The 288,358-nt window shown below is 40.7% G+C and overlaps 2 protein-coding genes across 2 annotated transcripts; both read right to left on the bottom strand.

The window, feature by feature from the left end:
- Window positions 1-212: 212 nt before the first annotated feature.
- Window positions 213-1,804, bottom strand: LOC129734838 (uncharacterized). The gene is given in 2 exon segments (XM_055700137.1): window positions 213-883; window positions 886-1,804. Coding segments are annotated over 2 exon segments (1,590 nt in total).
- Window positions 1,805-3,689: 1,885 nt separating this feature from the next.
- LOC129734846 (uncharacterized) lies at window positions 3,690-109,625 on the bottom strand. The gene is made up of 2 exons (XM_055700177.1): window positions 109,417-109,625; window positions 3,690-5,287 (listed from the first exon to the last, which is right to left on the bottom strand). Exon 2 carries the CDS (start codon window positions 4,835-4,837, stop codon window positions 3,758-3,760), a length of 1,080 nt encoding a protein of 359 aa, XP_055556152.1. The 5' UTR covers window positions 4,838-5,287; window positions 109,417-109,625; the 3' UTR covers window positions 3,690-3,757.
- Between the last annotated feature and the right edge of the window lie 178,733 nt (window positions 109,626-288,358).

The following is a 288,358-nucleotide window of genomic DNA, read 5'->3' on the forward strand; positions in this document are numbered from 1 at the left end:
TAAAAACGGTGCTTCAAGGGAAAAACCCCACATCTTTCAGCATCTTCCTCTGTCAGAGCAGAGACCTGTGCACTGGTATCGATGAGAAAGGTCACTGGTGCACGCTTAGGGCCAGCTATAGCTGTGATTAATGTCTCCTCCTTTAGTTTTTATGAGCTGACGGATATAAATCCATCCTCCATTCCCCCGCCCGCTACCAGGGAATGGAGGTTCTAGCTTCCCTGCTCATGGGAAACAGCTTTCTCAGCGGGGGCAGTTGAGGGTGTATCGGGTGATATTTTTTTCCTGCCCTGTGTATGAGAGGGTTGTTTTGGATTATGCCACTTCAAAACTACCTTGCTCAATTTATCAAAGGGTAAGCCATCCATTATATCCCTGGGGACTCCCATTTTAATTCCCAAAAGCCACCACTGTTGTCGAGTCATGGACTGTCCTCCCTTTCCTGTTTTATGGTGCGGATGCTCCTTTCTCAGGACATCAGCGGCAGCTACAGTTTTACTGGTGGGGAGGGGCAAATCCTCAACTTCTATTTGGCAGATTCCCCTCGACTTTTCCTCTGGGATTTTTACAGGACCATATTTCCTACTATAATCTATCAATTCTTGTGCTACTTGCCCCCAGGTCCATATCCTTTTATTACTTGATGCTGAGGTCGTATGGTGGGAAGAAACTGAATCCGGTGTTTCATTTCTCTGGCTTCTAATAAAACCTTCCAGCCTTTCTACAGGGCCCATCGACACGATGGTCCTTTGAAGGCTAACCCCCGTAGGTTTGAGTGACTCTGGAAGTCCCCTTATCAAGGGGGTCATGATTTTGGGATTCACCGGCAGCATCATTAGGGATTCACATCCGGGAATTAATTGTCTTTCATGTATCATTTGTAGCAGGCTGCTTTGTGTACACTTTCTAAAAATTGATCAGCTGTGCCAGTGATTGCCAGGGGATCCTCTCTGTCCAAAGGGTTCAATCCTCCAGCCCAATAAGCAGCTCGCTGGGTTAGGGACCATGGGGCACGTTTATCTCCTGTTGTCAAGAAAACTCTGTGACCCCAATAGCCACCAGCTTCCTTTTCACTTAATTGAATTTGGTCCCCCCCAGTTAGGGATACGCGCCACACGTACTCCGTTTCGGATTCTTTAGGAAGGCGCCCATACTCTCTTTTCAGTTTGGTTAGCTCAGTGGCAGTATATGGTATCTCTTTGGTTGTAATGTGAGGATCATCATCGTCCTCCTTCAGATAAGTATATTCTGTTTTAATTAAGGGTCTCACTTGAGGGTTTTCCACAAAACATTTTCTCGCCTCTTCCAACTCCTTCTGAGGGTATATTGGGTTTATTTGTCAAATACCCTTTTCCTCTACTTCCAGCTCTATTACACTCAGGACTTCAGTGTCTTTAGAGCATTTTGCCTTCAGAGTGGTTTTTAACAAGCGGTTTTCTTCCCTTTCTTTCTCTAATTGTTGTTCTAAGTCATAATTCACTTTTTGCAGAACTTTCACCAAATTTTCAAGGGATTCTATAATTTTGTTTTCATTGCTATGTTTTCTAAGGCGATCTTCGATTGCTGCGACCAGGCTGGCTCCTAAAATGGCACAGACTATAGTTTTGCCCTTACCTGATCTAACTTTAACTTCAGTCTGTAAAGAGGTCACTTGGTCCACTACATTCTGCAAGTTTGCCCAATTATCTTGAGCCCAATCTTCTCTGGGTACAGAGGGTCGAGCCCCATACTTTGCCAGAAATGTGTAAAACATGTCCCGATCTTTCATTAACAAAGGATCTTGTTTATCAGCCTTTTCGGCCATTCTCACTATGAAGGGACCAAACCCACTTTGGGGAGGCTAGACTTAGTTACAAACACACAGCCACTGATGTGTCGCCCTTCTGTTCCCCGAATGATTGAAGAGAACAAAAATCCGCTTTGGGAAGGCAGCTTATAGTTACTACAAGGTTTTCCCTTCACTTTCCCGAGCAGAGCAGACAAATTCTCATTAACACGAGGGCAGCTCCCCCTTTTGGCATTTTCCCCCTTTTGCACTTCTTCTTTTAGTTGGATCCCAACAGACAGAGCCCTCAATTGGAGTTTAGAGTGCTAAGTCCTAGGCCCGTGTGGTATGTGGGAAATTTGAGTCGCCCCCCTTGCTTTCTGGACACCTCTCACCCTGCTGGGTGTAGGGCCAGGTGCGGCTAGAATGAAACGTCTTTCCCCTGTTACAAACCACACACAACCTGCACCCCTCTGTCTCTCAGGATCCTGTCCGTGATGCCAATTTAATGTCATGGTCCACTCAGTGGACTCGTGATGGTTCGTTTACTATGATCTTGAAGTGCAAAAATCAAGACGACCACGCCAAGGGGTTATGCTTCAATCAAACAGCACAATTTTATTGTTTGCCCGTAAAGCGGTGTGCGATAGGTAGAAAGACAGAAAGTGAAGAAAAGACAAAGTAAAAGAAAAGGAAAGAGGATTATAGCTACCACCACGGGTCCAAGGCATCCCTATGGTCCCAGGTCCAAGCAGCGTCCCGCCGGTCCTTCCGATCGTGGTGATCCTTGATGGGGAAGATCTCCTAAAATTCGGTTGCTAAGGAGTCCTCTTTTATGCCGAGCAATACACGTTGCTCCTCCTCTGGCCCATGGAATGTTGCCAGTTTCTGCCTTCTCGAGCAAGGTTATCACGCATGTTCTGGTTTGTTGTTACGACAACAGTTATGACTCATCTTCCAGACAGTTGTTATGCGGCCTTATTGTAGTTGTTCCTTCCAGCGCCGAGTATCAGGGAGCGGCATAGTACTCCTTGTACCATGCAGTTCTCCTTCAGGGTCACTGGGCCTCACTTCCATCTCCAGGTCTCTGTTAGCAATGCTGAGACAATATCAGTCTCTTTAGTCCGACTTTTACAGGAAGGACTTATGGAAATGGCTTATTGGAACTAATTTTAATATGAAGCAGGGGTGGGGTGGATATGTCATGAATATGTATAGGAGTATTTGGAAACCTTATGTATATGCAACATTTGATTGTGTTACCGAAATCTCGGAATGAAGAACTTATCGACACCAATGTGATGTAGATAAGCAGACACTTCTTTATTGACGGCCGGGTGCGTGAGCGAGTCCTCTCACAATCAACGCACACCAGGTCCCAAAATCAGATTCCATATATAGAACTTATTCATACATATTCATTAATTATTCATACATAATCATAACATTTCCCGTAAATCATTTACATACTCTCCTCCTATATCCGATTATGCGCAGTAAAGCTTAGAAAGGTCTAGAAATGGGTCTAGGGTACGATTTGGGTAGGTGGTATATGAGTCGGTGGTCGCGATCTCCCCCTGCCGGAATTACCTTTTGCTAAAGTTCACAGTTTCTTGGCAGGCACCTACAAGCTGTTCCAGTCGACTCTCCCCAGTTCCCATTAATCTCATATTCTGACATTTCAATACACCTCTGCATACAGAAGACTGGTCAAATACAATGGAACCTTTCAACCCTAGAGTTATTACAATAGTTCCAGGCCCTTCTTCTAGCCTTGGTACAAGACGTACAAAAGATTCCATAACGTCTCTTATTGCGTAGATGCAAGTTTCCTATAAATTTTTTTTTCCTTAGCCTTCTATATTTTAATTCTATTAAATGATTTTATAAAATCAATTAATTAATCAAATAAAATCAATCAATTTTAACTTATTAACTAATCGGTAACATTTCCCCCCTTTGAAAGTGTTGAAAATCATTATTTCAATACTTTCACATTATTCGTATATCTTTTGTTTCAACATATTTGGGTAATGGATCATGTCTTGGTGAAATAGTTGGTACTTCTCTCATAATCATACGACTCACTGCAATTCTATTGGTAAACTGTTTCTTCAGACATGCATATACTAGCATGCTCATCAAAAAGACAACTAGTAACAGAAACAAAGTCTTAATTATAGATTGTATCCAAGAGCTCAAATTCCATCCCAGTTTGTTAAAAAATTTCCCAAGCCAATCTTCTGACATATCCTTTTGAATTGTTTCAGTTTCTTTTTCAATTTTTCCCAATAGGTCTAGATCATGTTCCACATCCTGAGTGACATTTGGAATGTGGATGCAACAGTGGTCCAGTTTATCCTTAAGATATCCACACACTCCATGTTCTTTAAGTAGGAGCATATCTAGTGCCATTCTATTTTTTAAAGTCATTCTGGAAGTTGCCTGTAGTTGTATATTCAATTCCTTAAACCCCTTCTTGGTAACGTTTGCCAATTTTTCCACTTGACCAGTTAAATGATAGAGCCATGCTCTGTTTCTATATGAAGCTATAGGATTTAAAAGTGATTCCAGTGCCCAGCCAATTTTCACTCCTGTAGATGGTTCATTCCAAATATCATCATTTATCCCTGATCTCTTTATTCGTTTTAATTCTAGATTCTCTAGAGATCCTTTAAATGGTGATTTCTTCCAAATCGGACACAATGTTGGCATGCCTAATGTGATTTGTTTCACCTTACCATCTAATGGTAGGTGTGTTGTCCAGGTTCCATCACTTAATGCCCAAACTAAATGTCCTGGACTTCGAATAGAAGATTTTCTACAACTAAACAAAGTTCCTCTTCTGACTGTAAAGGCGCTGGTTAAATTGAGAGTATTCTTAAGACCTCGACAAAAACAACCATATTTCAAAGCAGCAGCCAACGGAGGAATTCTTTGAAATACTAAGTCTGCATTACTGCAATCATACACTTTTTCACATTTCCACCATGGCACTATTTTATTTTCCTTCTCTCCCGATGTAGTTGACCTATCATCTACCCAGGGTAATACTGAAAAAAACCTTTCCATCCCAGGTAAAACACCAAGAAGTTCTTGCTATATACTGAAAATGGGAAAATATGGACATAGACCATATAGAGTCCCACCGGTCTACTAACTGGGTGCTCTGGCCAGTTTCGTTACACTTCCATTCCATAACACTTTTGCTCACGTTGATTTTAAATTGTTCATCATAAGAACACCATCCCACAGTCTTAAATCTTCCTATTTCGGTAAAAACATAATTTAACAATTTTTCACAATCCGCCAGACTACCTGGAGTTTTCCACTGTTTTGTAGTGACTTTCACTTGCTCATACCATTGAGTCACTGGCCTCTGTTCACAATAATTGGTTTCATATTTATGTTCCAGGTTAGTCAAATTCATAGTTAAAATTCCCCATGGAATAGATTCACCTACTGCCTTCGGTATTGGCAAACAAGCAGTGATCTGCGTGATGTTTTGTAAATTGGCAAATTCTTTAATCAATCCTACCATCAAATTTTCCTCAGCCATTTGTAATCACAGCCAAAGTTTTCCTTAGGAAAAAAAGCAAATAGTTATACACATCTTGTTTTCCTTTTACATGTATGTTTAGATTTGGTTCTAGAGACTCGTATGGTTTTCCATATAATAATTCATAGGGACTGACTGAGGTTCCACTCTTTGGCTGTACCCTGATTCATAGTAAAGGCCAATAAAAAGTGCCTGAGGCCACTTTAGACTGGTTTCTTGACAAATTTTACTTATTTGTCGTTTCAAAGTTTGATTCATCCTCTCCACTTTTCCACTAAATTGTGGTCTCCAAGATGAATGTAAATCCCAATTAACACCCAATACTTTGCTAACACTTTGGACTACTTCAGCAACAAAGTGTGGACCTCTGTCAGAGGATTTCCAATAGGAACTCCAAATCTCGGAATTATTTCTTGTAATAACCACTTCACAACCTCTTTTTGCTTGTGTGGTGCGACAGGGAAGGGCTTCAGGCCATCCTATAAAAGTATCAACCCTTACCAGGATGTACCGGTACCCATTTTGTCTAGGTAACTCTGAAAAATCTACTTGCCAATAATCTCCAGGTTCTGTACCAGACTTCAGTCTACCCATTTGAACCTTTTTCTTAATCACTGGATTATTTTTCAAACATACTTCACACTTTGCAGTTAACATTTTAGCTATTCCTAACATCTTAACTGATATTACTTGTTTTCGTAAAGATGTTACTAAGGCTTCTGCTCCCCAGTGACATTCTTGATGTCTCATTTGAATTATCTTTCTCATCAAAAGAGGTGGAATTACTACTTGCCCGTTAGGAGTTACCCACCATCCCACTAAGCTTTTCTTAGCATTTAATAACTGACCCAATTTGTCATCTTCCTCTGAATATCCCTGTTTTTCCCTAGGAAGGGTTACTGTTTTAGAAGGAATGATTGCCATTTGCAATGCTTGTTTCTTTGCTACCTTTTTTGCTGTTCTATCAGCTAAATTATTCCCAGCTATTATTTTTGTATTCCCAATCTGGTGTGCCTTACAGTGCATGATTGCTACTTGATCTGGCTTTTGAACTGCTTGCAATAATTGTAAAATTTCTGTTTGATGCTTAATGTTTAATCCTTGAGAGGACAATAACCCCCTCTCTTTCCACAAAGCTCCATGGACATGCACTACCCCAAAGGCATATTTCGAATCAGTCCAGATATTTACTCTCTTGTCTTTGCTTATCTCTAAGGCTCGAATTAAAGCGATGAGTTCCGCCTTTTGGGCTGATGTGGTACTCGCCAATGCTCCTGCTTCTATAACTGTAGTCTCTGTTGTTACCGCATATCCGGCGTATCGGACTCCTTGTTCCGTAAAGCTGCTTCCATCAGTATACAGTTCCCAGTCTGGTCGCTCCAATGGCACATCCTTCAGATCTTCACGACTGGAATAAACATACTCGATGGTAGCCAAGCAGTCATGTTCCAGTCGTCCTTCTTCCTGTATGGAACTTAAAAACACTGCAGGATTTACCAGGTCAGTTGTCTTTAGAATCACATCATCTTGTTCAGTCAATACCACCTGGTATTTCATCATTCGGCTGGGGGACAGCCAGTGTCCCCCCTTCTGTTCTAGGACAGTTATCAGCATGTGTGGAACATAGACTGTTATTGTTCTTCCCAAAGTCAATTTCCGAGCTTCTTGTATGAGCATCACTATTGCGGTCGCTGCTCAAAGGCAGTTTGGCCACCCTTTACTCACTGTGTCCAGTTGTTTAGAGAAATATCCGACTGGTTGTTTCCAGCTTCCTATCCTCTGGGTTAACACGCCCAGTGCAAGGTGCTGTCTTTCATGCACAAACAGCTGGAAATCTTTGGTTAGATCCGGCAGTCCCAAGGCAGGTGCAGACATTAAGGCACGTTTCAACTCTATAAAAGCCTTTTGTTGTTGTGGGCCCTATACAAAGGGAGAGTTCCTTTGGGCCTCATACAGCAGTTTAGCTATTAGCCCATAGTTCATGATCCAAAGGCGACACCACCCAGTCATTCCCAAAAATGCTCTGAGTTCATGAATATTTCTCGGCTCAGGTATACTACAAATAGCTTCTTTGCGATTTTTTCCTAACTGCCGTTGTCCTTTTAAATCTCAAAGCCGAGATATATCACAGTCTGGCAGGCTATTTGGGCTTTCTTCCTGGATACCTTATACCCATTTAGTCCCAGGAAATTCAAAAGGTCAATAGTCACCTGTATACAAATAAATCTTTCTTCTATAGCAATCAATATATCATCCACATATTGTAAAAATAAATGCCCAGATCTTGGTTTGTCCTGTTTCCAGATTTCAAATTCCTTTGCTAAATGATTTCCAAAAATAGTTGGACTGTTTTTAAATCCTTGGGGTAATCTAGTCCATGTCAGCTGCATCTTTTGCCTGGTTTGAGGATTTTCCCATTCAAAAGCAAACAGTTTTCTGCTTCCCTTTTCCAAAGGTATACAAAAGAAAGCATCTTTTAAATCGAGCACTGTAAACCACTGATAATTCTCCCTCAATGCTGTTAACAGTGTATAAGGGTTTGCTACCACAGGATAAATATCCTTAACTATTTGATTTACTGCTCTCAAGTTTTGTACCAGTCTATATTCACCCGAAGGTTTTCTGACTGGTAAAATAGGAGTATTATACTCAGATTCACATTCTTCCAAAATTTTATACTCCCAAAATTTATCAATCAATTTCTTCAATTCCTGTCTCACTTCTGGTTTGATTGAATATTGTTTAATTCTCACTGTTCCTGTGCCTTCCTTCAAATCTATTTTAACAGGTTCTGCTAGTTTCAATTTACCAGGAATATTTGTTTCCCATACAGTAGGGATCACTGCCAAATCCACCTCCGGTGGAATTTCTTGTTCCTTTACCTTTTCTTGTATCATCAGGATTTCTCCCGTTTTTGACGCAGGTATTTTCAAGAAAAGTTCTCCTTCGTCAAAAACAATCTGTGCATTTAATTTAGATAACAAATCTCTTCCTAGGAAGGGTACCGGACATACTGGTACATACAAAAATTCATGTGTAATTATTTTATTTCCAAATTTCAAATCCAGGGGTTGCAGGAATGGCCTGTTTTTGTTCCAGTTTTTCCTTTACAGGTTTTTAATAAAAAAATGTTGCTCCTGTATCCACTCCCAACCTCACAATTTAAACAACATTTTTTTTTTCCACTTTCTTATTATCAGAAGTTATAGCTATTACCAAATTATCTCTAATAGTTAGCTTACATTCATCCTGCCAATCCTTTCTTTGTCTTAAATAAAAAAACCAAATCCACATTTGGCATTTTATTCCATTTCCCTTCTCTTTTACAATACAGCATTAACTGCAAAATAGTGTTATAATTCAGTGTCCCATTCGTGGGCCACTTTTCCTGATCTTCTAATATATATATAGTGGCCACCAATTAGTACAATATTCAATCATCTGGCTCTTTGGCAAATCCTCATATAAATCCCCCCAATGCGCCAGTAAACATCCCAATGGAGAATTTTTCGGGATTTTATCATTTAACACAAGATTACCCAAGCTTTTACTTTTAAACAACCGAGTTAACTTAGTTGCCATGGTGTAATTACCCACAGTACAATACACAATTATTCAACTCTATCACTCCGATCCGCGGATCCACACTCCACAGTCTCACTCTTACAGCCACGCTCACACTTTCCCACAGTTACTTTAAACAAACATATAACACAATATTATACCTCTTAATTTTCTTCTCAATACACAAACTCACAAAACAACACAGAACACCAAAAACTTCTTCTAACTTCTTGTTAGAGGCACTACCTTAGAGAACACTATAGCATATAGTTTCTCTTGTCTGCACTTTTGTCCAACCCTGCAATAGCTTTCGCTTATGTCTTACGGGCAGACGCCTAGGCTTCCACTTCCACAAGGATCCTTTTAGTCCAACCCTGCAATAGCTTTCGCTTATGTCTTACGGGCAGACTCCTAGTCCTACCCTGCGCAGCTCTTTCACCGCGTCTGACAGGTAGACTTACTCAGTGGGACTCCAACCCACTGGTGGGACTCCCTCCCACTCTTTCCCATACAATTATTATAGTGGGACTCCCCCCCACTTTCTCCAGTGCACTTACTTACTTACTTACTTACTTTAGTGGGACTCCCACCCACTTACTACAATTAAAAAAAAAAGAAGTGTCTTACCAAATATCCAGGGAACGTCGCGAAGAGCCTTACGGATCGGGGATCTATGGGTGTCCCCAAGAAATCCTCGGTGCCGGCCGGAACCGATCAGGTCCCCGACTCCTCCGGTCTCCTTCAGCGAGGTCCCATCTGGGTTGCCAAAACTGTTACCGAAATCTCGGAATGAAGAACTTATCGACACCAATGTGATGTAGATAAGCAGACACTTCTTTATTGACGGCCGGGTGCGTGAGCGAGTCCTCTCACGATCAACGCACACCAGGTCCCAAAATCAGATTCCATATATAGAACTTATTCATACATATTCATTAATTATTCATACATAATCATAACATTTCCCTTAAATCATTTACATACTCTCCTCCTATATCCGATTATGCGCAGTAAAGCTTAGAAAGGTCTAGAAATGGGTCTAGGGTACGATTTGGGTAGGTGGTATATGAGTCGGTGGTCGCGATCTCCCCCTGCCGGAATTACCTTTTACTAAAGTTCACAGTTTCTTGGCAGGCACCTACAAGCTGTTCCAGTCGACTCTCCCCAGTTCCCATTAATCTCATATTCTGACATTTCAATACACCTCTGCATACAGAAGACTGGTTAAATACAATGGAACCTTTCAACCCTAGAGTTATTACAATAGTTCCAGGCCCTTCTTCTAGCCTTGGTACAAGACGTACAAAAGATTCCATAACGTCTCTTATTGCGTAGACGCAAGTTTCCTATAAATTTTTTTTTCCTTAGCCTTCTATATTTTAATTCTATTATATGATTTTATAAAATCAATTAATTAATCAAATAAAATCAATCAATTTTAACTTATTAACTAATCGGTAACAATTGTATAAATTGAGACAAGTTGTTGCTCCAGGTGCGCACGGCTTTTTTGGGACTACCCCTCCCTTCCCCCCCCCCCCCCCATGTGCTGCCCAGCACTGAATAAACATACCTACTTTACAGTCTGATAGATTGTGGAGTCTGATTCCGCATGTCAGTCAGTTTTGGTGAGCCATATAGGAGGATCTCTGCTCAGGCCGCAAGATCAACTTTGGAGCGGACACCCCTGGGCATGCCCCGAGTACTTTCCTCCAAGGAGCCTCTCCTACCAGCTGCTCACCGCGGGAGTAGACAACAATCTCCTGAAGCCGCAGAAGCGAAATGGTATATTTTAGTAGAGGGGGCCTGTAAGTCGTGCCCGTGGCTGGGACAGCTGGTAAATCATGCAGAGACGTCTGGTGTGCAGCATAGTCCCAGTACAGGAAGAGGGTACCCTGCATGGTAACAGGGATTTGCTGACAGGCTAAGCAAATCCGAGGTCACCTCTGCATCCCAGTGTCGGGTGCCAGGACGAACCTGCTAATGACTGGTATATAAGAAACAGAAGAAGGGTAAGCGGACCTCTCAAAATTGTGATAAAATCACTTTACATGTTATATTTGCAGCTGCTAGATGGATGCTAACTGTATGGTTTGAATACCTGGGAATTTTGTTCATAGTCTTTTTTTTGTATGAGTGTACCATGTCTTTAATAGTGTATGAATGAATGAATGAATGTCTCTTTATGTTGATAACAGGACAGGACAAAGGGAATCACTCCTCCAGTGGTATAGGTTGGAACCCTGGGAATATTTGAATGAGGGAGGACATTGGATAAATAGGGGAAACAAACAATATTATTTAAAAGGGGCTTACATAACCCCCACAGGGAGAACAGAATCATGATATAATTGGGGTGACTCCTTGTCTGGTTTGTGGTAATATAAGAAGCTATGATAATAGGTACACTGGTTGGCACCCAGCCTGGGTCTTATTGAAGTGCTATTTTTGTGAAAGGCGCTGGTGTTGTAGCTCTAAAAGGCAGAAAGCAGAGTGACTGAAGTGCTTTGGGTATTGTCACCCCACCCTATCACCAGTCCTACAAAACCCCAAAATAATTAATTTAGTGTGTGGAAGAGAAAATTTGATTCCAGAAATTTGGGACGTTTGGGAAAAGGATTGGGAGAAAACTATAAAGAAGTGCAAGAAGCAGTTTGTGTGGAAACTTATTAGAAGAGTAGCTGGAATCCGAGTAAAAAAAATTAATAAAAGGTTAGAATATGGGTAACACTCAAGGCGGAATTTTGAAAAAAAGAGTCCCTTGGGCTGTGTGCTTGCTCATTGGAAAGACATTGTCAGGACTGGAGGTACAGAGAGTAAAAAGACCCTTATTAAATACTGCAATCAGTGGTGGCCCTTATATAAATTGGAAAATGAAGCAAAGTGTCCACTTAATGGGTCAATGGGTTATAATACCCTTTTACAACTCTGAATAAGGGGAAATTACTCTGGAAGTAAAAGATCAACAATACATTCAGATATTGAGTTTATCTTTATCCAGCCTCTCTGCAGGAGGAAAAATTAGCCAAGAAATTTTAAACCAGGTATACCCTGGGGTATGGGCCACCAGTGTACCTGGAAGGGCGAAGAATGCTCTACCTGTTGAAGTTAGGCTCAAAGAAGGCTGACACCTGGTAAGAGTTAAGCAGTAACCCCTAAAAAAAGAAGATAGAGAAGGAATCCAGCCAGTGATTGAAAATTTCCTACAATTGGTATTGCTAAAAGAATGTGAATCAGATTTTAACACTCCCATATTACCTGTTCGCAAACCTGACGGGTCATACCGAGTGGTTCAGGATTTGCGGGCTGTAAACAAAATAACTTAAGATCTCTATTCAGAGGTAGCAAATCCATATACCTTGTTGACTGTATTGACTCCTGAATTAACATGGTTTACTGTTTTAGACCTGAAGGATGCCTTCTTTTGCCTCCCTCTCCATGAAGCCAGCCAGAAGTTACTTACATTTGAATGGGAAAATCCCAAAAGTGGTCGTAAACCCCAGCTCACTTGGACAGTGTTGCCACAAGGATTTAAAAACAGCCCCACCATCTTTGGCAATCAGCTTGCAAAGGACTTGGAATCCTGGGAACTCCCGTCCAAAGACAGGAAATTGCTACAATATGTGGATGATATACTGATCGCCACCAAGACAGAAGATAGTTGTATGATCTGGACGGTGAGTCTACTGAATTTCCTGGGGCTCTAAGGGTACCAAACGTCTAAAAAGAAGGCCCGATAATGCAGCGTAAAATTGATTTATTTGGGCTATGAAATTAGTGCTGGGCAAAGGACTTTGGGACAGGCCTGCAAAGAGGCAATATACCAAAATCAGAGACCTCAGACAGTGAAAGAGTTACAAAAATTTTTGGGAATGACTGGGTGGTGCCGACTATGGATCTATAACTATGGACTGCTTGTTAAATCACTATATGCACTAATAACCACTGAGCAGAAACACCTTGAATAGAATAAGGAAGCCACGCAGGCCTTTGAACAGCTGAAAAAGGCTCTGATGTCAGCCCCAGCTTTAGGGCTACCAGATGTGAGTAAGCCATTTTTCCTCTTCTCCCATGAAGAACAGGGAATTGCCTTGGGAATATTAGCACAAGATCTGTGTCCATATCGACGAGCGGTTGCCTACTTCTCCAAGCCGCTGGATGCAACTGCTAAGGGTTGGCCTGGATGCCTGCGAGTGGTTGCAGCTGTAATACTAAACATCTAAGAAGCTCAAAAATTTACCCTGGGCCAGAAAATGACTGTTTTGATGTCCCATACAGTATCTGCGGTGCTGGAAGCAAAGGGTGGGCACTGGCTTTCTCCACAGAGATTCCTGAGATACCAGGCCATACTGGTAGAACAGGACAATGTGGAAATTATAGTTACTAACATTGTCAACCCAGCTTCTTTCCTCAGTGGGAACACAGGAAAACCAGTACATCATGACTGCCTGGAAACCATTGAAGCAACGTATGTGAGTCGCCCAGACTTGAAAGACAGCCCTATGGAAAACAGAGAAAACTGGTTCACTGATGGAAGCAGCTATGTCCTGGGTGGTAAGAGACATGCAGGATATGCCATTACCACCAGTCAAGAAATAATAGAGTCACTTTGCCCACGAACAGCTCTGCACAGAAGTCAGAAATAATTGCTCTAACACACGCCTTGGAATTAGTCCAAGGCAAAGTTGTGAAAGTTTACACAGACTCAAGATATGCTTTCGGGGTTGTACACGCACACAGAGCAATTTGGAAAGAAAGAGGATTCTTGAACTCTCAAGGGAAAAACATCAAACATGCAAAAGAAATCTTGAAACTGCTCGAAGCTGTCCAGCTTCCCGAGAGAGTGGTGATCATGCACATTAAGGCACACCAGAAAGTGAGCTCAGAATTGGAAAAAGGAAATGAGCTGGCAGACATAGAGGCAAAACAAATAGCTAAAACAGAAGTACAAACAGAAGGGGCTTTGATCCCTGACGGGCGAATCTCTCTAGAAGGTAAGCCAGAGTATAACAAGGAAGATCAAAAGCTTATTACAGACTTAGAATGATCATATAATAAAGAAGGGTGGGCTTACACCCAACAGGGAAAATTAATTATTCTCTCTTGCCTAATTGACATTTAGTAAGGGAGGAATATCGAAAAAGACATTGGGGGGCAAAGGCTTTGTATAAACAGTTAATCAGAGAAATTGTGGCCAGAAACTTATACACCACAGTGAGACTTGTGACTCAACAGTGTGATCTTTGCCTCCAGACTAATTCCAAGAATAATCCCAGGCCAGAGATGGGCCAAACTGGAAAAGGCAATGGACCTGGACAACAATGGCAGATTGATTTTACAGAACCCCCAAGAAAAAGGGGTTTTTGATATTTATTAGTATTAACCGATACCTTTTCAGGTTGGCCAGAAGCATTCCTGACCAGAACAGCCAGGGCTCAGGAGGTAACCAAAATATTGGTACAAGAGATAATACTATGATTTGGGGTTCCTGCAACCATATCCTCTGACAGAGGACCACACTTTATCTCAAAGGTGGTACAGCAAATTAGCCAACATTTGGGTATAGATTGGTAACTTCACACCCCATATCGCTCTCAGTCGAGTAGCCAAGTAGAAAAAATGAACCATTTGATCAAGCAACAAATTGTGAAATTGGGACAAGAAACAAACTTGGCCTGGCCTCAGTCTCTTCCTTTAGTCCTTCTGCGCATACGAACTAGACCAAGGGAAGGACTGAGGACTGAGCCCCTTTGAAATTTTATATGGACAACCTTATTTCCTATAGTGAATGGAAGGAGAATCAATTACGACGGAAACTAGACTCCAACAAATATTTTGAAAAAATGTTAGACAAAGAAACAATATACTAGATTAGGTATAGTAAAGGAATGTACTAATTTTCTAGAAAAGGGGGAACTGAGGGAAGGGGTTAAAGAAATTTTAGTAGATCTAATTGCTTAACGATTACCTAGATTGTTGTTGATAAATAATGCTTTGTTTTACTAACCATTGTGTAAAATAACTGAAGCAAGGAGTCTGCAGTTCCTCATGAAGGACAGTTCCTGATAAGAACTAGCTAAACCCAACTCTATAGTTTGGATAAAGACAAAGGAACAACCGAGTCTGTGCGAAGAGAGAAGGTAAAAAGTTCAGAGCAAGGGAGACTACCAAGCCTTCATCCCCACGACCCCTACAACCCCCACCAAGAGGCACCATGCAAGCACAGTTGGGAGGGACTTATGGAAATGACTTATTGGAACTAATTTTAATATGAAGTGGGGGTGGGGTGGGGTGGGGGTGGATATGTCATGAATATGTATAGGAGTATTTTAAAACCTTATGTATATGCAACATTTGATTGTATAAATTGAGGCAAGTTGTTGCCCCAGGTGCACACAGATTTGTATCAGTTGCATAGATAATTAAGTTACAATCATAAATAAAAAAGCCAAATTTATACCTAGAAATTACAGATTGTGTGAAATAGGACAACATATACAGGCAATAGTGTAGGCAACCTAATAAGCTGTTCTCTGTAAACTGTCTCTTTAACAGCACATTCTCTTTATTGATTCATATATTAGTATTTATAAAGTTGCAAGAGTTCCTCTTTTTCTTTTATCCTCCCATATTGCAGAGAGCGGCCGGGCCACCCCTCCACCGTGCGTGGGCACCTGAAGCACAAGCCACCAGCGACACGCAGGTGCCATGTGACTAGCATCCCCCGCTATCCCCTTCCAGAGTGGGAAGAGGGATGCCACATGACCCACCCGCTTCAACCTTCATGTTCCCCTCACTTTATGGGTTGGCAGCGGGACTGCCTCGCCACAAGGTCGGTTGGTCACCTGTGTGTTGTTTTGTGGTGTGGTGGGTTGTGGTGGTGAGTGGGGGTACCTTTGCTTTCTCCTGGTGCTGGGCGGGAGGTGTCCATTGCTGAGGGGAAGGCTGTGGTGTACCGCTTTCGCAGTGCCCAGGAAGTGGTGGGAACGAAGAGCAGGTGGAGGTGTGGAGGAGACAAGGAACAAGGGGTTCCCAGGTGGGGGGAGCAGAGAGGTGGCGGCTCCGGGTTTCCCCTGGGTGGCCGCTGGCCATTGTGGCTGTGGGGAGCGGCGGAGGGCGAGCTGCCTGCCCAAGATCAGTTAGTGGCTGCGGGCTATAAATAGCGGCGGTAGTGAAATGGGGCCGCTGCCTTGGGGGCTGGGAGCGATGGGCTGCCGCCGCCGTCGTCGTGAGCCATGGGGAGGGACGGGACAGTGCGTTAGTGCTTCCATAAACGCGGCGGGATTCTAAGTGAGGAGTCCTTCCCTCCGCCGACAGCCTGCTAGCAAGGGCAGCTAGGTAGCCGGTGGGGAGCGTGCACTGGCTCCCCCTGCCCGCTCCCCGCGGCTCCACTTTCCCCGGTGATGACTTTCCCGCACCAAGTGCCTGCTTTGGTATGTCTCCTGACGCTTGTAAGCTGTTGTCCCGATCAGGGTAACTCCTTTGGGAGCTCTGGTGGGGGTTTGATTTGTTTGTCTGGTTCCTTGGGGTACAGGAGATTTCACTTGTCAGAGTTGCTTGTTTAGAGCAATGGTGTAAAGAGAATACAGTCTTGTCACAGAAATATAAATCTGTAGGTCAACTTGTAATGTCTATTCTCTCATGGGCTTATTGTTTCACTTTGATATTTGCCTTACTTTGGAAAAACAGTGGATTTTCTTTTCTAGCTAAAAAGAAAAGGTGGGGAAAAATTATTATCCTGTGGCTAGTGCCAGTTGACTGGACTTAAGCTGCTGAGTTTACATACCTTCTGTCGAGTATCGTTAATAAATCTTGCTTTGGTTTTACATGTGCAGCAGGGATTCCATACATGGCAAGGAGTTTGTTGTGAGGTCTGGGTGAAATGGCGAGCCTTCTGCGTATTGCTGTTAGTGGGTGCTCAACTCCTGGTTTTGGCAGTATTTTACCACCTAAGGTGCATTCTGCAAAGATGCTGTGTTTGCGAATGTTTAGAACCCACCAGATGCTCAGATCTCAGGTAGTTTCAAAGCCAGGTAAATTGATTAAACCATTGTAAGACATCTTTTATTATTTTTAATTTTGAAGATAGCCTGAAATTTTTTTCCAGATATATGTTAGTACAGAAAAGACTTAAAAAATAAAAAGAACTCTTACATTATGTCAGCAGCTTACTTGAGTCAGTCAGTTGCAGTACAATTTTACACTGGTTTTCAAGGGCTTATGCAGAAGGTGTTTGTGTTTATTTGGATTCAAAGTATTCATAATAGCCTTTAAGGATAGGTGGTCAGAGCTCCTGCTGACACCTTGCTTGAGGGAAGTATTTAAACAAATGTTTTCCTTAGTTAAAAGCCTGAGTTCCCCACAAGTTTGGGTAGTGCAACTTTGTGCATGCAGGGGAAAATACAGTCCTCACAAAGAAAGCATCTGCAAGCATGACTATATGTAGTTGTAATTATCCCATGTAAAAAAAATTCTCTTAACTTTGTTTGATACTATGTTGAAGAACTTTTGATCTGCATATTTACATGTAGGGTTTGTTGGTATATTTGTACTGATTACATTTTAGTGCAGATAATGGACAGGTTCAGGTACTTTCAGGAAAAAAAAAGAGGGGAATGGGGGCATCCTTGGTTCCAGCTTATGATGTGAGCCAGGTGTATGAAAATCAAACCGATGTTTTTTGCTCTATCTTACACTGTGCATAGCCTGAGAGCTAGAAGACTGGAGTGTAGGGGTCTGCAGCGGGTCTGCAGATGAGTTAGCTGACCTTGAAGACTTAGTCATGTACCCTTAAGACAGCCACAAAAATGTCAAGCATGTAAACAGGATGTGAAAACCTGGAACTTAAAACCGCAGCATATGGATGTAATGGCAAGAGCAAATAGCAAGCAAGAAGAAGAAGACAGAAAGCCTATCAGTGTCTGACACCTGTACTATCTAAGTTATATAAGCAGTATGACAAAACAATAAAGGCCATTTTGTCTGAACCCAGCCACACTGATATAGTGTTTTTCAGTCCGTCTCGACTTGCATCACTACGATTGGTGATCCCGACGTGACCCCGAATAAGTGGTGTCAGAAGGAGATCTTGAGACTGTGACCAATGGGTTGCTGGGGAGATGTCGTGACGAAGGGAAGACACAGTCACTCAATATGAGTGATCAGCAGACTTCGTTTATTGTGCCTTACAGTCATCTTTTATGCCTTGTTATAATTAGCTCATACATATTACAAAAGTTAAGCTCATTATTGGTTAGTTGCCTAAATATCAAGCCCGCCCCTAGTTTCTCTTCTGTAGTTATCTGTTCCCTCCTGCAACATTGTTTACCGACCGCAATCTTCTTGTTATTGTGTAACAAGAACAGCCAAGGACAGTGTATTTTTGCTTTACTTCAGATAAGCTGAGTGCGATGTGCATTTTTGTCCAGCCAGCTGGACTATGTCTATGTGACCTTTTTCAGCTAGCCAGTTATCCACAATTCCCCCGTTTTTATTTTGGGTGACATAGGCTTGGTTGACCATTTTCAATAACAGCGTTTTAACACAGGAAAATACACAGCTAAGCACTACTAAAACTATTACAATAATGATCAAAAATAATAATCCCATTTGCTATGAGATTGTATCTTTGCTGTCAAAAGTTTGAGTTTTTCATGCGTGGTCCCCTGTATGTGGGATCGGAACAGATGTCGAATAGGTTCCAGAACAGGGCCTTTCGCAAGGTGCAGGCGAAGCAGCGTTCTCGCGTCGAGCTCCTCCAGCGTGCTCTACAGCAGGTTTTACCCAATGGCTGGGAACCCAAATAGTGCCTGAATCGGTAGAAATGCAGACATAACCACGCCCCACATAAATCACCTCCACAGGACCTACCCATTGTCCTGTTTTTGCATCCTTATACAGTACTTTCATGTGTGGTGGCCTGGGGGGTTCTGAGCCAGCGTGGTGCCTTATTATAGGTGGCTCATTACTGTCCCCAAATACACACAAATGATTAAGCACAAAAAGAGCCTTCTCTACCCTTTCTTTTACATCCTGAATCTCTTTGAACTTTTCTATATAACGTTTTAGCGTCCCGTTAGCCCGCTCTACGATTGCTTGTCCAGTTGGAGAATGAGGGATTGCAGTAACATGTTTAATATTCCACATTTGCATAAAGCGTTTAAGTAATCCGCTACCATATGCAGCACCGTTATCAGTTTGAATAGTAATAGGCACCCTTAAAACAGCAAAGCAACTAGTTAAATGCCGGCGCATGTCCCGGACCTTTTCCCCGGGCTGTGGTGTGGCCCATAACATATGGCTATAGGTGTCTATAGTAACATGCACATATTTCAATCGACCGAATGCAGGAACATGAGTAACATCCATCTGCCAAACATCATTAGACTTTAGTCCTCGTGGGTTGACCCCGCAACCGAGCCCTAAGCCTGAGTTATGGTGACTACATATAGGGCAAGCCTTCACAATGGCCCGAGCCTCCTCCATAGAGAGTTTGTAGGCTCGTGCCAGCCCCTTCGCATTTTGATGGAAGATCGAATGGGCTTCTCGGGCTCGACAATGTGGTGCTAATGGGGGTTCAGTAGCAATTGTGACGAGATGATCAGCTCGAGCATTGCCCTCTCTGAGGCCGCCTTCCCACTGATGGCTTCGGATATGGATCACCGCATACGATTCCGATCTCTGTGCGATTGCAAGCTGCAAGCTCACAAGCAGTTCTGTCAAGCATTGATTCTTTAAATCACGCACGCTTGCATCTTCAATCCGGCTGACTATGCCGGCAACATAGAGAGAATCTGTGACTACGTTCAGTGGGACATCTCTCCATCTAATAAATGTCCAGAGCACTGCAAAGAGTTCTAGCGTCTGTAGGGAATCCTTTGGCTGCGCTTGTAGAATTTGGCATTGCCACCCTTGCTCATCTTTCCACGTTATGGCAGCGGTCCTAGAGCGTCGACCCGTATCAGTAAAGGCTGTAAGAGCATGCGGGATAGGCTGGCTGGATCGCTTCGGCTTAACAATCCAGCCCATGTTCTCCATCCACGACAGGATGGGCGATGGGAGTGGTTTCACTATTATCGCTGCTCCATCGTGGAGTAATGCAGCCTGCAGTTCCTCAGAGTTCTGCAAGTACCACTCCAAGTCGACGTGTCTCATCGGCACCCATATCGTGCCAGGAGGAGTGCCATCCACCTGTAAGATACGACAGCGACCTTTCTTGATCAGCTCCGACAGCGTAGAAATTTTGTCTTGTATTGTGCATCGTGGTTGCAGCGGGGGAGCTATCCATTCCAATACGATGGTGGTGTACTCCCCTTTCTCCTCCGTTTTTATTTTTTGCTGTGTTAGAGCACCCATGAGGTACTGAGTGCCACATAAGATAGTCAAATCGATGGGTAACCCTACAACACGCCGATGCGTGGAGCGCGTAGTCACCATTGATGCTATTTGTTGTAATGTTTGTTCTTGCTGTTCAGTAAGCTGTACTGGGGTTGAGGGATCTGTCCCTCTCAACAGGGGGCGTAGTTGATTTAATAGTTCATTGGGGATGCCCACTACAGGTCGGAGCCATTGCAGATCACCAAGCAGTCGTTGGGCATCGTGAAGGGTTCGGATATCCAGAAGGAGTGACAACTTTTGAGGCTGAATTGTTGTATCAGTAATGTGCCACCCCAGATACTTCCAGGGGCTTGATTCTTGCACCTTTTCGGGTGCTACTACCAAGCCTCTATGCTTGAGTTGTTCTGTTAAAACCTGTTTTTGTTGTAAAGAGAAGGGTGTCGGCTGTGCTAACAAGATGTCATCCATATAATGGTAGATTAAAGTCTTAGCCCAGCATTGTCGCAAAGGTTGTAGTGTGGCAGCAACATAGAGTTGACACAAGGTGGGCGAATTTCTCATTCCTTGAGGGAGGACCGTCCATTCAAAGCGCTGATCCGGTCCCTCCCGGTTGATCGCAGGTAAGGTAAAGGCAAATCTGCGCTTATCATCTTCATGTAAAGCAATTGTGAAAAAGCAGTCTTTCAAATCTACAATGAGTAAATGCCACCCTTTCGGTATCATAGCTGGGTTGGGTAAACCGGGTTGTAAGGCCCCCATATCATACATCTGTTTGTTTACCGCTCGCAGAAGCAATCGATATTTTCCAGACTTTTTCTTGATAACAAAGATGGGGGTATTCCAGGGGCTCGTTGACAGACGCAAATGATCTTGTTGATACTGCTCTTTAACCAGTTCATGCGCCTGTTCTAGACTTTCCCTTTTTAACGGCCACTGCTCTATCCACACTGGTTCCTCTGTCTTCCATCGGAGTGGGATCGGGAAAGTCCAAGCAATGGCCGCTCCTAGAAAGGGAGGTCTGAAGTGAGGACCATCCCCATTTGGGCCAAGATATCACGGCCTATCAAAGCATGCACCCCCTCAGGCAGTGGAATAATCAAGACACAACAATTTATAACTTTGTCAGCTATAGTTCATCGTAGAAGGGGGGATTTGTGAGCGAGGGTCAATCCTCCTACTCCTGCAACTGTGGCACTGGTCGTACAGGTTGGCCAATGCGCCGGCCATTTGTGTGCACTGATTATAGAGACATCAGCGCCAGTATCCAACAGCACAGTAATCGAGAGTGTCTGGTCTCCATACTGCACCGTGACCGATCGCCGTGGTCGTTGACGCAAGCCAATAGTCAGTAAAGCCATTTGTCCCGTAGACCCAAAGTTACCTTGTCCTCGAGGTTGTTCTTGCAATGGTTGGAGGGTGCCCGCAAGATGCAGTAGTGGAATCAACTGGGCTATCTTGGTCCCTTTAGGTATAAAGAGTGGGGGAAACAGCGTCTGAGCCATAATATGAATTTCTCCGTGAAAGTCCTTATCAATCAGTCCCACCAAAACATTGAGTCCCAACATGGTGGCTGATGAACGCCCTATGAGTAATGCTCCAACAGCTTGTCCGCTTATACAAATTGGTCCTTGTATGCCAGTAGCAAGTTTTGTAGGCTTTGAGTCCAATAGGGTACAATCTACTGTTGTTGCCAGGTCCAAGCCGAGGCTTCCGCTGGTTGCGGGTCGGAGAGGAAAGGATTTTGTGCTGCTGGGCAAGCAGCCGCTTTTTGTGTCGGCGCGGGGTGGCTCTTCCTGCTGGGTCGCCCGTTTCCTGATCGACGACAAGCAGCTTCGTTTGACATTGCAGTCCCATCTCATGTGTCCGGTGACACCGCAACGGAAGCACCGTAGACGAGATGGGCCGCGGGCATTTGATCGCCCAGCAAAGGCTTGCAAAGGAGCAAGGGCTGCCAAGACCTGACTTTGGGTAGCCTGCGCCTGCTCTTTTAAAGCACTCCCTAGTTTTTTTATTGCCTCGACTAACATAGCCTGGGGCCCGACTGGCACTTGTGCCATTCTTTCCAAAGCTTCTTCTATGGTCCATGTCCCTGGTAGCGTAGCTAGGATGTTACGTGTGGCTGGGTTACAATTCTGTATGGCACACTGCTTTAAAATGGAGCCTTTGAGATAGTCTTGCACCCCAGCCGCCTGTATGGCGTTTGCTACCCGATCGATAAATAACCCAAATGGCTCCTCTCTTCCCTGCTTGATTCCCATATATGAAGGGATTCCCCCAGGTTCCTTTATACGGTCAAGCGCTAGTCTAGCTAGCCTCATCGCTTCCTTTGCCTTATCCGGTCCCATCAGTGCCTGAGCTTCGGTTCGAAAATAGGGTCCTAAACCCATCAGCTCCTGTAGAGTAACCCCATGCAGTGGGTCCCCTGGCTGTCTAACCACTGCTATCGATTCCTGACAAGCAGCCTGCCAATGAGCGTTAAACAGAAGCTGCTGATGTTGGCTCAAGATTAACTTCATTATACTGCGTATGTCACTCGGGAGTAAGATATTAGTTCCCCAAATATAATCTAACATTTGCCTGGTGGGTTCCCCTTTCAAACCTGACTCACTCACCATAGCCCGTAGCTGAGTTAATAATTTCCAATCTAAGTTAGTGATAGAAACCGTGATATTCCCCTGCGCATCTGGCTGTGAATACGTGACTGGGAAAGCCTCATGCACAATTCCCGCGGCAAAATCGCGTTCACCCTCAAGCATAGCGCTTTCTGCTATCTGCTTCCAGACCTTTTGCCTATTTTGGGCAACCTGAAGACAGTCCGCAAAAGGATTTGTACATTCCCTACTCTCTACCGGGTTTTTACGGTCTATTTCCTCGCTTATGTCATCATTCCCCGACGGAGGGGCTGAGGGATTCGAAGAGGGCAGCGACGGGAAGGGCGACTGGTCCCACCTTCCCGCAGTCCCCTGTTGAACCGTCAGCGTACGCACCGAGGGAGGCAGCGGGCAATCGGGGGGGGGAAGCCGATTCCCCCTGCTGTGTGGCTATTGCAGTCCCGCTTGCAACTCCCAGCCGCCCAGAGGCAGCAGCAGCCGCTCTCTGTTAGGCTCGATGTTGCAAAAGGGCATTAGCGACAGCTTGCCACGGTTTCATCAGTTTTTTAGCTGTTTTATTGTCGGCTATTACTTTGGCAAACAGTGTGTCCCCATAATTACGCCACTCTGGATGCTCAAAAAACGTATCCGGATTCCCAAAATGACCCCTCGCTACCCCATACGCTAATAACCCTGGTAATTCCTTTTTACAATCTATGCCCCGAATGCTCCATTTTTCTAAAAAGCATTTGAGCAAATCATACGTCGCTTGTCTCTCCATATCGTTGACGTGCGGAATTAGACTCTATAACTTGAAAGTTATAAAGTAGGTATGTTTATTGCGCGCAGATGCACGGGGGATCGCTCCTCCACAAGCGTGCATGCCCGAAGTGACGAACCATCTCACATTTTTACAATAAAACAAATGAATATTCAATTAACGCCTATACATATTCCTTACCTAAACCCGCTTACTCTCGCTTCGTATGTTAATTAGCTTATCAGTCCTTTGCCTGGAATGTGGTGGTCTTGCAGGTTTGTAGGTGATTCATGTTCTTGTGACTATCCCATCTTCTCCAGCAAGGAGACTTAGCACTCCCTCCCTCTAGATAGCATTGGAATATCTCTCATCCTTTTCTCATTCTTTTTTAAATAGCCCCTTTGTTAAAGGAAGAAGGGCAGGCGTCTCCCCTTTGTTAGAGGAAGAAGGGCAGGCGTCTCCTCAAGGCTGTGTGCCTATGTGACCAGACACCGCACCCATGACTAGTCACCATACCCACATTCCTCGAGCAGACCTATACAATCACATTCGATGTCCATTGTCCCCATTTCACACTATTTCTCCATATCACCGTCGTCAGCGCTGTTGCAGCCTTTGCGAGACTTCGGCGACGCGTGGCTGGCGGGACCCTCTGTAGGTGCTCCCGGGTGTGGGGACTGTGCCCTTCCGCCTCCTGCGCTGCTTTCAGGACCGGTACCCGATCTCCGTCGACTCGTGGCTCGCAGGTTCAGCCCTCTCTAGGGTCCCTGTTCGGGTGCCATTTGTCGCAATGGAGGGAAGACACAGTCACTCAATATGGGTGATCAGCAGACTTCATTTATTGTGCCTTACAGTCATCTTTTATGCCTTGTTATAATTAGCTCATACATATTACAAAAGTTAAGCTCATTATTGGTTAGTTGCCTAAATACCAAGCCCGCCCCTGCGACGAGCGAGGGAAAGCAAGCAGCCGACTCAATATGAGTGATAAAGCAAACTTCGATTTATTACGGCGCGATTATGTCTTATATACAGTTCCAGTTAATTATGCCTACAAGTCATCTGCTGATTGGCTAAGCTCTAAAGGGTTACATTTTCATACGTCCTCCTACTTGCAGTTTCTGCGGATAGCTAGCTACATATTTTTTTTTTCCTCTCTTGTCTACGCGAATTCCTCAAAGTTATTTACAACATTAGGCACAAGGTCAGTGTTTTTCTCAGCTTCCTTATCAGCGTGCCTCAGCATAGCTGCAAGGCCTGCTTCAGCTAACTTACGCTAACTTTGTTTCACAAAGATCTTTAAGGGAGTCATGGCCATGATCACACAGCCATTCTGCAACATTTCCCCCTTTTTCTCTTTGCGCAAGCAAAACTTGTCCAGTTACACGCTCGATTAATTTTTGAATACAAGAGAGAGCACAGCTTAAACATATAAATCCAATGATAACAATTATTACTATAAGCAACACACTTTGCAACAGTCTTTTTAACCTACCAGAAGACCGCCCTAATAATAGAGCATCATAACTTTGTCCATTAATTATCAGAGGTCCTCGGACACAAGTTGCGATTTTTTGTGGTCGGTTGTCAATTAATGTTGTATCTACTGCTGTTGCCAGGTCCAGGCCGAGGCTCCTTCGGGTGGCGGGTTGTAACACGGTGTCTGCCGATAAGAGTTGGTCATGTCTCCTGGAGGGGGTGTCGTGAAGGTGACAAGAGTCGCAATTGGGGTCGACGCGCTGCGGCTCCTCGCGCTCGGTTTCTCGTTTCCTGTCTGCCGACAGACGTTGGTGCTGTGGGTCCCTCGCTGACAATTTTGGCACCACACTTGACGTTGTCGACATCGGTCACGGGTATGTCCTGGCTTCCCGCATCGATAGCAGGGGAAGTCTCGGCACATGGTGGTTGCTGGCTTTGGGGGCGCGGTAGCCCCAGGGGGGCACAGAGGCGCAAGCGCTGCAAAAGCCTGACTTTGGGCTTGCACTAAATCTCTCCCTACTGCTTGGATTGCTTCCACTAGCAAGGCTTGCTGACCTACTGGCACCCAACTCATTCGCTCTAGCATTGTTTCTACAGAAGAATCTAAGGGCAGGGTTACTAAAATGACTTTGGTGTAACTTACTATTCTCCAGAATACACTGGCACAATAACGGCCCTTTCATAAAGTTAGGTATATCTGGTGGGCTCACTGTGGAGGCCTGACTCATTCACTGTACTACGTAACTGACTTAATATTTTCCAATCAAAGCCTCCCAGGTTCCCTGTCTTTGGTTAGCGGCATTCATCTGATACGTTACAGGGAAAGCTTGTGGGGGGTTGACTTGCTCAGCAATATCAAATATTCCCTGAGCAGCTGCTTCTTGTGCTATTTTTTGCCAATTAATGCGTGTAGAACGCACCAGTTTGTTTACTGTATTTTTTTGTTCCTTTTTTTTTTAATTATTTTTTTATTTTTTTTTTTTAGAATTTTGTATTGACTGCCCACTGTTATTTTCTTCCTCAGCAGCACTTTTGTCAGATGTGTCCCCGCCCTCTGGCCCCCCCGAGGCTACTGCGCCGGAGGGGGGGGGCGGAGGACACGAAGGGTCTGGAGGTGGTGCAGTGGGCTCTATAGGTGGTACAGAGGGCACTGTTTGTGATAAAGGGGGTATTGGAATGTAATTTTCACATGGCATAATTTTTCCTGCATTAGGATCTGAGCTTGCAAGTCGGCTTGTTACTGCTGCAGCAAGGCGCTTTTCTGCTTGATATCTTTTTATACAATTAGTTACTTCATGCCATGATTTCATCAATTTTTTTGCTGCCTTATCATCATCTATTACTAAATCCCATAAACAATCCCCATAATTACGCCATTCTTCTACTTCAAACATATGCTCAGGATCTGCAAAATATCCTTTTGCTTTACCTAATGCAATTAACCCGGCCAGATCTTTTAAAGGGCCTACTCCCCGCTTTTCTAAAAAGCATTGTAAAAGTGCTAGCGCTACCTCTTTTTCCATTGTGCACTCGTTAAAGTCCTCTTTGTTGCAGCCTTTTCCCTTGGGTAGCAGCTCACGGATGGCAAACCCCTTCTTGAATTATCCTGGGCTCAAGCATGGATTGGGTACGATGCCAGCATCAGCCGATCTTCTGCTCTCTGGTCGCTGCTACCAGTGCTTCTCCGTCCTCGCTGTCCGGTGAAGAACAAGGTTAGGTGTCCCTGTTCAGGCGCCACTTGCGACGAGCGAGGGAAAGCAAGCAGCCGACTCAATATGAGTGATAAAGCAAGCTTCGATTTATTACGGCGCGATTATGTCTTATATACAGTTCCAGTTAATTATGCCTACAAGTCATCTGCTGATTGGCTAAGCTCTAAAGGGTTACATTTTCATACGTCCTCCTACTTGCGGTTTCTGCGGATAGCTAGCTACGTATTTTTTTTTTCCTCTCTTGTCTACGCGAATTCCTCAAAGTTATTTACAACATTAGGCACAAGGTCAGTGTTTTTCTCAGCTTCCTTATCAGCGTGCCTCAGCATAGCTGCAAGGCCTGCTTCAGCTAACTTACGCTAACTTTGTTTCACAAAGATCTTTAAGGGAGTCATGGCCATGATCACACAGCCATTCTGCAACACGCCCCTAGTTTCTCTTCTGTAGTTATCTGTTCCCTCCTGCAACATTGTTTACCGACCACAATCTTCTTGTTATTGTGTAACAAAAACAGCCAAGGACAGTGTATTTTTGCTTTACTTCAGATAAGCTGAGTGCGATGTGCATTTTTGTCCAGCCAGCTGGACTATGTCTATGTGACCTTTTTCAGCTAGCCAGTTATCCACAGGGAGACAGAGCCTGGTGAAGTGGAATAGCGCAGCGAGCGGCTGCAAGATCCCAGGAGAATGTGACACCGGAAAGGTGAGCCACCAGGGACAACATGGGGACTAATTTATCTAAAGAAGATACCATTGTGCTGTCAATCTGGAAGTTAGTGTTACAGAAGCGTGGAACTACTTTAGACGAGCTGCGGTTAAGACGTATGTTATTGTGGGCCAAGAGACAAGGAATAGAAGTGTCCGCTGTGACTGCTTTTAGTGTGTCGACCTGGGAGGATTTAGGATCGAAACTGTTAGAAGCTGCGGCGAAAGAGGACAAAGAGGAGTCGGGGCTTTTGATTACATGGGGACTGCTTAGAGATACTGTGAAACGTTTGAAAAGTCAGCAAGACGTGAGTGGGGGTGTACCGTGTACCACCCAAACCTCCCCCGGATCCCCCTCCAGACAGCAGACAAGAGGGTGAGGTAGCAGGGGAGGGGGAGAGTTTGTGCCCCTTGCCAGGCGCCACTCCTCAGTGTCCCGAAGCCCCCAAATCTGCCCAACGGCGTCGACCTATGTTCGGTAGCGATTCCGAGGACGACAGGCAGAAACCTCGGCAGACCGGTCCCTGCCTCCCTGATTCCCATCGACATTTGTGCCGGCCCACGTTTCCTCCATTTCTCAGTTGGCGCAGATCATTTTCCAACCTGTGCAAGTAGCGGTCTTGCACACCACCTGGCGTGCAGCCGCGGAACAGCAAGGGCTGCAGAATTTGAACTTTCCACAAGATGATCCCCGATTTGGTAATGGGCCTGATGTGTTGATGAGTACTGGACAGTTTGCCAGCTCTCAGCATCAGGCTCAGTGGTCCACCCTAATGTTAGATCACGTAAAAAATATAGGCATGATTGTTCTGAAGAGAACTGTGTCTCCACAACCTATCAATTTGAAACTGGATGTAAAGACCTTGAATGATGTCCAAAAACTTGCAGGAATGCTGAATTGGCTATGACCTTATTTAGGCCTTACTAATGAACAGATGCAACCTCTTTTGCAACTTTTAAAAGGAGATGCAGATCTTTTAGCCCCAAGGTGTTTAACACCTGCAGCCTTGGCACTTGTGAAAGAAGTCGAACAGTTGATCTCTGTGCAACGTGTCGCGTGTAGATATCATGCTTCCTTTAAGTGGTTTTATTTTAATGGGCCAATCTTCTCCTTATGCTGTTGGCCCAATGGAACCAGGCTTGGGAAGATCCACTGCATGTACTCAAATGGTTGTTTTTGCCTTTGCAGTCTAAGAAAACTGCTGTTGGATGGTACAAATTTGTTGCCGTTTTGATCATAAAAATCTGAAAAAGATGTTTAGATTTGACTGGAGTTGATCCGTCAGCTGTGATTATCCTTGTACAACAATTCTATTTTGAATGTGCACTGTCAAACTCTACTGCCCTTCAAGTGGTTCTTGCCAATTTTCAAGGGCAAGTTCAGTACCATCATCCACCTCATCCACTTTTGAAAATGACTGTAGATCTAACTAAGTCAGAGGTGAGCAGTCAAAGTCGACACAGTATTTACAGATGGGTCTGGAGAAATGGGAAAAGCTGCAGTTGCTTGGAGCAGGATGGGCAGTGGCATTCCCAAATTGTGTATCAGGAAGGATCCCCGCAAGTCATAGAGTTGCGGGCTGCGGCCTTGGCATTTCAATACTTCCCAGGCCCTCTTAATCTTGTTACTGATTCGGCATATGTGGCAGCCCTCCTTCCCAGGTTAGATATGGATGTCCTTGGCCATGTCAACAATCCCAAGCTTTTTGCAGTTTTGACTTTAGTTTGGGAAGAAATTTGGAAACACCATTCTTCATTTTATGTTATGCATGTTAACAGCCATACTTCCCTACCTGGTTTTGTAATTGAAGGCAATGCTAGAGTTGATGCTCTAGTTTCTGTGGTTCTGTCGGTGCCTGTTCCTGATGTTCACCAGCAGGCCATGTTAGCCCACCAATTTTATCATCAGAATTGGTGATCTTTGTATCATCAATTTGGTCAAAAGGGTCTCTCTCAGTCTGATGCACGCAGCATTGTTGCAGCCTGTCCAGACTGTCAAAATGTTACCTCCGTGCCAAATTATGGAGTTAATCCTAGAGGCCTTCAAGCTTTACAACTTTGGAAAACAGATGTAACTCATTACAGCGAGTTTGGCAGACAAAAATATGTCCATGTTACAATAGATACATATTCTGCTGCAATGATTGCTACTGCCCACACAGGTGAGACCAGTCGTGACGTCATTTGGCTCTGGCAATGTGCTTTTTCTGTGCTCGTTGTCCCCCTTGAAATCAAAATGGACCATGGACCTGCCTATAACTTTTAAGTCCGTCAGTCCTTTCACTGTGGGGGATCTCCCACAAATTTGGTATTCCCCATTCCCCCATGGGCCAAGCCATTGTTGAATGCATGAACGGTACACTTAAACGCCTGCTTGAAAAACAAAAAGGGGGAATGAAGGGAATGACCCCAGAGGCATGATTAGAGAAAGCATGCTATGTTTTGAACTTTTTGAAAATCTCTGTTGACCATACGGTGCTTCCCATTGTGCGGCACTTTGTGTCAGTTGGTGATAAGCAACAAAAGCACAAAGGTGTCTTAGTACGCATGAAAGACCCTTATACTGGGCATTGGTCAGGGCCGCATGAATTGTTAACTTGGGGAAGAGGTTATGCTTGTGTCTCTACAGATGAAGGTCTGTGATGAATACCTGCTTGCTGTGTGTGGCCTGAGCTTAGCGTGCCAGACCGTGGGAGCACTGCTGCCACCGATCAACCCAACAACTAATGTGTGGGTCTCCTTAGCACGGCAACTGAACCATTCCTGGTTTGGTGTGTCTCTGGTGCAAGGCAGTCAACCTTTCCACACATGTCTAGTTGGTGTGCCCTTCCACGAAACTGATTTGCAACGTGTGTTAACAGACATTATTGTGCAAAAGCTGAACATGCGATTTCGGCAAAGACTTTGGGGAATGAAGAATCTTACTGAAAACCTTGATATTTGGGATGATTGGTTACCTCTGTATAATAGTAACCCACAAGAAATTGATATTGTTGGCACTTTGAATGCTGATAATTGTTTTTATATAAATGCTAATGTAACAGGAGGCCATGAACCCTATCAAAATGGTGTCCCTTTATATAAACCCACAAATATTTCTGGAACGCCAATTGAACCAATTAATAGGTATTGGAAAAACAGTACTAATTGGTGTAGACATTTGGGTCACTAGCTCTGATCTGGTCCCTACAGGTATTGATTGGCCTTGAAAACTTCCACATGGTGTCTTTTTATTTGTGGTGATCGTGCATGGGACGGCATTCCTGCCAAACCAGTAGGAGGGCCATGTACATTTGGACAACTATCTTTTATGGGACCATGGCACCCGCATAAGTTAACACGTGAACATGTTGATAAGCATAACACACTTAAATGCAATATAGCTTTAGATGAAGCATGTAATGATGTAGTTGACTTATGGGACCGATGGGAACGTATTGCAGCAGCTCTTCTCTTACCCGAAGCAGCAGCAAGGAAAGCATTAAAAGAGTTAAATCACCTTGCTTGTTAGGTAGTTAAGAATGCTAATCAAACCTCTAGTGTTTTGGGATTGTTAGCTGATGATTTGTCACCAGTACAACATGCGGTTTTACAAAACAGAGCAGCTATTGACTTTTTATTGTTGACTCAGGGACATGGCTGTGAGGATTTTGATGGCATGTGCTGCATGGATTTAGGCGCCCCATTGCAGCAACATGTTACCAAAATCCAAGAAAATCTTGGGTTTTTTGGCATTGATTCACTAAATTGGAACCAGTTACTTGTATTGTTTGTTGGCTATTGCCTTGTTTGCTGTCGTGTTTGCAAAGGGCCCTGCAACGCACAGGAAACCTGGTACTAGCTGTTCAAAAACAAAAAGGAGGAATTGTAGGGGTCTGCAGTGGGTCTGCAGATGAGTTAGTTGACCTTGAAAACTTAGTCGTGTACCCTTAAGACAGCCACAAAAATGTCAAGCATGTAAACAGGATGTGAAGAACCGGAACTTAAAACCGCAGCATATGGATGTAATGGCAAGAGCAAATAACAAGCAAGAAGACAGAAAGCCTATCAGTGTCTGACACCTGTACTAAGTTATATAAGCAGTATGACAAAACAATAAAGGCCATTTTGTCTGAACCCAGCCACACTGATATAGTGTTTTTCAGTCCGTCTCGACTTGCGTTACCACACTGGAGAATATGTAAAACTGGTTTAATGATGTTTTTGCCCATTATCCTGTATGGGTCATGTCTCCCTGAAGGAATTAAGAGACTATGATTCAGTGCTGATCTAGGGATCTTCTCAGTCTGGAACAGATTAATGTGGAGAGTTACACTGATTGTACATGTGACATTCATTTCTTCTACACATGCGCAGTAGATACTGCATTAGATATTTTGGAGGCTTAGAAAAACAGCACTGTTTGTGAACAGAAGTGTCTGGTTGTAGAAACACAGGATGTAAAATTAGACTATGTAACTTGGAGAAGCCTTTGTTGCATGGAATTTCTAGCAATACTATCAATGGCTGGTACATTTTGGGGTCCTTTCAAATCAATGACCCAATGTTTGGGGCTTCTGAAGAAAAGTGATGAGAAGAATAGATTCTTTACTCTGAGGGCTCCTGATAATCTGTATCATATGGCTTTTTACCACAGTTGTATGTTGAAACTTGAATTTCTTTGCTCTGACTGACAGCCCAGGGATCTGGGGGATCAGGTAAATTAATGGGATGTTCACAAGGATGGAGAATTCCGATTAGCATCATGTGTTTAAGCATTCAGTGCTGTCCCTTCAGATCTCTCATGTGGAAGTCCTTATTTAAAGGAGATTAGTATTCATGCAATGCAGCTATTTAATGCTGAAAATTATAAGTTTGATAAGCCTTTTGGTTGACAGTTAAACTGTCCTTAGTTCATTTTGGTAATGTGAGATTTGTCATTCAGTAGAGGACAAATCAAGGATAAAACAGCAATTGAATGACAAATTAGTAGCAGTACTGTTGCCTATGTATACTTTTTAAGTGCTCTTGAATAAAAATTTAACAGCATATAAAATAACTATGTTTTATTCTTACTTTTAGAAATTATTTCTTATTATAGTGACACTTGATAAAATCACTGTAATACTAAAAAGAGTGTTTTCTGAACAGACTAGTGTCACAGTATTTCTTCTTAAGATTGTAGTTATTGCTTTCATTCTCTCAGATTAGCTTTCATTTAGTCCAGGATATGTTCTATACAGAATTAAGAGTTGCCTGGGGAGTGAAGAGATTTGGAGTTGGCTGAAAAGTAAACTTGGAGGATGCATACTTTTCTTATTGCTATTTATTTTGCTGCTATTTTCTTTATTATTTTTTTAGTAACAGGAATTTTCATACAGGAATAAACAAGCATTTCAGTAACCTATCTCAAATAGTTGCTAGCACCAGATGCTTCAGAAACAGATGCAAAACTTTCCCAAGCTCTGGGAAAGGTGCTTACAGAGTGACCAATTCTGAGGTTTCCAATATGCTTCCAGATCGGTTTGTCCTACAGCTGTGTGACTTTTGCGCCTTTCTATCTTAGGATTTTTATGTCCTCTTATTGTTATGCCTTTTCCTTAAAATTTCTTGGGTTTTTTTTCCAAATCTTGCAGAACTTTTAAACTTATAACAGTTTATTGTCAATTAATTCTCTAGATAAGCTGTACATTATATATAAACCATAGACATTCTCCTTTAATTTCTTTGGATCTTTTGTATCTCCTTCCTTGTGTAAGAGGTGTTTGTTTAATCTTCTGTACCATCCATCTCCACCCCCACCCCACCCCCAGCCATCATATTGTTGTTGTTCAGAATATGTCCTCATCTACAGAACAGGTGAGGGGGTTTGTTTAAAGCTGATGTTAGAGTAACTTAGAAGTTAGGCAGGTTTTGTATCCTGTTTTCCATCCATATGCATATATGTGGCATATAATTAAAACTACTCCTTTCTCTTTTTCCCCTAAATCAATCTCTAATATTTGTTGATAATATTTTGATACAGGCTACTTCCTGAAATCAGGTTAAGGAGATAAAAAAGAACGTGTATTTTCTCAATTTCACTACATACAGTGTTCTGAGTTTTCTTGATAGTTTTAATTTAGGATCTTCTCTAATCACTCAGCTTATAGATTGAAGTTAAATGGAGAAGATTGCTTTTATAGTTATTTTTGTTTGATTTCTGAAACTTGGAGATGTAGATTACCTACTTGTTTTGTTTACTTGAAGTTTGAGACTGTGCTTTGCACATGTCCTCGTTACACAGTGGAGATCAAGGGGGTGAGAAAGCATATTAATAAGAGTGGCTTTAAAAATACAGTATTTTATTAGTTTTTCTAAATTCAAATTTATGTATATTGCATACTAAGATTCTAAGGCCTGTGAAATTTAATGATTCTACTTTTGATAATGGCAAAATCCTTTTGGTGTTATTTCTTTGTATCTCCTACTCGATGAACAATACATTCAAAATCACGTGACTCAAAAAGGTGCTCAGGGTATTGTAACTTGGTTTGTTTTTGGAAAATGTTCTTGATGTCATAAAACATTGTTACTAAAACATACCCAAGGCAGTTCTTAAAGAGATTATTGAACATGCAGGCTTAGAAAGGCAACTTGGAAGCTTTGCTCCTTCATGCAGTTTTAAACCCATGGCAAGGATAGCAGATATTTCAAAATAAAGCCTAAATCAAGATCCTAAGATTCTAGATTTCAGTCTTTCAAAACTAATGACTGAAATTTCTGAGTTCAACAAACCAAATCTGTGTTCTGTGTTAATGGCATAGCTTCCTTCAAACATTATCATATCCTAGGCCTTTGCTTTGCAGTTGTTGACATCTGCTCCTTTTTGGTGTTGAATGATGTGATAGCTCAGGGTAGTCTGCTTGAAAAATGTCCTATACTTGTTCTAGTTAAAGGCTGGCAAACTGACATCTGTTTTCTTCTGTATTCACTGGTTTCTAGACATTTGGTAGTGGGACAGAGGAGAAAAGAAGGTGAGAGACAAATGAGACTTGCTGAATGTTTAGCTTGGATTTGATCTCCCAAAGCATTGGAGGAGGGCATAGTCCTCAGTATTGGTCTCTGATCATTCTGCTTACTAAAGAAGATGTAAATACTTTCTATCTGAAAAAGTTTTACTTATTTTACCTATTTTTATTGCATACAAAATGTAATAATGTAAAAGAAATGAGGAAACACATTTGGCATATAGTGAGTGCATGTTCCTGTCCCATCCATCTTAGCCATTTACTCTTCCAGTCTGGTACCTCACGCAAAAGCAAGTGAACAAAAAAGAAATCAGAAGCATCAGTTGTTATTTGAATTTGGGCCTTAGGAGCTAAAAATAAAAATCAATCTAGATTTTTTTTTTTTTTTTTTGCTTGAGAAGCATGTAAGCTTTATTCAGGTGTCTGTGTGCCTTCAAATTTGCAGTCATATAATCATAGAAAAGTTTGGCTTGGAAGTGACCTTTAAAGGTCTCTGAGCTATGTATGTTCTGCTTCCAGGAACCTGCATGTGGAGCTCGATCAGGGAGCACAAGTGTATTTATCACCCTCTTGTTTGCACTGGTATAGGCTGCAAATATAACTTTATGGGACTTCAGGTACTCTCTCTGGCATAGAAACTAAGAGCGATCACGTCTCCACTGGGTTTACAAAGTTGGGTGTCTGTCCAAATCTGTTGCTTTCTGCCTCAATCTCCCACTGATTAAAAATGACACATTCTTGTCTCAGAGAAACTTTGATAACACTTGTATGAGTGAGTGTGATATTCTAGGGTGCCATTATGATAGAGGTCAATGTATTTTCTTTTATTATGTGACAAGTGTAAGATTTCAGATGTCCTTTATTAATTTCATGGCTTTTAAGTATTTCACTTTCTAAATGATAAGCACACTGTAATTTAGCAATATTCACTGTTTTTACATAAAAATCACTTTCCCTGTTACTAGGTCCAAACTGATGTTTTCATTAAGATATTATGGAAGATCTAGATCTTCTTAGTGTTGTATATTACCCAACAAATGATAGAATCATAGAATGGTTTGGATTGGAAGGGACCTTTAAAGGTAATCTAGTCCAACCTCCTGCAATGAGCAGAGACATCTTCAACTAGATCAGGTTGCTCAGAGCCACATCCAACTTGATTGTCATGGTTTAATCCCAGTTGGAAGCTAAGAACCATGCAGCCCCTTTCTCACTCCCCCCCCCCGTGGTGGGATGGGGAGAAGAACTGGGAAAAAATAAAATTCATGGGTTGAAATAAGAACAATTTAATAATTGAAATAAAATGAAATATAATAACTGTAATGAAAAGGAAAGAGGGAGAGAGGAATAAAATCCAAAAGGAAAAAAACCCACAAAACAAGTGATGCACAATACAACTGCTCACCACCCACTGATCAATGTCCAGCCAGTCCCTGAGCAGTGACTGGCAGGCCCTGGCCAACTCCCCCCAGTTTATATACTCAGTGTGACATCATATGGTATGGAATACCTCTGACTAGTTTGGGCCACCTGTCCTGGCTGTATCCCCTCCCAGTTTCTTGTGCCCCTCCAGCCTTTTTGCTAGCAAGGCCTGAGAAACTGAAAAGTCCTTGACTTAGTATAACATTACTTAGCAACAACTAAGAACATCAGTGTGTTATCAACATTATTCTCATAATAAATCCAAAACACAGCATTATACCAGTCACTGAAAAGAAAAATAACTCTATCCCAGCTGAAACCAGGACAATGAATGTTTCCGGGGATGGGGCATCTACAACCTCTCTGGGCAACTTGTTCCAGTGTTTCACCACCCTCATCATAAAAAAACCCCAACAAACCAACCAACCTTCTTCCTATATCTAGTCTGAATCTCCCCTCTTTTAGTTTAAAACCATTACCCCTTGCCCCATCTCTACAGGCCCTACTAAAACGTCTGTCCCTATCTTTCTTATAAGCCCCCTTTAACTACTGAAAGGCTCCAATAAGGTCTCCCGGGAGTCTTCTCTTCTCCAGGCTGAACAACCCCAACTCTCTCAGCCTTTCCTCATAGGAGAGGTGTTCCATCCCTCTGATCATTTTTGTGGCCCTCCTCTGGACCTGCTCCGACAGGTCCATGTCTTTCCTGTACTGAGGGCTCCAGAGCTGGATGCAGTACTCCAGGTGGGGTCTCACCAGAGCAGAGGGGCAGAATCACCTCCCTCAACCTGCTGGCCATGCTTCTTTTTATGCAGCCCAGGCTATGGTTGGCTTTCTGGGCTGCGAGTGCACATTGCTGGCTCATGTCCAGCTTTTCATCCACCAGTACCCCCATGTCCTCCTCTGCAGGGCTGCTCTCAATCCCTTTATCCCCCAGCCCATACTGATAACCGGGGGTTGCCCTGACCCAGGTGCAGCACCTTGCACTTGGCCTCGTTGAACCTCATGAGGTTCACACAGGCCCACTTCTCCAGCTTGTCCAGGTCCCTCTGAATGGCATCCCGTTCCTCGGGCATATCGACCACACCACTCAGCTTGGTGTCATCTGCAAACTTGCTGAGGGTATGTTTGATCCCACTGTCCATGTCCCTGACAAAGACGTTAAACAGTACTGGTCCCACTCCAGACCCCTGAAGGACACGAATTGTCACCGAACTCCATCTGGATGTTGAGCTGTTGACCACTACTCTCTGCATGCAACCATCCAGCCAATTCCTCATCCACCGAACAGTCCACTCATCTAATCCATCTCTCTCCAATTTGGAGAGAAGGATGTTGTGGGGGATTGTGTCAAAGGCCTTACAGAAGTCCAGATAGATGATATCCATAGCTCTTCTCTTGTCTACTGATATAGTCACTCCATCGTAGAAGGCCACTAGGTTGGTCAGGCAGGACTTGCCCTTGGTGAAGCCATGCTGGCTGTCTTGAATCACGTCCCTGTCTTCCATGTGCCTTAGCATAGTTTCCTGGAGGATCTGTTACATGATCTTCCCAGGCACAGATGTGAAGCTGGCAGGTTGGTAGTTCCCAGGGTCCTCCTTTCTACCCTTTTTAAAAATGGATGCAATGTTTCCCTTTTTCCAGTCACTGGGGACTTCACCTGACTGCCGTGACTTTTCAAACATTATGGAGAGTGGCTTGGCAACTACATCAGCCAATTCCCTCAGGACTCTGGGATGCTTCTTGTCAGGTCCCATAGACTTATGTATGTTCAGATTCCTCAGGTGGTCTTGAACCTGTTCTTCTATTAAAGAGGGGGGGACTTTGCTCCCCCAGTCCCTGCCTTGAGGTCCATCTACTCAAGAGGCGTGGGAAGACAGGTTGCCAGTGAAGACAGGCAAAAAAGTTGTTGAGTACCTCGGCCTTCTCCTTGTCTGTTGTTACCAGTTTGCCAGTCATGTTCATCAGTGGAGGTAGACTTTCTTTGACCTTCCTTTTCTGGATGATATACCTATAGAAGCCCTTCTTATTATTCTTTGCATCCCTTGGCAAGTTCATTCCCAGCTGTGCCTTGGCCTTCCTGACCCCATTCCTACACAACCGGACAGTGCCCCTATATTCTTCCCAGAATACCTGTTCCTGCTTTCTCTGCCTGTGCATTTCCTTCTTGCCCTTTAGTTTGATAAACTGGTCTCTTGCTGTCCTTTCCTGAATACTTACTCCTGGGGACTGAGAGCTCTCACACTCTATGGGACAACATCCTTAAAGATGTGCCAGCTCTGTTCTGCTCCCTTGTCCCTGAGGACAGTTTCCCAGGGGGTCCTATTGACTAACTCCTTAAACCAGCTGGAAATTTGCTTTCCAAAAATTCAGGGTCCTGACTTTACTCTTTGCCTGTCATATATCCATCAGGACTGCGGACTCCACCAGTGCATGATAACTGCAGCCCAGGTTGCCTCCAATCTTGATATCACTGATTAGCTCACTTGTGTTGGTGACCATCAGGTCCACTGTCGCACCCCCTCTGGTAGGGCTATTACCTGGTTTAAGAAGTTATCCTCAATGCATTCCAGGAGTCTCCAGGATTGACTACAGCTCACCGTGCTGCTTATCCAGCAGATGTCAGGGTGGATGAAGCCCTCCAGCTGGATGAGAGCCTGTGAGTGCAATGCCTCCTGCAGCTGGAGTAAGAAGGCTTTGGCAACAGGCTCCCCTCGATCGGGTGGCCTGTAGTAAATACCAACCACAAGGTTCCCTTTGTTGCCTCAGTCTCTTAATTCATACCCATAAGCTTTCAACCTGCTCATGGCTATTCTTCAGAGACAGCTCTTCACAATCTATCCCATTTCTTGACATAGAGGGAAACCTGTCCAGCCCTCCTTCCTTTCATGCCCCTTCTGAACAGCCTGTAGCCATCAATAGCTGAACTCCAGTCACAGGATTTGTCCCACCAAGTTTCAGTAATGGCAACTAGGTTGTAGCTTTTGAGCAGCACGGTGGCTTCCAGCTGCTGCTGTTTGTTGCCCATGCTGTGTGTGTTGGTATAGAGGCACTTCAGCTGGGCTGTTGGCAGTGTCACCTTTTTAAATTCCCTTTAATCCCTTAATTCCTTTGAGGTATTTCACTGCTGTTCCCCTCTTGGCACCCATTACTTCAGGAACCTCTGGCTCATCTCTCTAAGACTTCAAGTGTGCTCCAGTGTACCCAGCAAGTCTCAGAGCAACAAGTTGAGGACCCTCACTAGAACCCTGTCCCTCTAACCTTGGCATGTTGTCCCTTGACTTGCCACAGGCCCCTCCCCCTTCAAGTCTAGTTCAAAGCTCTGTCAATCAGCCTCACTAGCTCATAAGCAAAGACCCTCTTCCACCTTTGATAAAGGTGAATCCCATCTGATGCCAGCGGGCCTGGTGACATGTAGACCATCCTGTTATCAAAAACTTCAAAATTCTGGCAGTGACACCAGCCATGGAGCCATGTATTAACAGACTGGGTCCATCTGTTTCTTCCAATGTCACTGCCTGCAACTGGAAGGATAGAGGAAAAAAACTACCTGTGCTCCAGATTCCCTTACCAACCATCCCAAGGCCCTGAAGTCTCTTTTGATTGCCCTTGGACTATATGTTGTGACTTCATTGCCACCCACGTGGAAGAACAATAATGGGTAATAGTCTGAGGGCTGTACCAGGCTAGGAAGTTTCCTAGTGATGTCCGTAACCCAGGCCCCAGGGAGGCAGCAGACTTCCCCAAGAGGAGGGTCTGTCTGGCATATTGGACCCTCTGTTCCCCTCAGAAGGGAGTCACCTACCACTATAATTCATCTTTTCTTCCTCATTGAGGTGGTTGTGAAATGGAGGGTAGGCCTTTCTGATCTTGGCAACACCTCTGGTGTAGATGGACTATCATCCACTGACTGGCTTTCCACATCCAGAGCCTCATACCGGTTGTACAGAGGCACCTGGGAAGGCGAGGTAAACAGGGAGGAGGTTGACACACCAGAAAGCTGTGCTGCCATTCAGCAAGACCTGGACAGGCTAGAGTGTTGGGCGGAGAGGAACATAATGAAGGTCAACAAAGGCAAGCGTAGGGTCCTGCACCTAGGGAGGAATAACCCCATGCACCAGTACAGGCTGGGGGTTGACCTGCTGGAAGGCAGCTCTGTGGAGAATGACCTGGGAGTCCTGGTGGACAGCAAGTTGACCATGAGCCAGCATTGTGCCCTCGTGGCCAAGAAGGCCAATGGGATTCTGGGGGGCATTAGGACAAGTGTGACCAGCAGGTCGAGGGAGATTATCCTTTCCCTCCACTCTGCCCTGGTGAAGTTGCATCTGGTGTACTGTGTCCAGTTCTGGGGTCCCCATTTCAATAGAGGCAGGGAACTCCTGGAGAGGATCCAGCGGAGAGGGTTTGAAGTTGATGAGGGGACTGGAGCATCTCCCTTATGAGAGAGCTGGGCCTGTTTAGCCTGGAGAAGAGAAGACTGAGAGGGGATCTTATCAATGCCTACAAATATCTTAAGGGTGAGTGTCAAGAAGATGGGGCCAGACTTGGCTCTTTTCAGTGGTGTCCAGCAACAGGATAAAGGGCAACAGGCACAAACTGCAACACAGGAAGTTCCACCTGAATATGAGGAAGAATTTTTTTATTTTGAGGGTGACAGAGCAGTGGAACAGGCTGCCGAGAGAGGTTGTGGAGTCTCCTTCTCTGGAGATATTCAAAGCCTGCCTGGATGTGATCCTGTGCAACCTGCTCTAGGTGATGAACCTGCTTTAGTAGGGGGTTGGACTATATGATCTCCAGAGGTCCCTTCCAACCCCGACCATTCTGTGATTCTGTGTTGGCCTGCCACCCTGCATGTGGGCTCTCCTCCATTCACTCCTTTCCTTTAAGCTACTGCCTTCTGCCTGGTGGGGAGAGCATACAGGATCCCCTTGATCTCGTGTGGTTTTTGGTGGCTGTTGCTGTTTCTGTCTCAGGGAGGGTGAAGCATATTTCCACCAGTGTATCTCTTTCTCAGACTCCCTGATGTTCCTTAACCTTTCTGCTTCCTCTTTTAGCTCCGTAGCCAGGTTGAGCAGACCATCTATTTGGTCACACCTCACACAGCTGTTCTCACTACTGCAGTCTGTTACTAGTGAAAGGCTCTGGCATGCCCTGCAGCCTGAGACCTGGATGGCTGCATGTTTTTGTGGGAGCTCTGTCTGGGTAGCCACATCCATTCTGGCGAGTGCAAAGGATGTAGCTTTCTGCCAGGTGGATACCATAGCTAAGCTCCTTTTGGGAGGGTGATGACCACCAATTGAACTGACCTTTTGAGCTGGTAGGGTGACAACACCCTTCCATGCAAACTGCCTTGTCACACTGTTTGCTAGTGCTCTTGGTTGCTAGCGCTCCCTAGGCTGCTTTTTATAGGTGTGGGGGTGGCTGTGGTTGCTCTGGCAACACCCAGGCCTTGTCAGTATCTTTTGGGAGAGCTGCCAGCTCCTGGTGGGCGTCTCTGCTGCCCTGGCATTTCCCTGCCCCAGAGAACCCCCCTGTGTGCTAAAATGATGGCTGTATATAAAAAAAATTAGATAAAAATTAAGTATATTTCCAAGTAATTTCCCAGTTTTTGAAATTATTCCCCCCCCCCCCAATATGGCCTATATTTTATTAAATAAAAGGTTTGACTTTGTGTTTCTATTTTCTCAGGCTTTTTTAATGCTTGAGGGTATTATTTATAGGGCTGTAATTTTGTGGGGTTTTCTGTGTTATGACCACTTAAAAATGCATCCTTAGCGCACTAAAAGGGCCAAGAAAATGTAAACACAAGAACAAGACAGAAACAAATACTTGCAACATGAAGAAAATTACAAGGAGAGAGACCATGTGGCCTATAATAATTCAACTCCATTTAATGGTTCCATTCATCTCCTATTGAAGTAAGGGCATGTTTTACTACTGAGTGTACTGAAAGAAAAATTGAATGTTAAAACCTCTCCTGTAACATGATAGTCACATAACTCTGTTTAATAATATCCATACTAATTTATTTTATTTTTTTATATATTGGGCTGCATTTCTTTACTACCAAATACAGCTTCTATTCCCCCTTTGCTCCAAATTTAATAATGAATATTTTGGAACACTCCTGTAGCTTTAGGCTTGGCCTATTAATAAGTTCTTTATGACATTTTATGTTACAGTAGTTAAAGGGAACTGTTGGCTGGGACACCTCATGGGAGCCAGGCACTGTGGGTCCTGGTCAATTTTTATTGGAGACGGATACGTGCTCCCACAGGGAGGAATCATCGGAGCTTTTCTGGGCTGAGCTGCCTGTTGAAGCGCAGACCTTATTGGCAAGAGCATCTTAGCATCTGTCATGGGCAAAGGTTCTCAAGGAATCTTTCCTTATTTTATGTCCATTTAACATCAACTACTGATCATTGCTTTGGATACGGAAAAAAAAAGAATATCAACAATCAGAAAAGCACTTGAGCCAAACACTTTTCCTTCCTTCTTTCCCAGACTTGACTTCCCCTGTGTTTCCTGTGAGTTAAATTCTGTCCCAGTTATTCCAGTCAAGCAATGGGTAACACAGGAGGTTTGGAGTTGTGTGCATAAATATTTTTTCTGCTGCTCTCTTTGCTTATTTATTTTGTTCTGCTGTACTTTGCTTCTTACTGCTTTTCCTCTGCTGCTATTTGCTTCTCATTAATTTTCTCTGCTGTTCTTTGCTTCTTCAGGGTTTCTTGTTACTCTGTTTCTTAGTGCCTTTCCTCCAATGTAGGTTGCTCATGGGCCACAGTCACTCAGGGGTGTCCCTGTCCTGGTGTGGGTCACCCAGGGGCAGCAATCCCCTGGGGGTGTCCCTGCTTGCAGCATGGGTGCCCTGTGGGCTGCAGTCCCTCAGGGGACTGTAGGATATTTATGATAACTACATGAGCCTCTTGCTCTTCATCACTCCCCATGAAGCTTATTTCTCTCCACTGTGAAGTAAAAATTTCTGATGTGCTTCTAAATCCTCTGGAATTAGGTTCCTGAATATACCTGAAAAGGTATTCCTTTGTTTTTCAGTTTTCCACTGTTAAAAATGAGTACACCATGTACACATGCAGTGTACATACATATTATACAGAATGAGCTACTCAGAGCATGGCCATATGGACAAACGTCTTATTATTAAGAGAAGGTGTCTTTTCCTTTATTCTGTGATAGATTTTGTGAATAACAACCTGCAAAGGCATTATGGACCAAATCATGGGCAGTAATCTTGCACAGGACTATCTTACTGACTTCATAGAGAAAATGTTGCACAAGCTAAGCTCTGTGATTTAAAGATTTAGGATAGTGTTTTTCTATGAGGAGTCTGTGAAAGACAGCCAATGAAATCAAGGCTTTGCTCAGTTAATGTTTGCTATACACACCTCCCACCTTCCCTGTAGAAATGCTGAAGATCTAGAAATAGAAAAAGCCAAAAATCACTATTGTGGTCCATTCTTGGTCACATTAAATCTATTATAAGTTTTGCCAGTAAATCTATTTGAATTGGGACAGGAGAGTGTATGAGAATATTTAATGCAGCCGAGACAAACAATCCTACCTTTTTCCCACCAGACAAAACTTTTACTAAATGGTAAGAAAATTAAAAGAAGTGATGTAATCAGGAAACTTTTTAGCCACACTGATGGTTTGCAGAAGGGTAGGTGCCATACGAACATTGCTGCATGAGCCTTGAAACCTCCTGGCAGGGAAGTCAGTTCTGAATGAAAAATCCTTGCCAAATGCAGCCTGTCATGTTTTCCATCACAGTAGAGCTGGATATTTGTGTATAATTCCCGTGGGATTGGAGGATGGTAATGTATACACACAGAAAAAGTTCAATTTCAAATAGCTGCTAACATCCAGTAAACAATATGTTCCAAAATCCTTTCAAGGCTCCTAACACACTGAATTTTTTTCTAAACTCTGCTGTTCTCTGTGATGTTCAAGACTATTGTTGAGATGCCTTCATAACTATAAAAAGAATAGGACACAATATTTTGTATCGAAGCTGCAACAGATAGTGTGCCTTCCTCCTAGCCACAGTCCTCTATTTTCACTGTGGCCATCACCATAGCATTTCAGCAAAAAAGGATTCCAGGCTACTTCAAAGCTGTGTGCCTCCATGCAGTTTCCCTGTTTGATAATATCAGATGGTCTTGCTACAGTTCATTTTGTCTCATCATAAAATGGGGAGATTCTAGACCCTTATACTATGGGACTTTATGACCAAGGTAGGCAGAACACACAAAGCTGTTGTTGGTACTGAAAAGGCACTGAGAACTCAAGAGTTTGAGATGTACCTCTGGGTTCACTGACTTTTTAAAAAGGAAATAAAATCCCTGGTCAGGGTTTTTTTCAAAGCATCACATGCATGTATTTGTGTTTATGCACACTCACAGTGAGCAGAACCTTTGCTTAGCCACATGGCAACATTGCAATCCCTATCTTCAACAGTTAGGTTACAAAAGAAAATTTCTGTGTTTAACCCGCAGTTTGTTTCTTCACACAGAACAGGCCATAAATATCAGCCACAGCGCATAGATGCATGCATAATTCATGCATACAGTCCTCGCTATTCTCAAAGGCCTCTCAGACAGCTTCTTGCAATGCTTGCCATTAATGCTGTCAAGAGAATGAAGCTGCTTGGGCTTCATTTAAAAAGGAAGAGACACAATGGGCCATACTTGAGAGCCAGAATATTTATCCAAGAGTTTATGCAGTGCTTCCGGATATTTAATAAACAGACTTTCAAAAAACATGAGGATAACTTCAAAATCATGACTTGGCACATCATAAAATGTACCATGCTTTGCCTTTTGACTTGGAACTTCTTTCTAGTCATGAGGGATGTGCATCTTTAAACCCCTCAGCATGAGAAACTTCATTTGGTATCCAGGCCACCTAACCTGTAGAGGGAGATCCTGTCTGCTTAAGTTTTGCAGGAAGGATAGATTCATTGGGTGCTTTAGGTTTTGCATACAAGGTGAGTGTTTAAAGTAAGCACTGAATGCTTCTCCTTAGAAACAAAAAACTGGGGTTCTTAATAAACTGAGATTTTAAGGAAAACATAATATACCAGAATATTCTTGATAAAATCCTTTGAGATGACAACACTTTGAGTGAGCAGATAACAATAATACAGTTTTGTTTGTTTTGTTTGGATTACTTAGGGCCATTAAATGCCTACAACTTCGGATCTTGGCATTTCTTTACCTTCTTACCTTCTTCCTTAATCACAAACAACGATTAAAAGAATTGTTATGTTATGATGAAATTCTGCTAATTGTCAAGCCACAAAATGTACTCCAGAAGTAGTTGAATACATGGCTATCCTGTGTTTATAAGCTGATTTTCCAATAAATTCTCAAAGTGAAAATGATGAACTGATTTGGACTGCATGTATCAGAGTGGATGGACACACTGGATTGTGCCTGTTCATGTGTGTCTGGATAATCTTACTATTCTGAGTCTTATGGAGAGCTTGCTAAGAAATTGCAATGCAGTTGTTTCCAATCCTCACAAGCTTATCACACCCTTACACAAATAAAACAGGAACTCAGAATCTTCTGACTTCTACTGGCTAACATAACTGGGTACTTCTACCCCCTGCCTGGAGGCTAAAATGATATTTTTAATCATCATTTGTGATTATGAGGTCAATGTGTGTGACATGTTGAGTTTAGTTAACAACAGATAGTAAAGGTAAGAAAGGAAATTTTCCCATCAGTTCTAACAGAAATGGATCAACCTTGAGGGTCTGTTGAGTGTAGATCAATACTTATTTATTTTTTGCTTCTTTTCAAGGATTATTCATAGGTTGAATATTAATTATTGGTATTGCATTACTGCTTTCAGTCACTGACTATGTAGGCAATGCTGAAGTCAAGGGCCTTCAGTTAGTCTATCTTTCAAATAGAAAATAATTTTACTGGAGAGGATGTAATTTACCTTGTAAAAGCTGTCATAACGTCAGATACTGTATCACTGCTAACATCATATACTGTCCCATGAACAGCTAAAGCCCATAACATTTTTCCTATGTCACACCTCCAATGACTTCATCCTTTGACTTTGTGCAGAACTTCAAACACAGAAGTAAAAAGCAGGATCCAAACAGGGTGACATTCCACTAATCTGGAGAAGAACATATTTGGAACTTTACTAGTAAAAACTGAATTTCTGTTCTAATTGGTGAAAGGCATTGCCATGTCCTAAATAAGCTGTGAACTGAGAGAAAGAAAAATTTCCACATTTTTAAATATGGGATTGTTATGACCTGTGAGCAGGAAGGGTCATCACACTGGTAGTTTTATTTGTTTTGGAAGCAGTCTAGCTTCTATTGACAAGATAACAAAAGTGCCGGTTGTGGTTTAACCTCAGCTGGTAATTAAGTATCATGCAGCCACTCGCTCACTCCCCCCTCACCCGGAGGGATGGGGAGGAGAGTTGGAAAGGAATGCAAAACTTAAGGGTTGAGATAAGAACAGTTTAATAATTAAAATAGAAGAAAAATGAAAGAACAATAACAGTGATGACAATAACAGTTATAATGAAAAGAGGAAGGGAAAGAATAAAATCCAGAGGAAAAGGAAGAAAAACACATGGTACATAATGCATCTGCTCACAACCCGTCTACTGATGCCCAACCAGTCCCTGAGCAATGATCTGCCCGCCCTGTCCAACCCTCCAGGTATATATACCAAGCATGACGTCCCATGGTATGGAATACTTCTTTGGCCAGTTTGGGTCAGCTGTCCTGGCTGTGTACCCTCCCAATTCCTTGTGCCCCCGCCCAATTCCTTGTGCCCCTCCAGCCTTTTTGCTATCAAGGCCTGAGGAACTGCAAAGTCTCACATCAAATCCAAAACACAGCACCACACTAGCTCCTAAGAAGATAATTAACTCCATCTCAGCTGAAACCAGGACAGGGCCTAAAAATGTTTCCAGCACTACTGGTTAGATATAGCCATAAATGGCAATTTATGAAGCAGCTTTATTAGGTGTGAAAATACTTTGCATTTTGGACTGAGCCTGTTATCCAAACTAGAAGACTTACAAATATTAATTGAGCTTCAGAAAATTCTTGTGAGCTAAACATAGTAAATATAGTGATATTAAGTTTAGAAGAAAGATGATTTGAAATGTTAATCAACTTGCCCAAAGTTTTCTAGTAACCCAGCACCTGACCTGGGAATACAGCTCTCTAGTTAATGCTCTAAACTCTTATGCAGCACTAGATTACAGGTCACCGGAACTGTAAATGAACTTAGAGCAGTCCTAACGCGTACAGAAATGATGCCTTAATGTCTTTCGTCAACAAATTAGAAGGCAGCGAGTCAGCCACACTGGAACTTACCAGAGAATTTGATGCTGGAGCATTTGGATTCAATAATGCATCTAATTATATTTGATGTGGCATTGTATGAGAGGGTTCTCCAGTACAGACAGAAATGATATGTTTGTTTTGAGAGTAGGAAAAACCCATCTTGGGAAAGTCAGTTGAGTATTCAGGCTTGACTTTGAAGCCTTTGATGAGAGAAGCATGTCTGGTCTAATCTCCAAGTGACAGGTTCATAAATGTGCACAGTACAGTTGATACGCTAATGGCCATATTATACTCTGCTGATTTTCTTTGCCTTGCTCATTCAATTTCTTTAGAGACATCCAGAGATAAAAGAGAAAAATGCACAGATGTTGTAAAAAACAAAAAGAGTTTTTATTTGTGAACTCTCTTGTTATCAAACAAAGCATTAGAAATGTACAGCAGCTCATGTAACTTAAAGAGGCCATGTAGTATGAAAGAATACCACCCTTTTAGATGAAAACCTGTCAGTGTCCATGGAAGGTAAATGTAGATTAGTGAAGATACAATGTCACCGAGAACTGCAGGCTTCTGTCTTTGCTCACATTGCTGGTCACATCTATGGAAATAATTTGCTATCGCTTATGACTCCCTCTCCTGATTTATGTGATGATGTGACTTATAAGAAGAAAACCAATTGGCTTCACTTCTTACTAGGGAATTCTTCCAGAGTAGGATGAAGCAAGTCTTCAGCAAGTGTGAACTGATGGTGAAAACAAGGGTTGCTATGATGCTGTATCTCTTATTGGTAGCTGCCACAGCTGCACTGAAGCTCTAGGCAGCTGGGACAAAAATCAGAGTGTAGTCTATGAGCTATATGAATGTAAAGCAATTGAGTGAAGGCCATTGATTTTCTGTGCATCAAGCAGGGTAGAAAACTGTCTCTGTAGCCCTTAGCAACAGGTGGTACAGAACATTGCCAAGTCCATCATACAAAAGTCTTTGGAATCTTTGTTTATTCTGCTTCAAAATCAAGTCATTTCATAAAGATAGTTTCATTTGATGCCCCACTGGAAAATAATCTCTCTAAGGTCTCTGAGTCTAATTCTTGATATAAGTTTTTCTCTTGCAAAAGATAAAGTGAAAATGCTAATCTTACATTCATAGGCAAGATGTTCTTGCCGTTTTTATAGACATAAAACCATTAATCTTACCATTAACTGTTTAAAAGAAAGTCCATTAGAGCCTGGGTTGCAAGAAAATTATATAGCTCTTGTAGTTATATTTTCTCATTTTCGAATGTCCTCTCTTCTGTCAAAAGCTTAACTACGTTAGTTCAGGGATATGTCATGGTGTGGAAAAGGGCACTGAGCTGGGATGCTGGGGTTTATCCCTAACAGTGCCACTTTCCTGTTTGGTGGCCTATGGTGAGTGACCTTTCAGTGTATCATATCTAAATACTCCCTGCCCTTTGCCTACTCAGAGCCTATGCACTGTCTCCCCCACTCTAGAAAAAATGGGATTTGATCTTGATTAGGCATTAAGAGGCATTCAAATTATGATTAATAGTTTATTTGTACATGTTGATGGTGAAAAGTAAGACAATGGGTAGGAAACCACTTAATATTCTGATTCCCTTTCTCCCTCTGTGCTCCTCTTTGTGTGTAAAAGGGACCAAAAAGGCTATGAACACGCAGCTCTGCTCTACCCTATGACCTTGGTGGAAACTGAAAATCTGAAAATACAGTTCACAGCTGATAATGGATCTGGAAGCTGACTCGTTATTGAAAACACAGTGCTCCTTCTCAGCCTTTTCCTCAGTTTGGACATATCTGTTAACTGCTCAAGGGAGCTGCATTCTTCTTTGATTCGAATGTCTGGAAAACCTTCATCTTACTGTAATACCATATGACTCTGAGATTTGCAGCCTGTTCTTTTTTACATCCCATTGTGCCCATAAATGCTCATCAAATATTTACTCTTTTCTTTCTATTGTAACTGTCCCCAAAAGCACTGTCTGGCAAATATATTAATTTATAAATCTAAAGGATTATTATGGTACTATAAAATTGCTCTCAGCCTACTGGGTCAGAGCAGTAGATAACTCATAACAATTTTTACATCTAGTTTCTGTTGGACAACTGTATTCTTTGGATTCTTGTTGCATGCAAAGGGTCCAGACACAGCCAGAAAAAAATACATATGGATTGGTTAATATTTGTGTGATCCCTTTGTGCTGTTTCATCTACCTATTTAGGTGATTACATGCATGGTGTAGTCCTAATGATGTGTAAGGTACTCCATTCTTCAATGCAGACTGTCCTTGTATGCACTCTATATGTCTTGATGATCTGCCTTTGGATCTATATTGCTATCAAAACATTTGGTCCATTTCTTCATGCTCTTAGGAAGTCAGCTGGATAACAAACAGCTTGTGTTGCTTTTGATGGTCCTGTCCCCTCAGTGAACTTGACACCTCAGCCAAGTGACATTTCATTTCCAGTCAGTGTGGAATGACAAGAGCTGGACACAGGACACTGAGCAGTTTTGTTCTCTTCTTTAGCCTTTCTCTGGTCCCTAGGTCAATAGATACTGGGATTGCAGTGAGACTGGTGTACATCATGTGCAGGGCCTCAGAGACCTTCCTGACAACCTAAGGAATAGATCATCCTAATGGACTTTGAAGATCCTGTTGGTCATTGGTAGGTAGTGTGTGATGACTGTTAAAATCTGTTTTGTGGATGGGATACAAGAAAACAGAACAGCTTTCTCAGAGCTCTGATTACCCCAAGCAATTGACCTTTGAGCTGTTATAACAGAATGTTTAGTAATTTGGCCTAATTTGCATAATACTCGTAAATTAACATAGTAAGTTATAAAAAAGAGTAAGAGAATGTTTCTGCCCCAAACTACTTTTTCCAGACAGATATGTTATTAGTGCAACTCAGTTCATAAACTAAAATAATGCAATGCCTTCCTCCCATGTTGTATTTTACAAAAATGGCATCAATAGCAAAGAACAAAAAAAGAGCATTCAGGCACAGACAGATGAGCAGCTTTACAGATGAAAAGTAAAGAGATGGATGGAACCCTAAAAGAAAAAGAGCAAGAAATAGTATTCAAAAGGAAAATATCTTTTAGTAGTATATACTTGCTTTATAGGAGACTGGGCTAGAAAACAAAGATAGAAATCCTAAATCCTGCAGTGTAGCTATCTCTAAGTTTGCACACTTCAAAGCCCTAATTTACAAGACCTACGGTGGTCTTAATATATTATGTTATCAGAGAATGTGTACTAAAACCTTAGAAAATAAGGAAATTGAGAGATTTCAGAGGGGTATTTATTTCATACAAGGCAAGGTAATGGGTTTGCTTACAAAACAGGTGATGTACAATTTGATTCAATTGATCATTGTCTCACTTTTGTGATTTGGTTTTCTAACTGGTGAGAAGCATGTCTAATACTGTCAAATAGAACTAAGAGATGGTATGAGAGTGCTTTGTTTTTAGAACTTAATTAGACTTGTAATTAAGCCATCAGTGAGACAAAAAATAAGACAAATAAGAGTTTTACATTGTGCCAGAGGAAAGTTTAGTAGCATGAAAGAAAAATTGGAAAGATGGAAAAATGTTTGAAGGGATAAACTGAAGATATAGAATGAAGGAATAATTAGTATCAAGAGGATTTGCATAACCATCAATACATGCTGTCCCTCATACTCTGAACAGAATGCTAGAGCCTGTCATTGATATTAATGGAAACAGAGGCTCAGTCCTTCAAAGGAGCTGACTCTGCAAAAACTAAAAAATGAGAAGGCCCTATGAAACTGAGAACCAGGAAATGTAATGCAGAGCAAGGAGGGGATACAGTTATAGAGTCAAACATTACATGCAGGGGAGGAATGGAATGATTACATAGTGAAGTTGAGAGTATAAAAGATAAGAAAAGCAATACTAGAAAACAAAATGAATACTCTGACATTAAAATAATAGAATTTCCAGGAGACCAGATAGTGCCATGAGAGACAAGCAGTCAGTAAAGGAAGAAGGGCTTCTAAGAGCAGCCTGAATTAATTTACTGCCAGAAGAGTTAGAAATGTATAAAATAACTTTTAAAGCTGTGCCCCTGCAAAAAGGAATTCAGCACAAAGAATCTGGCAAACTATTGATCACTTGAAATACTATGTAAAAATGCTCCTGAATCTTAAATATAGTTACACAAATGTTAGCCTCTAGGTTCAGTGAGAAAGGGAAGTTGATTCCCTTTGAAGACCTAGCTTGGAAGCAGAATGCTATGGAGAAGCCCTTTCCTCCCTGTGAGAATGGACCTTCAATGACCGAATCAGTTTGATTGAACCTCTAGGTCTTGGGTACTGGGCAGTCTAGCCTCATGAATCTGAGGCAATGCTACAACTCTTGGGCAGTCAGCTTCTGCTGTAGGGAGAGGTTGGGCCTTCCAGAGACTTCACTGACAATAGGAGTTCCCAGCACCATGCTGTTTGGATGTATTTCTGGACAGCCTACCTGGTGGTGGAGCTCTCATTTCCAGTCTTTAAAGGATAAAGTAGCAGGCAGGCAAGGAGCTTGGGCTTAGCCAAGCCACAATCAATTTTACTCTGGAAAAGACTAGACAGTTACAAAACAACATCCTGTATGTACCCTCCTCCCTCACTTAGTGTGATCTCATCTCTCCTGGGAGTCCTGGTTTGGACGTCTTATCTGCCTTTTAATCAGGCACGTGGTAGTGGTTTGGCCTTTTTACTCACATGATCAATTTTTATCATGGTCTCTCTCCTTTTGTTCACATACTTCAAATGGGAGCAGTCTAGTTTGCATATTCCCTCCACCCTCCCTTGGCTTCTTTACACAGTCTGTCAAAGCAAAGACCTTACTGGTAGAAACCCCCTTTTTCCAGTAAAGAGAGTTTATCAAACACCAATGGATCTTAACTGCGCTCTCATTGTTAATCCCCTCTGAAGCCTCCATATGCCAGCATGAGTGTTGTCAGTATTAAGAAGATTGAGCTTGAGGCTCTTGGTCAGTGGAGACATTGCAAAGCAAGGTTCTGAGGAAAAGTTAAGTCAAAATGGCATTTCCCAAAGGGGGAGTCATTCCCGGGATAATGTAAACATCCCAGCACAGAAGCCCAGTTCTCATCTTTATAAGTTAAAAGAGGAGGAACTAGGTCATTTTGGTGTCAGTGCAAGTATCACACACTGGTACAGCATAAAACTTTGCTCCCACAACCCACCTGTTTTACCCTTTCTATACCATAAAATTAGTACTCATACATTGGCAACTTCCCAATGTATTTACAAACTGCAAGTCAACTGCTAACCCACTTCAAACCGCTCAGGTGCTTTTCATGTCACTGGAGAGGCTGATGAGTTCTCATGTTCTCTAGAGCCCATGCTTTTGCTTGCAGTTCTTTCCTCTTGACCTTTTTCATCTCAATTTGACTTCTTTTCTTTCAAAATGTTCATTTTGTAGCTGACTGAATATCTCAGATTGTCTTGATCCAGATCATTGTGAAGGGAAAAAGGCACTTAAAATGTTCTTTCAGTTTTTACTTGTAAACACCTCTATGGGAGAAATTTAGTGTGATGATCCAAACATACTATTTTGCAGTAGTGTTTTAGAACTCTACTGCAGAATTGGTAAATAGAGAATTAAACTTTCCTAAGTTGAGATGAATGGACCAAGGCTGGAAATCTAGAATGGGTCAGTGCAGATGAAGGTGATGGGGGGAGGATGACAGGTGAATGTATTTCTCCCATAGTGTGTTTACTTGTTACCTACTGCTGTGTTTTCATAGAGGAATATTTGGTAAAAGTACATGATTCCAGTGGAGGAAAAAAATCCAAATAGTGTTTTACCATCTTTTATTTTTTTGCTTTTTGGGGAGTGCTGTCTCTTAAAAGGAACATAAGGAGATGTTTGAGCACTGTGCTGTCTCAGTACACAGAAAATGCTGCCTTTTTTTCTGCTCAGTTAATGAAAAGGCTCCAGTAATGTTGGTCATGTTTGGTAGAAAAAAAAAAGTACTTATTTCATATTTGGGGAGTTTTGTGGTTTAACCCCGGCCGGCAACCAAGTACCACGCAGCTGCTTGCTCACTCCCCCTCACCCAGAGGGATGGGGAGGAGAATCAGAAAGGAATGTAAAACTCAGTGGTTGAGAGAACAATTTAATAGGTAAAGCAAAAGTCGTGCATGCAAGCAAAGAAAAGCAAGGAATTAATTCACTACTTCCCATCAGCAGGCAAGTGTTCAGCCATCCCCAGGAAAGCAGGGCTCCATCACGCGTAACAGTTACTCAGGAAGACAAACGCCATAATGCCAAATGTCCCCACCTTCCTTCTTCTTCCCCTGGTTTATATACTCAGCATGACGTCATATGGTATGGAATACTTCTTTGGCTAGTTCAGGTCAGCTGACCTGGCTGTGTCCCCTCCCAATTTCCTGTGCCCCTCCAGCCCTCTGGCTGGCAGGGCCCAAGGAACTGAACAGTCCTTGACTTAGTATAAACATTACCCAGCAACAACTAAAAATATCAGTGTCCTATCAACATTGTTCTCACATCATAGCCAAAACACAGCACTGTACTAGCTACTAAGAAGAAAGTTAACTCTATCCCAGCTGAAACCAAGACAGGGAGCTATTCATATTTTTGTATCCTAATACCTGAGAATTTTTTCTCCCTATCTTTCCAAACAAGCTGTGGAGGCTTCTTTTAGCTGCATGCCACATTACGAATACTTGAGATTAAAGTGATTGCAGTGTAAAGAACAGCTGATACTGGGGGAACAGCATTATAAATCATTCCTGTCTCTAAATTAGTTTTGTCTCTATTAAATTGATTCTAGTTTTGTTCATGACTAGCCCTGAATTTTTGAATTTTCCTTGGTGAAAGCTAAGATGATTATCTTTTTAATAGCTGTAAGAAAACAAAAATTATTCCATTGCACACATCTGGATGAACTGAAATCCAGCTTTCCAGGCAATTCATTCTCTCTACTGCTATTTGAGAAATAATTCTGCTGTCTTATTTAGGATTATTTTCAATATTCTGGGCTTATTTGCAAGAAGTATTATTTCCTGATTTATAAATCTTGCAGCACTATTGACTTATATGGAGAGCTAGACAGTGTCAGACTCATTGCCATTCTCAAAGGTATGTAAATAGCAGCTGTCAGTGCAAACAAGACTGCAAAGGACCTTCCTTTGGAGCCCATGCATTGTCCGGCTGTTTACTTAGTGTTGAAAGTGGCTAATGTGTTCTCTGCAGGCACTGATCCAAAGCTGGTCTGTCACAACAAGGCATCTCTTTGTCAGAGCATTTGGGGGGTGGTGGTGTTTGGAGTGCATTTTGCTATTTTTATAAAGTATAAACTCATGCCTGGAGTAACCCTGCTGAAGGCAGTAGAAATATCCTGGGAAGTTGAGTTCTTTTTGCCATATGTACAGTTGGTGTTGTGTGGGGTATGTAGATAGTAGAGAGTTGGAAACTGGATGATTACAGGCTGCTTGTGTAGTAACTATAAAAGATGTAATTCTATGACACACAGTATTGGACCCAATTTCCAACTAGAAAGCACAACTGGTTTACTTCATTAGAAAATATAGCCAGCTGGCTTGGCATTTGGTCTTATAGAATCTCTTGTAAGTTTATTTTTTCAGTCTGAGCCGAATTGTATTCTTCTAATTAACCAGATAGGAGATGAGAGCATTGCATAAGTGATAGTGTCAAACCATGGCAGTGCTGTGTAGGGGAGAGGAGATGATCATGATGTCTTACCCAGGAAGGCATCTGTGAAATGGATCTGGTGGAGTCAGAAAGCATGGAAGATGCTTGAGAAGGCAGTGAAAGCTGGCTTTTATTCACGGCTCCTTCGTCAGGATCAGTGCTCTGAGGGAAACCAAATTAAAGGTTTTCTTTTTCTTATTTTAAAGCAAGCTCACTGACAAAAAAAGTCCAACTCCTGCATAGACAAGAATCACTGTTGAGAGAAGTTGCTCTTGCAAAGTAATCTACAAGCCTGTGTGTGAGACTTCAAAGTTACAGTGCCTTATCTCTTCTTTTGCAAGGATTTGCTTTCCTATTCCAAAGCACTCTGCTTGGCAAGCCTTCTGTTTTGATTTCGGCAGGGCATTTCTTCCTAAGGGCTTTTACCAATGCCAGTGCATACACTGTTTGCTACTATTCCTACTGCTGTCCACAGAAGTTTCAGCTAGATTAAAGGCAAAATATAAAGGAAGAGAAAAACCAGGTGTACAGTTTTTACCTAAAGGGCAGTTGTACCACAAGCTAGGTACAAGCTTGTACTCGGATACAGACAGCTGCGCCAATATGCTTCTGACAGGGCAAAGGTTTGCTAGAATAATCCCTCCTCTACATTTCTTCTATTGCTAGTTCAGAAAATGCTCTCCAATATTACAGAATCAACATGGTGTCAAGTAAAGATGTGAAATAGAAAATGTAGATTTTGCTGAATTCTTCCATTTTGGAACCTCTCAAAAGAAAATGCCTCTGAACCTCATATGTTTATTTTCTGCCATTTGCAAGCCCCCATCATTGTTGTTACCAATTTATCTGTAGATGGAAGGGAGTCAGTGTTTCCCCCCTTCTTTCTAGTTCTAGTTCTAGTTCTAGTTCTAGTTCTAGTTCTAGTTCTAGTTCTAGTTCTAGTTCTAGTTCTAGTTCTAGTTCTAGTTCATTATTTTCTGGGTGCACTATTCTCCAGAATATCTATCAAGGAGTTTTGCAAGCTGTTGTGGAGTTAAATGAGTCCTGAGGCTGCTTTTTCAGTCTTTAATGTAGACTTAGGAACAGGATCACGCTATAGTGGTGGGGTAGGGCTACAGCTCTAATTATCTTTTAGATAATCTTTGCAGTAGCTTTGCTAAGTTTTAGGTTCCTGTTCTTATCCTTTCTGATGTACATTGCTTTTAGGTCAGAATTCTTAGAGCTGCTACTGCTCCTGACTTCTGTAGAAGCAATGGGGTAATGACAATTTTTAATGATTCTTAGCTAAAGGCAGGCTGTTCCTAGACATATGCAGAGCTCCTAGAGGAAGCAGCAAGGGAGGAAGTTGAATAACATTCATAGAGAGGGAGTTGAAGTAAAGGAAAAATAAATGGTACCTGCAATAATTACTAGGTTCTCAGATAAAATTCAGCCTGGGTTGTTGAAATCTAAAACTGTTGCTGTGAATGTGAAAGATAATTTAGTGGGGTCACGTGGGAGTCTCACCTGGCATTCTCCATTTAGAGGTCAAATTAGGGAATAGACCTTGTGTCGATTAATAATGCATTTGTGATGTTGTTGTTCTGTACCTACTCGATGGATAAAGAAGAGATTCTAGCCTTCATGACTGTCAAGCCAGGCCTTTTAATGAATATTAGATATCTACGTTGCAAAGTAGCTTTACATCATGAAGAGTCTTGTCAACTTTACCATTCACTGACTTGTAAGAAGAAAGTGAGATGTGAGCTCTTTATTTTTGTGTGAAATTGTGTCATCACAAATATACACCATATCCACGATGTAAATATTTTTCAATGAGATTTGAAAGTACGGCACAGTTCAATAACCTATTGCAGGGTAACATATAGGAATGAGTTTACCTGATCCAAAATGTAATTAAAAGCAGAGATAACATCAGCAATGGTGACCCTGTCATTATAAAAAATATATATTGATCTAGGGAATGACTTCAGGTTATCTCTGTAGTGATAGTGCCAACAGAGCACAGTGTCACTAAATTAAAACTTGCTCTCAAATTAATAGTCCAGAGCCAAGTACCTTTGGAATTCATCAGTAGTAATGGTGGGGCCAGTTTGGACTTGTCTATCAGGTCTTTATAATGTGTCAAAAAAAGTTCCAAGTTATACTTAATTTTGGGATCAGGTCAGGATATGCACTCAGATTTTTTGCATCGCCAATGTTTAATTAAACTTAGTATAGATTATAAATGAGTGCTCTCATCATGACCTGCCTGCTCTGGTTTACCTTATAAAATCCAAACATATCAAGCACAAGATAGTCAAGACATAAATCTAATCCTTCAATGGTAATCATCTTCCATTTTCCATTCCATTTATTAACAAATTTTTTCTCCTAAAAGAAGCAAGCAACCAAGATGCAATTTAGAATCATTAGGTTAATGCCAATAAAAGTCCTGATGTGCTGCATATGTAAACTGTAAATATTGGTTCTCTAAGTGTTCACCATCTGTTCTGCTACCCTCACAGTAAATCACTGTTTCAGTATTTAAATCAAAAACATGCTGAGGAATTTCTGTGCTCATTATCAGACAGAACAGTTCAGCTGATCACATTATTTCAATATAGGTCTTAATAATTTTCCATCTGGGAATATTACAAGCAAGTAACAAAACAGGTGTATACACACTTGGGACATCTGAGAATATTTCTAAACCTCAACAGTATTTCTGTTATGTTAGTTAGACTTTCCATAGCATTTTATACAACCAGTAATGATGAACTGCTGTTTGGTAATTGTGCCAGCACCAGAAAGAAAAGTAGCAGCCTTTCTGTGGATTGCACGGGGACTTAGTTCAGGCTTAGTCAACTGAGCCTCAGAGCCACTCAGTTTACACTGGGTGCATTTAATGGTTTAGTATAGGTATTAGCTTAGTCACTGCCATCCTAATGTGACTTAATTATCTCATTTGCATAGTCCTGTCAGTAACTGGATATCTAAACTTACACTGAAGAGGACAGAAATTATTTCTTTAAACTCACTTCCATTTTTCCAGTAATTTTGATATCTGGCCAGTTTGAAATGTTAGGAATATGTAACTGGAAATGAATGGTTAAGATTATAAAATGTTTTTGCTTTCAGTGCTGGAGCGTTTTTAATGAATTTACAAGAGATTTGCAAAGTTAAACCTACAAAGCTTTAAAGTGAATTATACCATTTGTATAATTTTCTGAGGAGGAAAATGTTTCTGCAAGGTTCTTGTCATGACTTTCTTTGTAATTGTTAAAGCCTTTTATTTACTCAGCATTGTACATTGTTAAAAGTAAAGCTTCCCCTGTGCTCTAAATTTTGGCCTAGTTAATCTTTCAGGAGTGCTGAAAACAGGGCTTTAATTAGCAACTTTATCAGTTAAGCCAGTCACTTATCGAAGTGCTTATCTGTCCATGAAGGCACTCGGGAACATCAGAAAAAGGCCAACTTCTCAGTGGGACAGTTGAGAGGACCTTGGTGGCAGGGGAAAAAAAACCCACAGAAATGGATGGCATTAAATGGAATTTGATACAAATCCAAAAGGAATTATCTGACCAAAGTAGCCTAGGACAGGAGTGGTTTTCTCTTGTATTTCTCCATGATCTTCTCTGGTATGTCACCCACAAGAAGTGGGTGGACAGTGGAAATCAATAGTTCCTTGCAGTGTGAAAGAAGGGCCTGGTGTGATTGAAGTCCTTCACTGGGGAGGTGCTGACTGAGCTGAGAATAAAACTGCACTGATGCTGTCATTGCAAGAACAGTTGGCTCAAGCCAGCGTGGGGTGCTTAGCCAAAGTGCTCATTAAGCTCTTTTTCTGTCTTCAGCAACAGTGAGCAATCTCCCCCTACTTGCCTCTAATTTTTCTGTTTTCTGTTTAAGGGAAAGAGTGTGTGTGTATATATGAGTGTAGTTGAGGGGCTGACATTGGTTTTAGGAAGAAGAATAGACAGAATATCATACATGCTTGCTTGTAAAGGGAACTGGGAAGAAGAGCGGATGAAGACTTTCTGGTAGATTGCTGGAGCAGAGGAAACCAATGCTGATTTGTCTCAGGGATGAAAAGGGAAGACACCTTGTTACCCTAGGGTGATCCTGTCATCACAGACCTCTTCTAGCAGAAAGTGTCTCAAGCTCCAGTTCATGCAGCACTCAATCATTAGCAGTAATTGTTATGTGAGTACTTCAGTCTGTGCCTGGTGGACCCTGTGACCTGTCAGGCAGAGCTTATCCTGTAGCTTTAGAGGCTCTGGCTGTGGTCCTGAAACAATTAAATAACGATACCCAAGGACTCAGGGGGAAATTAAAAAATAAGCCAAACCAAAAGAACTTAGGTGATCTGCTTCAGGTACTCCTGCTTAGTAATAAACATGGAAAATAAAAAATAAAATCAGAAAACAAACATGGAAATTGCAAAGAATGAAGGCTATTAAAAAAACCCTACAAAAACATTTGGGGGAGAGCTGGACTTTCATTTTATTCTTCACTTCATTTGCATTTGCAAAGTGGTCTGTAACACTTCTTGTGTTCAGTTTAGTCTTTCACATAGCATCTTTTGTCCTTCAGAATTCTTACTCACCTCATTTTTCCCCCTAAACAAAAATGCGCCATTCATGTAGTTCTAAAACTGTCTTGTCAGCAAAAAATCTGTAGCTCTCCCAAATACAAGGAAGTCTGATATTAAAAACATGAATCACTTTGCTATCTTAAGATGAACCCATTAACATGTAGCTGAAGCGTAAGTTCAAGAGAGAAATCGTGTTAAGAGGATGGAGTGATTACCTGGTGCCAAGAAGACATTTTATGCTTGCTCAAGCAGTTCTGATGAGTTGATAGCTGAAATGTTTATGCTTTTATTCACATAGATAGCATACTAAAGACATCTATTTTAAACAACAGATAAACCAAGTGTTGCATTTAGTTTGTGATGTAACTGTGGCTGGTGTACTAAGGCTTGCAGGATTTGCTCCTGCTCTTATTAACTGCTAGCCGGCCACTGCAAAGACTTCTTTCCAACCTGAAAACAAAGGAAAAAAACAAACAAAAAAAGGAAGATGTAATGGCTGTAAATTTTGTGTTCCTGCTGATGCAGAATACAAATGCAAATCACTGTAACGATTTTCACTCCACTACTAAAATGTGTAGTCATGAAGACTTCTGTTTATAAATAGACAATTTGGGTCTCAGGAATGTCTTAGTGTTTAACACTGTGATATACAGGATTTAATGAAGACCAGTTCCAAATGGCTTTTTGATTTGATGCAAGAATTTAAATGTCATCAGCAACTTCACTCTAGGGGATCCATCAGACCTCATTTCTTAATTTTTCTTATGTTCTGTCACCTCCTTCAAACTACCACACTTGCTACCTTTCATTGCTCATTTCCCCCAACAGCTCTTATCTTGTTTTTCTCATTCTTTCTCTGGGAAAAGGAATAGTGTGTTGTCACTACATTATCCTTTTAAAAAGAAAACTACTTTTTTTTTTCCTTCTTGGATCACTTAATATCCCCAGCATCAGGTCTTAGCTGCCTATTGAAACCAGTGGTTTATGTGTCCAGTCTTACATTCTTAATCTTTTTCTCCACTTTACTGTAAACCTAGAATGTGTAAGGGACTTTTAAACATAGAGCCTACATAAAAAGAGCCTAGATACTTGCAGACTCTGGGAATTTTCACCTGTCTGTGGAGGGGTATTTATTTTGATACAGCTTCTCACACATTCAGAAGATGCATTAAAATAGAGTAGTCAAAATAAAACAAGCAGAAAAGGAACAATAAAATATTTATTTGACATCTGTTTATTCTATACTTAACCACATTCATCCTTTCTTACAAATACTCTTTCCCGGTAATCGTAAGTTAGTAGGCCATTATAATAATTTCTAGATGTATGTTACTGTCCAGACTATTCCAAAACCACAAAAGGCTGGTCCAGCTTCTTCTATTTATGGCAGATGAATTTATCCTTAGCTGGGGCAGCCTTTCATTGATGAGCTTCCCGTGCAAACAAATTCCCAGTGTCTTTGCAGAAAAGCTGGTTGAAAAATTAAGCTATGTAAACTTTTCAATCTTTTTCTCCAAAGGAGTGACATTTTACAAGCCACTTGTTAGTTTCTGTGATTGATAGATTATGTAGCTAGTGTTATGACAGCTTCTCAGTTTGTATCACTTATGTCTGTTCATTGCTGTTAGTATTTATCAAGGGCTGCACAACAGTGACTACCATGTGCTGTCTCTGTTTAGGATTGCTCATGACATCCTAGGATTTTGGCTTTTTGGTGTCCTGGGTCTGGATCTTGTTCTAGGTTTTTTCTTGTTTGATCTCTCCTGTGACAAAGCTACAGCCATTTTTTATCCCATCCCATTCAGAGACCTATTGCCAAAATTCTAAGGAAAGGATATGTATTAACAGTGATAGCATACTCGGAGCAGGGAAAGGGAAAGAAGTCATTCAGTCCATTCCCTGTTTATGTCATTCATGAAAGATATGTGTCTAAACTGTTCTTAAATGCTCTCATGATGCTAATACCACAACTTCCCCAGGCAAGTGATTGACAGTGGTTAGTACTAGAAGGGTTATCCTAATGCCTTCTTAAATATCCCTTGAGGCATTCCTTCTACTGACCTTAGCAACAGCCTAGATGCCAGATGATTGTTATTCTGCTTTCAACAAGTTTTCTTTTATTTAAGCAAAACAGTCCTAGGGTCTTTCAATCACTTCCTCAAAGTTTTTTAGATGTCCCTTAACCATTGTAGACCTCCTTTGGATTTTTCCCTCATCTGGTCTATGTCTCTCTGAAAGTGATTGAACCGGTATTCCAGCTGAGGCCTTACCACAATGAAAAGACTACTTTGTGCCTTTTGCAGGCTAAACTGCTGTTTAAATGCCTCAAACTGGAATTGGTTTTTTCTTAGCATGACATTTTTGACTCATGTGTAGCTTGTACCTGTTGCTCACTATCCTGTATTTTTAAAGTGGATAATCCCTAAGAGCACTGTCACTCCATTGTCCATTGTATTGGTTTTTTATATTGTTTCTCCAAGATCATATTAAATTCTATTGCATCCCTCAATCTTGATGTTAACTATGCGGTGAATGAAGAGACGGGACATAGCTTGATGCAAGCAAATGTCAATTTATTGTACAGAAGCACGAGTTTTTATACACACTTTCAGAAGCTGCGCATTTTAAAAAGATTGGTTCTTGAAGCTAAGCCTTGCATACTAGGCAATCCCTGATTGGTGGTTAACTACCATCAATTAACAGCAAGGTGTTACCTTTCCTTGGCGCCATCCTTGGCGCCATCCGTCTCCCACTCCCCTGTGCTCTGTAAACATGTCTCATCATGTTAATTGTTGTCTAGACAAGCTCGAGCACATTCCCCTCAGCTAACTGATTGCCATGCATGGTCCTAGTTTCCAGCCCGCTCCTGCATAACTAGAAATATGAGAACAGTTTCTTTCATCCTCCAGGTCAATAATTATAGTATCAGCCCCAGGATAGACTCCTTCATAAGGCTTGTTAGCTTTTTGGTATCAGCTGCCTGTGCGCATTTTCCTTACTTAGCTATACTCCCACATTTTAGTCACTTTTTTCAGACTAGGCCTGATCAAATGGTGATCTGTGACCAGATCACATCTATTAGGATTTATTTGATCAGGCATAGCATTTTGAAAACCAATCTCTGTTGGTTCCATGGTCTATATGGCTGGAAATTAAGGTGGCAGATGACTTCACACTGTTCCAGAACATCATTGGAAGCTGTGTCAACAGCCTTACTTTACTGAAGTTAAACCAGATAATTCCTCTGCTTTCCCCCCATTTAATCAATCTCTTGTCCATCACAGAAGAAAATTAGATGGGTTCCTGACTGGTGTGTCTTGGCTGTTGCTTATTTGTTTCAAGTAATCTGCTGTGGGATGGTACCTCTGAGAGCAAGGAAAGGTCACTGATCATGATTCAACATCTTTAATTTCTTCTCGGTGAAAATTCTTGAAACCTACTCACTCCTTCTTACTTTTGTCTTGTCACTGTTTTAAATGAGTTCTTCCAGAAAAGACCAGGGAAAACATGACTGTAAAGATGCAGATGTAAAAGTAAAAGATAACATGCCACTATGTTTTTTAACAAATAGGTTATCAGGAGCGACTTGGAAACTGGAGGCTATGTGGAATTCATGTGTGCAAAGAAAATGTTACAGATGCCTCAATGCCATGGCGTGGATATTCGCACATCACTTATTTTGATGCTGGAAACTGCACAGATATAACTGTGATATGGCATGACATCCTCCATAAAGCAAATTTAACTTGAAACTTGAAGATGTCTTGAAAGACTTGGCTCATGGTTAACAGCTCAAAAAAACCAGCTGATCATTAATATGAAGCAAATACTTAAGATGGTTCAGTTAATTCTGTATATATACCTGATCACTAGGCCTCCTTTAAGGCAAGAAGGGAGAGAACACTGTCAGATTGCCATCTGAAAAATACATATATCTTCTCCCTACTGAGACCCCTTGCATTACAGTTATTGTCTTTTCCCACCAAACACTGAATTTGGACTATTTTGAATTTTATTTATGTCTCTTTGAGGAATGATGGTTGTTGGGGTCTGCAGCTGGTCTGCAGACAAGTTAGTTGACTTCAAAGACTTAGTCGTGTACCTTTAAGACAGCCACAAATTGTCAGGTATGTAAGCAGGGTGTGAAGAACCGGAACTTAGAACCACAGCATACAGGCACCTACAGCAACAGCAAATAGCAAGCAAGAAGAAGGACACAAAAACCTATCAGGGTCTGACACATGTACTGTCTAAGATACATAAATAATTTGTATAAACAATAAAGGCCATTTTGTCATTTTGTCCGAACCCAGCCACGCAGACATGGTGTTTTTTCAGTCCGCCTCGACCTGCGTCACCACAGATGGTCATTGCAGAACTCTAGTCTCCTTTTCCAAAATACTTCTGACTTGTGTAAAAACATTTGTCCCATCAAGGATGACAGCATTTTCAGATACTTTCCATGGTTTTCTGTCTTTTCTTACATAGGCAGATATTCACCAAAGTTCATTCGCTGGGTCAAACGTATTACCATAAAACCATTTCTTCAGCACTTACCTGATTGTTGCTTTTATCATCAGCTACATGAGAAAAGGGAAGTGCCCTACACTTTTTCTGTGTCTGGATAATATTATAAATAATTATAAATGTCTACTTAATTTCTTATACAAATCATATCAGATTCTAGGAGTGAAACTCCGGTTTTCTTTCCTTATCTTCTGGATTCAGTGCAAAATAAGGCAAATTAATTACTTTTTCAGAGGTTATTTAGGATATCCAAGAGATGCTGGACTACTGTGCTTTGGCAGCTTCTTTCTGTTTGATAAATATATAAATCCATACTCTGCTGTGTAATTTAGAGTGCCCCCTTCCCATCCTGGCACAAAGTTAGTATTCCTTCTCTTCCTGCACTGAACTGAGACACTTTTATGAATCGTGTATCTTAATATTTAAAACATACTTTATATTGATTGTAATTAAGAACCAGGTAATTATGTACAGATTTTTGTAGGCAGTTTATCTGAATCTGTATGCATTTGAATAATGGGATTTTTCTGGGAAAACCATCTAGAGGTGTATGCAGAAAAATGTGAGGTAGAAATTCTTGAGTTCCTTCCCAAGCAGAGTGAGGAGATTGAGGCACGGACTCCTGAATTTGACCCTTTATTAGTACAAAACCCACTCTTATATAGCCTAATTTTTTGATCACACGCAACATACTAAAATATCATTGGTTAATCAATACTGTTCACACACTTCTTGGCTACATATAATTGGTTAATTACTAAGCTACAAACACACTGAACTTGTTACATTTTTTTTCCCCTCTTCTTTCTTATCTCTGTGAGTTTCATGTTCTCAGCCAGCTGCCAATGTGGCATCGCGCATCCGCTCCAGCCTCACTTCATATCCCTTTTGTCTTCCGGGTGTTCAGCCAACCTTATCTTATTCTCTTTCTTCTTTTAACTTTCAAGGTCCTTCACAGGCATCATGGCCTCCAGCACCTGCTATAAAGCTCTCTACAGCAGAGAATAGATTAGGGAACAAGATGCGTTTTGAGTGGTTATGATCTATGCTTTCAAGCACATCACATTCCTGGTCACTCATCCAACTGATCACAACTCAGTAGCATAGCTCAAATTTCAGATATGCAAAAACACTTGATGAACTAAGCAAGTATCTCAATTCAGTGAGTATCAAGTAAGATCACTGAAAATGATCTATTCACAGATGTGTGATAAGTAGAGAAGAAGCTTAAAAATCATGGAATTACTCACTTGTAGCAAATTAATCACTCAGTTTGAGATGTGGTCCGCTTCCAATCAGAAAGCACTTCGGTAAAGACAAGATACCGAATTACATATACTCCATTGTTACATCTGTCTCCTGTTTTCTAAGATATTTCCTGTAACATGCTGTAAAATTCTATAGCAACCTCTCCTCTCAAATAGGTATTTCTCAAGTTCCTTTTCTACTTTTATTTGTAAATATTTACAGAGAATTTTTAAATAAGTGTAAAGGGTAGAACGGAATTGATTCATTGATCATTCTGTTAGAACAAAATAAAATCCTCTCTGAACATATTAAATCTTAGAAAAAGTCCCATATTTAATTTTTGGTAAACCCAGTGCCAATTTACGGCTTCTTTCAAGGTGCACTGACGTTAAATAGAAAGATAAAGTTTGGACCAGACCCATATTTCTTAAATGGCCCCTCTACCTTTATGGTAATCCTTAAGATTAATCATAACGTCTGTGTTTACACTGATGGGCTGGAGCAGCTCAAAGGTTGAACTGGAGACTAAATTCATTGCCTGTCATAGTATTTGCCAGTAGGAGCAAGTCTAGGAAGTAGGATTTGTCTTTGAATGAATTCAGAAAGTCTATGGAAAAGTCTTATCAGGTGAATGAGAAGGCCAAACCCCATAAAAAAATGAATATTACAGTTAGCACATACACAAAACAATGTGCAGATATTCAGATGATCATTTCAGGTCTGCTTGAGTCTCCATTGAAACAGCTTTTTTCTGATTTTGATATGCTTGGTAAGTCTACTGTTTTATCCAACTAGTATAGTTGCAAATGTGAAGTTGGGTTTCAAAGAAGCTAGCTAGTGTTTTCTAATTATCCAGCTGTGTCTGATGTTGATCATGTTCCCAGTACACAGGAGGACAATTTTCTCTGTAGCAGTGCACCTTTCATGGATCAAAAGGATCCTCTTCAATGTGTACTGGTGAGGCTTTCCAACTGTCTACATTTCCCTCTTGCACAATTTGGTTATTTTGAGTGGTAAATGCTATAAGCATGCAGCATAGATACTTCTTCTGACAGAACTCCCCCTAACCCTCCCCAGGGGTATGGGGGGCCCCCCATATCTTCCAGCTGTAGGCAGTGGGATTGTGCTGGCTCCCTGGTTGCTAAACTGCAGAACAAAAGGTGCTTTACAGCTTCTGTATGCCCACGACTTTGACTTGCACCTGAAAATGCCTCTTGGCTGTGAACATGACAAATCAAATATACTCCTGAATCCTTACTGATGTGAAAAACACTGTACATATGGGTGCCCAGGTCACAAACACAGCTTCTGTGGCTCTGACAGGTTCTGGGGCAACAAGTGGAAGATCAGCATTTGAAAATATATTTCTCAGTGTTCTTACTTTAAATTTTAAACAGATCCTTGATATTATTATAACAGCTTTCCATTATTTTTTATCTTAATATTAAACTGAAGAGTGAAACTGTGGTACTGGAGCTGAGGGACCAGGTTTTGTTAGGAAAAAACATGTGTTATGCTGTACTATTTCATGGGCAGCTAATAGAGACACATGTTGGTTCTTTTACATGTGACAAGCTTCCTACTTGAGTGGCAAGTAGTATATACTTGAGTACATACTTGAGTATGATTTGCAAAGGCAAGCAAGAGATTGCACTTGCACATCTGACCCTCCTTCATTGAAATCAAAGTCCCAGCATAGAGATGTGCCCATACTATAATTGGTTTTCTTGCTCCAAGCCTCCTGTCTTGCCTACTTGGAGCAGAAGGCACACAAACGTGAGGAAAGCCCTGGCTCCCACTTTGGAGCTGTAAAACAGCCTATGTAGCTATTTCATGAGCAAGTCATATGGCACCTAATTCACAAATGTGAAAAAATTGTATAAGCTTAGAGAATGGAGAAAGCTTTTAGGAAGAGAAAGCAGCAAAGACAGATCGCGTAACAGCCTAAATATGTGACGTATCCTTAGATAAAGTTGAAGCTACAGCCAACTGCTGCTGGAGTCTGCCAGGGAGTAGGTGCCGTGACTAGCAAATATGCTTCCTCTGCTTGGTGTCTTGGTAGTGCTGACTGTTGAGACCAGAAGTACTCGAGAGGACCAAGAGAAATGGGTCAGTAAGGCCAAAGAAATCATATTTCATTGTTCAGAAGAGTGCTTATTAGTGCTTATTTTCCTTAAAAAAATGTTTTTAGAATCATGTTTTCAGCTCTGACTGCATCAGACTTCCATGTTAGCAAGAGCACTCAGGCACAGCTTAACTTCAGTTCTTAATGCAGTTGAATTTAATAACACCTAATTAAATTCAGTAAGTACTTTGTTGAAGTGTGTCTTTGTATGATGTACAAAGTACATCCCAAATTATGTTTTTTGTGGACTTTGGAAGTATAAATTTAGATGTGTAGAATTTAGATATTTAGACTTTAGAACATCCACAAAATATCAGTCACTGGTGCTGTTTAAGTATTCAGCTGTTTACAGTGACCTAAATGCTAGTCATTGCTTGCTCTTGCAATTGGTTGTACCTAAGGCTTTGTTACTCTAAAAACTAAAAAAGAAATTGATTTTAAGGTAAGCAAACTCCTGATGCCCTGGTTAGAATATACAGATCCAGGTTTTTATAGGGATTGTTAGTTTTCTTTATATTTTTTGTAAATTAAGATGTGATAAACTAGTAGGAAAATGTCTGGCTATTAAAAAAAAAGTGATCTTGGTATTACATTTTACTGACTATTTCAAAATTATTATCAGTTTGGTTACATATGAAGACTACTTGATCACTTAACGTCCTAAGCTATTGGATAAGTTAAAACAATTACTCATCTATGGTTATAGCTGCTAGCAAATTTTCAATCATTATTCTTTTAGTATAAGCACTATGAAAATATGAAATAATTTTGAAAAAAGCTTGAAACTACACAATTAGTGTTAGTTATACCACTCGTTTTGTTGAACTGTAAATTTTATCCAACAATATATGCCTGTGGAACCTCACTGAAATTTTTTTTGTTATTGATAAGTAGTTGGAGTATAGACCTTGGACATAGTTGAAACCTTTTTCATCGAAGAATCTCCAAGCACTGTTAAATAAAATTATGCTTCTGGATCAAGTTTTTTTGATACAAATGGTAACATTCCTATGCTACAGGTAGATAAGGTGACTTATCTGTAGATATAAGTGGTCTGCTGAAAGTCATAAAGCAAGTGACTGGCAAGTAACCATGAGTAAAGATCTTGGGACTTTGTATATAAAATACGCACCATATATTTCTATGCAAGATCCAGAGTAGAAAACATCAGCCTCTTATTGTTATTAAAACTATTTGAAATACAGTGAGATTTCTTATAGATTTATTACTTACAGTAGTGCTGAGATCCCTAATTCCATTTTGCTGGGCAATGTGTACCTAAAAAAATAATGCAATCCCTGTGCTGAGAGGAGACAAAATAAAGATATGCTGTGTCTTTTGCTGTGCAGTTCAAGGTCATTACTCTGATCTTTTTATTTTTTAAACCTTGAAAGCATACCATGTTGAACTGAATGAATATTATATGGGCAAAGTGTCACAACATGCATATGTTATATTTGCAAGGTGCCTTATCTAGGAATAATCCTCTTACATTTATCTTCCAGTGCCAGAACACCATAACACACAATCAATGTACTATATCTTTTGCTGGGCTCCCTTCATTCTTTTGTTTAACGAAGTGGTTTCCATCATTTGCAAGGTAAACTATAAAAACTCTCTGCTAATGCTATCTGAAAAGCAAGCTGCAATATTTCAGTAGAGGGCTCTTGCTTTGTACATTTGTATCACAGAATCCCAAAGCACTAATGGGATCTTTAGAAGGAAGAAAAAATAGTAGTAGCTGACAACTCAAAGACATACCTTATCTGAATAGTGTTATTGTGAAGAGAATAGACTTGTGAACAAAAGATGGAAACTACAGAAACAGGAATCAGATATCACAGCTCCAGAATTAAGAATGGTAAATATGGGGCAAAAGACTCAAAGCCTGAGCGACAGCTCAAAGACAAGATGGGATTTCCATACATTTTCTAAATATTGCTTCTGTGCTTCCTTCAAAGAAAATTTTAGGAACAGTGAGTGTTCTATAGATAGGAAATGTGTGTGTGTGTGTAAGTAGGAAGGGGATGGATCATATTTATCCTTTTCTCACTATGATCAGTTCTATTTAAAAGTATGTGAATCTTTGGGGATGTAAATGTATATTAGCATGAAACTGAATAGTTTCAAGTTAAGGATAGCAGATTTTTTGAGGGGGACGAAGGAGCAAGAGAAAGGAAAAAAAGCAAATGTGCGTGGAAATAGGTTGAGGTCTTGCAAACTGATGATATGATAACTCTTGTCTGATACTGTAGTTCAATATAGGTGCTTTGAAGCATGTTTCCTTCTGTTGCTTCCTCTCAGGGATTAGTCCCTTGAAATGATGCACTCCTGGAGCAGAGAAACAAATGTTGGGGAGTTTGACATTGAGTTGCTATTCATTTGACAATGCCTTCTAGGACAATCATCTCTGAAAAAGCAATGTTTTGCACAAGATATTTTGTTTTTTAAATCTTTCAGTTGCTCTTAATTATTATTAATTTGGACTATTTATTCAGATTTACACTATATCACAGTCAAGTGATGACTGGCAGATTATGAAAGCTGAAGAAATGGGGAGATGAACAAGAACTATATGAGCAGAATATACAGGACTTGTACCCAATTAACTGGTATGTAATGATAATGGAAAAAAAGTACCAAATAGGGGGAGTGATGAAGGGAAAGAATTGAGGAAGGCTATCTCAATTACATTTTCCCCTCTATTTTCAGAGCTGCTCCGAAAATATTTTCCCTAGTGTTTTGGGTTTTTTTAAAATTTATTTCTATCTCTTAGCTATTTGCAAAATTTGCAGGTGTTTAATTTATTTTGTAATGCATTTTGAATGATATTATATATGGAACATTATGTAAAAAAAAGACATACTGCATATTTATAATTTCTTCTATGACATAGGGCCAAATTCAACCAGTATATAAACAGTTTCAACTCAGTTTGAAGTCTACAATATTCATACTCGTTTATATCAAGACAGAATTTGGTCCAGAACATATCTGTAAAACTCTATGCCTCTTTCTTGTGGACCCAGTCCTGATGCATCACTAACCTAATACATTTCTGTTTTTACAATGATTATACAAATTTCTGCTTCATTTTAGAAGACCTTGAAAGTAGGAAATAAACCATAGAGCCTAATAAAATCCAACTTTCAGGCAAACTCTCTTGTATAGAAAACTGAACAGTACAAAGTGCCAAGGGCTTGTATTAGTACCATCCATTTTGTTAGCATTTTTCCAATTTATTTTGCATTATGAACCCTCAGAGTACTATGTCTATTGCAAATATTTAAGCATTACTGTTGACATAAAGATAATACATATTGAGTTAACATTTCTGTTGAGGATTACTGACCATGTGTAGTGCAGAACAACTTTAACACCCACACCAAGCCCTGTGCTCATGCCAAACTCTGTTTAGTCTACAAAATGGCAGTGTCCCTCAAATGAGTTTTTAGCTTTTACACAAAACATGAATTGAACATTTCTTGATCAGTCAATTGTTTGACATTCCTAATACATTTCCATTTTAACTAGATTGTCTCTATCAAAGGACAAGTAATGGGTGCAAGATGATAGTGCTCTCATGTAGGTGGGTGTCTGTGTGCATATGCGTATGCTGCCATTGCTCTTGCCCCAAGATAGTAACTGTGGTTTGGATATCAGCACACAGTGTAGATGGTTACTCATATCTGCCTGCATTTTCAATATCACCTGGGTGTGCATAGTTAAAAACATGGAGAGGCTTTTTGATGTGATGCTTTGTCTTTCAAGTACAAAGCTTCTGTGGAACCTTCTACCCTTCTGACAAAGTACATACATACAGAACAGAAGTAAAGAATCAAAGCAGAAGTTTGAAATAATTTACTCCAGCAGTGTGGTATTTACATACTGTAGTTTGCAACTTGCTTTTGGCATTTGCAGCCAGAAGTCTCCCAATATTGCAAGAAATTTTTGTTCTTGTCCTTGCATGTTGTATTTGCCCTCACATAATTTGCATCCTGGACATTGTCAACATATAATTCAAGCATTATTTAATACCAAGCCCTGTTTTCTTAATTCTGGACTGCAGAAACACTAAAAGAACTGATGTGGATCAGGATGCCATGTTGCAATTTGATTACACAGAATCATTCTTACTTGCCTCAGTATCAAATTCCCCACATTGCTTCATTACGTTGATGAGAGATTTCCATAATGTGTTTTACTATGAGGCAACTAAAAAAGTCCTTTTCACATGATTTTTCTTCAACTGACAGACAATATTTTCCACACTTAGAATGTCTCCAATTATTATGCCAATAACAGTACTCCTAATAGCTAAAAGATGTTTTACAGAGGGGGGTTAAAATCCTTTTCCTAGCTTTATAGGTGAGGGGACCCAGGCACAACGTAAGGAATTGACCTGTTAGGCTTCCTGCCTATCTGGCTAGTGGCCTAACAAAGACAGAGGTCTTCTCCAGTTCCTAGTCATAATCCTAAATACAGGAGAAACCTGAGCCTGAAACCACTGTGCTTTCTTGAGCAATGGACAGAAAATTGAGTTTCTGAAGAAATGGTATCTGAGAACATGGTATCTGAGATGCTTGTCCTAGGTAAAACAATGCTGCTCTTTTTGTTTAAAACAAAGTTGAAAGAATCAGCCAAACCTCTGCCACATTTGGCTGGATTCATACATGGGACTTTTTTTCATTCAAACTTGGAGGCAGCCTTAGGGCTTGAATCAGAAAGTTGTTGGACACTCATCTAGTGAGATATGAGTGCTTGTGGGCCCATAATACTAGTGCCATAATACTACTATGGCAGTTACAGGTAGCTCATGATTTAAACAAGTGTCTATATATTGTGTTCTCCAGCAACAGAGATTTTACAACTTTTGACTTTAAGTACTTTCTGGAAATAATAGCCCTTGTTTCAAGAAAGGACTGTGATGCTGGAAAGACCTTAGCACAGGTCTATGTGAATGAATGAAATTAGCTTTCAGGCTTGAAGCAAATTGAAACTCTCTGCAGTGTAGAAAGAAGCAGTCCCAATCAGGATAATTTTACTCCAACAATATAAAGACAGTGCTATTAAGATACTAGATGTTTTGTCAGAGCTACAATTATAACTGAGTTGATTTGGAATTCAGTTTACAAGAACAGTGTGTTTACATCATAGCAAAGCAATAGAGCAGGGGTCCTCAGACTTTTTAACCAGGGGGCCAGCACGCGGATGAAGTGGCAGGCAGTCATCTGCGGCTGCTTGGTTTCCCCCCCCAACCCTCGGCGGGGGGGGGGGGGGGGGGGGCAGGGGGTGTCTGTAAATACGGGGGGCTGGATTGAGGACCCTGGGGGTCCTATCCGGCTGCGGGCCGTAGTTTGAGGACCCCTGCAATAGAGGAATATAGCCTAAGAGTGATAGAGCATCCTGCCTGTCAGAAGTAAATATATAGAACTTAGGCTTTTTACATCCTACCTAAATCTCTGCCCAGGGCACTATTATAGCACCTGAGCTCTTTACAGCCTTTGCATGTGTCTGTTCTCAGTACAGTCCTGTAAAGCCGACCAATAAAGAACTAAAAGAAGACACACTAAAAGAAATAATGTCCTTAGTCATACAAAAGATCAATGATATGGTAAGATCTGACAGCTTTTAACAGGAAGTATTAAAAAGTAACCCAAGTCTAAGAGATCAGTTCTATACTTTATTTACTTAACTGTCTTTCGTTTCAGCCAATTGTCTTCTCTGCAATGTTACGTGTTCCTGTCCCTTGTGCTCTTACTTTTCTCCCCTTTGCGATTCCATTGCCTCCCCCCCCTCCTTAAAAACAACAATTTACCCTTCCTTTTTTTCCTTGCCTGGGTGGAATAAGCTTCTAACCATTCACACATGAGTCAGTTTGCAGACAAACCAAGATAAAATGATCAGCAATTGTGTATAAACCTGTCTGTAATTTCTTTATAAGATGCTCTTCTACTCTGTCCTTTGCCCTTGTCATGCTAATGAAGGGCATATATATGAGCACTCAGCAAGTCATCTGACATGATCTAAAATGGCATCAAGCAGAATGTCTCACTGGCTAATTCACCTGCTTAGAGGCAAAACTCAGATCAGGTCATGAAAACCCATGTTCAGACTGCTTTATTATATAAGGACAGGTGTAATACAGACACAGCTGCTTTGGTTTTGTACTGAATTCTTTCTTTGCGTTTAGCTATAGATTAGACTATGAGTGCTTTCTTTTCCTAGTTGAGTCTTTGCATAGCTCTTTCTTTAGAGATCTTCCCTTACAGTAGCCTCCCACTTAGCATGACCTGAGCTCTCAAGATCCATTTCTACTTTCTGAAATCACTGCCTAAAACTGCAGGGATCTTTTTGTAGCTAGGAGTCCTAGGGATTTTTTCATAGCTAGTGAAAGCCTATCAGAGATATTTGCATCATGAAGTCTTAAGATTATCCAAAATTAAACATATTTCAGATATGTCATCCTTTCCCACACACCATGGTTTTTCTATAGGAAAAGGGCTGGCTAGGAAAGCTTGCATCTCTGACAATGTCCTTCCTGTGGAGAGGCAAAAGCAAAGATTATGGCTTCTGGGAAAATATTGTGTTAGTATGAGGTGTCTTTAGTGTTCTTTACTGGGGTCAAGGATTATTGCAGGTCTAAACTGATACTTTAATTGGTGACTGAAAAGAAGAAGTAATGAGCTTGGTATCAATATTTATGCATAATATTTAAGTGCCTGGGAGGAACAGAGTGCATAGTGAGACTACAGAACTACTGCAGCAGAAATTGGAGAGACTGGAAAAAAATCCTTTAGTTAGGAAAAAATGTGAACCACTTAAAGCTGTGTAAAGATAACTTGAAACGGTTATCCAGTCAGAGGAAGGAGGCTAGAGTGGGTGTTGGTCCAGAGATAGGTAGTTGTGTAATGTAATATAGACTTTTCCACTGAAGTTTTGTCATGCCTTTTGCTGCCTAAATGACAAAATGCATATGAAGGAGCTGCTATGCTGAGTCTCAAATAATTGTTTACAGGCATGGAAGAGCCAGTTACCTACTGCTGCTCTATTGAGTCTTACAACAGCATCTAACAAACAAATGTCAGCGAACTTCTTTTCAGCATTCATGGATTGTCTTATTACTCAGTTTGTGGTTATCATACAAAAACCTATGCATCAAAACATGATAGTGAAATAGGGCTGTGTACAGACATGTCAAAAAGGGGAGTGGTAATGGTCCCTCTGCTAGTAAGGTGCTATGGTTGCACCTGAAATATGATCTGGGCAATGCACTGCACCAAATGGTGCTGCCAGCATGGTACTGACAGGAGAGGGAATTCAGCATTAAGGAGGGCTGCTGTGGAAATGGAGTATAGACATTTTTCTTGAAGAATTAAGCATTTTAAGTTTGACTAAATTCTTGAAGGAGGAGATGCTGTGGTGACCTTATGCATGAACATATGTAGAGATGGACACATCAGCAATACAGAGGAATTATTTAAAATGGCTTAGCAATAGGATACTTAGCTAAGAACAGTAGGAGAGAATTTAGAGAAGGAAACTTCCTGGCCATGAGAGCTATTAGCATTGGAATAATCCTCCCAGGGAGGAGCAGAGGCTGCCCCATGGAACATGGAAAGCCAGACCAAATAAAATGCTGGTAGAAATACAAAAGGGGTTATGCTCCTGCACTGAAAGATGGTTAGAACAGAGGAGTTTGTAGATTATTATTTGCAGATCCTATGATAACTGAAAGGATTGATAGCTCTCTTCTGCCCCCACAAAATGGCACCCTGCTGCTCCTTTCAGACAGTGAAATAAAACTGACCCTTTCTGCTCAGGAGAAAGGCTCAGATATGTGTATGCAGTCACTCCACTTGGATTAATGTCTGACCATATTTTAATTGGTGGGTTTTTTGTTGTTGTTATTTTTAAGCCTGAAGGCAGACTTCCCGCTTCCATCTACCCTCACTTAACTAGCTGGGTTGTACATTTCAGAGGTTTACAGCCTGGTTCTGCTATTCAGACTCTTGAAGCTTTTGACTAGATCTGTCATATTTTTCAGAGAAATGCTGGCTTTCACCCAGCTTCCTCAAATAATTCAACAAATTCTGGATCTAACCATACCATTCTGAGAATTGAGTGTTTATAAATCAGGGAAGAACTTGCCAGAATGCTTTGAGACTCAGCAAGGGGGAAAAAAGATATTACAATAAATGGAGTGTCTCATTTGATTTAAAACACTGACAATTAACATTCTCCAATTTTGCAGAACTTGTTAGGAAATATATAGGCAATGCTAAAATTTTCTGACCCAGAGGAGAAATTGTATATGGACTTGTCTTTTCTGCATTTTATAATTCTTGATGCATGGCCATTCAGCATATCCTTTATTCTTTAGAGATGTGTAAGTCTATGAAAATGGAATTGAGGCTTCCTCATACTTGATTGATAAATGTATAAACCACCAGTTGCATGATTTTTTTTTTAATTGACCAAATTTTGGATACTATAAGGGACCAGTGACTATCCCTATATAGAGACTGGGAGTAAAGGAACGCTTGCATCCTGGAAAATTTGCCCTTTCTGGGGCAGAAAGATTCTACCTGGAAGCTTGAAGTGGTACCTCACATGCATTCCGAGCAAGTAATCTACCTGTAGGAAGAGTAAGTTCTCCTCAGAGATTCACTTTTAGTGTGATTCATGGATGAGAGAATTCCTTTAGGCTTTTTTCCACTGAAAATGAGACATTCACGCACACACAATCTTTTCAGAGCATACAAGTATTTAAAATGCACTTGCATGCTGCAACAAATGGGAATCGCCCGGACCTCACCTTAATGTTATATGCATCTTAAAATGAATTAATATGGAGTGGCTCAAATCATTGTTATCATTTCTCCATTGAACACAATGAGAACTTTCCTCTCTCTCCCATTATAAAATTATACTAGTAGGCAGAATATGCTCTTTCCAGATCAGGAATAACTGAAAAAAGAAGCTGTTAGGATGAGGGGAAATACTTTCTCTGTCATTTGGGAGAATAGAAGTCGTTGCCCATTATCTTAAAAATATCAATTAAAAAAAAAAAAAGAAGGAAGATGAAACCATCCTTTCATACTAGTGTAATTGGGATTTCCCTGCTCCTTCTAAGATGAATAGAGTTTTAAGCCAATGCCAGAAACAAAGGTAAAAATGCAAGGGCTAGGTTACAATCTGTGGATGCACAAAAGCCGATTTAACCTACTTTTCATAGCTGATATGAAAGATTCCCATGACTCAAATTTTCTTCCTTCTATTGCCTCATGAAAATAAGCACTGGAGGAAAAAAGTTTTGGAGGCCTAGAGCCAAACATAATCAATGGGATGCCAAGAGAATAAAATTAGCAAGAACATTGCAGACTAAAAGTCCCAGAATCCAAACCCAGAATGTGCTTTCACCATTTTGTTTTCAGGGGTGTGAGAGTCACTAGGGATGGAAGGAAGAACATTTTGGCAAGCAAGGAAATGCCTACAGCAAGAATTAAAAATGAGGAAGATGCTCAGTGTTGCAGGCTGTCAAACAGGTTGTTCCTTTTCCTTTTTGGACTGAATTTGGTGAGATGGTGTTTCCTTGTTCTGGGTGCAGCAGTGCAGTTCCAGGTTGTAGGGCATGGAGGAGTCTCTGTCAGTCCTTTCCCTTCACTGCTTCAGGGCCGGGTACATTATTGCATGTGACATCCCAACAATAAGCAATAGGAAGATATGTGGCTGTATAGGCTACTTCCAGGAATTGCTGAATCCCCCAGTGTTGTGAATTAAAGGCTCGTAAACATTTCAGAACAAAAGAAGCTGCTTTGGCTACTCAGTTGCCTGAGATGTGACCCTTGGGAGTGTAGATGTCCTAGCTGTAATTTATTTGCTGTAGTCTGTGTGATTTGTGAATAAAAACAAATGCATGAGTGGTATAAAAGCACTGTAAGCCCCAACAGTTTCCAAAAAAATCGTCATATGATTAAGCTGCACATAGATGAGGGTCCTAAAGATAGAGAGATACTGGCTCTTCAGGAGATTTATGACCATCAGGAAGTGTTCGAGGAGGAAAGCAGAGAGAGTCACTTGTGGGAAGTCTGAGAACATGTGCCTTGTGCATGTAAGAGCAGCTGAGGGCAGCAGCAGAGGGGGGAGAGGAGTGCATCTCCATACAGCATGAGTGAGCAGGAACCACACTGTGGCAAGGATGAGCCAGTGGGCAGTGTCAGTCCCACTGACCCAGGTCCTGCCTGCTCTGTGTCTGCAGAGCTGGAGAGCCCTACAGGGCGGTGATATGGCCCAGAGATTTTATCAGCTGTGGTTTTCTGAAGCTGGGTGGGTTGGGATGGATATAAAATGGAGGTGAGCTAAATGCTTCAGGGCTTATCAAGTCCAGTGTGAACATCATCTGCCAGCCTGAGACAATTACAGGTCTTATAAAAATATAAAACTAATTAGAAAGAGTCAAAGTGCCACCCAGGAAAAGTGAAGGGAACCTAACACCTGGGAAGTACAGAGAGAGGGAGAAAGTGTGTATTACAAATATTTTTTGTTCTTTATTTCCTGTTCCCATAGCCACCGGAAATGAGGGATTCAGAACCTGCAAATATGCACCAGGAGCTTTGCAGGTCTTCTAAAGCAGAATCTTCTTTTTTTTCCTTAAAAGATCTTGTAGGTTCTGATTCTTTCTGAACAGAGGCTTGCAGATTTTAGGAAGGATCCTAGAAAAATGCCTTTAAGACATGGAAGTAAACCAAAGGCCATGTGAAAAATACTTATAAACCAACAGAGGGTTTTTCAGTGCTGAAATGATTTTGTTTATGAAAAACATTGCAGCAAAGTCCTGTGTCCTTTGCAGAGTGAATTTTCCTTTGTTTCTTCAGTCCTTTGTTCATTTGTTCCTACCTGGACTATAAAATAAAATTGAAATGAAACCACTATAATTTATATTTAAAACAATAACTTCATCCTGGGCTGTAGGGTTGTCTGGGATAGACTAGAATCTTATTTCTGCCTTAGAATAGAGCCACTTATCCCAAAGAATCCCTAAAGCAAATACAGAGGGAAAATGATAGAAAAACTTGGCATTGTGGTTATATGTTCACTAGCAAATGAAACCACCATTTTCTTTAGAAATGGACAGGAGTCAAAATTAAAGATCTTTAAGTCATAGGCTGCAGAACTGAAAAATGTTATCTACTCATACACTTTTGTAAATTAACTCACTTCAGTAGCACTTTGTTAATCACCATGGATTACGCACTCATCTCTGTCCAGTCACAGAGGATGTCAGTAAGTTCTTGGCTCAAACTAGTCAGTTATGTTTTTCAGTGTGGAGGCCACATTTGAGGACCAGATGAAGACTTGTACAAAGGCCAATCTGACCTTCTGCATAACACTACTTCTACATTACATTTGCCCATTTTAGAATTTTTAGAATTGTTGATCCAAATGATAAGAAAATATTGTTGCACTAATCTGTAGTACTCAGCAAAGCAAAATGCAAATCTACAGCTTGACTTAAATTATTTCCCTCTGTTATTTATTTCTGTTAATAGCAAAAAGTTTTCCCCTTGCAAACATAATAGTCCACAAAGATAATACCAGCAGCAGAAGAAAAAAATAGGAGTGAAGTCTGTGCAGATATAGATTTTGAGTCCTTGTGTATGCCCTCCATCTAATAACATTAAATGTAGGTTCTGAATAAAAGCAGAAAAAAAGCATAAATGTAATTTCTGGTTTTAAAGTGTAATAGTCAGCGTTTTCATAAATATTTCCACTTCAAATATTAAATTAATTTATACATCCATACATCCATCATAACCACTCTGAAATGTACATTTCACCTTCCACTCTCCTGTTTCTTCTACCCCCTTGTTGTAATTTCCATTTCTCAATATCTTTGTCTCTTTATTTCTCAATATCTTTGTCTCTTTGGTTCTCTGTTCTCCCCCCTATTTTCCCCCCTATTTTCCCCCCTATTCTCCCCCCCTATTCTCCCCCCCCGGAGATCTAATAGTTTATTTATGAACACATCTGTGTAAGTGTATATTGTCAACTACAGTCAGGGCGTCAGTTAGTCAAACTATTAGAACTGATTGATTAATGAAAGCTGGAATTTTTTTTTAAGAAATAAATTTTTGGATAAAAGGAAATGTAGTGTTATGAGAATATTTCTTGAGGCTCTATCTTATTTATTGCTGATTATTAGCTTGATATATATTATTACTTTAAAAATAGGTATAGGTCTGGCTTCTTTCTAGACTGCTTTCAGATCACATTTGCTCAGAATCAAAAGATATTTTTTTTCTACTGCCAGTCCTTCACATTCAAGCTGGAATCTAAAAGCCAGGCTGCCTTTTATGTCCTTGCCTGTCATAATTGTTCTGTGTGTGCAAATTGGTTGATAGAGCTGTTGCTGATGCACAAGGATGGCCCAAGTCCAGTTCCCTGTTCCATGCTGTAACTGGCTTTGCAGTGCTAACAGAAGTGAAACATTCTTTTTGTCAGAAAAAGCAGGAGCTACTTCTCAAAGACACACAAGGAGCAGACAGATTTTGTAGGAATGTGACATTTCTACAGAATTGTTTTTTTGGAGCATAACTCCCATGTTAAAAGAAACCAAGGGAGAAGTTTGGAACAACTCTACCCTAAAGGACACAGGGATTTAGCCCTTTTACTATTTCTGGTTTGGTTTTGGTTGGGGGTTTTTTTTGTTGTTGTTTTTAAATTAAAAAGCCCACACAAAGAAATTGAATTCTTTCACTTGAGAGAGGTCTGTTGTGGAGCGTATTGCCTCTCCCTGAAGCGTAAGCTGCCTTTTATAGGAAACAGGAAGAATTTACTTCAAAATGGTTTATGGGACTATTTCTTCACATTTATAATTCAGCCTCCCCTCAACCACACCGGGAGGGAGTAGGGACAGTGGCCTTAGCCAGGCTTGCGGTGCCACACCTCTGAGAAACCTCTAGGAGGCACCAGCTGAGAGAGGTGGGGGAAGAACTGAAGTTTTCACCTTCAGAATTGTTACGGTTTATGCCCAGCTGGCAACCAAGCACCACACAGCCACTTGCTCACTCCCCTCTCACCCAGAGCGATGGGGAGGAGAATCGGAAAGGAATGTAAAACTCAAGGGTCGAGATAAGAACAGTTTAATAGGTAAAGCAAAAGCTGAGCATGCAAGCAAAGCAAAGCAAGGAATTCATTCACCACTTCCTGCGGCGAATGAAGAGACGGGACGTAGCTTGATGCAAGCAAGATGTCGATTTATTAGTGATTCTTTTACATTAATATACGTTTCTACCTTCTACATGTTAGACACTGATTGGTTAAATCTTAAGCGTGAACTATACAGATTGGTTATCTTCTAAGACACATCATTTAAACAATAGGTACTGATTAGTCTATCTTATCTTAGCATCAGTCTTTATTCTAAGATTAGGGGGGTTTTTCCTACTTCACTTTCGTGAATAACAAAGTTCCTTATCAGCACTATCTGTTCCCTTATCTTGCTGCCATCGGGTTGGCATCTCAACCGTTATGGCTCAAGAGTCTTCTGTTAACTTGTTCCTTTGTTCCCAGGGCTTATGCCCTACAAGTCCGAACATGTCTCCACTCATCAGGCTAACAGTGCTCAGACTCTTGTCCTTGAGGCCTTGCCCTACAGCTTCCCATGGGCAGGCAGGTGTTCAGCCATCCCCAGGAAAGCAGGGCTCCATCACGTGTAACGGTTACTCGGGAAGACAAACGCCATAATGCCGGTTGTTCCCACCTTCCTTCTTCTTCCTCCAGATTATATATACTCAGCATGACATCATATGGTATGGAATACCCCTTTGGCTAGTTTGGGTCACCTGTCCTGGCTGTGTCCCCTCCCAATTTCCCGTGCCCCTCCAGCCCTCTGGCTGGCAGGGCCCAAGGAACTGAACAGTCCTTGACTTAGTATAAACATTACCCAGCAAAACTAAAAATATCAGTGTCCTAGCAACATTGTTCTCACACCAAATCCAAACCACATCACTGCACCAGCTACTAAGAAGAAAATTAACTCTGTCCCAGCTGAAACCAGGACAGATTACTTAACAAAACGGACAATAGAAGCCTTGGTGGCTCTCTCACCTTGTTCACTGGCAGAGGAGCTTATTCCCTCTGCTAGACGATAGGGACACAGGAATCACAACATCATCTCAGCGTTCAGTATGCTGTTAGGCATTGTAATTTACTCTATTCTTGTGGCCAATAGTTGAAAAGTGACAAACTTGGGATAGATTAGAAAAATATTTTAATGTGAAGAACATTTTCTACTGTTTGTGTTATCCTGAACAAATAGATGTATAGTTGTATAAGTCTGTCTTACATGCCTTGTTACATATGCATAAGTGTGTTCCTTGTTTGGATATATTATTAGTTTATTTTGTGCTTAAGCTTACACTTGTTATAAACGATAACAATTAAAACAAATTTATTTTGGGTTCAATCAATTTAGGTTGAGAAACAATAAGCAAAACCAGCGCTGGGTGCGCGGAGAACTCAATTAGTTCCACCACACGCACACCTGAGTCCTAAAAGCAGCATCTTTTATCCCCGGATCTTGACCAATCTCTTCTCGCCGGATGTTCATCCTGCTCTTTCCCCATTGGGTCGTTAGGGTACACCTTCTCCTCCTATTGGCTCTCCTTTGGCGCGCTTTTTCAAATCTCAAGGTCTTTGTCTCCTTCGCAGGCCTTCTCTGGCATGGTTCGCTTTCCTTATCTCCTTTGGTGGGCTTTTCCAGGCAGCGATTGCCTCAGGGGAAGGGGAAGCCATCACATTGTCTAAAGGAGAACCACACGCGCCCGCTCACCACAACTGCGATACAGGTCCCAGATTTACACAGGGTACAACAATTACACTTATCACAGTACATTCTATTTTTGACATGAATCATGACTGCATTTATCACAATCCCCCCTTTTGTTTTTGTTTACCTTATTGATTCATGTCTTAGTTTCCAATGCTCAAATCAAACAGGGACAAGTAACAACCCCCCAAATGTTCCCAGGAGTATAACACTCACTTCGGTAACTCACATACAACAACTGGTAAGATTAAATAGTTACCCTTTGTTATATTTTTAACTAGTTTTACAAACACATTTTTAGCAACTGTGGGAACTTCATATTTGACTCCCGTTTTCATCTCATGATAAAAACAAGCTAGATAACAAACGATGTTTTTTTATCTTCTCCTTTCTTTATCCATCCCTCTGTTTTCTTAATATAAAGTTGGAAGTATAAAGGGTGTCCACACCTTCCCACAGGGTTCCAATCAGGACCCTTATCAAGAGAGGTCTGGTCAGGATCATAATGCTCAGCGGTCACCGCCCCAGGGGTTGCAGCCCTCGGCAGACCTTGTCAGCTGCAGCACCGATTCCCTCCGGTCTTGCCCTCTCCAGTTTTATCAAGGTGTGTGACTCCCAACATAACAAACACCAACAGAGGTCCTGGAAAATTAGGGAAAAGCAGGTTCAATCACCTACTAAAGATAACATCGGTTCTCTTGTACTTTAAATTTTTGTAAATTCAATTACCCTTTTACAGAAGTCAATATAAATTTCCCCAGCTGTTACATCAAGTTCTTTTAAATTCAATCTTTACATTTTTATTTTCTCCTCTTGGGGACCAATCTTTAAATTTATCAAGGGTTCAGATGTTGTTTTTGTCCCCAGAATGTAGAGCCCTGATACCCCTATTCATCTTCATTAAACATCTGTTTGTCCTTCATTCGTCTCTTCCAGTCCTTTTTGAAATGTCCCCTCTGCTCATAATGGTAACATTTGGGCATTTTCCCCTGGAAATCCTCCATTTCTTGAGTTTCCCGGACTGCCGCTACAAACATTCTTGCTTTCTCTTTTTGTTTTTCCTCATCCCTCCGTACATACACTTTCTGAATTTCCTTCAACAATTCTTGTAATCCCCGTTCTTGCCAACTGTCCAACTTTTCCAGCTTCTTCCTTATATCCCTCCATGATCCAGCCACAAATTGGATTTTTAGAAATGCTTCTCCAACTGGAGAGGCTGGGTCTAGCCCCGAATACATTTGTAAATTTTTCTTCAGTTTCTCTAACCAATCCACAGGAGACTCGTCCTTTTCCTGTTGTTCACTAAAAACCTTATTAATATTCTGCCCCCCTGGGACTGCGTCCTTGATTCCTTGGATAATCAACTCTCTCAAATCTGACACATTTTGTCTATCACGGGCATTTTTGGTTACTCCAGTTTGGGTTCTGGTTAGGCCATTTCTGTTCTCCAGGAGGGCCTTGTTGATACCTTCTTTCCCACATCTGTATCCCTGCCTGTCTAATCATAGACCTTTCTTCAGTTGTAAATAATATTCCTAAGATAGATTGCATTTCTTCCCAGGTATAGGTATTAGGACCTAGGTACTGGTCTAATCGTTCAGAGACTCCCAAAGGATCATCTAATAGACGACCCATTTCTTTTTTAAAAGATCTCACATCTCCTGTATTCAAGGGTAGAGGATACAAATCCAATTTGTCCTATATCTCCTCCCATCGGTACCTCTTGGAGGGGAGCCAGAGCCACTGCTCCTTCTTTTTCATAAATTTCATCTCTCTCTTTTTGTACTGTTTTACTCCTTGTGTGACTAGAAGGAGGAGAGAGCAGGGAAGTCGAAGAAACGGGGTCAGGAGGCAGTGGGGGAGCTGACGGAACAGGGTCAGGAGACAGTGGAGGATGTATCCTCTCCTGACGGCCTTCCGCGTCCTGCCTTAAATAAGGCGGGGGTGAATTGTCTAATGGCTCCCATGATGACGTGGTTGTTTTAGTTTCAATCTCCCGTGCCTCCCTTTCCCTCTTTTCTCTCAAAGGAAATAATGAAACCAATCTTCCCGTCTCCGACCCTCTCCACAGTGCAGCATATTCACTTTCTTCCTGACTAAAGGGCTCTTTGTTATTCACATATAAATTTCATGTCTCACACATCCAATCATCAAAACATCCAAATATTGGCTAATATAGATAATTGGATTGAATTTCCTCTCTTGTCCACACATTCATACAGTAATGGACCATTTTTGTTTTAGTTTTTCCCTCTTGAGATGGCCAGTGGCCCCAATGCCTGAGCATTATTCCTAAAGCACTATTCAGGGGAATAATTTGTGGGTATTCCTTTTCTTCCTTTGTTTCCTCTTCAAATCTTGAGTCCTGTTGGCCCATTGTATTAGGAATTTTGCGGCAATTCCTATGGCCCTTAGCAACCAAAAAGTGTCTTGCAGGGGTTCTGTCTCAAATCTGACGCCCCCCTATGATATCCAGGAATATTACACCCTTGGTTACCGATACCAATGTCTACAGGGGGTTTTGGACCTATCACCCACCCGCGAATCCTAGGACTTTTACAGTGGCTTCCTATCGCACTTAGTTACCGGTAAGAGTGTCCTGCAGGGGGCTGAACCCTTCACTCACCCACATACCCTATAGGAGTCGAGATCCCACCCACGAATCCTATAGGAACCGCTTCGGTCCTTCACCGGCCAAGTCCCTCGTGGGAGTTTGGAACCGCGGTTAGAAGACCTCCACACTCACTTCGGAATTCAAATCCTGGCTCCGAAACTAGAGTCCATTTCTAGAATTAGATTCTGTCTCAATCACACTCTTACACACAAGTAACCGATACCCACCCAACCAAACGGCTTCCCTTATACTCACAACTCCGTCGTCTTCGTTTGGATCTTCGTGCACCAGAATTACGGGTCCTTTATACTGCAGGTTTTCCCTAGGAGCTCCAATCCCTTTTGGTTATTGTTTCTCTTTTGTTTGTTGATCTCCGGAGACTGACCTAGACTGCTACTCCCGAGCAACAATCTGTGGGGCGCCCCTCGAGAAGTCAAAGTCCAGGAAAGCACAGCGAGATCACATCGGGGTCACCAAATTGTTATAAACGATAACAATTAAAACAAATTTATTTTGGGTTCAATCAATTTAGGTTGAGAAACAATAAGCAAAACCAGCGCTGGGTGCGCGGAGAACTCAATTAGTTCCACCACACGCACACCTGAGTCCTAAAAGCAGCATCTTTTATCCCCGGATCTTGACCAATCTCTTCTCGCCGGATGTTCATCCTGCTCTTTCCCCATTGGGTCGTTAGGGTACACCTTCTCCTCCTATTGGCTCTCCTTTGGCGCGCTTTTTCAAATCTCAAGGTCTTTGTCTCCTTCGCAGGCCTTCTCTGGCATGGTTCGCTTTCCTTATCTCCTTTGGTGGGCTTTTCCAGGCAGCGATTGCCTCAGGGGAAGGGGAAGCCATCACATTGTCTAAAGGAGAACCACACGCGCCCGCTCACCACAACTGCGATACAGGTCCCAGATTTACACAGGGTACAACAATTACACTTATCACAGTACATTCTATTTTTGACATGAATCATGACTGCGTTTATCACACACTTTAATAAACGGAGTATATAAAGAGTTATTTGAAGATCAAAAGGATGAGCAGTGACAGCCTGACTGCTCTTGTGCATTTAAATTGGAAATAATTTCACTGAAGTACATACAGCTTTACTAGTCTAAAAATCATGTTTGGGAGGAAAATTAAGCTCTCCAGTTTTTGCATATTACTATTTGCAAAACAAGCACCTCTACTTTTTCTTTATATATGTAATTTCCTCCCACATGGTAGTTTGATTCTTCTTTTGGAGGACTAGAATGGAAAATGCAGGAAATTATCGGATTACAAGATTAATTGGAGTACATGAAGTATAGTGCCATTAGAAAGGTTTGAATATAGAAACGTAAGGACTTGCCACTGCAATGGATGAACATTTAGGAAACATTATTAGTCAGCCCTTGGAAAATCCTGCAGAGACATCATAGACCTCTTAGCAGAGGTAACTCCCATAATGTCTCAATGTGGAACAATCTGGTGTTTTTTCTCACCAACTCTATATTGCTCTATAATTTTTTCTATACTTCCAAGACAACTGTAATTGCAGTTAATCTATTGTACAAAATGTGCTATTTTGGGGATGGGATTGTTTCCATTTTGGGTACTGTGCATTGCTAACTTGGCATTTGTTTTCAGTTAATCCAGAAATCCTCTCACCCCACCCATATTTTTATGAAATATTGGCTGCTCAGATGTCCTTAGTGAGCAAAATAAGTCTGTCATGCATAAATGCAGAACAAAGTTTTTTGTCTCTGTTTATAGAAATATCTTAAAGAACAATGGGAAGAAAGGACTGAAGTGCTACTGTTGAAGTGGAGGGTGTGAGAGGGAGGTAGGTAGGTTATTATCACTTCTGCTGGACTCAAAGATCTGCCCTTCTTTGCGACGAGCGAGGGAAAGCAAGCAGCCGACTCAATATGAGTGATAAAGCAAGCTTTGATTTATTACGGCGCTATTATGTCTTATATACAGTTCCAGTTAATTATGCCTACTAGTCATCTGCTGATTGGCTAAGCTCTAAAGGGTTACATTTTCATACATCCTCCTACTTGCGGTTTCTGCGGATAGCTAGCTACATATATTTTTTTTTCCTCTCTTGTCTACGCGAATTCCTCAAAGTTATTTACAACATTAGGCACAAGGTCAGCATGACCTTATCTCTCTTCCCTTATTAGCAAGCCTGGTAATTTTCCATTTTTAGCAAGCCTGGTAATTTTCCATTTCTAGCAAGTCTGGTAATTTCTCGCTGCGGCCTAGCTTGGTTCACTCCAGACTTATGTCAAAAGCTGTATCACACAGTCCTTCTGTGGAACCGTGGCCGTTCTCTTTCATCCATTCTGCAACACTTCTTTACTATCCTGCTGCTGGGTTGTAGTGCGATTGAGTGGGTCCCTCTTCCTACGAATGGGTAAGACCTCATTCCTTGGCACTCTTGAGTGATGGCTGTCTTGAAGAAATAGGCTCCTTAAGTGCTTCTGTGTATGACATAAGTTTGCATTTGAAAAGTGTTGAACACTGCTTGAGTCTTCAGTGGGTATTTAAAAAAAACAACAGGGGGCTTGTGCCTGGATGAAACAAAGTCTCTATGTAAATTGAGACATATATCTTGCCATTTGAACCTTTCTATGCTTTTTAGTTTACCACAGTATGCTACCAGAAATCTCCTTCGGTGACTAGGAGCATATCCAAGACACAGCCAGGCCTTAGCAGGTGTTTGCCACATGCTGTTGTGATGGCTAGGATTAGTTGGGTAACAGTGAGCTGTATTGTGTCTGGCTGAGCTCCATAGCAGCCCCCCGCAGTTCTGTGCTTTGTATTGGTAGCTAGAAAGGCGGTGATAACACACTGGTGTTTTGACTACTGCTGAGCAGTGCTCCACAGCATCAAGGCTGTCTCTCCAAATTTCCCCCCTGCCTCTCACCAGTAGGCTGGGGGTGGGCAAGATCTTGGGAGGGGACATAGCCAGGACAGCTGACCCAAAGTGACCAAAGGGATATTCCATACCATATGGCATCTGCTCAGATATAAAAGCTAAGAGAAAGGAGGAAGAAGGGGGGGCATTAGTTATTTACTATGTTTGTCTTCCTGGGCAACCGCTACATGTACTGAAGCCCTGCTTCCTGGGAAGTGGTCGCACATTGCCTGCTGATGGCAAGTAGAGAATAACATCTTTTGTTTTCCTTCACTTCCATGTGTGCGACTTTTGCTATTGCTTCATTAAACTGCCTTTATCTTTACCAACAATTTTTTTTCATCTTATTTTCTCACCACCCACCACCCCCCCTTGCTGAGGAGGGGGGTGATAGAGCAGCTTGGTGGGCACCTGGTGTCCAGCCAAGGTCAACCCACCACAATGAGAAAACATTTGTCTTGTATTATTCATACAGACTTTGTTTCAATTCATATCAATGTTCCTATCAGTATGGGATGGTTGATTTGGTCCTCCAAAGTTCAGTACAAGGGCTGGTGGCAAAGTATCCAGTAAATGTGTCTTTCTGTGCAGGGACACAGTTTCTTCCCAATGGTGCTGACAGGACTTCCCAGGTCATCTGAACATGAAGAAAGGGAAACTTTCCCAATTGGCATGTGTGAGGGTAGTTTCCTAACAATTTTTTATTCTAGCTATACAAAGCAAATGAATCTTCAAAACATATCTTACCAAAAAGCAAAGTTTACCATAGTCAAATGCAATGGGAAATTAAAATATCAGAAAACAATGTTTATTTTCTAATGTTTTGCCAGATGCAGAGTCCAATAAGTATAACATACCTGACCTGTTAGGCTGTTTCCTCTCTTGTGGCCACATTTCTCTCGCTAGTCCTTTCTCAGTTCTCTTTTAGGCTATTTATTCTCCCCTACATACTGACTGGCAAACAGATATCCAGGCAAAGAAAATATGTAGGAGACATTTCCTAATGTTTCACTTGCTGTTAGGAAAGTTATTTATGTAGTAAGGAGCAGCGTGATGCAGAAAAGGTAATTAACCCTGAGGAAAAGTTTCCATACAAGAAAAAAATGAGGCCACTGTCAGGCATAAACTCCATTTTCCACCCTTGCTTTGCTAAAGCCCATGCTTGTTAGCTTGCCAGTCATGCTGGGTTTTTGACTCCACTTTGCCATACAGAAGAAGATGAAAGTGATTGGAAACTAAGGAGAGTTCTGATTATGGGCATTCGCTTGGTTTTACTCTGATTTTTTAAAATATCAGATAATGATTTAAATTGTCCATGTGTTTAAACAGATGAGACAACTGAAAATGCAGTCCTAGCTGTTGAGAACCAGGGATTGAGAAAAAGTAACTTCTGTTATTTTGAGTAATTTTGACAGAAATTTTGTGAGGTTTTTAATACTTTGGTATTTAGCAGCTATTACCTTTTCTGAAAATTAATAAAATTAATTCACAACATCACTTTTGTGAATATTCTCAGATAAAACCAGGCTAGGCCCAACAAGATATTTTTAGCATTTTATCCAGAAGCAGTCATGAGCAAGTTGTAAATGTTGTTCATGAAACAAGTAGTTGTGGCAACAGTTTATTTTTGCAGCTATCTGCTTTTCTTCTGTGTCCAGAACTGGGTAAGGAAAATACATAACAAAGGAGTCAAACTTACAGTAGATGACATAGCACTCACTGAAAATGAATGTTTTTGCAATAATCAGTGTGTTTGGAAATGACCTAGCCTTATGAGCTGTTGCAGATGCATCTCATGTGGTTTGAAATCCCCTTCCCCACATCAGCTACTAGGTTATAAGGGATAGATCTTTGATGACAGAATAGGCAACAAGAAACATGCATGTTAGACTTTCGTACTAGACCTGTGTGTCCGTAGTCAGTTAGTTTTCTTGATTTGAAATAATTTTATTTTTTTTGCCTCTAAAGGTTAGTAAGGTTTCAATTACTTATTTGAGGACCTGACAATGACAATAATAAATGATTTGATGAGAATGAGCAGTAGCTTTCATGCATAAATATTTTCAAGGTCTTGTCAAAATTGTAAACTTTCTTCAAGAAAATATTTCACCAAAGAAGTTAGAACATCTGGTTACATAGAGCCTGTAGCACATAGACAATCTGGTGATGGGTATATGTTAATAGGTCAACAAATCAATAATTCTGTATTGCAGTTTTGATTCTGTTCAGTGCTGAACCCTGGTGATTGAAAAATAAGGCATATTATTGCCTGATCAAACTCACTGAAATGAATATTAAAACTTTCCATGCTATCAGCATGAGTCACATCATCTGCATGGAACTCATAGTATTCATAGGAAAGCTAAAATACTTTATAACCTATGCAAATCAAACAAAAATGTTTTAAAATGAACAATTTATTTCTATATATTTTTAATGCCTTACACTTATGAAATTCCTTTTGAAAAATTTGAGACAGTATTATTTCTATTATCTTTTTATTTTCTCACATTAGTCTTATCATTTCAGTTGTATTCTATAAAAACACAGTCTTCTGCTTATTTAAATCTTCATGTGCTAATGACATGGACATTTAGTTTAGTCTTCCTTTGTTCATGATCCTAAATCACTTTGTTCAAACTACATTCCATCATCAACCATATATATTGCTCTCCTGGAAATGGTATTATTTATCATTGGTACTTTTTTGACATGATGTTTTTGAAGTGATACTATACAAATGTGCATAACTCAGTAATGCCAACTGACTATTGCCTTGATTTACATATTTTCTCTGGTTAGATAGTGTATACATCTACCTTAAAATTTTGTTTTGTTATGATACCAAGAAAAGGGAAAGCAGCCAAACAAGAAGTGGAACATAGCCCTTTTGATTGATGGTTGGGCTGCTGATATACTGAGTCTATTGTGCATCTTGCCATCCATATTTCTTTAACTTTCTCCTTTCCTCCTCTTGCCTCACACTGCAGGGACAGGGATTGCTTTCTTGTTAAAGGACCATATAGTTCCCAGCAAAACGGGGCTTTGGTCCATGGCTGGAGCTCCGAAGCATTATAGTAATAGAAATTATAATGTAAATTTTCTTTCATCTCCAGGTTCAGGTTTTGGATACACTTTCTTCTGTATATATTTCAAAGTCAGTAAGCCAAGGGTTTATAGCACTGAAGAGGTTAGTTACAGCTTGGTCCAACTTCTGAGCAATGATTAGGCTTATGATTTCTGAAATGTTTATGTGAGCTGTGTCTTGTATTGTTTATTGTTGTTGTTGACACTAACATGTATGGTCCAGATGACAGAATAAAATCTGCATTTAAAATTATGTTGTGCATTGTAAACTCTGCAGATGTACTTCTAACTAATCAAAGACAGAGGAATTGCTTTGAGTAACATGTTGGAAAGTTAATAAGGATGTTTAATGCAACTCTTCCATTTCCAACTTGGAGAAGCTGACAGAAACATAACTGGAGGCTTAGCGAGACATTTCTGAATCTACAAACAGGCTCCTTTCTTTGGAAAACCTTAAGTACAGCTGAAAGAGAACTCTTCAAATTATTTACAAAATAGAAATTATTTAAAAAATAAAATAATAATTAATACCTGTTGGTGAGAGCAGACTTAATAAATACTGAGTGTTCTGAAAAATGACCTAAAGTAATTTCCTCACAAGAGTCGGATGAAATACAATAAATAAGTGACTACTCCCATGTTGCAGCTGGGGAAAAAGATGCAGACTTTCATATCATGGGGCCATAACTAAGCCTGGGGCCTTATTACCAGAATTTCCCTCTCATTCTGCTGCAATAGATACATAACGCTAGGAAACAAATAATTTTTAGGATGAATGAGATGAGGCAGGGATAATTTTTCTCTGAGAAGTACCAACAAAGAAGTAAGTAGACTGGATTTCTGGAAAAAGTTAGGATCGGAAGTCCGGTGTGGTGGTTGTACCAGATTTGAGAGGTTTCCATTCTTAGTTTCCTGTACAGCTCGTCTTTGTTCTTTGTTGGATGGATGCTAGACGTCCTCTGCACAGGCAGGTGCCTGTCCCCCTTTTTTTGCTATTTCCATGGACAGGGGACCATTTAGACTTCCTGTTACACTAAGCTGGATGTTCTACAAATTACAATTTCATTAGGCTCCTCTGTCCTTTCTTTTGTCCTCTTGAAAATGATATATCTGTGTTAACATCTAATATGATTTAGCAAAAGAAACATTGAATCTTTATTATGTAAAATATTTAATTTCTTTAGCTGCACTAAGTGCTTTGCACAGGGGAAACTCTTCCTGTTTTCTACTTATCTTTCATCTCTCTCTAGAAATTATATACTTTCAGTGTCGATGCTTTTTTAATGAGCAAAATGGTCGGCATGCCTTTGTTCTGGTGTTACAATGGTGGCATACAATGTGAGTAATTTTTGTTTATAAACCACATCGCTTTTCAATAAATGGCAAATGTGGCTTATAAAGAAATAAACCACAGCCTAATTACCTATAAATGTGGTGCAGCCTTGTTTCTTATGCTTTTTGTTATTACTGCAGTATTGATAATCCATTAAGAAACAAAAATGAAGTTTTAATTTTTTAATAGTTAACACAAGTTTTACATGTGTTTATGTGAAAAGAAATAGGTGTTAAGAATGATCAAACAAAATAAATCTCAGTAGCAAAAGTCCCCAAAAGACAAATGTATACTTTTTGTCCGCACTCAAAAGATTTTGATTTATGAAGGTTTTAACATTGTTATTCAGGAATCATTAAATAACTCCAGGTGCTAATATATTTATAGAAATTTAGTTTCACCACAATAAACATAGCAACTAGAACTTAATTTGGACTTATTTTGTATTGTTTGAGATATGATCTTGTAAAATTTGGTCGCATTTCACCATTTATGAATATCTCCCCTCAAATATAAAATTGAATTATACAATCAGGCTACATGAAACACATTGTTTTAGTACCAAAGTATTTCTCTAATCTCTTTTGGTGTTTAGTATTGTTAATTTTGTAAATATTTACAAATTTGTTTCTAAAAGCAAGAATTTTAAATTAGGTAGGAAAGATAAACACAACAAAAGTAACAAATCAGGGAAGTATTCTTTCTTCCTTATAGACGGATTGGCTTCAGAGGCTGATGAATGTTGCAACATAGCAGTTGCACAGAGGTAGGGGTTCCCTTTATCTTTCTCCCACAATAGCTAACAGTGTACATACCAGACTTTTGCATCTTTGTCAGCTCATCTTTACATTTAACCACATTCTACAGCAGCTTTTTGTAGCTGTACTAGAACAGCAGAGCTCAGTTGTCACCCCAAACTTCTTTATTTTAATTCTGATACATTGACCTTTTAAAGGACAGTTTGTCCTCCTGTTTTGAAAGTAGCCTTATGTAATGATTATTGAATGAAGTTTTCTAGAAAAGTTTTATTTATTCATATGCTTATGTTTGATTTCTATCACTTTTCATTAAAGTTGCATTGTGACAGTTTTAACAAGACTGGTTTTCATGCAGAAGTTACTTATTATGTTGGAAATCTAGCCAGAAATGTCTGCAGAGACTCCTCTGAAGGAGAACAGGAGAAACTTCCATCACAATAATATGCAATTCAGGACATAAACAAGCTCTAGGGAGTGGGACTGGCCAAGAGGATAAAATAGAGCAGGCTTTATTTGATCTGAATAAGACAGGAAGTGTTTGTGAAATAGTAGAAGCACTTGGAGAACCACAGAAACGACTTCTTGGCACTGGAAGAGCATGGAAGCCTTTTGCTGAAATGGGGATGTGGCTGGACAGAGCTGGGTGAATGTTGCTTATAAATATTTATTTGACTCAAAGGTGCAAACTTCATGCTGACTCATTCCCTTTTCTCTCTTTTTTGCAAGCATTTTATGAGAAAAACTTTATTTGCAGAAATATCCTTGGAGAAGGAATACATCATTGTGTGGTAGATTTACCCATGCAGACACATAGGAAGTAGATGCAAACCCATTTGGAAAGCTCTTCACTTGTTTGAGGATCGTGCAGTCAAAGGAAGGATGATGGTAAAATTGGATAAATCACAAAACCAAATGCACTGAATTCTTCAGAGTGTAAATTCAAGACACTGAGCATGGCCATTACTTAATAAGCAAAAGGCATGACATCAACAATTTGCATACATTTTAAAATTGAATAATCATCAGTAATTAATAATGGAAAAAGGTCTAAAGTCTTTAAATATTTTTTTTTTTTGTATCCTACATGAGAAAACTCCTGGATTGCACTGCAGCCTTTCCTTCGTTGTGCCTCCCTGTATACTAAACTGTGTCCTTTTAATGGCAGCTTCACAGTGACCATCTCAGCCTTTGTCTACTGTGCTCTTTTCTGCTAGCAGCTCTTGTCTCTTGGGAGGCATATTTGATGCAAAGTCTTTATCTTTTACAAGTGAGTTGAGTTGCTGTAACACTAGTCTTATATTTTAGATAAAACTTACAGTAGCACTTAGTCTATTTTTAGACTCCTGACTAGTCTCTTCAATCTAGTTTTCTGAAGGTCCCTATCTGCTGCTCTGCTCCACCATGAGGGCAGAGCAGGTTTTGTGGAGCTGAACCTTCAAGCCTGGCAGCTCGACTTTCTCAGCCAAATGGCTCTGCTTGTATATGTTTTTCTTCTTGACAGTCTGCTGTCAAGACAGTCTGGGGTGTATTGTTAGGCTGTTTGTTTAGCTTAAGACTGGTTATTTTCTTGTTTTGTTTTACTTAGTCATTTTGTCTGACAAAATGATAAGATGGTAGCAAGTGTTTCTTTAGGCAGCAACAGCTACCTGATGTCACCTTTTAGGTTAGTTAATATTGTAAACAGGATCCCAGCTGCTCTGGTACTGGGTGCTATGAAAATTAAATTTCTTCTAAACTGCTAGATGCACAATCACAAACACAGAGCTATTCAACTTGTCATTAGCTCCCTTGTAGTGCAAAACTAAATCTCCTTCCATCTCTCCCCATCACCAACCTCTTCAGTGTCCTCTTTCACCTCAAAATGAAGAGGAAAACTTAACTATCTTCAGGCTTTTTGTCAGGGAACACCTGGGTGAACTGCTATGTAAACTAACAGATCCACTGTATTCAATCAGCGTTAGACTAAACAAGATGTGTGCTCTCAAAACTGAGATATATATGCTTTGGGTCCATCAGCAGGTGAGCTCTTGGGTGAAAGCCTCAGACAGAAATATATCAGATTTAATGTTTGCCATGAACTTACAGGATCCTCCACATCCTTCTTTGTTTAATTACAGATTAGGTATAGCTGATGCTCCTATAGGAACAGACCAAGAGACCCCTCCTTCAGTCCTGTTATCTAGGATTTCCCTTTGCTGTATAAAGAAATCATCCCAGAAAAACTGGTGGGGAGAGTATTCTTAAAGTGCGCTCTCAGTACCTGCTTTCTCAAGTATCTGATATGTTCTTGAGATGACTCAAAAAACTGTTAAATTCCAGCACTTCAAAGTTACTGACATTGTCTCAGCTCTGTCTGGAATACAGTCATTCTTAGATTTTTCTTCCTTATCCTCTTACATAATCAATCACATTAAAGAATATAAAGATATAAATATGTTGACAGTAGTCTCAAAGCCCAAGACATCTGGGATGTCTTCCTAGTGTTATGGTTCTCAGATAACTGGCATAGAGCCAAATGCAACAATATGGGCAGAAAGAAGTAAACATATATATTCCTTGTACAGAGAAACCCACTAGGGATATACTTGAACATAGTTTTGTATAAACAGAAATAGTTATGAAGATAAAATAAGTGCAAAGAATATCACAAGCTCCCCAAGATATCATATGCTCCTAAGAAGACACTTGAAAGCAGCAGGCAGGCTACATTTAGGGTTGCTTTGAAAGTATGCGTGTGGGAAATCTGGCAAATGGTCTGCAAAGTTGGACCTGCTGTGAGGACAGGAGTGGAGGCACACTAGTAACAGTGGAAGAAGGACAAGCTCCAGCATCCTATGGTGAAACAGACAGAGCCTGTTTAGATACTAAATATGATAATATAGAGATCATAAATAAAAATATAAATCTAGAGCTATATGAGGTCAGAGAGAGGAAACTTAGATTGTGCTTGGATGTGTGGGCAGGTAATACTGCTCAAGTTTGAAGAGATGATCAGGAGTGTTAAAGGAAAAATTCACACAGACGTGGGTACCACTAGGCTTGCTTTAATCACAACTCATAGTCGGGCCACCACCTCAGTGAGTGGCAGAGAACAAAGGGATACAGCACAGCTTATATACACTTATCAAATCATTAGTCAGTGTCTGAAGATTTTAGAAGTTTCCTTTGGTCTTGTCAGTTCTGCAAATCCATCACCTGACCCTGTCCCAGCTGATTCATCTATTCGGTTCCAGTCTCTGCCTCGGTTCCAAGGTCCTCCTCAGATCATGATCTTTCTGCCTGCTTTAACTCACACAATCCTTCAAGCACACTTAGTCTTTGAACTGATTCACAGGTCCAAAACCAGATTTTAGTGACTAAATATTCTTTATTGTCGGCGCCGGGTGTACGGGGGATCCTTCCACCAATCGTACACACCCAGAGGGGCAGATTATCTTATATTTATTTAATGAAACAATGAATATTCAATTAACGTCTATACATATTCATTACCTGAACCCGCCTACCCTCGCTTCGTATGCTAATTAGCTTCACGCTTGCGCAGATTCTTCCAAAAATTGTGGGCCAGGGTCTTTAGAATGTGGGCAGTGGTCTATGGGAGGAAGGCCGTAGGTCTTCCTCATGGTGTACTTTTCACCTTAGGTCTCAAAAGTGATGAGTTGGCAGACTTGTAGAAATCTTTCCCAGGGTTTTTACAATACCCCTCGTAATTTTACTCAAGGCCATCCTGCTGTCCCGTTATCTCCTTGGTAGGGCAGCTTGCTTTGCAGATAAGGAGGACAGCTCCCCTTGCAGAGATTTGCAACTTTCTTGCCAGAACAGTCTATATGATCTTTCAGACATTTTAACCCCTTTGTCGCTATACAATTACAAGCTTATTTATGCATTAAAATGAGTATTGGTTTATGAATACAAACTTGACCATATTATTTACAGCTTATTCACATCAGAACAAGCAATTCCTATTCACATATACTATTTTTTCAAAAAACACCTGAGTTTCTGAGAGCACCTGTGCATACAAATTGTTCATCTATTGTTTCTTTATTTTCCTACTGATTAACTTGTCTAAGTTTTGAACCAGCCTTGGATTAGGGCTATACAAGGGCCGAGGCCTGGTTCTGCCATTTAGCAGCTTCAGGACCTTAAATTTCTTAATTCAAAATACATTTTCTTTAACAAGGAGTTAGTTTCTGGCTATGCTATTTTCATTAAATGCCATCAACTACCTCATAGCTTTAGTTTTCCCTTTCAGTGATGCAAAACTAGATGACGGCTGATGAAGCAAACATCTCAGAAGAACATGGCAGAGGAAACTACCCTCCTCCTGTTCACCTGGAAGGCAGCATGCCTAGAAGTTAGTCTAAGTGTAGCTGGGCGATCCTTCCCAATACCCACACTATGTTCTGCCCACTCTGTAGAGAATATAGAGGCAGAGCCCACGCCCATCAAGTCACTGTTCATACAAGTTATGGTCATTTAGGAACACAGGGAAGGACAGGCTTATTTTTCACATGCTCCGCTGTATACCAACCAAAAAGAAGGAAAGTTGGAACTTGTGGATAACTGGCTAGCTGAAAAGGGTCACATAGACATAGTCCAGCTGGCTGGACAAAAATGCACATCGCTCTCAGCTTATCTGAAGTAAAGCAAAATACACTGTCTTTGGCTGTCCTTGTTACACAATAACAGGAAGATTTTGGTGGGAAAAGAATGTTGCAGGAGGGAACAGATAACTACAGAAGAGAAACTAGGGGTGGGCTTGGTATTTAGGCAACTAACCAATAATGAGCTTAACTTTTGTAATATGTATGAGCTAATTATAAGAAGGCATAAAAGGTGACTGTAAGGTACAATAAACGAAGTCTGCTGATCACTCATATTGAGCGACTGCGTCTTCCCTCGGTCGCAACAAATGGCGCCCGAACAGGGACCCTAGAGAGGGCTGAACCTGCGAGCCACGGTTCGACGGAGATTCGGGTACCGGTCCTGAAAGCAGCGCAGGAGGCGGAAGGGCACAGTCCCCGCGCCTGGGAGCACCTACAGAGGGTCCCGCCGGCCACGCGTCGCCGAAGTCTCGCAAAGGCTGCAACAGCGCTGACGAAGGTATGGAGAGACAAGCGACGTACGATTCGCTCATATGCTTTTTAGAAAAGCGGAGCGTTCGGGACATAGATTGTAAAAAGGAATTACTCGGGTTATTAGCGTATGGGATAGCATCCGGGTCCCCCGCGGCAGCGGCGAGCGGCGGCGCGGCCCGGCAGGCCCCTTCCCGGCCGCGGTTTCTCTCCAAGGCGGCACCATCCCCCCCCCTCCGATCGGCGCCATGGCGATGCAAGCGGCCAAGCGAGCTAACATCTGGCTGCCCCCAGAGGTCAATCGGATCCTTTATATTCGGAACCTGCCGTATAAAATCACAGCGGAGGAAATGTATGATATCTTTGGGAAATACGGACCTATTCGACAAATCAGAGTTGGAAACTCTCCTGAAACAAGAGGAACAGCTTAAGCTTCTCAAGGAAAAATACGGAATTGATTACAAACCCACCAACCCCCCAACCCCCCCCCAAAAAAAAAAAAAAAAAAAGTGCTTCAGATGTCACCTACAAGAAATGGGTTTCTGCTTTGAACTAGCAAACATCTCTGTGTTTAAAAAGAAGCCTTTTTGCCTTGATGGAGATAATTTATTCTGTATTCTGTATTTATGCTGTATTCTGAATGTGGAAATTGGTTGGGACTAGGAGGCTGGCTTAAAGGCATTTTGCAAACGGGATTATTATTTTTGATCGTTATTGTAATAATAGTTTCTTGATCAAAACCAGCCAACACTATTTGTAAGCATTAGGCATAAATGGAAGAGAATGCCTTTATTTGAATCAGCAGTTAAGGTGTAGTTTAGTCTGATGCTGTGGTTTTATCTGCTTCTGGTGAATTTTTGAAGTGATGAAATCAGAGATACAAGGTATACTAAGAGTTATGAGGTAATAAGGTAATAATCTAAGTAAGGGTGCTGTCTTTTATATCTACAAGTGCAACATGCTTTTATGTAGCAGAGAGAAACTTTGACAATAATGTTGCTTGAGCGAGATGTGCATGTGACAACTTGGGAAAAGGGATATCACAACTGGAGTGCAACAGTGTTTTTACGTCTGGCAGAGTGAAATCTTTCAAGACCTGAGTTTAGACAGTCTAAAATAAATAGTTAGTATTCAGAAAACGCATCTTAAGCCTCTTTTGCTTACATAGTGTTATGGAAGTCAACTGCTATTGTAGAGAATTAATGATTTTTTAATACATATTAACAAATACTACTATTTTAACTTGAGGCAGTTGAGTGAGAAATACTCACGTGTAGCATTTGAGGGAATGTCAGCATAAATCGCACTTACAGTAAGACTGCATTTTTAATTACTGTACTCGTTAAGATTTGATGATGCCATAAGGCTAAGGCCTTTTATCACAGATTGGTTCTGAACTAAAAGGTGTGTGCACATGTAGATATGCACATTTGTGTTATTTTCCTTAATTGGCTACAAAATAATATAATTAGGTTGGGGACTAGATCTTGGGAATTTGTCTATTATACTTCTGTTTGTTAAGGAACGTGCATAACATACAGCACCCATGTAGGCTTGGCTTGTGGCATAGTTGTCAAATTTAGCATAGACATTCAGACAGATAAGCAACGTACTCTTCTTGTGTGTATCACCTACAAGCCATTATGGCTTAGTGTGTAAATCTGTATGTAACTATTGAAAAAAACACTTATGAATGTATATAGCTTAGAACTAATTTTTTCCCTTTGTTAATTCTTTGATATCAATGAGGTATTCTTCAGAAATTGTATGGACTGGTTGGTTGCATAAGGGCAGTTGTTATTTGGACAGAAAATTGTTAATGGTCAGGGATTTTCCACTAAAATATTTGCAAATATTCCTAGTCAAACATCAGTTTGGTTTCTTTTTGGGTTTTGAGCTTGCATTAGTCCATGTTCAGAACTTTAAAATTACCTTTGAATTTTTTAAACTTTTTATATCACTGGAACAGAAAGAGCATCTAAATTAAAGCTTCAAGCTAACTTTATTTTTCAAGTATTTCTGGAATTATACTTCTGAACTGAGATTTTATAAGTTGGCTGTGTATTTTCCTGTGTTAAAACGCTGTTATTGAAAATGGTCAACCAGGCCTATGTCGCCCAAAATAAAAACAGGGGAATTGTGGATAACTGGCTAGCTGAAAAGGGTCACATAGACATAGTCCAGCTGGCTGGACAAAAATGCACACTGCTCTCAGCTTATCTGAAGTAAAGCAAAATACACTGTCTTTGGCTGTCCTTGTTACACAATAACAGGAAGATTTTGGTGGGAAAAGAATGTTGCAGGTGGGAACAGAAAACTACAGAAGAGAAACTAGGGGTGGGCTTGGTATTTAGGCAACTAACCAATAATGAGCTTAACTTTTGTAATATGTATGAGCTAATTATAAGAAGGCATAAAAGGTGACTGTAAGGTACAATAAACGAAGTCTGCTGATCACTCATATTGAGCGACTGCGTCTTCCCTCCGTCGCAACAGGAACTGATGATCACAGAAGGACAGGCAACTTCTTGTCTTGCTCACATCTGTTTCATTTTCCTGAGAAGATCTGCTGATCCTATCTCCATTTTGACATTCTGCTTTTTGTGTATACATGGGAACTGTAAATATGAAGGTCATGTACTGAAGAGTAATCTACAAGGCCAGCAAAGAGCAGAATGTTGCAATGGCTCAAGAAGGATTGGTTTGGGTGGTTACTACCAGTATATTTTCATATTTCATAGTCAATATAAAAGTAAAAAAATGTTACAGCTTTGTTTGGGTATAAACAGTTCTTTTGTTGAAATAAATAAAATTATCTCATTTTCTGTAAGCCAGATTAATATTGTTTTCAAGCATTGAGTCTGAATAAAGAGCAGACTGATTTCATTCAGAGGTGAAATCATAAATTGTTTTCCCTCCTTAAATGTCCCCAGACTTTTTGAAATGACATCACCTGCACATTCATCAAACCTCTGTATTTGGAATATTTTTCTCTGGTTTGGCAAAAATTAAGCAACAACTTGAATACTGTCAAATTTGTAGGAAAAAAAATGCTTAAAAAAAGAGTTCAAAATTTGTTTTGGAGGCTTAGTAGCATAGAAGTTTTTATGCCATTGTTTCCATACTTCTTTTCCCTACTCAATTTTTTGGGGAAAATGGATTGTGTAGGATAAGGAATGTTTTCTTATTGAGCAATTAAGAGAATAAACTTCTCAGAAATGTCCATGTTTTCCATTCACCTTGTTTGAGGGAAGGGATGTTTGTTCTGGTGGTTTCTGCCCAGTCGGTGGGTTGGCTGCGCTGGGAGTGTCCCTCTGAAAAGCTCTTGAGCAGATCATGGCTCAGAGGCCTATGCAAATGTCCCTACAGCTGGCGAGAGGTGTTTCCTGGGTGGAGGACTGGTTTTGATTCACAGTGCTCAGCTTTACGCCTGAATTTAAACCCACCTCCCCTTAGCAAAAGGCAATAGCTTTAGTCTGAGGGGCTGATACTGGACTAAGGGGCTTTGTCTAAGTCCTGCTGAGGGTGGGAAGGATATACCATCTCAGCAGGCATTAGATGTACACCTTGGCACAGGTGGAGAGGCCAGCGTGTGTTTTTACATGGCTTGGTGGTTTGGGCACAAGCATGCTGGACATGTCTAGCCATTTGCCTGTTGGGGCAGCTGTCTGCCAGTGCAGAAGAGTGGCCATGTCCCTGCTGACCAAGTCATGCCTGTGCCCTGTTGTCATGCTAGCAGGAGGTTTTCCCTGGAGCAGCAGCAGAAGCATGCTGGGCCTGGAGGAATCTCCTCTAGCTGGCAGGGTCTGCAAGATAGGAGGCACAGTGCCCTCCTGTCCTCTACCTTCTGGCACCAGCAAAGGGAAGTAACAAACAATTCACTAGCCTAAATAAATATCTAGAATGACTTTTGGGTACCAATATAGCTTAACATGGGAAAAGTCCAAACTTCACCTATCAGTTTTTCTTGGAAATTAGATAATAAACATAAGCTTTTATTTTTGCTGATTACTTTTTAGTTTGTGTAACATTACTGCACAATAGGAGACAGACTGGGCAAGTAACATTCTTGTATTAAATTAATAAAGGAGGCTGGGCTGGAATTATGTAATCTTCATTCCTCAAAACTGAGAGCTTGGTAAAATAATTCTTTTCATAGCAGCTTTAGATTGGACCCAGAAGGCCAGCTTATTGCTGGAGTTAATGAAAACAATATCATTGCTCTGTATTCCTGTTTAAAGTCAGAAGGCTAAAAGCTGTGGACTCACTGGACCACATTTTTCCTCTTGCTTACACTTTATAACATTAGAACTGTTGCAGTGGATCAGAGCAAAAATCAAACTAGCTAAGCCTCATCTCTAATAGTGACAAGTACTTCATGTTTAAAAAGGGCATAAGAAACAAAGCATACTAGAGAAAGATCTTTCCTTCTGCATGTTTTTACTGCTCTTAGTTGAAGCTTGGGCCAAAGTTTGGGCTTTGTCAGGGCTACATCAGGCAGTAGAGTTTAATAGCCACCTACAGAACTGCCTTTAACATCTCAGTGATACCATGAACTTGACTGGATTTACTCCTGCTTTGGGAGAGGGATGTCTTGACTGCATGTAACTACAGTTATAGCAGTTTACTGTCAGGATAGCTGAACCAGGTTTTTGCTATCCAGTTCCCTGACTAGAGCTTAGAGTGGCCTTCACTGTTACTTGTGTGCAAGAGCATGTGGGTACAATTCCATTAAGTGATTAAAGAGCCAAAACAGTATTTTTAGAAGAAGAATTTGGCACACATGGCAAACTTCATATTTAGGTATATATACCTACTTGTTCTTTCTTAGACCCTTATATCCTTGGGCACTGAGATCTGCACATGATTTTGTGATAGTCTAGAAAACTCTTGTATCAGAGATGCCCACTGCTTGTGTCCGGCAGTGAGTTAGCATTACTCTACCTTCAGCTGTTTGTACCTGTTTTTCTTATGCTTCTATTCATTTTTCTTTGTATTGGGGAAGAGAAATCAACTTCAGACATTTGATTTATTAGCGATGAAGTTCCATATACAGTTAATGGAAACAGAAAAGATCACAGGAGGATAGGGAAGGGCAGGGAGCAACACAAAACAGCTTAGAGACAACAGTAGCTGGGGAGCACCTTTTGAATTAGACTCTTTCTTTGTGGCCAGTATTCCCAGGGTGTTGCATTTGGGTGGGCAAATATTCAGGATGGATGATAGACCTCTGCTTGAATTATGTCCTTTGACAGGAGAGAGTATGTTAATTCATGGGGAGAGCTAAGGCTCTTTTAAAAAAAATAAACTGGTAGGTTTCATGGCTGAACTGGAGAAGGCAAAATTAAATTTTGCTTTTGAGGATGAAATTCATGTACCTATAACCTGGCTACATCTTCCACTCATTTGCCATTTTGATTAATTTTTATTTGTACATTGTAATCAGATTGACTTCTGCATAGATAGTTTCTTCTAATTGTATTTGCACAAGATAGGTTTCATTCCAGTGGGCTGTTGGACAGTGACATATTGGACCATGTACACTGGCAATCTTTCTGCATATTGAATAGGACAAATCAGGCACTTGCCATTTACCATATAGGTAACCATACAAAAAATAAACTTTGTTCTTCCTCTGTGAGGAGGACTAAGACTGAGTTTATGTAGCAGAGACACTGCCAATAGTGGAGTTTGGGTTGATGGAATGTACAGTCAGAATGTACTGCTTCTTGTCTGTCATTGTTCAAGGAGGGTGAAGAGCTTCATAAGAAGCTTTTATACTAAAATATGCAAATAGTACTTGCTTATTGCAGTAGATGTATTGTCCTGATGTAACAGGAACAATTAGAATATGAATTAGCAGTCCTTTTGTCTTTATTCTTTTTTATGTGTTTTTAAACATAATTTATCCATTTAATAAAACAGTTTTTATTTTTACAATGAAACAGATGCTTTCTAAAGCAAAAATTTAGGAGTAATGTTGGACCATAGTAGTGTTTTGTAGTAGAATTTATACTTCATATGCTCATTTGTCCCTTCTTTGAGATGTTCTTTCTTTGTTAATCTTTCATTTCCATCTCTCACCTTCTGCATTTTCCAGTCCCACTGGGAGAATCTGGAGAAGTTTGGAGAAACACTTTAGATTTTTTCTCTCCCCCCCCCCCTTCAAACTTATAAAAAAGATTGTGTTTCATTAGACTATAAGGTATAAGTTTCTCATGTGAAATCAGAGACTAAATAGGGAAAATATCTAGTAAGTGGGGAAACTACATAATTGTGTGACCATCACTGTCAGAAAGTTCTGCTTTTGAAAAGCATTCTTGTGTGCTTGCCTCTGATCTTGCCATCTTTGTTCTCTTTTCTCTAAGTGCCTACAAAGGAAAAATGGTTTGAGGATAACTTAGTAAGTACTGAATTATGCCCTGTCATAATTTAGGACTGTTGGGGTTTTACCCCGGCCAGCAACTAAGCACCACACAGCAGAAACCAGGACAAGGTCCTAGAGAGGTGGCTTTCTCAAGCCATCCGTCTCTGTTCCTTACTTCACCCTGACGTGGCCATTGACTATTTGGTAGCATTACTTCAGAGCATTTAGAGCATTCATAAAAGAAGAAACAGCTGCTTAAATCTGTGTGAAATATCCAGTCTAGAGATCTAAATATTCAGAAAGTTTTGGATTAAACAGGTTGCAGCAGCAAGCTCTGTTTCTACTGAAAGCAGAAATGGTTATAATAGAACTCCTTTGACTTAAGTGAAGCCACAAGGAATTAGAGTGGTCATTCCCTGAAGAAATTCCAAAAAAAGGGTGTCTAACTGCTGTATGTACCTTTGAAACTCCTAAATACCATCTATCTCTCATAAAACTTATGTATTCCAGTTACATCCATCAACAGTGCATTGATGTCTGGTTGAATCTTGAAACTCCAAATTAAGGAAAACTTTGCAGTACCAAGCATCTGTCCGAGAAGAAATACCAAGATTTGGACCACAGCAGTATCCTGCCACTAGCTCAGCAAAGTGCAGCAGAAGCAGTAACTCTCGTAGTAAATCAAGAAGGCATCAAAGCTGCCTAGTAGATAGGAACCAAGGTAACATCATTAAATGTAACCACAGTAGCCAAAAGCTGAGATTATGCCAATTACATAACCACAGTATCCACAGTAGCTAGTGATCAAGGCAGCACCAGTAATTCAGCCTCTGTTCCAGTTGTGCTGATGACTTTTGATTACCTGTTGACATGAACTACAAGAAAACCTGAGAGATTTGGTATTTTTTAAATAGCCTGTTACCTGTATTGACAGTACAGCTGTGTAAAACCAGGTTCTTCCTCAGCCAATGAGGAATGGTGCCTACAATATATATTTAGCCTCGGGTAAAATACAGGACTGCATGTGTATAGGAATTCAATGTGGGTTTAGTGCTTAAAGTCCAATTTCATGTATTTATGAGAAAATGGTTAGTTAAACTTTTTTCCCCCTCCTATATTTGAATGGCATAATTACTTCCATTACAGATAAACATAATGCATTCAATATATTCCATGACCAATAGCTAAAAAAAATAATTCACTCATTTAGTGACATGTCCTCAGTATGGATACTACAGAAGAAACTGCATCTGGTATGTTTTCAGATAGAATCGTATCAAGATCATATTTTGAGAGATGTAAAATCACACAGAAAGGTCAAAATGTGTCTCATAAATATGTCCTAATTATTATTATTAGATTTTAAGATTCAATATTGAGTAACCTAGTTAACAACTGAAAATAACACTTAAGCACAAACAGAACTAGAAACAAGTTTATCTTCAGCCATCTTGGTGTTCCTTTTTCTTTTTCAGGCTGACATACACACACACTCGCCTTATTAAGGATTTAAAAGCTGCTTATATATGGTATTAAAATATTGCAAGTAATATTTCTTATTTAGTTGAATAAAATCTTGGGTTTTTGCAGGAATAAGTTTGACTTTGGCTTAATAAAGTTATACAAAATTCTAAAATCTAGGGAGAATTAATCTCTATAAGGGGTTGCTGAGATGAGAAGATTCCTTTGCCTAGAATAGACAAAAGGAAAAGAGTAGAAGACTAAAAAAAGGAGCTGGGAAAATTTAGTTTGATGGATATTCATTCACTGAAAAATACAGATACAGTTTCCGTTGGAACTACCTGAGAAATCATGCAACAGTTAGGTAATAATTTTGTTGTTTTTTTCTCCTGGAAAAGCTACATATTTAATTTCAAAAGTTTCTGAATGAAATGTTTTACTGTTTCTCTTTGGAAAGACATTTTATTTTGAAATTTGCTTGTAAAATTTTAAAGCTAAAAACACAATAAAAGTGATTTGATTATTTGGTTTCACTCTCAGAGAGGGAGTTTGCTTAAAGGAAAATATTTTTTTTCTATTTTGGGCTATTTCAGCTTTACTTTGAATTATTTTGCCCAATTTGAGAGGGAAGTGAAAAGTCAGCGTGTCAGAGCTCAGCCTCTGAGAGGTCAGGAGTGGATATTGTATTTGTTATAGAATATCATTAAAAGAGATACAATAAAAATAATAATTAAAAAAAGACTGTAGTAGAAGTACACCAGCTATTTTCATCTCATGGTGTGCGACACTTGATTAATTCCATTTCTTTTACTAATAGTATTTTGCGTCTTGGTTTACGCTGTGATTGAGGGTGCATTTTTCTTACATAAAACTGTTATGTCACATGAAATGTGTGTGCTATAATAAATACCTTATAATGAAATCTGCCAAACTGATTGAAAAAGCAACAGTTCAAAATGAGGTTGAGAAAGTAATTCTGACCAGGGTGTCCTATTTTGCTGGTTTGACTGCTCTGATTAAAACCATCTGTGAAGCAACAGCCTTTGTGTGATAGGCCCAAGCACAAATTAACAAGACAACATTGTGTTGATCTACTAAGCAAAAAGCACAGCAGCCCAATAACTACCAAAAGACAGTTATTTTACTGCTTAGTTAAAAACTCCCCCTCTCCTGACCAATTTGTCGTGCAGTGGCTTCTTTTGGCTGTATGTAAATTTCCCTGTGAAAACTTGCACCTCCTCAGACAATCCCACCTGTGAATGATTGCATCCTTTAATCCAAGGTAACATTTTCTCCTAGTGTTACCAAAATCTCGGAATGAAGAACTTATCGACACCAATGCGATGTAGATAAGCAGACACTTCTTTATTGACGGCCGGGTGCGTGAGCGAGTCCTCTCACGATCAACGCACACCAGGTCCCAAAATCAGATTCCATATATAGAACTTATTCATACATATTCATTAAGTATTCATGCATAACCATGATATTTCCCGTAAATCATTAACATATTCTCCTCCTATATCCGATTCTGCGCAGTAGAGCTTAGAAAGGTCTAGAAATGGGTCTGGGGTACGATTTGGGTAGGTGGTATATGAGTCGGTGGTCGCGATCTCCCCCTGCCGGAATTACCTTTTACTAAAGTTCATGGTTTCTTGGCAGGTACCTACAAGCTGTTCCAGTCGACTCTCCCCAGTTCCCATTAATCTCATATTCTGACATTTCAATACACCTCTGCATACAGAAGACTGGTTAAATACAATGGAACCTTTCAACCCTAGAGTTATTACAGTAGTTCCAGGCCCTTCTTCTAGCCTTGGTACAAGACATACAAAGATTCCATAACAACTCTAACTGCGTAGCTGCAAGTTTCCTATAAATTTTTTTCTCCTTATCCTTCTATATTTTAATTCTATTAAATGATTTTATAAAATCAATTAATTAATCAAATAAAATCAATCAATTTTAACTTATTAACTAATCGGTAACATTTCCCCCCTTTGAAAGTGTTGAAAATCATTATTTCAATACTTTCACATTATTCATATATCTTTTGTTTCAACATATTTGGGTAATGGATCATGTCTTGGTGAAATAGTTGGTACTTCTCTCATGATCATACGACTCACTGCGATTCTATTGGTAAACTGTTTCTTCAGACATGCATATACTAGCATGCTCATCAAAAAGACAACTAGTAACAGAAACAAAGTCTTAATTATAGATTGTATCCAAGAGCTCAAATTCCATCCCAGTTTGTTAAAAATTTTCCCAAGCCATTCTTCTGACATATCCTTTTGAATTGTTTCAGTTTCTTTTTCAATTTTTCCTAATAGGTCTAGATCATGTTCCACATCCTGAGTGACATTTGGAATGTGGATGCAACAGTGGTCCAATTTATCCTTGAGATATCCACATACTCCATGTTCTTTAAGTAGGAGCATATCTAGTGCCATTCTATTTGTAAAGTCATTCTGGAGGTCGCCTGTAATTATATATTCAATTCCTTAAACCCCTTTTTGTTAACGTTTGCTAATTTTTCCACTTGACCAGTTAACTGATAGACCCATGCTCTGTTTCTATATGAAGCTATAGGATTTAAAAAGTGATTCAAGTGCCCAACCAGTTTTCACTCCTGTAAAAAAAACCTTCATTCCAAATATCATCATTTATCTCAGATCTCTTTATTCGTTTCAATTCTAAATTCTCTAAGGATCCTTTAAATGGTGATTTCTTTCAAATTGGACACAATGTTGGCATGCCTAAAGTAATTTGTTTCACCTTACCATCTAATGGTAAATGTGTGTTGTCCAGGTTCCATCACTTAATGCCCAAACTAAATGTCCTGGACTTCAAATAGTAGATTTTCTACAACTAAACAAAATTCCTTTCCTAACTGTAAAAGTGCTGGTTAAATTGAGAGTGTTCTTAAGACCTCGACAAAAATAACCATATTTTAAAACAGCAGCCAACGGAGGAATTCTTTGGATTACTAAGTCTGCATTACTGCAATCATACACTTTTTCACATTTCCACCATGGCACTATTTTATTTTCCTTCTCTCCCGATGTAGTTGACCTATCATCTACCCAGGGTAATACTGAAAAAACCTTTCCATCCCAGGTAAAACACCAAGAAATTCTTGCTATATACTGAAAATGGGAAAATATGGACATAGACCAAATAGAGTCCCATTGTTCTACTAATTGGGTACCTTGGCCAGTTTTATTACACTTCCATTTCATGATACTTCTGCTCACATTGGTTTTAAGTTGTTCATCATAAGAACACCATCCCACAGTCTTAAATCTCCCTATTTTGGTAAAAACATGATTTAACAATTTTTCACAATCCGCCAGACTACCTGGAGTTTTCCACTGTTTTCTAGTGACTTTCACTTGCTCATACCATTGAGTCACTGGCCTCTGTTCACAATAATTGGTTTCATATTTATGTTCCAGGTTAGTCAAATTCATAGTTAAAATTCCCCATGGAATAGATTCACCTACTGCCTTTGGTATTGGCAAACAAGCAGTGATCTGCGTGATGTTTTGTAAACTGGCAAATTCTTTAATCAATCCTACCATCAAATTTTCCTCAGCCATTTGTTTGGGAATGTCTATTACTTGTTCTGTTTCTATTTGTCTTTTGTTCCTGTCCACCAAGTCAGCCCATGATCCCACCAACACTACCAACCAAAAGAAAATCCAAAAACCAATCATAACCTGATATGCAAAATTAAACATGTTTCAAAGTCAATTTTTTAAGTCTCTGGGTCACGATTCACAACCTTCCACGGAGTAGATGCTTTCTTCATGGTGCTTTCTTCACTCGAATATAATATATCCAAGCATCCGATTCTGCAATTTTGATAGCTGTAAAAGTGGTTAGCAGTATCTGGAAAGGTCCTCTCCAGTGCTCCTGCAAAGGTTCGGAGGTCCAAGTCTTCACATAGACATAGTCTCCTGGTTGGAAATCATGCACTGAATTTTCCAGGGGTATAGGTCTATTCCAAATTACTACACTCCAAATCACAGCCAAAGTTTTCCTTAGAAAAAGCAAATAGTTATACACATCTTGTTTTCCTTTTACATGTATGTTTAGATTTGGTTCTAGAGACTCATATGGTTTTCCATATAATGATTCATAGGGACTGACTGAGGTTCCACTCTTTGGCTGTACCCTGATTCATAATAATGCCAATGGAAGTGCCTGAGGCCACTTTAGACTGGTTTCTTGACAAATTTTACTTATTTGTCGTTTCAAAGTTTGATTCATCCTCTCCACTTTTCCACTAAATTGTGGTCTCCAAGACACATGCAAATCCCAATTAATACCCAATACTTTGCTAACACTTTGGACTACTTCAGCAACAAAGTGTAGACCTCTGTCAGAGGATTTCCAATAGGAACTCCAAATCTCGGAATTATTTCTTGTAATAACCACTTCACAACCTCTTTTTGCTTGTGTGGTGCGACAGGGAAGGGCTTCTGGCCATCCTGTAAAAGTATCAACCCCTACCAAGATGTACCGGTACCCATTGTATCTAGGCAACTCTGAAAAATCTACTTGCCAATAATCTCCAGGTTCTGTACCAGACTTCAGTCTACTCATTTGAACCTTTTTCTTAATCACTGGATTATTTTTCAAACATACTTCCACTTTGCAGTTAACATTTTAGCTATTCCTAACATCTTAACTGATATTACTTGCTTTTGTAAAAATGTTACTAAGGCTTCTGCCCCCCAATGACATTCTTGATGTCTCATTTGAATTATCACTCTCATCAAAAGAGGTGGAATTACTACTTGCCCGTTAGGAGTTACCCACCATCCAGCTAAGTTTTTCTCTAGCATTTAATAACTGACCCAATTTGTCATCTTCCTCTGAATATCTCGTTTTTTCCCTAGGAAGGGTTACTGTTTTAGAAAGAATTATTGCCATTTGCAATGCTTGTTTCTTTGCTACTTTTTTTTTTTTTTTTTTTTTTTGATGTTCTATCAGCTAAATTATTCCCAGCTATTATTTTTGTATTCCCAAACTGGTGTGCCTTACAGTGCATGATTGCTACTTGATCTGGCTTTTGAACTGCTTGCAATAACTGTAAAATTTCTGTTTGATGCTTAATGTTTAATCCTTGAGAGGACAATAACCCCCTCTCTTTCCACAAAGCTCCATGGACATGCACTACCCCAAAGGCATATTTCGAATCAGTCCAGATATTTACTCTCTTGTCTGCTTATTTCTAAGGCTCGAATTAAAGCGATGAGTTCTGCCTTTTGTGCTGATGTGGTACTCGCCAATGCTCCTGCTTCTATAACTGTAGTCTCTGTTGTTACCGCATATCCGGCGTATCGAACTCCTTGTTCCATAAAGCTGCTTCCATCAGTATACAATTCCCAATCTGGTCGCTCCAATGGCACATCCTTCAGATCTTCACGACTGGAATAAACATACTCGATGGTAGCCAAGCAATCATGTTCCAGTCGTCCTTCTTCCTGTATGGAACTTAAAAACACTGCAGGATTTACCAGGTTAGTTGTCTTTAGAATCACATCATCTTGTTCAGTCAATACCACCTGGTATTTCATCATTCGGCTGGGGGACAGCCAGTGTCCCCCCTTCTGTTCTAGGACAGTTATCACCATGTGTGGAACATAGACTGTTATTGTTCTTCCCAAAGTCAATTTCCGAGCTTCTTGTATGAGCATCACTGTTGCTGTCACTGCTTGAAGGCAGTTTGGCCACCCTTTACTCACTGTGTCCAGTTGTTTAGAGAAATATCCGACTGGTCGTTTCCAGCTTCCTATCCTCTGGGTTAACACGCCCAGTGCAAGGTGCTGTCTTTCATGTACAAACAGCTGGAAATCTTTGGTTAGATCTGGCAGTCCCAAGGCAGGTGCAGACATTAAGGCACGTTTCAACTCTATAAAAGCCTTTTGTTGTTGTGGGCCCTATACAAAGGGAGAGTTCCTTTGGGCCTCATACAGCGGTTTAGCTATTAGCCCATAGTTCATGATCCAAAGGTGACACCACCCAGTCATTCCCAAAAATGCTCTGAGTTCATGAATATTTCTCGGCTCAGGTATACTACAAATAGCTTCTCTGCGATTTTTTCCTAATTGTCGTTGTCCTTTTGAAATCTCAAAGCCCAGATATATCACAGTCTGGCAGGCTATCTGGGCTTTCTTTCTGGATACCTTATACCCATTTAGTCCCAGGAAATTCAAAAGGTCAATAGTCACCTGTATACAAATAAATCTTTCTTCTATAGCAATCAATATATCATCCACATATTGTAAAAATAAATGTCCAGATCTTGGTTTGTCCTGTTTCCAGATTTCAAATTCCTTTGCTAAATGATTTCCAAAAATAGTTGGACTGTTTTTAAATCCTTGGGGTAATCTAGTCCATGTCAGCTGCATCTTTTGCCTGGTTTGAGGATTTTCCCATTCAAAAGCAAACAGTTTTCTGCTTCCCTTTTCCAAAGGTATACAAAAGAAAGCATCTTTTAAATCAAGCACTGTAAACCACTGATAATTCTCCCTCAATGCTGTTAACAGTGTATAAGGGTTTGCTACTACAGGATAAATATCCTTAACTATTTGATTTACTGCTCTCAAGTCTTGTACCAGCCTATATTCACCCGAGGTTTTTCTGACTGGTAAAATAGGAGTATTATACTCAGATTCACATTCTTCCAAAATTTTATACTCCCAAAATTTATCAATCAATTTCTTCAATTCCTGTCTCACTTCCGGTTTAATTGGATATTGTTTAATTCTCACTGTTCCTGCGCCTTCCTTCAAATCTATTTTAACCGGTTCTGCTAGTTTCGATTTGCCAGGAATATCTGTCTCCCATACAGTAGGGATCACTGCCAAATCCACCTCCGGTGGAATTTCTTGTTCCTTTACCTTTTCTTGTATTATCAAAATTTTTCCCGTTTTTGACTCGGGTATCTTCAAAAAGAATTCTCCTTCATCAAAAACAATTTGTACATTTAATTTAGATAACAAATCTCTTCCTAACAAGGGTACCGGACATACTGGTACATACAAAAATTCATGTGTAATTATCTTATTTCCAAATTTCAAATCCAGTGGTTGCAGGAATGGCCTGTTTTTGTTCCAGTTTTTCCTTTACAGGTATTTAATAAAAAAATGTTGCTCCTGTATCCACTCCCAACCTCACAATTTAAACAACATTTTTTTTTTCCACTTTCTTATTATCAGAAGTTATATCTATTACCAAATTATCTCTAATAGTTAGCTTACATTCATCCTGCCAATCCTTTCTTTGTCTTAAGTAAAAAAACAAATCCACATTTGGCATTTTATTCCATTTCCCTTCTCTTTTACAATACAGCATTAACTGCAAAATAGTGTTATAATTCAGTGTCCCATTCGTGGGCCACTTTTCGTGATCATCCAATACATACAAAGGCCACCAATTATTACAATACTCAAATTATTACAATACTCAATCATCTGGCTCTTTTGCAGATCATCCAGTAAATTTCCCCAATGTGCCAGTAAACATCCCAACAAAGAATTTTTTGGGATTTTGTCATTTACAGCAAGATTACCCATGCTTTTACTTTTAAACAACCGAGTTAACTTAGATGCCATGGTATAATCACTCACAGTACAATACACAATTATTCAACTCTGTCACTCCGATCCACGGATCCACACTCCACACTCGCTTTCGTGCTCAATTGCACGTCTCACCCTTACAGCCACACTCACACTTTTCCACAATTACTTTAAACAAAGACATAAAACACAATATTATACACTTCTTAATTTTCTTCTCAATACACAGAAACAATAAACAATTCCGTATCAAAAGAAAAACCCCTTCTAACTTCTTGTTAGAGGCACTACCTTAGAGAACACTATAGCATATAGTTTCTCTTGTCTACACTTTTGTCCAACCCTGCAATAGCTTTCGCTTATGTCTTACGGGCAGACGCCTAGGCTTCCACTTCCACAAGGATCCTTTTAGTCCAACCCTGCAATAGCTTTCGCTTATGTCTTACGGGCAGACTCCTAGTCCTACCCTGCGCAGCTCTTTCACCGCGTCTGACAGGTAGACTTACTCAGTGGGACTCCAACCCACTGGTGGGACTCTATCCCACTCTTTCCCATACAAATATTATAGTGCACTTACTTACTACAATTAAAAAAAGAAGTGTCTTACCCAAAAATCCAGGGAACGTTGCGAAGAGCCTTATGGATCGGGGATCGATGGGTGTCCCCGAGAAATCCTCGGTGCCGGCCGGAACCGATCAGGTCCCCGACTCCTCCGGTCTCCTTCAGCAAGGTCCCATCTGGGTCACCAAAACTGTTACCAAAATCTCGGAATGAAGAACTTATCGACACCAATGTGATGTAGATAAGCAGACACTTCTTTATTGACGGCCGGGTGCGTGAGCGAGTCCTCTCACGATCAACGCACACCAGGTCCCAAAATCAGATTCCATGTATAGAACTTATTCATACATATTCATTAAGTATTCATGCATAACCATGATATTTCCCGTAAATCATTAACATATTCTCCTCCTATATCCGATTCTGCGCAGTAGAGCTTAGAAAGGTCTAGAAATGGGTCTAGGGTACGATTTGGGTAGGTGGTATATGGGTCGGTGGTCGCGATCTCCCCCTGCCGGAATTACCTTTTACTAAAGTTCACGGTTTCTTGGCAGGTACCTACAAGCTGTTCCAGTCGATTCTCCCCAGTTCCCATTAATCTCATATTCTGACATTTCAATACACCTCTGCGTACAGAAGACTGGTTAAATACAATGGAACCTTTCAACCCTAGAATTATTACAATAGTTCCAGGCCCTTCTTCTAGCCTTGGTACAAGACGTACAAAAGATTCCATAACAACTCTAACTGTGTAGCTGCAAGTTTCCTATAAAATTTTTTTTCCTTATCCTTCTATATTTTAATTCTATTAAATGATTTTATAATATCAATTAATTAATCAAATAAAATCAATCAATTTTAACTTATTAACAAATCGGTAACACTAGTAGTTCATGAAAAGGGGTGTTTCTTTCTGTTTTGTTTTTAAACAGCTCAGTTATTATATAAACCAAACTCGCTGCAAGGGAGCTTGAACCCAAGGGCCAGATCTTTAGAGGGTATACACCAGTTTTCTTCTATTGGAGACCTCTGATTGCTATTATTTTCTGCATCAGAATGATGTCGTGCGATGAGTCAGGGTTAGCATATTGATCCTGTAACTTGAAGAAAATTACCAAAATATTTTAAGGACCCTGTACCCTCAAGAAGTAAGAGAAACATACTTTTTATGTGACTAACACAGAATCTTTTATAGCATCAGAGTAACTGTTAATCTGTTTCTAGGGTGCCTATGACAGAAGAACCTAATACTGCCTTTGTCTCTGCACCAGACAATATAAGCCTGCTGCTGGCGATATGGACACTGGCACTCCGGAGGTCATATATTTGGCAATTTATTCCACTGAACTTGAACAATGTGGTTTTTTTCATTATCCCTGTGTTTTACTAAAGTTTTTTATAACTGCCTAATCTGTCTCCTAATGATATTTACAGCTAACAGGGTGTGTCTCAAATGCCTTTTTCCAAGATAGCTGAACACCTGGATAGTATCAAATTTTTAATAGAAATTCAGTTTTTTAACTCTTTTGTTACTAGCTGTTTTTTGAAAAAACTAATTGTCAATATCAGGAGAATTAGACTAAACACATAAACAGCCATGAGAATAGAATAGAACAGAATAGGATAGGATAGAATAGAATAGTTTAGTCGTAAGGGACCTACAGTGATCATCTAGTCCAACTGCCTGACCAATTCAGGGCTGACCAAAAGTTAGAGCATGTTATTAAGAGCATTGTCCAAATGCCTCTTAAACACTGACAGGCATGGGGCATCAGCCACCTCTCTAGGAAGCCTGTTCCAGTGTTTGACCACCCTCTCAGTAAAGAAATGCTTCCTAATGTCAAGTCTAAATGAGAGCTTCCAAGAACTGTTTTCATAAGTTATATATGCATAGTACAGGGAACCAAATCAAATTGTTTCAGGATTTCAAGTATTGATCTCATTGTCAAATAGTCTATTCAATTTATAACTTTTTTTTTAAAATTTCTAAATTCCAAATTCAATTGAACTAATAGTTTCCATATTGAAGGTAGTTTCACAGTATAAACAAAGTAGGCATTTTCCCATGAAAAGAACACTAAAAAACTGAACAGTATTAATCAAGTGTGATGGAAATGGGAAGATGCAGTTCCTCTGTGAACATGGAGGTTGTGCAACCACATGCCTGTTCCACATGGGATGGGATGTGCCAAACTGGTTGGTGCTCAACAAGTCCCAAGGCACCAGTAAATATCAGTCTAAAACTGTGACGTCCAGTTGTCTGAGTCCTGTGAGTGATACGTGAGTGAATGGAGTGTCTTTTCTATTGCTGAGTTAAAACCTCACCATTTTTAAAATACTAGATCAGGGTATAGTAAAAGGTGATGATTTGAGATATGTGCCTCCTGCAAATACATTTGGAAAGATTGTGCTGGAGACAATAGGCTTTAATATACTCTTAGAGAGTGTGTTCAGGGTTTCAGTCATATTCATTCGTATTATATATATGAAAAATGTAATGATAAATAAAGATTTTAAAAGTGTATTGTATAATTTAATAATTTCATAAGCTTTGATGAGGTCTAGTTGATCAGTTCTAATGTAAAAAACATTACAGGAGAGTAAATAAAACAGGAATCAAAATAATTCCTTTTCAAGAAATTTTTTAAGCTGCTTTTCAGTTTGACAGTTGCTGTAAATCCCAGAAGTGTTTTCAGTTCAGCAAAAAGATTTCTGATAATGAATAGCATGTACTGTATGTTGGAATATATTATTATACAAATTGAAGATACTATTACTGCTGTCACTACAGTGGTTAGCCCATGAGTTACAGCTACACTAACTCATCTATCACACTCATTTATGATATTGCTGATATGTATTCAAATCCTGTCTCTGGCTTGGTTGACAGATTTTGGTCCTGGACCTTCCATATTTGAAGATGTGGTCTGTATCTCTGAATTGACAAACAACATTTAAGCTCTCCTGGTGAAGATGTTTTACTTCTCTGAAGTTACATAAGAATTAGTTGGGCCAGAAGTAGTGTGGTGGTGACTCTGCTTACTGTGGTGATACAGACACCCAGCACTGAAATATCTTCCCAAGCAAAGCAGCAGTAGGATTTGGAGTGGACTCCTGCATCTCAGGTGCCCTTGTATCTAAGTGGGGAACTAGCTCCTTTTTAAAGTAAAGCCTGATCTGATTTAAACTGCATAAAACTGGGAAATAGTTAATTTCTGATAACATGTAGACAGGTTGCAAGGTTAAATGGAAGTTAAACATGTGGCCTCTTGAGGAAGATCAAGCCTAGAAATGCATTTCTTTGCATTTCTTAGCTCTGTGTTCAGTGCAGGAATTTCAGTGTTGTGTTCAACTCTCGCTATTCCTGCTTTAACTGGCTGATGCTATGATGCAATTCCTACAGCCAGCTTGACAACTGAAACTCACTGTCAGCTTTTGAAACGTCTTTCATTTCATAGAAATTAAATTTTTTTACAAACTCCAGTGGTAAGCACAGCAGAGCTTTCAGCAGCATCTGCCCATTCATCCAGCTTTTCCCTTTATGTCACTTGTGACTGTAAACTTTCACAGGCAACAAGTACAGTGAAATGCCTATGGTTTTCATTTGGAACTGACAAACCTTACCTCAAGCTTCAGTGGGATTTTGGCACAGGATCATAGGATCATAGGATAAGTCAAAATGGAAGTCTTGAAGTTAACTACAAGTTTAAATTCTTTGTTGACTGTAAGTCTTCAACATTAACATGTTGGATTCTAGTCTTCTGCGGTACCAAGTCACTCACAAACATATATTAAAAATCTCAGCTTCTCACATGACCACCGCATTACAGACCAGGAAAGAAAGGTCTGGAGAATTTATGAGTGGCTTGGATAACACAGGAAGCCATAACTAGAACATAGTTTCTGACTTTTAATGATATTGACTTTTGACTCTGCTTTTGTCATGGTAATATCCACTACAGTGGGAATGAGAACATGGATTTACTGATCACCAAATACACCAATCATTTTTTGATTATGTAGCACTGTTAGGAATATTTGTTTCTAGTTTGTGTTAAAGAATCACAAATAAAAGAATGTTTTAAGGGTCACTTTATTTTAAATTCTTGTTGGCACATATGCTTTTTAAATTGGTATACACATAATTTTAATCAAGCAAATCCAAATTAAATTCAGAGAAATAAGAAGATTCTAGCCCATGGAAGTGGGGGAGATCTTTTAGCTAGGCAAAATGTGATTATCTCTGCAGAGAGTCTGACCAACACAGCAGGACTAATCTATGTTCTAAGTTATAATGGTGGTGTGACATTTTTCATGACACAAATAAGCATTATGTACACATTATGAAATATGGTGCTTCAAGCAGTCCTGTATTTCTACTTCTGGCAATAGGTTGATATTAGCCAAGAGAGGAAAAATACATCTTCCTGTAACTCCCAGATGCTCTTATCTAAATTTTAATTTGGTCTGACTTAGTTTATAACCTCTGATGAGCTCACACTACAAAGTAGGGAAGACACAAATTTCATACACATATTCTTATCCATTTCGATTCTATTATATTATTTCTAACTGTTTCTGTAACTTTCCCTGCTTGTATTAACATTGCACAATTTATTGGAAATATAGTTTAATTACTTGGTTTTATTAATAATTAATTGATATTGGAAGCCCATGCTCCAGAGACAATTATAAATGGAAATTTTATTTTTATTACCTAGAAAAAAAATAGCAGCGTGTAAGTTGAACTTTTTTTATGTGGCATATTTTGTAGGGGGTTTTCCTTTCACATCTCATCAACTGCTAGTCAAAAGTATTTTATAACGTTAATAAAATGTAAGTGGAGAATATCTGATGACAGGAATATTGTTTTCCTAAGCCATAAGCTAAACTTAGTGTTTTAATAACATCACCTACGGTGGGCACATTAATATACCTTACACCTTTTTCATTTGTATGCCAAACATTATATTTCCTCTTATTATTATTAAAATGAGATTCTGTTTTAATTTTTGAACACTGAGGTGGTGACTTCTTGGGGGAGAATTGAAATTTTGTTGTTGCGACGGAGGGAAGACGCAGTCACTCAATATGAGTGATCAGCAGACTTCATTTATTGTCTCTTACAGTCACCTTTTATGCCTTCTTATAATTAGCTCATACATATTACAAAAGTTAAGCTCATTATTGGTTAGTTGCCTAAATACCAAGCCCGCCCCTAGTTTCTCTTCTGTAGTTATCTGTTCCCACCTGCAACATTCTTTTCCCACCAAAATCTTCCTGTTATTGTGTAACAAGGACAGCCAAAGACAGTGTATTTTGCATTACTTCAGATAAGCTGAGAGCAATGTGCATTTTTGTCCAGCCAGCTGGACTATGTCTATGTGACCCTTTTCAGCTAGCCAGTTATCCACATCTTGTAATAGAGCCTCAAGAAGGACCTAGGAAAATGAAAAAAAAAACACAAACATTTTTCTTTCTTATTAGGTCTTTTTGTTCTGGGAGCTACTAAAGGCTGGACTATTTATTGTATATCCTGTAATAATTTTGGTTTCTGTGTCCTAAGTGCAAGAGAACAGCTAGCTAGCTGCTGTGCTCTTCCTGGGGTGAGTGAACAGCATACTTGCTTGGTTGGCGGAGTTGCTCTTTCAGTTCTCTACTGGGATGGCCATCTCCTGTACACTGCATGGTGGAGGGAGACCTGGAGGTGAGAGCACGACTGCTCAAAGGCCTAGGGATGCGCAGGTGCTTCGGGATTTTGGTAGTATGTTGAAGACATTTGCCCTGTGCTGTGATCAGCCGGACTGGATGTTCACGCAGCTGCTGTGGCACGAGTCTCATTCATCACACTGGAGGTGGGGATCATTTTCATTCTATGTCCTCTCCATCTGCTGGCATAGATAACAACTGTAAAGATGGTTTAGAATATTAACAGACACAACTTCAATACCTTCTCACTTCCTGCCTGTCTCCTCTCTGTCATACAATCTAGCATTTGGTAGGGTCTTTTGTCTGGCTGCTGTGGAAGTGGAAACTTCTTTGAACATGGCCAACCCATACCACTTTCCTATCAATTTACCAATAACTTTAAGATCTGTTTGTATGTAAATTAATGTTATTTTTTCCAATGGTGCTGCTGGGCAAATATCCCTTTGAATTTCATACATAATGTGCTGCAGATATACTGAGCTTTGGTAGGTCCTTCACAGGCTTCTGTAAATAAAGAGCCTGTTTTTTGGTTGAAAACTTGGATGAATTGTAAGAAACTTTTCTGACTCATAAGCACTGCATTATCTCTGATCCATAGATACTGAGTTTGTATCTTTTCTGCAAGCCACTCTGCATATTCTATGTCACTGCCTATGGAACAAACAAAATAAATCTCTGTGTGCATATATTTCCCTGAATACTTGCTTAAATAAATTAGTTTCCTGATTTATGCAGTATGAGGAAGTTTTATAGACCCTTTATCAGTTGATACTACTACCACAAATTTAAAGAGGAGCAGTCTGCCCATAGTAGTGTCCAAGAAATAAATGTATTTTATGCTGAAAATATTTTTTTTTAATTACCTCTGGGTTATTTAATGGGTAAGGCTGCCACCAGGATTCACAGTGGAGGTCAGAGGCTATTTTAGTCTGTGGCCATGCAGTGAAAGTAAAGAGTTCTTGCCCTTGACAGTCCCAAACAAGTGGCAAACAAGGTCAGAAGTACTCTGGTACACTGGTAGTGGCATGCTTAACAATGAAAGGGGAAAAATGTAATCAATGTAATTAAAATAGTTTAAACAAACATGGAATGTATTAGTCATGGAAAAATCACAGCTTCCAGCTCTTGAGGAGACAGTTTCTGGAAGGCTATTTTCGTGATATAGAATCATAGAATCATTTAGGTTGGAAAAAAGCTTTAAGATTATTAAGTCCAACTGTTAACCTAGCACTGCCAAGTTCATCACTAAACCATGTCCCTAAGCACCACTTTAAAATGGAATCCACAATGCTTTGAGAATTATCTGGAGGCAAGACCAGCAAATGCATTCAAACTTAAATCAGTGTTGGGAATACTGACAATTTGTAAATAGCTCTTCCAATGTTTTCTGAAATGCCCTGCTATTTGGGAGTTACTGTGGTTGCCTTCCCTTCTGCAGGCTAAGAAAAAAGGCTATGCCCTGCTTTCTTTTGCACCTGGTGTGGGAGCAGCAGAGACATGGAGAGAGGTTGGGCAAGGTATAGAGGAAGAAAATGGAATAGGCCTGATAAGACTAGAAAAGTAGCAAGAAATATAAAATTGCAAGTACAGCTATCAAAACAAGCACAGATCTACCCTAATACCTACAAGGTGATGTGAGCTTGGTGACCGTGCAGCTTCCTCTCACCCTGCCATACAGAGTTGCATCTGCTCCTACTTGAGCTCATAAATCGGGTTGCTCCCTCTAAGTTGACTCTTCCATCTATCACATCACCTGTTTACTTGAGATTTTGGGGAGCATTGGAAGATTTGATCTTAATGAATTAAGTAGAATTTTTCCACTGGGAAATGGTTTCCTCTCTTATGGCTACAAGTGGATTCAAGTAGTAATAATACTATGTGCATGCTTGATTTTTCTCTGATTAGTGTCTCATGCTCATCAGAACTTTAAGAAATTTTATAACCTGTTTTATGTGTGGTGCTTTATAAACAGTTTATCTTCAATGATTACATGATGCAAGGAAACAGATGTGTTTTATAAAAAGTTTTAACACTTTTGAAGGGAGCAAAATACTTTGAACAACACAATGAAAATATCAGCCATTACAAGTCCAAGCCAATGCACTAAATTAACATCATATTGTTCTCTGTGTGAAAAATAAGATGCCTGATTCTGAAACATCTTATTTAAATATTTCACTAATGTAACTCTCTTAACCTTAAGAGAATTGCATGAGATTCATACCTGAGCAAAATATTATCAGAGTTGAATAATATTTTTACTTGTGTGATGAAAAAGGCTAGGGGAGACAAAATTCTTTATGAAGCTGCTACATTTTTCAGGCATCTTAGGACAAGCAGCAATATTTAAAAGCAGAGCTATTTATTATAATGTTTCCAATCTTAAGTTGCAGGGCCCTACCAAAAGGCTTTGAAACTCAACATGGCCCCTTGTAAGTTTATTACTTGCCTATGAACTGGCATGTGTTTTAGATTTGTTAGAGGAAGTTTTCTAATGTACACTTTCAGTGTTTCTCTACTTAAACAACTCTTAAATACAGAAAGTTGTACTGTGAGCCAAGCTGGACTTTTACTGGTCACCAGGGTCAACTGCAGAGCCAAGTCTGACCTCCAATCTCTGACTCCAATTAGTCACAGAACTATTTTATTTTTCATTTTCCAGGCCATTTGTATTCTTGGAAACTACAGTGACTTATATGATTCCAAGAGCTGCACTTGGAAAAAATTATTGTAGTGTGTTTGCCTGCATTTAGTTTTAACATGTGATTTATACATTACAAAAGGTGCTAGTTTATTTGAATTTGAAGACTTGGTGGCTCTGTTAGTGTTTGTGTCTGGAATATGTTCTTTTCAGGATGAATGTGGTTTGATTTTGATCTTTTTATGGTTTCCTAAGCATAGATACATAGATATACTGGAGCACATGTCAGGTTGTCATGTTTTAGCTATTTGGACAAATTTTCTACTACTCTATATTGTGAACAGCATTACAGGAATTTTTTAAAAATGTAGTTTATATGAATTTGCACTGAAGTTAAATGTGACTGCCCAGTGAAAAAAAGTTTTCTTTGCACCTATTGGAGTTACAATAGCTATATGATTTCCAGAATTTAGCAAATTATGGTCTGTGGTATACCAGCAGTATTTTTTCACCACTGAAGAAGAATTACATTTTCTTTCTGGTACAGTACTATGTACACACAATTACCATGAACAATAACTAGAATTATGCACATTGCTCATCATGAAGTAGGGTAAATAATAATCTCTAAATCTCTTTCTAGAGATTCAGATTTTTTTAGATTTAGATTTTATTTTTTTTCTAGATTCTATAGAATTTAGATAATATATGCATAAACACATGAAAGGCAAAAATCAAAGTTAGCAGTGGAAGTTTAGACAATGATAACTAGAAAGAATAAAATCTTCAGAAAGAGATAGTTGCTAGAGTATGCTCATTAGCACTTCAAATTTCAGGATGTCCCAGGGACTGGCATCTTGCCTCCATACTGTTTCTTCTAGGTAGCTCGCTCTCAGCTGGAAGCCCAAGCAGATGTCACAGGTCAGGGGGACCTACAGCATGTCCCTGTAGTCTAGGCATAGCTTCAGTCTTCTTCAGCTGAAAGAGCTGTGCCACTACAGCCTGGTCTTAGAATAAGCTACTGGCTGTCTTGTAGCAAGAAAGGATTAGGTTGGGAATCATGCCTCTGAAAATACTCTGTCCTTGAATCCTTACAGCTATGGTGTCCTGGACTTTCTGAAGGCTAAATTTGCAAGTGCAGAATTTCTCCCTTCCTGATTACAAATTCATTGCTCTGATAAAAAAAGCACATTCACTAGGCACACTGATTTTCATAAATCTATGAAAAAATATCTTCTTGAATAGTAGCAATTTATATATTAATTCTATTTGTGTCAAACTATTTGGTTTTTGGTTTTTTTTTTTCTAGTGCTAGTCTTGGAACATAATGACCAGGGAGACAGACAATGGAAGAATTTTGAGGTTGATTTCTAAAAGCATCCCAATTTCTCTGTTGGTAACATCTGTGGGACTTTTTGGAAGCCATATGGAATGCACTTTTAACAGTTTTCCAATGAAACATCCAGTATGGACATTCTCAGAACCCTTACATTCTGTCTAGATTAGCAGCTAAACCTTCTCCCACTAGAGCTTCAGCTGGTAGATGACATAAATTGCATCACATCACTTTAAGTGACTTTAGCAATCATTGTATGAAAAACACACAGTACTGCTTATGTTTTCCTGAGAAAAAAGGCAGAAAATAAAAGTTATTTGTACACAGTAGCAAGTCAGTGGGAAGATGAGACCTTGGATTTTTTCAGATGAGCAGTGGAAACAGGCTAAGTATAAGATGACAGTGGAAAAAGAGCTTATATGATTTAATGCTTTAGATAGTCTACAGAAAGCAGAGGCTCAGAATCTCACTGGTGATCTATCTGCTTTAAAGGGGCCATTGAAAGACTTAATTTCCATAGTGCAGGCACTGTGGCAGTCTGCTGTCAAGATATCTTTGGGGATCCTTCTGGAAGTCCTGTTATAAGAGGCAAACTAGAACAAAGCTGTGACCAAGTTGCTTTCTCTGTGGTATGACTGCACTAGGCAGTACTGGAGAGTCTGGGGGGCTCTGAGGATGATGGGGAATTCCTGGTGCCCGATACACCTGTCCTGAGGTATGAGTAAAAGGTAATGTCTGAGAGGTCTTGAGTCATCCAAGTAGGCCTGGAAGAGCTTGCTCATCTCACTTCCTGCCTTGCAAGTTGGGTGCTGTAGTTTAACCCCAGCCAATCAAACCACACAGCCACTTTCTCATTTCACTGCCCCCCAAGGGATGGGGAGGAGAATCAGAAAGGAATGTAAAACTCAGGGGTTGAAATAAGAACTATTTAATAACTAAAATAAAACAGTAGAACCCCCCCCCCCCCAAACAACAACAATAATAAAAACAAGTTATAACAAAAGAGGGAGAAAGGGAAAAGAATAAAATCCAAAGGGAAGGGAGGAAAAAAACAAGCAATGTACAGTACAACTGCTCACCACCCACTGATTGATACCTGGCCAATTCCCAAGCAGCAATCAGCAGGCCCTGGCAAACTCCCCCCAGTTTATATACCAAGCATGCTGTCCCATGGTATGGAATACCTCTTTGGCTAGTTCAGGTCAGCTGACCTGGCTGTGTCCCCTCCCAATTTCTTGTGCCCCTCCAGCCTTCTTGCTGAGAAACTGAAAAGTCCTTGACTTAGTATTCTAGAGGAATTATAGAGGACTGTATAAAAAAATTATTTGTAAAAATGTTGTGATCATTGTTAAAAACATAAGGTATGAAATGTTAAAAAAAAGGGGGGAAGTTGTAGAGGAATGAAGCTGGGTTAATTAACATTGATAACATACAGCTGTGGGCTGGCTTCAGGGGCGGTGGGCTGGCTGATGTAGACAAGGTGCAGGTGTGGCTGGTTCTCTTAAGAGGTTGGGCAGCCAAGGAAGAGAAGAGGAAGAAGCAGAGAAAAGAGAGAATAGAGAATGTGTGCCCTCGATGAGGAAAGACAAGGAGAATACAGCAGAGGGACTAGCATGAAGTGTATGTTGGTATGAGATGGTAAAAGACCTTGTTGCAGCTGGGTAGTTTGGAGAGTGCTGCAACATAGTATAAGCATTACCTAGCAACAACTGAAAACATCAGTGTGTTATCAACGTTGTTTTCATCCTAAATCCAAAACACATCACTGTACCAGCTACTAAGAAAACTAACTCTATCCTAGCTGAAACCAGAACATTGGGCTATAGCCTGCCTGTGCAATGTGTATGCATATGACATGTATCCATCTATATCCGTTGATAATACATCTTATTTTTCTAGACTTAAAAAATAAATTAACAACCTTAAAGCTAATAGGTAAAGTCTATTAGAAGTCTAAATAAGCAGGAAAATGTGTGAGTGGGTGCTATAGAAAAAATATAGAGCATCTTCAGAGATAATGATAAGGAAAAATAATGAGACTTATTGTTAGTCTCACTCCAAGAGACAATTTGGGGGGAAAAAAAAGTTCATGGAGGGCTCAGGATGTTTAAAATTATAAATTTGCTGTAATAGAAAATTGGCACTTTATGCAAAAATCAGTGTAAGAAGTAAAATGTCATATGGGTTTCCTTTTCAAAGTAGACCCATACCTGAATATTGCATGAAGGACTAAAGACTTCAGATGAAAGATTTGGAAAATTCTTTTTTTCTCTAACACAACAGAGAAATTTCTAGAAAAGAACTTATGGATAATAAGATAATTGTCAATGTTTTTTCCTGAGATATACTCCTAAAAGTCTAATGAAAAGGTTTTGCTGTTTCTACCTTCATATGTTCAATTGTGGAAGAGATAATCAAAGCATCACATTCTTTATTTCTAATGCCTTTGACATGTGTCCCTTCACTCCATAAATGCCTGTAAGTTGAGCTTCAATATCCAAGCTGTGAAGTCTGCTTTCTTTCCTTTAAGTTTCACCCAGAATTGTATGTTTGTTTGCTTTTTCCATTCTTGCTGTCATTATTAGCATGCTTTGTGAAGTCAGTGCAAGATACAGAGAGAAGAAATATCTGGCTGATTCCTAAGGATGCTGACCACTTGTTTTGCCACGAATATAAAAGGAACCATAGGTATTTGTCATGTTTCTGATAATAAGGACTCATTTGTTTTATGCCATTTGCTAGACTGTTGAATATTTCCAGTCATTTCCCACAATTATGGTCAATCAATATAAAAGAGGAGGAAAATAGTAAAGAGAAAAAAAGGATTAGCAATAAAGGGACCATAAAGAAAAGTTCAAATCAAAGGAAAAAACCCCAAACAAACAAATGAGAAAAGAAAAAAAATCCGAAGAAGGAAAGAATCAGAGGCTTGATGGGGAGGTTTTCAGAACAAGCAATATGTGCAGGAGAGAGAACCATCATATACAGTGTTTGGAAATGCATACTAGGCAGATGTACAGCATTGGTTTCACAGCAAGAGAGCCTGATTCAGTGTTGGATTCATATACCTCCCATATTGCTCAAAACTCAGAGCCTGAATTTACTAGCTCAATTTGCATTTAATATTTAAGTTATCGAGACTGCGACAATGAATCCTCTTGTTCTCAAACCAGGCGCAGGGCTGTGGCACAGCTCTGTTCCCACTTAGCAAGGTAGTGCAGTCATGGGCCTAGTTTCAGTCCACATTGGGATGAGATCAAGTCACTAAGTTTGGAATGATAATTTAGCTCATCTGTTCCTCAGTTCTGGATCATTTATATCCAGGTTTTTAGTTTGTGTTCTGTCATCTTTTGTCTGTCCATTGCCCCTCTGATTATTAAGTCTGAGGATTGGGCTGGATTGGATTTGGGTTGGGTTGTATCCATACTCACCTACCATTGTTGGAAAATCTTTAATCATTTCTCTCCCAAAACAGATGAAAATATTTGTTTACTACAGTCTTATGACAGGAATCGTACAGAAAATAAATTAATTTTACTTTAGAGTGAAAACATCATAAAAGCCTGTGTCAGTAGGAAGGAGAGTAGACATCAATAAATGAAAAACCTTCATGTTACTTCCAAATAATGGTGTCACATTAAAATTCCACAGGGAGGTGGATTGCTAGCAATAGGGTTTTTTTCCGAGGTGGAACCTATTCCTATAGTTTCCATTCACAACTTCATTTTTTCCCAAAGCATCTTTTATGGTTGATTCTTATTCCTGTGTACCAAAATGAAGATCTCTGATCGAAGGAGGGTTCAAAACTACTTTAAAACCTATTTTGCAATAGCTTCTTGGACTGATCATCAGCCACAGAAAAAGTGCATCAGTATCTAAGCCTTGTTACTTATTCTATGGTGCAGGAAGGGCTGTGATTAAAGCTGTTCTTGTTATAAAATGGTGCACTTAAAATTGAAGGAAACAATTTTGCTTGTATTCAGTAGAGTTGCTAACTTAGTTTTTCTCTGTAATGTACATTTTTTTCCTCAAAGCTGGTGGATCAGTTTTGACTAGCAGAACTAAGGTAGTATCCCTGTAGATAACAACTGGGCTAGAGAGAATTATGTAGTAGAACAATTCCTTGGAGATGCATATGTGTGTTGTTAAACCGGATTTATTACTTAGAGGGTAAGCTACCAGTTATTGTTCTCTGTTAACTCACAGGGCTGTTGTTTTCTTAGCAAAGAAATCTTTATTTGCATTTACCATTAGTCTCTGAAACAAAACAGTTCCAGTTACTTACTACTCTTGTTGCTGCTGGCATGAAAACTACTTTTGCAAGCCATACAAGTAAGTATAATAATAATGTCTTCCTGAGGCTTGCTGTTCAATACACCTTTACCTTATTTAACACTGGGGCAATTCCAATTGGGACCACCCATTCTTGGAAATATAAAGGACCAGCACAAATTGGAAAAATGTTGACTGTTGAGTTATTATATGGAATATTCAGTTCCAGTTCCTCAGGGCGATACTTACAGCAACCCACACAGGATGCTGGGTCACAGAGAGAAGCTCTGAGCCTGTCTGCGGTCCTTATTCAGGAAAACATTTTGATTTAGAAATGGTGCTTAATTGTATTCTAATAGTGTGTGTTTAAAAGCCTTTTGACTTCAGTGACTTTTAGACGCAGTCATAAGGTCTCTTGTGGGCTAAGCCTACTGGCTTAGATACCATTTTTCTCTGAATAATTTTATGAAGCTTATGTGACCCTCTGGAAGCCTTTCCCAGCTGCTTATTTTAAATTACTTTGCTTTACTGACACTTTTACAGTGACATGAAAGTTACTACTGTGCGTTCAATTATGCAGCTATAAAGGTGTTACAATTTATTTACACCCTGTAGGAAGGCAAATAAGCTTACCGAAATAAAGGATCCCTATTAGCTGTATATAAATGCAGCTTTTGATTAAAATCCTTTTTATCTGAAAAGCTATCTCAGGACAGGTGTAGACCCAGCAAGGTCTTTGTTTCAAGCAGAAATTATGAGGTCACTTAACTGGATTCATAGAGTTTTCACTCTTACTGGGAATTTGATAGAAAGCACCCTTCTCTGGTTTAGCTTTCTGGCATTTTTAATAGGTTCCAGCTCTAGAATAATTAGAAACTCTCATATTACTTAGTATGTTATCAGGATGTGAAGCTACTGACAATTCTGATGATCTATATTAGTGAATCTAGCATTCGGGTATTTAACTTTGGTCTGTTAGATGTAATACATGGATAAAATAAAATACTGGGCAGGAATAAATCAGTGGATTAATATGCCAGTGCCACATTTAATAATTAAGGCTATTTGGAAGGAATTTATTGTTAACATAAAATAATCCAAAGAAGGTAAGAGTGATGCTCATTCCTGTGCAGAAAAGAAACCACTGTCTCACAAAGTCGCATAGGATCTCTCTTACTCAGAAAGTTGCACTAACTTTTGGAAGAGGTTTTCATAATATTTCAAGCCCTTTTCATAGCAGTGTTATAAACAGACTTTACTGGGGTTCTGATTTTCCTTGTGGATATAAATTTATTCTATGGGATGACTATGTCTGCAGGAGCGGGCTGGAAACTAGGACCATGCATGGTAATCAGTTAGCTGAGGGGAATGTGCTCGAGCTTGTCTAGACAATTAACATGATGAGGCATGTTTGCAGAGCACAGGGGAGTGGGAGACGATGGCGCCAAGGATGGCGCCAAGGAAAGGTAACACCTTGCTGTTAATTGATGGTAGTTAACCACCAATCGGGGATTGCCTAGTATGCAATGCTTAGCTTCAAGAACCAATCTGTTTAAAACGCGCAGCTTCTGAAAGTGTATAAAAACTCGTGCTTCTGTACAATAAATTGACATTTGCTTGCATCAAGCTGCGTCCTGTCTCTTCATTCGCCGCAAATTGGTGACCCTGACGTGATGCGTTTAAGGATCTAACGTGAAGGGCTCTCGAATCGCCTAACTGAGCGACATGCAGCGAATCCCACAGAACTTTGAGTGATCTGCTGAGAGGAAGCAGGAGCCGGCCTTAAATCCCTCTGGAGTTGAGAGGTGAGCTGTGGGAAATCCGTAATGGGGAATCAGGCTTCGTCCCCAGAAAGAGACGTATATGGACTCATAAAGGGTCTTCTAGTCAGATCCGGGAGTCCGTGCCTCAATCTCCTCAAATGGTGACCCCTATGGTGGTGTTCCGAAGCCTTGGAAGAATAAGGACGAAAAAAAGACAGCTCGTGGAAGAGGGCTGCGTTCCGGAGGAGACGTCTTGGCTGAACGATCGTCTTGCTGTCTGGACCAGGCGGACAACCTAAACCCCGAGGATAACACCTGTATTCATCGAGACAGGTGAGCAGCCAAGAAACTTTAGAGACTTTGAAAGAATGAAAGTGTGTACATACAGCAGCCAATTGTATGATGCTGCCGCGGAGGGGAACTCCGTGTCAGGAATGCATTTAGCATCTTGGTGGCAAATTCTGACTACTCTTTGCCAAGTGTGGACTAATTCTACTAATGGTGCTAAACCAGAGGAAGCTGTAAATTCCACCGACAGCGCGACTCTTCTCAAGACACCGTCAGCGATGGCGATTTCATCCACACCTCCTCTGCCCCCAAAGCTTCTGTCACTGATTGCAGCGACCCTCACAACACAGGACCAAGCATGGGAACAGGACAACTCGGAAACTGATTTTATTGACACTGATAAACCTTTTGATCCAGGTCCTATAGATCTGGAAAAGGAGCTAGACCTTTCCCCCACCCCCTCGTCTCTCCTGATGCATTGATTGTATTTTTGGGGAGGGTGAAAGGGAGTCTGAGGGATTGGTGGCAGGAATGCAAGTGGGAAACACTTAAGTGATGGGTTTTGGGAGTCGCTATGGCATGTTCAGTATTTTGTCAGACAAATCAACCTGCAGAGTGGCAGCCTGTGCAATACGAGGCTGTTAAAGAGTTAAGCAAAGCAGTGCGGGAAGGGAGGATTCATAATACATTTGCTATGTCCCTTCTTGAAGTGATGGCAGAGCCTTATACACTCACACTGCATGATTGGAAGTTATTGCTTTGTATGGTACTAACTGATACAGTATATGATGTGGTTATTTGATTTTTGTGAGCTATGTGTAGTGGCCTTGACTGGAAACCTTAATCAGGGAATTGCTGTTAACTATGAGCAGTTGGCTGGAGAAAATTAACTGTGCCGATTCTGTGACTCAGACAAGGTATCCCAGGGACAACTGTTTGCAAATGAATGAGATGGCTATTAAAGCAGTCAGGGTGCGGGAGTCTTGCCACAGTCTTGCAGGGTCCTAGAGAGTCACTAACTTTAATACTACCTTTATTGATCGGCTTCAGAATATTTTGCAACAACAAGTCGAGCATGAGGAAGCTCAAGGGTTGCTTTTAAAACAACTAGCTGTGATAATGTCAATGAAAATTGTAAACGGGCAACTTTCACAATCGCAACCCCAACATGTGTCAAATGATTGTAATGCAGAACTCACAGCAGACTGTTATTCTCAGGCTGAGTTCTGGAATGCAGCATAACAGATTTTTGCTGCTCTAATCTCTTCTGTAAGAATAGTACACGCTTTTAACTTGCTTAGTAAATTAGGCTGCTAGCTTGCTAAACAAAGTAATACTACAAATACTATTTTTTTTTTCTGGCTTATTAACAGATGTTGATTCTGTCCATCATATGTTGCTACAGAACTGAATTGCTATTGATTTTTATTATTAGCACAGGGACACAAGTGTGAAGACTTTGATAGGATGTGTTACGTGAATCTGAGTGACCACTGTGAATTAATTTACAAAAGTATACAAAACTCAAAAGCCTTAAAACAAAGATCTGCAACAGAGCCAGGGGCGGGATGCCTTTGGTCTCTTCTCACGGCTGGGAAACTTTGGGCCATGACTCAAAAGTATTACAGGATTTATTATAATTATCTTTAACCACCTTATTGATGTTTGCCTTATGTCTCCCATGCTTTTTTTTTCCTGTATTCAGTGTTTAGTTGATTGTAACATAAAGCAGGTCATGGTCACCCAGCTACACACAACCTTTGCCTTGTCGCAATTAACAAGCAAAAAAGAGGAGGATAGAGAATGTCTGAAGAGAGAGATAGGAGAGGAAGCTGGAGAATATTTGACCTAACAAGAGATGAGAGAACAGCTGGGTATTGTGAAGGAGACTAGGAAAGATGAACATGGTTATCTAGTGTTTAATAGGTGTCTGCACGCTTGTAGAGATATATAGCTATGTAACTACATGAATGATTTCTGCCCTGAGCCTGGTGGAGCATACAGCTACGGTTCGTGTCCGGGCTCAGAGATGTAAATAGGGGCTTCTCTGTTATGGTAAAGTGTTTCTCTTTGCATAAAAAAGAGGGAATGAAGGGAATGACCCCAGAGGTATGTTCAGAGAAGGCATGCGATGTTTCGAACTTTTTGACTGAACCAGTTCTTGTTTGGTGTGCCCTTCCACCTATGTATAATGTTAATCCAAAAGAAGCTGATATTGTTTACACTTTGAATGTCGATAATTGTCTTTCTGTAGATGCTAATGTAGTAGGAGGCTATGATGGGAACGTGTCGCAGCGGTTCTTCTCTTATCCAGAGTAACAGCAGGGAAAGCATTAAAGAGTTAAATCACCTTGTTTGGTAGGCAGTTAAGAATGTGAGTCAAAATTGCCACTGCTTTTTGTAGTTGGTTCAAGGACATGGCTGTGAGGATTTGGATGGTATGTGCTGAATGGATTTTAGGCGCCCCATTGCAGCAACATGTTATCAAAATCTGAGAAAATTTCAGCCTTTTTGGCATCCATTCACTCAATTGGCAGTATTGTTTGTTTGCTATTACTTTGGTTGCTGTCATGTTTGCAAGGGCCTTGCAGAACATGGTAAACCTGGTACTAGCTGTTCAAAAACAAAAAGGGGAAATTGTAAAATTGTACGGAACAAAGACAGTGGGTTATTTTGACATTAATAATATGTCTCAGTTGGTTTTTTATTTGTTCTATTACTTATACCTTGGTTTTACTCGTTCGGTTTCAAAGGTTCCTTTTGTGCAACAGGAAGGGGGAGATGCAGGAGCGGGCTGGAAACTAGGACCGTGCATGGCAATCATTTAGCTGAGGGGAATGTGCTCGAGCTTGTCTAGACAACAATTAACATGATGAGGCATGTTTGCAGAGCACAGGGGAGTGGGAGACGATGGCGCCAAGGATGGCGCCAAGGAAAGGTAACACCTTGCTGTTAATTGATGGTAGTTAACCACCAATCGGGGATTGCCTAGTATGCAATGCTTAGCTTCAAGAACCAATCTGTTTAAAACGCGCAGCTTTTGAAAGTGTATATAAACTCGTGCTTCTGTACAATAAATTGACATTTGCTTGCATCAAGCTGCATCCCGTCTCTTCATTTGCCGCATATGTCCATTCCAGCTGTAAGATTTGTGAAATTAAAAATCTGGGATTTCTGTAAATATTTCTTAGTCTAGCTAAATGACGATTATATACAAAACAGCAGCATAGTAATATATTCTTGTAAGCACTCCCAGACCAGAAATAACCAGGAAGTCTACTGAAACACCCATGCAGCTCTTTTCCAAAGTTAATGAGATGAAGCACTCGACAAGGTATGGAAAAGTCCTGGACATTTACATGAGGTTTGAGAGCTTTGGAATTACACCTGCTAAAGCTAACACATTTTGAAAGAACTTTCCCTATTAAATTTAAATGGAAAGTTATTAAAAAAAAATAGCATCATTATTTTCAGACAAGATTCTAGATTGTTTATGTTAATCTTCTCCTGCCCTTTTTACTGTTCCAGGCAATTCTGTGGCAGAATTGAAAGTGGAGGATGCTGACAGACAGCATGAAGCATGACAGCTGCTCAGGGTCTCCTAGCCTGTGTATGGGTTTGTGTGCTTCTAATTATCAGTGTGTGGGAGTTTTGTCAAAAAAGCTGGGCATGTGGTTCTTTTCGTTCTTCTGTGTTTGTTGTGGACAAAGCTAGGAAGTAATGATTTAATTAAAAGCAGGTATTCTGAAGATAGTGCTTTCTAGCAAATGCCTGAACTCTGCAAAGCACAGCCAGTGGGTGGTAGGTTGTTCACAGAGGAATTTTTTCTCTGTTTAATAAAGTCTGATCTTACAGTGGGTTAAAAAAATATTAAGGGTGTTTGTATTCTTACTGGACTACCTGTTTGGAAAGGACAAGACTGGATCTAGGAATAACTCCCAGTCCTGAAACACTACAGCTCTCAGTTGCTAAATCCTTTGCCTCAGAACAAATTGTCTGCAATCTGCATTATATTTGCATACAGGAAAAGGCAGGAGAATAGTTTGGTGGTTAGAAGAGAAAGTGAAAATCTATGTGAGGGAAAGTAGAACTTTTTCAAGGCACTTTGGTGTATGGTTTGTAACCCTAAACAGAGACCTGCTCTTTAGCACCAGAAATATCTACAAAGACCTTCTAGAATTTTGCTCAACTCCTTGTTTCAAGTGTCCCCTACCTCATTCCATAAACACACACATACACAACAAAACGCTGTGCTATGACAAAAAAACTAAAGCGACTTCTGCCTCAGGGTATGAATGCTTTACTGGATTATATTTCTTCATTCCTGACGTTTCATCCACTTAAATCATTCACAAAACATTTGATTTGTGTACATTAATGAAAAACATACTCTACTGGAAGTTTCATGCATTCTTACTCTCCCCATTTCAGGTATTTACTGTTTACAGCTGTGGAAATTCAATTTTTTGGCACCTTTGATTCTGAGGTCTAATGATATTTTAATGAGATTTTAAACTGACTAATTTAAATGAACAGGCCTATTGTACATATGAATTTTTAGGGTAGCTTTGTCTTGAAAATTCAGTCTCCTTTGTTTAAGGTGGCAGCCAATGTACATGGAATGCTGCTATGCTGAAAATTTAAAAACCTATAATCACAGAAGGAATACTGTACTAATTTGCCTTTCCTTTTAGAAATCCACTGACTTTACTAAAACTCTTTAATCTGAATTGAAGGATTAAGATAATCTGTGAAATATGCAATGGCTTGTGCCATCTGTGGCCTTGTCTTGCCCTTTGAAGAATTTAATTGTCAAATCAGCACAGGGATCTGCAGTTATGTATCTAATTCAGAATATTTAAGTATGGTCACATCAGTTATTTTGTGGGATAATAAATTCCCCCAAATCCACAGATGCTCTATTTATTTTTTGAACTTTAAAAGTAGGAATGGAGATAATTTGCCTTTGCAGAAATGCCACAGAATGCAGTAAATTCACCTATAGTTACGCTGAGAGTGAGCTTAGCCCATTTTTTATGCCTTTTCTGAATGACGTAGGTGGAGTATTTAGAGTGAATCTAAGGATAATATTCCCAGCAATCTGGTTTGTTGTAATAGTGGTATTGCCTTGTCACCAGATAATTCCTCCTCTCTCCCCCGCTGAAATCCCAGTCAAGCAGAGCACTGAGGTAGCTCAAGTCACATGTTTTCTCTTCTCAGCTGTGTGCTGGGCTACACACTGCCCACTGAAACCTGACCCTGTCCCCACAGCCTAGCTCCAGAGCTCCTGCATACTGTCCTCCTTCACCTCCATTTCTGACTTGTTCCACCTGCAAGGCAGCACCCTCACCTTGCATTTTGCTGCATTCCTGTGTAAACCATGACTGTCCGGCCTCTCTATCTTTGGCTAAGCCTCTCTCCATCCTTGTAGCATTTGGAGCCACAGACCAAGTGGACATCTCCAGCCTAGGGAGAGCCTCACAGAAATGATGGCCTGGGCTGAGACTTCCTATACAGACAGTGCTGTGTTGTGCTGCACCAAGGATGCTGAATTCAGGTTTGCAGTGGCAGCCTCACAGCTCCCCAGGAAGACTTGTTTCAAGGAACTTTGAGAAAGGGATGTCAATAGGACTTTGGGATCTCCCTTTGCCCTCACTGCTCCCCTGACCTCCCATATGCTCTGACTCCCCTGGGGTCTGTGGCCTGTCCTGGAAGGGAAGCCAACTCCCCGGCACAGCATGGAAGGTAAGCAGGAGTTGTGTCCTGCTGCTGTGAGGAGTACCTGCCCTATTGTAATTTGGTGTAGGACTCCCATTCCCAGAGTGGCTGATGAAGGAAAGTTAGTGCTGCTTGTCCCTGGAGGGAAAAGAGATTTTCTGCCTTTACGGGAGCCTGTGCAGCCTGGAAACTGAGCCTTGCTGCCTCCATTGTTCATGGAGCTGCTCATTTTGACGTTCAAGGTACCTTGCCAACAAAAGAGTAGGAGATCCTTGGAGTCTGCAAAGATAATGAAAGTTTATTTTATCGAGTCATGATGATATAGACATTACATGAAACCTCAATAATTAACTCTGTATTATGGGGCTAAAATATCTTTCTAAAGCAGATGAAACAGCTGATCCAGATGAGGGTCTGCAAGAAAGTGCTTATTAGAGCTGACACTAAGGGGTGGGTTGGGGCTTGCAGGCTCTGGGGTTTCAGGCTGGGAAGGAATGATCTAGCTGCCTGACCTCTTGCACTTCACAAGTCTTTCAAATTCACCTAGTTATGCCTGTATGGTGTCCAACAATTTGTGGCTGAGCTAAAGCATAACTTTAAAGCAGACACAAGAGCTACTGATGGTTTTACTATTTTCCTTTGATGCCAATCTTTTTGTCTTCTTTTTTTTTGGCACATACCAGCAGCATTTGTTTTGTCTTTGGTCAGCCATCTGGTGCCATTCATTATCACCTTTTGGGAAAGTGCCTGATCTCCATGGTACCAGAGTCTGTTTAGTTTGAGCTCTATGTAGGCTGAATTCCTGGAGCTTGAACTAGCTCAGGAGTTTTGATCAAGGGGAACTGAGGAGTTGAGACCAATACTGCAGCATGGAAGGCAATGTAATTATATAGAAATAGGAATGATTGTGCACTTTAATTAATCTTTGAGATATTTAACCTCTGCTGGAGTAAATATAGGGTGTTTTTAAATGAATATATAAAATACAGATGAAAACTAATATTCAAGGGAAAGAAAATCAGCAAGGCAACAAGCTCAGGATGATTGCATAACATATGAAGCTAACATGCCTCTTTTTGGAAAAGCTCATCAGTCTTTGATCCACCATTATGTTTATCTTGAAAACATATTGTTTATGTAGCAGATTATGCTGTTACCTTCTGAGGTCATTGTCATATGGTGAAAAGTCCAGTTTGCTGTGAGTAGAAACATTAGGAAAAAACATGTATGTCAGCCAATATAAAGTGGAGAGTCAAGCTATTACACACTTTCCCTGGAATAAATGACTAGTTACAGGTCAACACATGCTTGAGGATTCCTGGCAGTTAGAGAAGGTCATCATATGTTAAAGGAAAAAAAAATAATCAAAAAATAAATAAAATTAATCATCTTTTCTCAGGAGCCCAGTTTTCCCTCAGAGTATTAGAGATTAGATTTAAGATCACAGAAGACTGCACAGTAGGGCGAATCTTGCACTAGCATGAAGTAAGCAAATAGCATGAAACCCAGGTTTTAAGAGCCCTAGTTTAAATAAGATTAAGCATAAAACATATAAATATCTAAGGCTTTTAAGTATTAGTGGGATTTTGGAAATTGAATGATGGATTAATTTGTCCAATTTGGGTATCTAACAGATAGACATTCCATGGCTTTCTTCAGAGTCAGTGGAGTACCATGGCTTTTTCCAGGGAAAGTGATTTTTAGACATCCATTCTCAGGATGGTATGAATTGCAACACAAGTGAGTGAGTGCAACTCAAGCTCACATCTGTTATACACAGCATCATCGATACTTTATTACTCTTCATTGACTGGAGAAAAAGCCTATATGTTGCCTATCTATGACTTTAGAAGTTTAACAATTAAACATCTACATTTAGGTGAGATGAATCTGACCCTTGGTAAAAGCCTGGAGATATACTTCTCTGTGGAGTGGCTGGAAGAAAATGAGCATATCCAGACTGAGTAATTGTAATAACAGGCCATGGCTGTAACAAGCTGCAGCTGTTGTGAAGGACATATGCAAGGTCAGAGGGATGAAGAAACTGTGTACGTGGCAAGAAGATAAGAGAGTTGGACTGAAAGATGAGGAAAAACAGGATGTCTGCACAAGGGGGGAGCAGTGCATGGACACCACACCAGGACCAATCATAGGGGGGATGGAAGTGTGTGAACAAGTAGTTTTAGCCTATCACCTTTTGCATAACAAAGCCTGAACAGTGTGTGTATCTTTTGCTAGGAGTATAAATTGCTGTAAGTCTATTAATAAAGTGGCACTAACTTGATCACATTGGTCGTATAAGTTGTGTCCGAACCTTCTGCGTCAACAAGTGGTGCCTGAACAGGGACCCTCTCGTCCTTGATTCCAGGAGCGAAGAGGCGGCTCAGAGGGGGCAGAAGAAGCCGGCCGTAGCAGGCACTGCCCCGGTGCCTGGGAAGGCGCGCATGCACAACCATTGGAATCTTGCCCTGATCAGGTGAGCAGCCGGGGAGGAGATGGGGTCCACACTAAGCAAAGAAGAAGCGGCAGTGGTTAAGCTCCTCCAACATATCCTCTCTAAGAGAGGGTTATCTTATGATGAGGGAAGCCTGAAGAGGTTGCTGTCATGGGCTCGGCAGCGAGGACTAATCACCTCAAGTGAGTGCAGCCTTTGAACTAGACACTTGGGAAAAGATTGGTGCAGCACTGTGGGAGGACATTAGTTCAGGCTCTAAAGACAGTGGGAAGCTCTCCACAGTGTGGAGGCTGATCCTAGAGAATCTGAAAGAGATGAAAGCAGAATGACAGACTACCACATCTGCTTTTGCTGCCCTGTCGGCAGAAGCTGAAGGCGCTAGAGCAAAAGACTCTGCTACTGCTATGACATTCTCGGGATCCTTGTTCCCAAAAGCCAAAAGAAGGGACAGGGATAAGTCGCGTGTAACAGTAGTGCGGCTAAAGAGCTGAGAGCCGAAGGAGACTAATCTGCCACCGCTTGAATCTCCCAGTCTGTAGAGGGATTTTTAAAGGACCGAGGACATATGTTACCATTATCCGGGTTGGACAACCCAGACCTGTTAGTTGAAGCTGCAGAGCAACTTTAAATTGTCCTGGGAACAAGCAGTGGGAGAAAGAAAACAAGCTATGCACAAACAAGAAGCCAGGTGCAGAGCAAGTCCTGGGAACCGCGAAATCAACACACTCTCATCGGCACACTCTGATCTGGCACCTGCAGCATGCTCACCAATCAGCGACACGGATGCCCACATGGCCAGAGACTTTTATCCAATCACCTGTGTGTAAAGTTGGGTGAGCAGTTGGTTTAAGTTATAAATATGACCTGTTTGTTTAATAAAGTGAGCACGGTATGTAGCCATATTGGTGTGATTGTCGTGACTTGGCCGACTCTCCACGGAGGACACTCTTCATCTGGCGCCCGAACAGGGACCCATTTATTTGCTTAAATGTGGTTCACTTAAATGCGGTTTAGCTTAAATGCTGTTCGCTTAAATGCGGAAGTCTCCGTGCATCAGACCCAAAGGGAAGTTGTCTGATTAGGGAGCTGGAGGTCGGAGGCGGGCGGAACCTGGAAGGCGAAAAGTGGAGTCCAGAGTTCAGTGTAGAGCTGCAGATCGCACCCCCGCTGGAGGTAAGACCGCATAGAGTAAATCGCGGCAGGGCTCCCTGCTGATTTCCTCCCTGTGAGGGGGGGGGCACTAAAGAAGACCGCGAAGAGTGCAGCAGGGCTCTCCGTTGATATCCTTTCTGTGAGAGGGGAGAGCTCTGAGGAAGACCGCGATGGAATTAGACCCAGCAATTAAACTGTTAACTAGCATTCTCTTTAAGAGAGGGGAGTGCGTTAAAAAAATGGAAGTGGAGACGTTAGTTCACTGGGCACGAAAAAAAGAATAAGATCCCCGAGCCCGCGTTATTGTTTAGTATTACGGAATGGAGAGAAATGGGAAATTGCCTCTGGGATACTATGATTGAGGGAGGTAAAGAAGGAAAAGAAGCTAAAGCGTTAGGAGCTACATGGCGGTCTATAGTTAACACTCTGGAAACTATGAAGGCGGAAAAAAAAGTAGCGGCGGCAGCTATAGAAGCTTTGGTAGGAGATGTGGTAGAAAAGCCGATAGAGCAGAAGGGTGATTCACCTAAGCCTTCTCTCTTGGCTATGTTTTTCGGAGTTGGGCATACTCGTCCTACGAAGGGTATGTCAGCCCCTGCGTGTTCAACAGTGCAGGAGTTTTTAGATAAGACAGCAGACAAACCGGAAGTTACTCCTCAGGGGGTCTGTTGTAACTGAGCCGAACCCGGAAGAGGCTGCTGAGCCTCCCCAGGAAGGCGGAGCAGCGAGTCATGCTGCACCAATTGGAGCTATGGGTGGAGCAAGACCAAAACGAGGGTGGTGACAGCTCGTAGGTCAAGTCAAGGAGGGCAAAAGCGCCTCTTCCTGAAACATCATCTGACAAATTTGAGGAGGAAGGCAGGGAGAAGCCTTGTGATAACAATACAGAGAAATCCTTGCAGGAGGTAATAGATAAATTAAGAAAACTGAAAAAGCGAGTTGAAATGAACCTGCCTACTACTTCAATACCTGTAATTCCTCCAGTTAGCCCAACTACCCCTCCGACGCTGAACTCAGGAAAAGATCCAATTCTACAGCGTTGGTCTGGTGGTGTTTGGGATGCTATTTTGGAAGGTGACTGGCCGGTGACTAGCTCATTAGCTTGTCCAGTAGTGGTTGATGATCTTGATTCACATAACTGGGACATGATTTATGGAAGGTTAATGATCAGATTTTAGCAAAGGGAGTGTTGCAATCTGGTCTTCCAACTCCTACAATGATCCCTCAGAAGTGGCAAATTGTCGTGATAGACTTGAAAGACTGTTTCTTCATGATTCCCTTACATCCTGACGACACGCAAAGATTTGCATTCACTCTGCCATCAATAAATTGTGCCACTCCGGCCAAACGGTATGAATGGGTTGTCTTACCACAAGGAATGAAGAACTCTCCTACGATGTGTCAGACTTTTGTAGATTGGGCACTTGTTCCGGTACGACAGCGTTGGCCTCACGTCCTGATCTATCATTATATGGATGATACATTATTGGCCGCTGAACAAGGGATTTCAGATGATCAAATGAAATGGCTTGTTGACCACCTTCTATCATGTGGTTTGGTTGTGGCGCTTGAGAAGGTTCAGCGTTCGGCCCCATGGAAATATTTGGGCTGGCTCATCTCGGATGCTCAAATCCGTCCTCAGAAGGTAACTCTTACTACACAAATAACTAATCTGCATGATGTTTAAAGGCTTTTAGGAGACCTACAGTGGGTTTGTAATATAGTTGGCCTCACTAATGATGATTTGCAACCGTTCCGATCCTGGTTGCATGGCACCGAAGCCAACAACCCCACCGATGCTGAACTCGAGAAAAGATCCAATTCTACAGCATTGGTCTGGTGTTATTCGTGATGCTATTTTGGAGGGTGATTGGCAGGTGACCAGCTCGTTAGCTTGTCCAGTACTGATTAATAATCTTGATGCACATAACTGGGAGATGATTTATGGAAGGTTAATGATCAGATTTTAGTGATAGGAGTGTTGCAACCTGCTCTTCCACCTTTTAAGATGATCCCTCATAATTGGCAAAATTGTTGTGATAGACTTGAAAGACTGTTTCTTCACGATTCCCTTACACCCTGATGACATGCAAAGAGCCTCACTAATGATGATTTGCAACCGTTCCGATCCTGGTTGCATGGCACCAAAGCCAACATTCCTCGAATTTGTTCACCAGAACAGCGGGCTGCCCTAGAAGTTGTGTCCCACAAGATTCAGACTGGCTGGTGTGGTCGCCGAATGGCAAATCATCCGTTGTCTTTTTTGGTTTGTAATGTTGCCACTTCACCTTTTGCCCTTATTTTACAATGGCAAAAAAAAAAAGGGGGGAAATACGGCGATTGTTTGAGAGTGGTTGTTTTTGCCATTGCAACCCAGACATCATATTTTAAGTCGCCCTGAAGCAGTAGCGACCTTGGTGAGAAAAGGAAGGGACAGGATTGTTGAAAGTGATGGGACTGAACCAGCAGATCTCATTCTTCCAGTCCGTGGTGAGGATTTATGAGTAGCTCCTGAGACATTCAACAGCCATACAGGAAGCCTTGATGGGTTATACAGGTGTCGTACACAACAACCAGCCAAAAGGACCTCTCTGGAAGATATTAGAACATTACCAGTGGACTGCGAGACCATTATGCTCAAAAGACCAGTTGAAGGGCCAACGGTGTTCACAGATGCAGGACGAAAGATGAAGAAGGCTGCGTGTGTTTGGCAATCTGATAATCAGTGGCAGAAACACATGATCACCGGTGAACCACGGGACAACCTTCAAACCTTGGAACTGAAAGCACTGTGTTGGGCATGGGGAAGCTGGAACGACACACCTGTAAACATAGTATCAGACTCATTGTACGTAGTTGGTGTAGTACAGCGCATTGAAGATGCCTTGTTGAGAGAGACAAAGAACCAACATCTTGGTGAAATGTTTATACAACTGCGTAGAACTCTTCGACAGAGAAAACATGAGTTTTGTGTTATGCATATTAGAAGTCATCAGTGGAACATTGGATTGGGCGAAGGTAATGCTAGAACTGATGAAGCAGTCAGCTGTCTGGCAATAACTCCTCCAACAAATAAGTTTGAAGAAGCTCGTAACAGCCATGAGATGTTTCATCAGAATGCAAAGTCTTTACATCGACAGTATCAAATACCCATAGCAGATGCAAAGGGTATTGTCCGCTCCTGTCCTCAATGTAGTCATCATGGACCTGGTTTAGGGGTGGGCACTAACCCAAAAGGTCTGAAGGCACTTCAGGTTTGGCAAATGGATGTAACACATGTACCTGACTTTGGGAAGCTTAAGTATGTGCATGTCACAATTGACACCTATTCTCATTTTATATGGGCCACTGCACAAACCGGTGAACATGTGGAGAGATGCTTAATGTCTTGTTTTGCTGTCATGGGACTACCTGTAGAAATAAAGACAGACAATGGTCCAGCGTATAGTAGTCAACGAGTCGCTAGGTTTATGACAACTTGGGGAATTAAACACCTTAAAGGGATTCCTCACTCCCCAACGGGGCAAGCAGTTGTTGAAAGGGCAAACCGTACCCTGAAGGATTATCTTCAGAGACAGAAAGTATGGCAGGACATAGACGTAAATAAACGGTTGACTAAGGTGTTGTTTACCTTAAACTATCTCTCCCTTATGGAGGATAGAGAGGGACCACCTGTTGTTATATATCACCAAACAGCACGAGGGAACCAAACAACTACAGTTCCTGGTTTGAATGTTTTGTATAAAAATATGGCTTCAGGCGTATGGGAAGGACCTAATCCGGTGTTATTTATCGGTAGAGGTTATTTTTGTATCTCCACAGATAAAGGACCTATATGAGTCCCTAGCAAGTTTGTGCGACCTGTATGTCAAGATTAGAAGACAGAAGAGAAGACTCAGAGCGAGCAGACAGAATAAACTGTCTATGTTGTAAGGGATGTAACCTGCAGGTATTATGCCAATGTATGCTATGTGGAGTAAAACAGTTCTGTAGGCCAAAGCTTAAATGTAAATGGTGTAAAGAGTGTATGTGTTTGATTAGTAACCGGGCATGAAGCAAGAGAAAACATACGACTAGTGTAATACCATGCTAACTGGAGACAGTATACATCATCAGAATCTGTGAAAGAACAGATTTGTGGGGTGGAATGTAAAAAAAAAAAATAAAATAAAAAAAATTGTGGAAATTGTAGGACTAAACATGTTTGAGTTGTGGACTTGGTTTGCAGTCTTGATGAATTTTTTACCTGTTGGCCAAAGTATTTTTGACATCTTGCCTAGGACAAACATATGGGTGACATGGGCAAATATCACAGGAATAACAGACTTTTGTTTGAGTCTGCAACAGGCAGACAACCCCTTTAGAACTTGTTTAATTGGTATTCCCCTGCAAGAGAATGAAACAAATTTTGATGGTTTTTGGAATGTTAAAACAGTGGATCTGACTTCCAATCAGAATGGTACGTGTATGAGTCCAAATGGGCAATATGTTTGGCCTTCTATGCGTAATGCAGCGTGGCAGAAGACAGTTATTGAGAATTTAAATCAGCCACATCATTTACCTTTGCAGGAGTTAGACCTATTGGCTAGCGTTGTACCTGTTGAATATGTTAATGTTACTGCAACTGGTATGGCAGACTGTACCCACTTGTCATCACCACTTCAGCCCGTGAATGACACTGGAGTAATTTGGTTTGGTGACCCGTGGCAGTTATGGCTAACATGTCAAGGTGAACGGGGGTTTTATGCAGGGTTTCAAAATCTAACCGGTTCACCTATTTGGGGTGAATTGAAAACTGGGGGTTTCCATATAGAGGTATCACGGGGTTATCAGTTGCCACCGGGAGTCTTTTTGATATGTGGGGACAGAGCATGGCCAGGGATTCCTTTGTATCCTGTCGGTGGACCATGTTATTTAGGGCGTTCGACTTTGTTTGCTCCACTTATGAAAGACTTATTAAAAATGACTCCACAATTTCATAGATCACGGAGGGACCTGCGCACCTTTGATGAAACATGTAATGACCGAGTCAATCAGCGGTCTGTAACAACAAATGCCTTAGCCTCCATATTTATGCCAGGAACAATGACTGCATTAAATGCTAAGAATATACGGAAGTTAGTGTTCTGGGGAGAGAAACAATTTAATCTTACATCGCAGATTTTAAGTTCGTTATTGCTTGATGTAGATAGTGTTAGGCATGCTACATTACAAAATAGAGCTGCAATAATTCTTTTGTTATTAGCACATGGACACGGTTGTGAGGATTTTGAAGGGATGTGTTGTATGAACCTTTCCGATCATTCCATATCTATCCACAAGAAGTTGTCACAACTGCAGGGAAACATGAAGCATATTCTTGCTGATGATAATCCCTTTGATGAATGGTTGAGAGGATTGGGGATAACAGGTTGGTTAAAGATGTTATTGATGGAAGGAATATGCTTTGTTATAGTCATTGTTGTAATGTTTTTAGCTGTTTATTTTCTTGTTTGAAGAAAGGTTTAACATCTATTGTGAAACAGACATGGGTTGTCCAAAAAGTAAAAGGGGGATATGTAGAGGGATTTTTAAAGGACCGAGGACATATGTTACCATTATCCGGGTTGGACAACCCAGACCTGTTAGTTGAAGCTGCAGAGCAACTTTAAATTGTCCTGGGAACAAGCAGTGAGAGAAAGAAAACAAGCTATGCACAAACAAGAAGCCAGGTGCAGAGCAAGTCCTGGGAACCGCGAAATCAACACACTCTCATCAGCACACTCTGATCAGGCACCTGCAGCATGCTCACCAATCAGCGACACGGATGCCCATGTGGCCAGAGACTTTTATCCAATCACCTGTGTGTAAAGTTGGGTGAGCAGTTGGTTTAAGTTATAAATATGACCTGTTTGTTTAATAAAGTGAGTACGGCATGTAGCCATATTGGTGTGATTGTCGTGACTTGGCCGACTCTTCACGGAGGACCCTCTTTGTCTGGCTGTTGGGATGGTTAAGAAGTTTAGTGAAGACGATTGTTTATGCCTTAGCCGTTTTTGTCTTCTTGTTACTCTTTTTATCCTGTTTGTTGCAGTGTCTACAAAAGTGGATAACACACTCTATGATGAAAGTTCTTTTTGTGCAACAGGTAGGGGGAGATGTGGGACAGGGCCTGAGAGGCAAGCCTCCCAGTACGGTCCAGCTGATAAGCGGGGATGTGCTGGAGCTTGTCGGCCATAAACCTTGGGAGGATGGCTACAAACCTCGGGAGGACAAGGAATGTGAATAGATAACAACCGACAGGATGAGTCAGGCTAAGAAAAGATAAGGGAATGAGGAACAGATGGCCCAAAAGAGAAGTAACAAGTCTGTGCTAATTGATGACTGTAGAAACTTACTTAAAGTGTTCTTTGTTTGTCGTTAACCAATTAGGGATTGCCTGGTATGTAATTTGTAGTTTAAAGAACCAATCTGTTTAAAGCACTCGGCCTCTGATAACATATATAAACTTGTGATTGTATACAATAAATCGACATTTGTTTGCATCAAGCAGCGTCCCGTCTCTCATCGCGGCACCAGAGGATGTGTTAACTAAACCAATAACCAGTTTCCAGTGGATGGAGGTTATGACAATTTTATCTTTCCAATCCCATGCCTGCTGACACAGACACAGGGCAGATTTCTGTTGTTTCTGAAGGCTCTGACACATGGAGCAGCCTTGAAGTTTGCATAGCTCATTTTATCTTTGGATTGTAAGAAGATACAGAATAAGAACAGGGCAGAGGAAGTGATCTATACAAGGGAATAGTAAATAGCTCTAAAACAGTGCTGCTTTTACCTATTTCATTTTGATTTAGAATAGGTTGTACTTTTTAGCACTTGCCTAGCAGGTTAGAAAGACAAGGCATTATTCATACTAAGTCATTAAGTCAAGATATTCTGGAAAATTTCTGCAAAGCAGTAAAAGGAAGTATTATGATCCTTCTGTGACCTTTCCAACAAGACCAGCTCTTTCTTACTGGAGTACTGTAAATGGACCTAATTTGCAGGTTCAGAGAGGATTCTGGCTCTAAGAGACCTGTGTTGTGCTCTGACAAGATACTACTGGTTAGGGATTTATTTTTTTATGGCTGAAGGCACTTTAGACACTCCTATTTCAGTCACTTCTCTCTTGTCTTAGAAGACTAATCAAAAAAAATGGCCTGACATCATGACATGCCAACACAATATTGATACAGCCCCTGGCAAAAAAAAAAGACCTTTGCATCCTTTCATTGTAATTGCAAACAAGGTACATAGCCTTCAGTTTTGTAGTGTCAGAACATTTCTCGTGAATGAATTTTATCCTCAGAAGGCTTCTATGAAATTTGGAGGTATCATCTTGTATTTTTAGTGAAAATTGAGGCAAAGAGTATTGTGAAGAGAATTGCCTTTGGTTATGTAGAGGAAGGAAATTATCCTTCCTATTGTGTTATCTTTAGACAGTTTTGTCATTTACTGAATACATAGATTGTGTGTGATCATGAAAATTAAGGCCAAGTGTTTTTAAATACCTTCTGAAGCAGGTTAATTTCTTTCTGTCTTCAGTCACACAACTTTGAAATCTCATGTTTCACTTTTAAAATTATAAGGAAATTGCCTTCGGCTGGAACATAGATCTCCATTTTCTTGCTTATTCTGGTATTGCTTTTCCTTTGAAAAAGGCATTTGGAATACAGAACAGTTATATGGATGCCTGGAATTCTAGCACATCCCTGACTCTAAAGATGCATTTCAGTATTGCACCTTCAACTTTGCCAGCAAGAGTTTGAGTCACTTCGGAGGGGCAAAAATATAGCTGCTTTATCACTTGGATTTCTGTTTCATTATCCAAAACACAATTAATGCAGCAATCAGATATACAATATTCTTTCAGACACTCAAAACTCTATACTTTTGCCTCATTAAAATATATGACTGTCTAAAAAATCATAATATGTAATAAAATGCCTTCTGGGATTTTATGTCTTCTGCTGCTTGAGTCTTCTGATTTTACATGTCCAAGATTTTTCTGTGAATGCATAAATGTGCTATAATAAACTTGTTTCTTAAAGAAAAAACAAGGTTTTAACCCCTTCCTTTGACTCCCCTAACTGAGTCCATGCCTGAGGAAGTGACAACCAATACTGTAAAACTGACAATAAACTTGTGATTTGGATGTAATATGTTCACTCCATGGTAGAAGCTTAATTTTTATTACAACTTTGAAACTATATTTGCATATGTAAATAATAACTACACGGAACAGGTAGCAGTGATCAAATCCTTATAACTCTGTACTTTGTTCCATAGTTAATAGTATGGATTTAAAAGTGCCAGTGAATTTAATGCCAAGACACTTGTACTTTTAAAAACAAATATCTTAGTGTTTTCCAGCACAAATCATCACAGCAGCATTTGCTGGTCCTGTTATCCATTGATGAAAGTTACAGGCTTTTCTTTTGGCGGGTTTCATGTAAACTTACACATTGCTCATAAACTCTGTGTGTCTCTTACCTAAAAATTGTTTATGTATCAGAGCTGCCAGCGTTTACAAAGATCATTGGTGTTAGTTGATTGGTGAGCTAATGACAGTCCATATTTTTTAAAACTAGAATCTAGACCATGTACACTTAAGTTTAATGCTTTTTAATTTTTTGTCATAGCTTAACCCCAGCTGGTAACCAAGCACCATGCAGCTGCTTGCTCACTACCCCCCCCACCCCCCCCTCCCCCCCCCCCCCACACATGGAGGGGTGGGGAGGAGAATTGGGAAGGAATGTAAAACTCGAGAGGTGAGATAAAAACAATTTAATAATTTAAACAGAATAAAAAAGGCAAGAACAACAAAAACAATAATAATAATAACAACAGTTGTAATGAAAAGGTGGGGAAAAGGATAAAATCCAAAGGGAAAGGGAGAAAGGAAAACAAGTGATGCACAGTACAACTGCTCACCACCCACTGACCGATGCCCAGCCAGTCCCAGAGCAATGATCCCCCCCAGCTAACCCTCCAAGTTTATATACTAAGCATGACATCCCATGGTATGGAATACCTCTTTGGCTGGTTCAGGTCAGCTGACCTGGCTGTGTCCCCTCCCAGTCTCTTGTGCCCCTACATCCCTCTGTCTGGCAGGGCCCAAGGAACTGAAAAGTCCTTGATTTAGTATAAACATTACCCAACAACAACTAAAAACATCAGTGCTGTTAATCAGCATTGTTCTCACATCATAGCCAAAACACAGCACTGTACTAACTACTAAGAAGAAAGTTAACTCCATCCCAGCTGAAACCAGAACATTTTAAAATTTTTTTTTGCAAATTAAATTTATTTTATATAAATTTAAAAAATGTATTTATATAACTATTTTATATAAAAATCTTATATTTATATAAAATAGTTCATATATAAAATATATTTATTTATAAAATTTATATAAATGGATTTATATAAATATAAATTAATTTTTAAAAATTTAATTTTAATTACACCTTTTAAATGCTTTTCCTTTTTAGTGCCATATCTTGCTTCTGAACTAAAGAAGATGGAAAAACCCTGGAAACATGTTCAGACAATTATTTTTTTTGCTACTTCATTGTGTAGTTTAAAATTGTCATGTTTTTAAAGCTTTTACATATAAAGTTGTGTGTGTTTCTGTTAGTTTGCTACGTGCCCAGTGGTGGATACCTAGGCTGAAGTGTTTTTAACCGTCTCATCAACAAGGACCTTTCCTTACAAACTTGAATATAGTATACTTTCCTTAACAAAATGTCAAAATTTGACCAAGTCATATTCCATAATAACTTAATTGATTTTCTGCTATTGGAAGTCCAGTTAATGGATGTACACCTGATCCGTTCTGTGGGAGTCCAAAAGGAATCAGCTTCCTCTTTTGCTGTCTTTATGCACAGCCACAGTTAGAAAAATATAATACTCAGAGGTGACTATTAATTGCCTCACTTCTGAAGGGGGAAAGGACAAAGGCTTGGGCCTGTCCCATAAATTGTCACTGTTACAACTCCGTTCATCTTTTCTTTCTCTTACATTGGCTTTTCTTAAGTGGATTAATACTGTTTCCTACTTGGGCCTCATGGGAAAACTCCCTTTTCAACTTCCAAGCTAAGTAAGAAAACTATCCATCAATGCAGAGAACACAGGAAAGAACTTAAAAGTAGAATCTGACCTCCCACGTAAGTTACATGAGACATGAATCTCTTAGACAATATAAGGAGCGGTTTGCAAATAGAGCAAAGCATTTAACTATAGGACTCTGCTGTGTTTATTAAGAATGCATATCAGTTGTGGTTTTATCAATAAATGACTGTGTGCTTAGGAGTGTAGAAGAAAGGCTGCAGAAGCGTGGCCATAAAATCTCTAAAGATCTGCACAATCCAGGCCTGGTATTAGAATAGGCCTGTAATTAGAATTGTGCTGAAGTTGCTGTGCTGAAGTTAACAAGAAAGGTAGCCTTGAGCTATTCTTGAATCCTGAGATCAAGTAATTATGTTGTGCCAACAGGCCGTGGCTGTAACAAGCTACAGCTGTTGGGAAGGCAGGTGCAAGGCCAAGAAAGATAGGGAGCGGTATGGGAATATAGGGAGTAGCAAACCGCAAGGCTGAAGCATAGCAACGCAAATAGCTACATGGATAGAATGCTTATTTTAGTCATGATAATTAGGGGTGTGAGAACCACGCGCGCTTAGAGGCTAATAACCAATTATATTTTTGCTTTACGAATATACATGTGTATCGAGTCTATATAAGTAGTGTTAGAAACTAATAAAGTTGAGCAAGATGCATAACTCATATTGAGCGATTTCTTGACTCCGCTGAACCCTTCTCCCCAACAATTGGAGCCCAAACCACGGGAAATCTGGAAAAACTCTGCCTTTGCATATTGACGGTGGGCTTTGCGAATTGAGAGTCGCTAGAGAGGAGTTCGAGCAGGAAGACGTCCGTAAGGAGTAAAGGCGTCTGAATCCGGCATTGACGTCCTGCACGGACCTGCACCGGTAAGACCGTTTTTCCCTCGATAATGGAAAGGGAGGCGGCACTCATGCTATTAACTGATATTCTTGCTAAGCGAGAGGCTAGCGTGAGCACAAAGAAGCTCCATGAGCTCTGTAGGTGGGCGAATGAAAAAGGACACTTAAAAGACCCGCAATTGATGTTTAGTGTGACTGAGTGGGGAGAGATCGGGGATTCCCTTTGCGATGCGATCCTTAGCGGCAGCAAGTCGGCCAAGGACTTGGGAACAACCTGGCGGGAGGTTATAAACCATTTACGATCAATGGTTGCGGAGAAAAAAATTACTATGGCTGCCTCAGACCTCCTCGGTCAGGAAACCGAGTCGGAGTCTACCCGATTATTTGGTCAAGGCACTCTGTCTGCGAAAGGCATAGTTGTGCCTATTAAAAAATCTGCGACAGAGCTATTACACCCGACACCGTCTCCGGAGGGTGCCGCCGCAACGGGTGGTCCACAATGCCGACCTGAAAGCTACCAAGAGCCGCCCCCCATGCTAGATGAGGATGAGGGTACTAGAGCGGGTCCGAGCGTGCCTCTGAATGAGAGTGCAGAGTCCGATAAAGAAAATGAACCCATCCCAGCTGCAGCTGCCCTGATCCCCCGTCCCCGAACAAAAACGTCCGACCGGACCCTAAACCGCTTGCAGCAGCAATTGAACGAATGCCATCTGCCTACTGCCGGTCGTGATCTTCAGGTCCTGACCCAGGAAGGCGTTATCCTCCACCCTGCCGCTCCCCAAAGTCATTGGTCTGGGATTATAAGAGACGCTATATTGGAGGGAGAGTGGCAAGCTGCTTCTGCTGTTGCATGTCCGGTGCGGACTACCACTTTACCAGATAGTTCAGCAGCCGCAGCGTGGAAACCTGTTGATTGGAAGTTTATGCAGCAGCTACGACAAGCCGTTACACAATATGGATTACAATCTGAACCAGTCAAACACTTGCTGAATTATTTGTTTGACTCTGAAATTATGATACCTGGTGACTGTACTTCGCTAACCAGATTGCTTCTTACACCGGCACAGTATTTGCTTTTTGAAAAGGAATGGGAACGACAAGTGCATAAGACTTTGATTCTGCCCAGGGCTCAGGGGCATCCCCTGTGTGATGTTAAAGAGGACATGCTGTTAGGTTGTGACATTTATGCTGACCCTAAGGTACAATTAACGTTTTCCATGGAAATGCATAATGCTTGCGCCCTGACTGCAAAACAAGCCCTGATGCTTGTCCCGTCGGAACGTAAGGCCCCTTCTTTTACGACAGTCAAACAGGGAACAACGGAGCCATTTGATAGTTTTGTGAACCGGCTAGTGCAAGCCTTGGACCAAAACCACAGTATGACAGAGGACCTTAAAGTACAAATGCTCCGGATGCTAGCTTTTGAAAATGCTAATCCAAGGGCCAAGACGATTCTGTCCACCCTTCCCCAAACAGCTCCGATAGAGGAAATGCTGGAACGAATGGTAAACAGCGCATCTGCCCAGCAAGCCACCTTTGTCTCTGATGCTGTAAGTTCTGCTGTAAGTTCTGCTGTATCTACAGCCATGCAAAACCATACCCAGGTGCTGGCAGCTGTCCTCAAACCTGCAGCGCGACCGCGAACCAAACAAAAAACTTGTCTCAGTGCTGTAACTGCTCAGTGTCTGTATGGTGTGACAATTGCCAGACTACTTCTCATGCTACTAAAGTCTGTTGGCGTCCAGGAAACTACAAACAGAGCGCGAACGGTGGCCGCTGCAGACAAAAGTGGTCCCGCCAACGCAGGCCCCAGTCTCCCAGCAACCCGGGGAAGCTTGGGAATCGACTTTGCGACAGCAGTAGATGTCACTCTGTTTGACACAACACCGCAAAAGGTTCCATCCATGACCTTTGGCCCGATACACTCCTCGTGTCAGCAATTTGGAGCTCTCCTAATAGGCCGATCTTCAGCTGGACTAAAAGCTGTCTTTGTAATTCCGGGGCTAATTGATGTTAATTATACGGGACAGATTGTTATTGTGGTTTACACATTGTATCCGCCTCTCCACATACCGCGGGGAAGTAAAACTGCTCAATTAGTTCCCGTGAAAAATTTCACAGATGGAGTATGTGCGCCACCTTGTGACTCTTTACCGAATCGTGGGAATAATAACTGGATCTACAGACGAATTTGTATGCTTCACTATGTCAATGAACAACCGCCCAGAAGCTAGAGTCACATTACGGAGAGGAAATGAATCTTGTACCTTTGTTGCACTTTTTGACACAGGAGCTGATGTTACTATCATCACCTGACAGGTGTGGCCTAGACATTGGCCTACTAGACTGGCTACAGGACGAGTCAGCGGCATCGGAGGCGTCTCACTGCCACATACTAGCACAGAGCCAATCATTATTCAAGTGGAAGACAAAATAGCATCAGCACATGTACTGATTTTACCTTTACCAGATGGCATCTCTGCCCTCATCGGCCGCGAAATAATGACTCAGTTGGGAGTAGTGTTAACTACCCCGGTACGGTTTTCTGGCAGCGGCCCCTGCAGGGCAGCCTCCCATCCTAAAACTCACCTGGATTACAGATGAGCCTGTCTGGGTGGAGCAGTGGCCGCTACAAAAAGAGAAGCTGCAGATAGCGCATGAGCTGGTACAAGAACAACTAAATGCTCACAATATTAAGCCATCAACCAGCCCTTGGAACACCCCCATCTTTGTTATACCAAAAAAGTCTGGAAAGTTTCGCTTACTTCATGATTTACGCAAGGTGAATGAACAAATGCAAGCCATGGGAGCGCTCCAGCCCGGATTACCAACTCCTACTATGATACTTAAAGACTGGGCCTTATTAATTGTAGACCTGAAGGACTGTTTCTTTACCATACCATTACATCCATCAGATACAACGTGCTTCGCCTTCACCTTGCCAGCGATTAACAAGGATCGACCAGCTCACCATTATGAATGGGTGGTCCTTCCACAGGGAATGTGCAACAGTCCCACCATGTGTCAACTTTTTGTTGCTGCAGCATTACAACCCTTACGTCGACAGTGGCCGCATGCTCTCATTTACCATTATATGGATGATATTTTAATAGCTCAACCGCAACCCTTTACGGAACAGAACCTACAACAACTTATGCAAACACTTGCGCAGGCAGGATTACAAGTGGCACCAGAAAAGGTTCAAAAGCAATCTCCGTTCAAATACCTGGGATGGAAGATTAATGACAGCATCATAACGCCACAGAAAAGCACCATTACCACTGAGATCAAAACCCTTACTGATGCGCAGACGCTGATGGGGGATTTACAATGGGTATGTCCCCTTCTGGGCATTACTAATGAAGATCTAGCTCCTCTACGGCCTCTTTTACAAGGCACAGATGCAGCTAAATCCATTCACCTTACTAATGAACAACAGAAATGTATACAGCATCTTGGGCACCTAGTATCAGCGCGATGGGTAGCTCGACGAGACGCTACCCCCCCCCTCCAACTACTGGTGGTTTCTCGCCCTGTCTTTGTTTTTGCTGTTATCATGCAGTGGCAAAAGAAAAATGGGGGAGATAACCTCTTCCATGTCTTGGAATGGATATTTTTATCCCTTCAACCTAAGAAAACAGTTCAGACTCGTATGGAAGCAATGGCCGAAGTCATTCGAAAAGGTCATGACAGGATGATAGCTATTTCAGGGGAAGAACCATTAGTATTCACCTGCCAATGAAGGGAGCAGACCTAGAATGGGCTTTGTGAAACTCTGCTGCTTTACAATTGGCACTCTTAGGATATACTGGACAGATATCACGAGAACAACTAAAGGGGAAAGATATCTGTTTTTGAGAATGTATTCATGGATGGAAATACCTAAGCATTCATCTGTTCCACTTCAGGATGGTCTTACAGCATTCACGGATGCAGGCAAGGCTACTCAAAGGGCTGCTGTGGTCTGGAAGGAAAAGGAACTCTGGCAGCAACACATTATTGTTGCCCACCCTAAAGATAATTTACAGACATTGGAGCTGCTTGCAGTTTGTTGGGCTATGGCAAACTGGCGCACGGTGGCGCTGAACATTGTCACCGATTCACTATATGTGGCAGGAGTAGCTCAAAGGATAGAGGATTCACTTTTGAGAGAAGTAGCAAACCCACGACTAAATGAGTTATTCCAGCAACTTCAAAGAGCTACAAAGCAGAGGACTGCGCCATATTGTGTCATCCATATCAGAAGCCACAAATGGTAGGAAGGCTTAGGAGAAGGTAATCACAGAGCAGATCAATTGGTTAGCCTGACACGAACTGCACCCATCAATCAATTTGAAGCCGCACGAATCTCCCACACTCAGTTCCATCAAAATGCTAAGGGATTAAAAAGACAATTTCAGCTAACACATGCTGAGGCACAGGGTATTGTTAGGAGTTGCCCGCAGTGCAGTCACCATGGTCCTGGCCTAGGGATGGGGGTCAATCCCCAAGGTCTGAGGGCATTAGAGATCTGGCAGATGGACGTCACTCATGTTCCTGAGTTTGGCAGGTTGAAATATGTACATGTCACGGTAGACACCTATTCAAAATTTATTTGGGCAACTGTACAATCTGGAGAAAGAGCCTTGCATGTGTGTAAACATCTAACAGCCTGTTTTGCCATCATGGGAGTCCCAGAACAGATTAAGACGGATAATGATCCTGCCTATGCCAGTCAAGTTGTGCGGAAATTTCTTATCACGTGGGGAGTACAGCATAAGACTGGAATATCTCATTCTCCCACGGGACTAGCCATCGTTGAAAGAACAAACAGAACGTTGAAGGATTATCTGCAGAAATTTGCGGACATTACAGACCCAAAGGAGCGCCTACACAGAGCCTTGTTTGTTCTCAATCACTTGTGTTTTTGGAGACGACTCAGAGCCCCCAGCTATTATTCACGCTACCTGTGTAAATACTAGAGCCCCAAGAACTGAATTATCTGTCTATTATTGAAATCCTCGAAGTCCACGGTCAGAGGAATGGGAAGGTCCTGCCCCTATTTTGTTTAATGTTCGAGGTTATATGTGTGTTTCCACCCCTACAGGTCCAGTGTGGGTACCCAGTAAATGGACACGTGCTGATACCAGTAGTCATAAAACTGAAACCAGAAGCTCGCCAGCGGGAGCTACATCGGTGGCAACTGGCCACACAGCCTCTGGTGTTGGAGGCATCGCTGCTGTTACAGAAGAGGACAGTTTGGGCCTCCCCAAGGGATGCATGTGACCAGCTACAGGCGGGACTAGAGAACAAAGTTCTGTACTATTCCCTAAATGCCTGTGATTGTGATCAAAGGGAATGTGGCTGGGTTCTATTACTTTGTGGCTTATGTAAACTTGAATGGTGGGTCTCTGTATATACCTTGCTAACGGGTTTAGGGTGTTTACAATGTAAATGGAAAGTTAGAGAGAGGAATTGCAGGAGCGGGCTGGAAACTAGGACCATGCATGGCAATCAGTTAGCTGAGGGGAATGTGCTCGAGCTTGTCTAGACAACAATTAACATGATGAGGCATGTTTACAGAGCACAGGGGAGTGGGAGACGGATGGCGCCAAGGAAAGATAACACCTTGCTGTTAATTGATGGTAGTTAACCACCAATCAGGGATTGCCTAGTATGTAATTCTTAGCTTAAAGAACCAATCTGTTTAAAGCACGCAGCTTCTGAAAACATATATAAACTCGCGATTGTGTACAATAAATCGACAACTTGCTTGCATCAAGCTGCGTCCCGTCTCTTCATTTGCCGCAAGGAATCCTTTTTGGGAATTGCAAGAATGGATTAGAGGAGACCACCAATTTGCCCAAGATCTGTTTGCCCTGTTTGAAGCTACTGAAAACGCGAATCGAGCACAGTGGCAGTGGCGGGCTTGCAGATATTTGGACTGCCTCAGGCTGCAACGCCAGACTAAAATTATAAGTAGGGAGTGTGGTAAAGGTATTTTTATACCTCGACAATATGCTGTCCCTGCCAAATAGTGGAGGAAGGCCCAGAATGAGTGGGCAAGGAGAGCTCACAGAAGGTAACGTTTCTGTAGGATTAGACATGCTCAAATGGTGGACTCGGTTTATGGTCTTGATGAATATTCTACCTGTTGGCCAAGGTATTTTTAACATCTTGCCTAGGACAAACATATGGGTGACATGGGCGAATATTACAGGGGTAACAGACTTTTGTTTAAGTTTGCAGCAAGCTGACAACCCCTTTAGAACTTGTTTAATTGGTATTCCCTTGCAGGAGAATGAAACAGATTTTGATGGTTTTTGGAATGTTGCGACTGTGAATCTGACTTCCAATGAAAAGGGAATATGCCTGAGTCCGAATGGGCAATTTGTTTGGCCTTCTATGCATAATGCAGTGTGGCAGAAAACGGTTATTGAGAATTTAAATCGACCACATCATTTACCTTTGCAGGGGCTAGACCTATTGGCTAGCATTGTACCTGTTGAATATGTTAATGTTACTGCAACTGGTATGGCAGACTGTACCCACATGTCATCACCACTTCAACCCATGAATGGCACTGGAGTAATTTGGTTTGGTGACCCGTGGCAGTTACGGCTAACATGTCAAGGTGAACGGGGGTTTTATGCAGGGTTTCAAAATCTAACCGGTTCACCTATTTGGGGTGACTTTTGTCACCCCAAAGGAGCAAGACTTTTGTTTTCAGAATAGATATATGCTTAGAAGTGACTTCCGTAGGGGTATCCAAAGTGCAGATGTATCAGAGGTATTTAGTAATCTCTCTTTCTCATTCTCTTTATGCTCATTTAAATAATTGTAAATTTTGTGGAGGTTGTGTATATTGTTTCTGCAAAATTCTTCCCACAGAAACTGTAGAGTGGTGAAATTATGCATCACTTGATTTTAATGATTATTTTTTTTTATATATGGCCACAGAAGAGGCCTGTGTCCAAATAATGTCTGTCAGTATACCTGAAAGTACACATTTCATTTCACATTCTCAGCTAAGGGTGAGATTTTTCTCACCTATTCTCTTAGTGACTCCCTCTGATGGTCAATGGAACGAGGTAGTCACCTCTGGAGAGTGACTCATACCATACTAAAATGAAAATATGTATCTTTGTACACTGACTAAAGAGGGGTCCCAGTTGCCATTTAGATGGCTAAAGATAAATCGGATGAACCTTGGCAAATATCTATAAATGTATTTATATCATCTGAACTAGCAGGTTAAAAAATGTACTTCAAGAAAGAGTTTCCTATCTAGCACACTTTTTGTTTAATTAACATGTAAGTAAAAGAAAGTTATATCATCTCTGAAAAGGAAGTGGAAACTGCAAATATATCTATTTAATGAGATAGAACCATCTTAAAAGATCAAAGTAAAGTATAACTATTTACATCTTTGTGGTTTGACAGACTATCCATTGTAATTAAAGTAAGATAAAACCACAGCATTACAGTATCATTCCTACAAAGGAGGATACCATTCTTCCAGATGTCACAAGCTAATGCCAGACTGATTAATATCAGTTCATATGGTAAGGATCTATATTTGCATCCTGCTTTTCTAGTAGTGTGAAAATACGCTAACTGATTATATGCAATGGTTCTTCTAAATGGCTGAAGAAGAGTATATATGTGTTCTGAAACTGTAATTCACTTTTAGTAGAGTATAAACAAAATGAAGAATAATTTTTAATGGTGTGTCATAATCTACTAATGTCTGGAAAACAAAGATTCATCTTCTGGGCTGCCAGCCTAACTGTTACTGATTAGTTAATAAGTTAAAATTGATTGATTTTATTTGATTAATTAATTGATTTTATAAATTCATTTAATAGAATTAAAATATAGAAGGATAAGGGAAAAAAAAATTTATAGGAAACTTGCATCTACGCAATAAGAGACGTTATGGAATCTTTTGTACCAAGGCTAGAAGAAGGGCCTGGAACTATTGTAATAACTCTAGGGTTGAAAGGTTTCATTGTATTTAACCAGTCTTCTGTACGCAGAGGTGTATTGAAATGTCAGAATATGAGATTAATGGGAACTGGGGAGAGTCGACTGGAACAGCTTGTAGGTGCCTGCCAAGAAACTGTGAACTTTAGTAAAAGGTAATTCCGGCAGGGGGAGATCGCGACCACCGACTCATATACCACCTACCCAAATCGTACCCTAGACCCATTTCTAGACCTTTCTAAGCTTTGCTGCGCATAATCGGATATAGAAGGAGAATATATTAATGATTTATGGGAAATATCATGGTTATGCGTGAATATTTAATGAATATGTATGAATAATTTCTATATATGGTGTCTGATTTTGAGACCTGGTGTGCATTGATCGTGAGAGGACTCGCTCACGCACCCGGCCGTCAATAAAGAAGTGTCTGCTTATCTACATCACATTGGTGTCGATAAGTTCTTCATTCCGAGATTTCAGTAACAGTTTTGTCGACCCAGATGGGACCTCGCTGAAGGAGACCGGAGGAGTCGGAGACCTGATCGGTTCCAGCCGGCACCGAGGATTTCTCGGGGACACCCATCAATTCCCGATCCGTAAGGCTTTTCGCGACGTTCCCTGGATATTTGGTAAGGCACTTCTTTTTCTAATTGTAGTAAGTGGGTTTGACTCCCACTAAAGTAAGTGCACTGGAGGAAGTGGGTTGGAGTTCCACAAGAGTAAGTGGGTTAGAGTCCCACTATAATAAGTGTATGGTAAGGAGTGGGTTAGAGTCCCACCAGTGGGTTTGAGTCCCACTGAGTAAGTTTGCCTGTCAGATGCAGTGAAAGCTGCGCAGGGTAGGACTAAGCGTCTGCCCGTAAGACATAAGCGAAAGCTATTGCAGGGTTGGACAAAAGTGGAAACAAGCGAACCTATATGCTATAGTGTTCTCTAAGGTAGTGCCTCTAACAAGAAGTTAGAAGGGGTTTTTCTTTTGATATGGAATTGTTTATTGTTTCTGTGTATTGAGAAGAAAATTAAGAAGTGTATAATATTGTGTTTTATGTCTTTGTTTAAAGTAATTGTGGAAAAGTGTGAGTGTGGCTGTAAGGGTGAGACGTGCAATTGAGCACGAAAGCGAGTGTGGAGTGTGGATCCGCGGATCGGAGTGACAGAGTTGAATAATTGTGTATTGTACTGTGAGTGATTATACCATGGCATCTAAGTTAACTCGGTTGTTTAAAAGTAAAAGCATGGGTAATCTTGCTGCAAATGACAAAATCATGAAAAAAATTCTCCGTTGGGATGTTTACTGGCACATTGGGGAAATTTACATGATGATCTGCAAAAGAGCCAGATGATTGAGTATTGTAATAATTTGAGTACTGTAATAATTGGTGGCCTTTGTATATATTGGATGATCAGGAAAAGTGGCCCATGAATGGGACACTGAATTATAACACTATTCTGCAGTTAATGCTGTATTGTAAAAGAGAAGGGAAATGGAATAAAATGCCAAATGTGGATTTGTTTTTTTACTTAAGACAAAGAAAGGATTGGCAGGATGAATGTAAGCTAACTATTAGAGATAATTTGGTAATGGCTATAACTTCTGATAATAAGAAAGTGGAAAAAAAAATATGTTGCTCAACCTGTGAGATTGGGAGTGGATACAGGAGTAACATTTTTTTTATTAAATACCTGTAAAGGAAAAACTGGAACAAAAACAGGCCATTCCTGCAACCACTGGATTTGAAATTTGGAAATAAGATAATTACACATGAATTCTTGTATGTACCAGAATGTCCGATACCCTTGTTAGGAAGAGATTTGTTATCCAAATTAAATGCACAAATTGTTTTTGATGAAGGAGAACTTTTCTTGAAAATACCTGAGTCAAAAACAGGAGAAATCCTGATGATACAAGAAAAGGTAAAGGAACAAGAAATTCCACCGGAGGTGGATTTGGCAGTGATCCCTACTGTATGGGAAACAGATATTCCTGGTAAATTGAAACTAGTAGAGCCTGTTAAAGTAGATTTGAAGGAAGGCACAGGAACAGTGAGAATTAAACAATATCCAATCAAATCAGAAGTGAGACAGGAATTGAAGAAATTGATTGATAAATTTTTGGAGTATAAAATTTTGGAAGAATGTGAATCTGAGTATAATACTCCTATTTTACCAGTCAGAAAACCCTCGGGTGAATATAGGCTGGTACAAGACTTGAGAGCAGTAAATCAAATAGTTAAGGATATTTATCCTGTAGTAGCAAACCCTTATACATTGTTAACAGCATTAAAGGAGACTTATCAGTGGTTTACAGTGCTTGATTTGAAAGATGCTTTCTTTTGTATACCTTTGGAAAGGGAAAGCTGAAAACTGTTTGCTTTTGAATGGGAAAATCCTCAAACCGGGCGAAGGATGCAGCTGACATGGACTAGATTACCCCAAGGATTTAAAAACAGTCCAACTATTTTTGGAAATCAATTAGCAAAGGAACTTGAAATCTGGAAACAGGATAAATCAAGGCCTGGACATTTACTTTTACAATATGTGGATGACATACTGATTGCTACAGAAGAAAGATTTACTTGTATACAGGTGACTATTGACCTCTTGAATTTCCTGGGACTAAATGTGTACAAGGTATCCAGGAAGAAAGCCCAGATAGCCTGCCAGACTGTGATATATCTGGGCTTTGAGATTTCAAAAGGACAACGACAATTAGGAAAAAATCGCAAAGAAGCTATTTGTGGTATACCTGAGCCGAGAAATATTCATGAACTCAGAAAGTTTTTGGGAATGAGCGGGTGGTGTCATCTTTGCATTATGAACTATGGGCTAATAGCTAAACCGCTGTATGAGGCCCAAAAGAATTCTCCCTTTGTATGGGGCCCACAACAGCAAAAAACTTTTGTAGAGTTGAAACGTGCCTTAATGTCTGCATCTGCTTTGGGACTTTTGGATTTAACCAAAGATTTTCAGTTGTTTGTTCATGAAAGGCAACACCTTGCACTGGGAGTGTTAACTCAGAAGACAGGAAGCTGGAAATGACCAGTTGGATATTTCTCTAAACAACTGGACACAGTGAGTAAAGGGTGGCCAAACTGCCTTTGAGCAGTGGCAGCAACAGTGATGCTCATACAAGAAGCTCGGAAATTGACTTTGGGAAGAACAACAACAGTCTATGTTCCACACATGCTGATAACTGCTTTAGAACAAAAGGGGGGACATTGGCTGTCTCCCAGCAGAATGATGAAGTACCAGGTGGTACTGACTGAACAGGATGATGTGATTCTAAAGACAACTAACCTGGTAAATCCTGCAGTGTTTTTAAGTTCCATACAGGAAGAAGGACGGCTGGAACATGACTGCTTGGCTACCATCGAGTATGTTTATTCCAGTCGTGAAGATCTGAAGGATGTACCACTGGAGCGTCCAGACTGGGAATTGTATACTAATGGAAGCAGCTTTATGGAACAAGGAGTCCGATATGCTGGATATGCGGTAACAACAGATACTACAGTTATAGAAGCAGGAGCATTGGCGAGTACCACATCAGCCCAGAAAGCGGAACTTATTGCCTTGATTCAAGCCCTAGAATTAAGTAAAGACAAGAAAGTAAATATCTGGACAGATTCAAAATATGCCTTTGGGATAGTGCATGTCCATGGGGCTTTGTGGAAAGAAAGAGGGCTGTTGTCCTCTCAAGGATCAAACATTAAGCATCAAACAGAAATTATACAATTATTGCAAGCAGTTCAAAAGCCAGATCAAGTAGCAATCATGCACTGTAAGGCACATCAAATTGGGAATACAAAAATAATAGCTGGAAAAAATTTGGCTGATAAAATGGCAAGAAAGGTAGCAAAGAAACAAGCATTACAGATGGCAATAATTCTTTCTAAAACAGTAACCCTTCCCAGGGAAAAACCAAATATTCAGAAGAAGATGACAAATTGGGTCAGTTATTAAATGCTAAGAAAACTTAGCTAGGTGGTGGATAACTCCTAATGGACAGGTAGTAATTCCACCTCTTCTGATGAGAGAGATAATTCAAACAAGACATCAGGAATGTCACTGGGGGGCACAAGCCTTTGTAACTTCTTTACGAAAACAAGTAGTATCAGTTAAAATGTTGGGAATAGCTAAAATGGTAACTACAAAATGTGAACTATGTTTGAAAACCAATCCAGTGATTAAGAAAAAGGTTCAAATGGGTAGATTGAAATCTGGTATAGAACCTGGAGATTATTAGCAAGTAGATTTTTTAGAGTTACCTAGACAAAATGGGTACCGGTACATCCTGATAGGGGTTGATACTTTTACAGGATGGCCAGAAGCCCTTCCCTGTCGCACCACACAAGCAAAAGAAGTAGTGAAGTGGTTATTACAAGAAACAATTCCGAGATTTGGAGTTCCTATTGGAATTTCTTCTGACAGAGGTCCACACTTTGTTGCTGAAGTGGTCCAAAGTGTTAGCAGAGCATTGGGTATTAATTGGGATTTACATGCGTCTTGGAGACCACAATCTAGTGGGAAAGTGGAGAGGATGAATCAAACTTTGAAACGACAAATAAGTAAAATTTGTCAAGAAACCAGTCTAAAGTGGCCTCAGGCACTTCCATTGGCATTATTATGAATCAGGGTACAGCCAAAGAGTGGAACCTCAGTCAGTCCTTATGAATTATTATATGGAAAAACATGAGTCTCCAGAACCAAATCTAAACATACATGTAAAAGGAAAACAAGATGTGTATAACTATTTGCTTTCTCTAAGGAAAACTTTGGCTGCAATTCGGAGTGCAGTAATTTGGAATAGACCTTTATCCCAGGAAAATTCAGTGCATGATTTCCAACCGGGAGATTATGCCTATGTGAAAACCTGGACCTCCAAACCTTTACAGGAACGTTGGAAAGGACCTTTTTAAGTACTGTTAACCACTTTTACAGCTATCAAGATAGCAGAATCAGATGCTTGGATACATGTTACTCAAGTGAAGAAAGCACCTACTCCATGGAAGATTGTCAATCGTGACCCCAGAGACTTAAAAATTGACACTGAAACATGTCTAATTTTTATATCTGATTTTATTTTGGTCGGTAGTGTTGGTGGGATCATGGGCTGGCTTGGTGGACAGGAACAAAAGACAAGTAGAAACAGAACAAGTGATTGACATTCCCAAACAAATGGCTGAGGAAAATTTAATGGTAGGATTGATTAAAGGATTTGCCAATTTACAAAATGTCACGCAGATCACTGCTTGTTTGCCAATATCGAGGGCAGTAGGTGAATTTATTCCATGGGGAATTTTAACTATGAATCTGACCAATCTGGAACATAAAAATGAAACCACCCTATTGTGAACAAAGGCCAGTGACTCAATGGTATGAACAAGTAAAGGTTATTAGAAAACAGTGGAAGTCGCCAGGTAAAGAAACAGATTGTAAAAAACTATTGAATTATGATTTTATAACAGGATCCCGACCTAGTGCCATAGCTCGAGTTCTTCTTCCTGGGGGTCCAAATCCCCAGTTAGGATGGTGTTCTTATGATGAACAACTTAAAAACCAATGTAAGCAAAAGTATCATGGAATGGAAGTATAACAAAACTGGCCAAATTATGCAATTAGTAGAACAATGGGGCTCTATATAGTCCATGGTGACATTTTTTTTCAATTTCAGTACATGGACAGAACTCCTTGGTGTTTTACCTGGGATGGAAAAGTTTTTGCAGTGTTACCCTCAGTTAATGATAAAGCAACTTCATTGAGAGAAAAGGAAAATAAAATAGTACCATTGTGGAAATGTGAAAAATTGTATGATTGCAGCAATGCAGACTTAATAATTCAAAGAATTCCTCCTTTGGCTGCTGCTTTGAAATATGGTTGTTTTTGTCGAGGTCTTAAGAACAGTCTCAATTTAACCAGCACTTTTACAGTTAGGAAAGGAACTTTGTTTAGTTGTAGTAAAACTACTATTTGAAGTCCAAGACATTTAGTTTGGGCATTAAGTGATGGAACCTGGGCCACACATTTACCATTAGATGGTAAGGTGAAACAAATTACTTTAGGCATGCCAACATTGTGTCTGATTTGGAAGAAATCACCATTTAGAGGATCCCTAGAGAATTTAAAATTGAAACGAACAAAGAGACCTGAGACAAATGATGATACTTGGAATGAACCCTCAACAGGAATAAAAATTGGCTGGGCACTTGAATCAATTTTGAATTCTACAGCATCATATAGAAATAGAGAATGGCTTTATCAGTTAACAAGTCAAGTAAAAAAAATAACAAATGTCACCAAAAAGAGGTTTAAGGAATTGAACATACAGTTACAGGCGACTTCCAAGATGACTTTACAAAATAGTATGGCATTAGATATGCTCCTACTTAAAGAACATGGGGTATGTGGATATCTCAAGGATAGACTGGACCACAGTTGCATTCACATTCCAAATTTCACTCAATATGTGGAACATGATCTGGACCTATTAGGTAAAATTGAGAAAAGATACAGAATCAATTCAAGAAGATATGTCAGAAGATTGGCTGTGGAAAATTTTTTAACAAACTGGGATGGAATTTGAGCTCTTGGATACAGTCCATAATCAAAACTTTGTTTCTGTTACTAATTGTCTTTCTGATGATCATGCTAGTATATGCATGTTTGAAGAAACAGTTTACCAATATAATTTCAGTCAATCGTATGAGAGAAGTACCAACTACTCCATCAAAACATAGTCCACCACCAAAATATGTTGAAACAAATGATATGTAAATAATGTGAAAGTATTGAAAAATGATTTTCAACACTTTCAAAGGGGGGAAATGTTACAGATTTGCTAATAAGTTAAGATTGATTGACTTTATTGGATTGATTATTTGATTTTATAAAATCATTTTATAAAATAGAAATATAGAAGGATAAGAAATATATTTTAATGAAACTTATATAGTAAAAGCTGCTATGAGATCCTCTGTACATCCCGTACCAAGGCCAGAAGAATGGGCTAGGATCATTGTTAAAACTTAGGTAATAAATTTAGGGTTTGAAGGTTTCTTTGTATTTGACTAGTCTTCTGTATGTAGAAAGTGTATTGAAATGTCAGAATATAAGATTAATGGAAACTGGGGAGAGTCGACTGGAACAGCTTGTGGTTACCTGCCAAGAAACCGTGAACTTTAGTACAGGGTAATTCCGGCAGGGGGAGATCGCGACCACCGACTCATATACCACCTACCCAAATCGTACCCCAGAACCATTTCTAGACTTTTCTAAGCACTACTGCGCAGAATCGGATATAGGAGGAGAATATGTTAATGATTTACGGGAAATATCATGGTTATGCATGAATACTTAATGAATATGTATGAATGAGTTTTATATATGGTGTCTGATTTTGAGACTTGGTGTGCGTTGATCGTGAGAAGACTCACTCACGCACCCAGCCGTTAATAAAGAAGTGTCTGCTTATCTACATCACATTGGTGTCGATAAGTTCTTCATTCTGAGATTTCGGTAACATTATCTTTGTAACAATAACAGCATATTAGACCATTTCAATCGACTCTTATATTTGTGAAATTTTTGAGTGCAGCTGAAAGAGAACAGTGCTTACATAAGAAACTTGCACTCAATTAACCCAGTTTTACTGTTTTTCACTTGAATGATGGAGATACACTTGTCTTCAATACAATACCCAAGTTAAAGCAACAGAAGTATTAATATAATTAATGAAAATATACTAATTTTTTCCTGATAAAGTTTGGTTACAGTCTCTCACTCTATTATATCCCAAATAAGGCAGCAGAAATCAGGTCATGAGGAGAAATGTTAGTATATTTGCATTATATACCACAGTAACTAGCTAGATTATACCTACTTATACTATTTTACTTGAGCCAAACATAGCTGGATTCTTTGGATCATTTTGATCACCAATTATCCTGGATTTATTCTCATTGAGTGTGTTTTGTGTATTTGGAAGTTGAAAAATGTGATATAATTTTTAGTGATAATTTTGCATATTCTAACCTTTGCAGTATTTTGAGGGGAGAAGGGGGGATTTCAATAGCTGTTTTTCTTTCAAATAAATACAATACTCTTGATATATTACCCCTTGGATAACAGGGATCTAATTTGGTACTTATCTCACCTGCTACTATCTGTGCACCCCAGAGACTTCACTGGAGGCACATGCTAGTTACAAGCACAGAACTAGCTTTTGTCTAGATTGCAAATTATTCAGCATTATTTACACTTTTTCTCAGGATGAGATTCTGTCATGAGTGTGATAGGAATCTTTTCATAGGTGTCAGTGATACAGACACAAATTTCAGAGGTCAGCGTGAGAGCACTACCTCATCTGACATGGATCTACAAGCAGAAGTCATAAGGACTTTCCAGAACTTTGAAATAGACTGGATTTAAACCAAATTACTTTGATATAATGGTGAAAATATGTATTTGATTATTCTTGAGACATTATTAAATTCAGCAGGAATGTATAAGAAAAAGAAATTGAGACATACAGCATGAAGCTTAAAACTGTAGCTTTTTCACCATCTAATGAAACTGAATTTTTGAGGGCACACAAAATTTTGTATTTTCCTCAAGGTTTATATAGTAGAGTCATGGGTTGCAATTGGACTTCTATACTACTGCAATAAAAAACATAATTTCCATGGGTTCTCAAGATTAACTCTGTAAAGATTCATATTCTTTAAGTGTTCTTATTTATTTTATCATTTCTCTAATTTGTCAGTGTTGTTTTGAGTTCTTATTCAGTCCTCCAGAATCCTTGCAACTATTCCATGTTTCATATTGCCTTCAACTTTTATAACCATATTTTCAATTCTTTCATTCAAATTTTTAATTTTTTTTATTAGGAGATACCTTGAAGAGACTTGTGGAACTTGATGCTTCTGTTCAGATTGGCAGTGAAAAACTGCTAATTCCTGAGTATGGCTTTCCATACTATAAGACTTTCACTTACATTTTGCTTGTTGATCTTGGTTAAGAGAATATTATTAGAGACATTAGTTTAAAAATTTTTTCCCAAATTTATGGTATCTACTGCTTCTCTCCTATACATGAAGATTTTCATCTCATCACAGATGAAAATTAGGTTGGTTTGGTATTACCTCTTTGATTAATTATTTGATTAATTCTCTTTAGTTAATAATTTCTTAGGTGCTTATAACATTTATTTAAAAATTACTTTTCCCATATTTTTTCTCAGGATATGCTGACGTGTCTCTAGGTTTTTGGTTTTTTTCCCTTTATAAAGAGAGGTATTATATTTACTACTTCCTCAGTCATTGGAGGAGTCATTTTTCTCCTCAAGTTTTCAGAATGAATCTCTAGAGGCTTGGCCAACCTACTTAGTAGAGCAAATAAATTTTATCAAGTAAAAAACAGATAAATCACCCAACTCATTTTAGAATTGTTCTTTTTGTATTCCAAACTATGTTAGCTTCTCTTTGGAGCTCTTGTTTCTTTTCTGTGAAGACTGAAACAAAAAAGGCATTTCAAATACTACTTTATATGTTTCTTGTATCTGAATTTATACCATTGCTTGGGCTCAGGCATTTCTATGGCTTAAATCTTTTCACTCCAAGAAAATGTGTAAAGTAAATAATTTCCATGGTATAATTTGACTTGTAATTAGGCTTGATAATAAGCACTACAAAAACTTAATATTCTTGGGGGGGAAATTCTCATTAGTAGTTAACTGTTTCTGGTTCTATGCTCTTTAAGAACATGGAAAGGAAAGCATAATAATAATAATAATAATAATATTTCTGCAGCCTCCATTATGGCTTTAAAACAGATTGCATACTATTATTTTACGGCCATAACTCTGGAAACTTCAACAATTACAACTAATCCACTTTGACCACATCCACTTTAAAAGCATGGTTTTCAATACCCAAACCATTTCCAACTCATTATAATTAGAAAAATTTTAAATATCAACTTGAGATGTGCCCTGTAGCTATGTATATGCTCTCTTTACAAGTCCCAAAGTTTAGAAACATATTCCCAATAGAAACCAAATATATTTAACTTAAACCTAATTTTTATAGTTTATAAAAGTGATCATTATATAAATGACAAGGCAAGAGAAAGCTAACTGGCTGTCTTGCTCCACACAGAGGGACTGTAAAAAATAAAAGTGAAAAATTGCTCTTACATCATTCTGTACACTAATTCCAAATGTCCTATATTCTTATAAAAATGATGATAACATGAAGCAAAAAAATTACAAAATGTCCTAGAACTTGTGTGAAATTATGTCAAGCAATTTGTTAGGAAACAGACAACTTGACAGAGTATCAAATATATTATCAAGGCAGTACTGCAATGGATCCAAACATACCCTGCAATGAGAACCGCTGGATTCTGGAACCAAATTCAGCTTCTTTGCAGTGTGAGGCAGTGACCATTTTTCTGTAGCTGCATCATTTGTGTAATAAGTTCTTAAAATGCACTTTAAACATTTGCAACCCTAGTTGCAGTCCTCAATGTAGAGAAACAGGACCACCTTGCATCTTCCTACCCCATTCTGAGCCTTCCCCTTTCAGAAATGATCCCATATACGTGACAATCCACAGGAAGTCCCTTCCCTTGCCTTTTCTTCTGTCTGCAGAAATACTGCAGATGAAGAGTGAGTTCAGCTGAATGGAATGTGTTGATGACTGAGAGCTTCTGAAACTGTCCAGTTTCCCAAATCATGACAAGAAGCTGCTGGGCCTGTAACTGGAGAGGGGGGAACTTGGTAGTGTTCCTCTAAACTGAGTTTTCAGAACTTTGGTTTGGTTGCCCTCCAGGGAGATTCTCTGAAGGGGTTCCTTTGACTAGCATTGGCTTGGGTCAAAGTTGGTGATAAGGTATAACATTAAAGATTTGCTAGTTCAAAAAGCTGCTCTTAGTAGGTGGCTTGAAAAAGGGTGATTTGAGGCAGTGAGAAGATTGGTTGCACGAGGTTTTGAAAAAGTGCCCCTGACTATTTCCATTTTGTTTCACCATTTACATATGTACAAAGCAAGTTGAAAACATCCCCAAATCAGAAGTTATACTGTTATTCCTATCTTTTATTTGTTTTGCATAAGAATTGCTGACAACAGGAAGAAGATGGTGGAGTAGAAGATGAAACAAACCTAAGAAACTGAAGATGGTCTAAGCAAGGCTCGCCTTTGGAAGCTTTTTCAATGAAGCAAAGTAGTTCCACTAAAATCCAATCTTATAGACTTTGTGGTTGTCTTTGGAAGGCAGTTTAAGATACAAATCTCACAACTCCTGATGGCACAGTTATGGGCAGAAATCTCAAATAAGAACCAACCTGAACCATAACTCGAGCTTTGACTTAAACCTAAAAATATTATTTGAAGTTTAAATCAATTCAGTGCTTATTATTATTATTTAATATTTGCCGAGACCTCCACCCTTCCTGCTCTAAATCAAAAGTGAAAGTACTGAAAGACCACAAAACAAGCTGCTAATGTGTCATATTTAGATCAACTATAGCCAGAATGTGAATATCCCATGAGCTTTCCAGTCCAATTCCCACATCTAATGTGTTTGGATAAGCCTCAGATGATAAGCATCCAAACTTGTGGAAGGCTGTGGAAACAGGACCTCTGCTCCTTCCTGCATTAGCACAATATCAACATGAAATGTGAAATCTCCATGGTGCATAAAGACCATATAAAAGACTAATTATTAGAGACCTTTCTCAGACCCACAAAGGGATTAAAGAAAAATAAGCTACTTCTCCTTTCCTTATCTACTGATTTTATGACTTTCATTTCAGAGCAGAGCAAGGACCACTCAACCAGCACTCCTCTGTAGACCAAGTAAATGGAAAGGTGGCAGCACTAGGATACATGGGAAGAGAGAACCTCATTAGTGATGCAATAGTGAGAGCAAAGGAGTATAAGTTTAAAGTCCTCCAAAAGGAGTTTAAGTTTAGTTACAAGAATGAGAGGAATCACTTTACACTAGTATACATCTTGACACGTAACAGAAACAATTAATTCAGGAGCACAATTAGTCTGCATTTTTCCCTCTAGTCAGTGAAGAAAGATAAGCAACTCTGCGGCGCTTAATGCAAGCAAGATGTCAATTTATTGTACACAATCACGAGTTTATATGTTTTCAGAAGCTGCGCGCTTTAAACAGATCCTGTTACTTCTCCTTGGCGCCATCTGTTCCTCATTCCCTTATCTTTTCTCAGCATAACTCATCCTGTTGATTGTTATCTATTCACCCTCCTTGTCCTCCCAGGGTTTGTGGCCTACAAGCTTGAGCACATTCCTTTCAGCTAACTGATTGATACTTATGGTCCTGATTTCCAGGCCCCCTCCTGCATCTCCCCCTTCTTGTTTTTGAGCAATCCAAATCCCGTTTGTTTTAAACATGCGTTCTCGTTGTAAGCATTGAAACAAACAAGGAATACATAATACTAAAACCAACAATACTGTCAATACCATCAATGCTCCTTTGATTATATTTTGTAACCAGCCCCCTAACCCAAGGCTTGAAAGCCAGTCCATTAACCCGTTCTCAATCTTTATGGCCTGTACATTTTTTCTTAACTCAGCAAGCTGCTTATGAATAGAGTTCAAGTGATCAGTCAAGTTTATAAAACACTTTCCTTAGTGCTGTTCGCTGTAGGCTATTCTCTACTGTTCATGCTGTTTCCTTATCTTCTAGAGGTGAGATCACATTCCTCTTTTGTTTCTGTCTCATCCTAGTTTTTCTTCTCATACTCCCTCAAAGTTATTTAACTCTTTGCTGCAGGATCTCAGCTGCACATCATCAAAGCAAGGCCAAAAGTGCACATTATCAGTGTCAAAACAACCCACTGTCTCTGTTCTGTATAATTTTACAATTTCCCCTTTTTGTTTTTGAACAGCTAGTACCAGGTTTGCCATGTTCTGCAGGACCCTTGCAAACATGACAGCAACCAAGACAATAGCAAACAAACAATACTGCCAATTGAGTGAATGGATGCCAAAATGGCTGACATTTTCTCAGATTTTGGTAACATGTTGCTGCAATGGGGCACCTAAAATTCATTCAGCACATACCATCCAAATCCTCACAGCCATGTCCTTGAGCCAACAACAAAAAGCAGTGGCAAATTTGACTCCCATTCTTAACTGCCTACCAAACAAGGTGATTTAACTCTTTAATGCCGATAAGAGAAGAACCGCTGCAATAAGTTCCCATCATAGCCTCCTACTACATTAGCATCTACATAAAAACAATTATCGACTTTCAAAGTGTAAACAATATCAACTTCTTTTGGATTAACATTATACAGAGGTAATCAATTATCCCAAATATCAAGGCTTTCTGTAAGATTCTTCATTCCCCACATACATTCACTTTTTTGCAACAATGTCTGCAAGTCAGTTTCAAGGAAGGGCACACCGAACAAGGACTGGTTCAGTCAAAAAGTTCAAAACATAGCATGCTTTCTCTGAACGTGCCTCTGGGGTCATTCCCTTAATTCCCTCTTTTTTTATGCAACCAGAGACACTTTACAGTAACAGAGAAACCCGTATTTATATCTCTGAGCCCAGACACAAACCGCAGCTGCATGCACTACCAGGCCCAGGGCAGAAATCATTCATGCAGTTACATAGCTATATATCACTACAAGCATGCAGACACCTATTTATCACTAGATAACCATGTTCATCTTTCCTAGTCTCCTTCACAATACCCAGCTGTTCTCTCATCTCTTGTTAGGTCAAATATTCTCCAGCTTCCTCTCCTATCTCTCTCTTCAGACATTTTCTATCCTCCTCTTTTTTGCTTGTTAATTGCGACGAGGCAAAGGCTGTGTGTAGCTGGGTGACCATGACCTGATTTATGTTACAATCAACTAAACACTGAATACAGGAAAAAAAAAGCATGGGAGACATAAGGCAAACATCAATAAGGTAATTATAATAAAACCTGTAATACTTTTGATCCACGGCCCAAAGTTTCCCAGCCACGAGAAGAGACCAAAGGCATCCTGCTCCTGGCTCTGCTGCAGATCTTTGTTTTAAGGCTTTTAAGTTTTGTATGCTTTTGTGAATTAATTCAGAGTGGTCACTCAGATTCACGTAACACATCCTACCAAAGTCTTCACACTTGTGTCCCTGTGATAATAATAAAAATTAATAGCAACTCGGTTCTGTAGCAACATATGACGGACAGAATCAACATTGGTTAATAAGCCAGAAAAAAAAAAAGAATAGTATTTGTAGTATTACTTTGTTTAGCAAGCTAGCAGCCTAATTTACTAAGCAAGTTAAAAGCGTGTACTATTCTTACAGAAGAGATTAGAGAAGCAAAAAAAATGTTACGCTGCACTCCAGAACTCAACCTGAGAGTTACAGTCTGCTGTGAGTTCTGCGTTATAATCATTTGACACATGTTGGGGTTGCGATTGTGAAAGTTGCCCGTTTACAATTTTCATTGATATTATCATAGCTAGTTGTTTTAAAAGCAACCCTTGAGCTTCCTCATGCTCGACTTGTTGTTGCAAAATATTCTGAAGCCGATCAATAAAGGTAGTATTAAAGTTAGTGACTCTCTAGGACCCTGCAAGACTGTGGCAAGACTCCTGCATCCTGACTGCCTTAATAGTCATCTCCTTCATTTGCAAATAGTTGTCCCTGGGATGCCTTGCCTGAGTCACAGAATCAGCACAATTATTTTCTCCAGCCAACTGCTCATAGTTAACAGCAATTCCCCAATTAAGGTTTTCAACCAAGGCCACTATACATAGCTCACAAAAATCAGATAACCACATCATATACTGTATCAGAGTTAGTACCATACAAAGCAATGACTTCCAATCATGCAGTGTGAGCGTATAAGGCTCTGCCATCACTTCAAGAAGGGACATAGCGAATGTACTATGAATCCTGCCTTCCTGCACTGCTTTTCTTAACTCTTTAACAGCCTCATATTGCGCAGGCTGCCACTCTGGAGGTTGATTTGTCTGACAAAATACTGAACGTGCCATAGCGACTCCCAAACCCCCTCGCTTAAGTGCTTCCCACTTGTATTCCTGCCACCAATCCCTCAGACCCCCTTTCACCCTCCCCGAAAATACAATCAATGCATCGGGGGGGGAGGGGGGGGAAGGTCTCGCTCCTTTTCCAGATCTATAGGACCTGGATCAAAAGGTTTATCAGTGTCAATGGAATCATTGTCTGAGATGCCCTGTTCCTGAGCTTGGTCCTGTGTTGTGAGGGTTACTGCAACCAGTGACAGAAGCTTTAGGGGCAGAGGAGGTGTGGACAGAATCGCCATCGTTGACAGTGTCTTGAGAAGAGTCGCACTGTCGGTGGAATTTACTGCTTCCTCTGGTTTAGCACCTTTAGTAGAATTAGTCCACACTTGGTGAAGAGTAGTCAGAATTTGCCACCACCAAGGTGCTAAATGCATTCCCAACGCAGAGTTCCCCTCCGCGGCAGCATCATACAATCGTCTGCTGACCGCTTTCATTTCTTTCAAAGTCTTTAAAATCAACCTCCACATTGTGGAGAATTTTACACTTTCTTTAGAGCCTGAACTAATGTCCTCCCACAGTGCTGCACCAATCTTATCCCAAGTCGTTAACTCAAAAGCCGCGCTCACTGAGGGGATCAGTCCTCGCTGCCAAGCCCATGACAGCAACTTTCTCAGGCTTCCCTCATCATAAGATAACCCTCTCTTAGAGAGGATATGTTGGAGGAGCTTAACCACTGCTGCTTCTTCTTTGCTTAGCGTGGACCCCATCTCCTCCCCGACCGCTCACCTGATCAGGGCGAGATTCCAAAGGTTGCGCGCGCGCATCTTCCAGGCACCGGGGCAGTGCCTACTACAGCCGGCTTCTTCCACCCCCTCTGAGCTGCCTCTTCGCTCCTGGAAGCATGGACGAGAGGGTCCCTGTTCGGGCACCACTTGTTGATGCGGAAGGTTCGGACACAACTTATATGACCAATGTGGTCAAGTTACTGCCACTTTATTAATAGACACACACCAATTTATACTCTCAGCTAAAAATACATACGCTACGCACGCTTTGTTATGTAAAAGGTGATAGATTAAAACTACTCATTCACACACTTCCACCTCCCCTGTGATTGGTCCCGGTGTGGTGCCCACACACTGCTCCCCCCTTGTGCAGGCATCCTGTTTTTCCTCATCTTTCTGTCCAACTCTCTTATCTCTCTGTGAATACACAGTTTCTTTGTCTTCCTTGGCCTTGCATATGACCTTCACAACACCTGCAGCTTGTTACAGCTTCAGCCTGCTCTTACAACAAAGTTACTTGGTCTGGATTGCTCATAATATGTCCGTTGTCTTCTAGCCATTCCACATGTACTAAATATATCATCATATATATATGTACCTCACTATGTCTGTGATGAAAAAATATAGATCCAACCATATGGATGTTAGCTACTGAAATACTGTTTATGAAGGCTTCATATATATTAAGAATTTCACATATAATTTAGAAATGTACTCCTAAACTCTTCAGTACATATAACTGGATGTGAAATCCCTGGTATATTTTCCATCAGAAGCCAAATTGTTGCATAGCTATCAAATTGTTCATACTCTCAAATTATATTTAACATTTATAAAGCACACTAGCTAGTAATTAATATTTCTGATATAGAAAAAGATGTAGAAAATTTACAGGATCATACATGCAGGCAAAATTAAAGTGACCTTTTGTAAATACTTCATGTAGTCCAAGGGCACACGGTGAATTTGCTTCTCTTAAGTTTTATATATTTCAGCACAGGCATGAGGCACCATTCATCTTCCCTTCTCATATTTCTACCTACAAGACAGATGTCAATGTTGTCTAATGGATGGATCTGGTCTAAACTATTTTCCATCTGGAGACATGCAAAACAAAAGAAGTAACAGCTAGAACCAGAGAAGGATGTCTTTCAGAAAGTATTCAAAGCTTTTCACTAATTATGTGTATCTTTTCAGCTCAGCTGTGTTTAGCCAACTTTTAGTTAACATCTATGGAAAACATGATTGTTTTTGGTGACATCAGATAAAACATATGTTTACATCCATATATCCCTAAAAATAACAATATCTACTAATAATAATCTAATTGATTTTGCATCACTCTCCGTGCCACAGAAATTTTCTACCATATATCCCAATGCATGATTTTCCACTAATCCTGTAAGTAAGCAGAAACACTGTCAAGTGACAGAAAAGAGAATAAATGAAAACTGAAATTGATGGACTACATTGCAGTGTGTGCTTCAGCATAGGGCTGAAATGTATTCACACAACATGCTCACAGACTGACTGCAAATATATCACCAATGCATCATGAAAAAATTGGTCTGTATTGGGACGTTTCATTAATAAAGAGACTGCAATGAAACATTTGGCTGGCTTTGCTGAAAAGGAATCGTGAAATGTAATTATGAAATGTGGCATCTGAAAATGGCTGTACAAAATGGCTGGAGTTTATAGCTTTTCTTTCTGTGATATTTTTCCTAATATCCAATCTAAACCTCCCCTGGCATAACTTGAGGCCGTTTCCTCTTGTCCTGTTGTTTGTTACTTGGGAGAAGAGACCTACCTCCCCTTTCAGGTAGTTGTAGACAACAATAAGGTCCCCCCTGAGTCTCCTTTTCTCCAGGCTAAACAACCTCAGTTCCCTCAGCTGCTCCTCATAAGACTTGTGCTCCAGACCCTTCACCAGCTTCATTGCCCTAATAAATAGTATTAAATAAATCTGTATTGGGGAATACTGCTGTGGTGGGAAAGCTACCCTCTACACATTACCACCCACAAAGCCATATGGGGATTCCAAGGATAAATATGTGACTGCTAGCAAGAGCTGGGTGGGAAACCATCTCTCTAGCCCAGGAAACATTTCAAGATTTCAGAAGTGTTCCCACTATGCAACAAGGAGGCTGACCAAGCCACTGCTACCACTGAAATCAGATGGGTATTTGTGTCTAAAATATGTTACAAAGCAAAATGGATAGTGACAAGATATGTTTCAAAATCCACAAAATTGGGGAAAAGAAATCACACTTTCTTACTACTAGAGTCTGAGAGCAAAATGAGAATAGGAAAGACCTAATCAGAGTCCCAGTAGCCTGGCAAAAATAATGTACAGGAGAATGGACAAAGCCCAAAAGAGCTACAGCATACTTCTCTGTTCTCTTTTCAAATGTAAATTCTTTAGTGTAATAGCATCTGATCATTGGATAGCTTAAGATTGGGGTAAGGAAATCCCAAATATCATAGGGCACGTCCAGACCACCATAATAAAGCTGGTGGCCTGTACCCTGCTACCTTCTTTCTCAATAGTCCTGTGATGGGAGACACAACAAAATGTGACTGTTCCTGACATATGCTCTTGATCAAATCATAAATGCAATTCCATTCCCAGGTCAAAGGGATGGTGATGTGAGGTCCTTCAGTGCTTCTCTACTTTTCACTCACTTTAACCAAAAGTTTTCATAATGGCTTGACAACTACATTAGTAGACTGTCCATGAAGTATTTGATACCTACAAATAATCTTGATAGACAAATTCTATTTCGTATAATTTAAAAACAATTAAAATATTTCCCTAACATTAAGGCAACATTCAGACTGACATAAGAAATAAAAATTTTCCATAAGAGCTTCACAAGGCTACTAGGTGTGAGAGGCAAATTCCCTTGACACTTGGCATAATCTTATGATTTTTCATTGATAGAAGATAGCCCAAGGAAGTTTGGGAGCAGAATAGGACATAAACAGAATGATGCAAACAGCAATAATGATAACAGGTAAATTTTCTGCATTTTAAACAGATATTAATGGCAAAATCAAGCCTCAATTTTGGAAGACTTCACAGAGAAAAATGATGGTTTCACTTACTACACTATTACTCCAGCTAATATTCAAGACTATTTCTCATGCAGACATGTAAGCTGATTATGTTATCCTGCTACATCATATTCAAAGCACTACAGGACTTTTATTGCTTCTTGTGCTTCCAGAACATTAATTAGCTAATGTTGCTATAGCTCTGAAAACTTGAAGGACAAACACTAAATATTATTCTGTTCAACAGGTTGATTAGTATTATGCTTAATTTCACAACTTTGATACTTCAGAAAATATACACGTAAAATTCAGGATGAAGAGGATTTTTTAGCTGGTGAAGTGTGCTTGCTATGTATTTCTTTGGTACACCTTGTACAGAAAACAAAACAATACTGTCTCCAAAGCCTCCTGATCTATAAAAAGGAAGAACAGTCTTCTCTAAGGATAAAAGACACCTTGGAATGCTGTGTTTGAAGGCAACACTGCAACATCATCTCAACTAAATGTTCCTCCTGTATATATAGGAAAGAAACCATCAAAGCACATTGACAAACTTGAGTGTCTGATGTATACAATGTAAATATTTTAGTAGCAGTGAAACATGTCAATCTGTCTCTTCAAAGCTTTCAATCCAGTTTAGCAGGAAGCCAAATGGTTGTTACATAAATTTGGTAACATCTGAAAGAAGTGGTGTGCTCAGTCAGGTTTTGCATGGGAATATGTCGTATTAGGAAAGTTATAAAGCAGCTGGAAATTTATTACAGAATCTGTGATAGATAAAATCCAGGGCTACAGGCTGTGCTACTGCCTGCCCTTAGTCACACAATCTCTACTCAACCAACACATGTAACATATTAACAATGCAATAATTAGTACACATTCCTGCCTGCTACTTAAAACTTCGCTCCCAGATGCTGCTTTGGTCTAATCTCAATTTTATTACCTTTGATGATTCCCTGCACTTCTTAATACCAGGCTCCATTGCTATTCATTAGACTCAACAGTGGGTTAGGCAGACACTAGCTGAAGCCAGGTTTCTAACAGGAATGCCCTTGCTTTCACGTGGCTAAATTCCATAAACCACTCTAAATCTTTCCTCCAAATCCCATACAATGTATGTTCGTGCATGTGTGTATATAGGCAAAACAACTGTAGCCATGACAACAAAACCAGGCAGCTAGATAACAAGCCAAATGATTAATTAAAAAACCACTCCAAAACAAAACAACAAAAAGTTATTTTTCAGTAAATCACCTTGAGTAAAATAAGATCATAGAATAATAGAATGGTTTGGGTTGGAAGGGACCTTAAAGATCATCTAGTTCCAACCCCCCTGCCATGGGCAGGGACACCTTCCACTAGACCAGGTTGCTCAAAGTCCCATCCAACCTGGCCTTGAACACTTCCAGGGATAGGATCTGTTATTTAATCTATTATTTGTAAACACACACTCACACATACACTCCTATTCTTTTTAATTCTCATGGTTTCACTACACTTGTAGCACTGCAAGTCACCTAATGCTCTTCTACAGCTGAGCAGTCAGACCTGGTCATCTTATATAAATAGTTTTGCTAAGAAAATACTCATGAGATGCATGTCAACAATGACATTTTTGTTTATAATTTTAAATAACCAGATCTCCCATCTCTTATCTTATTGTTCTGGGCCTTGTCTTGCCTTTCTTATCTACTTCTAACTATTTTGTTGCAATATATGTGAGCAGAGTGAAATTATTTGGCATATCTTTCTGAACAGTAGCTTAATGCAGTTTCACCTATAATCTGCAGGCTCATATCAGAGGAAAGAGCTTTTCACATTCAGCATTTCACAGAGAAGTCACTGATTAAAGCCAGACATACAGACAGTAAAAGGAAAACAGAAAAAAAAATTGTCTTGTGGTGACCATTATTTCCATATATCATCTGCAACAGTCCACACTCTTATGACATCTTGATGCATCAGGGGAGTGCTAAGAATAGCTTTGGTTGATATATAAAATCATAGAATCATTTAGGTTGGAAAAGACCTTTGAGATCATCAAGTCCAACTGTTAACCCAGGACTGTCAAGTCCATCACTAAATCATGTCCCTAAGCACCGCATCTATGTGTATCTACCTTAGAATGGCAGGAACAAGTGAAATTATACCTAAAGGCATCAGGAAGTACTATAGTGAAAAGATCTGTTACAACATGGAAAAAAAAAATTGTCAACACATTCTTTTCACCCCTCCTCAACACAGAAGCAAGAGAACGGTGTAGATTATATTAAATGCAAATACACATAAAACACTGTTTCCTAAAGTGTTTTTCTAAATACAAATGTGTGTTTAGCATAAAACAAGATACAACTTCATGAATAAGTCCTGGTTCCTCAGCTTGCACTGTATCCAGAACAAATGGCAGTTGTCTTGCTACTCCTGAAAAAATTCAGGAGAAGCAATGCTTTGCTTGGGGAGGAGAAAACAAGCATATTTCCTAACATTTACCCTAACCCCATTGATAATACTGGGGAATGAAGCCAAGGAAGTAAATGTAGAGTGCTGCCTGTTCCTTTCTACATGTGAGATAGAAAGACAAAGATGCACGGGCAGGTTTCTGATGGAAAGCAACAGTTCTGTGTGCAGTGTTAAGCCATTATGGGTACGCCCCCTAATTCTCTGGTATTTCTAATTCAGTAATTCAGTAACTCTTAGGGACTGAAGCTACCTAATGACTGGCTGGAACTGTCTATTCCTTCAGTCATACAGACAACAGTGCCTTGAGCCTCAAGTATTAACAGACAATTTACAGACGGTCAAACTGCTTGTCTGGACCAAGGACTTGGACACAGGCTTGTGCAAAACAAAATATAGTCATTCTCTTTGTTTAGCATCGTGTTAGTGAAGAGCCTGATTATTTTGGCAAAGAATACTATAACTCTCTTCTGAGCATTTATTTGCTCACTCACCAATTCCTTTCTGATTTTGAAATTAGTAAGCTATATAGAGAACTTTTAAGACCAAACATTATTTCATTTGAAAATATCATTCAATTTTATTTTCCTATAGAAGTAATGAGTTTCAACCAAATCTTGAATTTAATTTTCTAAAAATTATAATAAAATTTATTTTTATACTTACTTTTTAAAAAGAAAAATAGAAACATCTTGTTAAGATTAATATAGTAAAGAAATATTTCAATTTTGACATTTTTCATTATATATTTCTAATTCCCACAAAATGCCCTGCTTACTCTAAAGTGACATTATTTTGGACTTTGATTTTGTAGGAAAGTCTGTTTCAGTATTTCATGTTGACTCTGAAAAATGCTTTGACATTTCAACATTTTTCAGAAAGTGGGAAAAATTAGTTCCTTCCCAAAAACACCCATAAACCAATACTCTTCTTTTAAATTTAAAGAGAAGTCTCATATGGAAACCAATGAAAGTAAAACATTATGTGATAAATTGTTTCAATTCACCTTTGTCTACATCAGCTATATACTGACCATCACTCTTAACAGAGTACTTCAACCTTTCCAACACTCTGCCCTGTCAAACACACTGTAAACCAGGCCCATTTCTATAGTCCACATTTCTTTTACTTACTGGGCAGAGGGTGGCCTTTGACAAGTGGCACATGTAAGGTTTGTTTGGAGAATTTGTTAGTTTTGGCAGTCTTAGAATTCTTCTTTTTAGGCCTGGGACATGGTGTGTAATTCTGGTTTAATACCAGGCACCTAGAAGCAGTTCTAGAAGGGCAGGAGAATGAAAGTGTTATCTTACAAGAAAAGAGCATGTCTACACAGAACCAACAAGAAAACCACAAAAAAATACTTCAAGTTAAACTGTCCCCCAAAAGATATTAAATTTGGGTTTGGAAAGCAAGACAGCTATGTTTCCAGGGAGTCACATAGGAATTAATATGCTCCACAAAGATGCATAGCTTATTAGCCTATGTGGATGTAGCTACATTGCTTTGTGTCCAGAACCAGCAGGAAGATGGTGGGCTACATTTCCCCACTGTTCTCTGTTTAGCAATGAACTTGGCATATTAAGTTTAGCAGAAGAAAAAAAAAGGAAGATAATATAACTGTTCCCCACATGTACATTGTGGTAATGAACTCTAAAGAAGAAAAGCTGTGGGGCAGTGAAGGACACTACTGGCAAAAGAGTGGGAAGAGTAGTGCTGACTATGAATGCATTTTGACTGAAAATAAGAATTACTTGTAGCCCTTAGAGGAGTGAGATTGTGGAACAGCCTTCACCTAAGTAGTATGGTGAGCAGAACCTACCTGGTTTTAATTGAACTTGATAAACTTCTGAACAAATTTGTATGATGAGCACTGGTGATAACAGGGGCTATATTAGGATTCCCACAAGGTTTTCTTCGGTCCTGTTTTCCTGTGCCTTAACACATTTTTAATTAATGGACACACACCAACCAAGTGTCAAGTGTAACAAATGGCCATGGTGAGGCTGTGCATGCAGCAGAGCTCCTCAGTCATAAGCCACACAGCAATACTGGCTGCTTCCTGATCCTGGGATGCATGGCCTGCTTGACCGCTTTGAAGTGATCCACCAAAAGCTGATAAAAGAAGCAGCCAGAGAAAAATGAGTAGGGACTTATTTTTTTTGTACCGTAAGTTCACTGGTTACATGTGACATAGCTTTGTAGGACTTCCCTGTTCTAGGCCAAGAGCTACAAACCACGCCTACCTACAGCTCTCAAACTGCCACAGACTGGATGTCTGTAGGTGAGAGAGGCCCTCTGAAAGTGCCCATCTTGTGGAAGAGGGAGCATCCTGGAAATGTAGTAAAGATGCCACTGATAGACTGCTGTTCCACAGAAACTGTCTGCTGAAACTATCCAGTAGGAACAGTTCCAATACTAGTGTTTTAGCTCTGAAATTTATGCAGATAAAAGGAGGAGTTTATAAGGTAGTTGCAGGGCACATAAAATGAGGAGCTTATATGAATTCAGAGTGCTCCTGCCTCCCCATTGCAGCTAGCAGTACAAAGAATTCTTTTAAAATTTTCTTTTCCTCTTTATCCCACAACTGACTTCTTCCTTTGGCTATTTCAGTCTTCTGTAAAACTGACATCTGCAACTTTTTCCAGGATTGGCACAATCCATAAAATCAACTTGTATTTTCTCCTGGACTAGGTTCTATGGTAGTATTACTTTTATAAGGTGCTGAAATGATACTCTTGATAGAAATTAAAATGATAGTGTGAATAAATTGGCTACTTTACATTGTCAGTTTGAGAGAAATACAAGGAATACATAACCGAGATCCTGGACTGCTGCACTTAGGTTTTGGGGTCAAAATTCCATCCTCTGTTCAAAGTCTAAATTATTTTAGTATTTTGTATCAAATAACACTCCTTTTAACACTCCCTTTAATTCTTTTTCCTTCTAAAACATCCTAGATCTGTTATGAAGCACGTCTAAAGGGAAAAAAACCCAATAATCTATACCAGCCAGTCTTTACATGATTTCATGTCCTACCTCTCTCAATGGCAGTACCAGATATTTCAAAGGACTAAAAAATTCTGCTTTAAAATTCTTCCTGAATACACTCTGATGAAGTCTGATCTCGGTGTCCCTAGAAAATTTTACATCTCAAGTACTGAGAAATCCAGATATTCAAATGTCCCTGATTTCAGTAGGAATGAAAACATTCTTTCCTGCACTGGCAGAACAGCCTCCTGTCTCCAGCTGCTCGTCACTGCCCCCAGATGGAGCTTAGCTGCTCTTCAAACACTCCAGTGTACACTTTAGATAATATCAATAAGGATGGCTGAAATCTTGTATTTAAGCTAGTAAAGCTAATCTGGGTGATTTTGCATAGAATGCTCACATGAGCTGGTGAGATTTAGTAACCTCCAGAAGAGGTATCACTTCTTGTAGAGACATCCACAGCCTTAGATTTCTCATTGTCTTTGCAAATATCTACTCAAATCCCTGAATCCCTGATTGCAATAGTCTCTTCATTTTTTCCAATGTAAGACCTGTTTCTCCTGCCTTTCTGTAGGGATTTTTATTTTGTTCCTGAGTGAATACCTTTTCTTCAGTTAAAACTCTCCTAAACACTAATTCATCCATAAAAGCTGAACAATGTAAGAAGGAAGCAATTAAAATTATGAATTTAGAATCCATATGCAAAATCTGCTGGCTTTCAGACTGTGCACTCCCTAAAGGACAGGCTTTCTCCAGCTGGTATCAGTGGTGAATATATTAACAGTACTTAAAACATTTAACTTTCATGATAAAACAAACTGTTCCCAAACTCTTCCAAAGGATAGCTTATGGGTTACCAGCAGCTCCTAGCTTTGCTCATTAAGAACAATTAATTTTCAGTGTTAATTTTCTTGACTCCACTGGCTGAAGGGTGTCTTACCAAGAGGAGCCACATTCCAATACCTCTGTATTTAGACAGAATTGCATATTGTCTATTTTCAATCACATCTGTAAACTTTTCTTCTATTTTCTGTATCTTTAACTAGCATTAAAGTAATCATTTAATCTATCATACATATACATCTATGTTGGAGACATACTCTGCTATACAAAATAAACAGAATTACGCTTTACCCTTCAATATGCATTTCTACTATGAACATGAATGTCAGCCTTTGTGTTGCGAACACAAAATAAGGAACAGAGTAGAATCAGCAATCCAGGGATTCATGGTGGAATAAGCTTAAATAAAGATAAAATCCAGGTCCTTAAACTCTCTGCCTCAGTCCCTGTCTCTGAAAAAGGGGAAAATAACCTAGCCATATTTTAAAGTTTGGGCTAATGTCTGTAGAGATGAAAAAGCCTAACACTGGACAGCAAACCTAAGATCTGTAGCATGGTATTTCTAGATTTTCTTTAACAAGTGAGAATTTTGACTGCTTGTTACTTTCATTTTTGCTGCAACTCAAACTTTCTGCCACTACTTATCAAAAGTAAACATGGAGTTACTGCTCCATGTATAGATGTATCACTACAGTAAAACAGTCTGTTGGCCTAACACAGGAATCTCTAATATTGTCTTTTTATAAAGAGCTCTTATTTAGTTGAAAAGTTCACCTTACCATATTGGTTATTTTTTAGAAGTATTTTAAATTTTTGTTCCTAATGAAAGCCAGTTAGAAAAATGAGGGCAAGAGTTTAGACATACATCTGGTCTCCCTATTTAACATTATCTTTTGCATGATGCTGATGAGAATTTAGAAGGGGGCCACAAAGGAAAAGAAAAATTTCCCTGCCCTAACACTTTTTTCTGTTATGAAAATGGCAGCCTCCGTTTCTCATTTGACATATGAAATAGCTCTGTCATTAAAACCTGTATTTTTCAGCTTTGTGTTTAATTGTTGGAGCCAAGAAAAGGAGATGAAGAAATGAGACAGATCTTCCTTGAGCTTGACACTGTTTAAAAAGTAGGCTACGGCAGGCATGGCTCTCATTATATTTAAGTGAATTAGTCTGTTTCCTTTAAAAAAGGAGGGGGGGGGGGAAGAGAAGAGTTAAGAAGTAGCTTACTCTTTCTGTTTCTATAAAGAAGACAAAACTACCCTTGCTATTCCTTATAACCAAACCTTTATGTAAAAAGAGAATTATTACTCTCCTGGTGGGCTTTTTTTCTGGCATTCATCACAGTGTTACTGATGCGTTTCATAAACAATTTGTTTTCATAACACCTGTGCTCATGTAGGAAGTATTACTATCCTCATTTTATAAGCAGCAAGGAGTCAGAGAGATTAGAGCCAAATACATTTATAAATTTGGGGGGTACAACAGATATCAAACATATATAGTCCTAATATTTCATAATACCTAAAACTTTATGGCACTTCCTATACTCAAAGTTTAGTTCCCACAGACTACCCTTGTGCATAATTGTTCAGACTTCTTCCCTTTCCCTTTAAGTAGATTCCTCCTCTGTGTTGCTTAACCATCAGCCAGAGGAGCATGGAGAACTTGGAAGAGTCCCCCAGCTCCCTTTATGCTCATGATATCTTCACAGCCCATGGTGAAGGACATGAGCCTTTAGTTTCCCCACAGTCTCAGGTCATTATTCCAGCCCTTATGCATTTCAGTCTTGTTTTGATAAGAAAAAAAAAATCATACATCATGGTCATTAAGAACCTTTCTAAAGTTCGAAAAATCCCCAAACTCTTCTACAAAGAATGCTGGTGTTGGACCTTTTCTTTCCCAAGCAATTTAGTTGCAGCCTTGAAGGGGTAGCTGTTCTGTAAGGTATATCCTCCAGCTGAAATGCATTTCCTCATTCAAAGCCCTAAAGCAGGGGTCCTCAAACTTTTTAAACAGGGGGCCAGTGTGGATGAAGTGGCAGGCAGTCATCTGCAGCTGCTTGGTTTTCCCCCCCAACCCCTGGCGGGGGGGGCACGTTCTCTAAATACCAGGGACTGGATTGAGGACCCTGGGGGGCCGTATCTGGCCCACAGGCTGTAGTTTGAGGACCCCTGCCCTAAAGCAAGGTATTTTACACACTGCATTTACTAACAGTAATCTTTGTGTGTCTTGCATACAGCAACCTTAAAATGTTTTTAGCAATGTCAGTGGGTTCAGTCTTGTAGCTCCTTAATATGCAATTATCATCAGCTTTCAAGCAATCATCACTCACTGTTCTTGACTGGTTTATGCCATATGAGAAAAGGAAGTACCAAAGAATAACTAATATATAGCTGTTACATAGTCTAAATGCCATGGGATGTACTGATTGGGTTCCAATTACCACTCCTCAGGTTATCTGGGCATGTGAAGCTGAGAAAAAATGGTTCATTTCTCTACATAGTACTTGGAGCAGAGATTTTTGTTAGTATTGTCCCCCTTCCCCTGTCCTGCAGCATCTCCCACAGTATGTTGGCAATAGGAAACATCATCATTGCCAGGATGGATAGAATTGCCAGTCTGCAAGATCTCAGCATCTCCCTCCACCCTTCTTGGCCTAGGACTTGGCCTGCCCACAAAACAAAACCCAAGGGAAGTGGCAAAACCACTTGAACCCACTTCTAGGGCTCAGAAAGGGCATCATTTGCACCTCCCACTGCTAACTTCAGTAAATTTTGTTTTGGCTGCTCAAGTGGTTTAAACTATGCATTGCCCTAAGAAGTAACTCATTGCTTGTGTGGACTCACCAGTCTGGAAGCAGAGGTGATGCTGGTCTGTGAATAAAAGCTAACAGACATGACAGTAAATGTTACTGTTTTAATAATCAGCATACTTGCACACGTGCCTTCACCCACTATCTCCACTTGCAAGTAAAAAAGCTGAAACAATCACAATTTCTTTCCATTTCTTACATGCTATTCACTTTCCAAGCTATTTCTGTCAGAACCAGGTAAACTGATAATTTAAAGAGCTTGCAGTGGTTTGGATGTCTGGTTGTACCATCTGGTGAAACTCAGCTCATACTTTCAGCTCCAGTTTATACATGGTGGTGCCTTAAGCACAGCCCTTTGGCCAAATTATCTACTGCTGACCCAGATACCTGGTAAGGGTAGCACCAAAACCACACATGTATCTCTTACAGGAGGAGGTTATCTTTTCAGCATCTAGAGAGCTAGCTGAGCAACCAGGACTAGACCTTGAAGCAGACCAGCAAAAAGCAGCCACAGCTCAGCTCATGTGGTTAGCTCTAGACTCTCTGCTACTTCTTTTCATGTTACTATTTAATTTTGCAGCTACAAATCCTCAGTGAGCATGCAATTTCTGTACTTCAGTTATGAGCACTAGCATTTTGACAAAGGAAAGGTGTCCTGTCGTCAGAACATGGGCCATGTGCACCACTGCTTCCCCTGAGGCAGGGGAGGAAGACACTGAAGTCAGCTAAGATGACAGTTCAGGGTAAGGTTTTTGTTACCTTCCTTTGCCTGTAAGGAACAGGTGCCACAGGTACTAAGAATACTACATGTGGATGGGAAAGGTACTTTCAGATCAATATAGTTTACACTTTTAATGTTTACCCCCAGGAAAACCATACGGGAAAAAAAAAAGTATCTGGGAAACACACAGAGAACAAACTTTGTTCTGTTGAAGTAAAAAGATTGTTTCAGTGAACACCAGGAGCTTTAGCATCTCCTAAAATGTCATAAAAATGTATGAAAAGGCTGCACTAAACCCGCAGTCTTATAAAATCCACTTCATATTAAATAATCACTTTGTCTAGAGTGTATATTCCCTTGCTCACTGTAGTAACAGTTACTGAATACATGAGCTTGTAACTATGTAACTACTTCAAAACTTAAAGACAAGCTTAAAAAATTACATACTTGATAACACTAAACATATCAATCATAAAAATACCCTGTTCCATACCCAAAAGATTAAAACCCTTATAAGTTCAGGATATCTTGATGTCCTTCAGGTATATGTTTCTCATAACAGATATAGTAGACAGTACCAGTGTAGTGAAAAATTGAAGACCCAAACAAACAACCCCCCCCAACTTTTTTCTTCTTAAAGCAATGTCCTGGTTTCAGCTGGAATAGAGTTAATTTTCTTCTTAGTAGCTGGTGCAGTGATGTGTTTTGGCTTTGGTGTGAGAATAATGTTGAATAGCACACATATTTTTAGTTGCTGCTAGGTAATGTTTATACTAAATCAAGGACTTTTCAGTTTCTCAGGCCTTGCCTTCCAGCAAGAAGGCTGGAGGGGCACAAAAAATTGGGAGGGGACACAGCCAGGACAGCTGACCCAAACTAGTCAAAGAGGTATTCCATACCATGGGATGTCATGCTGGGTATATAAACTGGGTGGGGTTGGCCAGAGCCTGCTGATCATTGCTCAGGGACTGGCTGGGCATCAGTCAGTGGGTGGTGAGCAGTTGTATTGTGCATCACTTGTTTTCTTTCCTCCCTTCCCTTTGGATTTCATTCCTCTCCTCTTCTCAGGAAATTTCACGGGAAATTGGGAGGGGACACAGCCAGTACAGGGGACCCAAGCTAGCCAAAGAGGTATTCCATACCATGTGACATCACGCTGAGTATATAAACTGGGGGAAGAAGAAGGAAGGGGGGGACATCTGGCACTATGGCATTTGTCTTCCCAAGTAACCGTTATGTATGATGGAGCCCGGCTTTCCTGGGGATGGCTGAACACCTGCCTGCCCATGGGAAGTAGTGAATGAATTCCTTGTTTTGCTTTCCTTGCATGCACAGCTTTTGCTTTACCAATTAAATTGTTCTTATCTCAACCCTTGAGTTTTACATTCCTTTCTGATTCTCCTCCTCATCTCTCTGGGTGAGTGAGCATAGTGCTTGGTTGCCAGCCGGGGTTAAACCATGACAAGCAACTATAAGCAAATGTGTTAAAATAGTTTATTACTTCCAATGGCAAGTTTGCCCACCTTTCTGCTTGCAAGTAGTCTGTACTGACTTTGACATTAGGAATAAAGCCGGTTATTAATCCTCTTGAAGAGGATAATCTGAAGAAGAGAATCCCAGAGTACTTACCAAATAGTATCTCTAGAATTGGGTCAGAGAAGATACAACGAAGTTGGGAGTGGGAAGAGTTTATATCCCAACACCAATTACATACTTTTAGACAAATTTAACAGTCACCTTCATGGGTTCATAAGTTCAGGCTGTGAGCAAACTGATGATGCAGTGAGATGAGACAGGACAATTCAGTCACCGACAGTTCATTGCTGCCAAAACGAGTAGGCCACACTCTCCCCCTCTCCCCACTTCTCTCCCACTCATAACACATGCTGCCCCTATTTTTTTCTTATCATCCTTTCTAGTGTTGCTCTGGCACTAGTCACACTTCCCCTTCCTCTCATGCAGGCACAATATCATTGATTTATACCCAGCCTCCACTTAGCACAATGCCTTAATTACAATTAAACAACATCCTGAATGCTTCAGCATTCCCTCCCCAACTCACACACACACTGACTACAACTGCACAGATGTGCATCAGGAACCTGAAAGAAAACTTATATTTCCTTTATTTCTAGGCAATGTTTTGAACCTCTAATATCAGTGGCAGAAGAAGGAAGAGCAACTAGACTCCTCAGGCCCCCCATTTTCACCTCTGCTCCCTATGTAGGATGAAGAATTGGGAACTGCAAAAAACAACTAAGTTTATTGTCCTTCACATATGTTTTCCACCATGAAAAGGAGTAGGCAGCATACTGCTTTACTAAATCAAAGTTTATGAAAGATCCGATTTTTGCTTTTATATAAAATTCATAAGCATTCATGTTTCTAGAATCTGTAGCCTTTTCCTCTCTTGCACAACATTAGATATTGTGAAAAGAGAAGGAAGAAAAGGAATGAAACTTTTTGGTGTAGTTTTAATTATTTTCTTTTTTAAAATAAACTTTGATGTGTGTGAAAATTCCTCTTTAACTGTAGAAGATATACACTACTGAGATTATTTAGAGGTAAATGTGAAAGGGACAGGCTAATAATTTTTCAGGCTAACTATAAAACAGGGGAATGCTTTACTGCTGACACTATGAGTATATCAACCCAGTAATTGGATGCACATGTTAGTATCAGTGAAAAGCACTGTCCAGTTGTCCACTTTACATGGGAACCTACTTTGAATGTATTCTTTGATTTACTGTTGCAATTAGAACTGAATGTTCAAAGAAAGAACACAAGGGACCTAATTTAAAAGCAAAGAGTGTCTTTAAAGCCATTATTTAGCACATGACCTGGCTCACTTGTAACCATTTTTCTCTTGCAACTTCCATTTGTTGCACTGTACTCATGAAATAGCATAATCAGTTTTATTAATCCACTTGCCTAATAAATTTAATTTTAATATCATTTCAATGATTAAAGTGTAAGCCACTTCCTCCTCACTCCTCCCCTTGAATATTTTAGTTTTCTTCATAAACACAGAGAGCTTTCCCAGGCTGACTTTTCAAAATTTCATGTAACAGCATTTTCTGTCTCCTTTTTACTATGTTGTAACTAACAGAGACAAATTGACACTAGCAACAAAAGCAGTTAATGCTGCTAGAAAAAGATCTTTCCAGTTAACAGAGCTAATGGTTGCAAGTACCATTGACTACTTCTTTGCGTTCAAAGTATCTGAACAATGAAAGGCTGCAAGATATTAAAATAACGCATCAAAATAAGTTGTTGAAGCCAAAGGAGGAAAATTTGATAAGTACATACAGTTAGACTAGAGGTACTAGTATACCCACTGACCAAGAAACATAAATGCGCTCACATTGACTAAATGCATCCTCCATTTCTGACAATTTGGTTATAGCCCAAAGCAAGCAAAGCTTACTTCTTCATGCAGTCTCAAAAAGCTGATGTTGGTTGATAATGCTGATAAACATTCAAACTATTTGTGCTGTTCAAAGTGTCAAAGAGGTCATTAGATGACAAACCCCAGAATACTACAATAAGGTACTTCAGCATCTTACGGTGACTGCAAGCAATGGTAGCAAGTGTTCAAAATATGCTAACTGAAATTTAATCTCAGTGCTATTTTGGGGAAGAAGGGACTAAAAACCTGATTCAGAAAGCTCTTCAGAAAACTGAGAAAACAAATAAAAACAGGCCATGAAGGGAGCATTATAACAAATCCCAAGCTGACCAAATAATTTCTTTGCTTTGCTGATGCTATTTCTATCATCATAAATATTAAGCTTAAGAATAACAATACAATATTGCTTACAAAAATGGGTTTTTTTTTCCCCTATTTAGAACCCTCCTGCTGTGTTTCTATTATTCAGAGGAAAAGTCAGGAATCCTCCATGAGAGGAGATGTCCTATGTTCATACAGGTATCTGCTATTTTTAACTTAAGACACACAGGTTAATAAGACTTGCTTATAGAAGGGGTTTTCCTTTTCCAAAATGAAAGGCTCTGTGGAAGTCCCCTATTACAGGACCTGATCTGACTCTCATTTGAAGTAAAAAGACATCTATTCACACACACAGTTCAAAAATATCTGAAAGTCATCTTAAAATGCCTTATTTCAAAACAGAGGATCTTATCCTACGACTAAACGCATACAAGCTGTTTCAAAAGTGTAAGCACATTCTATAGTGCTCACTCAGCTAATGCCATCTTCAAGGGAAGCTTTGACCAAGCCACTACCTGAGAACCCTCCCACTAAAACAGCAGCATGGCATTTATAAGTCTGTATGCCTCTTGGTATCATTCTTCTGTGGTTTTAAGAACAAACTTCCAATTGCCCCAACTCTTTTTTGCAAGTGGCTATAAGTTAGATTTATGAAGACAAAAAGACTTCTTGTAACTGTATGTTGAACAGATTTATGATAGGGCTACAGTACCAGCATGGAGGGTCCACAAGGCAGGAATTGCAGTAAGGGTAACAGGACAGTATCACGTATATTGTGAAACAGACATGGGTTGTCCAAAAAGAAAAAGGGGGATATGTAGAGGGATTTTTAAAGGACCGAGGACATATGTTACCATTGTCTGGGTTGGACAACCCAGGCCTGTTAGTTGAAGCTGCAGAGCAGCTTTAAATTGTCCTGGGAACAAGCAGTGGGAGAAGGAAAACAAGCTATGCACAAACAAGAAGCCAGGTGCAGAGCAAGTCCTGGGAACCGCAAAATCAACACACTCTCATCGGCACACTCTGATCAGGTAACACACTCTCATCGGCACACTCTGATCAGGTGCCTGCAGCATGCTCACCGATCTCGCCTGCCCGTGTGACCAGAAACTTTTATCCAATCACCTGTGTGTAAAGTCGGGTGAGCGGTTTAAGTTATAAATATGACCTGTTTGTTTAATAAAGTGAGCATGGCATGTAGCCATATTGGTGTGATTGTCGTGACTTGGCTGACTCTCCACGGGGGACCCTCTTCACACGTAGACATTAAATAGTACAATTCTTTCCACATTCATAAATCCTAAATGCCTAAGGTTGTATACTGCTGGTTATAAAGTAACTGAGTTCTACAGGGTAGAGGAAAAAAAAAAAAAAAGACTTAAAGTGAGAAATCATCTCCATAAAAACATATGCATTTAATATTAAAGAACCTAAGATTCAAATAACTTCACTAAGTCAGTATTATTTCCTATTTTAAGTCTTTTTAATCAGTAAAATAATAAACTAGATCTCTATGGAGAGTAAACCAACAAAACACATACGCTCACTAATCTGTTTTTAGAAAAATAGAGAAAAGTTCTCACATTAATTTACAAACACCAGCTTGTAAAGAGTCAATTAACCACAAAAAGCTAACTTAAAAAAAAAACAAACCAAAAAACCAGTAGCAAAAGAACATATCTTACCAAATATTCTAACCTGGTTTGAGCTGCACATCCAAGGTTAATGTACCTATCAAGCTTTATGATTTTATTACACCTGAGGTATAATCAAAAACTGAGTATCAAACCAAGTATATTTAATCAAAACACTTTTAATGCTATTTTTATGCATATAACCCAATACACAGTATAAATCTATATTTATGTCACATATATACGCACACACTTAAATCCCTCAGTAGTAACGTTCAGCATTTCTAGCAGAGTGGTTGTTTACAATCTTCTGGGCTACAAAATAAGGCTCTTGCTACACAACCACTGTGGTGTTAATCTGATACCACACTAACTAAAGCAAAACCAAAGACTATCAGGGACTTCAGCAGGTCCTAAAGATATGTATAAAAGATAATCACATACTCAGGGGAAAAGCCTGGAATAGCTTAATTTGTGAGTAGCAGCTAATTATTTCATGCTAGCTCCCCCAGTAAACACACATTCTGCAATTGCAGTGCCTTTGCACTGTTTGGATTAATCCACTGTGGATGCTCAGAAGGCAAATTAATAGGCTCTCAGCTGGTGTAAGGCCTTTTAGCTTTGCTTAAACTACATTAGCTCATACAGCTGAGGTTCCAGCCCCTTCTTGTTCACCTACTTCGAGCAGAGGTGACACCAGACAGTAGCTGTGCCGCCATCTACCGTAGGTTTTGCATAGCACTGCTTGGTCCAAAGCCCACAGGAATCGCTCCAGCAATTCTTCTTACTAATATCCAGGCTCAATGACACAGACTCCACTCCCTAAACACGTACTTAAATAATGTCTTGATCCTGCAATCCTCACTCAGGCAGAACTCCCCCTACAGACTGCAGGTTAGCTGCTGCTAATTAAGCATTGCATATTGCATTACTGTTCTTCAGCTACTAGTACTGAGTAGTTGCATTTTGAGGACAAACTCCAAATGTAAGGAACAATTAAAAAAAACCCCAAAACTAAAAAGTGTCCTACTTCTACCTAGTGACAGACACCCTCCATCTATGCCAAATGCTGCAAGTTCCCCCAGCCTCCTGACAGAGCAGTCAGAAGCCACCTCTATTTCCATTACCCTATAGGTAGAGAAAGGTTGATGGAATAGTTCCAAGCAATCAAGTTGGAAAACATCGGCCAAAGTAAACTTATTCAGTGCACTCAAAACAATATTTATAGAGCAAATCTATGAATGCTACTTGAGCCATTTTAAGGGCCAGGGACAAAATTATGTTTTCTGAATGTTTATTCTTTCTCCAACTGTTCTTCTTACTTGACAGTGCTTAATTGGCAGCCAGCCATGAAAGCTATTGTCTAAATACACAACATATCATGATCTTACAGCCCTACAGATAAGGCTTTACTGCAGCATAAATGGATTTTAAGCATTATAATATGAGAAAAAAGAAAATTAGCCCCCAAATTAGAATATTTCAAACAAAGTCTTGTGTGTCAATAATCACTATTATTTGTTTAGGAAAGCATGGTTTTGAAAGAGGAATTTTATTAGAGATTAAATAGCCTCTAATGTTAAACAAGCTACAATTTAGTGGGCTGACTGAATAACCCTTTATGCATGGCAGAAATTTGTTTGCATGTAATTTTTTTTTTTACTACCTTAATGATACCACATATTTGTATGGAATCAGTCCAGCTAGGGATTACAGCAGCATTCTGATTGCACAGCTACATGTGAGGTTATGAAAAGCATAGATTTTGTGAATCACTTGCAACATTTTGCTACACAGACACCCTTGAAATTAAGGCACAGTAAATATTTACTTAAATGGTCTCAGCTTATGTGCTTTTACAGAAAACAATTCCCCACTGCAAATTATAATGACTGATAAAGAACATACAACTGTTGGACCTAACTTTTGCTAGGAAGATCTAATTGTTTTGTATTTAAAGATTTGTACACTATGTCTGACCTCGTGATATAAGCGTGGTTAGCAAATTGTAAGTTTTATGACAATGGGAGTCTTCTTCACTGGACATAAACCTGAGGGACAGAATACAAGTATGCATATTAATGGCACTGGTTTGCATTTATATGAAAAAAAAATTACATTCTTCTCTCTTTCAGTAGATACTCTGAAGATGTGAAAATAACCGTGACATCACCAAGAATGCCAACTCTCTTTCTGATGTACTGCTTGGAAAACTAGGGGGGAGGGAATATATATCACACCCTATAGTTACAGGAGGTTGTTCTTGCACTTAGGCTGAGAGAGTAGAAAGATTTATATGTGCATTTCAGTGTATTCTACCTCTTAGCAAAATCTCACAGAAGCTCATGCACACGTGCAACTTTAGTCACTGAGCAGTTCTGCTGGCTAAGTGAGACTGCTCAGATGAGTAGTTATTGCTCTGAATACACTGTTGTCAGATTGGGCCCCTTATAGCCTTTTTGGCAGTGATATTCTACATAGAATGGCTTGGTGTTCTCAGAGATGCACCCAAAGCTTTCAGAATCCCATTTTAGGGGAATGACACTGTCCTCCACAAATTAATTTAAGAAATACAGTTCTAGGACAGAGTTCCACACAAATTCATCAAAGAGAAGCTCTGTTTTTCAATAATTTGGCTTTCTATGAAATATAGAAAGGGAGGTATTAAGATTCAGCTGCTTTGACATCTAAAGCTTTTACAAATGTTAAGTGCATAATAAAGTATGAAGTTGCAAGGTGGAGCAAATAAAGTAGTGACAATATGATACAGCAGCCCTCTCCTCCCTGTTTACAAGCCTATATTATGGGTATTTAATAAAAATACAGTGGAATTAACAACGTCTATCATACAGCATGGCAACCTGCTGAAGTACTTTATACATTAGCTAACAAGGGATGTACTTAAGTTACTTTAAGTTGTTTTAATTTAATAGAAAAATTATTCCCAGGTTTATCCTGGATTTATGTAAGACAGTCCAAGAACCAAAACAGTTCTCCACCAGTGAAGCAAGTTCCTCCAACACTTCCATAACAAAGTTTACTTTTTCAGCATACTCTCATAGTGGGATGCAGTCACTTAAATTACAATGCACAATATATTGTGATTTACTACAGTTACTCCATTTTGAGATTGCACAGGCAGGAAAATAAATAAATAATAAAAGGTACATTTCTAGCACTAACAGCCAAAAATACATTACCAGAAGCATGCTATTACTAAAAGCCTAATTAGTACTACAGAAAAGTTTGAAACTAAAGCCATAGAAACTGCCATACGACTTTTATTTTGAAATAATATCTTAAAAAAAAAAAAAAGACAACGAAATGCGTGAGTTCTGTGAGAATCCAGTCCCATATGTTTACAATGGGGTGAGTAGTAGGTAGTATAGCGGCGCCGCAACCCAGGAGCGGCGCTCACACCAGGGACGCGGCAGGCACGAGCCTCACCGTGGGCGGCTGCGCACCGGATTCCAGCGCCCGCTGGGCGCTGCCACGGCGAAGAGTAAACCCAGGCAAAATCCCAGCCCGAAGGAAAATCCCCTTTTTTCCAGGCTCGGGGAGGAGGGAGCGCGGAGCAGATAACTCTTGTGCAGCTCGGGGAGAAATCGATGTATTGTTTCAATAGTGTTCTCGTCAAGGCATTTTAATTACAGGGGATAATAATTTTCAGATTCGGGAGACAATTCCCACCCCCCGCCACATCCTTACGAATCTTTCCAATTTGCTCTTCTGCCAGGCAAAGAAACAAACTGTGCTGGGCTAAGCCACTTGCAAAACAAATGTAACCGGAGACATTTGCAGATACAGGTTGGCAAGAAGCGACATCCCGGAGAAGCCGAGCCCACCACATCTCGCTTCTGCCCCGCGACCCCTCCCCAACGAGAGGTCTCAGACGCTCTGGACCCGGGGCTGCTGCACTCGGGGTGGGGGGGAGGCAGCAGCCGCCGCCCGGCAGCGCGGCGGCAAAACCGTACTTACTGAAGGGGCAGTTCTCCTTCGTGCCGCTGACCTTGCCGTTCTTCTCGATCTTGAGAAAGTACTTGATGTAAGAGTAGAGCTTCCTCTTGCGCACGTCTCCTTGGCGGTGACTATAGCTCCACGCGTGTCTCCCCACACTGGAGGGAGAGGAGGATGATGATGAAGAATTGGTGGCCTCCGGGGACAGCATGTCCTGACCCCGGTCATGGCAGGTGACAGGCACAGAAGACACCAAGAAGAGCAGCAGCAAGCAGCAACAAGGCAGGTGGGAAAAGGCTAAGGCACCATTTGTCAGTATCCATTTGCACATTGTACTGAAACTCTGGGCGCTGGAAAATGTCTTAGCAAATGAAACATACTGGAAGGGTAAAACCTGGTAAAAGGCAAGTGGAGAGCCGGCGGTTGCTGTTTCTGGTTAGATTCCTCTGAGCTCTGATCTGGCATGAAGTAAGCGCACCAACATCCATAACTCAGGGGACAAATTGCCTCAGAAGTTACTGCCTTTGAGTCCTCCCTCAAGAAAAAAAAACACCACCAAACCTGTTGTTTTGAAGGGGTTTTTTGGAGGGGTTGTTGTGGTTAATTCTCTTTCCTCCCCCCCCCCCCCCATACACACATACACTCCCCAACTTGGTTTGAGACTTCCCAGTTAGTTATTTTATTCTCTTCCTCACTCCTTTCTTCGCCATCTTAGATGCAAAAAGGTCTGAAAAAAACAGATGACAGCAAAGTCAACAACAACAAAAATAAATAATAACCAGCAGAACACTGTGTTGGAAGGGATTTTTCACACACCCCCATCCTTTACCCACACACACACGTTGTGGCTTTACACCTGCTGATCCCCACTTCCTTGCCTTTTTGCAAATCCCAAACCAGTTGCACAACTCATCCTTTCTCACTGACAACCCTAGAGGAGACAGCTTCTTTGTTTTGCTTTGAATTCTTCAGAATGGTATTAAAAAAAAAAAAAAAAAAGAGAGAGAGAGAAATAGAAACCCCAAGTTATCTTCCCCCTTTAGTTGTAAATAGGTTGGAATCTGTAGCCTAAATGTCAGCAATTACAATTCAGAGGTGGGATATGGCTCTATTAGTTAATCCTCATTTGCAGTGGGGTCAAGCAGGGGTGGGACATCTGAAATCCTTTTGTAGTCGGAGTGAGTGGTGCCTGTTGCTGAGAGAGCTTTAGGAGTTGCTCATGCTCTCTCCTCCTCAGCCGCAGATAAGCCAAAGGCAGTGGCTGTGTTGCTAATTGCTCCTAACGCATTCTTCTCTGAGCACCAGCCACCAGCATGGCTTGGAGACTTATGCGTTACTAATTTCCCTTCTCCCTCCCCAAGAAACTTGTTTTCTAGCGGAGGATTTGATTTTATTGGCAGTGAAGTGCTTGAGAAAGTCACCTGGAGCTAGCTTATTGCCTACTAGATCTCCCCCCCTCTCCCACCCCCACCCCGCTGGAGGAGGGGTTGGGTGGAGAGGTTGGAAAGATGTATATGCTACAGGCAGACCCTGGAAAAGCAGATTATATGCTAGTCATAGAGAGTAAAAAGAGATGTAATTAGCTCTTATTCCTTCTTTGCTAGCTTCCATGGAGGTCTTTCTTCCTCTTTTAATGAATCACTGATTTCTCACTTCTGTTGCTGAAATAAAAAGTTCATGCTTTAGCCTGCTCTTCCTTTTAAGCCTCTAAAGATTTATTGTGTCTTTCCCCACCCTCACCATTCTTGTCTCAAAAGAAATCAGGGCCCTAAATGACCATTTTCTAATTGCTAACATGAGTAATTTACTGAATCAGGTCTGACTTCAAAGCAAAAGGGGCTTTGCATTGCAAAGGTTTCCCCATAAAATCTGGAGGTTTTTTTTAAACTAATACAGTTTCCTTTGCCAGAAAAAAAACTTTTTTCCCCATTTTTAAGGCTATTTTAAAGCAATTTTTCAAGCTGTTATTTTCCTAGAGGGGCATATGTCGGTTTTTTCCTTTTATTCCATCTTTCCTAATGGATTTCTCATTTCACATACTGAATGTTATGACATATTCATATTTCTGGCCCATCACTGAACTGTCAACTTTCCCAGTAATTAACAGGCATCTTCCATATGATATATTGTCTTTTAACACCAAGATAAGGCATCAGGGTCTGACAGGATATGGGCAGCATGCAAGATATTAAATTTTGGTTCAGTATTTAGTATTGTAAAATAACTGATTTGGAATGCAAGTAGGTAGAATGTTTGCTAAGAGGATGGAGTAGCGGAGAAGTGGTACAGAAACACAGTAAGTTACTCAATACGTAAAACCAGAACTTTTTTGAAGTAGAGGCAATTTAATAACACAGATCAGTGGAATGCAATGGAAAACTGCCTATGCAATTACATTTGGCATTTGGAGTCAATCTTAAACAACAGAAAATGCAGCAAAGAACGAAGTTCTAAAATTAGACTGATTCATTAGATTAGGGTGTTAAATATATTGTTAACAACAGAAATTAGAAATTATTTTCTCCAGTTATGGTGTTTATTCTGGAGAGAGACAGCTCCTAAATTTATGTGTTCAGCTTCTGAAGGGTGACATTTAAACAGCCTTAAATATGAAACCATTTAATGTTAGAATCAATGTTTTATGATGTTTATGGTACTTCAGAGTATTTATTCTGCATGTATTTGCACTGAGTACAAAGCATTTCAGAAAATTTTTGGTAAATCTGATTTAGGCTTTCCTTTTGTGGCAACTAATAAAATAAGAAATAAAACCAAAATGAAAAGCAAAAGCCTACTCTTCAATGAATGCCTGACAGCTTACATGTATGTCTGCAAAGCTGATGCCAGTGTTTGCTTGCTGTCTAGGTCAGGAAAGGCACAACATGTTATTTCTAAAATTGAAGTTGTTTTGATTCCAACAGCTTAAATCATAAATAATTACCATGTCTTAAAACTATACACTGAATAAACTTTTCATTTTTTCTCTTTTTCCTGTCAAATGCTGGAAAATACAATTAATTGGCATTTTAGGATCTCTGGTGGCAGGAGAAAATAGCAGTGTGGGGGTCAAACAGATACGTTTAACCCCTAATCCTTTAAAAAATAGGTAGTCTTGAATGTATTGTTCTCAAGAAGAGTTCTGCTTAGACCTATTTCTAGCTTGTGATTGGCTGTATGTTGGTTGTAAGATCTTGTGGTTAAGAACAAACCCCACATATCCAGAATTTTGTATTAAATCTGCTTCTGGCAGGTGGAATATTCAGTGCAGTACTTAAAACTACTACAACATAGGGTCCTTTTCAATCCTGTGTGATGACAGGGAGGACATTTACAAAACAGAGTCCAAATGAAAAGCTGACATAGCTTTTTAGATTATATCTAATTCTTTTTTCTACTTTCTGTATAGCCTTTCTTTTATAGCACAGTTGAATACCTAAATACCCCACTATTTTGTATTGTCGGGTAACCTAAGAAAAGTTCCGGGGGAAAGATGCACTATTTAACAGAATTCAGTCTGTCCCAATAGATTTGAACCACTAACATAAATGTATGAATGTAGATTATATCTCTATATCGAGGCCTGAAATTCAACCTTCCTTTTTAAGAGCAACAATCAGACCGTAATGGGTTCCTTTATTAATTGTTCCATTGCGAAGGTTTGACCTTCAGTACAGGTCCTAGATTAGAAATGGTACCTGCTGCTTCTAAAACAGTGTTTCTGTTTTGCCTCTTACTGCTTTAAGATTTTGTGAAAAGCTTCCTGCACTAAGTTTTATAAATGCTGAATTATATTGACTTGTCCAGAATAATGAAAACCCTTTCTAAAAACTGTACAAAAAATAGAAAATATATTTTAAGGATTTCCTTTTTGGGCTCTTTTCTTTCCAAAGAGTGTTCAGGGAAATAAATCACACAGGAGGATTTTAATGAAAAATAGTCTGAACAAAATAATTTTTATACTTTTAGTGATTGCTTATATAATGTTTTTGTCTTTTGATCAGCAAGGAGGGATGTTTTTGAGTTGCTTTTGGTTTTTTTTCCCCCTTGTGGTTAGTAGATGACTAGAATCAGAGAAGGAATATTTTAAGGTAGTTAGAATAAATTTTGCCTTGTATGATTTCCCTTAGGCAAGTCATTATCTTTTCTGGTGTTGTAAATAAGTTCTGTCTATGCCTTTGATTGTTAACGTAATCAACTCGCTCTCAGATGTCACCAGCCCCTGTTTGGATTGCTAGATAGGAATCATGACTATTTGCTGCTTATGGTATGATGAGAGATGCACATGCATCTTCTGGTCACGGGACCAAATTCTGTTTTTATTCAAGGTTTTGGGAAATTTGCCAGTGATTTCATTGAGAGAGATTTGGGCCAGGAATGTCACTGCCAGAGAGGCAGCTCTGCCAGAAACGAGTCAAGGAATGCCAAATGCCAGTGGATCTGATCTGATGCAGGGATCAATTTAGATGATTACCAAAGTCTTTTTCTATAGTTTTCATTATTTTGAAGAAACTAAATAAATCTCGATTAAAAGCTTAACAAAATGCTTGCATTACTGACATCTGCAAAACTAAGCAAGAAGCTCTCTCATCCTTTCACAATAATTTATTTTCCATTTCTTTTTATGAGGGTCCTTTCTCTCTAAAACTAATTCTTCAAAAATTAGAGAATAAACAGGACTCAAATTTCAGTTGAGTGTGGGCAGCTGACTTCAATGGATTCTATGTGATTTTCCTGCACTGACCAAATTGCAGAAAATACATCAGGGCATGGCAATTCTAGAAATTCCCTGGAAATTCCCAGTGCAGACTAAGGGAGACAGTAATTAATGCTCATTCAATGTGTGCTGATTTTTTTCATTCTACCTATAGTTTTTCCAGTGTAGTATATTTGTGTCACGTGCACATCTACTAGGAGCTTGATTTAGCAGTTTGTTTTACACAGCGCACTGACTACCTGTCAGACAGTATGACTATTTGATCACAACTGAGTGAAAAAATCAATAGCATAGCAGCAAAAGGCTTCTACTTTTATTTCTAATCCTTGATTTTTTTAGCTATGCTGTGCATTCATATAGAGGCTTTGCTCTCTGTTAAAAAAAAAAAAAAAAGGAAAAATAAAAGAATGCTAACTCCATTAAATTCTGGGATACAAATTTCCCCTAGATTAAAAATGAAATTTGCTTTAAGTACTGGATGTTGTTTTTTTTCACAATAATTACTGGGTGATTTTGATTTAGAAAGACAAGTGAACAACATTTAAAGTCTTCAAGACTCACTATTGCATGACTGTTATATATGAACAACTTTGCTTGTTAAGTGAACATTTGTAATCAATTAGTCTGAAGAATGCATCTTTGCAGCTGAGAAAAAGAGGACCTCTTCAGCTACCCTTATTTTGGTGTTTTGGACATTGGTTTGCTATGGCAGCAGTAAGTAGGAGATATGTGTGCATGTGCTTGGCTCAAAAGGTATTTAGCTGGGGACGGTGGTAACAGAATAGGTAGACTAAACTCCTCTTACTCCTCTGGTGCTGAGTTAAAGGAAAGGATATTTTGCTGGTGATATCATGACTCTTTATAGAAAAGGGGAGGGGGAGGTCAGGAGAGGCTGTGTGACTCAAAAGAGGCTGTGTGATTCTGTCGTGATGCTGTTTATTTGTCGCTCAAGGCTAGGTTAAAAATTCACGTCCTCTAAACGGACCTAGACTGATTCTGCAGCCTGTTTACTTGCAGAGCTCCTGCTGGCTTTAAATTGTGTCAAAAAGTTAAATACTCCATCAGTTTTAAGTAGTCTTGTCTTTCTCTTTTACTGAGCCAGATTTTGTGGTATTTTCTGTACAGATAAAACATGTGAAACCCAGGGAACTCTACCAAGAATCATATCCTCTGTTAGTTGGCATTCAAATAAATAATTAAATAATAAAAACTCTGGAAGTTTTAATTTATACTGCCAGAAATCCTGAGTGAATCAACCTCTTCAGAAATGTATGTTCATACACCTCCCATACCCCCCAATCCACCACCACCCTTTCACTGATGGCTTTTTGCAACTTTCTTGAAATTACCTGTAATAAATATGTCAGCAGGTTAAGGTACTAAGGACATGAAATAGACATGGACAGTGTTTTATTCATGTCAGAATAGTTGCTGGTTATGTTTTTATGTGACTGTCAGAATGTTATTTCTTACTGGTAAGTGCAAGATGTCTAAAATATTCTTCCTACATATTTTTTTCTGAGAAAATGTATGCAATACAAAGTTGGAATCAGAACTGAATCACTGTCAGAACTGCCAGAAATTGCTGTGTCTGGAGACATCATCATGTCTACAAATGAGCTCCTGTTTCTGTGCAATATAACTGCCATGAGAATCTGTTCATAAAAAAAGGATTTTGGCACTGTGATGTTCATCATCATGATCCCTAAGTATCAGATGTTTGGTTCCTCTAGAAGAAGCTACAGCCTGTTGCATCTAGATTGTTGTCTGTATATCTAAGAGAAAACATTCTGACCTTGTTATCACTCTGTTGGAAACCTAAGTGCTGTTTCCGTACTAGAGGAAGATGCCGCCTTCTCCTCCTTTGAATTTATAGACACTGAAGGTAAATCTTTGTTTAAACAAAGTAAGAATCAGTACTGTGAAACAGAGGTGAAAGCACAAGTGGAGATTGCCTTTCATCCACAGGTTCTTGCTAATGTGATAGGACTTTTTGGTTCAAATCCCTCTGCCTGAAGAGGATTTAGGTCCACATCTCCAGTCCAACAAAGTGCTTGAGCCATGTTAGGTGAAATAAGCTCTCTTTTTCTTCTTACTCAATCCTAATGTTGCTTTTCCACTTTGCATGGACTAGTGTCCAGAAAAACATCAACTGTAACACAGTACCTTAGGATTAAAGCATTTCTCTTTATAAAGACGTGGGTTTCAGTCAGTGTTCCATGGTCTGTTTATGTATTTTATGACTGACTAATGCAAAATAAATAAGCAGCAGTTCTAACAGGCACTGAAATTCAAGTGTCTCTTCTCACAGGTATGATTGTTAACACTCACTGGGGATTGAATCCCTCATGAAAATAAGCAGATTTAGTTTCAGGATTCCAGCAGGATATATGCTCACACTATGATATATGGAATCACTGGTGTGCTGACTTGCTTAGTCCTGTCCAGTTTTAGGTGCTTTAGGTGTACACACTAGAAGTTGCCAATGCACCTTTGTTGAAGCCTGAGGCTCCTATGAACTTTAAACAATCTCTGAACAAATGTTTTCAAAAGCTCAGTTGATTAGATGCCTGTCTGCATTAAATCCCATTTTGGATACTGCAAATAACCCTTTGTTAATATTATTTGCCCAAGGGTAGTGCTGTGGCATAAATTATATCTGTGCTGGTTTTGGCTGGGGTAGAATTAATTTTCTTCATAATAGTTACTGTGGGCTATGTTTTGGATTTGTGCTGGAAACTGTGTTGATAATACAGGGATGTTTTCGTTATTGCTGAGCAGTGCTTACACAGAGTCAAAGCCTTTTCTGCTTCTCACCCCACCCCACCAGTGAGTAGGCTGGGGGTGCGGCACAAGAGGTTGGGAGGGGACACAGCCAGGACAGGTGACCCAAGCTAGCCAAAGAGGTATTCCATACCATATGATGTCATGCTGAGTATATAAACTGGGGGAAGAAGAAGAAAGGGGGATACATTTGGCATTATGGTGTTTGTTTTCCCAAGCAACCATTACACATGATGGAGCCCTGCTTTCCTGGGGATGGCTGAACACCTGCCTGCCCATGGGAAGTGGTGAATGAATTCCTTGTTTTTCTTTGCTTGCGTACATGGCTTTTGCTTTACCTATTAAACTGTCTTTATCTCAACCCAAGAGTTTTCTCACTTTTACTCTTCTGATCTTCTCATGCAGTTTTGGGTGTCTCAATATAAGGACATCAAACTATTAGAGTGTGTCCAAAGGAGGGCCAGTGGAGAAGGAGGTGCTGATCTCTCTCTGGTGACCAGTGATAGGACATGAGGAAATGGAATTAAGCTGCATCAGGGGAAGATCAGATTGGACGTTAGGAAAAGGTTCTTCACTGAGAGTGGTCAGTCACTGGAACAGTCTCCCCAGGGAGCATGGCACCAAGCCTGTCAGAGTTCAAGGAATGTTTAGACAATGCTCTTAGTCATATGGTTGGTTTAGTTTTAGGTAGTCCTGCGAGGAACAGGGAGTTGGACTCAATGATCCTTATGGGTCCCTTCCAACTTGAGATATTCTATGATTCTAAAATATGAAAATAATACAATTTAACTATGAGAGTATTACCAAGAGATCTTAGAATGCTTTACAGAGGAAATCCACATTACATACTAGGACATAGAGGTACAAGCTGTGGAAGTGGCTTGCTGAAGGCAATCCAGAAGGCCAGTAGAAGAGGTAAGAGCCAAATCTCCAGAATCCTAGTCTGCTACTCCATCTATGCAGCAGACTTTCTTCCCATGCAGTGTCCACTTACCTTGGATTGTAAAATAGGTGACAAAATAAGATTTTGCTCATCTGCTTATTTGTTCATTTTCTATTTTGATCATCTGATGTAGTTTAAAATTTGAAGAAATAAATTATTTAATTTGCTTCTCTATTTCTCAATTACATCTTGCCTTTCTTTTTAAATTATTACCAGATTTGTAGCTCTGCAGCTTTGTACATGATAGGCTTTCTTTAAAATATGGAATAAAATTTACATTCGTTATTGTTAAAGTTTCTTTTCACAAACATTAGAGCCAGGAATAACTATTATGTCTATCAAATCCAACTTGCTTTCTAATATATGCTACAGAAGGCTCCTCTTTCTCATATCTATCTTCCACACAATTCCTGCAGCTAGTACAATAACTTGTGGTTAAAAGTAACTTTCCAGAAGCCTCCAACAGTGGATGCTAGTCAGCAGTGTGAGGAGGAACAAGTCCCAAGTATGACATCCATTGGCTTAGGGACTAGTAATTAATGAATCTATACAATAGCCTTACCTCCCCAAAATCAAAATTGAAACAATGAAAAGATGTTCCAGTCATATAAAAGTAAAGCAAATAGTGTTTAAGTTCAGGAAACTTATTTTTTGATGAAATATTGAAGAAACTACTATATTTTATTTTCTGCTCTTACTATATTTTTGAGATTTAAAGCTTTTACATCAGTTAAAAAACCCCAAAAACTCAGCTTAATTTGTGCTCATAACCAACAGATGCATTTAGAATTCCTGAGCCAAAGGTCTGTGACATCAGCTGGAAAAAGGTCTCCGTTAATATCAGTCTTTTCTGGATCAGGCTAACAATGTGTTAATTTGAGGTTGCATACAAGTCTTTGCAAGAGTAGAGACCAGATTGCAGTAACCCAGTCTGTTGTTAGTCATTGCAGTAATATAACTCTGTTGGCAAGTTTTAACATCTTTCTGTGCCAATCTCAAGGTTTCACAGTTTCTACTGTATGGCTGGCCTGCCATCCTGTTGACCAAGGTCCTCTGTAGCTGCAAAAACAGTAGCCACAGAAAAGGCATTGACAGAGAATCTGAAAGATTTGGAAAAGAATTTGTTGTGAAGAATGGCTATTTTTACCCTCCTTCTCTCTTGTGGGTAGCTGATGACAGATCAACTACCAAGCAGTTTAGTAGAGGGGAAGAATCTCTTGCTTGAAGATTGTCCAAGACCTTACAATATGCTAAAAGTTGAATATCCATATAATAAATTATAGGTCTTGTCCCACAGAGGGACCTACATTTCCTGGGTGGATGACACAAGCAATCATTCTTTAAATACTATCTTCCACCTTTATTAAAAAAACCCACAACTGACTTAAATTGTTAGTCAGATTTATCCTTGAACCAATGTCATGGGCAAAGGGGTCTACTGTGTGCACCTTCTATGGTTTAGGACTGTTTTAAACAAACCCGAGACCACACTAACAAGCAGCACTGTTAGGACAGCACCTATACATCTTTGGAGAGATTCAAGATACCAGAAGTTGGGAACACCAAAGCATATTCTATTTCTCTCACTACTGGTTCTGTGCTGACAGCATGAGAAATATTTTTTTTATTGCTTGTTTGAAATATTGCCCAACTTTCTTTGCCATGCTGGCACAGTTTGGGTCAGAAGAGCCATGCAAGCTTGACTCCTTCATTCTAGGAAAGATGCAGAGGTAATTGTGCAACTTTGACTGTGACATTGGTGTCACTATTGGCCATAAAAGTCCCTCAAGGCACCTGTTGTAATTGATGGCTTATATGTTTTCTTTTATACTTCTCTTTAGATAGCAAGCAGAATTGTTCTAGCCTCTGAAGTCTGTTACTAGTTTTAAATATACTAAATCAACCTCTTTGCTAAGTTTGTTTATAACAATATACCTTAAGTCACAAAGTATTTGATAAAAGTGGATTCATCTAGAAAGGATTGGCTGTATCAGTTTTAAGAATATACCTTTAACTGAATGGCTGCTGCTCGCTGTACAGGCACTGATTTCTTTTCGAGTTTCTTTTCCTTTAAAATCCAACTTTAACACGAAGGGACAATTTGCTTTTTTGTAGCAGACTAACCCAAGTGAGATTACCTACTTAAAGAGATTGTTTATTCTTTCCAAACAACAAAAAAAAAGCAGATAGTACCAACACAAAAGCCAGTTGAAAAGCATCACAGACATAGAGCTTACTGAATGACTATAAGTCTTTTTTATCTTTCAGCATGGACCTCTTAACACAAAAAAATAAACAACCCAGATTATGTTCTAATTGCTCCTCATGAGCAGAGCTGCAACACCTAGGTGTGTGGTTTCCCTTTGTAAATTAAAAGGTTGAAATGACTCCTTTTCCTTTAGGAAGATATCCTGTGTCTCTGTTCTTAGCAGCCTTAGACAGCTAGTCAATTTTATGCCTGTGGGTTAGTTGTGAGAGTGTGGGGTGTCTGGTTTGAATGTATTTTTCCCCTACTTTTTAATTGGGCATTTTAGTCTCTGCTGCTGCTCTCCTTTGGAAACATTCTTACTCTTTAAGCATTAAAAGGTTCATGCTTAACAAATGAGAGCACTATCATATCAAGCCCTGAACTTCTGCAGGGATATAAGTCTTTTGAATAAACTGATGTGGTCTGCATAAATAGCTATACTAGTGTGCATAAGGTACCTTGCCTCCCTAGATCTGTAAGCAGAGACTTATGTAGTAGGGATGAATTCCCAATCACACCAGCCTTCCATAACAGAAGAAAAATAAGGGAAAATACAAGTTTCTTAATTGGAACATAGCAAAAAGGTAAGATATAAACTTGCATTTAAACAGAAAGTTGAAAAAGAAATATTTTCTCTCTGGGCTACCACCTGTTAGTGTTTCCATTCTAGTGCACTGGAAATAAGCAACTGAAGGCAGAAAGGAGCTCGGTAAAACATGTCATATCTCCATTCCAATGACTCTCATTCCTTTGGACTCTCTTTCAAAGTGCATGTTGTTTCTTTCTGTTGGTAGGCTTAAAGTTAGCGTGACTACTGGAAAACATGGCATGCTGCCACCATTTGTGTATATATATATTTTTTTTTTAACAAGGGTGAAAACATTTTATCAGACTAAAGCACTGACACTTTGCTTTTCTAATTCTCTAGGTAAAACCTGCTGGTCTCTTTGAAAGTACTGCAAATCTGTTATATTTTTAAAATAACTATTCTTACAGGGAAGTAGCATTTTGCACTACGGGAAAAAAGTATTTTGGAGAAATACATAATTAGTGTTGCCAACACACAGGTCAAGTCCTGACATAGAAAATGAGAATATCATGGATATGTATTTAGTGTTTGTATCTAATTCTGCTGAATGCTGTGCTGTAGCTGAAACTCACAAAATGTTACATAATACCAGTTGTTATAAGTAGATAATAGTAAAGTGGGACTTTTGATTGGTAGAAGTCACTTGTTCTCTGAAAGAGAATCACCTAAATAAATATCTACCTTTAGTAATTTTCTACTGAGGCTGCTAACAGAACAATAATTTTGAGATAGTTACAGGTGACTTTACAGTGGCTGCCAAACAGTTATATTGACATAGGTTAGTTTATTTTTTTTCCATGTAAGCCAGATGCAGAATGTTATATTAAACTGTCTCTTGATTGGTTTTTGTGCATGTTTCTGTGGAAACCAACTTTACTAGTGATGTGTCACAGACTGGTCACATTGGTTATCTGAACTGGGTGACTGGGCGCCTAGACTCAGTGGGGTTAATTTTGCTCCAGGGGTATTTGTTTAAATCTTTGCATGTTATTTTTATTTCTATCCCAATAAAATTTTCTTGGGGGCAGGGGGATGAATAAATATACCTTTTGGGGTATAATTTACCTTCAGGTAAAATATACCCTTAAGGTATGGAATAATCTGGAATATTGCAAGCTGTATCTTAAATATACAGTTCTAATCGGTGAAAATTTTCTCAGGGAATATCCACACAAAAATGCACAGGAACAGGGGAAAACAGTGGAAGATGAAATCTGTTTGAAAGTCACCAAGGTGTTCATAATTTTTCACAATGTAACAGTTCTTTGGGGGCTTTCAACCGAAATATTTGTAATCTAATTTCCATACCTATGATATAATTAATGTATTTGTTTTATGCAATATAGAAATGATTCTTAGCTATGGGGCAAAGGTATGTGCCTATATCTAGATCTCTACACTGTTGTGCCAAGGGGCTGCTATGGCTGAGCTTGTAATAACTCCCCTCGCTTCTCTTTCTCTGCAGCTCCTTATGCTACAGTGCCTTTTCATCCTTGTTTGCCCTTAAGTTCTTCCTAAAGGCTTGTTCCTAACAGTGATGATAATTGACTGTTTCAAGGCTTCCCAGTACATCCTGTCATTTCAGAGCCTGTCTTCTCTACTGTAGGCACTGAGAGGCAGTATTCATGTTGTCTTATGCAATGCCAAGCAATTCATTCTGTTCAAAGAATGATAAAAACGGGTGAATTTTTGCTCACTGTTATACTTTTGCAAATCTTAAGCCTTTTAAATCCATATAGAGAGGAGCAAATAAATATATTTCATATGCATTATTACATGTCAATATATACCTGTGCAAAGCAGAAGTCTATTTAGACTTCAGAATGGGGAATTTAAGCCATGCAAAGCAGATGTTTCTCTTTATTGCCATAAGAAAATATTTTCTTTAGTCATCTAAAGCATTCTACGTATTCTATATTGCTTAAGAAAGAAAACCTCTTGCTGTTCCTTCTTCCCATCTTTATCACAGCTTTATGCTATCCATGTATTATAACCCAACATTGCATGAGTAAATGCAGCCCTCTCTTTCCCAGTCTCAGTTCAGCTTTTTCAAAGGCTAGAGTTTTGTCCTACACTTTTATTGTCCACATGATTTGTGATGTGTACAGATGTTATATTTAGTAATACACTGATTATCAAAACATGTCCTGCTGCTCACTTGAGGGTTACGACTTGATGCATAGATCTATTATGAACATTGATAGTCATAATAAATGCTAGCCTACCAATTCTGTAAATGCACAGGATTTTTTTTTAAAGATGCTAGGTGGCACTGCTAGTCCAGGAGTTATTTTGAACAGTTGGGTTTCATAAAGGTAATTCCGCAAGTTACAAAAAGGGCATGTAAGGTATTACTTAAACTTGACAGCTGCACTTAAAATTGTACAAATATCATTGTGTTTGCATTTTGTCCTCTGTATTTCTTCTTCACATGCCACCCTATTTCATAGTTGTTGAGTTATGATAGCATGGAACTTGTTACATATTTTAATTTTTTATTCAAAATGTTGGCTGTGGTATTCCAAGTTCTTTTTCAAATTTAAGAATGAGAGATCCAACAATGGAAGAAGTATACATTATTTTATTGGAATCTTTTATTTCATAAACATTATGCCACCCATGTTGAAAGTCATAAAATAATTATTTTGCAGTTCTGCAGGATATTTAAGTATCTCTGTAATTGTAGTGCTCAGTTTCCTTCATTTACTTTAATGTCTATTTAATCTATGGTTTATCTTTCCTTCATAGAAGCTAGGGATTTGATGCCATTATCTGCCAACAGATGAGGGTTTAATTTTAGAAAAATATATTCTACACCTAAAAAACATGAGTGGAGGGAACAAAAGAAGCAATCTTTGCAGTAAAAGACTCCAGTAACATGCAAAGTTTTCCTGTTGCATAAAGATTTGTGACTTGAAAAAGCTTATACAATGTTATTGACTATTCATTCTCTGTTTAGTATCAAATGCCCTTCTTTTGTTTGTTGTGCAGTAAGCTTACAAAGAAACTGCAAATTCTCATCCTTTTGGGCAGACAACTGTATACTGTATCTAAGTGTTCTGAGCCGTTCTGACCACTGGCTGGGGCATAAAAACTCACTTGAGTAACTTGAGAAATCCCTTCAGTCTCCCCTTTTGATTTGCCTTTCACAGGCCAATACTTTTTATTTCTTCTCATCTGTCTGCTATCATGTTAACAAGCAAAGGAGAATCTTGGCAATTCATTAACAGCATAATAAAATGGGATTTAGATTTCAGTATTTGAAGAATGGCTTGCTTTTAGGGTTTTAAGCTTTTGTCTCATATTTGTATTGCCTCAGTGATCAAAAAAGCCCCAAACCCCACAATGCATGTAGTTGGACCTATGCCAGTTATGGTGAACAATTCATAACATAGTGTTACATATCTGTAATACTATAATATTAAACGATTAATATTCTGTGGGGCTTTTCTCAGTAATTACTTCCATTTAAATAAAGCTGACTATGCAAAGTCTAGTTCAACACAGTTGAATAGAGAATAGCAAAAATTAATTCTATACATTAATTAAGTGAACTGATGAGGTGAATTTGGTCTTGTGTATCTGCATAGAAAAAATCATACTTCCTCTTGGAAACCAAATGAAAATGTAACCTGAGATTATTGCTTTGAAAATCTGTGCTAGGTAATGCTCTTGGGTGAATATTGTGCTAAATACTTCATGATTGTTGAAAAATGTTGCTTGACAATGTTGAGTTTAGTTCCTAGATGAAAATAAACACAGGAGTGAGCATTGGTAGAAGATTATTTATTGTTGATGGAACAACTGTAGTGTAATACAGTGTTGAAACATCTACAAAATAATATACTCTACTGCAAAACTTTTTATTTTTATAAGGCTGACTAAAAGCACTAAACTTTATTATTGCTTTCAAATGATGCTTCTGTATATATTTAAGTTAATTCTAATACGTTTTATCTGAGCAAAAGAGTAATAAGAATAGTATTGATCTGAATGCCAAACATTGTGGCATCTATGGAAAAAAGTCTCCACCTATATAGGTTTTACCCAAAACTGAAGTTCACCAAGTATGCTGGGAACAAATACAGTGATATCTACTAGGATAAGCATTTATGTATATTGATTTGTCAGTTGTTCCTAATTCTGCATAATTTAGATGCTGTGAACTGGAGAGGAGTGCATTATTTATCAATAATGTATGTGTGGATTGGTTTCATGTGAAAGTTGAGTAAATAAAACCACTCTAATGTGCTCTATTTATTATTGGTCAGTGCAGCAGAATACCTCTTCATATATCTGTGTGCAACAGAAATCAGTAACAATTTTAAAGACTTCTGACCTATTCTGCACTAAGTTTTTGAGATCCTTGTTTAAATAGTTATGATGCTATGTCTAAAGATACTCTAGTGTAGGGTTTGATGTGATTTTTTTAAAATGGAGCTATTTATTCACTTAGCCTATTCTAATTGTAATCCATATCAGCAAGGGAGAATTTCAAATTGGGGCCTCTGTTTTCCAGAACTTCCCATAATATATTAAGGCACTTGCTGAGAATTTAATTGGCTTCCTATATAGACATAGGGTCTAGCCAGGAGGCTTTCAGTGGAAGGTCAGGACTGAAATTGGCAGAGGCTGAGCACATCTGAAGGAAGCTGCATTCTTCTTATCAAACTGGTGCCTGGAAAATAAACCAGAATTAATATTAATTCCATGTAGAGAAAACCTCAAGATGGAATCCAAACCAGCTGATTAGAGTCACCCAAGCTAGTCTGGGTGAAATGCAGTAAACAAACATGGGGTTTGTTCTGCTCTTGGATGCTTTATATATTTTATTCAGGATTTGAGAGAGGGATCTCAGTTTGGAAACCTCGTGGGGTGCCAAGCGGGTGGGACATTCAAGCATGGTTATTTCATGAGAGGTGGGAATGTGGGCTTGTGCTGAGAGGTAGGTTTTCTCAGAAAAGGAAGGATGCATTCGCTTGCTTCTGGAGTCTGTTCCAGGAAACTGGGTTTTTGCACACTTGGCTACAAAAAAACTTGTCCCTTCTTGCTGTCTTCTTCACATCGATAAATGTTGATTATTTTTTTTTTAATTTTGTTTATTGGATCAGCTTCATCACAGGGGTCTGAAAACATCTGTTCCTTACCTGACATAGTCAGACTAGACAATACCTGGAGGGCTTAGGCACACCTGGGGACGTGAACTCAAATGTCCTTGGGTAGAAATGATTCTTTTGTAATCTGCATGTCTGCTCTGATCTCCTGGTATAATAGGGAAGACGGTTCTTCCAGGCATCTTCTAAATAAAAGGAATTGCTATTGCATTTTATGCAGATCCTGTTTCAGCTGATGTTCAGTAGATGTGATCAGAGAATGAGTGCTTGAAAAGAGAAATAGGAAGAGTGACTCCAAATGCAGAGCTCTTCTTACCAAACTCTATCAATGTCTGAGGTACTTGTCCTGTTGATGATGAAATGAATGGAATCTATACCATAGTTTTGAGCAAATCTTGGGAGAAGGTGAGTTGTGCCCCAAACTCCATTAACTACAATGGCTCAGTCTTCCTTGACCATAGAAAGATTCTTGCTGGCTATCAGAATGGGGCACCTACATTGTAGCCTCCTGCAGTTTGGTGGAAGGGTCTTGGTCCTAGAGCTTTGGGTCTACGTCTGGCCATGGGTAAGTGGTAAGTTAAGTAGGGAACACCATGACACTTAAGAAAGAAGCTGTTTAGTCTGTGGTGAACTGGAAATGGGTATTTATGATAATAGAGGCACCTGCAAAGTTTAAGAAGCTTTTGAAGAAGAATTTTCAGGGCTATTATTTTGGAATTAAGTGCCTAAATTGCTCTTAAACTAGCATCAGGCACCTAAAGCTTTTTTTTTGTTTTGTTTTTTGTTTTTAAACCTGAGCCACTATATAGCTCTGAAACTGAGATGTCCTAGAAGTGGGATTTTGACGTTCAAGATCCATAGAGTATATTGAATTTGTTTGACCTAAAATATAAGTACATAAAAGGCTATCCTATTTATTTCAAGATTTAAGTCTGTTACAGACCTGATCTGCCTTCACTGGAGTTGAACTTCTGCCATTACCTTCAAGAGAAGCAAAATTTGCTTTCATTTGTGTGCACACATAGTAAATCTGAGGTATGAACAAGCCCTTCCTGACACTACATTATTTTTTACAAAACTGTTTCATTTTTAACCAAGTTAGTTTCCAAGTGAGTAGGATGCTTTTATACCCTCTTAATATTCTCTTTGCAGAGTGTTTATTGCCTGGGGTTGAAGTGGTTTTGACTAACTATATGTGATAATGAAAGCCATGAGAATGACCTTATGCAGAAATTATCTCTGATGTTACATATAAAACGGTGGAAGCCTTTATAATATTTAACACACAGCTTTTTCTCTCCTTCTGCTCCTTCCCCAACCCCCTCCAAGTCAGAGCTCAAGCTAATTATGGAAGTGTTAGAAATGGTTGTATACCAAGACTTCAGTGTTTTGTAAGGTGTGCCCAAGTGAGAATTTGACTATCTACCAGGATGAAGAGACAGCACAGTCTGATAAGGACACAAAGCAACTACAGTGAGGGCTGCTTTGGTTAATGTGATGAGTGTGATTGAGCATGACACTCTACTGAGCATATGTATGCTTAGGGCTTGTTAATGAAACAAGCAAGATGCCCTGCTCCAATTGCACATTTCTTATTTTTTCAGCTAAATGCTGTTGGACCTTTCCTACATACTGAATCCTATGAAATGGATTATAACTAACCTGTTGGGACTGAATAAGATAGTTAAAATGCTAAGGGTTGAGAAAACAGTACTGACTGTACTCTGGATTCTGTGTTATGGGGCTAAATTTTTGCATTAAGTCTCATTGCAAAAATTCTTTTAGATGATATGGATTTATTCTCATGTAAAAACATGCATAGCAGGGTGTAGTCCCTGGTAAAGTTCTGAAAGGATCTGATTGTTCTCCCAGTGAAATGGGCAGGAGTTCTGCAATTTCATTTAATTAGGGGAAGACTTAAATCCTCGAAAGAAGGAAACAACCTTAATAGGCAGGCATATTTCACTGTTTCACATGGATTAAAATTTGTATTAAATAGGTGAATTACAGTGGAATTCAAATTCACCTTTACAAATATTTTAAGGCTATTAAGTTTGTATCAAACTAAAAATCTCAGCCTCTTTCTGCATGTCACTAGTAGGAGGAACTCTAGACTTGGGGTTGATGGCAATCTCTCTGCTCTGTAATGAGTTCTGAGCTTTTGACAGATATTATTCCAGCTTACTTTGGATGGGGAACAAATGTGATGACCAAAGTGTCCTTACAATAACACAGAAAGGCTTAGAGAATTAGATGTCTAAAAATAATTGTGACTCAGATGTTAAAATATATTATGTAGAGTATTAAGCTTGCTGGATATTGTTATATATTGTGTCAAGAGGGTATGACACAGTGTGGTTTTGTACCCATGGGAATTTTACTGCAAACTATCATTGAAGAAGGAACTGGAATTCTTATATTAATATCTGGTATATACTACAGAAAAAATTTGGGCATATGTTGTATTTCTTTGTCATTTAATTTTTTCAGAAGCAGAGCTATGTCGAGAATGGAAAAGAGGAATCAAGTATAATAGAAATGTCATTGATTCTGTTATATGCTAGTAAAATGACCTCCAAACGGAAGCCAGTTGAGATCAAAACAAACCCTGTTGTAGATAGTAGATTTGAGCATTGCAAACTAAACCTGTATGTACTCTGGGCATAAAATGTTCTGAAGTGAAAATAATTCTACAGCAATTGAAACTGGTGTGTATAATCATGGCAGAGCCATGCTATTAGGGCTTTATAAAATGTTGCTGTATCAGGCTAAGAACTCTTAAAAAGCCACACCCTGTCTCATTAAAATCCTTCCTCTGAAACCACTAAGTTATCTGTTCTTTTACAAATGCTGTAATACAAAGGTGTTACATTGCAGGGATCAAATTAACTCTCCATACATTCAGATTAGTGTTTCTCTGAAGTAAACACTGCTTTAAATGTTCAAAGTAAGAACAGTGGCTTTAAAAAGGTGCTTGGGATAACTGTAATATTTAGTTTTTACCACAGCAGTATCCAGATGGCAGACACGCACATCACAGCATGTCACCTTTTGGCAGATAGCTGCTGGGCTGTAGTTTGCATCTCTACTGGCTCTGCTTGGGATTCCGGAGTGTAAATCTGGATAGAATTTGTCCGGTTGTATCCAAAGAACATTTCTGTGAAATGGGAAATTCAGCAATAATTTTTACCACTGGGAGGAAAAGTAGGAGATCATGCCAAATCTGACTCAAAGCCAATTCTCAATTCCCATTTAAATATTAGTAGCCTAATACAGCTTAAAATCTTTTATTGCTTTAGAAGTAACACTTTGTCAAATGTGAGAAGTATGAGTCAACTTTCTATTGGCTAATTGTAAATGGTGCAAACAAATACTTTAAGAACATTTGAGACTGATTTAATGTTACTTATTTAATTAGATGACCTTTAAATACAAGCCCAAATTATTTTATAAATATTTAGCTTTCCATAAAACTATATCCTGATATCATCCTTTTGATAGGAACCATTTGCAACATTTGAACTTTCTCCATGTTAAAATCTTTATTTATTCCTTTGCTTTCATTCTGAAAGCAGTGCTTCTTTTATCAATGTTAAGGATGCAGCACCTAAATGAGATCCCAACTTAATGGCATGATATAGGCACACAACAAATGTTAATGGATCACTGCTCAGGTGATTAAAGTTAAGGCCAAACGTGAATAGCAACTTTGAATTTGTGCATGATCTACAAGGAGTTTTACAGTTGTCATTTGGAAATGCAGGTATTGTAGAAGGGAGACAATCACACAGACAATATACTGATTTAGATTATGATAATTATTCCTTCTGAACTTGTTATATACAGTGAAATTGGTGTATTGAATGAGTTATTTTGAAACCAGATAATCACGTTTATAAGGATAGTAAAACAACCTGTGACTAGAAAGGTGCTAGTGATAATAGTTTTGCATCTATCAATACCAAAAGAAACATTTTGCTGGAAGTTACTGATCTAAAGCAGTAACAAATATATCCTTCAGTCATTATGTTCATTTTACCTTTTGATCCTTCTGTTGATATTCCCTTTAACTATAGCAGAGTCACCTGAATTTAAAAGATAAGTTATTAACAACTACTTCTTACTGTTTCATCTGTTCAAGTTAGACTTAATAAACCAAAATATTCCATTATGTGAGATGAAAGCTATATATTTCTTGACAGTAAGAAATACAGTTCAGAAGGGCCTCTGTGTTTTTCTCAAGTGTGCTCACTGTTAAACTTCAGGATAAACATCTGTTTGTGTGAATTTTCCTTGAAGGTTTTATGTCAGGTGCACAGATTTATGACTTAATCCTGCTAACTTCTGCTCAAATGAACACCACCAGTGATCAGTGGCTATGCACAAGCCACAATCTTCAGAATTGGGCCCTTTCTGTTTTCTGAATAGAGAATGTAAATTGTTTAGTCTGAATAGCTTGTGGCTAGTTGTTTCATATGTAACTCATATATAAATGATACCTGACAGTAAGCAAACTTGCCCTCACTGTAACTAGAAATAGAAGAAGTTTTTGAAAAAACAAAGCAAGCTAGAGGCACATTCCAAACACCACCACCACCCCACCCCTGATATTTTGTTATATTTTTCAGCTGTGATAATGTAGAGGAATTCTAGAGGAATGAAGGCAGGTTAATTAACATTGATAATATACAGCTGTGGGCTGGCTTCAGGGGCAGTGGGTTGGCTGATGTCGATAAGATGCAGCTGTGGCTGGTTCCTGCTAAGTAGTTAAATAGCTCTAAGGGGTATGGGAGAGGAGTACTGGATGAAGAGAGACCTGGAAAAAGCAGAGGGGTGAGGGAGAGTGGTGTGTCCTGGATGTAGGAGTGACAAGGAGAGGCCCTGGGAGAAGGGGCCTGTATGAGCAGAGGCTGGCTGGAAGAAGAGCCTGGCAAAGGAAGACTCCGGACACAGCAGAGGCAAGAAGCAAGGTGGACTGGCCTGAAGAGGATGAAAAAACAGCACTGACAGTAGATGAGCTTTTAAAACCCTGTGGGGGGTTGGTGGCTGTGCTGGGACAAGGTGTGGGAGCTACTTATTGAAGTTGACCTGGTATGTGATGGTAAAAGCCTTGGTGCAGCTGGCTGTTTTTGATAGTTATAACTTCCTGAATCAGTTGGCGAGTAAGCCAACTAGGGAAGGCACCCCGCTGGACCTGTTGTTAGCGAACAGAGAAGGACTTGGGGGTGATGTGATGGTTGGAGGTAATCTTAGGCACAGTGATCATGAAATGATAGAGTTTTTGATTCTTGGAGAAAAAAGAAGGGGGGTTAGCAGAACCTTAGACTTCTGGAGGGCAGACTTTGGCCTATTCCAGGGGCCTGGTTGTCAGACTCCCTTGGGAGGCAGTCCTGAAGGTCAAAGGAGTCCAGGAAGGTTGGGCATTCTTCAAGAAGGTAGTCAAAAGCATAGGAGCAGGCTGTCTCTATGTCCCAAAGGTTGAGCTGGTGGGGAAGAAGACTGGTCTGGCTGAACAGAGCTTTGGCTGGAGCTTGTGCATGTGTTAACCTTTGGAAGAACATACAGGAAACTCGGGAGGACTACAAAGATGTCATGAAGTTACGCAAAGAGAAAATTAGAAGGGCCAAAGCCCAATTGGAACTTAATCTGGCTACTGTATCAAAAAACAATAAAAATGTTTCTATAAATACATTAACAGTAAAAGGAGGGCTAAGGAGAATCTCTATCCTTTATTGGGTGGTGGTGGTGGGAAATGTGGTGATAAAGGATGAGGAAAAGGCTGAGATAATGCTTTCTTTGTCTCAGTCTTTAATAGTAAAACCAGTTATTCTTGGGGATGCCCAGCCTCCTGAGCTGGAAGACAGGGAGCAGAATTAAGCCCCAATAATCCAAGGGGAAATAGTTAGTGACCTGCTACACTGCTTAGACATGTACAAGTCTATGGGGCCAGATGGGATCCACCCAAGGGTACTGAGGGAGCTGGAGGAAGTGCTCACCAAGCCACTCTAAATCATTTATCAGAAGCACTGGCTAACTGGGGAGGTCCCAGTTGACTGGAGGTTGGTAAATGTGACCCATCTACAAGGACAGAAGGAGGACCTGGGGAACTACAGGCATGTCATTCTGACCTTGGTGCTGGGGAAGGTTATGGAGCAGATCATCCTGAGTGCCATCACATGGCGCATACAGGACAACTGGGGGATCAGACTCAGTCAACATGGGTTTACGAAAGGCAGGTCCTGCTTGACGAACCTGATCTCCTTCTATGACAAGGTGACCCACTTTAGTGGATGAGAGAGAGGCTGTGGATGTTGTCTACCTGGACCTTTAGTAAAGCCTTTGACACAATTTCCCACAGCATTTTCCTGGAGAAACTGGCTGCTCAAGGCTTGGACAAGTATACTGTTCTGGATAAACAACTGGCTGGATGTCTGGGCCCAGAGAGTTGTGGTGAATGGTGTTACATCCAGTTGGTGTTTGGTCACAAGTGGTGTTCTGTGGTGAATGAAGAGATGGGACATAGCTTGATGCAAGCAAGATGTCGATTTATTAGCCATTCTTCTACGTTAATATACGTTTCTACCTTCTACATGTTAGACGCTGATTGATTAAACCTTAAGCGTGAGCTACACAGATCATCATTTAAACAATAAGTACTGATTAGTCTGTTTTATCTTGGCATCAATCTTTATTCTAAGATTAGGGGTTTTTTTCCTACTTGACTTTCATGTGACGTGCGGAAAGCAGACTCCACAATCTGTAAGACTGTAAAGTAGGTATGTTTATTCAGCGCTGGGCAGCACGGGGGTAGTCCCGCCAAAAACCGTGCGCGCCCGACTCAAACTTGCTCTATTTTTATAGGGCAACTCATTACATATTCATAATATGTTGCAATACGCCTATACATATGCATTGCCTATCCCCGCTTCGTATTAAAATTAGTTCTGCGAGTCATTTCCATATTTTTCTCTCGACTGAGTTTGCGCAGTGTCCCCTGGTGGTGGTCGTCGGGGGTTCTGAGGATGAAGGCAGGCGAGTCTTCCGCTAGTTGCCCCCACACCTGGCGCAGGCTCAGTAACGTCCTGGTCTTTGTCCAAACCGCAGAACCGGCTTTGGCTTGTTCTTGCAAGGTTGTAATTATTCTCTGGACTTATATGGTCATAAAGCTCTTTACTCCCGTATACCTTATCACAGCACCCAAGCAAACCATGTAAAATTTGGTAAACAGCTAAGCAGACTATCATAGTCGTTAAATTTTACCCTATCTCTTAACCCCCCCCCCCCCCTCAGTCCCCCCTCTTCAAAGAAATTAGTAAATTCTTTTACTCAGACTCGAAGTATTGATTAGATTCTAATTTTTGTCGCAGTTGATTTCTCTTCCATTCGCTATGGGAATTTCCAGTTCCCTTAAGGCACCAAAATCCACAATGGATAGCTATACTAATAATTAAAAATAGAAAGACGATTACAACGATCATTACAAATAATTGTTTTAGCCATGCTAGATTGGGCAACCAGGATGTCAATTTCTCCCATAATTCAGAAAAGCCCCAAGAAGTGTTGTCTTGTGTCACTTTATGTAGAATATTTATTTGTTTCCTAATTTCTTGGAGGTCCTCGGTGATTTGCCCGCTCTGATCTGCATACATGCAACAATCTATATTGATCACAGTGCATACCCCCCCCTTGGGAGGCTAATAGCAAATCTAAGGCCATACGATTATGTGATACTATTTTCGGTAAGTCAGTAACTTCCTCCTGGAGTGCCAGGAGGGCATCAACTGTCTTATTTTCCACGGTTTTTATTACAGCTGAGATGTTTATTATTGCCTTTTCCAACTCACTAACCCCTAAAAACGGAATGAACCATCGCGCAAAGCTGTGGAAACTCGTTGGTCTGTTTATGAGGGGGTTATTTACAACGTTTCGGTTTTTTCTTATGGGGGGGTTGCGTTAACCCGTCAATGATAGTAATATTGGGGACCAGACCTCCCAGAGTGCATGCTCCTCGCCATCCTATGGGCAAGACTTTATGAGCCGTTGTGCCACACAACCAATACCACCCTGTCCCTTGTGGGGTCAGGAGACCGGTATAGTTCAATTTCAAAAATCCCAAATCTCTACCTGTCATATTTAATGTACGACTTCTGTTACAATTTGGGTGTTCTCCCATAAATAGCCCTTTTCCCGAACTTACCAGGCAGTTATCCCTAATGTGCTGGTCTCTTCAACAGTTATTTTTAATTCTCGTCCCCACTTAACCTGAGGGTCTGTGCTCCAGATTGTATTTCCCCAAAAGGAGCCGTCTCGGCGGTTCGTCAGGGAAACTGGCAGTGGGATGCCTATTAACGGTATCTCATAACCAGAATGTCTTGGCATTTGGGTGCAGATCCAACAATCAGTTTTATTTAAAATTTTGGTGATGTTTTGAATTGCTTGAACATACCAGTTCTCTCGCCAGGCCGCTGTGTCTATCACCTGTGAAATTATCAGAATCATGTTAAATTTAACCCACATCCTATCTTTTTAGCTTGAGCTTTAACGGCCCTTGAATTTCTGATGTCCAAAGCTTTTGTGGCGACTTCTTCACACGGGTATGATGAATCCAGGCATTCTGTTCTTTAATTTTGATTGCTGTGAAGGAGGTGAGGAGTACTTGGTATGGTCCTTCCCACTGTGGTTTCAAGGTTTTTTCTGCAAGAGACTTTACATATACATAATCTCCAGGTTGGATATCATGTACAGGCCCATCCAGACCTCTTCCTTGGGTCCCAATTACATGTTTTCCAATTTTATTGAGCTGCTTGCTCAATGCCACCATATAGGAAGCCATAATTTCATCCCAAATTTGTATTGATGTCCCCTTTTGTATTCCATAGGGGCGTCCATACAGAATTTCAAAAGGGCTCAGTCCTTCTCTCGCTCTCGGTCTTGTCTGTATACGCAAAAGGGCTAAAGGGAGAGACTGAGGCCATGGCAAGTTTGCTTCTTGTCCCAACTTTAAATTTGCTGTTTAAGTGGTTCATTTTCTCCACTTGGCCACTCGACTGAGGGCGATATGGGGTGTGAAGTTGCCAATCTATACCTAAATGGTGGCTGGTTTGTTGCACTATTTTTGAAACAAAGTGTGGTCCTCTGTCAGAGGATATGGTTGCTGGAACCCCAAAACGCGGTATTATTTCTTGTATTAGTATTTTAGTTACCTCCCGAGCCTTGGCAGTTCTGGTTGGGAATGCTTCTGGCCAACCTGAAAAGGTATCAGTTAATACCAGCAAATATCGATAGCCCCCTTTTCTTGGAAGTTCTGTGAAATCAACCTGCCATTGTTGTCCAGGCCCATTACCCTTTCCAATCTGGCCCATTTCTAGTTTGGGAGTATTCTTTGGATTAGTCTGGAGGCAAAGGTCATACTGTTGAGTCTATACAGAGCCTCCATATACGTGGATCATTCGTGTGATAAACAATGGCTACTGCGTGCCCAGATGAAGTCCCAAACCCATTTCCCGAGCTTACTACTCCGGTAAGTCTGCCAATGGTAACATTTATGGTACTATGGCCAAATGACAGGTCCCTGTTTTCAATGTAATGTTTTCTTACCACTAGACCACCACGTCACCTGCCAGGGAAGAAGGGTCCAGAGTGTACATTTCCCCCTCTGAACATTCTGCAAGGTGAGCGTTCTTAAAATGTTTAACCTATTGGAAACATTTACTTTACCACAAACACCTCCTTTTTCAGCTAGCAGGTAATCGAGAACCATCCTGTGTTGATAAATTGCATTTCACATCAAAAGCTTTAGCTGTTTGATTAGTAATAATTTCCAAGACAGCCTGTAGACGAATGATACGATTCAGATTGTAGATAGGTTCTCGAGCACCGTTAATGAGTTCATTAGGATTCCAAGTTGCAGGTCCATAATACTGTATGATACGTTGGGGTGTCCATCCATTTAATAAATATCGGTACCCCCCAATTCTTGGGAGTCTGGAAAAATCAGCTTGCCACTGTTGCCCTGGCTAATTTTCAAACACATTTCACATTGCTAAGTCACCTGTTTTATTACAGTATACAAGTTCTGCCCTATCAATTTCTGATTTAGACTTTTATATAAAGTATCAGCTCCCCAATGCGTCTTATTAATAATAGGGCTGTGATCCATATTAAATTGGATGGTACCACTATACGACCATCCCTTAAATAAGTCCACTTATTTATTTTTATTTTATCATTCATGTCCTGAATTACCTTTAAGTTTTCTTTAGAATAATTTGGCTCCTGATCTGTACTTACAGTTTGGATTTTACCATCTGGTATTAAGGATAATTCCTCCTTTCCTACCTCCTCTGCTACTTGTATGGCTTCATAGTCGGCCAGGCGGTTTCCAATTTCCAAATCAGTGCTTCAATGGGCCATCTTATGTTCTTCCTTCCTGGATGACCCTCTTATAACAGAGGGGGCCATGCCTCACATCAAGGTCTGGCACGGCATATGTTCCCACCGCTCAACGCCTACTGGGTTGCAGCCAGCAGCAGAGCTCAAGATCCTTCTTGGTGGCAAACACCGAGGCCAACCCAGTCTTGCCCTTGATTGTGGTAGGAGGCACCTGACCAACCTTATTCCTTGTACTTCATTGTCAATGCAGAGTTTCATCTGCACATCCCATAACAAGTCACTGTCATGGCAAAACACACAGATTTACATTAGTAGAACTACTACAGAGTGTATTTTATTTTAGTTTTTATGCAATATCCCCCACAGCCTTGCTGACCAAGGGATATTGTTTTACCTGAACTAGGCAGGCCTCCTGTTTATCATTTTTACTGTAACAGGGAAAGCATTTTTCCCCTTACTTGGAATTTACTTCCAGGTATACCTGGTTAAAGATTTCTTTTACTTCAGGGAGGTCCTCTCTTCCACTTTTCTGTTGAATTAAAGATAAACTCAACATTTTAATTAATCGATCATTCTTAACTTTTGGTTTCATTTCCCCTTCTTTAAACGTCTAGATGTTCTAATAAATCTCTTCCCAACAAAGATTTTGGTGGATTTGGCATTCTTATTTGTTTTCTTAGTTTGTACTTTAAAGGTTTCAGGATATTTTCCTGGTGGCCAGCAGCTCCCACAACTGTAACAAATTCTTTTCACTGAAGTTTAACACCAAATAAGTTGGTTTTATATTCACGAACTTTTTCTACATCACAATTACCTGGTAACAAACAACTCGAACCTTTATCCAGTCCTATTCACAACCAACTTTCAAACATCTAAATTTCTCCATTAAAGATTCAGTTTACTCTCCTCAGACCTGGTGCTTGCCCTAAAGGGGCCGTTACCGGTCCTGTTGTGCTGCAAATGCTGCAGCAATTGGGGTGACATTATCAGGTCCTTCTGCTCAATCGTCAGCAACAGCAACCCCCTCCTCCTCACCAGCAGAAGGGTTCGGGGCAGGAGATGCTCTTCCTGCTCTGCAGGTTACACAAGCCTGCCTCTGCAGCAGCACTTCTGTTTTGACTCTTTCTTACCCTGAATGCAAATCTGCTACTTGTTGCTTTAAGTCTGTTATTACATATCATGCCTTTGCAGGCAAACAGAAAACATCCTGCCATGCATCCCAGCATGATTCAGTCGCACCTTCGAGGGGGTACAGGGGTTTGTACAAACTCACCCCAACACTTTCACAAGGTCTTTGATTCTCCACACACACACGCACGCCTCAGGTTTTACTAAGCTATACACAGAAAATCAAAATGCGCATCTCAATCACACCATTCACACTCTCCGGGCAGCCCGCAGTCACACAAGCAGTATGTTATACGGTACCGTGCACTTATGTACAAACTCTTAGGAACACTAACAGTTCACAAAGTATGCATTTCAATGAACAATTGCCAAAAAAAAAAACCAAACAACAAACAAAAACCAATTTTTCCTGGTCTTAAGCAGAGTGTTAAGTTTTCTGCTATTTGCCACGAATTACCAGTATATTATTATTTTTCAACATACATTTCATAACTCCAAGTTTTGAACATGTAACAAGACAACACATAGAACAAACAAGACACAGAGCGCTATTTCAGTTGTTACATTCTAGGAATTCCCCAATTCTTAAGACAACCTAAAGGAAGTTTTTAGCTTCCTCTTTTTCCTACGCAAAAGTTTCCCTTTTACTTTTGCTGTGAGGTCCCTCTTGTTCCTGTGAGATTCCGCCTTATTCCGTCCCGTCCCCCGCTTTCCGTCACGAGGCCTCCGGGCTTTTAGGAATGGCAGTAACCTCGGGTTTGCTCGATCTGCCCTCAAGATCGCTAGCGGCCACCCCTTGGTCAGCAAACCCCCTCCCAAGGTACCTTTCCTCCTGGGGACTACGCTGTGCGCCGGACATCTCCGTGCGTCTCACCAGCCGCCCCTGTTACTAAACATACCGTTTTATCCGTGGATCCAGGGGTTTCTCTTCTGCTCCCGGGTGAACAGCTGAGAAGAGGAGGCTCCTCCGGGGAAATCTCCCGGGGCGCGCCTAGGAGTGTCCGCTCCGCAGCTGGTCCCTCAGCCGAGCAGAAATCCTCCTGCCTGGCTCGCCAAAACTGACGTGCGGAAAGCAGACTCCACAATCTGTAAGACTGTAAAGTAGGTATGTTTATTCAGCGCTGGGCAGCACGAGGGTAGTCCCGCCAAAAACCGTGCGCGCCCGACTCGAAAACTTGCTCTATTTTTATAGGGCAACTCATTACATATTCATAATATGTTGCAATACGCCTATACATATGCATTACCTATCCCCGCTTCGTATTAAAATTAGTTCTGCGAGTCATTTCCATATTTTTCGACTGAGTTTGCGCAGTGTCCCCTGGTGGTGGTCGTCGGGGGTCCTGAGGATGAAGGCAGGCGAGTCTTCCGCTAGTTGCCCCCACACCTGGCGCAGGCTTAGTAACGTCCTGGTCTTTGTCCAAACCGCAGAACCGGCTTTGGCTTGTTCTTGCAAGGTTGTAATTGTTCTTTGGACTTATATGGTCATAAAGCTGGACTTATATGGTCATAAAGCTCTTTACTCCCGTATACCTTATCACAGCACCCAAGCAAACCATGTAAAATTTGGTAAACAGCTAAGCAGACTGTCATAGTCGTTTAAACTTTACCCTAAACAGCTAAGCAGACTATCATAGTCGTTAAATTTTACCCTATCTCTTAAACCCCCCCCCCCCCCCTCACATGAATAACAAAGTTCCTTATCAGCACTATCCATTCCCTTATCTTGCTGTATGTCCCTCTCTGTCCATCTGGTTGTCAGTGCTGTTAACTTGTTCCTTCCTTTGTTCCCAGGGCTTATGCCCTACAAGTCCTAAGTCTCCATTCATCAGGCTAACAGTGCTCAGACTCTTGTCCTTGAGGCCTTGCCCTACAGTGTTCCCCAGGGATTAATATTGGTTCTAATTTTGTTTAATATCTTTATTGATGATCTGGATGAGGGGATAGAGTGCACCCTCAGTAAGTTTGCAGATGACACCAAGTTGGGGCAGGAGTGTTGATCTGCTTGAGGGTAGAAAGGCTCTACAGAGGGATCTGCACAGGTGGGCTGAAGCTAACTGTATGTAAGTCAACAGGGCTAAGGACTAGGTCCTGCACTTGAGTGACATCAACAACCCCACTTAATGCTAAAGGCTTGGGGAAGAGTGGCTGGAAAGCTGCCTGGAGGAAAAGGACTTGGGGTGCTGGTTGACAGCCAGCTGACCATAAGCCAGCAGTGTGCCAAGGTGGCCAATATCATCCTGACTTGTATTAGAAATAATGTGGCCAGCAGGACTAGGGAACTGATTTTTCCCTTTGTATTCTGGTACTGATGAGGCTGCAGCTCAAATATGGTGTTCGCTTTTGGGCCCCTTGCTACAAAAAAGACATCGAGGTGACGGAGCATGTCTGAAGAGGAGCAAAGTAATGCAAAAGCCTGTTCAAGAGTTCAGTGGTGTTTTTTGTGGGATGTAATATTTTGGTACAGATTTTTTGAGACAAAAATTCTATTAAAATTTCAAATAGAGTTTAGAAGTCTTAGTGAAGTTCTGATTCGTTATCCCTCAAATGAACCCCAGATACTTCAGTACTTTAGTTTTACTTAGCTAATTTATGATGATGTTGACTTTTAAGTGTTCTTGGACCGTTATGGATCATGAAATTGGAATTCTTTTAGTTACTAAGGAAAAAATTTCTCCTGGAACTGAAAGCGGCTTTTCTAGAGGGCCTTACTGGAATTGGAAGTCAGTTTACTACAGTTTTCCAGACATCCCAGCTGTAAGGTAAAAAGCTGTCAAATATGTTTTTAAAAGAACTATGTTGCACATCTTTTTATTTTAAAAGTCTAATTCTTGGCTCATAGAAAAATATTTCTTGTTTTCCATTATGTTCTCTGTATCTATTTCCTGGAACTTGTTGGAGTGGAAAAGGCAAGAAAATTTATACCTACCAGCTATCAGAAAATAAATCTTAAATGTTTATTCAACAGCAGTTTAACAGTTCTTGTGAAGAATCTACTTCTGATGTCATTGCAACCAGATGAAGTAAGTTTATGTAGGTGTAACAATATTATATGCTGTTGGTTGAGTAAACTCCTTGGAAGATGTCTAAAGGAATTGAGATCATGATAAGGAGAAATAGTGTGAAATGGGGACAATGGACATCAATTGTGATTTGTATATGTCTGCTCAAGGAATGTGGGTATGGTGACTAGTCATGGGTGCGGTGTCTGGTCACATAGGCACACAGCTTTGAGGAGACGCCTGCCCTTCTTCTTCTAACAAAGGGGCTATTTAAAAAAGAATGAGAAAAGGATGAGAGATATTCCAGTGCTATCTAGAGGGAGGGAGTGCTAAGTCTCCTTGCTGGAGAAGATCAGATGGTCACAAGGACATGAATCACCTACAAACCTGCAAGACCACCACATTCCAGGCAAAGGACCGATAAGCTAATTAACATACGAAGCGGGTTTAGGTAATGAATATGTAAAGAAGTTAATTGAATACTCATTTGTTTTATTGTACAAATGTGAGATGGTTCCTCGCTTCGGGCATGCATGCTTGTGGAGGAGCGATCCCCCGTGCATCTGCGCGCAATAAACATACCTACTTTATAACTTTCGAGTTATAGAGTCTAATTCCGTACGTCATTTTGGCGAGCCAGGCAGGAGGATTTCTGCTTGGCTGAGGGACCAGCTGCGGAGCGGACACTCCTAGGCGCGCCCCGGGAGATTTCCCCGGAGGAGCCTCCTCTTCTCAGCTGTTCACCCGGGAGCAGAAGAGAAACCCCTGGATCCACGGATAAAACGGTATGTTTAGTAACAGGGGCGGCTGGTGAGACGCACGGAGATGTCCGGCGCACAGCGTAGTCCCCAGGAGGAAAGGTACCTTGGGAGGGGGTTTGCTGACCAAGGGGTGGCTGCTAGCGATCTTGAGGGCAGATCGAGCAAATCCGAGGTTACTGCCATTCCTAAAAGCCCGGAGGCCTCGTGACGGAAAGCGGGGGACGGGACGGAATAAGGCGGAATCTCACAGGAACAAGAGGGACCTCACAGCAAAAGTAAAAGGGAAACTTTTGCGTAGGAAAAAGAGGAAGCTAAAAACTTCCTTTAGGTTGTCTTAAGAATTGGGGAATTCCTAGAATGTAACAACTGAAATAGCGCTCTGTGTCTTGTTTGTTCTATGTGTTGTCTTGTTACATGTTCAAAACTTGGAGTTATGAAATGTATGTTGAAAAATAATAATATACTGGTAATTCGTGGCAAATAGCAGAAAACTTAACACTCTGCTTAAGACCAGGAAAAATTGGTTTTTTGTTTGTTTTTTGGCAATTGTTCATTGAAATGCATACTTTGTGAACTGTTAGTGTTCTTAAAAATTGTACATAAGTGCACGGTACCGTATAACATACTGCTTGTGTGACTGCGGGCTGCCCGGAGAGTGTGAATGGTGTGATTGAGATGCGCATTTTGATTTTCCGTGTATAGCTTAATTATTTTGACTGAGTGTGAGTGCAAGAGTGCTTGAGACGCGCGTTTGAGTGCAAAGCGAGTAAGGAGCTCTATTCGCGTTTCCGACCTTGGGTGGCTAAGGCGGCCGGAGAAAAACAAAGTAATTAAAATTGCAAAATGGGAAATGGAAGAAGTAAGCCCTGTGAAAAATCGCCCTTGGGCTGTATATTAAAACATTGGAGGGATATCGTAGGACAGGGTGGTACCGAAAATAGAAGGAAATTGATTAAATATTGTAATCAGTGGTGGCCTTTGTATAAATTGGGGAGTGATGCGAAATGGCCTCAGGAGGGAGGAACGTTAGATTATAACACTCTCCTGCAATTAATGTTGTTTCTGAGAAGAGAAGGAAACTGGGACGAAGTATCGTATGCAGACATGTTCTTCATCCTCCGGGACAAACCTGAGTGGCAAAAGGACTGTGGATTAGTGCCCCCTCGGGATCCTATGGTACTAGCACTAGAAAGAGTGCGGGATTAACATCACCTGATCTTTGATTATGGCTCTAGAAAAGGATAGGAAAAAAACCTGAGACCTAAGCTAGAAAGATGTTCTTGTTGAAATTTTTGTGTTAAAAAGTTCAGGTTGCGGTTCCTTCTGTGGAGCAACCAGAATGAAACACGTTGTAAGATAAAAACTTGTACTAATGTACGTAAGACCTAAAGCGGGGTGTGGAGAGTCAAAGACACTGTGAAAGTGTTAAAGTATTGGGGTGAGTTTGTACAAACCCCCGTAGCCCCTCGAAGGTGCGGCCGAGTCCTGCTGGACGCATGGCAGGGTGTTTGCTGTTTGTGTTCTTACATATCATGCCTTTGCAGGCAGACTTAAAGCAACAAGTAGCAGATTTGCATTCAGGGTAAGAAAGAGTCAAAACAGAAGTGCTGTTGCAGAGGCAGGCTTGTGTAACCTGCAGAGCAGGAAGAGCATCTCCTGCCCCGAACCCTTCTGCTGGGGAGGAGGAGGGGGTTGCTATTGCTGACAATTGAGCAGAAGGACCTGACAATGTCACCCCAATTGCTGCAGCATTTGCAGTACAACAGGACCAGTAACGGCCCCTTTAGGGCAGGCAATGGGTATGAGGTGGAATTTTAGTGAATACAAAACCAACTTATTTGGTGTTAAACTTCAGTAAAAAAAAAAAATAATTTGTTACAGTTGTGGGAGCTGCTGGCCACCAGGAAAACATCCTGAAACCTTTAAAGTACAAACTAAGAAAACAAATAATTCCAAATTCACCAAAATCTTTGTTGGGATGAGATTTATTAGAACATCTAGACGTTTAAAGAAGGGGAAATGAAACCAAAAGTTAAGAATGATCGATTAATTAAAATGTTGAGTTTATCTTTAATTCAACAGAAAAGTGGAAGAGAGGACCTCCCTGAAGTAAAAGAAATTTTTAACCAGGTGTATCTGAAAATAAATTCCAGGAAAGGTGAAAAATGCTTTACCTGTTACAGTAAAAATGATAAGGGGGAGGCTTGCCCAGTTCAGATAAAAACAATATCCCTTGGTCAGCAAGGCTGTGGGGGATATTGGCATGAAAACTAAAATAAAATACACTCTGTAGTAGTTCTACTAATGTAAATCTGTGTGTTTTGCCATGACAGTGACTTGTTATGGGATGTGCAGATGAAACTCTGCATTGACAACGAAGTACAAGGAATAAGGTTGGTCAGGTGCCTCCTACCATAGTCAAGGGCAAGACTGGGTTGGCCTCTGTGTTTGCCACCAAGAAGAATCTTGAGCTCCGCTGCTGGCTGCAACCCAGTAGGCGTTGAGCGGTGGGAACATATGCCATGCCAGACCTCGGTGTGAGGAATGGCCCCCTCTGTTATAAGAGGGTCATCCAGGAAGGAAGAACATAAGATGACTCACTGAGGCACTAATTTGGAAATTGGAAACCGCCTGGCCGACCATGAGGCCAGACAAGTAGCAGAGGAGGTAGGAAAGGAGGAATTATCCTTAATACCAGATGATAAAATCCAAACTGTAAGTACAGATCAGGAGCCAAATTATTCTAAAGAAAACTTAAAGGTAATTCAGGACATGAATGATAAAATAAAAATAAATAAGTGGACTTATTTAAGGGATGGTCGTATAGTGGTACCATCCAATTTAATATGGATCACAGCCCTATTATTAATAAGACGCATTGGGGAGCTGATACTTTATATAAAAGTCTAAATCAGAAATTGATAGGGCGGAACTTGTATACTGTAATAAAACAGGTGACTCAGCAATGTGAAATGTGTTTACGCAATAATCCCAATACAGCAAATAAAATAAAACTAGGGAACATTAGTAGAGGAAATGTTCCAGGGCAACATTAGCAGATCGATTTCTCGGAACTTCCTAGAAAAGGGGGGTATCGACATTTATTGGTACTAGCAGATACCTTTTCAGGTTGGCCAGAAGCCTTCCCGTGCGGAACTGCTAAAGCCCGGGAAGTGACCAAAATACTACTCCAAGAGATAATACCTAGGTTTGGAGTCCCAGCGGTAATGTCCTCGGATAGAGGACCACATTTTGTGTCCAGAATAGTGCAACAGATCAGCCACCGTCTAGGAATAGATTGGCAATTACATACCCCATACCGACCACAATCGCGTGGCCAGGTGGAAAAGATGAATCATCTAATCAAACAACAGATTGTCAAGATAGGTCAAGAAACAAATCTAACTTGGCCCCAGTCTTTGCCATTAGCTCTTACATGAATTCAAACTAGACCAAGAGCAAAAGAGGGGCTTAGCCCATTTGAAATTTTATATGGACGACCCTATGGGGTACAAAAGGGGACGTCTTCACAGATTGGTGAAGAAACAATGACTTCCTATATGGTGGCACTAAACAAACAATTAATAAGAATTGAGAAGCATGTGATGGGAACACGCAGTAGGGGTCTGGATGGACCTGTTCACGATATACAACCAGGGGACTATGTATACGTTAAGTGTTTTGCAGATAAAACCCTGGAACCACAGTGGACCGGACCTTTTCAAGTCCTACTCACCACCTACACTGCAATCAAGGTTGAGGGACAGAATTCTTGGATTCACCATACCCGGATTAAGAAAGCCCCTGCAACTTCGTGGAAAGTAACCCCAGGTAAAAAAGAACTGAAACTCAAATTTACTCGGACAAATGGGAACAATGTGGGTGGCAAGTAAGTGAACCTGAGCGGTTGTGGATCCACCATATGGGAAGGGCACCACAACAAACAATATAGAACAAAAGAGTCTGGGACTGAGCCAGTGGCCAGTCTTGCCCAACTTGTTATCAGTAAGCCCCAACTCAAACAAAGATATTTTGATCAAAACAGATTTTATATGAGGAACGTTTAGATTCTTAAAATGATCAATAGTGGCTTTAAACCATTTGTGTTTTTTTTATACCCTCTCTCTTGCCTACAAGCAAGAGCCTGATAACTGGCTGTTATAAATTGAGACCACAATAGATCATAATCCAATTAAAATTTTTATTAATTATAGCAAGTAGAATATGAGCAAAAACAGCGCTGGACGACAGGGGAGTCTGCGCTCCTCCAACTGCCGTCCTGAGCAGTTCAAACAGTCCCTTTTTATACCTTTTTTTTTACTTTCGTGTTCATGAAGTAGTGGAGGTGTTGACCCTTCATTCATACGCACAAGCGGCATCCTGGACACCTGGCGGTTATCTTATCTTTCACAAGCGGCATCCTGGACACCTGGCGGTTATCTTATCTTTTGTTGCCTAATCTTTACATTGGGCTTAACATAAATCTTAATAAACAATACCCTAGTCCATAGTTTCTTACAATCCCCCCTTTTTTTCTTTTTATCCTTTTATTGTTTATTAGACGCTGCTTTCATTCTCGGCACTGCGAACAAACCTTTTTCCACAATCCCAACATTTATCATAACACTCACAAGGTAATAACCTCACAATTACAATAGGCATAGTTTTCACGTGGCATAACGCATTCGCAACAATCTTCATCCTCATTAATAGATACACTCTTATATTTTGCCCTAGACCTCGTAGTTAAAATAAGCAATTTAGCTATGTCAAACCGTTCTCTAATAAAGTGTAGCGTAATATACAAGGCCCAAATATAAGTCCCAGAATCAACATAATAAGTGGTCCTGCTAAAGCAGACAACAAAGTGGTTAGCCAAGGTGAGATATTAAACCAGTTTTCATACCATGACCTGCCCGCCTCACGATCTTTCTTACGTTGATCTAACCTTTTCTGGAGTTCAGACATGGTGTCCTGGACTACTCCAGTCCTGGGGAAGTTCGGCCATTGTTGCTTTAGTGTCCCATTGTTCTGGTTCTTTTCTCCACAGTTTGTTCCTCCTCTGCCTTGCCCGTCGACTCGGTTGCTTCGAGCCACGGGGTGTACCATCTTCTCGGCAGCAAGGGAATTCTTCAGGAGAACGGCTGCTTCGGGCTTTCTGCCTGTTTACATAGGCTTCCCACTTTGCAGCTTTAATTGCCACCCACATTGTTCCCATTTGTCCGAGTAAATTTGAGTTTCAGTTCTTTTTTATCTGGGGTTACTTTCCACGAAGCGGCAGGGGCTTTCTTAATCGGGGTATGGTGAATCCAAGAATTCTGTCCCTCAGCCTTGATTGCAGTGTAGGTGGTGAGTAGGACTTGAAAAGGTCCGGTCCACTGTGGTTCCAGGGTTTTATCTGCAAAACACTTAACGTATACATAGTCCCCTGGTTGTATATCGTGAACAGGTCCATCCAGACCCCTACTGCGTGTTCCCATCACATGCTTCTCAATTCTTATTAATTGTTTGTTTAGTGCCACCATATAGGAAGTCATTGTTTCTTCACCAATCTGTGAAGACGTCCCCTTTTGTACCCCATAGGGTCGTCCATATAAAATTTCAAATGGGCTAAGCCCCTCTTTTGCTCTGGTCTAGTTCGAATTCGTGTAAGAGCTAATGGCAAAGACTGGGGCCAAGTTAGATTTGTTTCTTGGCCTAACTTGACAATCTGTTGTTTGATTAGATGATTCATCTTTTCCACCTGGCCACGCGATTGTGGTCGGTATGGGGTATGTAATTGCCAATCTATTCCTAGACGGTGGCTGATCTGTTGCACTATTCTGGACACAAAATGTGGTCCTCTATCCGAGGACATTACCGCTGGGACTCCAAACCTAGGTATTATCTCTTGGAGTAGTATTTTGGTCACTTCCCGGGCTTTAGCAGTTCCGCACGGGAAGGCTTCTGGCCAACCTGAAAAGGTATCTGCTAGTACCAATAAATGTCGATACCCCCCTTTTCTAGGAAGTTCCGAGAAATCGATCTGCTAATGTTGCCCTGGAACATTTCCTCTACTAATGTTCCCTAGTTTTATTTTATTTGCTGTATTGGGATTATTGCGTAAACACATTTCACATTGCTGAGTCACCTGTTTTATTACAGTATACAAGTTCCGCCCTATCAATTTCTGATTTAGACTTTTATATAAAGTATCAGCTCCCCAATGCATCTTATTAATAATAGGGCTGTGATCCATATTAAATTGGATGGTACCACTATACGACCATCCCTTAAATAAGTCCACTTATTTATTTTTATTTTATCATTCATGTCCTGAATTACCTTTAAGTTTTCTTTAGAATAGTTTGGCTCTTGATCTGTACTTACAGTTTGGATTTTATCGTCTGGTATTAAGGATAATTCCTCCTTTCCTACCTCCTCTGTTACTCGTCTGGCCTCATAGTCGGCCAGGCAGTTTCCAATTTCCAAATCAGTGCCTCTATGGGCTACCTTATGTTCTTCCTTCCTGGATGACCCTCTTATAACAGAGGGGCCATTCCTCACACCGAGGTCTGGCATGGCATATGTTCCCACCGCTCAACGCCTACTGGGTTGCAGCCAGCAGCGGAGCTCAAGATTCTTCTTGGTGGCAAACACCGAGGCCAACCCAGGCTTGCCCTTGACTATGGTAGGAGGCACCTGACCAACCTTATTCCTTGTACTTCATTGTCAATGCAGTTTCATCTGCACATCCCATAACAAGTCACTGTCATGGCAAAACACACAGATTTACATTAGTAGAACTACTACAGAGTGTATTTTATTTCACTTCACTTTTTCTGCCAATATCCCCACAGCCTTGCTGACCAAGGGATATTGTTTTTATCTGAACTGGGCAAGCCTCCCCCTTATCATTTTTACTGTAACAGGTAAAGCATTTTTCACCTTTCCTGGAATTTATTTTCAGATACACCTGGTTAAAAATTTCTTTTACTTCAGGGAGGTCCTCTTTTCCTCTGTTCTGTTGAATTAAAGATAAGCTGAATATTTCAATTACTTGATCGTATTTAACTTTTAATTTCATTTCCCCTTCTTTAAACGTCTAGATGTTCTAATAAATCTCATGCCAACAAAGATTTTAGTGAATTTGGCATTCTTATTTGTTTTGGTTTTTTTACTTTGTACTTTAAAGGTTTCAGGATGTTTTCCTGGTGGCCAGCAGCTCCCACAACTGTAACAATTTTTTTTTTTTTTTTTACTGAAGTTTAACACCAAATAAGTTGGTTTTGTATTCACTAAAATTCCACCTCATACCCATTGCCTGCCCTAAAGGGGCCGTTACCGGTCCTGTTGTGCTGCAAATGCTGCAGCAATTGGGGTGACATTCAGGTCCTTCTGCTCAGTCCTCAGCAACAGCAACCCCCTCCTCCTCCCCAGCAGAAGGGTTCGGGGCAGGAGATGCTCTTCCTGCTCTGCAGGTTACACAAGCCTGCCTCTGCAGCAGCACTTCTGTTTTAACTCTTTCTTACCCTGAATGCAAATCTGCTACTTGTTGCTTTAAGTCTGTGTTATTACATATCAGGCCTTCGCAGGCAAACAGAAAACATCCTGCCATGCATCCCAGCATGATTCAGTCGCACCTTCGAGGGGGTACGGGGGTTTGTACAAACTCACCCCAACACTTACACACACACACACACACGCCTCAGGTTTTACATGCATCAGTACAAGTTTTTATATCTTACAACGTGTTTCATTCTGGTTGCTCCACAGAAGGAACCGCAACCTGAACTTTTTAACACAAAAATTTCAATAAGAATATCTTTCTAGTTTAGGTCTCAGTTTTTTCCTATCCTTTTCTAGAGCCACAATCAAAGATCAGGTGATGTTAATCCCGCACTCTTTCTAGTGCTAGTACCATAGGATCCCGAGGGGGTACTAATCCACAGTCCTTTTGCCACTCAGGTTTGTCCTGGAGGACAAAGAACATGTCTGCATATGATACTTCATCCCATTTTCCCTCTGTCCTCAGAAACAACATTAATTGCAGCAGAGTGTTATAATCTAACGTTCCTCCCTCCTGAGGCCATTTCGCATCACTCTCCAATTTATACAAAGGCCACCACTGATTACAATATTTAACCAATTTCCTTCTATTTTCGGTACCACCATGTCCTAAAATATCACTCCAATGTTTTAATATACAGCCCAAGGGCGATTTTTCACAGGGCTTACTTCTTCCATTTCCCATTTTGCAATTTTAATTACTTTGGTTTTTCTTTTTTTTTTTCCGGCCGCCTTAGCCACCCAAGGTCAGAAACGCGGATAGAGCTTCTTACTCGTTTTGCACTCAAACGCCTGTCTCAAGCACTCTTGCACTCACACTCAGTCAAAATAATTAAGCTATACACGGAAAATCAAAATGCGCATCTCAATCACACCATTCACACTCTCCGGGCAGCCCGCAGTCACACAAGCAGTATGTTATACGGTACCGTGCACTTATGTACAAACTCTTAGGAACACTAACAGTTCACAAAGTATGCATTTCAATGAACAATTGCCAAAAAAAAAACCCCAAACAACAAACAAAAACCAATTTTTCCTGGTCTTAAGCAGAGTGTTAAGTTTTCCGCTATTTGCCACGAATTACCAGTATGTTAATATTTTTCAACATACATTTCATAACTCCGAGTTTTGAACATATAACAAGACAACACATAGAACAAACAAGACACAGAGCGCTATTTCAGTTGTTACATTCCAGGAACTCCCCAATTCTTAAAACAACCTAAAGGAAGTTTTTAGCTTCCTCTTTTTCCTACGCAAAAGTTTCCCTTTTACTTTTGCTGTGAGGTCCCTCTTGTTCCTGTGAGATTCCGCCTTATTCCGTCCCGCCCCCCGCTTTCCGTCACGAGGCCTCCGGGCTTTTAGGAATGGCAGTAACCTCGGGTTTGCTCGATCTGCCCTCAAGATCGCTAGCGGCCACCCCTTGGTCAGCAAACCCCCTCCCAAGGTACCTTTCCTCCTGGGGACTATGCTGCGCGCCGGACGTCTCCGTGCGTCTCACCAGCCGCCCCATTTCTAAACATACCGTTTTATCCGTGGATCCAGGGGTTTTTCCTCTGCTCCCGGGTGAACAGCTGAGAAGAGGAGGCTCCTCCGAGGAAATCTCCCGGGGCGCGCCTAGGAGCGTCCGCTCCGCAGCTGGTCCCTCAGCCGAGCAGAAATCCTCCTGGCTGGCTCGCCAAACTGACGTGCGGAATTAGACTCTATAACTCGAAAGTTATAAAGTAGGTATGTTTATTGCGCGCAGATGCACGGGGGATTGCTCCTCCACAAGCGTGCATGCCCGAAGTGACGAACCATCTCACATTTATACAATAAAACAAATGAATATTCAATTAACGCCTATACATATTCATTACCTAAACCCCGCTTCGTATGTTAATTAGCTTATCAGTCCTTTGCCTGGAATGTGGTGGTCTTGCAGGTTTGTAGGTGATTCATGTCCTTGTGACCATCCGATCTTCTCCAGCAAGGAGACTTAGCACTCCCTCCCTCTAGATAGCATTGGAATGTCTCTCATCCTTTTCTCATTCTTTTTTAAATAGCCCCTTTGTTAGAGGAAGAAGGGCCGTCGTCTCCTCAAAACTGTAGTTGTCTCCTCAGAGCTGTGTGCCTATGTGACCAGACATCGCACCCATGACCAGTCACCATACCCACATTCCTTGAGCAGACATATGCAATCACAATCGATGTCCATTGTCGCCATTTCACACTATTTCTCCATATCACTGTTAGCTCTTGATTTTTTATTTTAATTTCTAATTGCAATTCAACAATTAAATCTCGTCCTAACAGATTAAATTCTGCTTCAGGGACGAGCAAGAGTTCACCCATTCCAAATTTATTTTCAGTTTCGAATACCACATTTTTGATTTTGCTTACTTTAAAGGGTTCTCCTTTTGCCCCAATTACTTGTACTTTTTCAGGGGAAACTTTACATCCCTCAGGTATTTGCTTAATAGTTGATTTCTCAGCCCCAGTGTCTACTAAAAAGGTGAACTCTTGTTTGTGGGGACCTATTTTTAATTTTATCAAGGGCTCATGATGACTCCGGTCCCCTAAGATATAGAGCCCCTGACTCTCCTATTTGCCACAAACTGAGTTTTTAGGAGCGCTTACCCTAAAGGGTCGTCTGGATTTACCCCAGAGTACAGCTGAAGGGCTTTCCTCAGTCGTTCCAGCCACTCAGTAGGGCTTTCATCTTTCTTTTGCATTTCATTAAATGCTTTATTGATATTCTGGCCACGGGGTACTGCTTCCCTAATCCCCTGAATTCCTATAGTTCTCAGGTCCTGCATATGAGTTCTATGCACTGGATCCTGATTATCCCAATTAGGTCTTTGGAGTGGCCATTTAATATCTGCTTGGGGTCCCTGGGCATGCTGAGCATCCCACAGTCTCATTCCTGCTCGTCTAATCATATCTCTTTCCTCGGTAGTAAATAATTGACCAAGGATAGATTACATCTCATTCCAAGTATAAAGGTTTGGTCCAAAAAAATTGATTTAATCTTTCTGCCACTCCGAGTGGGTCCTCAATTAAGTTTCCCATCTCAATTCTTTTAAAATCTCGTAGGTCAGCCGAGTTTAGGGGTACGGAAATATATCCGATCACAGGTTGAGGTCCCCCCATGGGTATTTCCCTTAGGGGGTACATCTGAGCTGCCCCTTTCTGACTTCTAGTTATGCGTCTAGGAAGAGGGGGAGACCCTTGTTCCGACTCTGGTGGGGGAGTGGGCGCTCTGGGGACCTCTGCGGGAGCAGGAGGAGGAATGTAAGGAGGGGGGGTTAGAAGGGTTTCGTCCAACTCTTCCTGCTTTTTCTTTTGTTTAGTTTTTATTTCATTCAGTGGGTAAAGTCTAGCTCCCGGTCTTTCTAACCACACTTCCGCATATCGACTCTCCTCCGGGTTAAGGGGTTTTTTATTATTAACCCAGAGGTTTAATTGCTGTCTTACCCTATCTTCTTCTGACCCATAGACTGGCCAAAAGACATTTTTAGAAATTTTCTTCCCTCCCCATATCTTAGTACAATATTCTATCATCTTCTGCTTATCTTTCCCTAGAGTTCCAGGGAAATATCTCCAATTGTCTAAGATATATGCCAGAGGGGTATTCTTAGGTACAATGGGTACCCTTCCCATGGGAGTCAAAGGCTTGCTGCCCTTCGCCCCCATCTTCTGGAATATCCACAAACATACACTCACTCGCTCCCCTTGTTCCTGGCCCAGTCCCTCGCAGGAGATGGGAGACGCAGTACTTAAGAGTCCGCACTCGCTTGGTTCAGTATATCGAACCTCTCACTTGTTATATTCCAGGAAACCCAATCCCGCCCGAACGGCAAACCCGCGAACAACTTCGCAATATACTTATGCGTCCTGCGTCTTCGTCCGGACTCCCGTGCACAGAATTTTTATGGGATTTTACCGGTTTCTCCTTTGCTCATTATTCTAGAATTTAGGTTCGTCGGTAAGGTTGGAGTAAGCTGTTGGTCGCGGGGCCGCGAAATGTCGCAGGGCGCCTCCCCGGAGGACCAAAGCCCACCGTTCCTTATCCGAGTCACAGCACCAGAATTGTTATAAATTGAGACCACAATAGATCATAATCCAATTAAAATTTTTATTAATTATAGCAAGTAGAATATGAGCAAAAACAGCGCTGGACGACAGGGGAGTCTGCGCTCCTCCAACTGCCGTCCTGAGCAGTTCAAACAGTCCCTTTTTATACCTTTTTTTTTACTTTCGTGTTCATGAAGTAGTGGAGGTGTTGACCCTTCATTCATACGCACAAGCGGCATCCTGGACACCTGGCGGTTATCTTATCTTTCACAAGCGGCATCCTGGACACCTGGCGGTTATCTTATCTTTTGTTGCCTAATCTTTACATTGGGCTTAACATAAATCTTAATAAACAATACCCTAGTCCATAGTTTCTTACAATCCCCCCTTTTTTTCTTTTTATCCTTTTATTGTTTATTAGACGCTGCTTTCATTCTCGGCACTGCGAACAAACCTTTTTCCACAATCCCAACATTTATCATAACACTCACAAGGTAATAACCTCACAATTACAATAGGCATAGTTTTCACGTGGCATAACGCATTCGCAACAATCTTCATCCTCATTAATAGATACACTCTTATATTTTGCCCTAGACCTCGTAGTTAAAATAAGCAATTTAGCTATGTCAAACCGTTCTCTAATAAAGTGTAGCGTAATATACAAGGCCCAAATATAAGTCCCAGAATCAACATAATAAGTGGTCCTGCTAAAGCAGACAACAAAGTGGTTAGCCAAGGTGAGATATTAAACCAGTTTTCATACCATGACCTGCCCGCCTCACGATCTTTCTTACGTTGATCTAACCTTTTCTGGAGTTCAGACATGGTGTCCTGGACTACTCCAGTCCTGGGGAAGTTCGGCCATTGTTGCTTTAGTGTCCCATTGTTCTGGTTCTTTTCTCCACAGTTTGTTCCTCCTCTGCCTTGCCCGTCGACTCGGTTGCTTCGAGCCACGGGGTGTACCATCTTCTCGGCAGCAAGGGAATTCTTCAGGAGAACGGCTGCTTCGGGCTTTCTGCCTGTTTACATAGGCTTCCCACTTTGCAGCTTTAATTGCCACCCACATTGTTCCCATTTGTCCGAGTAAATTTGAGTTTCAGTTCTTTTTTATCTGGGGTTACTTTCCACGAAGCGGCAGGGGCTTTCTTAATCGGGGTATGGTGAATCCAAGAATTCTGTCCCTCAGCCTTGATTGCAGTGTAGGTGGTGAGTAGGACTTGAAAAGGTCCGGTCCACTGTGGTTCCAGGGTTTTATCTGCAAAACACTTAACGTATACATAGTCCCCTGGTTGTATATCGTGAACAGGTCCATCCAGACCCCTACTGCGTGTTCCCATCACATGCTTCTCAATTCTTATTAATTGTTTGTTTAGTGCCACCATATAGGAAGTCATTGTTTCTTCACCAATCTGTGAAGACGTCCCCTTTTGTACCCCATAGGGTCGTCCATATAAAATTTCAAATGGGCTAAGCCCCTCTTTTGCTCTGGTCTAGTTCGAATTCGTGTAAGAGCTAATGGCAAAGACTGGGGCCAAGTTAGATTTGTTTCTTGGCCTAACTTGACAATCTGTTGTTTGATTAGATGATTCATCTTTTCCACCTGGCCACGCGATTGTGGTCGGTATGGGGTATGTAATTGCCAATCTATTCCTAGACGGTGGCTGATCTGTTGCACTATTCTGGACACAAAATGTGGTCCTCTATCCGAGGACATTACCGCTGGGACTCCAAACCTAGGTATTATCTCTTGGAGTAGTATTTTGGTCACTTCCCGGGCTTTAGCAGTTCCGCACGGGAAGGCTTCTGGCCAACCTGAAAAGGTATCTGCTAGTACCAATAAATGTCGATACCCCCCTTTTCTAGGAAGTTCCGAGAAATCGATCTGCTAATGTTGCCCTGGAACATTTCCTCTACTAATGTTCCCTAGTTTTATTTTATTTGCTGTATTGGGATTATTGCGTAAACACATTTCACATTGCTGAGTCACCTGTTTTATTACAGTATACAAGTTCCGCCCTATCAATTTCTGATTTAGACTTTTATATAAAGTATCAGCTCCCCAATGCGTCTTATTAATAATAGGGCTGTGATCCATATTAAATTGGATGGTACCACTATACGACCATCCCTTAAATAAGTCCACTTATTTATTTTTATTTTATCATTCATGTCCTGAATTACCTTTAAGTTTTCTTTAGAATAGTTTGGCTCTTGATCTGTACTTACAGTTTGGATTTTATCGTCTGGTATTAAGGATAATTCCTCCTTTCCTACCTCCTCTGTTACTCGTCTGGCCTCATAGTCGGCCAGGCAGTTTCCAATTTCCAAATCAGTGCCTCTATGGGCTACCTTATGTTCTTCCTTCCTGGATGACCCTCTTATAACAGAGGGGCCATTCCTCACACCGAGGTCTGGCATGGCATATGTTCCCACCGCTCAACGCCTACTGGGTTGCAGCCAGCAGCGGAGCTCAAGATTCTTCTTGGTGGCAAACACCGAGGCCAACCCAGGCTTGCCCTTGACTATGGTAGGAGGCACCTGACCAACCTTATTCCTTGTACTTCATTGTCAATGCAGTTTCATCTGCACATCCCATAACAAGTCACTGTCATGGCAAAACACACAGATTTACATTAGTAGAACTACTACAGAGTGTATTTTATTTCACTTCACTTTTTCTGCCAATATCCCCACAGCCTTGCTGACCAAGGGATATTGTTTTTATCTGAACTGGGCAAGCCTCCCCCTTATCATTTTTACTGTAACAGGTAAAGCATTTTTCACCTTTCCTGGAATTTATTTTCAGATACACCTGGTTAAAAATTTCTTTTACTTCAGGGAGGTCCTCTTTTCCTCTGTTCTGTTGAATTAAAGATAAGCTGAATATTTCAATTACTTGATCGTATTTAACTTTTAATTTCATTTCCCCTTCTTTAAACGTCTAGATGTTCTAATAAATCTCATGCCAACAAAGATTTTAGTGAATTTGGCATTCTTATTTGTTTTGGTTTTTTTACTTTGTACTTTAAAGGTTTCAGGATGTTTTCCTGGTGGCCAGCAGCTCCCACAACTGTAACAATTTTTTTTTTTTTTTTTACTGAAGTTTAACACCAAATAAGTTGGTTTTGTATTCACTAAAATTCCACCTCATACCCATTGCCTGCCCTAAAGGGGCCGTTACCGGTCCTGTTGTGCTGCAAATGCTGCAGCAATTGGGGTGACATTCAGGTCCTTCTGCTCAGTCCTCAGCAACAGCAACCCCCTCCTCCTCCCCAGCAGAAGGGTTCGGGGCAGGAGATGCTCTTCCTGCTCTGCAGGTTACACAAGCCTGCCTCTGCAGCAGCACTTCTGTTTTAACTCTTTCTTACCCTGAATGCAAATCTGCTACTTGTTGCTTTAAGTCTGTGTTATTACATATCAGGCCTTCGCAGGCAAACAGAAAACATCCTGCCATGCATCCCAGCATGATTCAGTCGCACCTTCGAGGGGGTACGGGGGTTTGTACAAACTCACCCCAACACTTACACACACACACACACACGCCTCAGGTTTTACATGCATCAGTACAAGTTTTTATATCTTACAACGTGTTTCATTCTGGTTGCTCCACAGAAGGAACCGCAACCTGAACTTTTTAACACAAAAATTTCAATAAGAATATCTTTCTAGTTTAGGTCTCAGTTTTTTCCTATCCTTTTCTAGAGCCACAATCAAAGATCAGGTGATGTTAATCCCGCACTCTTTCTAGTGCTAGTACCATAGGATCCCGAGGGGGTACTAATCCACAGTCCTTTTGCCACTCAGGTTTGTCCTGGAGGACAAAGAACATGTCTGCATATGATACTTCATCCCATTTTCCCTCTGTCCTCAGAAACAACATTAATTGCAGCAGAGTGTTATAATCTAACGTTCCTCCCTCCTGAGGCCATTTCGCATCACTCTCCAATTTATACACAGGCCACCACTGATTACAATATTTAACCAATTTCCTTCTATTTTCGGTACCACCATGTCCTAAAATATCACTCCAATGTTTTAATATACAGCCCAAGGGCGATTTTTCACAGGGCTTACTTCTTCCATTTCCCATTTTGCAATTTTAATTACTTTGGTTTTTCTTTTTTTTTTTCCGGCCGCCTTAGCCACCCAAGGTCAGAAACGCGGATAGAGCTTCTTACTCGTTTTGCACTCAAACGCCTGTCTCAAGCACTCTTGCACTCACACTCAGTCAAAATAATTAAGCTATACACGGAAAATCAAAATGCGCATCTCAATCACACCATTCACACTCTCCGGGCAGCCCGCAGTCACACAAGCAGTATGTTATACGGTACCGTGCACTTATGTACAAACTCTTAGGAACACTAACAGTTCACAAAGTATGCATTTCAATGAACAATTGCCAAAAAAAAAACCCAAACAACAAACAAAAACCAATTTTTCCTGGTCTTAAGCAGAGTGTTAAGTTTTCCGCTATTTGCCACGAATTACCAGTATGTTAATATTTTTCAACATACATTTCATAACTCCGAGTTTTGAACATATAACAAGACAACACATAGAACAAACAAGACACAGAGCGCTATTTCAGTTGTTACATTCCAGGAACTCCCCAATTCTTAAAACAACCTAAAGGAAGTTTTTAGCTTCCTCTTTTTCCTACGCAAAAGTTTCCCTTTTACTTTTGCTGTGAGGTCCCTCTTGTTCCTGTGAGATTCCGCCTTATTCCGTCCCGCCCCCCGCTTTCCGTCACGAGGCCTCCGGGCTTTTAGGAATGGCAGTAACCTCGGGTTTGCTCGATCTGCCCTCAAGATCGCTAGCGGCCACCCCTTGGTCAGCAAACCCCCTCCCAAGGTACCTTTCCTCCTGGGGACTATGCTGCGCGCCGGACGTCTCCGTGCGTCTCACCAGCCGCCCCATTTCTAAACATACCGTTTTATCCGTGGATCCAGGGGTTTTTCCTCTGCTCCCGGGTGAACAGCTGAGAAGAGGAGGCTCCTCCGAGGAAATCTCCCGGGGCGCGCCTAGGAGCGTCCGCTCCGCAGCTGGTCCCTCAGCCGAGCAGAAATCCTCCTGGCTGGCTCGCCAAACTGACGTGCGGAATTAGACTCTATAACTCGAAAGTTATAAAGTAGGTATGTTTATTGCGCGCAGATGCACGGGGGATTGCTCCTCCACAAGCGTGCATGCCCGAAGTGACGAACCATCTCACATTTATACAATAAAACAAATGAATATTCAATTAACGCCTATACATATTCATTACCTAAACCCCGCTTCGTATGTTAATTAGCTTATCAGTCCTTTGCCTGGAATGTGGTGGTCTTGCAGGTTTGTAGGTGATTCATGTCCTTGTGACCATCCGATCTTCTCCAGCAAGGAGACTTAGCACTCCCTCCCTCTAGATAGCATTGGAATGTCTCTCATCCTTTTCTCATTCTTTTTTAAATAGCCCCTTTGTTAGAGGAAGAAGGGCCGTCGTCTCCTCAAAACTGTAGTTGTCTCCTCAGAGCTGTGTGCCTATGTGACCAGACATCGCACCCATGACCAGTCACCATACCCACATTCCTTGAGCAGACATATGCAATCACAATCGATGTCCATTGTCGCCATTTCACACTATTTCTCCATATCACTGTTAGCTCTTGATTTTTTATTTTAATTTCTAATTGCAATTCAACAATTAAATCTCGTCCTAACAGATTAAATTCTGCTTCAGGGACGAGCAAGAGTTCACCCATTCCAAATTTATTTTCAGTTTCGAATACCACATTTTTGATTTTGCTTACTTTAAAGGGTTCTCCTTTTGCCCCAATTACTTGTACTTTTTCAGGGGAAACTTTACATCCCTCAGGTATTTGCTTAATAGTTGATTTCTCAGCCCCAGTGTCTACTAAAAAGGTGAACTCTTGTTTGTGGGGACCTATTTTTAATTTTATCAAGGGCTCATGATGACTCCGGTCCCCTAAGATATAGAGCCCCTGACTCTCCTATTTGCCACAAACTGAGTTTTTAGGAGCGCTTACCCTAAAGGGTCGTCTGGATTTACCCCAGAGTACAGCTGAAGGGCTTTCCTCAGTCGTTCCAGCCACTCAGTAGGGCTTTCATCTTTCTTTTGCATTTCATTAAATGCTTTATTGATATTCTGGCCACGGGGTACTGCTTCCCTAATCCCCTGAATTCCTATAGTTCTCAGGTCCTGCATATGAGTTCTATGCACTGGATCCTGATTATCCCAATTAGGTCTTTGGAGTGGCCATTTAATATCTGCTTGGGGTCCCTGGGCATGCTGAGCATCCCACAGTCTCATTCCTGCTCGTCTAATCATATCTCTTTCCTCGGTAGTAAATAATTGACCAAGGATAGATTACATCTCATTCCAAGTATAAAGGTTTGGTCCAAAAAAATTGATTTAATCTTTCTGCCACTCCGAGTGGGTCCTCAATTAAGTTTCCCATCTCAATTCTTTTAAAATCTCGTAGGTCAGCCGAGTTTAGGGGTACGGAAATATATCCGATCACAGGTTGAGGTCCCCCCATGGGTATTTCCCTTAGGGGGTACATCTGAGCTGCCCCTTTCTGACTTCTAGTTATGCGTCTAGGAAGAGGGGGAGACCCTTGTTCCGACTCTGGTGGGGGAGTGGGCGCTCTGGGGACCTCTGCGGGAGCAGGAGGAGGAATGTAAGGAGGGGGGGTTAGAAGGGTTTCGTCCAACTCTTCCTGCTTTTTCTTTTGTTTAGTTTTTATTTCATTCAGTGGGTAAAGTCTAGCTCCCGGTCTTTCTAACCACACTTCCGCATATCGACTCTCCTCCGGGTTAAGGGGTTTTTTATTATTAACCCAGAGGTTTAATTGCTGTCTTACCCTATCTTCTTCTGACCCATAGACTGGCCAAAAGACATTTTTAGAAATTTTCTTCCCTCCCCATATCTTAGTACAATATTCTATCATCTTCTGCTTATCTTTCCCTAGAGTTCCAGGGAAATATCTCCAATTGTCTAAGATATATGCCAGAGGGGTATTCTTAGGTACAATGGGTACCCTTCCCATGGGAGTCAAAGGCTTGCTGCCCTTCGCCCCCATCTTCTGGAATATCCACAAACATACACTCACTCGCTCCCCTTGTTCCTGGCCCAGTCCCTCGCAGGAGATGGGAGACGCAGTACTTAAGAGTCCGCACTCGCTTGGTTCAGTATATCGAACCTCTCACTTGTTATATTCCAGGAAACCCAATCCCGCCCGAACGGCAAACCCGCGAACAACTTCGCAATATACTTATGCGTCCTGCGTCTTCGTCCGGACTCCCGTGCACAGAATTTTTATGGGATTTTACCGGTTTCTCCTTTGCTCATTATTCTAGAATTTAGGTTCGTCGGTAAGGTTGGAGTAAGCTGTTGGTCGCGGGGCCGCGAAATGTCGCAGGGCGCCTCCCCGGAGGACCAAAGCCCACCGTTCCTTATCCGAGTCACAGCACCAGAATTGTTATAAATTGAGACCACAATAGATCATAATCCAATTAAAATTTTTATTAATTATAGCAAGTAGAATATGAGCAAAAACAGCGCTGGACGACAGGGGAGTCTGCGCTCCTCCAACTGCCGTCCTGAGCAGTTCAAACAGTCCCTTTTTATACCTTTTTTTTTACTTTCGTGTTCATGAAGTAGTGGAGGTGTTGACCCTTCATTCATACGCACAAGCGGCATCCTGGACACCTGGCGGTTATCTTATCTTTCACAAGCGGCATCCTGGACACCTGGCGGTTATCTTATCTTTTGTTGCCTAATCTTTACATTGGGCTTAACATAAATCTTAATAAACAATACCCTAGTCCATAGTTTCTTACAATCCCCCCTTTTTTTCTTTTTATCCTTTTATTGTTTATTAGACGCTGCTTTCATTCTCGGCACTGCGAACAAACCTTTTTCCACAATCCCAACATTTATCATAACACTCACAAGGTAATAACCTCACAATTACAATAGGCATAGTTTTCACGTGGCATAACGCATTCGCAACAATCTTCATCCTCATTAATAGATACACTCTTATATTTTGCCCTAGACCTCGTAGTTAAAATAAGCAATTTAGCTATGTCAAACCGTTCTCTAATAAAGTGTAGCGTAATATACAAGGCCCAAATATAAGTCCCAGAATCAACATAATAAGTGGTCCTGCTAAAGCAGACAACAAAGTGGTTAGCCAAGGTGAGATATTAAACCAGTTTTCATACCATGACCTGCCCGCCTCACGATCTTTCTTACGTTGATCTAACCTTTTCTGGAGTTCAGACATGGTGTCCTGGACTACTCCAGTCCTGGGGAAGTTCGGCCATTGTTGCTTTAGTGTCCCATTGTTCTGGTTCTTTTCTCCACAGTTTGTTCCTCCTCTGCCTTGCCCGTCGACTCGGTTGCTTCGAGCCACGGGGTGTACCATCTTCTCGGCAGCAAGGGAATTCTTCAGGAGAACGGCTGCTTCGGGCTTTCTGCCTGTTTACATAGGCTTCCCACTTTGCAGCTTTAATTGCCACCCACATTGTTCCCATTTGTCCGAGTAAATTTGAGTTTCAGTTCTTTTTTATCTGGGGTTACTTTCCACGAAGCGGCAGGGGCTTTCTTAATCGGGGTATGGTGAATCCAAGAATTCTGTCCCTCAGCCTTGATTGCAGTGTAGGTGGTGAGTAGGACTTGAAAAGGTCCGGTCCACTGTGGTTCCAGGGTTTTATCTGCAAAACACTTAACGTATACATAGTCCCCTGGTTGTATATCGTGAACAGGTCCATCCAGACCCCTACTGCGTGTTCCCATCACATGCTTCTCAATTCTTATTAATTGTTTGTTTAGTGCCACCATATAGGAAGTCATTGTTTCTTCACCAATCTGTGAAGACGTCCCCTTTTGTACCCCATAGGGTCGTCCATATAAAATTTCAAATGGGCTAAGCCCCTCTTTTGCTCTGGTCTAGTTCGAATTCGTGTAAGAGCTAATGGCAAAGACTGGGGCCAAGTTAGATTTGTTTCTTGGCCTAACTTGACAATCTGTTGTTTGATTAGATGATTCATCTTTTCCACCTGGCCACGCGATTGTGGTCGGTATGGGGTATGTAATTGCCAATCTATTCCTAGACGGTGGCTGATCTGTTGCACTATTCTGGACACAAAATGTGGTCCTCTATCCGAGGACATTACCGCTGGGACTCCAAACCTAGGTATTATCTCTTGGAGTAGTATTTTGGTCACTTCCCGGGCTTTAGCAGTTCCGCACGGGAAGGCTTCTGGCCAACCTGAAAAGGTATCTGCTAGTACCAATAAATGTCGATACCCCCCTTTTCTAGGAAGTTCCGAGAAATCGATCTGCTAATGTTGCCCTGGAACATTTCCTCTACTAATGTTCCCTAGTTTTATTTTATTTGCTGTATTGGGATTATTGCGTAAACACATTTCACATTGCTGAGTCACCTGTTTTATTACAGTATACAAGTTCCGCCCTATCAATTTCTGATTTAGACTTTTATATAAAGTATCAGCTCCCCAATGCGTCTTATTAATAATAGGGCTGTGATCCATATTAAATTGGATGGTACCACTATACGACCATCCCTTAAATAAGTCCACTTATTTATTTTTATTTTATCATTCATGTCCTGAATTACCTTTAAGTTTTCTTTAGAATAGTTTGGCTCTTGATCTGTACTTACAGTTTGGATTTTATCGTCTGGTATTAAGGATAATTCCTCCTTTCCTACCTCCTCTGTTACTCGTCTGGCCTCATAGTCGGCCAGGCAGTTTCCAATTTCCAAATCAGTGCCTCTATGGGCTACCTTATGTTCTTCCTTCCTGGATGACCCTCTTATAACAGAGGGGCCATTCCTCACACCGAGGTCTGGCATGGCATATGTTCCCACCGCTCAACGCCTACTGGGTTGCAGCCAGCAGCGGAGCTCAAGATTCTTCTTGGTGGCAAACACCGAGGCCAACCCAGGCTTGCCCTTGACTATGGTAGGAGGCACCTGACCAACCTTATTCCTTGTACTTCATTGTCAATGCAGTTTCATCTGCACATCCCATAACAAGTCACTGTCATGGCAAAACACACAGATTTACATTAGTAGAACTACTACAGAGTGTATTTTATTTCACTTCACTTTTTCTGCCAATATCCCCACAGCCTTGCTGACCAAGGGATATTGTTTTTATCTGAACTGGGCAAGCCTCCCCCTTATCATTTTTACTGTAACAGGTAAAGCATTTTTCACCTTTCCTGGAATTTATTTTCAGATACACCTGGTTAAAAATTTCTTTTACTTCAGGGAGGTCCTCTTTTCCTCTGTTCTGTTGAATTAAAGATAAGCTGAATATTTCAATTACTTGATCGTATTTAACTTTTAATTTCATTTCCCCTTCTTTAAACGTCTAGATGTTCTAATAAATCTCATGCCAACAAAGATTTTAGTGAATTTGGCATTCTTATTTGTTTTGGTTTTTTTACTTTGTACTTTAAAGGTTTCAGGATGTTTTCCTGGTGGCCAGCAGCTCCCACAACTGTAACAATTTTTTTTTTTTTTTTTACTGAAGTTTAACACCAAATAAGTTGGTTTTGTATTCACTAAAATTCCACCTCATACCCATTGCCTGCCCTAAAGGGGCCGTTACCGGTCCTGTTGTGCTGCAAATGCTGCAGCAATTGGGGTGACATTCAGGTCCTTCTGCTCAGTCCTCAGCAACAGCAACCCCCTCCTCCTCCCCAGCAGAAGGGTTCGGGGCAGGAGATGCTCTTCCTGCTCTGCAGGTTACACAAGCCTGCCTCTGCAGCAGCACTTCTGTTTTAACTCTTTCTTACCCTGAATGCAAATCTGCTACTTGTTGCTTTAAGTCTGTGTTATTACATATCAGGCCTTCGCAGGCAAACAGAAAACATCCTGCCATGCATCCCAGCATGATTCAGTCGCACCTTCGAGGGGGTACGGGGGTTTGTACAAACTCACCCCAACACTTACACACACACACACACACGCCTCAGGTTTTACATGCATCAGTACAAGTTTTTATATCTTACAACGTGTTTCATTCTGGTTGCTCCACAGAAGGAACCGCAACCTGAACTTTTTAACACAAAAATTTCAATAAGAATATCTTTCTAGTTTAGGTCTCAGTTTTTTCCTATCCTTTTCTAGAGCCACAATCAAAGATCAGGTGATGTTAATCCCGCACTCTTTCTAGTGCTAGTACCATAGGATCCCGAGGGGGTACTAATCCACAGTCCTTTTGCCACTCAGGTTTGTCCTGGAGGACAAAGAACATGTCTGCATATGATACTTCATCCCATTTTCCCTCTGTCCTCAGAAACAACATTAATTGCAGCAGAGTGTTATAATCTAACGTTCCTCCCTCCTGAGGCCATTTCGCATCACTCTCCAATTTATACACAGGCCACCACTGATTACAATATTTAACCAATTTCCTTCTATTTTCGGTACCACCATGTCCTAAAATATCACTCCAATGTTTTAATATACAGCCCAAGGGCGATTTTTCACAGGGCTTACTTCTTCCATTTCCCATTTTGCAATTTTAATTACTTTGGTTTTTCTTTTTTTTTTTCCGGCCGCCTTAGCCACCCAAGGTCAGAAACGCGGATAGAGCTTCTTACTCGTTTTGCACTCAAACGCCTGTCTCAAGCACTCTTGCACTCACACTCAGTCAAAATAATTAAGCTATACACGGAAAATCAAAATGCGCATCTCAATCACACCATTCACACTCTCCGGGCAGCCCGCAGTCACACAAGCAGTATGTTATACGGTACCGTGCACTTATGTACAAACTCTTAGGAACACTAACAGTTCACAAAGTATGCATTTCAATGAACAATTGCCAAAAAAAAAACCCAAACAACAAACAAAAACCAATTTTTCCTGGTCTTAAGCAGAGTGTTAAGTTTTCCGCTATTTGCCACGAATTACCAGTATGTTAATATTTTTCAACATACATTTCATAACTCCGAGTTTTGAACATATAACAAGACAACACATAGAACAAACAAGACACAGAGCGCTATTTCAGTTGTTACATTCCAGGAACTCCCCAATTCTTAAAACAACCTAAAGGAAGTTTTTAGCTTCCTCTTTTTCCTACGCAAAAGTTTCCCTTTTACTTTTGCTGTGAGGTCCCTCTTGTTCCTGTGAGATTCCGCCTTATTCCGTCCCGCCCCCCGCTTTCCGTCACGAGGCCTCCGGGCTTTTAGGAATGGCAGTAACCTCGGGTTTGCTCGATCTGCCCTCAAGATCGCTAGCGGCCACCCCTTGGTCAGCAAACCCCCTCCCAAGGTACCTTTCCTCCTGGGGACTATGCTGCGCGCCGGACGTCTCCGTGCGTCTCACCAGCCGCCCCATTTCTAAACATACCGTTTTATCCGTGGATCCAGGGGTTTTTCCTCTGCTCCCGGGTGAACAGCTGAGAAGAGGAGGCTCCTCCGAGGAAATCTCCCGGGGCGCGCCTAGGAGCGTCCGCTCCGCAGCTGGTCCCTCAGCCGAGCAGAAATCCTCCTGGCTGGCTCGCCAAACTGACGTGCGGAATTAGACTCTATAACTCGAAAGTTATAAAGTAGGTATGTTTATTGCGCGCAGATGCACGGGGGATTGCTCCTCCACAAGCGTGCATGCCCGAAGTGACGAACCATCTCACATTTATACAATAAAACAAATGAATATTCAATTAACGCCTATACATATTCATTACCTAAACCCCGCTTCGTATGTTAATTAGCTTATCAGTCCTTTGCCTGGAATGTGGTGGTCTTGCAGGTTTGTAGGTGATTCATGTCCTTGTGACCATCCGATCTTCTCCAGCAAGGAGACTTAGCACTCCCTCCCTCTAGATAGCATTGGAATGTCTCTCATCCTTTTCTCATTCTTTTTTAAATAGCCCCTTTGTTAGAGGAAGAAGGGCCGTCGTCTCCTCAAAACTGTAGTTGTCTCCTCAGAGCTGTGTGCCTATGTGACCAGACATCGCACCCATGACCAGTCACCATACCCACATTCCTTGAGCAGACATATGCAATCACAATCGATGTCCATTGTCGCCATTTCACACTATTTCTCCATATCACTGTTAGCTCTTGATTTTTTATTTTAATTTCTAATTGCAATTCAACAATTAAATCTCGTCCTAACAGATTAAATTCTGCTTCAGGGACGAGCAAGAGTTCACCCATTCCAAATTTATTTTCAGTTTCGAATACCACATTTTTGATTTTGCTTACTTTAAAGGGTTCTCCTTTTGCCCCAATTACTTGTACTTTTTCAGGGGAAACTTTACATCCCTCAGGTATTTGCTTAATAGTTGATTTCTCAGCCCCAGTGTCTACTAAAAAGGTGAACTCTTGTTTGTGGGGACCTATTTTTAATTTTATCAAGGGCTCATGATGACTCCGGTCCCCTAAGATATAGAGCCCCTGACTCTCCTATTTGCCACAAACTGAGTTTTTAGGAGCGCTTACCCTAAAGGGTCGTCTGGATTTACCCCAGAGTACAGCTGAAGGGCTTTCCTCAGTCGTTCCAGCCACTCAGTAGGGCTTTCATCTTTCTTTTGCATTTCATTAAATGCTTTATTGATATTCTGGCCACGGGGTACTGCTTCCCTAATCCCCTGAATTCCTATAGTTCTCAGGTCCTGCATATGAGTTCTATGCACTGGATCCTGATTATCCCAATTAGGTCTTTGGAGTGGCCATTTAATATCTGCTTGGGGTCCCTGGGCATGCTGAGCATCCCACAGTCTCATTCCTGCTCGTCTAATCATATCTCTTTCCTCGGTAGTAAATAATTGACCAAGGATAGATTACATCTCATTCCAAGTATAAAGGTTTGGTCCAAAAAAATTGATTTAATCTTTCTGCCACTCCGAGTGGGTCCTCAATTAAGTTTCCCATCTCAATTCTTTTAAAATCTCGTAGGTCAGCCGAGTTTAGGGGTACGGAAATATATCCGATCACAGGTTGAGGTCCCCCCATGGGTATTTCCCTTAGGGGGTACATCTGAGCTGCCCCTTTCTGACTTCTAGTTATGCGTCTAGGAAGAGGGGGAGACCCTTGTTCCGACTCTGGTGGGGGAGTGGGCGCTCTGGGGACCTCTGCGGGAGCAGGAGGAGGAATGTAAGGAGGGGGGGTTAGAAGGGTTTCGTCCAACTCTTCCTGCTTTTTCTTTTGTTTAGTTTTTATTTCATTCAGTGGGTAAAGTCTAGCTCCCGGTCTTTCTAACCACACTTCCGCATATCGACTCTCCTCCGGGTTAAGGGGTTTTTTATTATTAACCCAGAGGTTTAATTGCTGTCTTACCCTATCTTCTTCTGACCCATAGACTGGCCAAAAGACATTTTTAGAAATTTTCTTCCCTCCCCATATCTTAGTACAATATTCTATCATCTTCTGCTTATCTTTCCCTAGAGTTCCAGGGAAATATCTCCAATTGTCTAAGATATATGCCAGAGGGGTATTCTTAGGTACGATGGGTACCCTTCCCATGGGAGTCAAAGGCTTGCTGCCCTTCGCCCCCATCTTCTGGAATATCCACAAACATACACTCACTCGCTCCCCTTGTTCCTGGCCCAGTCCCTCGCAGGAGATGGGAGACGCAGTACTTAAGAGTCCGCACTCGCTTGGTTCAGTATATCGAACCTCTCACTTGTTATATTCCAGGAAACCCAATCCCGCCCGAACGGCAAACCCGCGAACAACTTCGCAATATACTTATGCGTCCTGCGTCTTCGTCCGGACTCCCGTGCACAGAATTTTTATGGGATTTTACCGGTTTCTCCTTTGCTCATTATTCTAGAATTTAGGTTCGTCGGTAAGGTTGGAGTAAGCTGTTGGTCGCGGGGCCGCGAAATGTCGCAGGGCGCCTCCCCGGAGGACCAAAGCCCACCGTTCCTTATCCGAGTCACAGCACCAGAATTGTTATAAATTGAGACCACAATAGATCATAATCCAATTAAAATTTTTATTAATTATAGCAAGTAGAATATGAGCAAAAACAGCGCTGGACGACAGGGGAGTCTGCGCTCCTCCAACTGCCGTCCTGAGCAGTTCAAACAGTCCCTTTTTATACCTTTTTTTTTACTTTCGTGTTCATGAAGTAGTGGAGGTGTTGACCCTTCATTCATACGCACAAGCGGCATCCTGGACACCTGGCGGTTATCTTATCTTTCACAAGCGGCATCCTGGACACCTGGCGGTTATCTTATCTTTTGTTGCCTAATCTTTACATTGGGCTTAACATAAATCTTAATAAACAATACCCTAGTCCATAGTTTCTTACAATCCCCCCTTTTTTTCTTTTTATCCTTTTATTGTTTATTAGACGCTGCTTTCATTCTCGGCACTGCGAACAAACCTTTTTCCACAATCCCAACATTTATCATAACACTCACAAGGTAATAACCTCACAATTACAATAGGCATAGTTTTCACGTGGCATAACGCATTCGCAACAATCTTCATCCTCATTAATAGATACACTCTTATATTTTGCCCTAGACCTCGTAGTTAAAATAAGCAATTTAGCTATGTCAAACCGTTCTCTAATAAAGTGTAGCGTAATATACAAGGCCCAAATATAAGTCCCAGAATCAACATAATAAGTGGTCCTGCTAAAGCAGACAACAAAGTGGTTAGCCAAGGTGAGATATTAAACCAGTTTTCATACCATGACCTGCCCGCCTCACGATCTTTCTTACGTTGATCTAACCTTTTCTGGAGTTCAGACATGGTGTCCTGGACTACTCCAGTCCTGGGGAAGTTCGGCCATTGTTGCTTTAGTGTCCCATTGTTCTGGTTCTTTTCTCCACAGTTTGTTCCTCCTCTGCCTTGCCCGTCGACTCGGTTGCTTCGAGCCACGGGGTGTACCATCTTCTCGGCAGCAAGGGAATTCTTCAGGAGAACGGCTGCTTCGGGCTTTCTGCCTGTTTACATAGGCTTCCCACTTTGCAGCTTTAATTGCCACCCACATTGTTCCCATTTGTCCGAGTAAATTTGAGTTTCAGTTCTTTTTTATCTGGGGTTACTTTCCACGAAGCGGCAGGGGCTTTCTTAATCGGGGTATGGTGAATCCAAGAATTCTGTCCCTCAGCCTTGATTGCAGTGTAGGTGGTGAGTAGGACTTGAAAAGGTCCGGTCCACTGTGGTTCCAGGGTTTTATCTGCAAAACACTTAACGTATACATAGTCCCCTGGTTGTATATCGTGAACAGGTCCATCCAGACCCCTACTGCGTGTTCCCATCACATGCTTCTCAATTCTTATTAATTGTTTGTTTAGTGCCACCATATAGGAAGTCATTGTTTCTTCACCAATCTGTGAAGACGTCCCCTTTTGTACCCCATAGGGTCGTCCATATAAAATTTCAAATGGGCTAAGCCCCTCTTTTGCTCTGGTCTAGTTCGAATTCGTGTAAGAGCTAATGGCAAAGACTGGGGCCAAGTTAGATTTGTTTCTTGGCCTAACTTGACAATCTGTTGTTTGATTAGATGATTCATCTTTTCCACCTGGCCACGCGATTGTGGTCGGTATGGGGTATGTAATTGCCAATCTATTCCTAGACGGTGGCTGATCTGTTGCACTATTCTGGACACAAAATGTGGTCCTCTATCCGAGGACATTACCGCTGGGACTCCAAACCTAGGTATTATCTCTTGGAGTAGTATTTTGGTCACTTCCCGGGCTTTAGCAGTTCCGCACGGGAAGGCTTCTGGCCAACCTGAAAAGGTATCTGCTAGTACCAATAAATGTCGATACCCCCCTTTTCTAGGAAGTTCCGAGAAATCGATCTGCTAATGTTGCCCTGGAACATTTCCTCTACTAATGTTCCCTAGTTTTATTTTATTTGCTGTATTGGGATTATTGCGTAAACACATTTCACATTGCTGAGTCACCTGTTTTATTACAGTATACAAGTTCCGCCCTATCAATTTCTGATTTAGACTTTTATATAAAGTATCAGCTCCCCAATGCGTCTTATTAATAATAGGGCTGTGATCCATATTAAATTGGATGGTACCACTATACGACCATCCCTTAAATAAGTCCACTTATTTATTTTTATTTTATCATTCATGTCCTGAATTACCTTTAAGTTTTCTTTAGAATAGTTTGGCTCTTGATCTGTACTTACAGTTTGGATTTTATCGTCTGGTATTAAGGATAATTCCTCCTTTCCTACCTCCTCTGTTACTCGTCTGGCCTCATAGTCGGCCAGGCAGTTTCCAATTTCCAAATCAGTGCCTCTATGGGCTACCTTATGTTCTTCCTTCCTGGATGACCCTCTTATAACAGAGGGGCCATTCCTCACACCGAGGTCTGGCATGGCATATGTTCCCACCGCTCAACGCCTACTGGGTTGCAGCCAGCAGCGGAGCTCAAGATTCTTCTTGGTGGCAAACACCGAGGCCAACCCAGGCTTGCCCTTGACTATGGTAGGAGGCACCTGACCAACCTTATTCCTTGTACTTCATTGTCAATGCAGTTTCATCTGCACATCCCATAACAAGTCACTGTCATGGCAAAACACACAGATATACATTAGTAGAACTACTACAGAGTGTATTTTATTTCACTTCACTTTTTCTGCCAATATCCCCACAGCCTTGCTGACCAAGGGATATTGTTTTTATCTGAACTGGGCAAGCCTCCCCCTTATCATTTTTACTGTAACAGGTAAAGCATTTTTCACCTTTCCTGGAATTTATTTTCAGATACACCTGGTTAAAAATTTCTTTTACTTCAGGGAGGTCCTCTTTTCCTCTGTTCTGTTGAATTAAAGATAAGCTGAATATTTCAATTACTTGATCGTATTTAACTTTTAATTTCATTTCCCCTTCTTTAAACGTCTAGATGTTCTAATAAATCTCATGCCAACAAAGATTTTAGTGAATTTGGCATTCTTATTTGTTTTGGTTTTTTTACTTTGTACTTTAAAGGTTTCAGGATGTTTTCCTGGTGGCCAGCAGCTCCCACAACTGTAACAATTTTTTTTTTTTTTTTTACTGAAGTTTAACACCAAATAAGTTGGTTTTGTATTCACTAAAATTCCACCTCATACCCATTGCCTGCCCTAAAGGGGCCGTTACCGGTCCTGTTGTGCTGCAAATGCTGCAGCAATTGGGGTGACATTCAGGTCCTTCTGCTCAGTCCTCAGCAACAGCAACCCCCTCCTCCTCCCCAGCAGAAGGGTTCGGGGCAGGAGATGCTCTTCCTGCTCTGCAGGTTACACAAGCCTGCCTCTGCAGCAGCACTTCTGTTTTAACTCTTTCTTACCCTGAATGCAAATCTGCTACTTGTTGCTTTAAGTCTGTGTTATTACATATCAGGCCTTCGCAGGCAAACAGAAAACATCCTGCCATGCATCCCAGCATGATTCAGTCGCACCTTCGAGGGGGTACGGGGGTTTGTACAAACTCACCCCAACACTTACACACACACACACACACGCCTCAGGTTTTACATGCATCAGTACAAGTTTTTATATCTTACAACGTGTTTCATTCTGGTTGCTCCACAGAAGGAACCGCAACCTGAACTTTTTAACACAAAAATTTCAATAAGAATATCTTTCTAGTTTAGGTCTCAGTTTTTTCCTATCCTTTTCTAGAGCCACAATCAAAGATCAGGTGATGTTAATCCCGCACTCTTTCTAGTGCTAGTACCATAGGATCCCGAGGGGGTACTAATCCACAGTCCTTTTGCCACTCAGGTTTGTCCTGGAGGACAAAGAACATGTCTGCATATGATACTTCATCCCATTTTCCCTCTGTCCTCAGAAACAACATTAATTGCAGGAGAGTGTTATAATCTAACGTTCCTCCCTCCTGAGGCCATTTCGCATCACTCTCCAATTTATACACAGGCCACCACTGATTACAATATTTAACCAATTTCCTTCTATTTTCGGTACCACCATGTCCTAAAATATCACTCCAATGTTTTAATATACAGCCCAAGGGCGATTTTTCACAGGGCTTACTTCTTCCATTTCCCATTTTGCAATTTTAATTACTTTGGTTTTTCTTTTTTTTTTTCCGGCCGCCTTAGCCACCCAAGGTCAGAAACGCGGATAGAGCTTCTTACTCGTTTTGCACTCAAACGCCTGTCTCAAGCACTCTTGCACTCACACTCAGTCAAAATAATTAAGCTATACACGGAAAATCAAAATGCGCATCTCAATCACACCATTCACACTCTCCGGGCAGCCCGCAGTCACACAAGCAGTATGTTATACGGTACCGTGCACTTATGTACAAACTCTTAGGAACACTAACAGTTCACAAAGTATGCATTTCAATGAACAATTGCCAAAAAAAAAACCCAAACAACAAACAAAAACCAATTTTTCCTGGTCTTAAGCAGAGTGTTAAGTTTTCCGCTATTTGCCACGAATTACCAGTATGTTAATATTTTTCAACATACATTTCATAACTCCGAGTTTTGAACATATAACAAGACAACACATAGAACAAACAAGACACAGAGCGCTATTTCAGTTGTTACATTCCAGGAACTCCCCAATTCTTAAAACAACCTAAAGGAAGTTTTTAGCTTCCTCTTTTTCCTACGCAAAAGTTTCCCTTTTACTTTTGCTGTGAGGTCCCTCTTGTTCCTGTGAGATTCCGCCTTATTCCGTCCCGCCCCCCGCTTTCCGTCACGAGGCCTCCGGGCTTTTAGGAATGGCAGTAACCTCGGGTTTGCTCGATCTGCCCTCAAGATCGCTAGCGGCCACCCCTTGGTCAGCAAACCCCCTCCCAAGGTACCTTTCCTCCTGGGGACTATGCTGCGCGCCGGACGTCTCCGTGCGTCTCACCAGCCGCCCCATTTCTAAACATACCGTTTTATCCGTGGATCCAGGGGTTTTTCCTCTGCTCCCGGGTGAACAGCTGAGAAGAGGAGGCTCCTCCGAGGAAATCTCCCGGGGCGCGCCTAGGAGCGTCCGCTCCGCAGCTGGTCCCTCAGCCGAGCAGAAATCCTCCTGGCTGGCTCGCCAAACTGACGTGCGGAATTAGACTCTATAACTCGAAAGTTATAAAGTAGGTATGTTTATTGCGCGCAGATGCACGGGGGATTGCTCCTCCACAAGCGTGCATGCCCGAAGTGACGAACCATCTCACATTTATACAATAAAACAAATGAATATTCAATTAACGCCTATACATATTCATTACCTAAACCCCGCTTCGTATGTTAATTAGCTTATCAGTCCTTTGCCTGGAATGTGGTGGTCTTGCAGGTTTGTAGGTGATTCATGTCCTTGTGACCATCCGATCTTCTCCAGCAAGGAGACTTAGCACTCCCTCCCTCTAGATAGCATTGGAATGTCTCTCATCCTTTTCTCATTCTTTTTTAAATAGCCCCTTTGTTAGAGGAAGAAGGGCCGTCGTCTCCTCAAAACTGTAGTTGTCTCCTCAGAGCTGTGTGCCTATGTGACCAGACATCGCACCCATGACCAGTCACCATACCCACATTCCTTGAGCAGACATATGCAATCACAATCGATGTCCATTGTCGCCATTTCACACTATTTCTCCATATCACTGTTAGCTCTTGATTTTTTATTTTAATTTCTAATTGCAATTCAACAATTAAATCTCGTCCTAACAGATTAAATTCTGCTTCAGGGACGAGCAAGAGTTCACCCATTCCAAATTTATTTTCAGTTTCGAATACCACATTTTTGATTTTGCTTACTTTAAAGGGTTCTCCTTTTGCCCCAATTACTTGTACTTTTTCAGGGGAAACTTTACATCCCTCAGGTATTTGCTTAATAGTTGATTTCTCAGCCCCAGTGTCTACTAAAAAGGTGAACTCTTGTTTGTGGGGACCTATTTTTAATTTTATCAAGGGCTCATGATGACTCCGGTCCCCTAAGATATAGAGCCCCTGACTCTCCTATTTGCCACAAACTGAGTTTTTAGGAGCGCTTACCCTAAAGGGTCGTCTGGATTTACCCCAGAGTACAGCTGAAGGGCTTTCCTCAGTCGTTCCAGCCACTCAGTAGGGCTTTCATCTTTCTTTTGCATTTCATTAAATGCTTTATTGATATTCTGGCCACGGGGTACTGCTTCCCTAATCCCCTGAATTCCTATAGTTCTCAGGTCCTGCATATGAGTTCTATGCACTGGATCCTGATTATCCCAATTAGGTCTTTGGAGTGGCCATTTAATATCTGCTTGGGGTCCCTGGGCATGCTGAGCATCCCACAGTCTCATTCCTGCTCGTCTAATCATATCTCTTTCCTCGGTAGTAAATAATTGACCAAGGATAGATTACATCTCATTCCAAGTATAAAGGTTTGGTCCAAAAAAATTGATTTAATCTTTCTGCCACTCCGAGTGGGTCCTCAATTAAGTTTCCCATCTCGATTCTTTTAAAATCTCGTAGGTCAGCCGAGTTTAGGGGTACGGAAATATATCCGATCACAGGTTGAGGTCCCCCCATGGGTATTTCCCTTAGGGGGTACATCTGAGCTGCCCCTTTCTGACTTCTAGTTATGCGTCTAGGAAGAGGGGGAGACCCTTGTTCCGACTCTGGTGGGGGAGTGGGCGCTCTGGGGACCTCTGCGGGAGCAGGAGGAGGAATGTAAGGAGGGGGGGTTAGAAGGGTTTCGTCCAACTCTTCCTGCTTTTTCTTTTGTTTAGTTTTTATTTCATTCAGTGGGTAAAGTCTAGCTCCCGGTCTTTCTAACCACACTTCCGCATATCGACTCTCCTCCGGGTTAAGGGGTTTTTTATTATTAACCCAGAGGTTTAATTGCTGTCTTACCCTATCTTCTTCTGACCCATAGACTGGCCAAAAGACATTTTTAGAAATTTTCTTCCCTCCCCATATCTTAGTACAATATTCTATCATCTTCTGCTTATCTTTCCCTAGAGTTCCAGGGAAATATCTCCAATTGTCTAAGATATATGCCAGAGGGGTATTCTTAGGTACAATGGGTACCCTTCCCATGGGAGTCAAAGGCTTGCTGCCCTTCGCCCCCATCTTCTGGAATATCCACAAACATACACTCACTCGCTCCCCTTGTTCCTGGCCCAGTCCCTCGCAGGAGATGGGAGACGCAGTACTTAAGAGTCCGCACTCGCTTGGTTCAGTATATCGAACCTCTCACTTGTTATATTCCAGGAAACCCAATCCCGCCCGAACGGCAAACCCGCGAACAACTTCGCAATATACTTATGCGTCCTGCGTCTTCGTCCGGACTCCCGTGCACAGAATTTTTATGGGATTTTACCGGTTTCTCCTTTGCTCATTATTCTAGAATTTAGGTTCGTCGGTAAGGTTGGAGTAAGCTGTTGGTCGCGGGGCCGCGAAATGTCGCAGGGCGCCTCCCCGGAGGACCAAAGCCCACCGTTCCTTATCCGAGTCACAGCACCAGAATTGTTATAAATTGAGACCACAATAGATCATAATCCAATTAAAATTTTTATTAATTATAGCAAGTAGAATATGAGCAAAAACAGCGCTGGACGACAGGGGAGTCTGCGCTCCTCCAACTGCCGTCCTGAGCAGTTCAAACAGTCCCTTTTTATACCTTTTTTTTTACTTTCGTGTTCATGAAGTAGTGGAGGTGTTGACCCTTCATTCATACGCACAAGCGGCATCCTGGACACCTGGCGGTTATCTTATCTTTCACAAGCGGCATCCTGGACACCTGGCGGTTATCTTATCTTTTGTTGCCTAATCTTTACATTGGGCTTAACATAAATCTTAATAAACAATACCCTAGTCCATAGTTTCTTACAATCCCCCCTTTTTTTCTTTTTATCCTTTTATTGTTTATTAGACGCTGCTTTCATTCTCGGCACTGCGAACAAACCTTTTTCCACAATCCCAACATTTATCATAACACTCACAAGGTAATAACCTCACAATTACAATAGGCATAGTTTTCACGTGGCATAACGCATTCGCAACAATCTTCATCCTCATTAATAGATACACTCTTATATTTTGCCCTAGACCTCGTAGTTAAAATAAGCAATTTAGCTATGTCAAACCGTTCTCTAATAAAGTGTAGCGTAATATACAAGGCCCAAATATAAGTCCCAGAATCAACATAATAAGTGGTCCTGCTAAAGCAGACAACAAAGTGGTTAGCCAAGGTGAGATATTAAACCAGTTTTCATACCATGACCTGCCCGCCTCACGATCTTTCTTACGTTGATCTAACCTTTTCTGGAGTTCAGACATGGTGTCCTGGACTACTCCAGTCCTGGGGAAGTTCGGCCATTGTTGCTTTAGTGTCCCATTGTTCTGGTTCTTTTCTCCACAGTTTGTTCCTCCTCTGCCTTGCCCGTCGACTCGGTTGCTTCGAGCCACGGGGTGTACCATCTTCTCGGCAGCAAGGGAATTCTTCAGGAGAACGGCTGCTTCGGGCTTTCTGCCTGTTTACATAGGCTTCCCACTTTGCAGCTTTAATTGCCACCCACATTGTTCCCATTTGTCCGAGTAAATTTGAGTTTCAGTTCTTTTTTATCTGGGGTTACTTTCCACGAAGCGGCAGGGGCTTTCTTAATCGGGGTATGGTGAATCCAAGAATTCTGTCCCTCAGCCTTGATTGCAGTGTAGGTGGTGAGTAGGACTTGAAAAGGTCCGGTCCACTGTGGTTCCAGGGTTTTATCTGCAAAACACTTAACGTATACATAGTCCCCTGGTTGTATATCGTGAACAGGTCCATCCAGACCCCTACTGCGTGTTCCCATCACATGCTTCTCAATTCTTATTAATTGTTTGTTTAGTGCCACCATATAGGAAGTCATTGTTTCTTCACCAATCTGTGAAGACGTCCCCTTTTGTACCCCATAGGGTCGTCCATATAAAATTTCAAATGGGCTAAGCCCCTCTTTTGCTCTGGTCTAGTTCGAATTCGTGTAAGAGCTAATGGCAAAGACTGGGGCCAAGTTAGATTTGTTTCTTGGCCTAACTTGACAATCTGTTGTTTGATTAGATGATTCATCTTTTCCACCTGGCCACGCGATTGTGGTCGGTATGGGGTATGTAATTGCCAATCTATTCCTAGACGGTGGCTGATCTGTTGCACTATTCTGGACACAAAATGTGGTCCTCTATCCGAGGACATTACCGCTGGGACTCCAAACCTAGGTATTATCTCTTGGAGTAGTATTTTGGTCACTTCCCGGGCTTTAGCAGTTCCGCACGGGAAGGCTTCTGGCCAACCTGAAAAGGTATCTGCTAGTACCAATAAATGTCGATACCCCCCTTTTCTAGGAAGTTCCGAGAAATCGATCTGCTAATGTTGCCCTGGAACATTTCCTCTACTAATGTTCCCTAGTTTTATTTTATTTGCTGTATTGGGATTATTGCGTAAACACATTTCACATTGCTGAGTCACCTGTTTTATTACAGTATACAAGTTCCGCCCTATCAATTTCTGATTTAGACTTTTATATAAAGTATCAGCTCCCCAATGCGTCTTATTAATAATAGGGCTGTGATCCATATTAAATTGGATGGTACCACTATACGACCATCCCTTAAATAAGTCCACTTATTTATTTTTATTTTATCATTCATGTCCTGAATTACCTTTAAGTTTTCTTTAGAATAGTTTGGCTCTTGATCTGTACTTACAGTTTGGATTTTATCGTCTGGTATTAAGGATAATTCCTCCTTTCCTACCTCCTCTGTTACTCGTCTGGCCTCATAGTCGGCCAGGCAGTTTCCAATTTCCAAATCAGTGCCTCTATGGGCTACCTTATGTTCTTCCTTCCTGGATGACCCTCTTATAACAGAGGGGCCATTCCTCACACCGAGGTCTGGCATGGCATATGTTCCCACCGCTCAACGCCTACTGGGTTGCAGCCAGCAGCGGAGCTCAAGATTCTTCTTGGTGGCAAACACCGAGGCCAACCCAGGCTTGCCCTTGACTATGGTAGGAGGCACCTGACCAACCTTATTCCTTGTACTTCATTGTCAATGCAGTTTCATCTGCACATCCCATAACAAGTCACTGTCATGGCAAAACACACAGATTTACATTAGTAGAACTACTACAGAGTGTATTTTATTTCACTTCACTTTTTCTGCCAATATCCCCACAGCCTTGCTGACCAAGGGATATTGTTTTTATCTGAACTGGGCAAGCCTCCCCCTTATCATTTTTACTGTAACAGGTAAAGCATTTTTCACCTTTCCTGGAATTTATTTTCAGATACACCTGGTTAAAAATTTCTTTTACTTCAGGGAGGTCCTCTCTTCCACTTTTCTGTTGAATTAAAGATAAACTCAACATTTTAATTAATCGATCATTCTTAACTTTTGGTTTCATTTCCCCTTCTTTAAACGTCTAGATGTTCTAATAAATCTCATCCCAACAAAGATTTTGGTGAATTTGGAATTATTTGTTTTCTTAGTTTGTACTTTAAAGGTTTCAGGATGTTTTCCTGGTGGCCAGCAGCTCCCACAACTGTAACAATTTTTTTTTTTTTTTTTACTGAAGTTTAACACCAAATAAGTTGGTTTTGTATTCACTAAAATTCCACCTCATACCCATTGCCTGCCCTAAAGGGGCCGTTACTGGTCCTGTTGTACTGCAAATGCTGCAGCAATTGGGGTGACATTGTCAGGTCCTTCTGCTCAATTGTCAGCAATAGCAACCCCCTCCTCCTCACCAGCAGAAGGGTTCAGGGCAGGAGATGCTCTTCCTGCTCTGCAGGTTACACAAGCCTGCCTCTGCAACAGCACTTCTGTTTTGACTCTTTCTTACCCTGAATGCAAATCTGCTACTTGTTGCTTTAAGTCTGCCTGCAAAGGCATGATATGTAAGAACACAAACAGCAAACACCCTGCCATGCGTCCAGCAGGACTCGGCCGCACCTTCGAGGGGCTACGGGGGTTTGTACAAACTCACCCCAATACTTTAACACTTTCACAGTGTCTTTGACTCTCCACACCCCGCTTTAGGTCTTACGTACATTAGTACAAGTTTTTATCTTACAACGTGTTTCATTCTGGTTGCTCCACAGAAGGAACCGCAACCTGAACTTTTTAACACAAAAATTTCAACAAGAACATCTTTCTAGCTTAGGTCTCAGGTTTTTTTCCTATCCTTTTCTAGAGCCACAATCAAAGATCAGGTGATGTTAATCCCGCACTCTTTCTAGTGCTAGTACCATAGGATCCCGAGGGGGCACTAATCCACAGTCCTTTTGCCACTCAGGTTTGTCCCGGAGGATGAAGAACATGTCTGCATACGATACTTCGTCCCAGTTTCCTTCTCTTCTCAGAAACAACATTAATTGCAGGAGAGTGTTATAATCTAACGTTCCTCCCTCCTGAGGCCATTTCGCATCACTCCCCAATTTATACAAAGGCCACCACTGATTACAATATTTAATCAATTTCCTTCTATTTTCGGTACCACCCTGTCCTACGATATCCCTCCAATGTTTTAATATACAGCCCAAGGGCGATTTTTCACAGGGCTTACTTCTTCCATTTCCCATTTTGCAATTTTAATTACTTTGTTTTTCTGCGGCCGCCTTAGCCACCCAAGGTCGGAAACGCGAATAGAGCTCCTTACTCGCTTTGCACTCAAACGCGCGTCTCAAGCACTCTTGCACTCACACTCAGTCAAAATAATTAAGCTATACACGGAAAATCAAAATGCGCATCTCAATCACACCATTCACACTCTCCGGGCAGCCCGCAGTCACACAAGCAGTATGTTATACGGTACCGTGCACTTATGTACAATTTTTAAGAACACTAACAGTTCACAAAGTATGCATTTCAATGAACAATTGCCAAAAAACAAACAACAAACAAAAAACCAATTTTTCCTGGTCTTAAGCAGAGTGTTAAGTTTTCCGCTATTTGCCACGAATTACCAGTATATTATTATTTTTCAACATACATTTCATAACTCCAAGTTTTGAACATGTAACAAGACAACACATAGAACAAACAAGACACAGAGCGCTATTTCAGTTGTTACATTCTAGGAATTCCCCAATTCTTAAGACAACCTAAAGGAAGTTTTTAGCTTCCCCCCCTTTTTTTTTTTTTTTCTTCTTTTCTTTTTTTTTTTTTTTTCCCCGACGCAAAAGTTTCCCTTTTACTTTTGCTATGAGGTCCCTCTTGTTACTGTGAGATTCCGCCTTTTTCCGTCCCGCCCCCTGCTTTCCATCACGAGGTCTCCGGGCTTTTAGGAACGGCAGTAACCTCGGGTTTGCTCCATCTGCCCTCAAGATCGCTAGCGGCCATCCCTTGGTCAGCAAACACCCTCCCAAGGTACCTTTCCTCCTGGGGACTACGCTGCGCGCCGGGCATCTCCGTGCATCTCACCAGCCGCCCCGTTTCTAAACATACCGTTTTATCCGTGGATCCAGGGGTTTTTCCTCTGCTCCCGGGTGAACAGCTGAGAACAGGAGGCTCCTCCGGGGAAATCTCCCGGGGCGCGCCTAGGAGTGTCCGCTCCGCAGCTGGTCCCTCAGCCGAGCAGAAATCCTCCTGGCTGGCTCGCCAAACTGACGTGCGGAATTAGACTCTATAACTCGAAAGTTATAAAGTAGGTATGTTTATTGCGCGCAGATGCACGGGGGATTGCTCCTCCACAAGCGTGCATGCCCGAAGTGACGAACCATCTCACATTTATACAATAAAACAAATGAATATTCAATTAACGCCTATACATATTCATTACCTAAACCCCGCTTCGTATGTTAATTAGCTTATCAGTCCTTTGCCTGGAATGTGGTGGTCTTGCAGGTTTGTAGGTGATTCATGTCCTTGTGACCATCCCTGACCATCCGATCTTCTCCAGCAAGGAGACTTAGCACTCCCTCCCTCTAGATAGCATTGGAATGTCTCTCATCCTTTTCTCATTCTTTTTTAAATAGCCCCTTTGTTAGAGGAAGAAGGGCAGGCGTCTCCCCGTCTCCCCTTTGTTAGAGGAAGAAGGGCAGGTGTCTCCTCAAAACTGTAGGCGTCTCCTCAAAGCTGTGTGCCTATGTGACCAGACACCGCACCCATGACCAGTCACCACATTCCTTGAGCAGACGTATACAATCACAATCGATGTCCATTGTCCCTATTTCACACTATTTCTCCATATCATAATAAGGCATCCTGGTACACGGGTACTTGTTTGTGGGCCTTTTGGACTGGAAAGTCTGCGAGCATTTGGTGCTCTTTTCAGAAAGATACCTCTGGGCACGTTTCCACCCTTGTTCTTGACATAGCCCTAGTTGCTTTGGGCTTTGATAGAATGAAAGTTGATAAAATACGTCAAAGAAATAGCTAATTTTACTGAATCACTTGCAACTGTCATTTCCAGAATCAATTAAAGCCCTAAGTAACCTTTAAGGTTAATATTCCCTAGTTTTGTACAAACTCTGATCTTCATAGCTTCTTTAAACAAATTATTTTTATAAATTTAAGCGGTCAGAACTTTAATTCAGGAATTTCAGAGACAGAAACGTTAATATCTCCAAACTCCCAGTCCACCTGGACTGGACTGGAACTGCCTATGCTATTCAGTTCTAGATTAGTAGGAGTAAAGCCTTTTTTTAAAAAAGACATGGGTCGTGAGCTTTCAGACAAAATGTTTGAGCAAAGATCTAAGTGACTGAATGTTAAAGCAAAGGCCTCAAATTAAAGACATAATCTTTATGAGAGTACTCAGGCTGTCACGAATCAAACCCCATGTTCTAATGGAAAAAGACCTGCATGTCTCATTCATGCAATGTCTTAGAGCAAAAATAGCTAACAACTCTGGCAGCCGGAATGGCTGGTTCACTACATGATGTATTGGACATTGTGGTGTAAGTGAAGCTGGTATAACTTTAAACAACAACGAGGCCCCTGGAGGCCATCTGGAATCCAGGTGGTAAAGGACTGGGAAGCTGAAAGACACATTTCCTTCTAATCCTCTTCAGTCACCCTCTCTGAGGAAAGTATGATGTGCCAAGGTGGGTGTGATAACACGACTGAGGCCATCACCATAACCATGCCTACTCTGAGTGTCTCATTGGTCAAAACTGAGTCCAACCCTTTTTCAGGGATTCTTCAGCTGTTGAAGGCTGTTACCCGCATAGGATACTTTACAGTATACTTACAGTATACTAGATAGATCTTGATTTTTTTAATGTTATCATGGGTCTAAAAAATACACTTCAATTACTTATCTGTACTTATGCTTGTGTGCACCTATATTTCCCTTTCTTTAAATTTGACTGTAGACACTTTCAAAGTTACAGCTCAAAACCAAGTGAGAGGTGCACATTATAGAGACTCCAGCTGAGCCCTAGAAAAGATAATATTATTTTATACAAATAAAGAGAGAACTGGAGTTCACAGTGTGAGTTTTCTGCTATGAATATCACAAAGGCAGAGCAGATGTTTTTGTCAAATATGTAGGCTCTTGGAAAGTATGATCTCTTATTTTAAATGTGATCAAAATTCTTGATTTAATCTCAATTGTGCTTATGTAATTCAGGAACAATTCACTTGCAAATGATGTAGTACTGGTGTCATTTCATGTAAGACAGATCATTATCAGCTGGAATTTACTGCAAAGTCTCTTGTTTAAATGTGAGTATTTCAACAAGCATAATTTCTCTGAGTACAGGATGCTTTTTCTTGACCTTCTCATTCATTTTCCAGTGCATTGCAACTTTTTCAAATGAATTACTTTGGAGGAAAAATTTGTAATTGTTATTTTTCAATGCAAATACACTATTTTTTCCCAAATTTGAAAAAAACAACCCCAAAATTGTCAGAGCTTTGTTATAAAAATAATCTTATGTTATATTTTCATATCCAAGAAGGACTCAAGTCACATAATTTGATCCAGGTGTGGGTCTAAAACATCCTCAGTCCAGACTCAGGAAACGCTAACATTTAAGATTGTTTCCACAGTGTTTACTTGGCCAAATTATACATGTGTTATTTTCTATTACTAGTTTCCTTATTAAATGGAAACCTTAATATATCATTTTGTTATTTATGGTCTACCATAAAAACTATAGGATATACAATGTGAAGAGTTAAAACTGAGGAACTTAAAGCTTAGTATTTTGGCTTTCCTGACTATTGAGTGCACATTGGTTTATTTGTATTGGCTTGCATAAATTTACTTGCTTTATGGAAATTGTAAGAGCTGCAAGGCTACTTTTGGCTCCCCTAAAGCTGTTACCTCCTTGTTCTTTAGAAGTGATTTCATGTGTGTTTATGGCACATCCCAGATTTGAATTCTGACCAAATGGTTAAGTTAAAATAACAGTGATTATTCTAATTTACTAGTATGGAACCTATTATCAGGACCAGGGGAAAGCTGTTATTCAGTTTAAGCCATTGCTTGTTTTAAATCTCTGTCTTGATGTTGTAATAGATGGGAAAGGACTTTTGCATGCAATCCTGTTCCTGCTACGTGTATTGTTCCACACTGAATTTAGACACGGAGGTTTTAGGGCAAGGGCCCCAGCGAAGCAATGCTGTGTGCTCCCTCTGCTGGCAACCACGCTCAGCTTGTGTTTCACTTGGTGAGCAGCTAGGTCAGGATTCCCCATGCTTCCTCCTGCTTTGCTCTAACTTTTCCTCTTGCACGGGCACTGGCTCTCATCCCAGCCCCGCCGAGGTCGATCGGGCAGAAGAGAGAAAGGGAGAGCAAGAGGAAGGGAGAAGGAAGGAAAGGAGAAAGAAAAGGAAGAGGAAGGGGAAGAGGATGAAAGGGAGGGAAGAAGTCTCTAATCCTGTTTCTTTCCTCATTACTTTCCTTGTTTTCTCTCCTTCACTTGGGGAGATATAAAAGAGATCAACCTTTCCTATCTGTATCCATCAACATTTGTTCTTTTCTCTTCTGGCTCACCTTGTTGTTGACAACCCTTAACTCCTTTCTTATGCATCTAGCTGCCATTTCTCTCTGTGGGGTTAATTGCTAAACTGATATTAAAATTAGTAAGATGTATCCACAGCAGAATGTGGACCACAGAGAAAAAAAAAAAAAAAAAAAGGCAGCTAGCAGGAATTAAATCAAAAGCTGTGAAAAACAGACATATAGTACTATTACAATGCTTCTTATGTTATACACTGATTTATGTTGTTTTTCTGGTTTTATGTTCTGTCCAATGTAATCCAAAACATATTGCTGACAGATACCTATTTTGCTGTTATTTTAAGCAGGTCTAAGATTTGTATCCTTTTACAGTTCACATAGATTTTATACCAATACTGCAGGAATGGAAAAGAGATCTTGTGAAGGACAGCTCTATAGTGAACTTTCCTAGAAACTTTTCTTTTTTTCTAGAACTCTTCTAACCTACATACCTTACAGGTATGCCTGGAAATCAACATAGTGAACCTGTCATGTACCTGATTCTTAAGCTAGTCTATACAAAAAAAAGAAAAGTTAGGAGGAATCAACCAGAGCTAATGTAGAAAATACAAATGGATTTACCTATTAGTTGTGACCTCTTACAGAAGTAAAGGAGATTTAATTCTTTGTGAATGGGATTAGCTTAAAATGAAACCGCTGGGCCCCTGAATGTGACAGTCTAAAGGGAACAAGAGTTTAATGCACTTGTGCATTAAATTCATAATTTTAATTGATTTACCCTATATTTCTTAAGAGTCCTTGTTTAGACAAGCCCTTTATGATGTTTAGTGCATACATTAATAATACAAACCATCCTTAACTTTTGTGTGGCTTCTGAATTATAAATTAAACTATAACTAGTGTTACATTGGAAAGGCTGCAATGAGGTCTGCCCGGAGCCTTTTCTTCTCCAGGTTGAACAACCCCAACTCTTTCAGCCTTTCCTCATAGGAGAGGTGTTCCATCCCTCTGATTATTTTTGTGGCCCTCCTCTGGACCTGCTTTATGTAAGCAGGCAAGAATATGCATGCAGCTATGTTTGTTTTCACAGCTTACTGTATTTTTGTCTGAACAAAATTTCACCTTTTGTGCAGACAGGCAATCTTGTAAAAGCTGGCTGTATGAAACCGTATGCTTCTCTAAAAATAATAATGGAACAATTCTCAGCATTGTTTTTCTCTTGCCCTTCAAAAATAACCGGTTAAATTTAGCTGTGATTCTCTCTCCCCCCCTCCCCCCAGCTCTGAGTCCTGTTTTTCTTCCTGATTTATGACAATCCTACCTTTATGGTTTCCTTTTTCCTTCTGTCAAGGTGATCTGTTGAGGAATCCAATGTGGGTCTTTGAAAGAAAAAAAAGTGTTTCTAGACTTTCCATGACTAAACCACAGAAAAAAAAGACCACTGAAGAACTTAAACTGCACCATCAATGGAAAAAACCCCAAACCCAAGCCCAAACAAATTAACATCTGTCACTACAGCAAAGGGGATTGCATCAGGTAACACAGATTTGCATACTTAGAGCGGGATGAGAGATGAATGAAGCACTCTTACTTAGCATGGGGGACACCTGGTTCTTACTGCCAGAAAGTCTCCCACAAGGAAATTCATCTAGTTGCTATTTCTGGAATGCTAATATCTGTTCTCTACCTTGTTTCCACTCATTATTAGAGAATGGTGCTTTCTCTTGCTTCTCATGAATCTTTAGTCCCATTGTACAACAAACAATCAGAAGATAACCATCAAGGATCTTGAATCAAGCCATACATAGCATATTGCATAACACTTAAACAAGAAGTCCCTCAAGCAAAATAAATATATTGCATATGTTGCATTGTTTCCCTAATTGTATGTTATATTAAAACATGAATGTCCTATGATACATGCATGAAATACAAATGCATGTAGAGTGATATAGTACAATAAGGTAAGTTCAATTAAATGTAAATTCAGCCCATTCTATCACTGTGCATGTAAACTCAAGAAACAAATCAAGTAAAGACTACTTTTGCTGGCTTCAAACTGTATACTCTTAGCATCCAAGATGAAGAACACTTGTTAAAATAGAAGTGATACCCAGATGTTTACTGCTAAATGGCTGTTCAAAAGACAGTCTATCTTTAGCACAAGCCAACAGAGTTGAGAAGGCTGGATGGTTAGTTTTATCAATGTTTCCACAGAAAAATTATGAACTTTTAAGTATCTTATTACATTTAGTTCTCATCCTACCACTTGGTATTCTGGAAGAACCAAGCATGTGAAAAATAACAGCATTGTTTACCTTGATAACCAAAAGTACTGAGATAAAGGCTGACATCTGTCCTGGTTTCAGCTGGGATAGAGTTAATTTTCTGCTTAGTAGCTGGTGCAGTGCTGTGTTTTGCATTTGGTATGAGAACAATGTTGATAACACATTGATCTTTTTAGTTGTTGCTAGGTAATGTTTATACTAAATCAAGGACTTTTCAGTTTCTCAAGCCTTTCCAGTGAGAAGGCTGGAGGGGCACGTGAAAATGGGAGGGGACATAGCCAGGACAGGTGACCTGAACTAGCCAAAGAGGTATTCCATACCATGGGACGTCATGCTCTGTACATAAACTCGGGGGGAGTTGACCAGAGCCTGTTGATCGCTGCTCAGGGACTGGCTGGGCATCGGTCAGTGGGTGGTGAGCAATTGTATTGTGCATCTCTTGTATTCCTTTCTCCATTCCCTTTGGATTTTATTCCTCTCCCCTTCTCCCTCCTTTTCATTATAATTCTTACTACTATTATTATAGTTTTGCTTTTTCCCCTCCTAATTTATTTGAATTATTAAATTGTTCTTATCTCAACCCTCGAGTTTTATATTCTTTTCCTAATTCTCCTACCCATCCCTCTGGGGGTTGAGGGAGGGAGTGAGAAGCTGCATGGTACTTAGTTGCTGGCTGGGGTGAAACCACGACAGTCCTTTTTGGTGCCCAACATGGGGCAGAAAGGGTTGAGATAATGATAGGTCTGACTAGAGCGTGTTAAAACAAAATTTTTATAAGTATTCTTTCTATTGGTTAAATAGTCACTGGCCATAATGTTATTTTCTTTGTTCTCTGAGTTGCTGCTCATGATCTCAGGGTTGCGTTATGTACTTTACTTGCAGTATGTGTTCCCTGTGGTGCTGTTTATGGTCCATGTGGTCTGGGTTAAAGTTATCACTGTGTTGTACTTTATAGTACTGGTTTATGATATGATAAACTTGCCGGCCGTGAAACTAATCTGTTCTGTGTACTTGGCATTGCTGTCAACCCTGTTCTTCAGGCATACTCTGCCAGGGATTACTGATAATTGCACTTTTGGCTTTTCCTTTTTGGACAGCCGGTCATGCAATCTATCATCCCGCATCTTCCCCTTCTCCTCAAGTTCAATTTCAATTTTCTTTCAAAAAAGAAGCAGTTCAGGCTTTTGAAAAATTTGAGTATTCTTGGAATGTTGAAACCAGCATATTGGTGCCTTGGATTCTATTGCTGGGAATGCTGAATGTGGTTCAAATTGTGTTGCGTATTAAGCAACTAGCTGAGGCTATTCCGACCCCCGCAATAAGCAGTGCAGGCACTGAAATCCAACCGCTGCGACAAGCATTGCAGCCCTTCAAGCACCAACACAAGCACTGCAGCCATTCAAATCTCAGTGATAGGCATTGCGGCTATTCCAGCCACTAAAGCAAGCACCACAGCTACTCAAACTTTGGCAATAAGGACCATGGTACTCAGGATCCAGCAGGTAGCACTACAACTACTCCAGCCCCCATGACAAGTGATGCAGAGGACCAACCCATGCTGGTATTAGTCAGTCCTATACACAAGGAGAAGTGGACATGGAAAACAACTTGTTTAGTAAAGGAAGACAAAGAAGGGCCATCACAGCAACAGAAGGAAGAAGCAGAACAAGAGGTAACCACTTGATCCCTATACTTGAATGAGCTGCAGGATATGCAAAAAGATTTTGGCCGTCAGCCAGGTAAGCACATTGTCACCTGGTTGCTTCAGTCCTGGGACAATGGGGCTAATAGTTTGGAATTAGAGGGCAGGGAAGCCAAGCAGCTTTGATTACTTTCTAAAGAAGGGGGCATTGGCAAGACAATTGGAAAAGGGATGCAAGTCCTCAGTCTTTGGAGGCAACTCCTGTCAAGTATGAAGGAAAGGTATCCCTTCAAGAGGGATATTACATGTTGCCCAGGGAAGTGGACCACCATGGAGAGAGGTATCCAGCACTTGAGGGAATTAGCCATGAAAGAGATAATTTATTGTGACCAAGACAGCGCACAGTTACCCACAGATTCTGACGAAGTCCTGTGCATATGACCCACATGGCAGAAATTTTTATGGAGTGCACCATCATTATATGCCAACTCATTGGCAATAATGTGCTGGAAGACAATGTGCCACCAACAGTGGATGAAGTGATTCACCATATCCAGGACTACGAAGATAACATCTCTACCTCCCTCATCTCAGCTGTGGAGAGAATGGTCCAATGACTCAGCACCTGTATGGTCCCACATCTCAGCTATTAATAGCAAGCAACTTTCTGCTTGAGACAGAGAATATAGGAGGTACACACCACAGGATACCCTATGGTTTTACCTGTGGGACCATGGAGAGGGCATGAGGAGGTGGGATGGAAAACCTACCTTGCCCCTGGAGGCATATGTACTTGAATTGCAAGGAAAAACAATTGTGAATAGAGAGGGGTTCTTCCAGGAAGGCTGCTGCTCCGATATCTAGTGGACAGTTTCCCAGACAGAGTAGAAAATCTGATTCTACTCTCAATCCTGCAAAAAGTAGTTCTAATCCATTTTTACAAGACATAAGTGGGCACGACTGCGATTGCTTAACGCAACAGCTGGTCTGCACTGCTAGCTGCCATGGTAGAGAATCCTATGAACAGGGCTAGAGGGACCCTGCCTCCAGCCAGGAAGAGGAGAAGGACAACCGGGTTTATTGGACTGTGTGGATCCAGTGGTCTGGGCATGTCAGACCAAAGGGAGTAGAAGGCTCTAGTAGACACTGGTGCACAGTGTACCCTAACACCATCAAGCTTTACAGAGGCAGAACCCATCAGTATTTCTGGAGTGACAGGGGGATCGCAACAGCTAACTGTATTGGAGCCTGAAATAAGCCTGACTAGGAATGAGTGGCAAAGGTAGCCCATTGTGACTGGCCCAGAGGCTCCGTGCACCCTTGGCATAGACTGTCTCAGGAGAGGGTATTTCAAGGAACCAAAAGGGTGCTGATGGGCTTTCAGTATAGCTGCCTTGGAGACAGAGTAGACTAAGCAGCTGTCTACTGTGCCCGGTCTCTAGGAGGAACCTTCTGTTGTGGGGTTGCTGAAGGTCAAAATACAACAGGTGCTGATTGCTGTAGAGGAATTGTAGAAGAATGAAGGCAGGTTAATTAACATTGATAATATACAGCTGTGGGCTTGCTTGGGGTGGTGGGTTGGCTGACGTGGATAATGTGCAGCTGTGGCTGGTTCCTGCTAAAGTAGTTAAATAGCTCTAAGGACTTTATAAAGAGGAGCACTGCATGAAGCAAATACTAGATGAAGAGAGATTCAGAAGAAGTAGAAGGAGGTGAGAGCATGCACCCAGGATGTAGGAGAAACAATGAGAGGCCCTGGCAGAAGCAGGGGGCCCAGATGAGGTGAGGCTGGCTGGAAGAAGAGTCTGGAGAAGGAAGACTCTGGATGTAGCAGAGGTAAGAAGCAGGGTGGACTGGCCTGAAGAGGATGGGAAAAAAAAAATAAAAAAACCATCATGGACAGTAGATGAGCTTTTGCAACCTTGTGGGGGATGATTGGTGGCTGTGCTGGGGCAAGGTGTGGGAACTACTTATTGAGGTTAATCTGTATGTGGTGGTAAAAGCCTTGTTGCAGCCAGGTAGTTAGGATAGTGCTGCAACAATTGCTACCACAACAGTGTATGGGTGGCAATACTGCCACAACCAAGACTCCCTGATTCCCATCCACAAGCTGATTTGCCAAGGAGTGATCAGCAGGACCCGTTTGCCCTTTCGTAGTCCCATATAGCCAGTGCAAAAGCGTCATGGAGAATGGAGACTAACAGTGGACTATCATGGCCTGAATGAAGTCACGCTGCCATTGAGTGCTGCTGTGCCAGACATGCTAGAACTCCAATATGAACTGGAATCAAAGGCAGCCAAGTGGTATGCCACTATTGATATTGCAAATGTGTTTTTCTCGATCCCTTTGGCTGTGGAGTGCAGACCACAGTTTGCCTTCACTTGGAGGGGTGTCCAATACACCTGGAATCAACTGCTCCAGGGGTGGAAACACAGCCCTACCATCTGCCATGGACTGATCCAGGCTGCCCTGGAAAAGGGTGAAGCTCCAAAACATCTGCAATACGTTGATGACATCATTGTATAGGGCATTACAGGAGAAGCAGCTTTTGAGAAAGGGAAGAAAATAGCCCAAATCCTTCTGAAAGCCAGTCTTGCCATATAAATAAGTAAGCTCAAAAAAAACCCTGCACAAGACATTCAGTTTGTGGGATTAAAATGGCAAGATGAATGTCATCAGATCCCAATGGATGTGATCAACAAAATAACAGCTATGTCTCCACCACCTAGTAAGAAAGAAACTCAGGCTTTCTTAGGTGTCGTTGGCTTTTGGAGAATGCACATTCCAAACTACAGTATGATTGTAAGCCCTCTTTATCAGGTTACCTGAAAGAATAATGATCTTAAATGGGGTCCTGAGCAACAACAAACCCTTGAACAAATTCAATGGGACACAATTCAAGCAGTAGCCCTTGGGCCAGTTTGGACTGGGCAAGATGTGAAGAATCAGTCAGCAGTATGCAGGCGAGCGGAGGTTATCTTTATTTGGCAGTGCTGGGTGCATGGTGGATCGCTCCACCAAAGTCTTGCACACCGAGGGGACTTTTCAGTTCCCCCTTCATACAGGTTACTCATACCTATTCATTACAATTCTGAGAATCCATTTACATATCTTATGCCTGCGCAATGTCCTTGAGGAGTTGTCTCTGCACAGACTCTATTCCTTAGCGGCCATGTTTAAAGTCTCCATCTTCGCCACGTTGCATGTACAACAGGAATCCAAGGCAAAATGTCCCTTCTAAAGATAACCAACCCAAGGACTTAGCAGTCTGTACATCCGTCATGTGGCAATAAGGGTCCTTGGACATTTTCTGTCTTTTAACTAAACATAGGTGCGTCATCCTTTAGGTAAGTGGTACAGCATTCCCTATTCATTCCCCCCTTTTTTAACAACTCTTGCAAATTCTTTTGCAACTACAAAAAAATCATTATGCCTTATGATCATTCTTTGACAGCACCAAACAAAACATTGAAGCAATATACATATTATTCCTAAAACTATTACAATAAGTATTAACAGAAGCATGCTTTAACCATTCCAAATTAGGTAACCACGAAGTCAGTTTGTTCCATATAGCTTCAAAACTCCATGATAAATCTTCTTTAGTAATTTCATGCAGGCTCTGCACCTTGTTCCATATCTTAAGGATGTCTGTTTAATCATTCCAGCCATCAGATTGGGAACAAGTATTTTGCCCTGGGTCTCGAGGACATGCTCCCCCTGTCTTGTTTGAGCTTTCTGATGACAGTTATTATCACTTTTCATAACTACTGTGGTGGTTAGGCTTAATATTTGTAAAACAAATCTGGGACCCAACTTATATGTGTTATTATCAAATAGGTAATATCCTCTGCCATAGTTTGACTTTTTTTCCAAAAGTCTGGCCATGTAGGCTGTTTGCCATTTAGATAATTCCAGTTTTGGGAGGCCCCCCCATACAGGGGTGTTATCGGGCCTCCTTTAGGAAGAGAGGTACATATTCAGTGTTCCTTAGCTTTCATTGCGCTAACAATTCTTTGTAGTGTTTGAAGACAGGTATTGTTTATCCATGCTTCAGTTTCTAAAATCTCTACAGTTATTGCAATTAAGATCAGAATAACCCTACACAAATATCCCTGATCCTTTTGACAGTCCACTATGTTTCTAGAAGTTATTACAACTACAGAAATTATCACTATTGCAGATAATTATTGCTATTGCAATTAAGATCTAATAAACCGTAGTCCTGCTGAGGTGACGCTCCGTGATTTCTCAGGAGCCCTCTTTATCCGAGAATAGTGAATCCAGGCTGGTTGTTCTCTTATCTTGACAGCGGTGAAGGTTGTCAGCAGCACCTGATAGGGTCCTTCCCACTTTTCTTCTAAAGGTTTTCCTGAAAAAGTCTCTATATACACATAGTCACCAGGTTTAAAGGAGTGGATTGGTTGATCTAACCCCCTGGCCCTTGTTCCCAATAGTTGTTTGTTTATAACCTTTAATTGTCCCTGGAGGGCCTTCACATATTCACAAAATATCCCTCTCCCAGCTGTCTTAGATCTTCTCCAGCAAACAGTAACTTGTATGGTCTCCCATATAAAATTTCAAAAGGGCTTAAATTTTCCTTTGTTCTTGGCTTAGTTCAGATTCTTAATAATGCTAAAGGGAGAGATTGTGGCCAAGTATAGATTTGTTTCTTGCCCTATTTTTGTTATTTTTCGTTTAATTAAATGGTTCATTTTTTCCACTTGCCCAAGGTCTATAAGGAGTATGTAATTGCCAATCTATTCCTAATACTGTACTCACTTGTTGTATTATTTTGGCACAAAAGTGTGAGCTTCTATCAGAAGAGATTATTCCCTGTTTTGGGGTACCAGTAACAATCTCATTCAACAATCCCTTCGTTACCTCTCTTGTTCTATTTGTTTGACACGGAAAAGCTTCTAGCCAACCTGAAAATGTGTCAGTCATAACTAATAAATATTGGTACCCCCCCTTTTCTTGAAAGTTCAGAAAAATCAACTTGCCACTGTTGTCCTGGATAATTTCCTCTACTAATGTTCCCTAGTTTTATTCTATTTGTTACATTGGGATTATTACGTAAACACACTTAGCATTGCTGAGTCACCTGCTTTCTTACAGTATATAAGTTTCGCCCTATCAATTTCTGATTTAGACTTTTATATAACGTATCAGCTCCCCAGTGAGTCTTATTATGTTCTGTTAGGGCTGTGGTCCATATTAAATTGGATGGTACCACTATACGGCCATCTGTCAAATAAGCTCCCTTATTTAACCCCCTTAATTTTATTTTACCATTCATGTCCTGAATTAGCTTTAGGTCATCCTTAGAATAGTTTGGCTCCTGATCTATACTTACAGTTTGGATTTTACCATCTGGTATTAAGGATAATTCCTCTTTTCCTACTTTCTCTGCTGCTTGTCTGGCCTCTTGGTTGGCCAGGCGGTTTCCAGTTTCCAAATCAGTGCCCCAATGGGTCATCTTATGTTCTTCCTTCCTGGATGACCCTCTTATAACAGAGGGGGCCATTCCTCACATCAAGGTCTGGCACGGCATATGTTCCCACTGCTCAGTGCCTACTGGGTTGCAGCCAACAGCGGAGCTCAAGATTCTTCCTGGTGGCAAACACAGAGGCCAACCCAGTCTTGCCCTTGATTGTGGTAGGAGGCACCTGACCAACCTTATTCCTTGTACTTCGTTGTCAATGCAGAGTTTCATCTGCACATCCCATAACAAGTCACTGTCATGGCAAAACACACAGATTTACATTAGTAGAACTACTACAGAGTGTATTTTATTTTAGTTTTCATGCCAATATCCCCCACAGCCTTGCTGACGAAGGGATATTGTAATACCTGAACTAGGCAGTCCTTCCCCTTATCATTTTTACTGTTGACGTACAGAATTAGACTCTATAACTCGAAAGTTATAAAGTAGGTATGTTTATTGCACGCAGATGCACGGGGATTGCTCCTCCACAAGCGTGCATGCCCAAAGTGACGAACCATCTCACATTTATGCAATAAAACAAATGAATATTCAATTAACACCTATACATATTCGTTACCTAAACCCACTTACTCTTGCTTTGTATGTTAATTAGCTTATCAGTCCTTTGCCTGGAATGTGGTGGTCTTGCAGGTTTGTAGGTGATTCATGTCCTTGTGACCATCTGAACTTCTCCAGCAAGAAGACTTAGCACTCCCTCCCTCTAGATAACATTGAAATGTCTCTCATCCTTTTCTCATCCTTTATATATAGCCCCTTTGTTAGAGGAAGAAGGGTAGGTGTCTCCTTAAAGTTGTGTGGCTATGTGACCAGACACCACGTGCATGGCCAGTCACCATACCCACATTCCTTGAGCAGACATTACACAATCACAATCGATGTCCATTGTCCCTATTTCACACTATTTCTCCATATCACTGTAGCAGGTAAAGCATTTTTTTGCCTTATCTGGAATTAATTTCCAGATATACCTGGTTAAAGATTTCTTTTACCTCAGGGAGGTTGTCTTTTCCACTTTTCTGTTGAATTAAAGATAAGCTCAAGATTTCAATTAATTTATTATCTTGGTGAATTTGGCATTCTTATTGTTTTCTTAGTTTGTTCTTTAAAGGTTTCAGGATGTTTTCCTGGTGGCCAGCAGCTCCCACAACTGTAACAAATTCTTTTCACTGAAGTTTAACACCAAATAAGTTGGTTTTGTATTCACTAAAAATTCCACCTCATTTTTCCTAGTCCCTTGTTCACCAGAACCCCTTGCTGGTTCTTTAGCTTAGGGCAATCTCGCTTCCAGTGTCCACTTTCCCTACAATATGCACAGTGATCCGGTCCCATAGGAGAGGGATTCACTCTTTCACTTCTGCCTGACATTCCTCCTCTGTCTCTGCCTCATCTCCTCTACCAGTTTAGCACGGCCCAGCTCTTCTTCTCTTACCTTCTGTACATGTTCCCTGTTCCTTCTATCAACTTTTCTACATCACGATTACCTAGTAACAATCAACTCGAACCTTTGTCTAGTCCTATTAGATCATCCTGACAAGTCTTTCACTACCAACTTTCAAACATCTAAATTTCCCCATCAAAGATTCGCCTTTATTCTCCTCAGGCCCATTGCCTGCCCTAAAGGGGCCGTTACTGGTCCTGTTGTACTGCAAATGCTGCAGCAATTGGGGGTAACATTGTCAGGTCCTTCTGCTCAATTGTCAGCAACAGCAACCCCCTCCTCCTCACCAGCAGAAGGCTTCGGGGCAGGAGATGCTCTTCCTGCTCTGCAGGTTACACAAGCCTGCCTCTGCAACAGCACTTCTGTTTTGACTCTTTCTTACCCTGAATGCAAATCTGCTCCTTGTTGCTTTAAGTCTGTGTTCTTACATATCATGCCTTTGCAGGCAAACAGCAAACACCCTGCCATGCATCCCAGCATGACTCAGTCGCACCTTCGAGGGGGTACAGGGGTTTGTACAAACTCACCCCAATACTTTAACACTTTCACAGGGTCCTTGATTCTCCACACACACACACCCGCTTTAGATTTTACATACATTAGTACAAGTTTTTGTCTTACAACGTGTTTCATTCTGGTTGCTCCACAGAAGGAACCACAACCTGAGTTCGTGCTTTTTTTTTTTTTACACTAAAATTTCAACAAGAATGTCTATACCAATTTAAGTCTCGGTTTTTCCCTATCCTTTTCTAGAGCTATAATCAAAGATCAGGTGGTGTTAATCCCACACTCCTTCTGTCACACAAACATATCTGCGCACATCACTCCATCCTGTTTTTCCTCTTGCCTCAAGAATGTTAACTGTAATAAAACATTATAATTGAGTGTCCCATTTAAGGGACATTTCTCTCCATCCCCTAACTTATACAGGGGCCACCACTGATTGCAGTACTTAACCAAAGTCCTCTTATTCACACTTCCACCAGGTTGCCCTCCTATTTCCTCCCAGTGACTTGGAACACATCCCAACGGACTCTTTCGTACTATTCCACCACTTTGTTTTCCCCCCATGTTATCTCAATCGCTATCCCAGCCACAGACCACTCTAATTTCACTTAGAGCTCTCTCTCTCTCTCTTATCCCAAGGCATCCAAACCTTACAGTTAGGGCATTCAGTTTCTTGTCCCCACCATACATAAAATAATTCTCTACACCATATACACTTTAAAACATATAGAGGTTCACATTCACCCCTCGGATGTTCAAGACAATAACCATATACCAACATTTACAATATACTTAATAGAGAGATGTTCTCATGTTTCCAGCATAAATGAGTATAAGAATTATTAGTCACCTTATCAATTTTTTTTTTTAGTCTTCTGACCAAAAAAGAATCAGTTCTTCAATATCAGAGCAGGTACCGAAGCCCCAGGGCAGAATCGGCGTTCCGAGAGTTCCTTTAATATCCGCGCAGGTACCGAAGCCCCAGGGCGGAATCAGGTGTATACCTGGGGTGCTAGCTACCTGGTAGACGCCATCCTGCATAAGCATACAATGATCTTGCGTCTTACGGACAGCTTTACAGTTGGACTGGTCCCAGAACAGAATCCGGAACAGTATTGTTTAAAATATTAATATAGTATTTACAATTAATTTAATACTTGAATAAAGATAGTACCTTTGCTCCGTAAGATGGAGTCCTTGTCTGCTCCTGCGGTGATCCAGATGAGATGAGGAGCCCCTCTGGGAAAAATCCCCGGGGGTACCCTAGGGAGTCCCCACTCTCAATGGGTCCCGCAGCCGAGCAGAGGAGGTCCCATCTGGGTTGCCAAATTGATTTGAAGAATCAGTCAGTAATATGCAGGCGAGCGGAGGTTATCTTTATTTGGCAGCGCTGGGTGCATGGGGGATCGCTTCACCAAAGTCATGCACACAGAGGGGACTTTTCAGTCCCCCCTTTATACAAGCTTCTCATACCTATTCATTAGTTTTCCAAGAAATTGTTTACATATTCATTACAATTCTGAGGATTCATTTACATATCTCATGCCTGCGCAATGTCCTTGAGGAGTTGTCTCTGCACAGACTCTATTCCTTAGCGGCCATGTTTAAAGTCTCCATCTTCGCCACGTTGCATGTACAACAGGAATCTAAGGCAAAATGTCCCTTCTAAAGATAACCAACCCAAGGACTTAGCAGTCTGTACATCGGTCATGTGGCAATAAGGGTCCTTGGACATTTTCTGTCTTTTAACTAAACATAGGTGCGTCATCCTTTAGGTAAGTGGTACAGCATTCACTATTCAATATGCTCTACACCACAGCTGGGAAGAATGGCCCTACTTGGAGCCTCTAGCAAAAAACACCAGGGGAGGCTCAAGGTCGACCCTTGGGCTTTTGGAGTCAGGTATATAGAGGATCTGAGGCCTGCTACACTCCAACTGGAAAAGAGATATTGGCAGCTTATGAAGGGGTTTGAGCCGCTTTGGAAGTGATTGGTACTGAAGAGCGCAGCTCCTCCTGGTACCCCAGATACCAGTGCTGGGCTGGATGTTTAAAGGGGGTGTTTCTTCTACACATCATGCAACTGATGCTACATGGAGTAAGTGGGTTGTGCTGGTCACACAGTAAGCTCAAATAGGAAATGCCAATCATCCAGGAATCTTGGAAGTGATTATGGACTGGCCAGAAGGTAAAGATTTTGGGATGTCACCAGGAGAAGAGGTGACACGTGCTGAATAAGCCCCTTTGTATAATGAACTGCCAGAACATGAGAAGCAATATGCCTTGTTTACTGATGGGTGCTGCCGTATTGTAGGAAAGTATTGGAGGTGGAAGGCAGCTGTATGGATTCCCCTATGACAAGTTGCAGAAACTGCTGATGTTTTTGTCAAATATGTAGCCAGTAAAAAAACAGCCAATAAACTGAGTGTTGTTAATTATTAGATAATATTGTATATTGTCACTGGTGACAGCAATAGGGTTGGAAACCATGCCCCGGGAGAGACTCAATACCTATTGGCATTTGATATCTTGTGGCACCCATCTCTACTATTTTAGATTTGAAGATTTGAACCTGACTCCTCCTTAACTGCCACACCAACAAAGAATGTCTTTGGTGAAAACAGATCAGTGCAGTTGTAATAGCATTAGAACTGGCTTCAGCATGCGACAATCCAGCACCTCGCACCATCTTCCTTGCCCAGAAAGACTGTTATAACAGATGGAGCCCAGCGATATGGACTAAAACTCAACGGACTTTAGAGGGATGGTCCGTAGACTAAGGGAATGATATCTGTGTATTTATGTTAAAAGGACAGGAGAGGTGATTATGTATTGGAAAATGTAGCATGACGTGAATGGTATGGAATAAGGGGTGGATACTGTCCTGGTTTTGGCTGGGATGGAGTTAATTATCTTCTTAGGATCTAGTACAGTGCTGTGTTTTGGCTCTGATGTGAGACTTTGCAGTTCTTCAGGCCTTGTTAGTGAAAAGGCTGGAGGGGCACAAGAAATTGGGAAGGGACACAGCCAGGTCAGCTTACCTGAACTAGCCAAAGAGGTATTCCATACCATGGGACTTCATGGTCGGTATATATATGACTAGCTGGGCATCGGTTGGCAGGTGGTGAGCAGTTGTATTGTGTACCATGTGTTTCTTCCGTTCCCTCTGGATTTTATTCTTCTCTCTCTCTCTTCCCTTCCTCCTCCCCCCCCTTCATTATAACTGTTATTGTCATCATTGTTATTATTGTACTTTCATTTTTATTCTCTTTCAATTATTAAATTGTTCTTATCGCAACCCTCGAGTTTTACATTCCTTTCCAATTCTCCTCCCCATCCCTCTGGGTGAGGGGGGAGTGAGCGAGTGGCTGCACGGTATTTAATTACCAGCTAGAGTTAAACCATGGCAGTGCCAAACTGTACAGTAATGAGGACAGCCACTGTGTTTAAGAACTAACATAAATTTGAAAAATCTAATCAAGTCAAAACAGCAGTCTCTCATTGTCCTGGTTTCAGCTGAGATAGAGTTAATTTTTTTCTTAGTAGCTGGTGCAGTGCTGTGTGTGCTGTGTTTTGGATTTGGTGTGAGAACAATGTTGATAGGACACTGATGTTTTCAGTTGTTGCTGGGTAATGTTTATACTAAGTCAAGGACTTTTCAGCTTCTCAGGCCCTGCCAGCCAGAAGGCTAGAGGGGCACAAGAACTTGGGAGGGGACACAGCCAGGACAGCTGACCCAAACTGGCCAAAGGGATATTCCATACTATATGACATCATGCTGAGTATATATAAGCTGGGGGAAGAAAAAGTTAGGAGGGGACATTTGGCACTACGGCATTTGTCTTCCCAAGTAGCCATTATGCATGATGGAGCCCTGCTTTCCTGGGGATTGCTGAACACCTACCTGCCCATGGGAAGTGGTGAATGAATTCCTTGTTTTGCTTTGCTTGCCTGCACGGCTTTTGCTTTACCTATTACACTGTCTTTATCTCAGCCCATGAGTTTTCTTACTTTTACTCTTCTGATCCTCTCCCCCATCCCACTGTGGGGGGAGTGAGCAAACAGCTGTGTGGTGCTTGGTTGCCAGCCAGGGTTATACCACGACAATTTCAGATAGGTGAACTGAGAAATTCTGGGAGATAGTTAATGAGGTCAAATGGACTAAAAAGATAAGGAACTATATTGGAGACCTGAAATCTTTTAAAAATAAAAATCCAAGCATTATTCATGATTTTCATCAGAAATAGTTAGAAGAATAAACTTAGGGGAAGTGGTGTTCAGATGTAATCCAGTGAATAAAGACCTGAAAAAGGATATCTGCATATGGGAAAGAGTAGGGGGGAAAGACTGGCCAACATAAGCTCAAACCTCAGAAAGTATAGGGTTAAGTCAAGAAACATAAAAAGTGTATAAGCGACTTCATAGATGATTAATACAAATCATAGGAATTTCTCTAGCCACATAAATGAAAAGGAAATAAAAACAGAGGGGCAGAACTGCTATGACACAAGATAGAAAATACAAGTCTACATTAACAGCTCCAAAACTAAACAGATACTTCCCCTCAGTTTCCAGTAAAGGTTTTGATGCCTAATACCAGAAAAAAATGCACAACAAAAATGGAGGAATGAGAATGAAAAGGATCACACCTGAGGTAGATTAAAAAAGTTAATTGAGTTTAATATCTCATTTAAGGGGAACAGAGCAATCCATCTCACAGAATTCTAGAATAGAGATAAAACAAATGTTTCAATTCAATAAGCTGCTGAGGTGATATATATCCCCAGTCCTACAGGCATTAAAGCTCTTCCTAAAATATGGGATACTTTGACCTATCAATTTGAAGTTGATTATATGGGTTCATTAGAAGGGGTTCCCTCATCACTGAATTATGAGGTATTTTGGCTTTGTGATAAAGGATAGTCCAAGTTCCTCAATTCTTCCTCCACAGTCAGTAAGAGGCTTTGGAATGAATTTAGTTCCCATTTTAGGACACATAGTGGAATTTATTGAATGGCAAATATTTTGAACAATAAGTAGTTGTAAGTGTTAAAAAAACTAGTCCCGAATGCTTTCCACATCTTGGTTTCACTTTACAATGTCTACATAGTTGTGACCATATTTTAATATATGTTATACTTGGAAAGCTGGAATTAATGTTGGAAATCGCTGTGAAACCTTTAGAGTAGACAGTGTTGTACTCACAAAATTCACTTGTAAATCTACAATATTTACATGGCGATGGGCATTTGATTGTTGTTGAATGGTACAATAAAATTTAATTTGAATGCTTAAAGATCCTGCAGCCATGAGTCACAAAGTGTTGTTGCAATATAAAATCACCCAATACTTTAGGTGCATTCCAAAAATATTGCTTAATTAACCTCTTTTCTATAGGTTTTATGCCAAATACTCTTTTTTTTGTTTCTACAACTAGCATAAAAACACAAGGCCAGCATACATTCTGGCTCTGTGCTTTACTTGATTTGACAGCAAGATTCTGTGTCCATACCTGATCTAGAACCTATTTATGTTTCTAGGAATTGGATGGTAAAGACCTAGTATTGATGCCAAAAAGACACATACACAATGACCAGAACAAGATGTGATGTAAGCCAATATAAAACCAAAACAAAACTGTGGGCAAAAATCTTGATACATATGATTGTCAACTCTAAGACTACAGCCAAGCCTCATTTTTTCTTTTTATCTAATTCGGAAACCTTTGGTGTCTATTTGGTATACAGAGGTCTCCTGGTAGGTGTTTTGATTCTCATTAGCACCTTACAGCACACTGCTGCTAAGGAACACTTGAAAAGGATCAGAAGTGCAGGTTATTGAATATCCAGACAAATTAATGACATTAGATCACAAAGTTGACATAGCTGTTAGTTTCTGGCATTTCATCAGTTGAATTGGAAAAGCAGTTCAGAGTTATCCATCCCTAGGACTGGCAATTAAAACAGAAAATTTTATAGGTCTGTAATTTTTGGAAAGTGAGAGAAAACAAAATTGACATGATGAAATCCTTGTTGGAATTTTAATTTAAACTCAAAGTTTATTTTTGTCAGATTTATAAGAATGTCTGGCTCCTGAAGTAGTTCAAGGAACACCCATTGTAGAAAATAAAATGCTTTACTATCTCAACTTAAAACTTAATGTTTAGTTTTCTACTTTCTAATATTTCAGTTTGTGTTCTGAATACCATTGATTCATCTCAATGGGTTCAAATCTTCTCTCTGTGGGAACCCAGAGAGAACATACTGTACCAGATGTTATTATGAACCAGCTACAGAAGCAGACCAAATGCTTAGTTCATCAAAATTCATTGCAGCAGTAGCTTTCAGCATCTTATTTAATCTAGGCTGGACTTATCAAGACATGCTTCAGCAAGAGATACGTATGAGTAGCACAAGTTGCTCGTTCTAGTGTTCTTCAGTCAAGGTAGTTTATTAACATGCATCCAATGATATAATGTGGAGAAGCATTGCTACCACTGGATAAGATGGCTTCCCAAATATCTCAGTGGCTATCATACACATATATACCATTTTAGC

This window comes from Falco cherrug (genome assembly GCF_023634085.1).
Source record: "Falco cherrug isolate bFalChe1 chromosome W unlocalized genomic scaffold, bFalChe1.pri SUPER_W_unloc_1, whole genome shotgun sequence".
In the NCBI taxonomy this organism is placed as follows: Eukaryota; Metazoa; Chordata; class Aves; order Falconiformes; family Falconidae; genus Falco; species Falco cherrug.

Bases quoted from the DNA above. Each gene is read 5' to 3' on its own strand.
- LOC129734846 (XM_055700177.1), bottom strand. From the start codon at position 4,837: ATGGAAAGGTTTTTTTCAGTATTACCCTGGGTAGATGATAGGTCAACT.